General features: G+C 38.4%; 14 protein-coding genes and 1 pseudogene across 25 annotated transcripts; 9 read left to right on the forward strand and 6 right to left on the reverse strand.

Moving 5' to 3' along the window:
- Positions 1–2,298: 2,298 nt before the first annotated feature.
- mmp17b (matrix metallopeptidase 17b) lies at positions 2,299–14,493 on the forward strand. Its single transcript, XM_052089256.1, has 12 exons — positions 2,299–2,387; positions 3,987–4,320; positions 5,246–5,378; positions 7,495–7,648; positions 7,862–7,970; positions 8,541–8,718; positions 9,111–9,287; positions 9,537–9,663; positions 9,957–10,027; positions 10,942–11,091; positions 11,206–11,460; positions 13,116–14,493. Exons 2-12 carry the CDS (start codon positions 4,156–4,158, stop codon positions 13,454–13,456), a joined length of 1,860 nt encoding a protein of 619 aa, XP_051945216.1. The 5' UTR covers positions 2,299–2,387; positions 3,987–4,155; the 3' UTR covers positions 13,457–14,493.
- A 653-nt stretch (positions 14,494–15,146) lies between these two features.
- LOC127617315 (saxitoxin and tetrodotoxin-binding protein 2) lies at positions 15,147–17,014 on the forward strand. Its single transcript, XM_052089290.1, has 6 exons — positions 15,147–15,325; positions 15,480–15,622; positions 15,879–15,943; positions 16,030–16,140; positions 16,265–16,369; positions 16,778–17,014. The coding sequence occupies exons 1-6, from the start codon at positions 15,209–15,211 to the stop codon at positions 16,843–16,845; spliced, it is 609 nt and encodes a 202-aa protein (XP_051945250.1). The 5' UTR covers positions 15,147–15,208; the 3' UTR covers positions 16,846–17,014.
- Positions 17,015–18,559: 1,545 nt separating this feature from the next.
- Positions 18,560–44,326, forward strand: zgc:154054 (Alpha-1,3-mannosyl-glycoprotein 4-beta-N-acetylglucosaminyltransferase B-like). 3 transcript variants are annotated; one of them, XM_052089263.1, is made up of 15 exons: positions 18,560–18,858; positions 20,749–20,901; positions 22,984–23,115; positions 27,675–27,808; positions 33,396–33,442; positions 33,558–33,671; positions 33,846–33,921; positions 34,019–34,133; positions 36,361–36,491; positions 36,586–36,693; positions 36,935–37,128; positions 40,328–40,406; positions 41,525–41,600; positions 42,958–43,070; positions 43,682–44,326. In XM_052089263.1, exons 1-15 carry the CDS (start codon positions 18,771–18,773, stop codon positions 43,697–43,699), a joined length of 1,578 nt encoding a protein of 525 aa, XP_051945223.1. In that variant the 5' UTR covers positions 18,560–18,770; the 3' UTR covers positions 43,700–44,326. The 3 variants fall into 3 exon arrangements, 2 of the variants coding, with proteins under 2 accessions (XP_051945223.1, XP_051945225.1); XM_052089265.1 differs by lacking the exon at positions 20,749–20,901; XR_007967301.1 differs by lacking the exons at positions 40,328–40,406; positions 43,682–44,326 and having other exon boundaries at positions 42,958–42,992.
- Positions 44,327–46,103: 1,777 nt separating this feature from the next.
- LOC127617319 (short coiled-coil protein B-like) lies at positions 46,104–53,396 on the reverse strand. Of its 2 annotated transcripts, XM_052089295.1 has the most exons (4): positions 53,284–53,396; positions 52,812–52,903; positions 50,635–50,715; positions 46,104–46,901 (listed from the first exon to the last, which is right to left on the reverse strand). In XM_052089295.1, exons 2-4 carry the CDS (start codon positions 52,828–52,830, stop codon positions 46,759–46,761), a joined length of 243 nt encoding a protein of 80 aa, XP_051945255.1. In that variant the 5' UTR covers positions 52,831–52,903; positions 53,284–53,396; the 3' UTR covers positions 46,104–46,758. The 2 variants fall into 2 exon arrangements, with proteins under 2 accessions (XP_051945255.1, XP_051945256.1); XM_052089296.1 differs by lacking the exon at positions 53,284–53,396 and having other exon boundaries at positions 52,812–53,251.
- Positions 53,397–55,586: 2,190 nt separating this feature from the next.
- Positions 55,587–66,324, reverse strand: LOC127663472 (zinc finger protein 79-like). The gene is made up of 4 exons (XM_052155075.1): positions 65,559–66,324; positions 65,104–65,355; positions 63,220–63,363; positions 55,587–58,067 (listed from the first exon to the last, which is right to left on the reverse strand). Exons 1-4 carry the CDS (start codon positions 65,851–65,853, stop codon positions 57,205–57,207), a joined length of 1,554 nt encoding a protein of 517 aa, XP_052011035.1. The 5' UTR covers positions 65,854–66,324; the 3' UTR covers positions 55,587–57,204.
- Positions 66,325–67,712: 1,388 nt separating this feature from the next.
- On the forward strand, positions 67,713–70,680 carry mif (macrophage migration inhibitory factor). The gene is made up of 3 exons (XM_052089294.1): positions 67,713–67,960; positions 68,517–68,689; positions 70,440–70,680. Exons 1-3 carry the CDS (start codon positions 67,853–67,855, stop codon positions 70,504–70,506), a joined length of 348 nt encoding a protein of 115 aa, XP_051945254.1. The 5' UTR covers positions 67,713–67,852; the 3' UTR covers positions 70,507–70,680.
- Positions 70,681–72,598: 1,918 nt separating this feature from the next.
- Positions 72,599–86,061, forward strand: LOC127617305 (polyribonucleotide 5'-hydroxyl-kinase Clp1-like). Of its 2 annotated transcripts, XM_052089271.1 has the most exons (7): positions 72,599–72,847; positions 74,647–74,767; positions 76,160–76,434; positions 76,514–76,621; positions 76,829–76,948; positions 80,848–80,985; positions 83,590–86,061. In XM_052089271.1, exons 2-7 carry the CDS (start codon positions 74,731–74,733, stop codon positions 84,283–84,285), a joined length of 1,374 nt encoding a protein of 457 aa, XP_051945231.1. In that variant the 5' UTR covers positions 72,599–72,847; positions 74,647–74,730; the 3' UTR covers positions 84,286–86,061. The 2 variants fall into 2 exon arrangements, with proteins under 2 accessions (XP_051945231.1, XP_051945232.1); XM_052089272.1 differs by lacking the exons at positions 72,599–72,847; positions 74,647–74,767 and adding an exon at positions 75,826–76,030.
- A 119-nt stretch (positions 86,062–86,180) lies between these two features.
- Positions 86,181–101,525, forward strand: zdhhc5b (zinc finger DHHC-type palmitoyltransferase 5b). Of its 3 annotated transcripts, XM_052089251.1 has the most exons (13): positions 86,181–86,615; positions 87,739–89,022; positions 89,542–89,663; positions 90,877–91,034; positions 92,051–92,223; positions 92,332–92,434; positions 92,537–92,628; positions 92,746–92,860; positions 93,380–93,488; positions 96,805–96,911; positions 97,427–98,175; positions 98,478–98,500; positions 100,563–100,701. In XM_052089251.1, exons 2-12 carry the CDS (start codon positions 88,886–88,888, stop codon positions 98,497–98,499), a joined length of 1,887 nt encoding a protein of 628 aa, XP_051945211.1. In that variant the 5' UTR covers positions 86,181–86,615; positions 87,739–88,885; the 3' UTR covers position 98,500; positions 100,563–100,701. The 3 variants fall into 3 exon arrangements, with proteins under 3 accessions (XP_051945211.1, XP_051945208.1, XP_051945209.1); XM_052089248.1 differs by lacking the exon at positions 98,478–98,500 and having other exon boundaries at positions 100,563–101,525; XM_052089249.1 differs by lacking the exons at positions 86,181–86,615; positions 98,478–98,500 and adding an exon at positions 87,082–87,657 and having other exon boundaries at positions 100,563–101,525.
- Positions 101,526–103,171: 1,646 nt separating this feature from the next.
- On the reverse strand, positions 103,172–131,574 carry LOC127617311 (sideroflexin-1). 3 transcript variants are annotated; one of them, XR_007967303.1, is made up of 13 exons: positions 131,443–131,574; positions 127,018–127,187; positions 126,650–126,820; positions 126,407–126,505; positions 123,796–123,871; positions 123,534–123,619; positions 123,215–123,342; positions 122,942–122,991; positions 122,709–122,758; positions 122,550–122,597; positions 118,141–120,866; positions 109,720–109,915; positions 103,172–103,526 (listed from the first exon to the last, which is right to left on the reverse strand). XR_007967303.1 is itself a non-coding variant. In XM_052089282.1 (11 exons), the coding sequence occupies exons 2-11, from the start codon at positions 127,179–127,181 to the stop codon at positions 120,770–120,772; spliced, it is 969 nt and encodes a 322-aa protein (XP_051945242.1). In that variant the 5' UTR covers positions 127,182–127,187; positions 131,443–131,574; the 3' UTR covers positions 117,891–120,769. The 3 variants fall into 3 exon arrangements, 1 of the variants encoding a protein (XP_051945242.1); XR_007967302.1 differs by having other exon boundaries at positions 103,172–103,565; XM_052089282.1 differs by lacking the exons at positions 103,172–103,526; positions 109,720–109,915 and having other exon boundaries at positions 117,891–120,866.
- Positions 131,575–133,306: 1,732 nt separating this feature from the next.
- LOC127617312 (serine/threonine-protein phosphatase 2A catalytic subunit alpha isoform-like) lies at positions 133,307–141,921 on the reverse strand. The gene is made up of 7 exons (XM_052089283.1): positions 141,501–141,921; positions 139,504–139,713; positions 139,165–139,338; positions 135,040–135,129; positions 134,775–134,936; positions 134,326–134,444; positions 133,307–134,198 (listed from the first exon to the last, which is right to left on the reverse strand). Exons 1-7 carry the CDS (start codon positions 141,600–141,602, stop codon positions 134,126–134,128), a joined length of 930 nt encoding a protein of 309 aa, XP_051945243.1. The 5' UTR covers positions 141,603–141,921; the 3' UTR covers positions 133,307–134,125.
- A 3,583-nt stretch (positions 141,922–145,504) lies between these two features.
- Positions 145,505–147,653, forward strand: LOC127617314 (UPF0461 protein C5orf24 homolog). 3 transcript variants are annotated; one of them, XM_052089288.1, is made up of 3 exons: positions 145,505–145,728; positions 145,950–146,003; positions 146,233–147,653. In XM_052089288.1, the coding sequence occupies exons 2-3, from the start codon at positions 146,001–146,003 to the stop codon at positions 146,836–146,838; spliced, it is 609 nt and encodes a 202-aa protein (XP_051945248.1). In that variant the 5' UTR covers positions 145,505–145,728; positions 145,950–146,000; the 3' UTR covers positions 146,839–147,653. The 3 variants fall into 3 exon arrangements, with proteins under 3 accessions (XP_051945248.1, XP_051945247.1, XP_051945249.1); XM_052089287.1 differs by lacking the exon at positions 145,950–146,003; XM_052089289.1 differs by lacking the exon at positions 145,950–146,003 and having other exon boundaries at positions 145,513–145,618.
- Positions 147,654–149,032: 1,379 nt separating this feature from the next.
- LOC127617287 (histone-lysine N-methyltransferase NSD2-like) lies at positions 149,033–175,373 on the forward strand. The gene is made up of 24 exons (XM_052089239.1): positions 149,033–149,340; positions 149,837–150,702; positions 151,548–151,689; positions 152,398–152,570; positions 152,699–154,553; positions 154,646–154,758; positions 156,408–156,621; positions 156,712–156,803; positions 157,266–157,319; positions 157,443–157,491; positions 158,933–159,090; positions 159,555–159,665; positions 161,135–161,258; positions 164,219–164,419; positions 164,760–164,939; positions 165,062–165,218; positions 165,679–165,884; positions 166,559–166,671; positions 166,845–167,114; positions 167,793–167,909; positions 168,002–168,143; positions 168,223–168,329; positions 170,949–171,150; positions 171,500–175,373. The coding sequence occupies exons 2-24, from the start codon at positions 149,854–149,856 to the stop codon at positions 172,222–172,224; spliced, it is 6,354 nt and encodes a 2,117-aa protein (XP_051945199.1). The 5' UTR covers positions 149,033–149,340; positions 149,837–149,853; the 3' UTR covers positions 172,225–175,373.
- Positions 175,374–176,836: 1,463 nt separating this feature from the next.
- LOC127617308 (E3 ubiquitin-protein transferase RMND5B-like) lies at positions 176,837–191,124 on the forward strand. The gene is made up of 10 exons (XM_052089280.1): positions 176,837–176,898; positions 179,577–179,750; positions 180,066–180,208; positions 180,411–180,548; positions 180,690–180,790; positions 182,877–183,043; positions 183,927–184,092; positions 184,329–184,431; positions 187,102–187,256; positions 188,766–191,124. Exons 2-10 carry the CDS (start codon positions 179,612–179,614, stop codon positions 188,827–188,829), a joined length of 1,176 nt encoding a protein of 391 aa, XP_051945240.1. The 5' UTR covers positions 176,837–176,898; positions 179,577–179,611; the 3' UTR covers positions 188,830–191,124.
- A 3,862-nt stretch (positions 191,125–194,986) lies between these two features.
- Positions 194,987–227,258, reverse strand: LOC127617296 (NEDD4-binding protein 3-A-like). Of its 2 annotated transcripts, none has more exons than XM_052089258.1 (5): positions 227,098–227,258; positions 202,228–202,671; positions 199,139–199,741; positions 198,747–199,010; positions 194,987–197,570 (listed from the first exon to the last, which is right to left on the reverse strand). In XM_052089258.1, the coding sequence occupies exons 2-5, from the start codon at positions 202,636–202,638 to the stop codon at positions 196,998–197,000; spliced, it is 1,851 nt and encodes a 616-aa protein (XP_051945218.1). In that variant the 5' UTR covers positions 202,639–202,671; positions 227,098–227,258; the 3' UTR covers positions 194,987–196,997. The 2 variants fall into 2 exon arrangements, with proteins under 2 accessions (XP_051945218.1, XP_051945217.1); XM_052089257.1 differs by lacking the exon at positions 227,098–227,258 and adding an exon at positions 216,896–217,179.
- Positions 227,259–229,975: 2,717 nt separating this feature from the next.
- On the reverse strand, positions 229,976–237,093 carry LOC127617309 (platelet-derived growth factor receptor-like protein; annotated as a pseudogene).
- Between the last annotated feature and the right edge of the window lie 9,954 nt (positions 237,094–247,047).

Raw genomic sequence — 247,047 nt, forward strand, 5'->3', positions numbered from 1 at the left:
GAGTATGAGAGGTTGCTGAGTATTTGGAATGAATTTGTTTGGAATATGAATGATGACTATTATATATGTATTTTTTCGAGAACATATGCAGTCCTATTTCTTCTTTAATTTATTTTGGTATAACATGTTTTATACTCTGTCACATATATCACAGAGGGACAGAGAAATATAGCCTTCATTTTATTCATACATTAATGATAATTACACGCCGATGACTGCTTCTACACATCTATGAAACAATGTCTCTATAAAACAAGAGAATAATTATACAGGCACAGATAAATATTTTCAGTCGCTAAACTTTACTTTTTGGATAGAAAAATATTATGGACAAATAAAATGTGTAGGCAAGTAGACATTTATTTCCAAAACAAAGTTTTATGGATTATGGACAACACATATATTGTTCTAAACTATGACTTACTTAAGATGACAAGAATAAAGGAAGAAAACATTTAACTTTATGTATTCTGCAATGTCCGATTAAACGATACATTTCATGGAGATAAAATACAAAACAATGCATATATCCAGCATTACAAATAAACTCCAAACTTTGAAGCTGCCAGAGAGAAAATAACATTTGTTTTATGGATGAATTAAAACACTGAAGCTTATACAGACACAGATGTCTACCGGCAGTAGATAAACTACTAACATTTAGTAGCCACTAGGCTAATATAACCTGTCAAACAAATTGTGTATAGGCTATATGCCGTACTGACAACACTAAATAATATAATATTGTAAATAGAATCTAATAATATGTCACTGTGCACATGCACATTAAAAACACACTGTATGAAAACAGTGCTCACACTTGCCCATACACCCAACAGCACTTATCACTTTGGCCTCTGGAGGCAGTGTGTCGAATTTCAGTAAGATCAGACAGATTTCAGCTAGAGAAAAGTCAGCTGTTTCCGATTACACTGTTAGTCTGGTTTTTAGTCAAAGGTGGCCATAGCGCCCGTCCCCAGTGTGAGCAATGCTAAGGCATGTCCTGTGTATACAATGAATGTCTTTATTGCTGAGGTCCTCAAAGGCGATCTCAGTTGTGTTGTAGTCAAGGAAGTTCACTTGGACTTTTGTGGCTTTTGACCACTCTCTGCCTAACACACACATCCATTCACACTTAAACTTCCTGCCATGTGCATCATTCTAAAAATACAGTGAACACCCAGCTGCCCTGCTAGCCCGCACACTTTGACCTATCCTATACATGCGGGTCAAAATCATCACCAGGACAACAACACAACAATGCACCCCTTAACTTAGGCTGTCCTCTGGATAGTGGGGTGTATTAGCTGAGAAATCACTTGCAAAATGCATTTTAAAGTTATTGGAGTGTAATATCTGAGTAAGATCAAGCACCCAGGTGATAACAATTTCTGTTCCTTTGGGGTTCCCTTGGACAGGTTCTACTATGAGAAGTTTAACAGATTAGGGTTGGTCAAGTTACACTAAACATTCAGCACACTCCTCATCTGCCCTTGTGAGTATGCTTTTCTAATCCAACAATTCCCCTGGGACTCACTCAGAATTATCCAGCGAAAAAGACAGATAGCCCATCTGGAAATGTGCTTTCTCTATCTTGCTCTCTGTCACTTAGCTTATGGTAGTAAGAGCCCTTGCACAAATATCCTTACAAATATTCAAGTATCTTTATCACTAGAAAAAATACATGTTTTATGTGATAACTCAATGTTGAATATTTTAAATGAGGAGGTTAATAGGGTAGAATGCATTTCAAAGTGATATGGCATAAGAACTCAAACAGCAACAATGCATTTAGCTAGATCTTTTCAGATCTTCTGAAATTTTTTTTTGTTTTAATTTTTTTAATCCCTTCGTTAAGAGGATTTAATCCAAATGTATCCATCCGTTGCAACCACACACAAGCCCACGAAAGATATAAAGTGAAGCACTAATCCGGTGGGTAGATTTAGGTTTCACATTAAAAGATATGCAAACATTGTGTGTTTAGAATCACTTTAATGTTTTATCCATTATGTGTTAAAGTCTTTGACATGTTTTGAAATGTTTGAATGTGTAGTATGGTAAATTTTACATGTACAAGTTAACATGGTCACTAAATCTGCACACAGGATATAAAGAGGCTTTTTCACACTGGCATCTTCCAAACACATAGAGTGAGTGTGATACACATAGCAGGGGCGGGTGGGTATGTTACTGAGGGGGGTATTAGGAGCCCATTGTGCAAGCGCAGAAGCAGAATGAGAGGGAGGGAGGGAGTGAGGGTGAGGGGTTGAAGAGATGAGAGGAACACATCTGTTCAGGGACAGAAAAGGAGGGCAAGCAGCACGACAGAGCGAGCAAAGAGTGCAAAAGAGGAAAGAGAAAGAAGTTGCTTGAATGCGAAGAAGGTAAACAAGTCTTGTTATCACTGTTTTGAATCTGATCAATCCTTTATTTTAAAATACTCCTGCTTGTAAAATTATTTGAACTTTTATTGGTGTTTTTGAAAGTGAGACTAGAAGTTAAATGATGTATGATTTGATCTATTTTTAAGAAAAATATGACAGGTTGATTAAATAAAAATGACTTAAAGAAAACATTTTTACCCAAAGAAATGTCCTGGTTAAGCTTAATAGACAGCAATTGTGGCATAATGTTGATTACAATAGAAAATTATTTCGACCCGTCCCTCAGATGTTTAAAAATGAGCACAAGTCACGGTTATAGTAAGGCATTTACAATGGAAGTGAATGGGGCCAGTGCATAAACATTAAAATACACACTGTTTCAAAAGTATAGCCGCAAGGCATAAACATTACATGTGATAACGTGATTTTAGTGTTATAAAAATCTTTTCTACACTATTTTAGTGTGATAAAATGGCTTAGGTTACTACGTTTAGCAGCGTTGCATCATAATATTATATAATATACATAATATAGTTGTAATATTGCATATAACTTTACACAGATATTGTTAATTATAGATTTTATTACACCACAATCGTGTTAACATGTAAAATGTTTACATGTAGTGGCTACACTTTTGATACATTCTGGCCCGTATTCACTTCCATTGTAAAGTAAGTGTCTTACTGTATCTGCAGTTTTGACTTTTTTTTTTTTAAAGAAATGAGGGACGATTCATAATATTTATTCCAGTATTCAACATTATGCCACACATGCAGTTGCTTGAATTAAAGTTGTATTGAACATGGAACATTCCTTTAAATTATTTTTTTTATGTTTGTCGATTGTTACTAAAACTGTCCCATTATTTTGGGAGGAGATTAAATTGCACATGTACAGATCTAAAATGGCAACACTGTGTCCATTGTGTCCATTATTACCAACATTTATTGAGCATTGCATTTATGCAGTATATTTATACAGTATATTTATGCAGTATGCACTATAACTATAACTTGGTCAAGGTCTGATTTCTATGACACTTGCATACTTTCAAGCCTATTCACATGCGTATGTCTATTCCCATTTTTCCCATTCATTCTCATCACACCCCCTCCTTTCTTACACTGTCCTCTGTCCTTGTCCCTTGAGATTAGTTGCATTTTACTTTAATTCCATTATTCCATAACTCTTTCCTTGCCCCCCGCCCCCACATTAATTTAATTAAAGCCTCACATTCTACATGGATGCCCTGTTCTCATCCTCTGTCCCATTCAACCCTCACAATGACAACACATAAAACCGCGGCAGCCTTTTCATCCTTCTCTCTTTGACACAAGCCATCTGCACTTCAATCATGCATCTTCACAACCACACCAATCATCAATTCAATAAATATAGTTAGCAAGAAACTGGTCTGAAAGTACTTAAATTTATGCTCAAAACATCACTTGTGTGGTGAGAATAAATTCTAGCAAATATGGTGACCAGCAGTGTTTTTGCAAACAAATATAGGGATGAACTTGCATATCTACAATATATCTACTATACAACACAATCTTGTGTGGATGATGTATGCTCTAAATTGTGAATTTACAGTGCTGGTATGAACCCTCCAATTCCTCAACATTCAAGGAATGCCACTATCTCAGATTCAGCAAAGATGACGTCATTATAATCACTTCTGGAATGAGGGGGATTGGCATTTATTAATCTCTATAAAGAGATATAGTTTAAGTAAGCAGATGATCCATGCACTGTCCATAAGATGGCGATTTTTTGGACAGTAGTTGTCTTCTACATATGTGGACATACAGTGGAAGTTTATGGAACAGCTGGTAAAGATGCGCTGCCAGTCAGTTTGGCCAGTACAGTGATGTCTACTGCCTTACCCACTGTGACTCCTACAGAAGATGAGAGCATTAAACTGGTGGTGAGAATATATGTTTCAGTGTGAAGTTTGACTATTCAACATGAATTTTGAGTTGGAAAAGGATTTCAGTGTTGCAAGATTCCATTTAAAGTCAACATGAAATCGAAATGGACCCTTTTTACTTTTGTAATTGTAATTAATATTGTAATACATGTTCCTGGTCTTATTGTGCATGGTTCATCTGTGCATGTTCTCCTAAATAAAACAAATGCTTGTCATTGCAAACTTTTATCAAAATCTGAAACCATTTTTCTTTTTAGCTGACTTAAAGAACTTACTTTATTATTCCCTTTCCTTTCCCTCCACCCCCCTAGCTCCATTCTGGTTTGTAACGGCAGAGACTGTATAGACTGAGACAGGATAGAGACGTCGCATGTCATTTTTTATCAAGAACGCATGCGCATAGGCTGAAATTGTATTTTCTTAGCGCAATCTAAGCTAAAGAATTTGTTAAAAGATTTGTCCGATTTTATTGCTGATTTGAAATATGTTATGTTCACAATCTTGACGAACCATTTAGGAGATTTTGGTTTTTCCCCGTTCAAGTTCATAGAATCCATCTTTGCTTGTATTCATAGAAAAAAGCTTCCCGCAGGCTGCCCGGAGGTGTTACAAATCTGTAGTTGAATATGCTGTTACAGAATTAAACTGGGTTGCGAATGATGTTTCATGTTGACTTATATACTGTAAATAGAAAAATAAATAGAATATTTTTTAAAAGAAAACTGTTTACAAGTTGTATTTGTCTTGGCCTTTGATGTATTTAAAGATAAATGAATATTCATGCTGGAATAATGTCCCACTGCTTTCATTTTATATTCGTTTATGTATATTTTTCATATATTTTACAATGAATAATTCCAAAATTATATAGAGTATATAAAGGCTTTAATTTCTTCTTAAAGGTTTCATGTTATTCCTGCAGGACTGGCTCACAAAGTATGGATACCTCCCACCCCCAGATCCCTCTACAGGTCAGTTACAGGCCTGGACAGCTGTCACTCAAGCAGTTAAGAAAATGCAGATGTTTGCTGGCTTGGACGACACTGGAGTCTTAAGTATGTTTCACTCTTTTTTCCTTCTCACTATAAATCTTAGTTTATAACCTATGGCACGTGTGCTAGCATTGGTACACTGAGGGGTAATCACTGGCACGCCAACAATGGCGAGAGAGAAATAGACTATTTTATTTATATAAATTCAGCACCTGCATTCCAATCTACTTTTTGATGTAATCCCTCCTCATGATCACGCAGTGTGTTTTCATGAGCTGAATGGGAGGCTAAACATAATGTTAAAATGTGAGGAGACTGCAGTATACCCAACAGATTCGTGCAGCGCGTTCAAGCCATTCCAGCATCATGAGCCAGCAGCGCTTCACTTTCTGTTAATTGCTTCAGTCAGGCAGCGTGGATGACAGCCTACATTCCGTGTTTCACTTGTTTCTAATTGCTTTCAGAACAACACATAATGCAATAAGAAAAACACCACTATTAATCCTTGAGGTTTCCAACCCAGCATACATGTACACCCTCCTTAAACCATAGTCACACTTAAAATTACATTAAGCGATTGAAGAAGAAAAAACTTAAACCCACATGGAGTCTATTCAAAATATAAATTAAACCTGGAAATAAAGTTTTAGTCTCATCACACTTTAATTCTATTTAGCCTCCCTTTCAGCTCATTAAGGAGGCTAAACAGATCATGAGGAAGGATTACATCAAGATGTAGATTGGAATGCAGGTGAGAAAAACATAATATAGATAAAATAGCCTGCTCCTCTCTCGCTGTTGCTTCTGTGCTAGTGATTAAATGATTACAGTGACATAATATTTAAGATTCCACACAAATTTGTGAAATTAACTTTGTTAACTCATAACACAAAAGGACAGGTTTTCTTTCTTTAAAGCACTTTAGATGCTCTGTGAAAATTCACATGCAGGATCATGCTTATATCATAATCATCAGGTTTTGCACAAAATTTTCACTCAAACTGTTTAATATAATTTGTAATGAAAAATAAGCGTTAAATTCGAAAAATGCTACATAGAAACATTTTCACAAGGGGAAATGTCAGCACAGCCATTGACCAGGAAAATAAAAAATGTGCACTCCATGTCAAAAATGTTGCCGACCCCTGTTCTACCCTTTAGCCTACTCATGGGGCTCATGGGAGTCGGGGCCCAGCAATAACATTTTAGTCCTTGGCCTGTGAATTGAAGTGATTCAGTCTAATTTCCAGAAGGTGAAGAGTGCAATTTCTTCAGCATTAAAATACTTCCTCATACCCTGCTTAATATGCTGAGACAACTCTAAGTAAGCCATTAATAGGTTGATTTCCACAAAAAGTTCAAACAATGTGTCTCTCTTACGCTAATAAAATATTGCTCTATTTGTTTGAGCATTCCGACTAACACAACACACCAATGTATCAACCAATGGCATGAGTTTGGAGCAGGACTTTTTGTCCAAGCAGAGGCAGGTGGGGGGAGTGTTCAGGAAACCTGTTTGAAAACATTCAAATAATTGTAAAACAGCATTCAAATCATGCCATCCCAGATATCTTTCTTTCTTTTGCAGAACAAACATTTTTAGAAAAATATTTCAGCTCTGTAGGTCCTTACAATGCAAGTGAATGGTGTCCAAAATGTTCAAGTTCCAAAAAGCACATACAGGCAGCATAAAAGAAATCAATTTGACTCCAGTGGTTTAAGCCATGTCTTCTGAAGCGATCCAATCGGTTTTGTGTGAGAACAGTTCAAAATATAAGTGTAATCGAACTTGAAATCATGAACGTACCTAGAGAATGCAGTGGCAATATTTATAGTGAAAAAGGAGTTATATTTTGGTCTGGTCTCACCCAAAACTAACTGGATCACTTCAGTAAACGTGGATTAAACCACTGGAGTCATATAGATTACTTTTATACTGCCTTTATGTGCTTTTGGGGGCTTTAAAGTTTCGGTCACCATTCACTTGCATTGTATGGACCTACAGAGCTGAAGCATTCTTCTAAAAATCTTTGTTTGTGTTCTGCAGAAGAAAGAAAGTAATTTACATCTGGAATGACATGAGAGTGAGTAAATGATGAGAGAATTTTCATTTTTAGGTGAACTATTCTATAAACTATTTTCCTGTCCCATACTCTTTCCCCTCCTTTTCCTCTCATAGATGAAGAGACTCTCCAACTGATGCAGACACCCCGCTGTTCACTACCAGATGACGAAGACCAAACCATTCAGTCATCAGTGCTACACAGTGAAATGCAAAGTCAGAGGACGAAAAGGGCAGTGTCTACCTGGGCAAGGCGAAATATCAGCTGGAGGTCAGACTGATATTATAAGCCCTCCACCACCACTATGTGGGAAACCTGAATGGAATAGGTCATATTTAGAGATCAGAAGCATTTGAGGCACATACAGTATAAGAAGGCATATTACTATGTTAATTATTAGGAATTAAAACTTGTGATCATTAAACACATCATTCCAGTTCATCATTCCTTAGTCTTAACTGTGTTATTCTTTGTTTTCTTTAGGCTGCGCTCTTACCCAGCATCCTCTAAACTATCCCGTGAAACGATTCGCTCCCTTGTGTACTATGCACTAAGAGTGTGGGCCGATCCAACATTGCTTGAGTTCCATGAGGTTGTTGCTCTTCTTTTTTTTAATATATATTTGTATGTTACTACCCTGCAACTGTTACCTTAAGGAGCTATTTAAACCTGATCAAATTAGTTTTGTTGTTGTAACATAATGTAGTTAAATACTATTTTGACTTGAATCAAACCGATTAATTTAGATGTTACCACACAAAGCACATTTTTAGGTTAACACATTTTTTCAGTGAATAAAAATGTTGCCATCACCTTACTTTAAGGTTATACTGTTCAATAAGTAATTATCATTAATAATCATCTTAGTTCATTTTGCATGAAGAAACATTAAAGTGTACAACTTTTAAAGTTAAAATGTGTTTTTAATATTATATGTTGAAATTATCATTAACCAAGATTAATAAATGTTGTAAAAGTGTTGTTAATTGTGAATGATAACTATTGTATTAACAATTGTTCCCATACTGAATAAAACCTTATTGTAAGGTGTTACCAAATTATGATGCTATAGTCAGTAAATCTCTGCAAATGTGTCTATTCAATGTCTGACTACACTATCAAAGCTTTAGTAAGGTGTCAAATGATGCTGGATCCCCAATAGGTGAGAGGACCAGAGGGGGCGGATCTCCAAATAGATTTCTTGCATGGGTCCCATGGAGATGGATATCCCTTTGATGGGGCAGGTGGATCTGTTGGCCATGCCTTCTTTCCATCAGATCCAGACAGGGCAGGTGGAGTGCACCTGGATGCAGAGGAGGAATGGGCCTTCAGGCAACCAGGTAATTCTTCAAATTACTCATATGTAGGTATAGGGAAAATATACAGTCAGACTTGGCAGGTCATTTTCACATAATAATCCAAGCTCAATCAGGTCTTGTTTATTTTTATTTAATTACGGGCTGACTTTACATTATCCCACTTATGACATGGCTATTACCAAATAGATGAATAAATGTATTGAATTGCATTGAATTAATTAGATTATTATGAGAGACATGAATCTATACTGCAATGTACGAAATCAATTTTAAGTTTAGCAGCCATTGTAAAAAAATATTTGACAGCAGAATACTGCGACTGAAAAATCAGAGTCAAGTATGACAGTGAGCCCTGCTGTAGATTGTCAAGTCAAGTCATTTGGTTAATTCAACATGTGTACATTTGCACACAGCAACAGAGGGTACAGATCTGTTTACGGTTCTAGTACATGAGCTAGGCCATGCCCTCGGATTGACCCATTCTTCAGTGCGCCAATCTGTAATGCGGCCATACTACCAGGGGCCCCTGGGAGACCCACTACACTTCAGCCTAGGCCATCAAGACCTTCAGCACATCACAGCCCTTTACGGTAACTGTCATTACTTATCTTCATTAGAATCTCTGATTGTCAATTCATGGTAAACATAACTCAAGGTGTTCATGCTGATTACATTTCAGCAGAAATGCAACAGGCGTAATCATTAATCTGTTTTAACATGTTCACAAACATTTCAAACAGTCTGATATTTTGTAAAGTTCATTCTCAGCATTACTCATTTAAATAAATCAGACTCAAAGAATCTATTCTGTGTGTGTATATGTCTGTTTATGAATTTAGGTAAGAGGGGTAACCATATTCCAACTGACAGACCTCTTCTTGTAACGTATCCTGAACTCCGACAACGACATGGAGGCATACACAGACTCACACACATGTACAGACACTCACACAGCCATTTGGACAGGTAGGGGGACTATCATGAAATAAAAGTTAAATCAAATTGACCCTTATTTGCTTACTTAATACACACTCCTGGTGTTATTGTGCATGATTCAACAGTGCATGTTACTCCAAAAATATTAATATCAAAGAGTAATAACTTGATTGTGCATATCTGAATATCTTGGATAATTTTGTTTGTTACTTTTTTCTTTTGAATGTTTGTGTTAAAACTATTTAAAGTCAGTTCAAAATAATTTTATTGAAGAGAAAACATTTTGAACTGTCTCTCTCTCTTTCGTCTTTGTCTCAATCAAGTTCTGTAGATCGTTGTAACACCAGTTTTGATGCAGTTGCCAAGATTCGAGGAGAGATCTTCTTCTTCAAAGGTAGATATTTGAAGTATTCAAATATTTAGGTGAATTAATTCAACACTACATTCTTGTTCCGCAAGTAAAAATCCCATACATTTGGGAATTGATTATTATTGATAAATTATATACCTTTACAGACAGACCTACTGTGAGCTTCGAGGTTTTTAACGATGATAGATGCTTTTGCTTAAGCCATCAGTTTGCATCATTTCAACTTCTTTTTAAACAATTCCTGGCGAAGAACTATAGTACCCGTGAATCAGGGCTATTTCTAGCTATAAGCGGTATAAGCAGCTGCTCCTCTGAGCCATCAGGGGTTCCTGCAAAGAAAATATATATATATATATATATATATATATATATATATATATATATATATATATATATATATATATATATATATGTATACTAAAAGCTGTGAGTAAGACTCATCCAGCTGTTATGACTGAACAGTTATTGTTGTAGTATAGTGTAGTATAGTATAGTGGGCCCCCTTGTGGCCGGAGAGGGAAGGGAGAATGTAACTTCAAGGAGAGAGTTGTAGCTAGATGTGACAGGCACATCTACAGAGTTGTAGTTTTCTCCATTAAAAACGTTAGAAGTACAGTCTTTTTTTTCCACCTTTCAAATATGTTTTGGTTTAAATCAAACTTTGTAATATTGTGATTCAAGTCAGACCTGGGCTGCGTTTCCCGAAAGCATCATAAGCCTAAATAGATTATAAAAAACTATTGGCACCAATGGTCTCTACGATCAATTTAAGCTTATGATGTTTTTGTGTAACGCAGCCCTGGTTGGTTTGGTTCATGGCTTGGAACACATTTATAAAGTACACTTCTAGCCAAGGATTTCCATCTTCCAGTGTTCACCAATACCATCAGTAGTATAATTTCATCATAATTTTTCCCTATCTCTCACTCCTTTTGCAGGGCAGTATATGTGGCGAGTGAGCAGAGGTGGTCTCGTTTCAGTCAGGGCTGTTAGTGTGCAGAGACTTTGGTCTGCTCTTCCCTCTTCCCTGCCTCCACTACGAGCTGTTCTGGAGAGACACTCAGATCATGCCATCATCTTTATCAGTGGTCAGTCTCAAAGCATCACAAACCCTTTCAACATCCATTTTTACTCTGCTTTTATGCATGTTATGTGTTGATCAGTTCCACCCTTGACTTTCTTTGCATTGTACATGTGTGGAGGTTCCCAGGTTTGGCTGTTCAAGGATCTGTCGCTTCAGGAGGGCTTCCCTCAGCCTCTGTCAGCTCTAGCTCCAGAGGACTCAGAAGACTGTTGGCAAGGACTGCACTGGGACCTGACACAGGGTGTGGTGTGGGGGTCTCTGAGGGAGGACAGAGAGAGAGGAGAAATCCCAGAGGAAAGTGAGGTCTGGAGAGAGCTCATTGAAGGAGGAGTGAATGGAATCATCATAGAGAATGACGATGGAGATTTTAAGGGTGGGCTTTTCATTCTGCATTTAACTCTGGGTTAACGTCTTTTAAACCCCAGGATAGCTCTACTTTTAAAGGGTTTCAGGTATATGTAAGTTGTGTTCATTTGTTGTTTTGGTTTTGAAATTTTAAAACAAAACCTAAATGATGCGTTCAATTTTGGTTTTTCATTTCAAACTAAATAAGAAAATCGTTTTTTTTTGTATCTAAAAAAATTGCTGTGCCAAAGGTATCTAGTGTGAATCCGAGAATGTTACAATGAGTTCAAGTCAAGTCAAGTCAAGTGTTTTTTTATTGTCGTTTCAACCATATACAGTTAGTACAGTACACAGCGAAACGAGACAACGTTCCTCCAGGACCATGGTGCTACATAAAAACAACATAGGACAAACACAGAACCACATGAGACTACACAACTAAATAAAATACCTATATAAAATACCTAGATATACCTATATAAAGTGCACGTGCAAACATGTGCAAAATGTATGGGACAGTACAAGAAATTTCTAACAATTAACAGGACAATAGGCACAGTGAGAGACAGTGCAGTGCTGATAATAATTATTGTTCTGCTGAAGAAAGAAAGTTATACACATCTGGGATGGCTTGAGGGTAAGTTAATGAAGGATTTATATTTTTGGGTGAGCTATCCCTTTAAATCAAAAAGTTATATATTGCATTACATAACTACTGGGAGGGCAGCTGCCCTAGGGCCCGGATGAGATGGGGCCCACGATGGCAAACCAAAAGGGAAAGAAAAAAACACAGCGGGCCCGATAGGTGATAAAAAACTCCAAGGGGGAATCCTCAGCAACACCCCCTCCTGCCGGCAGGAGAATATGGCTGAGAAGGATCCCCACCCTGAAGGCAAAAAGGAGCCCGACAGGGGCTTTGCACTGGGGCCCATATGATCAACGTTATGCCACTGATGCATTACATTTTAAATTCTTGTAATTCTTGTGACTTTCGATTAAGTACTTTACTTGGGTTACACATTTTCCTAAATATTATTATACTACTAATATTATTTACGTGGTATACATATCTGTTGCGTCCCCCAACAGGCCATTGTAAGTGAGATGTTGCATGCAACAATGAAAAGGAGGAAGTATAGACGTTATTTTTGAGTTTATTAAGTGGAAAGATTTAAAAAAAAAGGATATGGGTATTGATGCTGCACTACCACCCCTGGAGTCACGAGTTTGAATCCAGGGTGTGCTGAGTGACTCCAGCCAGGTCTCCTAAGCAAACAAATTGGCCGGGTTGATAGGGAGGATAAAGTTACATGGGGTAACGTCCTCGTGGTCACGATTAGTGGTTCTCACTCTCAATGGGGCGTGATAAGATGTGCAGATTGACCGACATAGAAGTAAATAATTAGTAATTAGATTGCTTTTCAGATAAATAACAGTAATCAGTAAAGTAGCCTAATTATAATTCTAGAAAAATAATTAGTAATTTGTAGTGGATTACCTTTAATTTATCCAACCCTGCAAACATACAGTGAGAAATCTTTAGAGTGGGTAAAATTTAACAAGATTGCCCAAGATTACATTAACCCCATTTGAGAATTTAAGCTTGAATATATACAGTGCATATGGATGTATTGGGACAGCGTTTCAGAACAGCTGACTTTTGTTATCCTTTGTATCATTCAGGTTACACCTTCGTTTTCAAAGGCAATTCCTATTGGAAATTTAATTACCCAGGCTCTGCCCCTGAAGAAGGATACCCCCGACCTCTGGCCACTGATTGGCTGGACTGCCCACAGCCTTCCTCATACAGTCCTGGCGACATCTCTTTGATCTCTGACTTTGGTCGACAGGAGCTTCGTGAGCAGACAGGGCAAAGAACAGTCGACCAGATTAGACACAAAGACAAAATCTCAGAAAGAGACAAACCCCACCACTTGGACTGTCCATGCCAAAACAGGGCAGTGGCTCATAATGGACCTAATTTACTACTGCTTGTTTTATTTCTCATGACTATGACTTATTAACTTTTAGCCTACTTTAATTTTCACTGCTTTTAAGTTCATGCTTTCACTCACAAACACAACTATGAGCTATGTTCGGAATGGAATGCTTTCTTACAATTGATTACTGTGCAGTATAAGCTGATTAATGAATGCTATTTTTAAATGGTATATTTAACAGACAGCATCATGCTAAAACTTTCAAACAGTAATATCCCATATGTCACATTACCTCCTTACATTTGTCACATGACTTCATTTAGCATGTTTAATTCAGCAAGTGGCATCCAGTTACAATCTTTGAAAAAGAAAACTGTTATTTTTCCATTTTTATACAATATTGTGTATTTATGTCTTCATTCATCATTCTGGAAATGGAGGGTCAAGTCAAGAGCTTTGCATTGTGGGATACAGTGTTGTGTGCTATGTGCTCTGTTGTAAAATGCATATTTTGGCAAATATAGTTGGTCATTTGGGTACAGGTATTCCATAAACAGTATTCAAACACTGTAGAAATAGGAGTTCTATCTGCCAAGGTATTCCAAACATCGGCATGTTTCCTTGACTTTTAATCTCTAACCAAAGTCATAGGTAACAAAATATGTTAGTATTAGAAGAATTAATTGGCAATATGATTTCTAACAACCACCATACTTTTTTTTAGTACATGAAATAACATTATTACTTCAAACAACAAATCTCGTTTCTTATTTCTCTGCCCCACCACATTAAATATAAGCCTATTTTTATTAAATCATTTCTAAAGAATAAACTAATTAACTTCTGACCACTAAGACTGCATGGTAAGGACTTTGTGAAATTGTGATAAACGTGGATAATGTAACAGCAATATGTGAAGCGATAAACCAAAGATTAAAGGGTCAAAATTAAATCTCTTTCAAGAAGATTTACCTTGAGAAAATGATACTCAAGACACACGAAGGGCCATTCTGTGAAATGTATTATCCAGCATTAAACAAATGTAAATCTATACAAAGGATAAATGAACAATTTAAATGTGCAAAATGACATCACAAGATTATGGGGATTACATAGACAAATTATGGGGAGAATGGAACATTGACACCCCCCCTACTTAGGCCTCCTGAACAGGGGTGTTTCTAGAGACTCTGGGGGCCCCAGGCAGAAGGGACCTAGCGTTTCAAAGAATAATAAGACATCCATGTTTAGGAAGATAAGAAGATCATGTGTTATATAATTTTTTTCTATAATGAATCGAAATAATCCATTGGGTTCTTGGAGGAAAAGCGATTTATTCATAAAAAATGTGTGTGTGTGTGTGTGTGTGTGTGTGTGTGTGTGTGTGTGTGTGTGTGTGTGTGTGTTTAGATGTTGTACAACTGTGGGAAGTATAGTGTCAACTTCAGCCAAATGAAAAGTAAACTGTAATTTATTGCACATTTGCAAACAGTGGAAATGTCCAAACTCTTATTAATAAATACATAATAAACGCTATGTAAATGTAATTATGTTTTAAGGATATTAGCCCTCATTTTGAGCTGATATACAGTAACTTTAACTTTGTTGGGTTTTTAAAGAATAGTAAGACCATTTAATTGCATGCATTTGTTGTATTTACCTCAGGAATTTCCAGCTCCCCAAAGTCCACAGATTTCCTCACTCTTGTTTACTGGCACTGGCCTTGCAGAATCTGTTGCATCACTTCAGAAAAACCAAACATGCACATACAGTATATAAGGTACTTGTGCTGCAAAAATAGTGCAGCATTATCAAAAATCTTTCTTAGGTTCTACAATGTTCAATTTGGTGCTCTTGACTGCAGTTCTCTGCCTGTTTAGTTTGAGTCAGGCCACTCTGCCGGACTGCATGGGGATCACAACACCACTAATGCTGGAAGAGAACAACAAAAGTGTAAGTGTGGATTTGCAGCAAATGCTGTACTCCTTTGTGGTAAAAGAAGATCTGGCAAGTTAAGGAGAATACTCCAAGTTTAGTCTATTTCTCCTTTTATATCTGAATAATTGTCAAAGAGTTTTATTGCATTGACGTATTTTGTTAAAAACAGATCATGGGTAAATGGATCTTCCTTGAAGGCATAGCAGATCACCACTTGTTCACATATATCTTGAAGACGTTGAACAGCTCGTGGATAACGTTTGGCCCCAGATCTCTTGCCAACTCTGTTACCCTCAGTCAAGGAAACATGCTGTAAGATTCTTGAACATTATGATTGATATTTTTTGCATGTTTTGCTCAATTTAATCAGCTTCCTCTTTATGACCAGCATTGCAAATCATATTTTTAATATCCGATCTCCCATCCTCAGAGAAAAAGGTTATTGCTCAGACTTAATAGAGTTCTCAGTTTTGTTTTTATATTAATAAAGTTGTAATGTATAGTAAAGCACAGATAAGATATTAAAGAGATCTCATTTGTGATTTTTCATGCCTATGAACCTCCTCAGACGTGGAAAGTGTGAGTTCAGAGCTACAGAGGTAACTGTACAAGATAGCACTATTCATATCAGTGGTAAGTTAACAAAAAGCTCATTTATTTAAACAAAGACTCATGAGTTCTAATCACTAATTCATGCCATTTTATTATTTGGACTATAGAAAATGACACAATTACAGAGGGCAAGTTCCTGCCATCCTGTTTGGACTGTCTCACCATGAGCTTCATCAGCCAAATACAAAATGTCACCATAAAATCACTCTACTTCTTCAGTAAGTTACACAGCCCAAAGACACACACATTGACAGTATTCTCATCGATGAAGTTTTCCAAAATGCTAAAATAAAGAGATGTTTGGGTGTGATGTTAAACTATATTTCTCCCTTGATCCTACAGAGCGGGAAAGCAACAGAACTGAGTCTAATATGGACATGTACTGGAAGCAAGCTGAGTGTCTTGGATTTAAAAGAGATGCCCAGTACTCCTATGATGGTGTAACAGGTTAGTGTGCATGGGTTTCTGTGTAAGACTTTCCAGCACCTGCTGTTTTATCATACTGCTCAGTTTTTAAGAAGAGTAAAGATCCCTAGGCCAAATCATTACATAAGGATGTGTCTGTAAGTTAAATACAAGCCAATAAAATTGTTTAACTCCACTTGGTTGCTCAAGTCAGCCTGGAAGACTAAGTGGACAAATGGGTAATACTGTAAAAGAGTCATGGGAAATATTCACCCAAATTGGATCAGATCACTACTGTGCCAATGATTTACTACTGACCTTGCTATAAAGATCAATTTGTCAAGATAATCAATTTTATTGTACAGTTGTTGTGCTAACCCACTGGCAATCATTTTGCAGATAGCTGGCACACCTATTCAGTAAAACACATTTTTCACATTCTCATTGCAGAACTCTGTCATGAGGCCAAGGACAACTCATCTAACCAGAGGTCCAATTTGGACAAGTCCGATCAATAAATAATGAACATATAATAATTTGTATTAATGGAATAAGACAAACACTGTGCAAGCATTAAAGTATATACATTCACAGATGTTAATTCTAAGAGACTCTAACAAAACATACTGTATGTTTATTTGATATATGTATGTCATAATGGCCATTAAAGTATACATAATGACGTAAGTATACATTGTGGTTTATTTATTTTCAAACACCTTTGACCTCCAAATGGTTATGTTTATTTCTATATGAGCACTGCTCTTTCATCAACCCCTTAGTTTTTTAAATAAAATCAATAAATCGCTAAAAATAAATCACATAAAAAAAATCTAAATCAACAAAACCAGAAAATACCTGATTGCACCAATGACCAATTATTATGGCCTCATTATGCACACTGTAATCACTCAAATAAAGTTGTCCAAAATAAATATTTCTTGAAATGTCAAATTTTGGGCTCATAACTTGCATATTTAAGTTAAGTTCATTGGAATTATTTATCTTAAAAATCTAGAGCCATAAGATTTTTTGTGTTAATAACTCAGAAGTCTGAGTGCAAAACTGAGGCTATGGGAATACTTATAATCCCTTGCACTTTAATTATTTAATTATGTTTCTAAAGGGAACTTATGGGGGCTAAAATTCATAGAGGTTTTATCTCTTTTGTTGTATTTATGTTGTTTTGTTGCAAATAGTTGTTTCGTGTGATGTCACCATTAGGGTGATCTGTCCCTTTTGTTCAAGTTAGTTCACATTGTGCATGTGCAGCTAGAGTACAGGTAGTATATGTATTTCAGTGGAGAATTAAGTTTATTTAGTGATTGATGTAGAATTGGTTATAATCTTCATTATTCAAGCTGTGTTATTGTATGATCTAAATTTGAGTCCATTAAACTAAAATGATTAAGTAGAAAACAATATTCATCCAGCAAATCTGAGTTAAGTATACTTACATCTAGTTACCTGAACTTATAGTTAAGTTCATTCTGTATGAACACCAAGTTAAGCAAACTTAATTATAGAAGTTACAGGGACACCAGTACTCAGTTAAATTGAGTTAACCAGTTTACTTGATCAATTGAGTACAGTCAACTTATTAAGGTTTTTAATGCATGCAATAATTAGCTCCATCTGTATCTCAGCACATAAGCATTAGAAGTGGAGGAAGACGAGGACGTCGATGAGAAACAGGTATATATATATAAATGCAAAACATGTCCAAAATCACAAAGCCAAGGGGAAGAATTTTGCATGTTTCACATGTGTTTGGTCTGTTACTCAATGTCATTAAATAGTCTGTTCAACTCCAATCACATAAACGCAAGTGAATCAAAGAAACCAGAACTACAGTAAAGATATGAAGAAGTTTTACAGTACATGTAAATGTTAATGAATGCACCACAAGGAGTCACTCTTTCCACACATAATCATTGATTTAGTTTACAGGGAATATCTAAATAACCTGACACAATAGTCATAATGGAAATTAATAGTAATTAATTATTACAGTACACTACGATAGATGGATGGAAGGATGGATGGATGGATCTACTCTTCTTGTGCAAGGTATAATATAGCCTACACTGTAGTAATAAAGGCAATATGTTGTCTATTCTCGCGGATTTTACTGACAGGTGATGGACAGTAGGACCTCATGAATATGCATTAGCTGAACAGGTGAAGGGTGGAGCTGTGTAAGTTCCTCATGTTGTCTGAAAGCATCAACTGACTACCTGTTTCGATACGTAAATGAGAGTGAATGCTGCCGGCCTTTTTTGGAGAAATGAGTTGGACGACTTTTTAAAATTAATCTTGTCAAAAGTCTTTGATTGCGAGCAGACGTCACGGAAAAGTAACAGCCACCCTCTTTCTACTATTTTGAGGAGTTTAGCCTCCCCAGGGGAATACGTGTTCTTGTATTCCAGTGGAACGAGATGAGATGAGGGTCTGGCATGGCAAACTTGTACTCGTCTTGGGGTTTTTTGGTTGCACGTTGATGTTAACATCGTGGCGCGTGCCACCACCAGGTGAGTTAGAGGTCAGTATATCATGTGTGGTAGAGTGTAAATGTTGTAAGATGTTTTTGCCAATCTGTCATGTTTTATCTTGAAGAAGCTGTAAATCAGTGACTGGGTTCTCTGAGAAATATAAAATAGTCTCGGTTTCACGTCATGAGGCTGTAAGCTTATAGTAAGAACTGTCACGAGCACTAATTCATCACTCTCTGTTAAACACCAGTGGTAGAACTTGACAGTTCTCTATTGCCAGTCTCTAGTTTAGACAGATAGCTTAAAGCCCCTTTAGTAGAATTGTATGTTTCCTAAACACCAGGAAATTGTCGGAATTTTTGCCTCGTGTCTGAGTTGTGCGCAGTTCATGATTTAATTAAAAGAGTTCCTTGTAGATTCCATTTCAGTTCCTGAATTCGAATGTATTAAAGCGGAATTAAAATGGAATGGAATTCTAATAACTGCGAGTGTGGCCCATTCAATTTAAATTCCATTTGAAAGGGAGTCAGAATTTACCTTAACCATTCACTTTAGACTCACCTTACAAAGTCAGTAGATCGGCCCTTATAAATAAATTAAGTAAATTGTCGATGTTAAACATCTCTATGTGCCGGATACCCATACAGAAACGTGATACATTTTTAAACACATTTGTAATATGTGTTTTTGTATGGTTTTCACTTATATAAAAAGTGTCACATAGGCTACTTGTACATATATGAAAGATACATTTCAAAATACCGATATGGTCAATTTGATATATGTATGAACATGTAACATTTCCCTAAATAATAGTGGAATTTGAATATGTACATTGTAAATATATTGATGAACTATAATTTACAGTAGGCTTATGTCTTATTATGGCCATATACAGTATTTCTGTATGGGTACACAATGAGTTTTTGTATGTATTTTTTATTATTATTTACTTAAAATGTTTTCTGGGAACAAAACTACACTTATATGCATAGGATTATTGTACAATATAATATAATGCCACATGAAACACAATTTTGAAGTTTAGGCAGTTAAAAAATACAACCACTGCCACACACGTGGTTGAAATCATTTTTAAGACTAAAAGTGCTAACCTTTTTATTGTGGGTAGGAGATCACTGTGGAGAATTATGGCAATATGCCAAACAACATCAAAGTACAACAAACCAAAGAGGAACGTTTGCTGCTCATTAACAGATACAGATGAAATTTATGAAAGTAGCTTACCTAATAAATATCCAACCTTAAAAAATATTAATGAAAACTACAGTAATATGGCTGTCACGATTCCCCGTTGTCTGCTCAGTGTTTCACTTGTCAACTGTCTTAAAACTACAATTCCCATGATTCCCAGCCCTCATCACTCTGTCATTGTTCTCACCTGATTGTTGTTTTGTTATCATCATGTCTGTGTATTTAAACCCTGTTTGTTCCCCAGTCATTGTCGATCGTTGAATGTTATGGTGTATTTGACTGTGTTCCTGCTGTGCCCGTTTCTAGTGTTTAAATTTTTGTTATCCCCTTGTGGATGTTTTGTTTGCTCATGTTGAGAAGTAGATGTCGTGCCTGTCTTGCCGTGTTCATCCTGTTCGTGTACCCCTGATGTTTTGATTTCAGTTTTCCCATCGTGGTTGTTTCCTTTGTTCCTGTTTGTCTTGTTTTCACTTTTGATTAATAAACCGGCATGTAGATCTTCACTCCTCGTCTGCCTCCTCCTGCCAAACGTTACAACGGCACAAAAACATTATAAAGCTCAAAGCTATTCCATCAAACTTTCCCTATCGTTATGTCTTGTGGTTGTCCTTTAGGGTTAAAAAATATATATTTTTTGTTGCTCTATTTACTTCCATTCTAAGTGTCTTACTGTAACCATGATTGTTGCTTTTTGGGGGGGGTCCTATGTTCCAGATAACTCGCCGTTGCAGCTCAATTTAGTCTATAGCAGGTTAATGCAAGCAGAGCAACGAGGGGAGGCCTTATCACACGAACTACTTAAAGTGCTAAATCAACTTCAAAACCGCAACAAAGCTTTATTTAATCTCACATCCAGCAACTCCTCAGGTGAGTCCACACACGTATGAAACACATCCTGTAATAGTGCGCAATTAGTGCCCGCCTACTTATTCAGCCGTCTAGGTTCCCAAGTGTTTTCCCCATTCATTTCCTTCATATACTTTATTTTAAATCCTTCTTAAAAGAAATGTATGCCATGAAGCCAGCTCCGAAAACAAACTTTGTTGACCATTGTTGGCTGAAATAACAACTAAAAATAATTAATTATATCAGTGTAACTAGCCTCTGACCATCACTTCATGACATCTACACACTCAGCTGAGGCACTGTCGGTAAAAAAGCTGTCATCTCGACTCTGTGAAGTATCTGCATGTTTTTTGACAATATTTACTAATGTAATTCCTTAAACATGACATTACCCGCTAAATGAACTGCACATATTAGCGCCTTATTAACCTTAGCGGTATTCAAAGCGCTTTACGCTGCGTCTCATTCACCCATTCACACACACACACACACACACACACACACACACACACACACACACACACACACACACACACACACACACACACACACACCAATGACGACAGAGCTGCCATGCTATGTTAGCGCCATTGCTCCCAATGGCGCTAACCTGCCATTGGGAGCAACTTGGGGTTCAGTGATGTGGAGTCATGTGAGTTAGGAATCGAACCACCGACCTTGCGATTAGTGGCCAACCACTACCACCTGAGCCACAGCCGCCTGCTAAGAATATACGCTGATGCGAGTGAAAACAATTGTGACCGGAAACTGAAAGCAGGAACACTTCGACGTGGATACCATGGTCTGTTCTAATACTTGATTCTGATTGGCTGGAATCATGCAGTTCAAACCGTTGAAGGCACAGGTAGTTCCGGTCAGTTTCAATCACCGTTCGATAGTAATGTGCTGTTTGTAACCATAGCAACATAACATTACAGAGTACTATAATGGAATTCAGCTTGTTTTGCACGGAAAGTGAGAGATTGAAATCAGGACCTAATAAATGCTCTTTTGCTCTCCAGCAAGGCGATTTAACTGTAATGTGTTGTTTAATGTTATGTTGCTGCACTGAAGTGCGCCTATAGCCACTAACGGCCCCACTCATGCTCACACATCTCTGACACAAACGCTGAAGGAGAAGCGCTGTTTGTTTGTAGCTACCATGCAGGTACAAATTGTGATGTAATTAATTCAGTCAATAATGCTGCCTTGATTGATAGTATAGGCCTACCAATGTCTCAGATGTCTAAATCTACAGGTTTTGAATGATTTTGAATGGTTTTTGCCTTATTATATAGTGCTACTTTTACTGTCACTGCGACGTTTGTAACGCCAGTTTTTCCACATTAATGTGAAAATGACAATGAATAAAAATTAAATAATGCCTTTTGTGTCTGATTTTGAACAGGCGGAGCTGCAGAGCTAACGGCCCTTAGATAAAATGTACCTTTATTTTTTTTATTCTTCCAGTCAAAATTTGCACTACAAACAAATGTTACAGCTGTAAATAATCAATTCTGTCAAGTGGCCATGGTATAAGCGGAATAATCCACAACTAGGTGTGATTTAAATTATTTTAAATGCACAACGTGGATGCGAAGAACCACCCGGCACAAAACCATGGATTATCCCTTACATAAACAATATATTTTATCATATCTTAAAATACTCAGATATGTACAAATATATTTAGTAATTTAAGTTAGTTTAATAGCTTAAGTGTGAATAAACACAGTGTGTTATGAGAGTGGGCGCTCACTCTGAGGCACGTTTCATGGACTTCGTTGGCTGTGGTTCTCTGATTGGTGAAGCTTTCTCTTCTGTGCCATGAGTAAAGTTGTTTGCCATGAATTCCACTTAAAATCCGATTTTTAAACAATGAAGTTCAAATAACGCAGACAAATGGATTCATCGGAAGCATACACCATCGAGGAACAACCTTGGAGCTCGCGGTAGGTCTGAATCAGAAGGTTTATAAGTTATAGTTGAAAATCAATTAGTCGATGATATAAATGAATGGGATTTTTACTTCCGGAACCAGACTGTTGCACTCTATAGAAGTGTCCATTTCATTATTCAGAACTTTGATTTTCTGCCTTTCAGCTCTATGGCAAGAGAGAACACTCTGGCGCTTTTTGTTCACACAGCCAAATGCCCTCCTCTATTTGCCCCACCTGAAAGAGCACAAGGACAGTCTGAATCCCATCATTCACCTGGGACAGGGACGCACTGGAGGTTATCTTTTCTCCCTCATATCACTCATTCTTTTATTCTCCAGACAGAAGTTTGCTGCATATCTCATTCTAGCACCATTTAGGCTACAGACATGTATGATACCTAAAAATAAATTTTTATTGAGTAGAGGTGTGTTATAAAAAGTGGAGCACTAAACAGTTGGACTTACAATGTTTGCCTGGTGGACAAAACAATGGCTGGAAAGTACTCAGGCCAGTAAGCAACAATTTAGTAATGAACTAGCACACTAGTATCCGATTAGTGACATACCTAGCCATGCCCTAATAACCACAAACACCCCACTAACCACCGAGAAACAACCCAAAACATCCTTGCAACCGCCTACCAATGCCCTTGTAACAACACAGAACATCCAGGTAACCATATACCAATGCCTTGTAATAACAAAGAACACCATATATATTACCTAGCAATGCCCTAATAACCACTAACGCCCTAGCAAACACCCAGCAACCATTTAGAACATATTAGCAACCGCCTACCAACACCCTTGTGACCACACAGAATACACTAGCAATTTGCTAGCAATGCCTTAATAACCACTAACACCCTAGCAACCACCTAGAACACGCAAGCAACTGCCTAACATCTCTCTTGTAACCACACAGAACATCTTAGCAATGCTCTAATAACAATTAATGCTCTAGCAACCACCTAGAACACCCTAGCAACCACCTATCAATACCCTTGTAACCACACAGAACACCCTAGCTATCGCCTAGCAATGCCCTGATAACATCAACACCTTAGCAAAAACATAGAACATGCTAACAACTGCCTACCAACTCTCTTGTAGCCATGCAAACACCCTAGCAATGCCATAATAACCACCAACACCTTAGCAACAACCCAGAACATGCTAACAACTGCCTACCAACTCCCTTGTAACCATACAAACATCCTAGCAACCACCAACTACCAACTCCCCTGTAACCACACAGAACACCCTAGCAATTCACTAATAACCACTAACACCCTAGCAACCACCCAGAACATGATAGCAACTGCTTAACAACTTCCTTGTAACCACACAGAACACCCTAGAAAAAGCCTAGCAATGCCCTAATATCCACCAGCATCCTAGCAACCACCCAGGATACCCTAGTAAGCACCTACCAATGCCCTTGAAACAACACAGAACACCCTGGCAATGCTCTAATAATAACCAACTCTCTAGCAACCACCCAGAACACTCTATCAATCATCTAGCAATGCCCTAATAACCACCAACACCTAGCAACCACCCAGAACACCCTAGCAACCACCTACCAATCCCCTTGTAAATACACAGTGTGCCCTTACAATGCTCTAATAACAACCAATGCCCTATCAACTAGGGCTGAACAATTTGGACAAAAAATCTAATTGAGATTATTTTGAAAAAAAATGTGATTGCGATTTGAGCTGCGATATGATAAAGATAAAACAAAAAAACGTGTGGTTCCTTTTAACCAAAATTAAACCATGTTTTGCCCATGCATTACTGCAAACCAGAAATACTGTTCTAGAAAGGGTGTTCACATTTGTGTCCTCTAAAATGGTTTATGTTGTTTGAAGTTCAGTTGACAACAGCCTTTTAATGCAGTGAAATGCTCTCAATTAAAACCCGCTCTCATGGGGTTATTTTAAATGTATATAGTAAATTGTAGCGGCCAAATATAGAGGTATGGGAAATTATCCAAATGGGCAATTAAAGTAAATCTGGGGCTGATCTCAGAGCACATCTGTCACCCAGGGCAACAGATAGATAGAGTTCCTATCTGTTACTCACTCAACGTTGTGTCACTCTTGGGAGCCAGAGACACCTCTTATCTTTGATAAAAGACCAATATTTAGTGGTATTTGCATGTCACTCCCCCAAACATATGGGTATAAAGGAGCTGGCGTGCAAACCGTTAATTCAGATTTTCTCTTCAGAGCTGAGCAGTCGCTATTCATTGAGCTGAATTCCCACAGCTTTCCATTCACCTCTGCTGGATTCTGATGGCGCATTACAGCAGCTTCTCCCCCCTCTGCACTGGTGTACTGCAGAGATCGCCCCTGGGCGCTTCGGCAAAACAAACTAAAAGAGTATATTCTAAACGAGTATAAATCCTAAAATAATATATTCTAAAAGAGCGGCACACACGGAAATGTCTTTTTAAAGACACGTCTTTTTAAAGATGCCGTCTGTGTGTTATTCCTGGTTGCAGTCGTTATCTAGTAAATTGTTTAACCAAAAGTTTCTTGTTCCCTGGGTCACATATCCAGTGTGCGTGGCCGGTTTGGTACGCCCAGACCGAGGCAACCCTCGGTATATACGCGGCACACAGCTGGCCCCTTGCATTATGCAATTATGCGTTTTCCCCAGTGATCCTACTTGCACAAACCCTGTGCAAGGTCAGGGAGGATGAGGAGCAGGCCGTCCTAGCAGCACCCTACTGGCCCACCCAGACTTGGTTCTCGGACCTCACGCTCCTCGTGTCAGCCGTGACGTTGCTGTGTCCGGTGCACGCTTTACGCATCTATTTGGACCACATGCAGAGCTTCAGAGTCTCTGAGCAGCTCTTTGTCTGCTTTGGTGGACAGCAGAAAGGAAGCATTATCTCCAAGCAGAGGATCACCCACTTAGTGACGCCATAGCTATGGTATTTCACGTTCAGCACGTGCCGTCTCCCACAGGGCTAGAAGCCCATTCTACCAGGAGTGTGGCGGCCTCCTGGGAGAAACTCTCTGCTGGCTCAGTACACGCGCTAACTAAGCCCTGTACTGGGGTAGGTGCTCCGCACGTGCTGGTTCCCCGTAGGTAACTCCTTGTGATGTATATCTTCCGCAAAACTTTTCCCTGTTGGTAAACTGCGTCTCCCTTGGGCAGAGGCCCCTCTGTCCCAGTCACCATGTTTGTAGAAAATCCTCCCCCGTTGGGTAGGACCTACCATGGGACTTCTCCACATGACATACTTAAGACAAAAAAAAAAGAGTCATCAAGACCATGTGATGTATTTCCACTCGAAATGCCACATTTCTGCCACAACGCTTGACTACCCGCTGAAATGGCCGGGACCTTCTCTCTCGGCTCCTCAGCACAAAACCTGAATGAGCGGTTTGCACACCAGCTCCTTTATACCCGTATGTTCTGGGGAGTGGCATGCAAATACCACTCGCCAATTCCCGTTGGCCTTTTATGAAAGATCAGAGGTGTCTCAGGCTCCCAAGAGTGACCCCTAGTGTCTCTTCATTGACACAACGTCTCGTTCCCTTCATCAGGGAAGTAATTACGGAAGTAACCAGGACGTTTGTGTGTATGGAGCACAGAACCACTCTAAAACCACATGTATAATGCAATGATCCTGTTTACATGTATTTTAGAACGTACTACACACTACAAACTAAACAGCCATTGAGACATTTTTTTCGTTAATCAAATCGCAGCCCTCACGGTTTCGCACTGGGTCTTATTGAGATTTAATTTTGGTTAATCATTCAGCCTTACTAGCAACCATCCAGAACACCCTAGCAACCACCTACCAGTGCCCTTGTAACCACACAGAACACCCTATCAATCGTCTAGCAATGCCCTAATATCCACTAACACCCTAGCGGCCACCCAGAACCCGCAAAAAAACAACTCACATAGAACACCCTTGCAATTATCTAATTACAACCAACGCCCTAACAACCATCCAGAATACCCTAGCAAAAGCCTAGCAATGCCCTAATAACCACCAACACCCCAACAACTACCTAGCAACTACCAAGAACACCCTTGAAACCGCATAACAAAGTACCCCAGGTAAATCAGGGTACCAGAACATCATACCAACAAGGGGTGGGGCTCTTCTGACTTGGGGAAGTGTATAGAGGCAAACTCCAGAATCGGCAGCAAGTTTTGCATTGGCAAATACCACTCACTTTTTCTACAAAAAATTACTTTAGAAATCTAGTTTTAATTGTGTGCTTTTACCTTGTCATTACACTGCCTGACCAAAATAAAGAAAAGTTTGTTAGACTGCCTTTAGCTTTGATTATGGCATGCATTCGTTGTGGCATTGTTTCGACAGCCTTATGCAGTGTCACAACATTTATTTCTGTCCAGAGTTGCAATAATTTTTGTCCGATATTGTCGACAGAAGAGTCGAACCACTCCGTAAAGTCTTCTCCAGCACATCCCAAAGACTTTGAATGGTGTTAAGGTCAGGACTCTGTGGTGGCCAATTCATGTGTGAAAATAATTCCTCATGAACACTGAACCACTCTTTCACAATTTGAGCCTGATGAATCTAGGCATTGTCATCTTGGAATATGCTCATGCCATCAGGGAAGAAAAAATCCATTGATGGGATAACCTGGTCTTTCAGTACATTCAGGTACTCAGTTGACTTCATTTTACTGCTGCATAATGTTTCTGAGCCTACACCTGACCAATTGAAACAACACCAGATCATGACATTGCCTTAAATCCAAACAGCAACTTTTTTTTTTTTTTGCCAGGCAGTGTATATAGGTCCTTATTGTTTTACACTGACACAAAAGGTATTTTATTTTGCTTGTTTACACAGTGTCCCTGGTGTTAGGAGTTCCCACTGTACAGCGGCAGAAACAGAGTTATCTTGTGAACACACTCCAATCTCTACTGTATGACCTTTCAACTGCAGAAAGGAAGGACATTGTCATTATAGTCTTTGTTGCCGAGGTAACTCTGCTCTTGTGTTCTTTGGACTCTTATAACGCTCCCTGCTTTAACTGTTTTATTGCACTAGTAAGGAGGATACATTCAGAAGTATGGTATAATAAACTATGTCTATATTTTATAATATAATGAGGTTTCCATTTGAACTCTTTTTGTATTTTGTGTTCCTCATTTTTATTTGTTGTTTAAATAATTTAAAAGCTTTCTTAATTCTTAAAGGGGTCATGACATGAGGAATAATATTTTCCTTGATATTTTGACATATAAGGTCATTGTACTATACAAAATACCTTCATATGCCTATTTGGATTTAGAAGAATTAAAGAAAGAATGAAAGAATTAAAAGCGTTGATAGTATGTGTTTTTGGCTCATATCAGCGTGGATTGTTTGTGAACCAGTCACAATATGATTCAAGCTTTGCAAATAACTTTTATGAAAGATGCGATAGTTAAACACTACTGGACCTGTGAGTACACAGTTTAATTCACAAATGTTTCAAATGTCATGACTGTTTGATTGTTGCTGTGCTTTAGGGAAAATTGTAATATATTCAGATGAAATGTGTTGGGTGTCCTGAAATGTAATTTTATAAATTATAATGTAAATGTTTGTTCATTTTCTTTCGATTTTAGATATAGTGCTAGTTACGTACTGTAGGTAACTGTGGTTCTGTGAATTCCGGATGACCAGCAGAGGCAGTGTTTAAGCACTAGTGGATTATCGCTGCACCAGCTAGATAGGTTGAGAGAATACCAACAAAGTCACAAAGTGACATAGACTGAGCCTCAAGAATATTAGCCACATTAGCTCAGCATTCAGCCTCAGGACATATTTTTCGCCCATTCTGAGTGACAAATAACTCTGCCGGTCATTCGGAATTTACAGAACCACAGTTACCTACGTAAATAGCATTCTGTTTCATTCCTCCTGACCAACAGAGGCAGTGCTTAAGCACTAGTGGATGACTACTACTAACATAGTCATGAGGAATGCCACTCACCTGAAAAACATTCAAGGCTGTCCCTGAAGAACCGCTGAACTCACTGCATGAGGGTAGCAATATTGACCTTGTAGAAGCGAGCAAAGGTACATGGAGCAGCCCAGGTAGCAGCTGCACAGATATCCGCCATGGAGACTCTAAAGGCAGCCCAAGAAGTAGACACAGCTTTAGTAGAATGACAAGAGATACCTCTTGTCATGGGCTTTTGGGCTTTCTTGTATGTCAGAGTGATCACCTCCACAATCCAAAGTGACAATCTCTGTTTAGATACAACGACACCTTTCTGGACACCACCAAATAGCACACAAATAGCTTATCTGTTTGTCTAAGATGAACGGTAGCATCCATGTAACACCTCAAGGCTCGCACAGGACACAAGAGGTGATCCCTCGACTCATCTGATTGGGACAAACACTAAGCAGCTAGATAAATGGACTGATTTATGAACTGAGGAAACAGAACTTTAGGAAGAAATTAGGGATTTGGCAAGGCATAACGCAACTCACTAACAGGCAGTGTATGTAACTCATTGCTTAGTGGAAGCAATGGCCAACAGAAAGGCAGTTTTCAAAGATACCCACTTAAGGTCAGCCGTCTTCAAAGGATTGAACAGTGGCAAACAGAGAAAGTCAAGCACAAGTGATAAATCCCACACAGGAAAATGGAGGTTGTGGGCTGGCCTTAAACGTCTCGCAAACTTTGAAAAACTACAAACAAGATTATTGGAACCAAGAGTAGAACCATTATCTGGTACATGATACACAGAAATTGCTGAAATGTATACCTTTAATGTGGAAGCTGCCTTGCCTGCATCTAAGAGATGTTGCAAAAAAAATCTAAACTCTTGGAACCTCACAGTGTGTATGATCCATCCCAAGATCCCTGCACCATGAAGAGAAAAAATCCAGTGTGCAGCGTATAGCTAACATGTGGATGCAGCCCTAGCACTAACAATAGTATGAACAACAGCAGGTTCACAACAGTTAGAAGAGGGTTGGACCCAGAGGCCAAACCCAAAGCTGCAGACGGGCTAAATCCGGGTGCCAAACACCGGCGTCCATCTGCCCTGACTGGCTGGATGTCTCTGTCCTCGCAAACCTCAAACGACAATGGGTGTCGCCTCTGATGTGAAAAGATCCACTTCTGTTTCACCAAACTGATGCCATATACTCTGCACCACACCTGGGTGAAGCCTCCATTCTCCTGGATGCAGAAGATCCCTTGAGAGAGCATCTGCTACCTGATGTGAACCACCCTCAGTCATGCTAGTCGAGGAAAAGCCCAGGTGACAATCTTGTGAATGAGCTGCAAGGACTTCAATGACTTCGTACCACCCTGATGGTTCAGGTGGAACAACGTTGAGGTGTTGTCAGACCATAAATATTGCAGGGCTAGGAAAACCGCACATAACTCCAGGAGGTTGATATGGTCCGTGGACTGATCTAGAGTCCAACAGCCACAAATATCCCTGCAATTCCATGTTGCACCCCACCCCCAGAGGGAAACATCTGTCGTGATCACTTCCCAACAAGAAGGAACGACCCCTAGGGGTACACCTGTCATTTAAATCTCTCAGCGAATCCCTTGTGTCAAGTCAAAACATAAACACAATGGTGGGAAACAACAATCAACTTATGATGATGTCTGGTGGGTTCAACCGCAAACTGTTGTTACACCACTGGAGAGGAATGAGGTGGAGCAAGCCCAGTGGAATCACAGAAGTGGCAGCAGTCAACATCCTCATAAGCTGTAGTAACACTCTGTATGGCAACTTTGTTCCCAGCCAGAAACGAGCAAAGAGCTACAGAATATTGCCTGCCAGAGCATGTGTCAGAGTGGCAAAGTTGCACGAGTGTCCAGAGTCATTCCAGTGAAAGTAAACGATTCCGCCGGAATCAGAGAACTCTGTCTCATTTACAGCGACACCCAGTTTCTGCACATGCTCTAAAAGCAGTGTGGTGTTGCGGACAGCTTGATGCCTTGAGGGAGCACAAAGCAGCCAGTCGTCCAAATAAGTGCTGCCATGGTTCCCCTGGTAACTTCCGATGAGGAGGCCGAAAACATCGAGCATCATCAGCAGCAAGGGGCCTCTGATGCAGTGGTATAGGATGCTGGTGGAAGCGATGTCAAGCTTGAGCTGTCATCACCTTAAAGGCAGGATTGCGCCACACCTGTGTCAGCTGACGAGAGTCCTCAGACAATTTCACCCTCTTTTCTAGCAGTTCTGGAACTTTAGACCCAAAGAGGTGCCCAGGAACGATTGGGAGGTCCCGCAGAGTCTGCTTACAATAATCAGGCAGTTTTGCCTGAGCAAGCCACACTCGACGGCGGGCTGCCAGATGTGTGGCAGTAAGAGTACTTAGTTCACGGGTCACATGGCCCATAGTCAGAAGAGCCATCTGCAGGAACTTTTGCATACTCTAATGTACTGGTTGTAGCAAGGAGTAATTGACAGATCGTATTCTCAGCACGGGTTATATAGGCAGCAGATTTGTATGATTTTTCAGGAGCAAGATTGTGCGACCACATAAGACACTGGTGCATCGCACATTGTCCCATATGGCCTCGTCAGGTGACACCACCAGGGCTGCGACAGGCTGCTCTATTTCTGGAGCGTGGCCCTCCCCGATGGAATCTGCTTCAGCCATAGGACTAGTGTATGAACGCTCTTTGATCTGTGCTTAGGTGCACTAGAGCCTGTGAGGTCATTAGAAAGTTCTGACACAAAATCTTTGCTTGGTAGCATTACAAAGGAAGTCACAGCTGGGAACTGTCTAAAAAAGATATTGGACTGGGCTGGTTGGGCAGGTGACTTGTCCAGCCATAGAGGAGCAACCGCCATCCGAAGCACATTCAAAGTGTCATCCGAAGAGGACGGAGCCTGTCTTGATGACTGAACTGATTTCCCACTAGAACCCCTCACAGCTAAAAGACCAGAACGAACATCCTGTTGGGAAGGTTGAATAGTAACATCCACAGCATCCATCTGATCATGAAAAAGAGTCATAATCACTAGTAGAGAGTACTTCAAAGTCAGAATGATTTGAAAGAAAAAGGGGAGTCAAGAGGCTCTTCCCCAATTATTTTACTTGAACTATCCTCATCCTCCTGTGTTATAGTTACAGGACAGCAACTGTCTTAGAAAATGAATTCTCCTCGATACGATCGCTCCATGAATTTGCCTTTTTCTTAGATGGGGTGCACCGGCTGCCACAGATGCACAATGTTTCCGAATCTGTGTGGTGGGGGGTAACTCTGACTCCCCAAGTTTCACTTCGAATTAGGGTCTAACCCAGCTAGACAGAACCAGACAGAGCCTCTCTGACAAAGGCAAAAGACTACAGTGCAAGCACTGGTCCGTGATAGCCTCTCTCAAATGCTAAATTCCCAAACAAGGTGGACAGACATCGTGGTCGTCGTCAGGGAGAAGAGTATTGGGATACAGATTACATGTCAGTTGGAGGCTAGTGGTAATAGAACTGTGAGCAATGACCACTTCGTTAACAAAACCACCCCCGGATAGAACCAAAAGGCTAAGGTGAGCAGAGCGGTAAATAGCCTGGGGAGATACCGTGATGAGGAACAAAAAAGTAATTCCTCTTGATAGAACCGAAAGGCAGTTCAGCAAGGAACGCTCATGGAAAAACGTAAAAGAGAATATATCCACACTCTGATGACTGGCTGCCGGATTGCACAGAGGAGCACAGCGCATCACAAAAATCCAAACAGAGATTAATATAATTAAGTTAGCAGGGGACCGCCAACTTTTCAGCATGATTTGCTCAAAGGCTTATGAGCGCACTGTCACAGCTTCAGAGGACGATACTTCACTACTCTAGTAAACCTCAGTTGACAGCATAGAATCACACAAAGAATAACGACCTATCTCTATCAGGCGAGAAAGCGAAAGAGGCTGACGCTGAGCTTATGTGGCTATTATCCTCGAGGCTCAGCCTACGTCACTACGTGACTTTGTTGGTATATTCTCTCGACCTATCTTGATGCTGATGCGGTAATCCACTAGTGTTTAATCATCGCCTCTGGCAGTAAGGAGGAATGAAACAGAACTACATTTGAGGAACGGCACCAAGTTAACCAATATGAGCATCATTGTTTTGACATCAACGTGACAAGGAAAATGATAACACAGAGTCAAGACATAACAGTAATGAATTTAAACACAAAACAAACTTTTGCAAAATTACATAATCCCTCTTTTTAATCTATTTTTTTATTTATTTTTTGCTGCATTGTGACAGAAATCATGAATTAGGGCATACATTTTTTTATTATTAATGGAAATATGAATAAGTGTATGAATTAGACATTTCTAACATGTAAGTGAAATGCTTACTATTTGGCAGTAAAAGTTCAAATATTTTGATTGATGTTATATCTGCATACAAATTAATATTTAGTCATTTATGATCACCTTTATAAACCCTTAACAAAGGGAACATTAATGTAAAGTGTTACCTTTTTATTTGTATTTCATCAACTGCTCTTTTTGAGAAACCAAAATAAGCTACATTCATTCTTTCTCTGTTATTTTCATGCACTTACTCCATGTATTTTTGTTCTTCTCTTAGACAAATGCAACATTTGTGAATGCTGTTGTGCAGAGTTTATGGGACAAGTGAGTGATGCCCATTTACTCATCTATTTTATTAGAGATGCTTCTATTGTTCAAATCTCAGTATCACTGTGCAGTTAATTGTTCAATAAGTCCTTGTGTATTTCTTTCTCTGTAGTCTCCCAGATGCTGTGAGTTCTGGATTGATAGAGGTGATCTCCCCTTCACCTTACTTCTACCCAGACTTCAGTGCCCTGAGGGAAACCTTTGGAGACTCCAAAGAGCGAGTCAGGTTAGAGATTTCATCTATCCTACCCTGTTTACACTTGGCATTAACATCCGTCTCAAATGCAAATTCTTTGATTGAATTTCAAGGGAAGAGTCGCTGATTTTGTGACAACCTAATTCACTAAGTCAGTGGTTCAGTATTGGAAATAATGTGAAACGTGAATTATTTTGGTTTTAGATGGAGGACCAAGCAGAACCTGGACTATAGTTTCCTCATGCTGTATGCCCAGAATAAGGGAACATACTATGTTCAGGTGAGGGCCCAAACACTATCATGTAAAGGTACCAACTAGTTTACATTACTTTTCCTTTATCATTACTTGTTTGGGTTTTTTTTCAAATGTATTTCAGCTTGAGGATGATATTATCGCTAAGCAAGGATATTCTCAGTCCATTAAAAAATATACCGGAAATGTGGTTGCCGAGGAGTGGCTTTACCTGGAGTTCTCCCAGCTGGGATTCATTGGTCAGTGTGCTGTCTCTTTCTGTTCAGCATTTCTAAACTCTCTTTTGTTTGTTTAGTAGTTTCACTTGTGCAGATGTTGTACACATGGACCTATGACTCATTGTAAAACTATGGATATTGTGCAGTGTGATTGTTACTTTATGAATTTAGCATTTACAATAGTGATAAGATCCATTTTATTAGTCAATGTCAAGAGGGTTGAAAATGGAAAATAATGGGGCCTAGTATTGACGCTGACTACCACCCCTGGAGTCACGTGTTCGAATCCAGGGCATGCTGAGTGACTCAAGCCAGGTCTCCTAAGTAACCAAATTGGCCCAGTTGCTAGGAAGGATAGAGTCACATGGGGTGACCTCCTCGTGGTCGTGATTAGTGGTTCTAGCTCTCAATGGGGTGCATGGTAAGTTGTGTGTAGATTGCGGAGGGTACACAATGAGCTACGTGATTAGATGCGAGGATTGACTGCCTCAGAACTGGAGGCAACTGAGTCTTGTCCTCCGCCACCCGGATTGAGGTGCGTAACAGCGCTACCACGAGGACCTACTAAGTAGTGGGAATTGGGCATTCCAAATTGGGAGAAAAGAGGATAAAAATGTAATAATAATAATAAAAAAAAAAGATAATGGAATTTAATGAAATAAGAACTATCTTGTTAAGAAAACCAAAAAAAAACCTTGTTCTTCTTGAAAAATTCTTAATATAGAATAGATAGTTCAGGTCATGTAATCTGATTGGACACATTTTTTCTTTTCAGGGATTTCTGATATTTATGATAATAGCACTGAGACACTTCACTGTTTGTATTACTCCTCTTGTATGTGTTTACAGTGACACATCACACACAATGCTTGATCCTACTTAGACTTTGTTTGGAATGGTTGTTGTTAAAATAGACAAAATAGCTGGCTAAAACGTGTTACTTGATATTATTACACAGACCTGTGTAATAATATACATTTTTACACAGACCTATTCTTATTGGTCAGTGGCACCAACTTGCGGTCTGAGATTTCTCAGTAACAACCGCACATCCACGTTTCAGACCGCTCATTCGGATATTGCGAGCCGTATTTACTGGTTCTTGGATCACTTTGCTTTCACAGAAAGTAAGCAAATAAAATAATTTCAACTCAAAATAAGTTTCATGTCAATTTATTTAATTATTTGGCAAGTATTCTTGTAATAGGCTGAATAATGATGAGTCAGACAGTCATTTTTACAAAGTAAACAACAGGACTCTGACCCAAACCGGATGTTGATTACAGCTGTTCAGCAATTTCTTTCTTTAATAAATACATAATTTCAATGCAAATCAATATTTATGCCCATTTACTTATTTATCTGGTTAGTAGCCACTTCGCATCTGTGTCCTGATCATTCTTTATTTTGCGAAAACAACTGGCTGACTAGATTTCCCTTGCTTAACTTTGTTTATAAAATAAAATCGCACTTGCATTCAAACTGTTGTACTAAATATCAGCAAGGCTGTAACCTGTGCCCTTGTGCAGATGGCCCAGTCACAGCCATGACATCCATCAGTATAACAGCACAATTATGCTGTAAAAAAGAAATTTGTTACATTTATGGCAAAATACTGGCAGCTGTGGTTTATAGAAATTTACCCTAAAAATACAGTGACCATGTTTCAGGCTTTACTGGATGTAATGTTTAGTCTTTATATTTTAAGTTTCACCGTTTATATTATTAAATAATAAAAACTTGATATACTAACTTTTATTGTATGTTAAGACAACTACACATTAAAATATTATAATGTTTTTACTGTAGCATTTTTTTATTCTTTTTCCGTTAATATTACAGAAATGTATTACTGAATTTTCACTTAAAGGCACACTCTTCAAAGTGTTTTGTTTTATTTGCTATATTTGAATTTATCTGGAATTGAAAAAGAGAAACTAGAATTCTAACTTGTGTGGTCCATTGTAATTAAAGTAATCTGTTCTCTATTTCATTTCCTCTTTGAACATTTTAGTTGAATTCATGTGACAACATTGTATTTGAGATTTGGACACACTCTCATGTAGTTTAAATATGTTGATGTAGCATCCCTAGTATATAATTCACCATAAAAGTACTGCGATACCAGCAATGAGATAAAAATATTTTTGCAAAAATGTAGGTATAGAAATTTTATTAGACCAGGTTGCAGAAATTGAGTCTATTGCTCATGTGCTTATATTTTATATTGATATATTTTATACTTCAGGCAAGCTTTTCCGGACATCGGATCTGCCAATGATTTTGGAGTTCATTCTGATGTTCCACAAAGACAAACCTATTGATTGGCTGCTTGATCACATCCTGTGGGTGAAAGTTTGTAACCCAGAGAAAGATTTAGTAAGTCTGGATGATAATGTTTTTTTCCCTCCCATTTTTAATCTCAGCTCATTTGGTGTTGGGCATTTCACAGTTTCTTTCTTTTTACGCTTAGAAACACTGCAATAATGAGAAGGCCAGACTGAAGAGAACTTACAAACCCTCCCTGTTTCAGCACGTCGGTTTGCATTCATCTCTACCTGGAAAAATTCAAAAACTTAAAGTAAGTAAAACTTATTTTTCCAGTCAGGCTTAAGGCGCTTATGGCACCTTATTTTGAGTTATTTTACAAGGGTAGCTATACACATTTGGCCAGAAAAGCTGGGTCAAGCTAGTACAAAGCTGTAAGTGTTGCAATGTAAAAGTAAACAGTGGAAAAAATAACATTTTTGGTAGGAGGTTGTGTTAAAGTCTCCTGCCCCCAGTCTGTAAACTTAAGTTTTGTGTTTATATGTGATGTGCAGGATAAAGACTTTGGGAAACAGGTGCTGTTCAAAGGCCACACTAACCCGTCCGCAACACTCAGCAGCAATCTGAAACACTATCAGGTTTACACTTTGGAGAGTGCTTATAGTGGGAAGAACTTCTTCTGGGGCCTCACACCCAAAAAAGGAGACTACATCCTCATCACCTTTACCAAACCTGAAGCTGTCAAAGGGTGAGACAATAGAAATGGACATATGTTTGCTGAGTATACAAGCAAAAAAACAAAACAATAGAGTGCAACAGTGACCAAACTCTTTTTTTTTAGTTGCTTTGGTTTCCGGAAAAATTTTCCCCTTCAAACATTCCTCATTAAAGTGTTTTATGACATGAACGAAACTGACCAGCTCATAGATAAATCACAACATTACAAACATTGATTTGAAGCTGTATGTGTACAGTAATTTCGTACAGTAATGTGTACGAAAATCAGAAAACAAGACAAAGTATCAAGACTGTGTACTTAAATAATTTTATGAAGTTGAATTGGAACATTCATCCCATGGAGCATTGCGAAAGACTTAATCAAATCTGAAATGGTACAATGGAAAACCTTTGACATATAGTCAATGATTTTAAGCATAAAAACAACTAGACCTTTGATGCTGGTGTGGAGGAGGGTTTCTGAGAGAAAACTCTTGTAACGCGCTGTAGTGCAGCCAGCTTATCTGCAGACAATGGAGGCAATTTAAATGTAAGACAAAGAGAGAGTACGCAAGTTGGCTAACAGATTACATGTCAGAGACCATTCGAGCTTGACCCATTGATTATGCAAACCAAACTCCAGATATATACAAATTTATGTTTTTTGAGAATGTGAACTCGATTCAAAATTGTTCCCGGGAGGGAGCGGATGCTCTGTTGCTGTCTTGTCAGTTCGATGGTAACATTGACTTCTCTGGTTGGTGGATTTCTCTTCAGGATTATGGGTAATGAAGTTCTTTACTTGAAAATTGGCTATTTAATAAAAAATGAAAAAAATTAAGTTGAAATCACACTGATTGTGGCTTCTACAGAAGCGTATATGTTTGTTTAACAATCTCCGAACTGATAGTAGGTCTTTTTTTAAGTTTATATGTTTTCATTGAATATAAATGGTATTTTAACTTCCGGACGCCAACAGTTGTGCTCTGTGGTTGAAAAATAAGGTTTGTGAGCTAACCACTGTCGTATGTCATACATAGTCTCAATCTGAGGCCATATCTCATATATGTCATATCTCAACATGTCCCTTTAGCAGTGTATATGTACCCAACTGTCATCTTGAGTCCTCTAATTTTAGACAGTTTGCCTGCTGGAAGAATGTGAAGTGAATGTGAACCCAGTGGGTTCTGTTTAATTTCTTCAGAACAGGATATTCCATAGTGGCCACGTTAATTTATGAACTGAATGCACAGTGACAGCTCTATTTTCCATATGCCCCTAATCAAAAATACAGTTACATTTGTGCTATTTTAGAACTTCCCAAAACTTAATTATAACTTAGTTGGGGTTAGCTGTTGTAGGCATTGTGGTTTTGAAAGAAACCTGAACATTCTCAATACCAGCTTTATTAAAACTATAGGTAATCTGTCACTTGAAAAAGAGTGATATCTTGGATTCTGTGCTATATGTGAAATGCAGCAGACCATAACGATATCTCCACAGCAGTCCCAGAGACATGTTAAACAAATATAGCTTGCTACTTTTACTCATTGTTTAACATAATTGCACAGTTTTTAATACATAGTTTGAATTGCATATTTAACTTTTTACCTATTCATTTAGTACTGTTTGTAAGCTCCAAAACAGCACCAAAAGTCTCTTTCTTTGAAAGTGGCTTAGGGTCACCACTGAATTTTAAAGGAATGTTCTGGGAATACAAGTTATAAAACAGTTCTGATAGATCCTACTATAGATTTTGACTGGAAGGAGGTGTGTTCAAAGCTGTTGTAAAATGCTGATAAGTGTACACGTTCTGTACACATGTTGTTACAATGCTTGGCAACTGTGAACAGCCAACAGTTAAGGCTAATTCATTATATTACTTGGTGTAAGAATTATTTTATTGTCTTTTATTATATTGTAGTTAAAACATAGACAAAAGTTGACAAAAATTGACTTAAATTGGAAAGCTTTGGGCAAATCGTTGTACGTGCATTACCATTGCCTTTTTGAATAAAAAAAAAGAATTACAATTTAAAATGTAATAAAAATGTTTTATTGTTTTTCAAAATATGATTTTTTTTATATATATATATATATATATACACACACACACACACACACACACTGGCAGCCAAATGTTTGGAATAATGTACAGATTTAGCTCTTTTGGAAAACAATTGGTACTTTTATTCAGTAAAAAAAAAAACTTCTTATACTACTTCAAAGAGTTCTCATAAACAAATCCTCCATGTGCAGCAATTACAGCTTTGCAGATCCTTGTTATTCTAGCTGTCAGTTTGTCTAGATTCCTGTAGCACTTGCCATAGATGTGACTGTCTTGTTGGGCACTTCTCACGCACCTTACAGTCTAGCTGATCCCACAAAAGCTCAATGGGGTTAAGATACACAACACTCTTTTCCAATTATCTGTTGTCCAATGTCTGTGTTTCTCTGCCCACTGTAAACTTTTCTTCTTCTGTTTCAAAAGTGGCTTTTTCTTTGCAATTCTTCCCATGAGGCCTGCACCCCTGAGTCTTCTCTTTACTGTTGTACATGAAACTGATGTTGAGCGGGTAGAATTCAATGAAGCTGTCAGCTGAAGACATGTGAGGTGTCTATTTCTCAAACTAGAGACTCTGATGTACTTATCCTCTTGTTTATTTGTACATCTGGCCCTTTCACATCGCTTTCTGTTCTTGTTAGAGCCAGTTGTCCTTTGTCTTTGAAGACTGTAGTGTACACCTTTGTATGAAATCTTCAGTTTTTTGGCAATTTCAAGCATTTTATAGCCTTCATTCATCAAAACAATGATTGACTGAGTTTCTAGAGAAATCTGTTTCTTTTTTGCCGTTTTTGACCTAATATTGACCTTAAGATATGCCAGTCTATTGCATACTGTGGCAACTCAAAAACAAACACAAAGACAATGTTAAGCTTCATTTAACAAACCAAATAGCTTTCAGCAGTGTTTGATATAATGGCAAGTGATTTTCTAGTACAAAATATGCAATTTATCATGATTACTTAAGGATAAGGTGTTGGAGTGATGGCTGCTGGAAATGGGGCCTGTCTAGATTTGATCAAAAATGACTTTTTTCAAATAGTGATGGTGCTGTTTTTTACGTCAGTAATGTCCTGACTATACATTATCTGTACATTATTCCAAACTTTTGGCCGCCAGTGTATATATTATTTTTTTTATTTTTTTTTTATCCACTCACTTCTAGGTACCTTTTTCGAAGTGGTAATATTGAAACAAATGGTGACAAGTTTTACAGCACAACAGTGGAGGGGCTTCCTTCTGATGTAAGTGTCATTCCATGGGAATATTTTCATAGATTTCCAAGATATATTACAAAGCATGCACTCCCAATCCCTGTGTGTCTTTGTACATTTGTGTCTGCATCTGATATGTGTGTGTGTGTGCGTGTTATGTAAGATACATCGGGGCATGATGACACACTTTATGGGGTAAGTTGTCACAGTGGAACCTGCCATTAAAGAACCTAATAAATTAGCATAAATTGAAATGCGTGATAAATTGCCCCAACCATACATCTATGAAAAAATACTCATGTCCCGAGAACACAGTTTAACTTTTAAATAAAAATCTAATATTATTATATATTTAACCCTTGTCTTAATGTATTCCTTGTGGTTGTATTATATTCACTTGTTTACCCACAACTACAGAAAATAAATATTGGAATTTTAGTTTTGTTGGATTAAATGTAACTCTTTAAGTACAGATAGGCCTGCGAGAAAAAACAAAAATGATCAAAATATTAATAACCACAGTCTTGACCAGCACAAAATAGGTATAATTTTAATGTAAAAAGCTCTACTTTACAATGCATGTAGGCATTATGGCCAAAACTGAACAAGTTCTTTGGAATTTGCTGACAAATCAGAAGTGTTCCATTTTATCATTTATGTTATTGCAATGGGTAAAACATCAAAATCATCAAATAGCCATGTCATATGTTGTTGGAAAGTTCTCAAATATTAGAATACAACAAAATCTAACATTATTATAAGAACTTACAAGTATTTTAAACTAGGTGTTTGAAACCAACATAGTAACCCTTTGCTAGAGAAAACACACATTTGTTTAACTGAACTTTTGACTCAAAACATAGTTACTGAGATATCGCCCTGGTAGCCTCTGAATAATTTGTACTGCATTATATCAAAAGGTGCTTTGTTTGATGTCATATTTTCAGACTTTGCATTGTATGTTGGATGTATGTGACCTCACCCTTTCTTTCCTTCCTTTAATTTCATGTTCCTTGACAGACCAAGCACCTGTCTAATTAAACAGAAAGCCAACCTCCAAATCTAAAACTATTTCTTTAACTTCTTTCAGATCTTGTTTAAGCTAAATCCACCTTCAGACCTGCTAAGGATTTGTTATGTTTTTACAGAGCTCTGTGATAGAGAGGGTAAAGAGAGGAGAATTGCCCTGCTGTAAACCCTCAACCGACGGCTTTGTCGTGATAGGTACGCAACCAACATTTGTTTATTTTTTGTTTTTCTTTCCTATATTACTGATTTGTAAAATTTTGCATAACTACAAGCATCTGAATGGCACCCATTCCTTTGATAATGAACTTGGTTTATTGATTTGTGGTAAACGTCAGATTGAATTTAATGACACACCAGCTTCTTGTCTAGTTTTATGACTATTAATGACCAAACAGGGCTCTCACTGATTAAAAAACATGTGTGTGTTCATGGCCATTATCTAAGAACAGGATATGTGTGTGAAAACCAGTGTTTTCCAAGGAAAGTGAATAAGCAACATGGCTGTAGAAAATGGTCATGCAATATACAATAATGTTTGCTTTGGAAGAAATTACATAACATGTTAAAGCTTTGTTTTTGTTTAGACATCAGGAGGTTTCAGTGTGATTTATGATAAGAAAATGTAATTACATGATATGCATATTTATATAGCATAGCATATATCAATATTTGCTGAAAAAGCCTGAGAAGTCAGTTTTTGTTGTTTATTTTCGTATAATTAAACATAAGAAATCCATTTTGAAATCAAGTTGTCAATCTATCTGAGACAGACTAAAGCCGGCACCACACTAGCCGATTTTCCTGTGATTTTCAGGTTGACGCTTCATTAACATAATCGCCAGGAAGGCAGAGGGAGACAATGTTTGCATTAGGGTCTACCAGTGAGAGATTGTTAATCACTTGACTGGCAGTGCTCCCTGCTGAATTAATGGCTTCAGAAACTGAAAAAAAAACAAATCCAACTCTGTCACCAAGGCGGGGTCTTCTGTTCTCGTCAAGTGACCAATGAGCTTCTTTTACTGAAGAACTGACAAGATGTCAATCTGATCTGAACATTTTCATTGCTCTCAGCTGCATCATCACATACTGATTGTAATCTAAAGTGATTCTGTCACCAAGCGTTTTTCCTGCACTAACATGTCATCAGAAAACAGAGCCACAACAGTCTGTTTTTATTCAACGTTATTTCTTCATTTAATGAAAGCTACATATGGACATACGTCGTTCGTCGGCAAGCCTTGAGGTGATAAATGCACAGTCACAAACTTTCACAAGGTCAAGTCACTCCATGAATCACTTCCTAAGGGCATTTTCACACCTGGCTTGTTTGGAGCATTTGTTTCAGAACCTGGTCTGTTTTCTCAGATAGTTCGGTTCAGATAGTTCGGTCCATATAGTTCGGTTTAGGCATTTATGAACATAGCAATTGCACTCAAATCCACAAAGAAACAATCAGTCCGAGATGACCTGGATAGAGAAGAAATCTGTAGGTCAGCTCATCACTGTAATTCATCATCAAAATGTCAATGTGTGTGTGTGTGTGTGTGTGTAGGTTCTTTCAATAATGGAATAGCTGAAGGAGATGTGGATGGGGCACTGCAAAACTTATCGGCCATACGACTAATGGTTTATTCCGATTCTGAAGTCTGGGTTCTTCTTAGTGAGGTGAGCTGTTCATAACAGATAGCCACACTTATATCATCTACAGTATATCATCTACAGTGTATCCCATAACAAGTGCTTGGTTAGCACAAACAAAGGAGGTGGTCATCAGTCATCTGTGTGACAAACATAACCAGTGTTGCACCTGTAGGGCTTGTTTGGACTAGGAATTTGTTCCTCCAAACATGAAAATTACTCATTTATTTATAGTGCAATACAATTTACAAAAAAATTCAGTTGCGGTTCATGTTAAGTTCTATTTACTTAGAAACCTGACCATACATTTTTTTTTGTTCATACAACTGTTCTGAGTTTGAAGCTGTCCACTTTCTTTAGTCAAGAACCCAACAAGACTCAACAAATGAAAGGAGCAATTGTCTTTGTTTGTGAATGCATTATCTAATTTGCATTTGTTTCCTATGCAAAATTCTTGGAAATTATTTCCATTCATTGATTCAACAAGTTGTTCAATAAATTCAATGGTATTTTTAACAGTCTTTGCAACCTGTAACCCGCTGACAGCCAGGTCAACTGTCAGTTTCATTTAAGTCTTGTTTGCAGCTGTGAAACAGTATCTAAGGTTTGCTTAAAAGTCACATCTCTCTCATTGACAGATCTTTATTAAAGTTTGATGAGCAGAGTGGAGACATTTGAGCAGCAGTGTGACAGGGACATTCAATACCTTGTGATGGACAGCAGCACACCCTGTTGTTCTGGACAGGAATCTCATTTCTGTGTGCCATTCATCTTGCTACGTGAATACATGAGTGGTGGTGGTGTATTGGGCTAAAGCACATAACTGGTAATCAGAAGGTCACTGGTTTGATCCCCACAGCCTCCACCACTGTGTCCTTGAGCAAGGCACTTTACTCCAGATTGCTCCGGGGGGGACTGTGCCTTTAATAAGTGCACTGTAAGTCGCTTTGGATAAAAGCATCTGACAAATGCATAAATGTAAATGTGAATAATACTGAATAACATGATCTCTTTCATAGAACTGGGTGGAAAAAGTGTTAACATTGTAATTTTATTAATGTGGTCCATTAGGAGTCTTTGATTTTCTGTTTATTCATATTGTTTTCTAAATATTTTTTGTGAACAACAGTAAAATGCCCAGAGGGACCATGCACAAAAGAGACTGTGTTGATATGGTATTGAACAGAATATTTGACTGAAATTTACACCAATTTACATTTACATTTTAAACCAATGTCTCAGCACAGGTAATTCCAAATAAATGGCAAAAACATCTACTGTTTACAAACCAAACTTGTCATGGTATCATTGTGTGTGCTTTCTTGTTGATTTAATTCATTTGTTTCATTATATATAATATATATATATGATTATGGGTGGCATATTAAGGGAGGCTTTTAGGGCAATGCTGTGGGGCTTTTAGTCTGATGGTGGGAATGCAGATCTATTTCGATCTTGCTGCTCGAGAGTCTGAGACTATTGGCCCAGGCTGACTAGTTGATAGCCCCAGTTACACTGGCCCGTTAGTGGAAAAGCGGCAATTGATTAAACCGGTGGAGCTGTATGGATTACTTTTAAGCTGAATATATTTGATATTTGGACCTTCCGAATTCTGGCCACTATTTACTTGCATTGTGTGGACCTACAGAGCTCAGATACTCTTCTAAAAATCTTTGTTTTTGTTCAGCAGAAGAAAGTCATAAACATCTGGGATAAGTAAGTAAATGATGAGAGAATTTTCATTTTGGGGTGAATTAAACCTTTAAAGGGGTCATGACATGAGGAATCAAATTTGCTCGATCTTTTGCCACATAAGACATTGTACTATCAAAAGTAACTTTTCAGTTTCAGAACTTAAAACTTCCTCTTACTGCCAAAACGACTTATTCTCTACTTCCCCCACATTGTGATGTCACACTGTGGAAGACATTTGCATCTGATCGCCTCCACAAAAACACATCAACGCCTACTTTATCTTATTACTTCCGTAGACCCGCCCATTAGAGGTGAGCAGTGAGATGACATCAAGAGAGCACGTCGGTCAAGAGCAGAGATCATAACAGTGGCTGTTTACTGTCAAGTCTTAAAGAAGCAGCACAAAAACTGAGCGTTTCTGATAGAGAGTAATATATAACTGTTTTTGTGCAAAAAAAAACCCACTTTAATACTATAAGTGACCCTCAAGGAATACAATGAAATAATAATAAAAATGCATGTTATGACCTATTTAACTGTAGTAATATAATCATGAACTGCATAGAGCCAGAAGATGCAAATGTATTGACCTAAGATAGGGTGAAAAGGAAAATTTTAAAAATGCATTAACAACAGCAGGAGTGTCATTTAACCAGGCTGACTCATGAACACTGGGCCAAACATTGCATTAGTTGTAGTCAATTCACAAAGTGACAAAGAAAATTTGTGCCAAAGTGTCACCAAAGAGTTTGAATGGACATATAGCCTTTGCCATTGTCAACAAAAGACATTGTTACATTTTATTATTTGTATTTAGCATTAATTCATAATTTTCTTTAGCATTGTTTTAACCAGCTGAGAACCACTGATCTATGCCTATAGCAAAAACACTTACAAAACATTAAATCTACATCACAATTGCCTGGCAGAGCATATACTCAGGCTGATCAATTCCAATCATTCATTTTTATTTTATGGCATGGGTGTGAATTTTAAGATGGGCTTGCCGCAGGTAATTGCTTCAGGAATTTTACTTCATATTCATTGCACATTTAAAAACTAGCCTGTCTCATTTGTCCTTCCACACACATTTGGCAACCCTGTGAAAGAGAGAGAGACAGACATTCAGATGCTTTTTCAAGATTAAAAACAATGATGGAGGAGAGGAAGGCACGTGGATCAATGCTACTCTATGGGTGTCAGTTCCTCACTCCTCTGATCAAAGCAGATGGGTGATATTTTTCACCAAACTCTGGTAGACCTTCAGACCCTGAGTCCCAGATGAAGTGAGGGGACTGAATGAAGAACTAATGCACAAGGTTCTAAAGAACCTAAACAGAAGGACTCACTCACACCACAGCAATTCATATTTCTTTATTAAAAATGGGCATTTCCAATGCCACACAATGGTAATATTCTACACGTACAAACGACAATTCTAGTTCATGATTTACAATATTCAAGGGCACAGGCATAATGCATGTCAGAAAACTTCCTTCTGTTGATAGCACCAAGAAAAGGGTCTAATAGATTGCATTCCCTCATCAGAATGATTTTCTACCAACTTGAGCACAATCTGTGCTGATACAGACAAACAAACAGCTCAGCAGGAGACAGCAACTGTCATGGCATCACAGCTGCTCTACAAAGCCACAATACATAAGAAATGAAATGTTAAAAATATGTTTTAATTGAAATCTTAAATTATGAACTTATTAAAAATATGTCATACCCTTCTGAACATTAAAATAAAAAAACTAAAATAAGTAAACAACATTCCTATAAAGTCGTAAGCATGATCTCTATGCATCCTCTTAAGTTTTAATATGTTGATCGCAGAAGATCACATTTAAATAAACACAAATACTGATAATAAAAACTAATGTAAGCATTTAGCATTTTAGTGGCACAGGGATCAAATTAATCCCAGTGGAAACTTGAACTTGGCTGATATGGCAAGGGTTTGACTGCGTGGGTTTGTGGGTCTACACAAGGGGGTATGGGACAGAGGGATGCTCTCTTACTTCCGTTTGCTCTTGGATTCAGTGGTCTGAAAGACACTAGACGCTGACATGAGGTTCTCAATATACTGCCCAAGAACCTGATTCTCTGATTTTAACTTTAGATTTTCTTCTTTTACTGCATCCACTCGAGCTGAAAGGTCTACAGAGAAAAAGACAGCAAACTTAATATATAATTTGCATTGCAATGTTGTAATGTGATTTCAAATGATTAGTGGACACATACTCTCAAAGTCACATGGTAGATCAAACTCCTACAAAGAGTTGAGCAATGACTAAAATTTGGAATGTAAAGTGGCCCCACGAAGTATTTAAAATGTCTTAATGTCATTGCATTAGATATCAAACCAAGTGGCTTCTGCAAAGCCCTATTTTAAGAGCACTAAAGGCTAAGCGCAGCACTATGTGTAAAGTCACACATGCAAAGTCAGTGGGCACTGCCATTAAGATTTCGTGCAAGTACGTGCTAAGTCTAGGTGCAAGTGGGTTTGATGAAATTGTGCATGCAAAGCACTAATGGGCTGGGTCAAGTGTAATTTAATTCGGAGGTACTTCTTTGGATATTGCACTGTCTACGTGCTATTATGTAGTCCATTCCCTGTCAAGCACCAGCGATATGAACACAGCACATTTATAAGAAGTTGGTATTGTAAAATTGACTATATGCAGAATAGATATAAGGAATTTTGTGTTCTTTTGTGCATTAACCAGGTCCTTGTTGAATATCTGGCACATTGTTATTGACGCACTCCTTTTATATGGATGGAAAATAGTTTTTTGTCTGAACTTGAATGTAGGCTCCTTTACATTATAGAGAATGTAAGCATTAATCTTATTGATCTATGGACACATACTTCATGGCTAGAGTTAACAGTGATTGTATCAGACTTCCGGGTTAGGCTGTGGATCAATAAATCTTTTTGCACTTCACTTCTAACCATCGATTTTTCTTTAAAAATCAAGTTAATTTATTGAAACACGAAAAACAAACCAAAAACAATCAAAAATTTGACCCTCTCCAACTTCTTCCACCGGTCTGTTTTGCAGTGACTTAAAAATCACTCCACGACAACAGTTGGAAAAATACCAATACAAATTAGATCACAAATACAATTGTTAAAAATTAACAATAATAAAAATCATTGAAAAATAAACCATGACCTTTAGTAAGTTTAATACAAATATCATACATTTTGTTTCATAAAATGGCAACAACTGCGATTGTCTGGGACATTATTTGATGTTACCTTATATTTTCAGAGATTGGACATGAACTTTATTACCACCTGCTGGTGCAATCTCCAAACTGCAAATGAAGGAACAGAGTTTAAACTGTGCTGAAAACAGATCTGCTTTTGAAATATCTTATAGAAACGACCCACTGTATTTCTCAGAGAAATAGCAAATTCCACTTTGTGCATTAACAAACAATACACCCACAGTTTGCGTGCATACACCCACAGAAAACGCAAATACTGCCATCCATGCCCACTTGCGCTGGCACGATAAATGTCCTTAATTAGCACTCTTACAAAAATTAGACAAGGTGCAGCACACCTAGTGTGGTCATGAAAATGGAGCCCCTGATGTCTAATAGACTGTGGCTCTTTTTGTGCATTTACATAGAAAGGCAACTGAAGCTTTTAAGCTTTAAAAATGATTCAAAAGAACCATAAAAGTGGTCCATCTGACTACATTCCAAGTCTTCTGAAGCTATACGGCAGCTACTGTAATTGCATGAAAAAGAACGACCAGCACTTGGCTGGCCAAACATCCCATTTTTCCCAGGACAGTCCCGTACTTATGCACTTTTTCTAGTGTCCCAACTTATTCTGAAAAAATCATGTTTGTCAGTATTTCCCCTCTCCTAAAATGTCTCAAAATGTGGCTTTCTCAGTCACGTGAGTATTCTAATCAAAGGTAGCCAAGGATATGACTTGAAAAACCAATCAAATCACACCATGTTATTTGAAGTACATGATTGGATTAAACTATCCAATCACAATCTCTTATCAATTGACATCTAGTTAGTGAACTGATTGAAGAGTCAGTTTTAAAGAGCACACAAATGAAATTGCAGCTGGAAAAATGTCAAGAAAGCATGCGTGTACATGTAACGAGGACCTTCAAAAAAGTTCACATTTCTAAAAAAGGAGTCACAGACAGAGTCTAGTACAGTGCGGTGTGAGATTTGTGGAGCTTGCTTTTCCATCACCCATGGAGGCCGCACTGACATCATGCAGCATGTTCATACAAAAAAGCATGTGGATGCTGCTAAAAGTGTGCCACACCAAGTGTTAGCGATTTTTTTTTATGAAGTCTGACAAGGTGCATGCAAGTGAAGGACTTTTTGCATGTTGTGCATGGCCATAGTAACTGGTTGGCTGACTGCACTGCGAAACTGATGAAAAATTCAAAATTTTCTTCTGCCCACACCAAATCTGAAGCTATCATATGTTGGGTGACCAGATTGCTGCTTGTGGAATACAGGACAGCCCCCTCCCAACAAAAATGAAATTGACGTATCTTACCTAGGAGCAGATCAATGCAAAGTAGAGGGTGCAGCTGCATCTGTAACTGTTGTTAACTTGCACTTTTCACTGGCAGCAATTTTCTTTGTGCGCTTGTCTTTCAAGAGTTTATCGTAAAAATGCAGATCAGTCCAAAATTCAGAGGTACAAAAAGCATTACCTTCATGACTGTTACAGTGAGTCGAGATTTATCCGGTGTCCATGCTGCATTCATTAATGAGAAAACATGCTCCATAGATGCAGATGTCCCAGGCAGCCATAAAACAAACTCCACAACCTCGGATAAGACTCCGAAGTTGATGATCTTGCTCTCCAGCTCACGAAAAACATCTGTCCATCTCTTAGACATGGCCGTCTTGTTCACGTTCCACTCAGTGATGCGACGAGTGACAATGTTTTTCACGTAAGCACACTCATCAAAGAGCATGGTTTCATCAGTCAAACTGAGAGTTTGGATTCTGGAGTAGAAGTGTTCAAGGCTGCTCTGAAAGTCTTTCAACTCTGCGAAGTCTCCAAGTAGGGCCCACTCAAATTTTTTGTGTTTTCCAATGAGCGGCTCCAACCTGGTAACCCACCGATGCTGAATGAAAATGTATCACTGTACAAAATAAATCATCTGCTCGCATGTCACCAGCTTTAACCACAGCATCCAACTGCTTTTTAATATCAGAGGGTATGAATGATTTCTCCAGCCTGGCCTGCCAGTCTTTTCTCAGGTCATGAATGTGCAAAGCCACTTCTGTGGCTGATATGTGGTCTTGCTCTACTATATCAGTGCATGGTTAAAAGTGGCTGTTTGCTTGAGTGCGAAGCCAATCCAAAGTTTAGTGCAAAGGTCGCTGAAAACTTCTCTTAGAAACTTTGGGCATTTTTCTTGAGAAAGAAAGTATGCACGCAGACAATTGAAAATGTGTAGTATTTTTTCAAGAGCTGGACCAAGAGAGTGTTGCCATGCTGCAGTGATTTCTGATAGCCCAGCTTTTCGTCTGACTTAATTTTGGAATGGACTGCTCTGCAGTTTACGATAAACTCTTGAAAGACAAGCACACACTGAGAACAATTGCTGCCAGTGAAGTACAAGGTGACAACAGTTACAAAAATGTTCAGCATTTTTTATATTCCTTTAAACATGTGCATGTTTCCACTAAGTTTGACAACCAGAAAATGTTTAAATGCTTTTTGTCTGTTGTTTTATTAAGTAAAACCAACTTTTTTGTGACATGATTTACTTTGTTTAAAATAAATGCCACTTGGTTTGATATCTTATTATTGATTGCAATCCATACATCTTTAAGTGTAACTTAATACTTGTGGCCAATAGATGTTTGAAATCTGTTTAATTACCCTCAAGAGTATTCTGCAGCTCAAGGACTTGGTTAATAAGTCTGGTCTTCTCCTCTAATTCTACTTGATTTTCCATGTCACCTGGAAGACAAGAATTAAACATGTGACAATTGACTGTTGGTTCAGATACTCTAAAGCAGGGGTTTTCCAGAGGGCCGCAATGGGATGACAGAGGGTCCGCAGAAACTGTGACAAAATTAAAAGGTTTTACAAAATGCATAATAATATATATATATATATATATATATATATATATATACACACACACACACACACACACTGGTGGCCAAAAGTTTAGTATAATAATGTACAGATTTTGCTGTTTCGGAAGGAAATTGGTACTTTAATTCACCAAAGTGGCATTCAACTGATCATAAAGTATAGTCAGGACATTACGGATGTAAAAAACAGCACCATCAAGGCCCCATTTCCAGCAGCCATCACTCCAACACCTTATCCTTGAGAAAATCACTTTATATCAAGCTATTTGGTTTGTTAAATGAAGCTTAACATTGGCATGGTCAATATTAGGTCAAAAATGGCAAAAAAGAAACAGATTTCTCTAGAAACTCATCAGTCAATCATTGTTTTGAGGAATGAAGGCTATACAATACTTGAAATTGACAAAAATCTTCAAAGACAAAGGACGACTGACTCTAACAAGGACAGAAAGAGATGTGGAAGTACAGATGTACAACTAAACAAGAGGATAAGTACATCAGAGTCTCTAGTTTGAGAAATAGGCGCCTCACTGACAGCTTCATTGAATTCTACCCGCTCAACACCAGTTTCATGTACAACAGTAAAGAGAAGACTCCGGGGTGCAGGCCTTATGGGAAGAATTGCAAAGAAAAAGCCACTTTTGAAACAGAAATCAAAGAGAAAAGTTTACAGTGGGCAAAGAAACACGGACATTGGACAACAGATAATTGGAAAAGAGTGTTATGGATCTTGACCTGATTGAGATTTTGTGGGATCAGCTAAACTGTAAGGTACAATACTGGTCAAAAGTTTAGGGTCACTTACTCATTCTTTATTATTATTATTATTAATCACATTTTAGAATAATAGTAAAGTCATCAAAACTATGGAAGAACCTAAATGGAACTATTGGACTTGTGTTGCCAAAAGAAAAATCCAAAATAAATCAAAACTGTGTTATATTTTAGCATCTTCAAAGTAGTCACCCTTTAACTAGAATTTACAGACATGAACTCTTGATATTTTCTCAACCGACTTCTTGAGGAATCACCCTGGGATGTTTTTTAAACAGTACTGAAGGAGTTCCCATCAATACTGGGCTCTTATTATCTGCTTTTCTTTATTATTCGGTCCAAGTCATCCATTTCAAACCTTTTATTATTATAAAATTTAGTTTTATAATGACATATATACATATGGTGGCACAATTATAATTTTGTCTACAAAACTAATTTCATATATTTAAGCATACGCCTTCAGATCAAAATGTTTCAAGATCATGAGAAACATTTCAGTCAAGTGACCCCAAACTTTTGAACGGCAGTGTATGTGAGAAGTGAAGACAGTCACATCTATGGCAAGTGCTACAGGAAGCGTGGGGTGAAATGTCATCTGAGTATCTGAACCAATAGGCAGCTAGGATGCCAAGGATCTGCAAATCTGAAATTGCTGCATGTGGAGGATTTTTTGATGAGAAATCTTTGAAGTAGTTTAAGAAATCATTTTTCTCGAATTTGTTCATGTTATTAATGTCCTGACTATATATTGTGATCAGTTGAATGCCACTTAATGCCACACAATTTCCTTACATAAGAGCAAAATCTGTTCATTATTCCAAACTTTTGGCAGCCAGTGTGTGTGTGTGTGTATATATATATACTCACTCACTCTCCTCTCACTCTCTCTCTCTCTCTCTCTCTCTCTCTCTCTCTCTCTCTCACACACACACGTTAGCCTCAGTACAATAAAAAAAAAATAAAATAAAAAAAAAGCTAATTATTTCATTTTAGAAACCATATTGTCTTAATATCACTATTTTCCCCAGAGAGTATAAATGGGTGAACATAATATATATACAAATGTATACTGTAGCTGCATTTATAGTTTAGGAAGGGAAACATTATATTTGGTAAGGCATAGACGGATGCACGTCCCGTTTGAGAATTCTTCAACACTACCTCCACCCAGTGTCTTACCATCCATGTCGGAATTCATGGTGAAAGCCTCGTGTTCTTGTTTGAAATGCAGGGCTGACTCGAGTGGACACACCTCAGGAGGAGTACAAAGCCTGGTCGAAATTATAAAACATCACATTCGGAGATCATCGCAATCAGACATTATTTCGCATTTCTATGTGCTACATATCTGACTAAATGACTCAAATGCATTGTTTGTGTATTTGGACTGTTTAAGTTAAATATTTTGTGGATGACCTGAGGCAAAGTGCTCAGATGAAGCGTCAAATAATAATATTCTGTCTGTGAATGAGCTTCTAGCGAGTTTATCTGTCGTTAGCTGACACACAGCTGATTATGTAAACTAACTATACACCGCCCATAACGGTCCCATCTAATGCACAACTCACGACCATCATTTATAAGTTTACTTATATAAATCTACAGGAAAAAATAAAATATATGTCCTAAACTATGAAATTGAAAATTATACCGGCGAAGAGATGTTAGTGCGGTGTCTTCTGCAGTTTGACGTCATGGATTATAAATTAAACCAAAGTCTTTATAGCAAGTCAGTCCACTCGGCGGCCATTTTTGGAACGCTCTCGGGCAGATATTTTTCTATGCAAACATGCCAGTGCAGCTACTATCTACTTTAATGAGGAAAGACCGAGGTCATCAAAACGTTTGGACAAGGTTACGATCAAAGAACATATTTAAAATCAGCAGTCAAATCTGAATTCACTAGCGTCATTAATTGTGCTTCCTTTGTTTGCACATATTACATGGCTTGTATCGCTCTGAGCCATATAGAGATGACTCTGGTATCGCTAATGCGCGTGCTCGAGTTGATTGGCAGGCGATGTCTATATCTAAAAGGTGATTGGGTCTTTTACCTGTAAGGCGGGACTTCCTTTAGTCATCCTTTGACACTTGGCTGCAGTTTTACGTTCTAATTTTGCCAATTAATTTTAATTGAAATGCCCCGTCTCTGCAAAATGGTCTCAGATTTAACCCATTACACGCCATTACGAATTAACTGAGAAACAGTGGTCAGAACTGAAATCTCTGTTAGATTTCTACGTTATTGACATTTCTCCAGTTCTGCTTGAAAAATATATATATATATATATATATATATATATATATTAAATAATTTTCTAGTTCATTTATTTTTAGAGCTTTATATAGTATAGGCTATAGTAATAATACTAGACATTGGAATATGAAAGTTGGTCAAAATGTATTTACATCCTTCTTTTTTATCTTTTTTTTAACAAGAGAGGTAATATAATTATAGAGTAGCAGTATTTATTATTTTACTTTAACTGTTGAATAGACTATTCTATTACAAAAAATAGAATTATAGAGTATCAGTAGTTATTTACTTGACTCTATTGAATAGACTATTCTATCTACAGAAATAGAATTATAGAGTATCATTATTTATTTATTTTACTCTTACCTATTGAATACTCTATTCTGTCTTCAGAAATAGAATTATAGAGTATCATTATTTATTTATTTTACTCGTAACTATTGAATACTCTATTCTGTCTTCAGAAATAGAATTATAGAGTATCATTATTTATTTATTTTACTCTTAACTATTGAATACTCTATTCTGTCTTCAGAAATAGAATTATAGAGTATCATTATTTATTTATTTTACTCTTAACTATTGAATACTCTATTCTGTCTTCAGAAATAGAATTATAGAGAATCATTATTTATTTATTTTACTCTTAACTATTGAATACTCTATTCTGTCTTCAGAAATAGAATTATAGAATATCAGTAGTTATTTATTTTACTCTATTGAATAGACTATTCTATCTACAGAAATAGAATTATAGAGTATCATTATTTATTTATTTTACTCTTAACTATTGAATACTCTATTCTGTCTTCAGAAATAGAATTATAGAATATCAGTAGTTATTTATTTTACTCTATTGAATAGACTATTCTATCTACAGAAATAGAATTATAGAGTATCATTATTTATTTATTTTACTCTTAACTATTGAATACTCTATTCTGTCTTCAGAAATAGAATTATAGATCGTATCATTATTTATTTATTTTACTCTTAACTATTGAATACTCTATTCTGTCTTCAGAAATAGAATTATAGAGAATCATTATTTATTTATTTTACTCTTAACTATTGAATACTCTATTCTGTCTTCAGAAATAGAATTATAGAGAATCATTATTTATTTATTTTACTCTTAACTATTGAATACTCTATTCTGTCTTCAGAAATAGAATTATAGATCGTATCATTATTTATTTATTTTACTCTTAACTATTGAATACTCTATTCTGTCTTCAGAAATAGAATTATAGAGTATCATTATTTATTTATTTTACTCTTAACTATTGAATACTCTATTCTGTCTTCAGAAATAGAATTATAGATCGTATCATTATTTATTTATTTTACTCTTAACTATTGAATACTCTATTCTGTCTTCAGAAATAGAATTATAGAGTATCATTATTTATTTATTTTACTCTTACCTATTGAATACTCTATTCTGTCTTCAGAAATAGAATTATAGAGTATCATTATTTATTTATTTTACTCTTACCTATTGAATACTCTATTCTGTCTTCAGAAATAGAATTATAGAGTATCATTATTTATTTATTTATTTTACTCTTAACTATTGAATACTCTATTCTGTCTACAGAAATAGAATTATAGAGTAGCAGTATTTATTTATTTTACTGGTGTCAAAACAAGGTACATTTGAGAGGGATTTATTCACATTTAACAAATTGTTCCATCAGGGAAGAAACTGGTAAAGCAACTAGACTATAACATGGAAAAATGCTAATTTTAATGGGAAGACCTAAAAACAATACAATCACAATATTTAACTTGTTTTGAGTGAAGATTAGTAGAAAAACATGTGGGATCTTTAAGATTTATATTTACTGTTAGACTGTGTGCATAAAATGTCATAGACTGTTCGCTATTAAAAAGGAAATGAGCATCTATAAATGCCTTTTCACAAAAAAGTTATAGGTAGACTGATATATAAAACAAAAATAAAGTTATTTGCATTTACACATTCTTGAGTTGTAACAGGCTTGTTACATTGCGCAATAAATAACATAAGTGAAAATTGTGCATAATGGATAAATAGTTTATAAAAAATGAATAATAATACTACAATAATACTACTTAAGTAGTTCTGGCACTGCTATGAAATATCATTGTCATTGCATTGGATTAAGTGTGCTTTGCTTTAAAGATGAAGGATTTGTGTTCAGTTTTACGTCGTTGTTGTTGTCGTCGTTATTGATATCTGTAACAAGTCATATTTGGGGTTGGTAAAGGTGGTGGAAGGCATGTGATCAGATGCTTACCAATTATGTGAGTCCTGTGTGTTAAGAAAAATATTATTCTAACAGGATTATGAAAAATTTCTTATGTCTGACTAGTTAAGGGAATAGTTTCCCCGAAAATTAAAATTATAAATTTTTATTACAATTTAAAGTATTAAAACTACTTACCCTCATATATTTTCAAACCTGTATGTTGGTAGTTTTTCCATGGAACAATTTAATTTAATTCTAGTAGAAATGTTTATTTAATTTTTTATGATGCTCTTTCACATAACATTAATATAAGCACCAGAAAATACGACTCTTGCATTATATTCCAAGTGTTCTGGAGCCGTATGATTGCTTTATGTGTGAAACAGACTGGAATTTTTGTTATTTTCGGCCAAAAAAACATTTTAACTGTAGCCGAAACTCTAAAATCTAATTTGCGTTCACGTTCAATTTAGTAATATACTGTAGGTTATACTTTACAGTTTGTTAACATAACTTAACAATGTAAGTTAACATGAACCCACAATGAACAATCGTATTTTTATTAACTAACATGTAAAAAATATATTTTTCATTATTTGTTCATGACACCTAATGCTAACTTAGAATTAACTAATGTTAACGAATGGAACCTTATTGTAAAGTGCTACCAAAATAAATATATTTTATAGTGTTGCACTAGGTTTGACGTCAAACGCCATTGATACTCGCACACATCTTATAATAATTTAATATCAGCCTGTTTTTCATACAAAGATATCGTATGACTTCAGAAGACTTTCAATATAGTCTAGAAAAAGTCTATTCTTTTATGCACGTTTATGTTGTTTCCTTCTTGGACCTTAACCGTTTTCGTCACTATGAATTGTTGCTGTATGGAAAATAATTTAGTGAATATTTTTGTGTTCCACTGGGGGGAAAAAAACAGAACGGTTTGGAACGACGTGAAGGTGCGTAAATAATGATTTTTGTGTGAACTATTCCTTTCAGGTCTAGTTTTATCTAAGAGCAGGATTTAAAGGAGCATCACATTATTGGATGAGCACCTGTACACTGATTAACATTAAGTAAGGTAAGGACATTGATGCTGCTTGAACTGCTCAGTATCACTGAATGTCTGGTTGCACTGAGAGCATTGCTGGGAGTTCCGCTCAGTTTTTTCTCCAATATGGATCTGCTGGTGCCGTTTCAGGTATTCCACTCGACTGAATCTTTTCCCACACTCCCCGCACTCATATGGCCTTTCACCTGTGTGGATGCGCTGGTGCCTCTCCAAGTTTCCAAGACGACTAAAGCTGCGGCCACACTGCGGGCACCTGTGGGGGCGCTCGCCAGTGTGAACCAAATGATGGCGCTCCAGGGACCGCGAATGTGTGAATCGCTTGCCACAGAGTTCGCAGCGGTGCGACTGCTCTCCTATCTGCACACATTCATGGCTCTTCAGGCTCCATGCATGGCTGAACGCTCTCTCACATGTAGAGCACTGAAAGGGCCGCTCCTCAGACACAGTGCAAGAGTGAGCCACCAGGTCAGAGGCGGAATTGAAGCCACTGCCACAGCGTGGGCAGAAATGCAGGATGTCGCAACCCTTTCCTCCTGACTCTTCCTCCTCTTCCTTGTTTGTAGGGGCTGATGGGATTTGTAGTTCAGTAGGGTCGGCTCTATGTAATGATGATGACACATCCTGCTGAGAGCTGCAAAGGCCGTCTAGTCCAATGAAAGCCACACCTGCGGTTCCACACCCCTCATTAGAGCGGCTACCCAGATGTGTCTCCGTCTCCTCCCACTCACGCTCTGACTTGAGGGCAGTCTCAAGTCCACTGAGCTCATCTCCACTGGCCATTGGTTCCTCTAGCGTGGGTGGCTGCTCCTCCCACACTTCAGCAGCAGCTGATTCAGGACCAGTAGAGGCAGTGCACATTTCTCCTGAAGATATGTACAGACATATATACTAATCCTTTACACAAAAATAGTTCATCCATAATGAAAATTCTGTAATTATTTTCTCACTCTCATGTTGTTTCAAACCAGTATGCCTTTATTTTTTTCTTGGAACATAAAAAAGATACATTTTTAAGAATGTACACACTCCTCTTTACCACACATCGAGAGTTTTTAAAGACAACACGCTGTTAATCTCCAAACAGGACAAAAAAACTTTATAAAAGTATGGACTATTATAAAGTAGTCCACAAGACTAGTGTGCCATCTTCCAAGTCCTCTGAAGTCATAAGATAGCTTTGTGTGAGGTACAGACATCAATTACAACTGTTATTCACAGATAATCTTTCTCCTTTTCTTAGGGCTGCAAAATATGGAAGAAAAATATGATGCACAATGTGATTAGGGTAAGAAATTAACATAGGCTCCTGGTGAAAATGCCAACGAAAGTGAAAAAATGCCCCTGAAATTAAGGTTGGCCATTCTAAACAAAGCATATATTTGTAATATCTGATACACAGTATTTCTTAATATTGTATTCTAGGCCTAGATATACATTTTATGGCATAAAACATCTCCAGTTACACAGTAACCACGGTTCCCTGAGATGAAGGGAACGAGACATTGCCGTAAGCACTATGGGGGAAGTCCTTCTAGACGACCTTGTTGAAACCCTTATTCAATCACACTAATCTTCTGATTGGCAATGGTGTCTGAACCCTGCCCCTCTAGGTGTGCAGTTGGCCTATATAAGCGGGCACTCAGTCACCATTTCTTCAGAATTTTCTGACTGAGGGACAAGAGAGAGTCTCTCATATTATGAAACTCTGAAGTAGTAGTGAGGCAAGCTTTGGCAATGTCTTGTTCCCATCATCTCAGGGAACCGAGGTTACATGTGTAACCAGAGATGTTCCCTATTGATTCATTTCACTCGACATTGCCTTAAGTACTATGGGGAATGGTATCCCATCTCGCTGCGCTATGTGACATTACACTCCCAGAGTTATAACACTAAATAGAGATATTCATAAGGAGTCACAGGTTTATAAACCATATTAAAGTGTATATGAATAATCTCACATGGTGGATGCCAGATGGAAACTAATGTAGTCTGGGATTTATATGAACCACATAGATATACACAGTATGGATAATTAACCATCTCACAACAAGGTTGGGAAAGTAGGTTTTATTTTTTTAAGGGAGTGCTTATGACTTTAAAAGAAGCAGTTCAACAGCATATAATTAGGTGGCTGTGTTGATTATAGTCTGCAGCCCACCCGTAATAAGGGCTTGGGCTTTGCCACTTGAAATTAAGAAGTGCTCTATACAGAGAGGACTTGTGAAGAGATGGATGCCACGTCCAGGTTAAAAAACCTTGCAAACGTGTCTTTTGAGGACCATCCTGCTGCCAAACATATGTCCTGTAAGGACACACCATTTGTCCACGCCCATGAAGAGGCCATGCGCTTCGACACCAATAGGGCAATGCACTCCCTGTGATTCGTAAGCGAGGGTGATCGCATCAACGATCCAGCAAGAGAGCCTTTGTTTTGAGATGGATATTTCTTTCATGCATCCTCCATAATAATAAAAGAGCTGAATCGACAGTCTAAACTTACTAAACATATGTCTTCTGTCTTCTACTTCTACATTCAACTAATGCCTTCACCGGGCATAACATATGCATAGATTGCTCTTCATCTGAATTAAATGGTGGGGGAAAGAAGGCTTGTAAACGAACCACCTTAGCCCAGAAGGGCATTGATAAAATCTTAGGCATGTAGTCTTTTCTAGGTTTAATGGTGGCTTTTGACAGATCTGGACCAAACTCCAGTCAAGAGCTGTCAGTCAAAAGCGCCTGTATATCACACACCTGTTTAAATGAGGCCAAAGCCAATAGGAGTGCTGTCTTTAAGGAAAGCACCCGCAGCTCAACAGATTCCAGTGATTCAAACAGGGAGTTTGTGAGTGACTTCAGCACCAGATTCATGTCCCAAGTCAGCCCAAGTCGGTACAAGTCTAGTATTTCTTTCATCTCCGGAAACCAGGACTGACTGGGCCATTTTGGCTCAATTAACAGAACTGTTTCCATGTCTTCTCAGACAGGAAGCACACCGGGGGAAATCCATATTTGCGTTTCGCCAGCCATTTGTGAGCCAGCGCATCCATGCCCAGCAGGGCTTGGGATATGGAGTACCAGAGGGGATGTGAATGTGTCGATTTCTGCTTCCTTATCATTTCCCAACATTTCCCAAATCCTTATCACTGTTTGAGGATGAAGTTTCCATTCCCCTGGTATTAATTGTGGTGATCGGAGTCCGCCCTGCCGATTTATGTACACCACTACGTTTGTGTTGTCTGAACAAATCAGAGCGTGGTGATTCGCAATGCCGGAATGAAAAGCTCTCAAGACAGCCAGTACTTCTATGCAGTTGATGTGCCACACACGTTTCACACCTGTCCAGGTGCCGAAAGTCGGCCGTCCATCGCACACTGCACCCCAACCTGTGTTGAATGCATCTGTGGTCACCAATTAACTTCTGAAATTTTGACCCAGCATAACACTCTGTTGGTAGAAGACCGCCGCTGTCTACGGTGCTAGAGCAGCCAGACAACAGCGAGTCACCATGATGCGCATGCGCCCGAGGGTCTAGGCGTGATGTGGAACATGCCATTTTAGCCAGTACTTGAGAGGTCTCGTGTATAACAGACCTAACACTATGACTGCAGATGCTGCCACCATAAAACCCAGCATTCTCTGAAATGACATCATTGGCAATGTTTTCCCCTGTTTGAACCAAGACAGACACTGAAGAATGGTCTCTATGTGCTCATTAGTGAAGTGCGTGCACATGCTCACAGAATCGAGACGAACCCCTAAATGAGATTTGCTGGTTAGGGAAAAGTGTGCTTTTCGCCCAGTTGTCATTCAGACACAGATTTTTCAGATGGCCAAGTAGCAAGTCTATGTTTTTGTTCAAAAGTGCCTCTGATTGGGCTAATAATAGCCAATCAGGACATAACACAGAAGAGGCAGGTGGGAGGGCATGAGAGGCTCGATCTCTCCTTAAAACAAGGTCGATCCTAGAGTGCAGTGTCCGGAGATTGATGCCCTCGCAGTGAGGGAGGTCTGTCTCCCTGAGAGCTGCTTGTGCATGGGCACGGCCCAGACAGGGAACACGACTCTCGTGCTCATAAGACGGCGAGATGTATTGTTCGCATAGGAAACACGCAAAGCGTCTCTTTAGTTAATATTGTATATATACAGTGGATATAAAAAGTCTACACACCCCTGTTAAAATGCAAGGTTAAAAGAATGAGACAAAGATAAATCATGTCAGAACTTTTTCCACTTTTAATGTTACCTATAATGTGAACAATTCAATTGAAAAACAAACTGAAATCTGAAAAAAAATTTAAATTAAAAACCTTACAATAACCTGGTTGTATAAGTGTGCACACCCTCTTATATCTGGGGATGTGACTGTGTTCAGAATGAACAACTCATGTTAAATAGAAGTCATTACACACCTGCCATCATTTAAAGTGACTCTGATCACAAATAAACTTCAGCTGTTTTAGTAGGATTTTCCTGACATTTTCTTAGTTGCATCTCAGAGCAAAAGCCATGGTCCGCAGAGAGCTTCCAAAGCATCAGAGGGATCTCATTGTTGAAAGATATCAGTCAGGAGAAGGATACAAAAGAATTTCCAAAGCATTAGATGGAACCCATGGAACACAGTGAAGACAGTCATCATCAAGTGGAGAAAATATGGCACAACAGAGACATTACCAAGAACTGGATGTCCCTCCAAAATTGATGAAAAGACGAGAAGAAAACTGGTCAGGGAGGCTTCCAAGAGGCCTACAGCAACATTAAAGGAACTGCAGGAATTTCTGGCAAGTACTGGCTGTGTGCTACATGTGACAACATTCTCCCGTATTCTTCATATGAATGGGCTATGGGGTAGGGTGGCAAGACGGAAACCTTTTCTTACAAAGAAAAACATCCAAGCCCGGCTGAAGTTTGCAAAAACAAACATCAAGTCTCCCAAAAGCACGTGGGAAAATGTGTTATGGTCTGATGAATCCAAGGTTGAACTTTTGGCCATAATTCCAAAAGGTATGTTTGGCGCAAAAACAACACTGCACATCACCCAAAGAACACCATACCCACAGTGAAGCATGGTGGTGGCAGCATCATGCTTTGGGGCTGTTTTTCTTCAGCTGGAACCGGGCCTTAGTCAGGGTGGAGGGAATTATGAACAGTTCCAAATACCAGGCAATTTTGGCACAAGACTGGGTATAATATATATGGTTTTAGCATTAGCTACATATCCACAAATGTTGATGCGTCTCCATCATTTGAGTCAGAAGCAGTTTTTGGAGAAACACGATTTTAGTCTCAGTTTAAAAAAAGAAGTCAATTTTATCACATAATTCAAACAATAAATATTGTTTAGATGCTCTAAAATGGAGCGGGCACAATGCTCTCTCTCTCTCTCCGTTCTCTGACTAGCACAGAAGAAACATGAAAGGACATCTGAGGATAGGTTGAAAGATACAGTACAACTTACTGAAATGTGACTTCTCTCATGTAATCGCCCAATCTATTAATGTTAAAATGACATGAAGAAAAATAAAATTAATATCTCGCTTTTCCCTTTTTGCTTGAGCCCCGGAGTTCACTCACGGGATCGTTGGCTATTCTCACTTCACGCACACACACCTGCATCACCATAATTACATTACGGCAAGCCCTTCATTATCGCGATATGTACATTTGCAATATTTCGATAAATATGCGTGCCCCTACCTCTGTTGCAGCTCTCAAATGTCGTAATTATTTAACCATGTCATATGGACTACTTTCATTGTGTTTTGTTGCTCTTTATAGAACTTGACAGCCCATGATCACAATAAACAGTTACTGCATGGGAACGAGGAGTACATTCTGTAAAAATATGTGTAAATTCTTCAAAATATCTTCAGTTGTGTTCCATGTAAAAACAACAAAAACAGCATATGGGTTTAAAACAACATGAGAGCATTTTTGGCAAACTATTCATTTACCAACACAACTCATAAAACAAATGTATTCTAGTTGTCCCAAACAAACTATTGTAGTGCTTACCACAGGAAGGGCTGGTTTCACTTTGGTCCATCTGTAGGGCCTCTTGCAAAAGCCTCAATGAGTCTAGTCTGTAGCTTCCCACCTTAAAAGAGCAAAAACATTGGGAGATGATTCCCACACCTTTTGACCAATGAATTTTCAGGACTTTTCAAGTCATTCATGATTATTGGATGAGGCTTTTGATTATTGGATGAAGATTGCATTAAAAAAAAATCACAATGAAATATATTAGAGCTGCAATATAACTACAAATATCTATTCCAAGTCTTTTCGATGACCTTTTAAATGTATTAATTTCCTTGACTTATCCAGTCTGTCACCCTGGTGCAGTTTTTGTGATTGAAAATATCTATCAAAAATGTATTTTAAAGGAATGTTTCAGCTTCAATTCAAGTTAAGCTCAATTAACTTATTTCAACTCGTCCCTCATTTATAAAAAAAAAATAAAAAAAATAGAAATAGAAAAATTTTGGATTGTAGCAAGGCATTTACAATGGAAGTGAATGGGGCCAATCCGTAGATGTTAAAATTAGGGCTGGGAAATTTAATTTCTGCATTAGTTTCTGCAATTAATATTTTTTGTTTAAAGCATAAAAAAAAAAAAATTGTGCAATTATTGCAGCATCAATTGTTTTGTTTTTTTGTTTTTACTTCCTGAAACTTCATGTGATAGGAGAAAGGTGTCCCAAGTTGTTCCTGGCAGGCTACTCAGCCTTTCTGGCTCCGATTAGGGTGGGGCAGCCAGAGAAAATAATAGTTTTGATATTTGAAACTTCAGCAGTCAATATGTTTAATATCTGTATGTATAGTGTCTAATAATTAATTGGCAATGTACACTAATCTAATAAAGATTGATGTGAATTGAATCTGCCCATTTTAGCCTATTATTATTAGCCAGTGGAAAATGGCAGAGGATTTTGCCCAAATTGTAATTACAACACGTCCACTGATTCTATGGCATTTATACATATACTTGTATCGAAGATTAATATTTTAACTATTTTTGCAGACAAAGTATAAAGTAAATGTATTTATGTTTATTTTTAGATGTTTGTTGTAATGTATCATGTACCATAATTTAATCGAGGTTAATCAAAGAAAACTGTGCAATAAATTAGTTGTTGTTGTTTTTTTTAATAATGGATTCAAAGCCCTTATATACAATATATACACTGCCTGGTCAAAAAAGAGTCACATACTCTAATATTTAATTGGACCAACTTTAGCTTTCATTATGCCACGCATTCGTTGTGGCATTGTTTAGACAACCTTATGCAACATCACAACATTTATTTCCATCCAGAGTAGCATACATTTTTGGCTGAGATCTTGTATTGATTACAGGAGAGTCAAACCACTCCGTAAGTCTTCTCTAGCACATTCCAAAGACTTTGAATGGGGTTAAGGTCATGACTCTGTGGTGGCCAATTCATATGCCAAAATGACTCCTCATGCTCACTGAACTACGCTTTCACAATTTGAGCGTGATGAATCTAGGCATTTTCATCCTGGAATATGCCCATGCCATCAGGGAAAAAAAATCCATTGTTGGGATAACCTGCTCATTCAGTACATTCAGATAGTCATCTGATTTTTCTGATAATTTTACTGCCGCATAATGTTGCTGAGCCAAGACCTGACCAATTGATGCAACCCTCATGACACTGCCTTTTTTTCAAACAGCAGCTTTATTTTTTTTTGGCCAGGCAGTGTATAAATGAGGGATGAGTCAAAATAATGTTTGTGATAACCAACATTATTCTAAAAAAAAAAAATGCAGTCGATTGAGCTTAACTTGTATTGAACCCGGAACATTCCATTAAGGTCCAAGGGGCCTCTCCTGCTCATCTTCAAGCTGATGTCCTTCCTCCCTCCGTTCTGTACCACTCTGCATCCCCACTCTCTCTTTCCGTCCCTGCAGCTGCTTCCTCACATCTGAATGGCAGCTCACCTCCTCTTTAATACTTGCTGCCTCCTTCCTCACCCCAGAGACGTGTCTCCTGTCTTCCTCCTCCCCTCCACCTCCTCCTCCTCCAGTTGGCAAATGTGCTCGGAACACGTCCCTCCTCTCATCCCTTGCTCTTCCAGTCCCCTCCTCCCACGCATCAGCACTCCACTCCTTCCCCTGCTTGCCTCCTGCGAGAGAGAAAGACGGGAGGGGGAAGAGAGGAGAACAGGAGGGGGAGGGAGGAATGAAAAAGAGGAGAGGAAGGAGAGAGAAACCTGAGAAGTGAGGAGCAGGTCGCCATTATGGTTCCCACTCCATTTTGACTGTGGAACGACCATGCACGACAGAAAACAACACTATCTAATGAGAGTGAACTGCCCAGTGCGCTTACTTTGGAGATCCACTTTGCGCGTTTTGCGCCCGGCGTCGTCAGTGCCAAGCAGAGCAGCGGCGCGCCGACCGGCCGCCCAGCCCATGCCATATTTGCGTTCATTCCTCAGTTTATTCTCAGTCAGCCTCAATCTCAATTTCAGAGCTTCGTTCTCTTTTCTGTTCAGTGAAATTTCCACCAGGTAGTCGTTCACCGTGTCCTGAAAGAGTTTGGTGATCTCACACACTGATGCGCGAACCAAACTATCCATGACAGCGGTCAGGTGCGCTTGAAAGGTCTTCACCGATTCAGACATGGTTTAATAAGTGTTCAGTTAAACATGCACAGTGCAAATTATATCACAATAAGTTTGGTTTTGTTTTTTTCATCAAAATTATTTGGGGGAAAAAAATCACATTAGTAAAATAAATCCCTATAATGACATATTCCAGTTAAACGTCATGTTTTACCATAGTTTCTGCACACATGAAGCCGTATTTACATGTGCACTTGTTCAATTGATTAAAAAAATGAAACTGTTCCAGATTTATGGCAACGGTTGTCACCCGAAGTAGCCCAACTTTGCGCACAGCCAATGGATCAAACCCACTGCCAATGGATCTTTCCCAATCTACCTTCTCGAAGCTTGCAACCCAAAATAACAAACCACGACGAGATCGACGAGATGGTCCTAGGTTAAAATAGATCCGTGGTCATGCCTGAAGAGTCTTAGCGCGTTTTCATCAGCAGAAATGTCACAGTGTCGCGAGCAGCTCTCTCAACTCAAGTGCTTTTCGCTTACTGGTGTGTACGATTCGCAAACGAACGCGTCTTTTGAACCAAACCTTTTAAGGACTCGATCGAACCGATTCGCAAAGTTTTGGTAGATCACCCGATTGTTGAGATGACTTTGCTTAGGAGTAAAACTGTGAGATGGGAACAGTATTGTTAACAAAATGGGAATAATAAATATTAATGTTATTAAAGGCATGCCTAAAATCCAAGTTCAATACAGTAAAGTTCAATCGACAGCATGTATGGCATGATGCTGATTACCACAAAAATTCCTTTCTTAACAAAAATAAAATAAATCTGCAATACAGTGGCACTTTAAATGGACGTGAATGGGGCCAATCCGTAAATGTATATATTATATAATATTGCTTTTTCAAAACTATAGCCAGAAGTCGTAAACAATATGTGCGTTAACCACTGATCTATATATATCTAAACGGTGTTATAGCCATCCATCCATCCATCCATCCATCCATCCATCGTCAACCGCTTATCCTGTGTACAGGGTCGCGGGGGGTGTTATAGCATAACACCGTTTTAAGGGGTCAACGGTGTTATGCTGTAATGGCAAAACTTTACACAGAAAAGTTAATAATGCTATAGGCTGTATATATCAGTGGTGTTAACATGTTTTAAGCATTATTAACTTTTCTGTGTAAAGTTTTGCCATTACAGCATAACACCGTTGACCCCTTAAAACGACCATACAAATGACCATTTAAACATATTAAACATATAGCTCAATTACTACTCATTTAACAGAAGAATAACTGAAAGTGCTTTTATAAATTAAGCTTTACATTTCTGCCTTTAAACCCTCCAAAAATGTAACCCATTTTCACTGTAAGAGCCTTGCTGTAATCATTACTCATCAAATGCTGCCGATTGAGCTTAACTAGTATTTAAGCAAAATATTGGAACGATAATACCGTGACAAACAACATTTTTACTATAAAATGAAACGTAAAATGCCGCGCGGGACCGTCTACGAACACCTTTCAGAGATGACATGGATGTGAATCGTTTTTGAATCTGTTTCATGAAACGAACTGTCCGAACAAACCGATTCACTAAAACAAATCGGACTTCTCTGTTCTACAATATTATTTCCGGATGTCTCGCTCTGCGTGTGCGGGAGGCTACCGTAATCACCCAAATCAATACGTCCATGTGGTCATTTGAAATCGGATAATATTTTAATCAGGTTTTTACTTTACTGTTGCTCGTTTAAAAGTGAACAATCCCACTTATCTAGAAATATATATGTTCATATTGTGTAGTTGAAGGTTTTACAGAAATATGTGGCTTTTAGTTGCACCGACAAATCACCATTTGAGTCAAACGAGCCGTGTTTACGCAGGTTTACGGTAGATTAGAAAAAGTACTGGCACGGCGGTCATTTCCCTTCTTCTACCCCGTGCTGCTTAGGCTCACATCTGTACACATTCCCGAAGGTGGCTGACCCTTCCAGTACTTCTTATTGCACTTTTTTGTTGTACGTTTTGTCTCTCGTTGCAGTTATGCCGATGTTCGTGGTGAACACAAATGTCGCAAAGGACGCTGTTCCTGCAGAGCTGCTGTCGGAGGCCACGCATGAGCTCGCCAAAGCGATGAGCAAACCCTCGCAGGTGAGCAATTGTAACGTCTTATAAAAGTGGTATCATTTCTAGATTAGTTTGCATAATGTAGGTTGGATTTGAATGTTAGTTGTTCATCCAGCCCAGCACGCCCACCATAAAGTTGATCTCTTCCTTCTATGGTCAGTCACGTTTACAACCGCGGTAAAGAGTTTGCGGTTTGATTTGATTGACTATAAACCCGCTATGCGGAAGAATAACATGCAACATTATTTACTTGTCTACGACAGCACATAGCGGTTTTATAGCCAATCAAATTCTGAATTTCAAACCCCAAACTATCTTTACCGCGGTGACGTTACAGGGTACAAATAGTATCTGACACTATTTGCACTGGGGTGTAAATAGCATATCCCATTATTTGCACCATCTACCTTAAAATAAACAATTTCTACTGCCAAGTCACGTTTTATTCTTTACTACCCACTTTAAACGTAATTCTGCCTGTATATAATATGTGTATCCAGCCAACATATGTATCATTATTTGCAACGATGGAAGCATAATGGTGCAACCCTTCCTGTCTTTCTCTCCGTGCTTGTGTCAGTACATAGCCGTGCAAATTGTCCCAGATCAGATGATGATGTTCGGTGGCAAAGGAGACCCGTGCGCGCTCTGCTCTCTCACCAGTATTGGAAAGATCGGGGGTGCACAAAATAAGAAATACTCCAAACTTCTCATGGACCTGCTCAACAAACACCTTGGCATATCACCTGACAGGTATGAAGACATATTGCAGCTACAACACAATACATACACATCTGGTTACTGGCAAATACCAAGGCACCTAAGAATGCACTAAGACAAAAAGCTCCTTACAGCTGCACATACAATTGAGGCCTCAAAATAAATTAATTCGAATCCATTATGTTACTGCATACAAATAGACGAGTCCCTAAATGTTTTTTAATTATATATAAATTAAAGGGATAGTTCACCCAAAAAATAAAAGTCTCTCATAATTTACCCTCATGCCATGCCAAATGTGTATGACTTTCTTCTGCTGAGCACAGAGATTTTTAGATGAATATTTCAGTTCTATAGGGCTATATATATATATATATATATATATATATATATATATATATATATATATATATATATATATACACACACTCACCTAAAGGATTATTAGGAACACCATACTAATACTGTGTTTGACCCCCTTTCGCCTTCAGAACTGCCTTAATTCTACGTGGCATTGATTCAACAAGGTGCTGAAAGCATTCTTTAGAAATGTTGGCCCATATTGATAGGATAGCATCTTGCAGTTGATGGAGATTTGTGGGATGCACATCCAGGGCACGAAGCTCCCGTTCCACCACATCCCAAAGATGCTCTATTGGGTTGAGATCTGGTGACTGTGGGGGCCATTTTAGTACAGTGAACTCATTGTCATGTTCAAGAAACCAATTTGAAATGATTCGAGCTTTGTGACATGGTGCATTATCCTGCTGGAAGTAGCCATCAGAGGATGGGTACATGGTGGCCATAAAGGGATGGACATGGTCAGAAACAATGCTCAGGTAGGCCGTGGCATTTAAACGATGCCCAATTGGCACTAAGGGGCCTAAAGTGTGCCAAGAAAACATCCCCACACCATTACACCACCACCACCAGCCTGCACAGTGGTAACAAGGCATGATGGGTCCATGTTCTCATTCTGTTTACGCCAAATTCTGACTCTACCATCTGAATGTCTCAACAGAAATCGAGACTCATCAGACCAGGCAACATTTTTCCAGTCTTCAACTGTCCAACTTTGGTGAGCTCTTGCAAATTGTAGCCTCTTTTTCCTATTTGTAGTGGAGATGAGTGGTACCCGGTGGGGTCTCCTGCTGTTGTAGCCCATCCGCCTCAAGGTTGTGCGTGTTGTGGCTTCACAAATGCTTTGCTGCATACCTCGGTTGTAACGAGTGGTTATTTCAGGCAAAGTTGCTCTTCTATCAGCTTGAATCAGTCGGCCCATTCTCCTCTGACCTCTAGCATCAACAAGGCTTTTTCGCCCACAGGACTGCCGCATAATGGATGTTTTTCCCTTTTCACACCATTCTTTGTAAACCCTAGAAATGGTTGTGCATGAAAATCCCAGTAACTGAGCAGATTGTGAAATACTCAGACCGGCCCATCTGGCACCAACAACCATGCCACGCTCAAAATTGCTTAAATCACCTTTCTTTCCCATTCTGACATTCAGTTTGGAGTTCAGGAGAATGTCTTGACCAGGACCACACCCCTAAATGCATTGAAGCAACTGCCATGTGATTGGTTGATTAGATAATTGCATTAATGAGAAATTGAACAGGTGTTCCTAATAATCCTTTAGGTGAGTGTGTGTATATATATATATATATATATATATATATATATATATATATATAATTACTGTAGGAGTTGTTTTGGTGAACATTGCAAATGCCATAATGATTTGTTGGTTTGGTATCCTTCTTACATAGTTTTTTTTTTTCAGGATCTATATAAACTTCATTGATATGGATGCGGCTAATGTGGCCTGGAACAGCACCACATTTGGATAAAGAAAGTCAGATTTATGGCCTATTATAAGGCTGTGGTTTCCATCTCATCACTGCTCACAAACAGAAGAGCAGTTAGGAGTGTAATATTACTAGTTGATCGAGTATTAACACAGCACTTACTGCTTACAGCATGTACCAACTTGCTATGACTATAAAAAATTATTTGAACTGTAATGATTTAGTTGTTTTTATTTAGGGCTCTTTAAAAGTACAAAACATTGCATCCCTCCCATGCCATCCTGTGCTCTGTACCCGTGGTCAAATTGTGATGCTGATAAAGGGGTTATGTGTTATGATGCACATGTGTTCGTTTGGAAATATTATGATCTACCAATCATGACACCAGCCTAAATATAATGATATCTAAATATTTGATTCTGAGAGCATCTAGAATTAAAGATATCTATCCAAAAAAAAAGTATGGTCCATTAAGTATTATAATATAGCTCACAAAACAGTCCCCGAAAAGTAACTTTGGAAAAGAGATTGGCCTTGTAACATATTAATCATTAATACTAAAAATGTAGTCTCATCATGAGTGAGTTCACAGCATTTTCCCAAGCCACGCCCCCACAGATTAATTTAAATAAAATAAAAAAAATACAATGACAAATTTGACTGATTTAAAGTATTTGCTAATGAACCCTCTCTATTGCAAGAGCACAATCTAGACTGTTGCTTTATATAGCTTTGATTTCACAAATAGCTTTAGACCTTTTACTGGAAACTGGCACAGTGAGGAAACGCATGCTCCGAAAGATTACATAAGGAAACAGAGTATATGAGTAGTTTCTGATACACAAAGGGTCCGAGGACACTAGATTTTAGGTTAAAATCTATATATTTTGTAAAAGAGAAAGTGAATGTTTTTTTTTTTTTTTTTACTATTTTTAAATAAATTTTTGCGTGCACTACTTTATTTTAAGGTAGATGGTGCAAATAATGGGATATTCTATTTACACCCCTGTGCAAATAGTGTCAGATACTATTTGTACCCATTTTTAAATACTAACATTCAGTATATGGGCATCACTGCAGTGTGTTTATTTAGAGTCCCACAGACACACTACATTAACCCCAACCTTACCTTATAAAAAAATAGCCTTGGTTTTACTGCAGTTACCAGTTTCACCGTGGTATATTTTTTTACATTTACATTAACCACAAAATTTTACCATGGTGTCTATATCAGCACCATATTACTGTACTAACAACACCTTGGGCAATTGAATTAAAAGTATGGTTTCTGCCAAAAACATGGTTACTACAATATTAGTAATACAGTGATTCTGAGCCGCTGGAATGAGTGTGATCGACACAACTAGCACAAGTGACTGACAATACATTTGGAAACAAGACCTTACCATTGCAAGGTGTACATGGTGACAAAACATTTATTGGGAAATCTGTCCTGAAGACAAAACAGCTGATTCGCATCAGGAACAGTATAATATATATATATATATATGTATATCCTTTTGAGAAACAGTTCAATATTTAAGTCCTTTTTACAACCAATCTCCACCTTTGACCAACCCCAACCAGTAGGTGGGTGGCTGAATGTGAAAGTCACTTCTAGACCAGAATGTTAAAGTGAACATGTAAAAAGAGGGATTAAATATTGACCCATACCTGTCATATCACTTCTGAAGACATGTATATATATATCCACTGGAGTTGTATGAATTACTTTTATGCTGCATTTATGTGCTTTTGGAGCTTCAAGGTTTTGTTCACCCTTCACTTGCATTGTATGGACCTACAGAGCCGAAATATACTTCTAAAATCTTAATTTGTGTTCTGCAGAAGAAAGAATGTCATTCACATCTGGGATGGCATGAGGGTTCGTAAATGATGAGAGAATGTTCATTTTTGGGTGAATTATATCTTTAAAACTTGGTCAAAGGCAATTATGATTGGCACACATCCATAATTTACTCCAAAGCAAATTGCATTCATTTACTCTTGGAGTGCTGGACATTTATGTATAACATCCAATCCAGAACAACAGAGCTGATCATGAGTAAACAGAAAGGAAGGTATTCCCATTAGTCCATTTACATCATTATCCATGCATCCAATGTCCAGGAAGATGATTGACTAAATGGAGAAAATTAGGTACAGAGAAAGATGTTTAGAGAGCAATGTTAATAGGGATCATAGGGATAACAAGTTAACAGCCACAGATGCATCTCTCACCTGTCTCATCTTAACCTCTACTTGCTCTCCAGAGCTTCCTCCAGGGCTGTCACCACCTCAGCTGGATCAGGAAAATTCAGTTTGCGAGGAGGACCCTTCTTAATGCCAGACCACAAATCAACCTCAACTCAGGAGAGAGCAGGTTAGACAGAGATGCAAACAAAGATGGAAGAAGAAATAGCACATGTAAGAAGCAGACTGAGGAAACAAATCCTTAGAAAAATGTGTGTTCCTTGGTAGAGAGAGATATTTGACCAAACAATGCATGATATATATATATATATATATATATATATATATATACAGGTCCTTCTCAAAAAATTAGCATATTGTGATAAAGGTCATTATTTTCCATAATGTAATGATAAAAATTTAACTTTCATATATTTTAGATTCATTGCACACCAACTGAAATATTTCAGGTCATTTATTGTTTTAATACTGATGGTTTTGGCATACAGCTCATGAAAACCCAAAATTCCTATCTCAAAAAATTAGCATATCATGAAAAGGGTCTTTAAACAAGCTATTAACCTAATCATCTGAATCAACTAATTAACTCTAAACACCTGCAAAAGATTCCTGAGGCTTTTAAAAACTCCCAGTCTGTTTCATTACTCAAAACCGCAATCATGGGTAAGACTGCCGACCTGACTGCTGTCCAGAAGGCCATCATTGACACCCTCAAGCAAGAGGGTAAGACACAGAAAGAAATTTCTGAATAAATAGGCTGTTCCCAGAGTGCTGTATCAAGGCACCTCAGTGGGAAGTCTGTGGGAAGGAAAAAGTGTGGCAAAAAACGCTGCACAACGAGAAGAGGTGACCGGACCCTGAGGAAGATTGTGGAGAAGGACCGATTCCAGACCTTGGGGGACCTCGCGGAAGCAGTGGACTGAGTCTGGAGTAGAAACATCCCCGCATTCCCCAGGTCAAGCCACTTTTGAACCAGAAACAGCGGCAGAAGCGCCTGACCTGGGCTACAGAGAAGCAGCACTGGACTGTTGCTCAGTGGTCCAAAGTACTTTTTTCGGATGAAAGCAAATTTTGCATGTCATTCGAAATCAAGGTGCCAGAGTCTGGAGGAAGACTGGGGAGAAGGAAATGCCAAAATGCCTGAAGTCCAGTGTCAAGTACCCACAGTCAGTGATGGTCTGGGGTGCCATGTCAGCTGCTGGTGTTGGTCCATTGTGTTTTATCAAGGGCAGGGTCAATGCAGCTAGCTATCAGGAGATTTTGGAGCACTTCATGCTTCCATCTGCTGAAAAGCTTTATGGAGATGAAGATTTCTTTTTCAGCACGACCTGGCACCTGCTCACAGTGCCAAAACCACTGGTAAATGGTTTACTGACCATGGTATTACTGTGCTCAATTGGCCTGCCAACTCTCCTGACCTGAACCCCATAGAGAATCTGTGGGATATTGTGAAAAGAAAGTTGAGAGAAGCAAGACCCAACACTCTGGATGAGCTTAAGGCCGCTATCGAAGCATCCTGGGCCTCCATAACACCTCAGCAGTGCCACAGGCTGATTGCCTCCATGCCACGCCGCATTGAAGCAGTCATTTCTGCAAAAGGATTCCCGACCAAGTATTGAGTGTATAACTGAACATAATTATTTGAAGGTTGACTTTTTTTTAATATTAAAAACACTTCTTTTATTGGTCGGATGAAATATGCTAATTTTTTGAGATAGGAATTTTGGGTTTTCATGAGCTGTATGCCAAAATCATCAGTATTAAAACAATAAAAGACCTGAAATATTTCTGTTGGTGTGCAATGAATCTAAAATATATGAAAGTTTAATTTTTATCATTACATTATGGAAAATAATGACCTTTATCACAATATGCTAATTTTTTTAGAAGGACCTGTATGTATATATATATATATATGTATAAGTAAGACTCTCTTTCTAACCATGCAATAAATGACTTTCCTCCCAGGGTTTCAAGCAGTTGGCCATTGTAGAGTTCACTTAGAGAAACCTTGAGTTTTAAGATGTGGTTTTCCAGAAAAGTCTTCAAGAGATGCTGGTTCATAGACATTACCTCATCTGCAGGACAAGTGAGTAGATGTCATTTGAAATTATTTCATTATAAAACAGATATTACATGAGTAAGCAGATTAATTTCAACCATAATTAACAATATGTTATTGGGTCCTGGGTTGCTCAGTGAGTAAAGACTCTGACTACCACTCCTGGAGTCGCGAGTTCAAATCGTGACTCCCACCTAAGCAACAAAATTGGCCTGGTTGCTAGGGAGGGAGTCACATGGAGCATGTGGTTGCTATAATGTGGTCTCGCTCTCAGTGGGTGCCGCGGAGAATAGCGTGAAGCATCCATGTGTGCTCCACTATCAGAAAGAGTGGGATAGTGGAACTAAAGGTTGACACTTGCATCACATTCAAGAACATTTACATTTATGCATTTGGCAGACGCTTTTATCCAAAGCGACTTACAGTGCACTTATTACAGGGACAATCCCCCCGGAGCAACCTGGAGTTAAGTGCCTTGCTCAAGGGCCCAACAGTGGCATCTTGGTGGTGCTGGGGCTTGAACCCCCGACCTTCTGGTCAGTAACCCTGAGCCTCAACCACTGAGCCACCACTGCCCCCATACATGTTGATCTAGAAAGAATAACATTTGGACACAGGGAAGAGGATGTTTTAATTTCTAAAATGTGTATTGGACATTGTACATTAAGTTTGTACAGAATAGGCAAACATGAGAATGGTAAATGTGACAAATGTGGTCAAGAAGAATCAGTAGAACATGTAATTTTAACATGTTGTGAGAGATCAAGATTTCATCTAACTCATGCTTTAAGATCTCTGGGAGTAAATAATGTGTCACTTCAGGTTTTGTTGGGAAATTTCCCCAATCAATCAATAATTTATCAATAATTATTTAATTACTTAAAAGATACATGACTGATCAATAGAAAATGAGATACGTTTGTTTTCCCGACTTCCCAACAATTTAGCGCTCCACACTCCAATCCAATAGGTGGCGGGAATTTCAATTCTAATACCAACTGCCTTAAAACACCAGAAGAAGAAGAAACCATTAACGTGATGTCATCTACACGCGACACGTAAACATCACTGAGGTTTGAAAAGACACCACGATACTTTGATAAAAGGAAAGTTTTTTTTTTTTTTTTTAAATAAGTCACATCGCAAACTGTGGATGTTTGATTGCTCAGTATATGTTATGATAAACTTAAAAACGTAATTTACAAAAGCCAGACCGCCATCTATTTAATTATATAACACGCTAACAGTGTACCTCATCTGTGTAAATTCTTATTAAACGAGTTTCAACAGGTATATCACACTCATTAGATACACATTAACTAATTGCCCGTCTTTAATAATGTAAGCTTATCTAGTTTTCTAAAAAGTGGTACGCGAACGAACAAACTCTCTAAACATTCAGTTATTTCTCTATCACAGTCATGACTGCAGAAGCCCCAGAGAAGTCAGCCGAGGACGGCTTAAGCTCGTCGGGCAGTGCTGGAACAGGGACACGTTTCGATCTGGAGAAAGAGACTGAACTGCGCTTCGAAGTCGAAGCAGGAGAACGAGTGCAGCTCGAGCTTCTGTCCGGTATGGCAGAGGTGTTCGGGTCCGAACTCAACAAGAACAAGAAGTACACCTTTGCGGCAGGCTCTAAGGTCGCTGTGTTCACTTGGCATGGCTGCAGTGTGTCACTCTCAGGCAAGACAGAGGTGAGACATTTCATAGCACTGCTCATGATGGCAGGGGGATGGATAATTAATTTAAACATGTCTTTCCCCATGAATATAGGTGGCTTATGTCTCCAAAGATACGCCTATGCTACTGTATCTGAACACTCATGCAGCTCTAGAGCAGATGAGACGGCAAGCAGAGAAAGAGAACGAGAGAGGTCCTCGGGTATGTTTTCCAGACATGTATCTCAAACAATTAATGTATAGATTTAAAGCCCTCACCTTGTTCCAAACAAGTATGACTTTAGTGGGGCACAGGAGGAGATGTTTGGGACTGACAGCCTTGGTCATCATTCACTTTCATGATCATTCATGATGTCAGAATTGTAATTTATGTGTGAAATATCCCTTTAAATGTCATGTGTGTTTACAGGTAATGGTTGTTGGACCAACTGATGTGGGAAAGTCAACAGTGTGTCGACTGTTACTGAACTATGCTGTGCGGCTGGGACGAAGGCCTACACTGGTAGAACTGGATGTTGGCCAAAGCAGTGTAAGTAAACGATGCCTGAAATACAGAACAATGCAGAATCTTCTAAACATTACACTCTTGCAACAAATTATGTGCTGTCTGTATATGTAAAGGACAGTTTCAGGTTTTAGACCTCAATCGACAGCGTTTGTGGCCAAATTGTCACCACAAAAATGATTTTCGACTTGTTCCTCCTTTTCCTAACACTAAATTGATAATTTTCTAGTCCAAGTTTCACATCCTTCGATTACACAGTATGTCCACACTTTGCTCTGCCATTATTGTAAAGCCCCGTTGACGACCTGCATAGCCTGCTCTAAATTTTGGAATCTGGTAAAATGTTGCATGTGCTGTGTGTGCAAATTTTACATCGTATTTTCTGTTTATTGTCTCAAAAATATATACATTTTAAAATAAAATATGAATTATTGTGTGTGTGTATGTGTATATACCATATCTCACAAAAGTGAGTACACCCCTCAGATTTTTGTAAATATTTGATTATATTTTTTCATGTGACACACCTAAAGAAATAACACTTTGCTACAATGAAAAGTAGTGAGTGTACAGCTTGTATAACAGTGTCAATTTCAAAATAACTCAACACACAGCCATTAATGTCTAAACCGCTGGCAACAAAAGTGAGTACACCCCTAAGTGAAAATGTTCAAATTGGGCCCAAAGTGTCAATATTTTGTGTGGCCACCATTATTTTCCAGCACCTCTTTTGTGTGGCCACCTCCAGCTTTAACCCTCTTGGGCATGGAGTTTACCAGAGCTTCACAGGTTGCCACTGGAGTCCTCTTCCACTCCTCCATGACGACATCACAGAGCTGGTGGATGTTAGAGACCTTGTGGTCCTCCACCTTCCGTTTGAGGATGCCCCACAGATGCTCAATAGGGTTTAGGTCTGGAGACATGCTTGGCCAGTCCATCACCTTCACCCTCAGCTTCTTTAGCAAGGCAGTGGTCATCTTGGAGGTGTGTTTGGGGTCGTTATCATGCTGGAATACTGTCCTGCGGCCCAGTCTCCGAAGGGAGGGGATCATGCTCAGCTTCAGTATGTCACAGTGCATGTTGGCATTCATGGTTCCCTCAATGAAATGTAGCTCCCCAGTGCTGGCAGCACTCATGCAGCCCCAGACCATGACACTCCCACCACCATGCTTCACTGTAGGCAAGACACTTGTCTTTGTACTCCTTACCTGGTTTCCGCCACACACGCTTGACACCATCTGAACCAAATAAGTTTATCTTGGTCTCATCAGACCACCATGGTTCCAGTAATCCATGTCCTTAATCTCCTTGTCTTCAGCAAACTGTTTGCAGGCTTTCTTGTGCATCATCTTTAGAAGAGGCTTCCTTCTGGGACGACAGCCATGTAGACCAATTTGATGCAGTGTGCGGCATATGGTCTGAGCACTGACAGGCTGACCCCTTCAACCTCTGCAGCAATGCTGGCAGCACTCATACGTCTATTTCCCAAAGACAGCCTCTGGATATGAAGCTGAGCACGTCCACTCAACTTCTTTGGTCGACCATGGTGAGGCCTGTTCTGAGTGGAACCTGCCCTGTTTAACCGCTGTACGGTCTTGGTCACCTTGCTGCAGCTCAGTGTCAGGGTCTTGGCAATCTTCTTCTAGCCTACGCCATCTTTATGTAGAGCAACAATTCTTTTTTTCAGATCCTCAGAGAGTTCTTTGCCATGAGGTGCCACGTTGAACTTCCAGTGACCAGTATGAGGGAGTGTGAGAGCAATGACACCAAATTTAACACACCTGCTCCCAATTCACACCCGAGACTTTGTAACCCTAACGAGTCACATTACACCAGGTTGCGAAAATGGCTAATTGGGCCCAATTTGGACATTTTCACTTAGGGGTGTACTCACTTTTGTTGCCAGCGGTTTAGATATTAATGGCTGTGTGTGGAGTTATTTTGAGGGGACAGCAAATTTACACTGTTATACAAGCTGTACACTCACTATTTTAATTGTAGCAAAGTGTCATTTCTTCAGTGTTGTCACATGAAAAGATATAATCAAATATTTACAAAAATGTGAGGGGTGTACTCACTTTTGTGAGATACTGTGTATACAGGTCCTTCTCAAAAAATTAGCATATTGTGATAAAGGTCATTATTTTCCATAATGTAATGATAAAAATTAAACTTTCATATATTTTAGATTCATTGCACACCAACTGAAATATTTCAGGTCTTTTATTGTTTTAATACTGATGATTTTGGCATACAGCTCATGAAAACCCAAAATTCCTATCTCAAAAAATTAGCATATTTCATCCGACCAATAAAAGAAGTGTTTTTAATACCAAAAAAAAGTCAACCTTCAAATAATTATGTTCAGTTATGCACTCAATACTTGATCGGGAATCCTTTTGCAGAAATGACTGCTTCAATGCGGCGTGGCATGGAGGCAATCAGCCTCTGGCACTGCTGAGGTGTTATGGAGGCCTAGGATGCTTCGATAGCGGCCTTAAGCTCATCCAGAGTGTTGGGTCTTACGTCTCTCAACTTTCTCTTCACAATATCCCACAGATTCTCTATGGGGTTCAGGTCAGGAGAGTTGGCAGGCCAATTGAGCACAGTAATACCATGGTCAGTAAACCATTTACCAGTGGTTTTGGCACTGTGAGCAGGTGCCAGGTCGTGCTGAAAAATGAAATCTTCATGTCCATAAAGCTTTTCAGCAGATGGAAGCATGAAGTGCTCCAAAATCTCCTGATAGCTAGCTGCATTGACCCTGCCCTTGATAAAACACAGTGGACCAACACCAGCAACTGACATGGCACCCCAGACCATCACTGACTGTGGGTACTTGACACTGGACTTCAGGCATTTTGGCATTTCCTTCTCCCCAGTCTTCCTCCAGACTCTGGCACCTTGATTTCGAATGACATGCAAAATTTGCTTTCATCCGAAAAAGTACTTTGGACCACTGAGCTACAGTCCAGTGCTGCTTCTCTGTAGCCCAGGTCAGGCGCTTCTGCCGCTGTTTCTGGTTCAAAAGTGGCTTGACCTGGGGAATGCGGGATGTTTCTACTCCAGACTCAGTCCACTGCTTCCGCAGGTCCCCCAAGGTCTGGAATCGGTCCTTCTCCACAATCTTCCTCAGGGTCCGGTCACCTCTTCTCGTTGTGCAGCGTTTTTGCCACACTTTTGCCTTCCCACAGACTTCCCACTGAGGTGCCTTGATACAGCACTCTGGGAACAGCCTATTTATTCAGAAATTTCTTTCTGTGTCTTACCCTCTTGCTTGAGGGTGTCAATGATGGCCTTCTGGACAGCAGTCAGGTCGGCAGTCTTACCCATGATTGCGGTTTTGAGTAATGAAACAGGCTGGGAGTTTTTAAAAGCCTCAGGAATCTTTTGCAGGTGTTTAGAGTTAATTAGTTGATTCAGATGATTAGGTTAATAGCTTGTTTAGAGACCCTTTTCATGATATGCTAATTTTTTGAGATAGGAATTTTGGGTTTTCATGAGCTGTATGCCAAAACCATCAGTATTAAAACAATAAAAGACCTGAAATATTTCAGTTGGTGTGCAATGAATCTAAAATATATGAAAGTTAAATTTTTATCATTACATTATGGAAAATAATGACCTTTATCACAATATGCTAATTTTTTGAGAAGGACCTGTATATAAATAATACCCACTTTTTAACAGAAGTGTATAAGTGCTTTTATAATATATTAAGATTAATATTTCTGCCTTTAAACCCTCCCCATTTACTTCCATTGTATGTGTCTCACTATAACCTCTATTTTTGCTTTTTTTTTTTTTTTAAAGAACAGAGTCATTAAATAATTTGTGGTTATCAACATTATGCCACAAATACTGTCAATATAGCTTAACTTGTATTGAACCTGGAATATTCCTTTAATTGTTCTTGTCTGTAGGTGTCTGTGCCTGGCACCATGTCAGCTCTGTGCATTGAGCGTCCTGCTGATGTAGAAGAAGGCTTCTCTGTGCAGGCTCCACTTGTCTTTCACTTTGGCTCCACGACACCAGGAACCAACATCAAACTTTACAACAAGGTACTGACAAATTTGCACTTAATAGAGTGGGCTCCTTAAAAGATTTAAAACAACAAGGACTGCTGGTAGACTGAGCTTTAGCTCAGAAATTTAGGAGTGGTGGTGGTGTAGTGGTCTAAGCACCATAACTAGTAATCTGGTAATCAGAAGGATGCTGGTTCGAGCCCCACAGCACCACAGCCACCACCATTGTGTCCTTGAGCAAGGTACTTAACTCCAGGTTGCTCCAGGGGGATTGTCCCTGTAATAATGGCTCTGTAAGTCGCTTTGGATAAAAGCATCTGCCAAATGCATAAATGTAAATTAGAAACACAAAAGGGAGCACCCCTATATAGAGTAGTGGGTGATCGATATATCACACAAGCCGATAAATTGGGCGATATTCTGAATTTTTCATTATCTGCATCAGCTCATTTTCCCGTTTGGCTGTTTTGTTTTTAAGGGTGCAGAAACGCAATTGTGTTACTACAATAATAGACCAGTTTGCAACACAGTCTCCTTTAATGGTTCACATATCAGAGCCATGGCAGATGCGTTTGAGCTCAACATTAACAAAGGCAAATATCAATAAAACTTCTATCATATACATCTGTAAATATGAGAATATCACGTTTAAACATACGTACTTCACTATAATATCTTCCTCCTGAACTGTAGCTTGTGTTCTGTCAGCCTGGATCAAAACTCAGTTTTCTGAGTTTCATGACAGTCAGTCCATAACAATCCAAGCAGGCGATCCGGGACGTGTAAACTGTCAGGAGATTGCTGCTTGCTGGATCCACACAAGCATGTGAGAACAACTTAAAATTAAAAGTGCTTTACGTGCCATTCGTGGTTTCTTGACTTCTGTGTGCACTGTTATTATTTCCTTCTTTTGTTTTATATATATTTATATATATATATATATATATATATATATATATATAAAAATTATGTGCTGAATGACTAAAATTGGATGCCTAAACCGAATCAGAAGAAACTTATCTACCCAATCTAAAATATAATCATATTTTTTAAAGATTCTTTTTACAAAGTTCAAGTTTTGTGTGAAATTGAGGAAATATAGTGCTAAATAAGAGTTTATTCATTTTTAGCTATGTCATGTATTTATTAACTATATTCAATTGTGTGTGATATCTGCATTATATCGGCCTATCGACTACCCTGCCAGTGCTGGTCCTATCCTATGGAGCATACTGGGGCCCCCGTCAGTATGCTCCACTTATAAAGATTTTGACAATGTGTGTGGGCCCCCTGGCGGATCGGGGGCCCTAAGCAACTTGCCTGTAGGGAGGAGCGGCACTGCGCTATGCTCTCTGGATATCGGCATCGGCCATTAAAAAAACATATTGTCCAACCACTTATAGAGAGCAGCAAACAATTCAGGTACAATCAATAATGACAATGAGAAGATATCTGTGCATCAATATATAAAGCTAGAATAAATTACAATTTAAGCATTACTAAATATTTGAGCATTGCACCGTTAAACTTGTGAATCAAACCCTACGTGTCAATTAAATATTTACAGAAGCCTCTGTCCAGCCGTAACGTTTGGAATAAAAATGCAAACTGATTAAATTACATCATTGAGCTTATGTTTGGCATGGTAAACCCTTCAGACATATATTTACATTTATGAGAAAAAGCATTATGTAAAAATAACGCTTTAAAGCTTCTTACAGGCTCTTCAATATGAAACTAATCTAAACGTTTAACTTTCCGGTGTCTGTTGCCCGCTGTCACTGGCATGCAAAGTTTCAACACATACAAATTATGTGGGAGACTATTATAATTAAGTCAATTCTTCCAGTCTGTTATCTTAGTATTTAGTTATTGCACCCTTTTTTTTTGTTTTCCTCCCCTTTTCTCCTCAATTTAGAATTCCCAATTCCCAATATGCTCCTCGTGGTGGCATAGTGAATCTGGTTCACATCCGGGTGGCGGAGGAGAAATCTCAGTTGCCTCCGCATCTGAGACCATCAATCCGCACTTCTTATCACGTGGCTTGTTGAGCACGTTACTGTGGCGACATAGCGTGTGTGGAGGCCCACGCTATTCTATCTTATTTTTTAACATATTTACATACAGTATTTTACATATGAGTCAGTATGTTTGTCATCCCTCCTCCATTCTTAATCAACACTTATGTCAAACCTTTGAATTTAAGTGGTGCTGTTAAAGTTAACATGTAATCCAAACCTATTTATTTTCTTAATGCACATTCCTCAGAGCGGTGACCTTGTGGTCATCGCAAGTGCTCTGACATATTGAGCTATGTGCTCTTGGGAGTCCAAGGTTCGAGTTCAGCCCATGTCATGCCATTCACCTCTCACTTGCTGCACCTTTTGAAATGACTTTCCTTTTTGGTTTATGTCATGAATCCCTCTTACATGTTCAACCCCTCTGCTCCAATCACATGGCTCCATTTAATCAAATTCTGATTTATAAATTCAAGTTTTGACCTGCATTTTTTTGTTTCACTCAGATAAACATTAGTGAATGACATTTCACGTTGACTTCCTATTGTAGTATGCTTCACCAGACACTTTAATAGAATGTATAATAATGCATTTCCCTTTCTTTCTCTTTGTGGGTATGTAGCTTACTTCATGCCTCGCAGAAGTGTTTTCTCAACGCTGTGAGGTGAACCGTAAAGCTAGTGTTGGCGGCTGTATTATCAACAGCTGCGGCTGGGTCAAAGGTTCAGGTTACCAGGCTCTGGTCAACTGTGCTTCAGCCTTCGAGGTGGATGTTGTTCTAGTCCTGGACCAGGAGCGCCTCTACAATGAGCTGAAACGTGACCTGCCACACTTTGTTCGCGTAATCCTTTTGCCAAAGTCTGGTGGTGTGGTGGAGCGCTCCAAGGACTGCCGGCGAGACACACGGGACGAAAAGATCAGAGAATACTTCTATGGCTTTCGTGGAACCTCTTTTTACCCTCACGCCTACGATGTACGCTTTTCAGATGTGCGCATATACAAGATCGGAGCACCCTCAATCCCAGACTCTTGCCTGCCGTTGGGCATGTCCCAGGACGACACCCAACTGAAACTTGTCCCGGTCAGCCCAGGGCGGGATTTGACCCATCATGTGCTGAGCGTGAGTTCTGTGGAGGATGAGGGAGAGTCAGATGCTGGTCAGAGCAGAGGAATTTTGGAGAGTCCTGTCTGCGGCTTCATAGTCGTGACCGCAGTGGACACGCAAGCTCAGGTGATGACTGTACTCTCACCAGCGCCCAGACCACTGCCACGGCACACTCTGCTCATCATGGACATTCGTTTCATTGACCTTAAGTAGATGGCTTGCAATGGAATGGGGATTAAGGGACTGTACATGGCAAGCCAAATTTACTTTTAAAAACATGCAGGATATGAATTATAGATATCAAGTATTACATTTTCAATAGTTAAGATGCTAATTCTTAATTTTATGAATGTAATTACTACTAGTGAAAGTGCAAATTTTTTTTAAATCAGTTATTACATTTGCACTAGTAAAAATGTAAATTCTTAATAAAAAAAACGATGTCATAGCTCTCAGAAATACACCTACTTGATATCAAAAATTGAATTTCAACTACCAAGTGTTTTTTTTATGTATTTTTTTTTTATCTATAATTGCATTTTCACTAGTAGAATTTCACAGTGATCTGTCATTCACTCATATTTGAAATGCAATTACAGATATCTAGAGTTAATTTTGTACTTGTTGGAAGTAGTTCTTACTAGTAAAAATGAACATTTATGATATCATTAATTACATTGTTACTAATACAAAATATCTTTTCCTTGTGTAAAAAAAAATATTACAAATAGTGACTTTTTTTTTTATCTCTGTAAATGTTTTTCAACATGTTAGGTTTTGGTTATTCAGATATCTAGAAATGTATTTTATATATCAATACGTTTGATTGTAATTAAAAGTAAATGCCTTTTTACTAAGTACAATCACAGATATCAGAAATTAGCATTGGCACTAGTGAAAACCATTTTACTGATATTAAAGATTAGCTTGTTTAATAGTTGCAATTCAGTTGGTGATATCAGTTATGGACATTTGCACTAGTAACAATGTTATTATTGATATCAAAAAGTATAATTTTGCTAGTAAGTAGTTTATTGCTGATATATGAAATTGTGATTTCAACTTGTCAGAAATACATTTTAGAGATCCCTAATTGTGTTTTGTATAGGAGTGGATGACAGATCATTGTGAAATTCCACAAGTGAAAATGTAGTTACAGATATCAAGAATTGCTGTTTTAATTCATTTAGATTTTTGATATCAGGAATGTTTATTTCTGTCAGGAAGACTCGCAGACTTGAGTAACGTTTAAGATTACATTTATTTGATGAATATGAAACATGAATGTAATGTCTTTCTTTGGCGACTGCACCATCTGGCGGTCCGAAGAAGTTGTGCTCTGGACTGTCAGATCCTGCCAGAGAAAAGAGGCTGTGACGAGAAGACTAGCACTCACCTGGTGGCAGTGGGGTGGTGGAGGTTGCGTGTTGGCACATTAAAACGTCAATGTGATATATTGTAAGCAGACTTATAAAGTGATGGCTGATGCACGATTGCTAGGAGCTACCTAACTAATGCTGTGATTATGTACAAGTGAGCTATGACGACATTTCTTACATTAAGAATTCACGAAGTTCAAATGTAATCACTGATATCAAAAATGTGCACTTTCACTTCTAGTAATTCCATTTCTGATATCAAGAATTAGCCTATTAACTAGTGAAAATGGAATCATTTATATATCAACAATGTATGTCCTGTAGGTGATTAAAATGTCATAAACCATAAGTAAAAGTGATAGTAATAAAACAGGGACATTATTTGAAAGACACGTTTGTCTTAACAGGTCTCGGAGATCTCTACTGAAATCAGAATTTGTAAAACCATATCTCTAAAGTTCTTCAACTGTATTTTAAGATATATTTAGTTTTCAAAGGGCTCATTTTAACCATTTTCTACATTTGTGAAAGCTGTTGTGTTTTTAATATATATTATATATAATCAGTTGCATTTTCATCTGTCCTTCTGAACAAACAATAAAACCAACCAAACCCAGTTTGACTACATATAATTCTGCATGCCATATTGGATCACTTAAATTATATTGCATCTTTTGTGCAAGTTAATTGAGCTATTGCTATATTGACATCTCACACTGCTGGTATGTTGTGCATAAAACTCTACTGGATGTCCCATGCCGGTGTCCTTAAATGATGCAAGGGCCGAAGATGATTATGCCTTGTTAGGAGGAATTATTTTTGGCTCAGTCCCGGGCGTAGACCGATCAAAAACCGTTTCCCAGTCCGTAGAGAGAGATTGAGATTAGAGAGGATAGACAGAGCTGAAGCTCTTCTCCCATCAGATAATAATACTACTGCTGCTGCCGCCTTCTCGGGCCGGGGTGGAAATAGAAACCGAGACTTCAAATCACAGGATGTGTGAATAAACCAGCCAACAGCGGGGACCTCCGGAGCAGAGCAAGTATATGTTAGCGGATGCTGTTCATAAAGTGTCGGTTACTGCTTTGATTGTATTTCAAGCCGGGCTGTCAACTTGTTTCGTTTCGCTCGGACACCGAGTTTGAGCTGCATCAGGCCGCGGAGGTACGAACTCGAGGCTCAGGCTTCACTTTGCACTCATTTTTCTAAGCGCCTAACAATTGAAAGGTGAAGTTAAATGTATTTTTAGTTTTCAAACGACCTTTTAACTGTGCAGAGTAGTACTTTGGTGGACGGTATCATAAACTGAGGCGGTAAGCTAACCAAAGAGGGACAATTTGATATATATATATATATACACACACACACACACAGTTTTAGACATCTTGCCTAATATTATTTGCAATTTTATATAATTTATGTCAGTACTTAATTAACTAATCTTAGTGTGTGTTTTTGCTATAATCTGTGGCTGTGTGTCAAAACCTAGTGAGCTGCCTACCTAGGCAGCATTATAGGCGCGTTCTGCTCGTTAGGAATGCACCTGTATGATGTCTTACAATGCTGACTATCTAGTGAATTTGACATCATGCAATTAAAAGTTGCCCATGCTTAAAAACCTAAGTGTTCAGTGGCTTTTTCCATTGAGATCCAATACGATATCTTTTACAAGGCTTTTGTTGAAATGACTATCGACGTGGTCTGTGGGTCAGTGACAATATAACAACACATTTTCCAGTTCATTATTGATTATGAGTGTTGGTCGTCATATAAGGTGATGTTCAGATATCATCATTCATCTATATAAGTGTGCAGTTGAATCACTCATTAGGATGTACTGTGAATGAAACCGTGTTGGACAGCAGGAGACCCAGGAAGAAAAGAAGATTATGTCTTGTGTAATGAGGCTTGTGTACCAGTGACTCGAGGTCAGTGGTTTTGGTCAGTGTTACAGCAAACACAGGTCAGTAGGGGGATGGGTTTTAGAAATTGTATACAGAAAAGAATACAAGAGAGCTTACTGTACTTAAGGTCACACCCTTTCCTTTTGAGTTAGATGTTGTGACATAGGGCAGCAAGAGAATGATCAGGTTTCAACACGAAGTGTACACAGAAGTAGTTTTCGCAATACAATTGCATTTTCACACATGATGGTATGTGTTATTTTGTGCATGTGATCAAGCTGCTTGTACAGGACATGGAACAGGTACCTTCAAGAATGGTAGGTGCAGACATGTGGTCAGATCACGTCAGTTCATATCTCATGTGTGTGTTTATCTCCTTCTAGATACCGATCAGGCCTGCTAATAGGAATCAAAAACGAGGAAGGCAGCTTTTAAGAAGAACACACACTCATCAGTTTCATCCATGTGCCTTGGAGGAAGAGGAAGGGCTGCTTGGGACACTAAGTAGGGTTAAAGTGGTTTTGGACGCTGATGTGTCACCAAGACTTGGAGTTTTCGGCCCTAGACATGGATAGATCATGTGCATTTACAATGGTGGATGCACACTCAGGTGCAGGCGCAAAATTTTTGCGTACATAAACCTCTGAAAACTGTTACATTACCATATGGATATCCAAACCTACAATATTCAAGTGATTGTGACCTGGGAAACCCATATTTTCTCCTCTTTTATTTTTTTTTCGTGTCCAGTTGAAGTTTCCTTCATTACCAAAGTCTGAGCATAGATCACCTTGGGCTGGAGAATGAGCTCTCATTCAGGCCAAGAGACATCAAGAGCTGTGTTTGTTTTTATTTTGTATTTCTAGTTGCTGTCTTTTTTTAAACGGATTGTTCCAAGGGGAATCTCGACTCCTATTTTCTTTTTATTTTCTTTGATTTTTGATTCATACTTGTCTCATATTTCTGTTATCTTTTATTTTTAGTAGTCTGACGTCATGCTCACATGCACTCATCTGCTGCGATGCTTTGCTTTGAGAGATATGAAATCAGTCTATGTGCGAATGCCTGAACTCAAACTGCTGCTTCCCTTGAGCTCTTATTTGTGTAACATTGGGCTTATCAGAGATTTGCACTAAAAGAGCTTTGCTGTCACTAGAGTTTCTTTATATCAACCAAATTTTGTTGCATTCAAGCCATATGAACTTATTTTTTATGAAACTAGAGCTAGTTTTATATTACAGTGCAGTCATAGTATCACATATTACGTATATATAAATGTAATCTATTTTTATGTGTTGGCACAGACATCTGTGGAGAAGCACGTGCACTATTTTAGGGTCACGTTTTATTTAGAAAAGGAATGCACCTTGGTTTGTAAGAACATAATCCTCTGTATACACTTTTTTTTTTTTTTTTTGTTCGTTTGTTTTTTGCAACACCTGCTCCACAGAAGTTAGTGTTACCATGGCTACATGCGGTTCTCACTCTCTGACCGCTCCTCCCTTCCCTCTGTTTTTGTGACGCCTCCAAATGCCTGTGGGTCTCAGTGTGGGCGGGGCTCTCGGAGACCCCTCCCCATCCCTGCCGTTCCGCCCCAGTCGCTATGTGCCTGTATCGGCAGCAACAGCCTTCCTTGTTGGGGCCACAACTCTGTTTCTCTGTTTCACGTAAGCAGAGATTCATACATTCCTTCATACACAAAAAAAAAAAAAAAAGACCTATTGGCTCACAAGCATAATGTATAAAAATAAATAGCTTCTACTCAGAAATGAACATATAACACCTTTAGCTTTACTTAATATTCATTAATGTGTAGTGTGTACAACACAAAATAATTTTAAGGTTATTCTCTCACCATTTACTCGAAAATGCACATAAAGGCAGCATAACATTTATCCATAAGACTCCAGTGGTTTAATTCATATCTTTAGAAGTGATATAATAGGTGTGGGTGAGAAAAATATCAAAATTTAAGTCATTTTTTACTGTTAATCTACACTTTCACAGAATGTGGAAGTGACGTTCACATTCAGCCACCTACTGGTTGGGGTTGGTCACAGGTGGAGATTTATAGTAAAAAAGGAGTTAAATATTGATCTGTTCAAAAAAATAGTTTTATTCAGTGTGCAAAACTCTTTGAATTAATGAGTGTTAAATAAAATGTAATGAGAGCCATCTCTTTGCAGGTGTCCTTGGCTATCAGAGCGTTTCTCCTCTTCCATTCCACTCTATAATGCTGTTGTCTTCCTCTTTACATTGGCCAATTTCTATATGGCCACATTCATGGACCCAGGCATCTTTCCCAGAGGTATGCATTTAAGTTTATATGTATTTAATGTGAGTAAACTGTCTTTAAATGTTACATGAGGTGTGCGACGGCGTTAAAGCAGTGGTTTCCAGTCTGGGTAATATGCTTTGAGGCAGTCAAAGATCCATAAAATGTGTTCCACTAAACATAAAACCAGTAGGACAGCATGTCAGCTTCCTTGTCTATTTCAATCTGATATAAGCAAAATCTTAATTAAAACATAAAAAGTGTCCCACTGTCCCAAGACATTGACATCCTGGCAACTGTAGCAAAACATTAAATGTTGCTCTACCAATCAGAGTCCTAAATGGCGCTCAACCAACAGTTTGCACAACCGGGTGAGGATGAAGCGCACAAAACATATTCTGCTTCTAACTGAGGTGCGCTTACGGTCGCGTGGTCAAGTGTTTCTTGAATCTTAAAAATTCATTACATTTCTGCAAAATCGTAACTACGCACTGCAAGATTGCATATTTAAGATGCATATTTTGTTGACATTTCATGCTTTTTAATGAGACCGTAAAGCTGCTGCAGGGCTGTGAATGGGGGTGGACGGTATACTAGTAGAAATCAGTCAACAGGTAGAAGTTTCATTTCCAGATTACCTTTATATTATTTTATCTGCCACTATACTTTTGTGTTATTTTAGCATTTTTCACAGTCTTAGATGAGAGTGCTCTACATATACATAAAGTGTGTGTGTGTGTGTGTGTGTGTGTGTGTGTGTGTGTGTGTGTGTGTGTGTGTGTGTGTGTGTGTGTGTGTGTGTGTGTGTGTGTGTGTGTGTGTGTGTGTGTGTGTGTGCGCGCGCAAACATTATATATATTAATAAGTATTTAATGTGTATTTGGGGGGGTGGGGCATAAACTTTCCATGTCATTCCAAACCTGTGTGACTTTTCTTCTTCTGTGAAACACAAAATGAAAAGTTTGTCTTAAAGTTGACACTGCTCTTCTCCATACAATAAAAGCACACAGTGACAATGGACAGTCCAGTTCTAAAAATGGCACACAAAATAAGTCCATAATTGATGTATATGCAACATATTTCTATAGACCTAGACATGAATGAGATTTGAGAAGACATACAGGTTTGAAACGACATGAGGGTGGATAAAAGATAGAATTATTATTTTAATGTCTGCATGAACTTACCATTTGATGAGGTGTACTGAAATTGATGGCATGTTGGTGTGCATGTGTGTGTTCTGCAGCTGAGGAGGACGAGGATAAAGAGGATGATTTCCGGGCTCCGCTTTATAAGACGGTGGAAGTGCGGAGCATTCAGGTGCGGATGAAGTGGTGTTCCACGTGTCGCTTTTACAGACCACCTCGCTGCTCACACTGCTCTGTGTGTGACAACTGTGTGGAGGTACACACTGGATTTTCACACTGAATAAAGACTTCAGTGTCTCGTCTTCAGTCTTGACCAGGCCAACACAGAATCTGTGTGCGCAGAAAGCTTGTTTATTCTATTGTACATTCTATTTCAAAATAATTTGGCTAATTGTATTGTCTTAATTTGATATCAATAAGACTGTAGTACTCTCAGCTCAGTTTGACACATTTTACTATGTTTAAATCTATTCCATAGAATTTTGAAATGTATAGAATTTCCCAAAAGCATTAGTGCAGAAAATGTGAAAAATGTCCATTGAGTTCTGCTTATGTCCCAAAAGAAATTGTCAGAAAAAGTTAAAAAAATCCACAGAATTATGCACTTTTCTCTGCAAAATTTAGCTCAGAATCTTTTTTTAGAAATGGGAAATTCCATAGTTCCCCCCTCCCAAAATGTGTTCAGAAAATGATAAAAAATCCACTGAATTCCACAGATTTCACCTAAAAATGAGAGGAAAAAAAAAATAAAATAAATAAAAGTCAGCAAATTTCTAATGATTTTCCCCCAAAATCGGCACAGAAAATGTTAAATATTCTGCACATTTCTCCCCACATTTAGCACAGAAAAAAAAGCAGAATTCCACAGATTTCCTTTCAAAATTTGCACAGAAAATGAGAAAAAAGTCTGTAGAATTCTGCACATTTCCCCAAAAAAATTAGTACAGAAAATGTGCAAAAACAGTCTGCAGAATTCCTTACATTTCCCCCCAAAATAAGGGCAGAAAATGTGAAACGAGTCCACTGAATTCCACAGATTTCCCCCCAAAATTAGCACTGGAAATTAGAAAAAAAAGTCCACTGATTAGGTCTTGCCTGGTCTTGATTTAATTTTTTTTTATGTTCTCATATTTTTATTGTCCATTCACACGTGTGTGTGTGTGTGTGTGTGTGTGTGTGTGTGTGTGTGTGTGTGTGTGTGTGTGTGTGTGTGTGTGTGTGTGTGTGTGTGTGTGTGTGTGTGTGTGTGTGTGTGCGCGCGCGCGCATCTAGGAGTTTGACCATCACTGCCCATGGGTAAACAACTGCATTGGGAGGCGGAACTATCGTCATTTCTTTCTGTTCCTGCTCTCTCTCACTATTCATATAATGAATGTGTTTGGCTTCAGTCTGCTCTATATCCTCCATCACACGAAGCAATTGGACCAAGTCAACTCTGGAGTCACGTATCCTTTGTAACACACTTGCGTATAAATATGCTTGTTTCTTTCACATACACAAATACACATTGCCCAGTTCAACAACATACAGCACATCCTTAACACTCCACTCAGTATGGCAGTGATGTGTGTATCTGGTTTGTTTTTCGTCCCGGTTGCGGGACTCACTGGGTTTCACATTGTTCTTGTAGCCAGAGGGAGAACCACCAATGAACAGGTCTGTGGGTGTGTCCTGTGTCCACACTGTATGTTGTTGGTCAAATAGATTGCTGTTTTTGTGTTTTAATTCCGGAGTCATGTTCTCAAATTTCACTCTTAGGTGACTGGGAAGTTCAGAGGCGGCGTTAACCCTTTCACGCACGGATGTTTGAAAAACATTGCACATGTGCTTTGTAGTTCACAGGCTCCAAGGTTCACAAGTTTTTTTTTCTGTCAAATAATTCACTGACATTGTGATGACCCCTGATTATGTGTTGTGTGATCTCTTTTTATGGACTTGTAATTGTTTATCTGTCTTTTTGTGCAAAGGTATCTCGGTCGGTTGCGAAAGCCTCATTCTGTCCAGGTCCAGCCGCCGTTTCTGCGTGCACCACTATCTGAAGCCCAGCTAGCAGCTAAAGTCCTGGATAATGGAATCCAGCAGGTACAAACACATTGCCACACAGTTTCATTGTGATCATATTAATGGTTGGTTATTTTTAGAAACAAGAGCTCAATTTGGGTAAAGTTTAGCACCTTGTAGGGTGTTTTGGAGGGCAATGTGTTTCACTGTGACACCACATTTTTATTTTTGACTCAATCTCAAGGTTTGAGGGGATTGTTTTAAGTGGTGTAGCCAAGTGGTTAATGGTCTGGGGTGGTAAATGAAATGTTGCAGGTTCAAAGCCCACAAGGGGTAAATCTGTGAACCAATGAGCCCTTGCACAAGGCACGTAACCTCTTGGGTGACAGTCCCTGCAATAAGTGTGCTAAAAGTCGCTTTGGATAAAGGCATCATTTAAATAACTAGTCTCTATATTATATAAAAAGTAGGTTCAATTAAATCCCTTTAGTTGATTAGGCTATTTTGCTTATATATATATATATATATAATATATATATATATAATATAGATATGATAGATGTGTGTGTGTGTGTGTGTGTGTGTGTGTGTGTACCTCAGTCTAAAAGTAGTCTGGAGATAATGGAGAGCCAGTCCACCGATGCTGATCCCCCTCCACCACCTAAACCAGAGCACAGATACCCAGGGCTGCCTCACACGCAAAATGAAGGTTAGTGTACAGACATAAATGCATCACACACTTCCGTCAAATTATAGTGCACTTGCAGTGTGCCTGCAAAGCTTAGTTGCTTGTACATGGTGTCCACTGGTTGTCTAATTATTCCTTACGCAATTAGTCAGAATTTAGGCCCGTATTCACAAATATTTTTATTGTACCACAAGGAGTTCTCCAAAAAGTTTCTAACTAAGAGTTTTTTCTTAAAAGCTATTCACAAGTTTTACTTGAAATCTTAATGTAAGAGTAAGGCGGAGTTGACCTCATTGCTATGGATGATTCCAAATTTTATTAGCATGCTCTTTTAAATCTCCCAAAGTGATTGGTAGACAGGGAAGTGCAATTTAGCCACCAAAATCTTCACAGACAGATACACAGGAATATTTACAGTATAACAAATATGATAGATGGATGGATGGATGGATGGATAGATAGATTGATTTATTTATATTTCAGTTGTTGAACAATTTTTCATCCTGTGTTGGTGCAAAGAAACAAGCATGCATCCCATCTATCAACTACACCAGTTTGCCCGCGATGGCCATCAATGTTGCCCCGCCACCATTAAGCTGACAACGCTTGCCTTTTTACAATGAGAGCCTACAGGAGTAATGTGTTTTGAGTAGTTTTAAGCAGGATCAAAATGATCCAAAAAATTAAAAACTTTGTTGCAGGGTCACTTTTAATAGTAACACGAGGTACCTAGAGAGGATACATGCAGTGTTTTTTCCTTCTTTTCTATATAAATGTTGAGAAGATCATGCTATGGATTAAAGTTTGTCATTCCTCATTCCCAAATGAGCATAGATAACATCAGCAAGGACACCTACATTTACTCCAAGGTAAAATAAAGCTAACAATCAAACATTCATTCATTTACGTATTGATTCTGGTCTTAGTACAGGTGATAGTCAATAAAGTTCACCGCATCAAAATGAGTGTGTTATAAGACGTTTTAAGCAGTTCTTTTCACTTGCACTAATGTTATGAGGTTTGTAATCACTGTCAAGTGACTCTTTTCTCTTTATTTTACTGTGATGATCGTTTGCCTCAGTTCTGATTAACAGTCTGTACAGTTTTCAATCAAATTACTGTGTAATTTAACAATTTATTTTACAAAAACTTCAGATAAATGTTTTACAATGTCACTCTTCATTCCAGCCTACGTAATAATATTTTCTATTCCATTCATGAGAATATTTCGCCAAATACCACGCCATTCACAGCATTCTCCCAATCATTCCAATGAGGAGTTCTGCAGAGCTTGTCAGAGTATGCAACGGTAGCCGGGGGGGGGGGGCATATCGAATGGTCTGTTGATCCACGCTTGACAGTTGAATTTTTTCCTGAGGCCAGTTTCAACCCATTTACACTCTGGTAGATGGGAGAGGTAACTGCATCACCTTTTTATATTTTTTTCCCAATTTGGAATACCTAATGTGCTCTAAGTCCTCGTGGTGACATAGTGACTCACCTCAATCTGTTGTCTCTACGTCTGAGACCGGCAATCCGCGCATTTTATCATGAGGTTACTCTATGGGACTCTACCCTCCATAGCAACCGGGCCAATTTGGTTGCTAAGGAGACCTGGCTGGAGTCTCTCATCAAGCCCTGGATTTGACCTCACGACTCCAGGGGTGGTATTCAGTGTCTTTACTCGCTGAGCTACCCAGGCCCCGGTAACTGCATCTCTAACTAACTTGGCAATAATGAAAACATCTTCGCAACTCAGATGATACATTTTTAAAGTCAATATTATAATGTTTGTAATGTTATATTATTAAAATCATAGACTCAAGTGTGATTCAGATGTTACCTATTTAAAAGAATTATGTCATAATTATATTCTAAAACATTGTTTTTAATGTGGATTGATGATACTAGGCATGCTTCAGATCATTTGTGAGACTCTTTTGGATGAGAGGTTCTCAGGGTGACTTCTAAGCTGCCGTGGATTTAGGAGCTACTTTAAGCATTAAAATACTTCATGAAGTACTCTTATGCCTCTTACACACAACACGACTTTCTAAGATGTCAGATTGGGGTACATTCATATTAGTCTAGTCATGGAAGTCGTAGAGTTTTCAAATTAAACGTGGAATCGGCGACAGGGGTGAACAAATTACAAAATATTTAACTATTGGCGAATCCCCTTCAACTCTGCCTGGACTTCAAATTATGTTTCACAACAGAGTACATGCAAAAAGTGATTCAAGATATGAAAACAAATGCATGATCATATGTTATGCATTTCAGAATATGATGTGTGTTTTTAATCATATATTTTATTGGTTACAATATGAAAAATTACCTCCTACTGAAAAATCTACGTATTTGCTTACCTGACTGTCCAAGAGAATTGTCAATTACTCTCCAAATCTTCTCTTTCTCCACCCGGTTGTGGAACAGTTCAGAGGAAAAGGCAAATCGGCACTGGCGATCCTGCCAATTTTGCTCCATTTCTTCGGTACAATGAGACTTTCTTGATACCGCAGCTATGCTAGTCCATGTTCTGTTGCATGTACATCAGGACTCCACCCACTGAAACTTCCTGTGCCCCGTTTCTTGCTCTCTCATTGGCTGTTGGTCAACACTGCAGTTGTATTCAGTCAAAACACATTTCACATTGCATGATTTGGAATCGCAGACAGGTCCAGATATTTAACATGCTAGATATATCATTGATTTCGGCGACACGTCTGTGCTTCTCTCAGATCTCGTCTTTGATAATTAATATATTGCGTTCGCCGCTCATGGGAGCGAGCTCTGATTTGCCTATGATTTCGGGCTTTTGTCGGTGATCTCCACAAAGCTGATAGCGAGTGAATATGTGGCCTAAAATCGTGTAGTGTAAACTCTGCATTAGAGGAAAATTTGAAGAGTACTAAAATTAGGAATGTCACACCCCTAACTTTTAAGAGTTGCTCCGCGTTAGGAGCTACTTTTAGACTGCGATTCTTTTGTGAATACGGGCCCTGAAGACCAGTGCTATTCATTAACGGCGCATTATTGTAGTGTATAGCCTTCGGCGTGGTTTTTAAAAACTAAGGATATCCCAATACTGTTGGTCCTATACCGCACTCATGTACTTGTACTCATGCTCCTAAAAATGCTCCGATACCATTCCTACAATTGTACTTTTCCAATGTACTGCACACCCACATGAGCCATGTGACATAAAGCAGTTTCTTTGTTACATTTTCTAGTATAATGTTCTAGAAAGAAAAAACTGCCTGTTTATTATTTTTATATAACAATTCACTTTAATTCAGGATTTAGTAGTTTCAACATGCTCATATCTTTCAATCAGAGTGCAGCTTGCTGACTGAGGCTCAGCCCACCCCTTCATTATATAAATACAGGCCGGCTTACAGCAGCCCAGGAAAAAAACCCACAGCCTCAACACATTCCAGCAAGGTAAGTCAACATGCCGTACATGTAAATACTCACAATCCCATATGGCGAAACTGTAACACACAATGGAATTTGCAATCTGATTTACGATCAGATTTTTTTTGTTCAATCCAACTTTTCTTTGCATAATATTTTTTTGTTTTTGTTAATGCATTGATTCCTTTCTTTTGTTATTGTGCTTGAATAACACAAATCAATGGCAGTCAGTCAGCGAGTAAGTTTTAGATGTAAGCTATTCGTTGTTATGGTGTGTTTTGCACCGTGCTCTTGTGTTTTGTCATCTCGATTCTCCAATTGTTGCATTCAATTCAAACCGTTCTGTATAGATTCAATGAATCTAGTGTCAAATCCTCCTTGATGTTTGCAACATAATACTTGTGCTTTCATACATCTTCAGTCACTTTATACGGTGTGGTTTGCTCAAACTTTCAGTTTTGTGTCATCATTCATCTCTTTGGTAATGCTTCAGCTGTCGGGAATGTTTGGTGTACTCTTTCTATCTTTCTTTTTCCTCTCAGATGAGCCGAGGGAACAGTATGACCGAGTCTCCCTCAGGTCCAATCACCACCGGCCAGCCCAGCTGCCGCTCAGACCCCAGTTTGTCAAGCCAGGGGGGTGCAGGGTGCCGGAGGGGAGGGGAGGGGGCTAGAGTAGGCTCAGGGGGGCTGGGTGGGGCCTCTGCGTTTGGTGGGCGTTCTTATCCTTCTTTTACTGATACCCTCCTCCAATCAGCAGCAGCCTCTTGCTCCTCCAGCCTTCGCTCTGCCCACATGGCTCACAACGCCCTTGGGCCACTTATTTCTGAGGGCACGACCACCACTAGTTATAAGAGTTTAGCTAATCAGACGCGCAATGGCAGCCTGTCTTACGAAAGTCTGCCAACGCCCTCCGAAAGCCCAGAGTTTGAGTCTGCTGCTCATGAGCTGTCCCCACCCAGACCACAACCTCCGAACTCTCTAAGCACAGCACCAGGGGCCCCACCTATTTTGGGGTACACTTCCCCTTTCCTGTCTGCTCAGCAGAGGGAGGGCTCTCTCCAGGCCTGCCCTGCCTCCTTAAGACCCTCCCCTAACAGAGCTTTCCTGCGCCCAACAAGCTCACCCCCTTCTCGGGCTCCACCCCTTTCTCCTCGTGCTCGCTCATTGGGCTCCCCTCCTCCTGGTCCCGCCCCTGGCCATACACCTCTGGGCAAATCAATGTCCTACACGGGTGGTGCTGAAGTACAACACCGCCCATCTAGCTCAGGGGGCGGGACTCCAATGCCGAAGTGAGTAATCCCTGTGGATTTTAGTCGTCTCTCTTAACCCCCCCAAAAAACTTGCACGCCTGTGTCATGGTCATGTAGAAGTTTGAATTAATTTGGTTTGCTCTCTTTTCCTCTGTTTGTTCAGTAACACTGTCTCTTTCTCTCTGTAACCCATGGCTACTCTACTTTCCAGTAAATTTCTATATGCACCCTCCATTTTTCTCTGCCCTTCTGTCATTTTTTTCTTCTCTGTCCTTCTCTCTCTTTTTTACATTTATTTGCTCTCTTTTGACCTCCCGCCTCTCCTGCCTTGTGGCCATAAGGATGACTCTGTCTCTGTGCTAAGGTTTGGCTCTTTTTGCTTCTGCAATTTTTATGTCTTAAAAGTCAACATGAAATCATATTTCATCTGTGCACATTATTACAAAGAAAAAAGTTTATTTATTTGCCCCACCTCTGAAATTAATTTCCTTTTTGGATGATGTCACCAAGGCAGTGCAGGAATTGGTTACATGCACACATCAGCTAATTAAAAAGCAAGAAATCTGCATTTACATGGTATTTGAAATAATCGTGCTATTATCCGCTTTTGACGTCAAACCGTGAAGAGGCATGTGCGCAACATGTGTGCACATTGGATGAGCCGGTAAGAACGCTGGTTAAGGTGTATTAACATAAAATGCAAAATCGGCATAATTGCCAAAAATCCACCCATTTCGATGGGTTTATTCTTACACCGTTTATGACCTTACACCAATAAAGGAAATTTTACAAATAAAGCAATGTAAAGGCACGGTCACATTAACTTTTGAACAATGGAATTCCACAGGCAAAGAGGGTGTTGGTAGATGTTGAAAAAATAGCTGCCAAGTAGCCTCTTTTTAATGCTGCGCTTTATACTCTGTGAGAGAGAAGTTAAAAAGAAACTCACCGCTCAAATTATATTACTGTCCAATGTCAATATACAGTTTAGATGTGAACGAAGCAACTGCCAAACCACTATAGATGGTCAACTGCCAAACCACTATAGATGCAACTTCCTATTGGTCAAAGCTGCAAATTTACATGTAAAAATTCATCAAACGTTGATAAGTAAATTATTTGCCACTGGAAATCCATCGCACGAAATTCACGATGGGAAATTCCCAATGAGATGGCTTTATTTCGCCCGTGGAATTTCGACATGTGAAGGTAAATGTTACCGCGCCTTAAGAACATGTATGTAAACGCACTCAATGTTAACCAGTAGCCAAATAGCATTTAATTTTTTTAGGCTGCTGTTGTAGGTAATGCAGCCTTTTTAAAATCAGTAGAAAATAATTTAATGCTGGTTAATGGTAATGTAATAAAGGTCACCGCAATACTATCAAATAACGATAGATTCAGATGGATAAAGTCCAGATTTGCTCATCTGATATATGTGGGCAACTGCACTTTCGGGTTCTTCAGAGCAGCTGCTTGTAATTGTGGATATGAGCAGTGCTGCCATTTGAATATTTTTAATTCTAAACCTTCGCTGCCAGTCAGCAGCATGACACATTCGCGAGAGCGTTCAGTTCACATGGTCTCTCGCGTTGGCATTTTACGGACGTAATCTCACGTTCACCTCTAGGTTGAGTCATCCAGGATAAGCACACAAATGCACCATTGTGAGTAAAGAAAAATATAAATACAGATCTAAACCAAACCCAACGAAGCTTCTGTACAGTGATCCTCCTTCTCAATTGTAAACAACTCTGCTCTTCCGGTGTGTTGCATGTGCGTCAGTTCTCGTATGAACACGCCAGCATGATTGTCACACGCACATACCGCTGCTGACTGGAAGTGATGGTTTTTAGTTATAAAGTACTTTTTAGCTTTTTCCCAAGTGGCCAATCATAATTCTTTTGAGGAAAGTTCAAATTTACCAACAGCGGCTGTGGGGCAAAGGCGATAACAGTGGATGGTAATATACCATAATTTATGTCAAATCCTGAAATATAAAGAAACCCAAATCTCAAATGTTCTTAAACAATCGGTTAGGGTTAAAAACAATGAGCCCTTTTTTCGCCATTTCCAGCTTAAATTGAAGTTTTGAATAAAGCGCCCTTTTAAAACTTAACTTTTCTAGGGTGCCAAAAGAACCCAGAGGTGCAGACATCAATCATTTTTTGTAAACAGCAACTAAAATATGTCATATTGTGGATGTAGTATGGGTTGTCATGTGAATGCCGTTTCATGATGACTTTATAACTAATGTGTGAGAATATGTCTGTTGCTTGCGTTGTCTGTCACATTTAAAACACACATCCCTACCACATTTTCAATGCATCCCATGAAACCGTGTGCTTGGTCGTATTATTATTTTTGTGCTCCATGTACGCAAGTTTACTTACATTTTTCTCTTTCCCCCCACTCCAACCAATCAGCTCGACTCTTAGACAAAACATGGCCAATCATAACGCCCACTCACACAAACCTGCTGGAGGGGTGAAACCTGCTGGAGAGGTGAAGAAAGTGACTGGTGTTGGAGGAACAACCTATGGGATTTCAGTATGAATGACTCACCTAAGAATGAGGATTCACACAGCAGTTTTACACTTTTGAGCATGAATCAGATGGATGTAGAGCTGCTCAACCACTCATGCAAAACAATCGTACAAGACGTAAAGAACTGTTTCCAAGTCAAACTTCATCAGTCACTGTGGAGGACATAATTGGTGAAAATGGACCAGTGAAGATGAATCTTACAGCATTTTGTTTTATGAATGTCAATATGGTAAACAAATCACAACTTTTTTTAGTTATTTAAAGAATCATTTGGTACCTTAATGTATTACCAATTTGTACACAGGACTGTCAATGATCTCTGAATATTCAGCCTTAATAGGCGAGACCATGTGAGACACACAGTCATGGTGTGTAATTATAATGTCTAATGTATCTTTGACTTCAACAGAAACCACAGGCCTCACAACAGTCAGCCAATAAGCATTTGTAATATTTACTACATTAATCATTTTCAGTCTTCATATTCCACAGCCTCTACGTTATGCAGAATGTTTACATTGTTTACATTTCCATACAAAGTGAATGGGGATGGATTCTGTCAATACCCAAAAATGACCTAAAAGCACCTTGTGTGCAGTATTCCAAGTCTTCTGAAGCATTGCCACAACTTGTTAGAGGAACAGAACGCAATGTACTGTAGGTTGACTGAAAATTGTCCCCTCCACCCCAGCTCTCATTCAAATCTCATTTGCACTTTCACATTCAAAACTGTAACATCACGTTTGGTCGTGACACTGAAGAACCAATACCATTCGGTATCACTGATGTCAAACCTGGGCTGGCATAACACATATTCAAGAATAAATGTACATGAAATGACAGAGTTTTCATTTTTAGGTGAAATAACCTCTCTTATCTTTTTTCTTTTCTCCATAATTTTATCAGAATATAATTTTATACAGGTACAGATGTATTATTATAAGTATTAAGTTTGATAAAGAACATAGTAAAAATAAGATGCAGGCAGAAGATGTATGATTGTTATTTTACTTGATATGGTGTTTGTCTGATTTAAATGGCTGCATCAGCCGAATGGATTTTATTCAGCCAAAGAGATGATCCTGGTCATGGACCCTGTTTCACAGATAGCACACTTGGTAGACGTTACTAGAGCACAATGTTTAATGGAAAGTTATTCTGTTATCTTAAATACCGAAGATATCATATGCAAAATGTAACTTTTAAGCATTGTCCTGTCCAGTCCAGAGCCATACTCTCTAGATACACTGTTAACCAATCATAAGAGAGTTTATTTATTCAGATGAGGCCAGTCCTTTGGATCCTTGCGAGTACATGCTGGTTGTGCATGTAGATTGTGACTATGTTTTAAAAGCCTAAATTTATTCTTCGTCTATGTAGTTGTTTTTTTACTGGACATTAGTTGAAATAAACAAGAGTACAGTGAAGCAGAATTCCAGTCTTTATCTCCTCCTAGAGATAATGTATAAGGTTGATTGTTTTCGTGTGATTGAATGATTGAGAGTGAAGTTGTGTGTTAATTTACCTGACTGCTGTACAAGAGCACATTCCATCTATAGTTTTGGTTCAGCAAACAGGTCGCCCATGTATGTTTCACATGTTTTGTCTGGCTTTTGAGGTCTAAGAACCAGTGACTGCTGAGATATAAACAGCTAATGAGAATGTTTTTTAATCTTTTGACATTTCCACCATGGCCTTATGATGTCTTTTTAACTGTAATCAAGGGTTTGAGAATGGTCAGTCTGCGTATTGGCTGTAAGAGGTGTTGATTAGAGGAGTTTGTTGAGATTTAGGGGAAGAATGCAGACTCTTTTAACTCTTCTGTATTGCCACTGATTCTGAGTCACACAAACAACACATTTTCAGCAGAATAATAAATAATACAAGTTTGAACACAAGGTGAGTTTCCTCATTTCAAACCATGAAAGTGAACAAATGCATTTATGTTCTTGGCAGCATCCTAAGCTTAAACATTACTTAAAACATAGTTATTGCTGAACAAACCTGTACATAATGTTTATAGGTTAATTATTCTGAATTGTTTCCGGCCTACCTGAAGGACATCACCGGACCCTTTCTAGATCCCCTTTAAAAAATTATTCTTTCTTGCGGAACACAAATGAAGATTTTTAGAATATTTTGTTTTAAGTTAGTGTACTTGTGTCAGTGCTTGTGATGAAATATAATGATAATTAAAGAGAAGTTTTGATGAGGTTGAAAGCTTTTGTAAATATACATCAGTTGCAAAACTGTGCCCCCTTTTAAGGTTCATTACAAAAACAATATACTAAAAACAGTGAACTTTTAGCACATTTATAGTTTTAAATATTCTAGACCATAAACAAACCAAATCAAATCCACAAAAACATATAATCTCTGGCTCTTGCAGAGAGGGGAATAATAAAATAAAGCAAATAGTAAGGACAATAATCAAAACACTTTGTATATTTTTCAGTTTAAAATAATATACAATCACATTTTTATACCATTGGTAAGCCAAAAGAAAAATTGTTACAGTTGCATTATCCTGTGTAGTATAAAATAATTAATCTTGTACTTTACAAACTAGATGAACTGTTTAGAGGAAAATATATTCAAGTCTAAAAATCTAAATGTTATAACAATCCAGTTCCCATAGTCAAGTTATTTCTATCAGGAAGACCTGCAGACTTGAGTGAAGTTTAAGATGACATTTATTTGATGATATAAAACAGAAAAGTAATGTCTCTCTTTGGCGGAGACCCCGTCTGGCGGTCCAAGGAAGTTGTACTCGGAACCGTCATATCCAGCGGAGACAGAAAGCAGGGGCGAGGAGTCTACCCCCATGCAGAATGGGACTCAACCTGTGGTGGTGGGGTGGTGGAGGTTGCCGTGTTAGCACACTGAAACAGTAATGTGATATTGTGAGGAGATTTATAAAGCAATAGCTTACATGTGATTGGCTGGGAATTACCCAGCTAATACCATACCAACTTTATTTGTTAAGCACTTTACAACAACCAAAGTTGACCAAAGTGCTGTACAGAAAAATATACATAGACATATGTACAATTAATAAGCATACAATAAAAACATTCAAAGTAACAAACACAATCAAGTAAATAAAATCGACATCTTACTAGGTGTCAAAAGCCATAGAGAAAAGATGGGTTTTAAGAAGGGTTTTAAAAACAGATAAAGAGGCCTGCTTAACATGCAAAGGCAGATCATTCCAAAGTCTAGGTGCAGACACAGCAAAGGCACGGTCCCCTCTGAGCTTACGCTTAGATTTAGGCACAGTCAGGAGCAGCTGATCATCTGACCTGAGAGCGCGGACGGGTTTATAAGAGTGTAGAAGCTCAGAGAGGTATGGCGGGGCAAGACCATTTAATGATTTAAAAGCAAATAACAAAATTTTGAAATGGATCCTAAATTGAATAGGCAGCCAATGTAATGAAGCTAAAATAGGGGAAATGTGCTCATGTTTACGTGTGCCTGTTAAAAGACGTGCTGCTGCATTTTGTATCACCTGGAGACGGGTGATGGAGGACCCACTAACCCCCACATATAGCGAATTACAATAGTCCAGCCGTGTAGTTACAAAGGCGTGGATTGCAGTTTCAAACTGTTGTCTTGACAGAATTGGCTTTATTTTGGCCAGCTGCCTCAAATGAAAGAAGCTTGATTTGACAACAGCTTTGATTTGACTGTCAAATTTAAGCTCAGGGTCCACTTTAACTCCAAGGTTTGTAATGCTAGGTTTAATATAGGGTGCCAATGAGCCCAGATCTACAGGCGGGGTCCCAGTGGTGCCTCCAAAAACCATCACTTCTGTTTTTTTATCATTAAAATTTAAAAAGTTCAGAGCCATCCAGGCCTTTATGTCGTCGAGACAATTGAGTAGTTGTCCAACAGAGTTATCATTTTTCTTTTTAAGAGGTACATAAATCTGACTGTCATCTGCATAACAGTGGAATGAAATGCCGTACTTTCTAAAGTATGGAACCAAGTGGAAGCAAATACAAAGAGAAAAGTAGAGGGCCGAGGACTGAGCCCTGTGGGACCCCACACAAGAGAGGAGCAGAGGAGGATACAGATTCACCTATGCTGACACAAAAAGTTTGATCCGCTAAATATGACCTAAACCACTCCAGTGCCATGCCACTGATGCCCACCCACTGCCTTATAAGTGAAATCAATATCTCGTGATCCACTGTGTCAAATGCAGCAGTTAGATCCAAAAGCACAAGGATAGCACAGTCGCCAGAGTCAGTCGCTAAAAAGATATCATTAAAAACTTTTAAAAGAGCGGTTTCTGTGCTGTGCAAGGTTTTAAAGCCGGACTGGAAAACCTCTAGTATATTATGTTCTTCCAAAAAGACCAATAATTGACTGTGCACAATCTTCTCCAGGATTTTTGAAAGGAAGGGCAATTTGGAAATAGGCCTGAAATTAGCAAGAACTGACGGATCCAGAGCAGGTTTTTAATCAGAGGTTGAACCACTGCATGTTTCAAAATTTCAGGGACCACACCCGAGGTCAGACTACTGTTTATAACTGCAACAACAGATGGTCCTACAGTGGGGAAAACCTCCTTAAATAGTCGAGGGGGAACAGCATCATTTGGAGAACCCGAGGGCTTCAAGTGACCAACTACCTCCTCTAAAAAGAAAAAGTCACCGGCTCAAAATGATCAAAAACAACCGAGCAAGGGACAGAGATTGAAGGGTCTGAAGCTGAAGGCGCAATTTGAGACCTAACAGAAGTGACCTTATCAATAAAAAAGCAAAGGAAATTTTCACACATAGCAGGGGATGCCTCCATACAAGCATTCTGTGGTGCATTTAAAAGTGAGTCAATGGTGTTAAACAAAACACGAGGCTTGCGACTATTTGCCAGAATAATATCTGAGAAATGTTTTCTTTTGGCATCTTTCACAGTTTCCTGGAAATGACGCCAGCAATCCCTTAACATTTGAAGAGACACCTGCAGTTTGTCCTTCTTCCACTTGCGCTCAGCTCTACGGCACTCACGTCTGGCAGCATGAGTCATGTCATTTAACCAGGGCTCAGATTTAGTTTTAGGCTGCCTGGATTTTAATGGAGCCACAGTGTCTAAAACAGTTTGGCAGGTGGAGTGAAACCATGAGCTAAGCTCGTCTGTGTGCAATACAGACTCAGGGGTGATGGTGTTCTGACTGAAAGCAGCCGAGAACTGAGCAGCAGTGGAAGGGTTAATCATGTGACAGCGCCTTGCAGCAGCGCAAGGTTTAAATGTATGACAGGCAAGAGCAGTCTCAAATAATACAGGCATATGGTCAGAAAACACTGCGTCACATATCTCTAGATTAAAGGGTAACTAAACCCCTGCTCAGAGTCTGACTCCACCCACTAGCAATATTTGAAAAATGCTGGAAATGTGGGCAGACCCCAGCGGGGATAGAGGGGACGAAACGAGGGCGGGGCTGAGCGGGGGGGGGCGTGCACCTGAGACCCGTAGTGACGGATTATTTGACAGCTGCTGTCAGACTTTTTTTTTTTTTTTTTTATTGAACAAATATAACCGCACATAAATAGTAAGCAAAAAATATAGTAAAATCAAGTAAAATAAACAGACAAAACTTTAAAACAAAATAAATAAGTAAATAATACATTTAAAAAAAAAAAACAAAAAAAAAAAAAATATTTGAGCCAGAGGTAACATATAATTTAAAATAAATTCAAGAGAGTGAGAAACGCCTTGAGTCCCTTTTTGTTTTCATTAGAAAAAAGCATAAATATTATTTTTTGTGCAGAATGAAACAGACTTTAAAGCTTTGGCATTGTTAGAAGAAGAGATAGTACCCAAATAACATTTCAGATCTTTGCAAAAAATAATAAAAAGAGGTTTGACAGACAAAAATTTACACTTGTGTACAAAGCTGCTGTCAGACTCTAAAATGGAGAGTGACTGGAGTGACGCAAGTAGCTTTGCCACGGAGCGGTCTTTTGAAGTCGAGGACTTTTCTCCCCCACCTTCACCTGAAGTGGAGGAGGGTGAATTGTATTACTATTATGTTATAATTATTCCTCACACGGTCGCAAGACGACATGTACATGAATCTGATGAGTTTTATCGAGTTGATGTCAATAGCGCGCGCTCTGTAGGCATATTCATATTTTGCCGCTATGTGAAAAAATCCAGCAAAATGCGTTTGTCGACCCCAGAGGATTAACTTTAGCCTAACCATAAATTGTGATTCAAATATATATGATCACTCACCTCAAGACGCCGCTGCGGTGGTAGAGTCCATGCAGGAGGAGCAGCGTTTAGCGCTGCGTCGAGCTTTCAGCCGAGCTGTTTGGAGAAGCCCATTTCCACCTCCATTGCGTTGGAGAAGCAATCCCGCGTAAAATGCAGTTTGCACACTCCTCCAGCTATAGGCGGGAACTCGCGGTCTTCCAGCCCAAGGACATGCAACCACTGGCACCTAATTTCCAAGTCTATATGGAAAGCTATACAGTCCAGCAGTGCTGTTGCAACCAGAAACATTACACCAACGTACCATCCTGACCACTGTACTAAATACAGATAATCTACGCTAACTTGAAGATATCCTAACTGACGCAATACTATGCTACTAACTAACTATGCTTCTAACAATACTACACTAACAAATATGCTAATTACTACCTAGGCTACACAAAATAATCTAAATAACTATATAAATGCTATGCTAAATAGATGCTAAAATACTCTATCCTGATCGTTTTCAATACTCGCAACTCCAACTCCTGACTCGCTACAATGGTTTTGACGAAACAAGATGGTTTTTATACTGCCATGGGCGTGGTAGCTCGTACCAAGGGCATGGTGAGCTGGAACCTGCTTACGTCAGCTCTCACCGCTTACGTCACGAACTACCGCAAACAGCCAATAGGAAAATTCAACTGCAGTAGCCACCGTTCAACCTGAAGAGGGCAGCACTCAGACGTTTTTACACCATATATTGTAGAATTAAAACACTTTATACACAAATGTCAAAAAAATTACTTGAATCAATGACCAGTACTAATAAAGCCCCATTCTTACAGATCATTAACTAAAAAAAGTTGGTTTAGGGTTTAGTTACCCTTTAAGAACAGGCAAACCATATGATAAAACAAGATCAAGTGTGTGTCCATGTTCTTGTGTGGGTCCAGACACAGATTGCACAAGATTAAAAGAATCAATGAGGTTTAGAAAACCCTTTGTCATTGGCTTATCAGGACAACACACATGAACATTAAAATCCCCAACAATAAGAACACGATCATATTTAGGCATGATTTCAGCCAGAAAATCAGAAAAATCATTTAAAAAGTCCTTATTGTACTTGGGGGGCCGATAGACCACAACACACAACACTGTGTGAGAGCGACCAATCTGAAATAAACTCAGCTCAAAGCTGCTGAAAGCGGATGACAGCAATATCTGCTTACATTTATATTGACTCTTATACAGTCGCTATTCCTCCTCCTCAGCCAGATTTTAGCGGGGAGTTAAGGTAGCAGCAATCATGGTGTAAAAATTCTGTGAAAGCGCTGGACTCACCATCACTCAGCCATGTCTCAGTTACACAGAGGAAATCCATTCCTCGGGACGTGAAAAAATCCTTTAAGACAAAAGTCTTATTTGCTAGAGATCTAGCATTTACCAGCCCAAACCTAGCAGTTACCGGCGGATCCGCAGTGCTGGATGTTCGTGAAACCCGACACAGAGACCGCAAGTTGCTGTGATTGACTCGCGCCAGCGGGGACGAGGAGAGCAGGTGCCGCGGGGCTGGAACACCTCTTCCGGGCCGACGACAGGTATCAGCCAGGCGCCGACAGGGTCCAGCGAGCGTCGAGGAATAACGAGGCTAGTCACGACTCCAAACTCAGTCCAAAAAGGCGTAGAACACCATGCAAGAAGGGCCTTCAACCTCACCAGCCGGCCACCACGACTTCCCCGCCGAGAAGGTGAAGCCGGGGCGTGCCAAAGGTGAGCCGGGAGCCTCGCCAGGAGCGGGGGCAAGGTTTCACGTCCACCATCATCCAATTTTACTAAATTTTCAACAGAAAATCGCAGATCCAGCAGTGTTTGGCGATCATACACCAGCAGAGAATCGACAACCCGAGCAAAAAGCAAGACAAACAGCAAAAACACACACAGCAATGACAGCGACAGACGGCAAGCCACACACAATGGCGCCATCTTTCCAACATGAATGCACTTTGCTACATAGTGCAATGATGTACAGCTGCTAGTCTTCCCGCTAGAACTACGCTGCACTTACATTTATTAATATAACACAATGACAAGATTCCGGTGATCAAGTAAAAACAATTAAAAAAATCTGAAATCTCTGTTAATATAATGCCTTACATAAATTATTATTTTCTTTCTTTGACTCAGCCCCATGAAAATGGTTAAATGGAGAGATTCATGTTTATGGAAGAAAAATGTTGATCCAGAACAACCAGATACGTTATTCATCATTGGACCTTCACATAGTCCCAAACTAAATCACAACTGACATGTAATGTATTACAGACTGAACTGTGTGCAAGATAGAACCATTATCAGCTCCCACAAAAAAGCACGGAAAGCTGGTACAACTGGTCAAATAAACAGCAGATACGGATTTTCCTTGGATGGCCAGTCAACAGAAAGAAAAAAAAGGAAATGTTTAAAATAAATACATGAATTAAGTAATCAAGAATTAAAAAACCAAGTCATTTACTAAGATCGGATTTACCAGGAAGACTTAATATTTAATAATCAACTTACATTTATGCATTTGGCAGACGCTTTTATCCAAAGCGACTTACAGTGCAATTATTACAGGGACAATCCCCGCAGAGCAACCTGGAGTTAAGTGCCTTGCTCAAGGAAACAATGGTGGTGGCTGTGGGGATCGAACCTGTGACCTTCTGATTACCCGTTTACCAGTTATGTGGTTTAGACCACATTTGCACTTATAAACACATTTCACTGTATCAATATGTGAAAGTCTCAAGCCAATTTCCCAAACATGGAATGTGAGCTTTACATTACCTTTCTTCTTTATTGGCCTGGTCCCCAAATCCCACAGTATCTACAATGGTCAGCTGCAAATCCACATTGCTTTCCTGTAGGTTGTAAGTTCTTGGATGTAGATGCTACCTCTTCTGGAAGTGGCTGGCGTCTTCATTCTCAAATGTCGTGTTAAAACGTGTGTTCATCAGAGTTGATTTGCCAATCCCAGTTTCACCTGTAAGAACCAAGCAAAATCATCCAATATACAATTTAAAAGATGACTGTACAATATTTTAGCATCAATTTTGACCTTTTATATGCCAGCCTTACAGGATCTCAAAGCATTTCCTGCTCACCTACACAGAGAATGTTGAAAATTATATTTTAATGTAAGGGTGACTGATGAACCAGCAGCCAGTCCTCTGCAAGTCAAAACATGTAGAAACTGTTTTTATGGATACAAACAGGCCAACGGTGTCTATGATTACTTATGATTATTGTATGATTGCATTTACAGTTCAAATAGTATAGCTATAGTAAGGTAACTGCAGGTAATAGTCCTACATATGAAAACTGTCCTGCCTAAGTTGAAATCTATTGCATTTTGTATTTTTGTAAATAATGCAATTTATTTGCTATGTTTGATGTTGCTTCAATTGAAAGCAAATGTGAAAATGTATAATAGGGACTCTATTTTAGGGTTTTTAAAGGAATGTTCCAGTTTCAATACAAGTTAAGCTCAATCGACAGCATTGGTTGCATAGTGTTGATTGCCACAAAAATAAATCTTAAAAAAAAAGAAGCAAAAACCTGGGTTCGAGGTACTTTCAAAGGAAGCGAATGGGGCCAGTCTATAAACGTTAAACTACTCACTGTTTTAAAAGTATAGCTACAAGACGTAAACAATATGCATGTTAAAATGATTTTAGTTTGATAAAATAGCTTCCCAGCCTTTTCCGAGTAAAGTTATATCCAATTTTACAACTTAGTTGCCATGACGACGAAATGCTGTAAACCCTAAAACATCCGTTCAAATTACACTTTACACAACTTCACAGCTTAAATAATACACAATTTTAAACCATAGAATTAATGTAAGTGCTTTTATAAAATTAGTAACTTAACATTTCTACATTTAAACCATCCAAAAATTGACCCCATTCACTTCTATTGTAAGTGCCTCACTGTTACCTCGATTTTTGCTTTTCTTAAAGAAAAGCAGGGATGAGTTGTAGTAATTATTTTGGTAATCCACATTATTTGGTAAGCCACAAATTGAGCTTGACTTGTAATGAGCCTGGAATATTCCTTTAAGGTTTTGGGCTGGTTTTTATTGTTTATAAGGCTGGTTTGGGCCAGTTTGGGTTATGTGTACTGCATTTGTTGTTTTTTAAGATCTTAATTTCTATAAATGAGCCACATCTTAAACTATAACTAAGCAATAACTCAGCTATTTCTAATGTTGTAATAATATGTTAATTAGGTTTATGGACAAAACCTGGTCTAAACCACCTGATCAAAGTGGAGAAGCAGACCCATGTTAGTCTGTAACTTAGCATATTGGTATCATGGATTCTCGATCACAGACAAAAGCAGCATGCTGAGTTATTCATAACTCCTCACACTGTACAAACATAAGGAAGTGTTTCACACAGCCTTCATCTGTTCACACTGGGGCACAAAGACCTCTTTATTGAGCATGTATTTCTCAGAAACAGAAGTTCCCCTTCTGTCGCTCTCTCCACGTTGTGTCAGAGAAGCGACACTAGGGGTCTCTCTTGAGCGCCGATATTCACCTCTGGACTATGAAAAAAGGCCAATGAGAGTTGGCAACCAGTATTTGCATGTCCCGCCCCCGGACATACGGGTATTTAAGCGGCGCAAATATGGGAGTTCATTCAGAAAATTTCTTCGGAGCCGATGGTCGTGCATGCAGTTACACACCAAGTTCCTGTTTAATCCTCTGACGCTCTGCATGCTGTTGGATCTAACGGCGCACAACAGCGGCTTTCTCATTCGTGCACGGCTGTGCATTCTTGCCCCTGGGCGCTTCGACAGCGCAGACAACTCGAAAAAGTTATTCTAAAAGAGTGAATTTCGCTCTAATAGAGCAAAACACAGCGGCGTTGAACGTCCTTCTCAGGACGCGTCTTTTTAAAGATGATTTTCCGCCTCTGTGTAGTTTCTGGATGCGTTGATTCTCCCCACCTCTGACGGCCATAAAAACTGCCTTGCATTCCTGGGTTGCGATCACACGCAGGCAGCGTTTTTATGAATGGTCTATGTTTTCAGTACGAGAACATAGCCATGACAGCATTGCGGTCGTAGTCTTTTTCTTGTAGTGAGAAAAAGCCGCTTCAGCCGCCCCCGCGCCTCGCCTCCTTCCTACGGGATTGAGGCAGGCGCCGTGGGCGATGAAAACGATCTGGGGACAGTGACGGGCTCCGTTTCGCCGGGTGAACCCCCTCGAAACCCCCAGCCTCCCCGGCATGCTTGCTTGTTTCCGTCCGAGCTCAGGATGAGCATGCTCTCCAATGGGATATGTTTTCGGAGTGAGAACATAACCGCGGCAGCGTTGCGATCTCTGCTTTCTCTTGTAGTGAGAGAGAGCCATTTCAGCCGCCCCCCCGCGCCTCGCCTCCTTCCTACGGGAGAACGATCTGGGGAGAATAACGGGACGCTTTCGCCGGGTAAATCCCCTCGAAAACCTCCCGCCTCCCCGGCACACTTGCCTGCTTCCCCCGAGCTCGGGATTAGTGCAGTCAGCTTAACAGCCTACCGCCGGTCCCTCGAGCTCCCCGGCATTGGATGATGACATCACCGCTGCATCGGAGAGCGTAACAGCGGCGCCGTATGCGGATAACGCGCCTGGGCCGCCACCTTCGGGGTCTCCGCCCAGTCTGAGCCTGACGTAAGAAGGTCCGCTATGCTTCCCCGGGCTTAATTGGTTCCGCGGGCATGTGCGCCGCTCACAGCCGCGCCCCCCCGCGGATTCCTTCCTGGATGTGCATGACGAGCTGAACAAGCCCAGCTTCCTCGCTCCTCCGATCTCGCTACCCTCGGTGGTAGAACGGTCCCAGACCGCTCCCCCCTGCACGCCATGGCCCCCTCCTGCAAGTCCACCGGGCCAGGGCACTTCAAATCTGCACTTGGGTAGTCCTGTTCTTGACGTGCTGCAGGAACTGCACTCAAACAGGCGATGGCCACTCCGTGGTCCAGAAACGCAACGATGGACAGGCAGTACGGGAGGCACACAAAGCACGCTTTCTCAAATGCCCCGTCTCCCAGCTCCGTCCATTCGGCGACACCACTTGACGACTTCACCCAGCAGTCCTCAGTGGTGAAGAAACAGACCAAGGCTATTTTCAAGCAAAAAAGCATCCTGCCCTGCCGTAAACCTGCCGCCAGGGGCCATGCCCTGTCTGCTGCGCCGAGGCGTCCTCCTGCGGCTTTCAAGAAAGAAAGAAAGTGGTGCTCCGCCTCAACTAACAAGTGAGTGGGCCCAGCTCTCAGCCCCAGCGTTGAGCTCCCCGCAGAAGTTGGGCGCCCATCGTCTCACGGACCCCCTTGAGGACCCAGAAGGCTCCCAGGCGCTCCTGAGATGACAGACCCAGAGACCGAGGCGTTAGCTCCGGAGCTGGTAAGACCACTCCGTTCCCGGTGGAGGGCCGGAAGGAGAATTTTTGTTAAATTCTTTACACTCTATAGAGCTATTTCCTTGTTGTCTCTGGGGTCACCTGGCCCGCAAATGCCATTCTCACGGCACTCTGCTTTCAGGCCTCAACAGTCCCGGCTCCATGGGCGCGGTGTCCTCGCCTCCAGCCCCACGACTGATCCCGGCCGGCCGGTTCAGGCGAGTCCAGAGGATGCCAACATCAGACCTCCTCCTCAGTCACGAACCGCCCCGCCCGGGTGCGCGGAGCAAGGTAAGTGCTTTGAGTTTATTCTCAGCACCAGAGTCTCGGGACGCCACGTTGCCTCCCGACGCCGCGTTACCTGTTCCGCACCGCTGCGAAGCCCCGCCGGGTACGTCCAAAAAACCCGTCCCCTTGGTGCCCCTAGCACGGAGTTTAGAGGCGTGGCTTTCACTGCCCAACCCGTCACGCTGGCTGCACCGGACCATTCAACTCGGTTCCGCAATTCAGTTTGCCAGGTCTCCGCCCCCTTCGTGGGCGTACATTTATCCGCAGTACACGGCCAACATGCCCACTCCCTGCGCGAAGAAATCGCCTCCCTTCTATTAAAGGACGCGATAGAGCCTGTCCCTCCAACTGAAACGAAGAAGGGTTTCTACAGCCCTTACTTCGTTGTACCCAAGAAAGGCGGCGGCTTACGACCGATCTTGGACCTGCGAGTTTTCAATCGGTCCTTGTCCAAACTCCCGAGGTACTTTCGCATACTCAATTACCTCGACGACTGGCTCATACTGGCCCACTCCCGAGAGTTACTATGCGCACACAGAGACCAGGTGCTCAGCCACCTCAGCCGTTTGGGGTTTCAGGTCAACTGGGAAAAGAGCAAGCTCTCCCCGGTCCAGAGCATCTCTTTTCTCAGTCTGGAGTTAGACTCAGTCCCAATGACAGCACGTCTCTCCAACGAGCGTGCTCAGTCAGTGCTGAAATGCCTCGCTTCCTTCAAGCCAGGTGCCATGGTCCCGCTAAAATGTTTCCAACAGCTCCTGGGCATATGGCATCCTCCGCGGCGGCCGCGCCGCTGGGGTTGATGCATATGAGACCACTTCAGCACTGGCTCCGTACTCGAGTCCCGAGATGAGCATGGCGCCGCGGCACGCACAACATAAAAGTTACCTCTGCCTGCCGCCAAACCTTCAAACCCTGGACAGACCTCTGCTTCCTAAGGGCAGGAGTACCCTTGCAGCAGTGTCCCGACGCATTCTGGTCACTGCGCTGGCACATCAACTGCCTAGAGCTGCTGGCTGTTTTTCTGGCCCTGCAGATGTTTCTCCTGTTAATTCGGAACAAACACGTCCTAGTCAGGACAGACAGCACCACGGTCATAGCCTACATAAACCGCCAAGGCGGAGTACGCTCCCTCCACATGTCACAGCTCACCCGTCGTCTCCTCCTTTGGAGTCAGAAGTGACTGGAGTCACTGCGCGCCACTCACATCCCCGGCAACCTCAATGTGATAGCGGACGCGCTGTCAAGACAAAGCTTGCCTGGCGGAGAGTGGAGGCTCCACCCCCAGTCAGTCCAGCTGATTTGGGACCGGTTCGGCAAGGCTCAGGTAGACCTGTTTGCCTCCCAAGAAACCTCCCACTGCCCGCTCTGGTATGCCCGGACAGAGGCTCCCCTCGGGGCAGATGCGTTGGCACACAGCTGGCCTGCGTGGCTGCACAAGTACGCATTCCCCCCAGTGAGCCTTCTTGCACAGGTGCTATGCAAGGTCAGGGAGGACGAGCAGCAAGTCATTCTGGTAGCCCCTTACTGGCCTACCCGGACTTGGTTTTCGGACCTCACGCTCCTCACGACAGCCCCTCCCTGGCGAATTCCCCTGAGGAAGGACCTTCTTTCTCAGGGACGGGGCACGCTCTGGCACCCGCACCCAGACCTCTGGAACCTCCACGTCTGGCCCTTGGACAGGATGCGGAAGATCTAGCCGGCCTACCACCGATCGTCATAGATACAATCAATCAAGCCAGAGCCCCCTCTTCCAGGCATCTCTAGGCTCTACAGTGGCGTCTGTTCGCGGACTGGTGTTCTTCCCAAGCCGAAGACCCGCAGAAGTGTGCAGTTAGGTCAGTGCTCGTGTTTCTTCAGGAGAGGCTGGAGAGGAGGCTGTCCCCCTCCACCCTCAAGGTGTATGTCGCCGCTATCACGGCCCACCACGACACGATAGACGGCAAGTCTCTTGGTAAGCACGACTTAATCGTCAGGTTCCTAAAAGGTGCCCGGAGGATAACTCCCTCCCGGCCTAACCTGTTCCCCTCCTGGGATCTCTCGGTCGTCCTTACGGGACTCCAGAGACCCCCCTTCGAGCCACTTGACTCAGCTGGACTCAGGGCCCTCTCTCTCAAGACTGCCCTGCTGATCGCGCTCACTTCCATCAAGAGGGTCTGGGACCTGCATGCGTTCTCTGTTAGCGACGCTTGCCTGGAGTTCGGTCCGGCAGATACTCTCGTGATCCTAAGACCGCGACTGGGCTATGTGCCCAAGGTTCCTACCACCCCCTTCAGGGATCAGGTGGTGAACCTGCAAGCGCTGCCCCGGGAGGAGGCAGACCCAGCCCTTTCACTGCTGTGTCCAGTACGTGCTTTACGTATTTATCTGGACCGCACACAGAGCACCAGATGCTCTGAGCAGCTCTTCGTCTGCTTTGGGGGACAGCATAAAGGGAAAGCTGTCTCCAAGCAGAGACTCGCCCACTGGGTTGTCGACACCATTTCCCTGGCTTATCACACCCAGGCCGTGCCCCCCCCCTTGCGGGTCCGAGCTCACTCCACCAGGAGTGTTGCGTCCTCATGGGCACTGGCTAGGGGCACTGCCCTAGCAGACATTTGTAGAGCAGCGGGCTGGGCAACACCTAACACTTTTGCGAGATTCTACAATCTCCGAGTTGAGTCAGTATCGTCCCGTGTTTTCTCAGGTACCGAGCCCGTAGAACTCGGTGGCACGCCCACGATCTGACCGGGTAAATCGCTTGCACCTAGCGCCCTTCCCCCTAACCAGGGGAAACAGTGCACCTTCATTCCCAGGAGATCTCAGGTTTGGGACACTGGTCGATTCCTCCCTAGCCCTCGTGGGTCACAGTTCAGCGGAGGAACTCGCTGACCCAAACCACTGCGGGTACCGCAAGCTACCCTGTACTGGTATAGGTGCTCCACAGGTAAGGCCTCCTTCGGAATCCCCCTGTGTGTAACACCACGTTCTGTCCCCTCTGGCGAGCTGACTCCCGTGTTTCCCTTAGGCAGTCATGGCTGCCTTGGCTGCCGTGCTGTATGTTCCCCCCTCTATGAGGCTGGATCCACCACCGCACCGACTTTTCCACATAGGCCCTAAGCAGGCCTCTGATGGTTTTGCCACTTAAACTTGCCTCCCCTCTCGGGTAGGCGTGGCCTCCGCAGGGTCTTCTCCGCCCTGAATAAGGGCTAAGACCCCCTTCCCTCAATGCGTGTAAGGGCCCCGGCCTTAGTTGCTCTATGCGAGAAACATAGAGACAAAAGAGGCCCGGCCAGGCTTGGCCCGTTCCCAGGTTGGCGGCCAGCACCTTGTTCCCCTCCAGGGTAACGATAAGGAATCCTGATGGCTTAAATGGGGCATTGGGGAAGGGTACGTGCAGCCTGATACAGTTGGTCGTCCTGCACGTAAGAATACCTGCTCGCTCCTGTATCAGCAGTTCACGTACACGGCTCAGCGCATGGCACTTTTATAAGTGGAACCCTAGTGTCGCTTCTCTGACACAACGTGGAGAGAGCGACAGAAGGGGAATGTCTAGGTTACATATGTAACCTCTGTTCCCTGATGGAGGGAACGAGACGTTGTGTCTCCCCTGCCACGTCGCTGAGCCGAGCCACTGTTGTGGCCGGACCATTTCCGGCTCCTCCCGTATGAACTCCCGTATTTGCGCCGCTTAAATACCCGTATGTCCGGGGGCGGGACATGCAAATACTGGTTGCCAACTCTCATTGGCCTTTTTTCATAGTCCAGAGGTGAATATCGGCGCTCAAGAGAGACCCCTAGTGTCGCTTCTCTGACACAACGTCTCGTTCCCTCCATCAGGGAACGGAGGTTACATACGTAACCTAGACGATTTCTACTACCCTTGCCCTCAGAAACATCCTTCAAGTGCTGCATTCACAAATGCAACCAGTTTAGCAGGCATGGTAACATTAATAAAAGTAGAATTAACCTCATTACAATCAATGCACAAATTAAGTTTCATATAACTATACTTTTTCAGAGGACAATAAACAGCAGAGGGGAAAAGGGGAGAAGTATATTGGGTTTCATGTTGAAGTAACAACTAGAGCAGGCAACTGCTGATCTGCTTATTAGAGCTAATCAGCTTGCAATGAGTTTGACAGGAATTAGCCATGCACAGAAAGTCCCCAGTGTTAAACCTTAAATTCAAAATATGATGTGTAAATAGCAAACACATGTATAGTGCCTACAAAATGACCTGCACTTTAAAACATCACAAACAATATTATTTTGGACCAAAGTTATAGCTTTAATTTCAACTCACTCCTGTGACAGAATCAAGCTCACTGAATCCAACATTCCTGTATTGGCTACAACCAACAATGTAACGCACACACCAATCCAGGCAAATAAATATGCAATAATATCCATGGAAAATTAGGAACAATTAAAGAATATTAAAATGTAAAGCATCTTTGACAAACTAATGTAATCTTCATCCTCATGTTGCATGCTCTGAAACTGTAAAATGAAAGAATAATGCACAGTGAATCAGTAAACATAGAGGCTGATAACTTACAGAACATATGTTTACATCCGTGGTAGCCATGCAGACACTTGCGATAGTACTGACAGTGAATACTATGCTGTCATTTATTGCTCACGCGCTCTCTCTCTCTCTCTCTCTCTCTCTCTCTCTCTTTCTCCAATATGGCTACTTTATAGGAACACCCCCAAGGCTGAATTGAAATGCTGCCCATGTTGCCCAAATGCCACTGTGTGACTCAGTGGCATATTCTCTCAGAGCAACACTTATAAACACAAAATATTTTTTTTTCTTCATTTGAGTGTCTCTCTCTCAAGCAATGGTATAGCCAGAAAATAACTTTTTGGTGGGTCACATAGCAAATGACTTAATTCACATTAAAGGACTGTTTTTGGTTCAATTCACGTTGAGCTCAATCAACAGCATTTGTGTCATAAAATTGATTACCACCAAAAATTGATTTCTCTCAATTTAGAGAGGGTCACACCCATTACTTAGTAGGTCCTTGTGGTTCCACATATGTCCACTAGACTCCGCCCTTTACACCACCAGCTGAAGGTAAAGTTCATTGACATTTTTTAAATCTCATATTGTTAAATCTCTGCGGTCAAAATGCAAAGGAAAAAAAATAAATCACAGTCCAAAAAATCAACTGTAATATTGTGGTTAACATGTCTCATTTAACAAGGATAGGCCCTTGTTGTTGGCCATGGAGCAGCTGACCGCATAACCTGTACAGTAGTAATAAAAAGCTTTGTAATACTCTTTTTTTATTTGGGTAATTTACACAGTACTGTAAAATAAAAATATACACTTTAAATTATTGATCTTGAAATCCTTATACCCATCTCATTCATTGTGAGAGTGGACCAGTAAATCACTCCTGCCATCTCAAGAGTATTCTCATTTTTTCCGTGTTCCAAGCATACATATGCCTTTATGCATAATTTATTCCATATAATGTGATTAGGGAATAAAACAGTGTTATGCTGTGTTCAGTACACAAGGGAATGTATTCTAGTATTTTATTTGATATCTAATTTAACATTTTAAGTAAACTACCTCCTAAATATGTTTAATAAAAGAGATCTGCTGTATTCTTGTCTAAAGAAGGTCTCATGGTCCCAGTGCTGTTGTGATGCCTTGAGCAATTAAGTCAGTTATTTCATTGATTTAAGATCTACAAGTATAACAGATTCAAAAGACTGATCAAAGATCTGAGCACTATGTGCCCTGAGATGCCTCTGTTATAACATACTCATTGGATTTAGGGGAGAAGGGGTCCATAAAAATTGTCTCAAAAATAATTTTCAATACATTAGAAATGACAAAAGATGTTCCCTATTCATCATCTTCCACAGAGATGTGTGACATATAAACTATGGAATTGAAAGATCATTGGAAAACCTTCAGAGGCTCTTCACAACAACGAAGGTCTATCTGGTTGACGTACAGCAAATGGGAGGTTTCTAGGTTTCACATTAACACATTAAAAACATACATAAACACCAACACATAGATACTTTGTCCATCAAACATAAATAAAAAAAAATGAATAAAAAGAATTTGATTCTCTAAACATTTAATTGGAAAACTAGCAGGACTGGATTTATAAGGAAAGGCTCAGACAGTGAAACCAACTATCAGTTCCATTAGATATTATATTGTTTGATTGTTCTAGTTCATTTCAAGTAGACTTGCGTGTGAATACCTTAAAAAAGATAGTAACATAAAACACTGAAGATGAAAATATGGTACATGAAAAGAAGGTTTTGAGGCTAAAATAAAATGGTCTTGGAGGATAACAGCTACTGTTCAAGTATCGCTCTAATGAGTTCAGACTGGAAATAAAACTAGGTGTTTCCATCACTTGAACTGTTAGAGGAGTGGACATTGGAACATTCAATGCCAACACTTTGAATTTTAACCTCATACTATTGTCACTTACAAAAGTTTGTTCATGCATGGTCAGCAGGCAGAAGAATTTATATGAAAATACACACTACTCAGCATACCTCATATAACATTCTAAGGGATTGAACTTGAAATACTGAGCATAGTAAAATAGATAAAACTCGTCTTTAAATCCATGCTATAGTGTCTGTTTATTAAACCTGTATCTAAGGAAATGTGCAGCAGAGGTCTATATTTGGCAATGTCTGAAACCTATTGCACTATTGTCATAATGAGGTCCCATGACTTTTCTTAAAACTGAATTTGAAATTTGGCAGTTCTGTATAAACAGCAACACTCATGTAAAGATAATACATAAAAGACTGATTACAACAATGCAATACATACTATCAGAAAGTACATAATCTGCCATCTTTGATCCTTACCGAAAATGACATTGAATGTCACATGGAATAATATGGCAGCACGTACGATTACAATTGCAAATTTCAAAACAATCTACTCGTATGTAAATTAATAAGCACCGTCATACACATGTCTGACAAAAGACTGGCACAGATCAGCAATGACGAAAATGCATTTAGTTTAAAAACAATTAAAACAGTCAAAAATGTCAAAACACCTTCCAAAATGATTGTGCTGGGATGTCCTGGAGAGGAATGGGTGAATTTTGGCACACAGAAGAGATGTTTTGGATTTATGGTGAGTGAAACAGTTCCAGTAAAGTGGGGATTCACTGACATTTGTCTCACAGTCCTTTGTTGAAATAGACCCTCTCTACTCCAGGATGACTGGCTCGAATCTTTTCCTGCAACTCTGGTTCCAAGCGACTCAACGCCATTGAGCTGAATGCATTAAATCAGAACAAAATGCAACTTAAGGGCTGCAGAATTTCACACACACACAAAAATTTTACAAAAATTGACAGAGGCCCTGATTTACTAAACGTTTGTGTGTATAAAAAGGGGATAAATATGGTAATTTAATAGCAACGTGAGGAAAATAGCATCAAAAGACTCAAAAAGCACGTCTTTCTCTAATTGAATCTGCAGAAATGTAACTGCGTGTGCAGGTATTAAGGATCGAGCATTAATCTGATTTGCATGGTACACCATGAACAAACAGAGTCTGGATGTACTCAATGATGCTGTATTTCTAATGTGCATTAATGTAATTAAATATTATTTTGGTGAGCAACTCTTGAATTCAAAATTATCTTTAGAGCACAAAAATACAGCTGAATATATTGATGTCATAATCCAACTTAAAATACATAACACACTATAACTCTAAGAAACACAATTTCTGTCCTATTTTAATTCCTAATTTCAATCAATTCGCTTTTTAACTTGTCTTTCTTTTTCTCGATACTCTACTTTTTTCTCCCCAATTTGGAATTCCCAATGTACTCTACGTCCTCGTGGTGGCGTAGTGACTCAAATCTAAGCTGCCCCCGTGCCTGAGAACGTCAATCTGCACATTTTATCATGTGACTTGTTGAGCGCGTTACCGCGGAGACATAGCACGCGTGGAGGCTTTACGCTATTTTCCACGCACAACTCATCACGCGCCCCACCGAGAACGAGAACCACATTATAGCGACCACAAGAAGGTTACCCCATGTGACTCTACCCTCCCTAGCAACCGGGCCAATTTGGTTGCTTAGGAGAGCTGGCTGAAGTCACTCAGCACGCCCTGGATTCAAACTTGCGACTCCAAGTCAGTGTCTTTACTCGCTGAGCCAGGCCCCTAACTTGTCTTTCTTTACAATAACTGTAATGATATCAATGACCATACTTAAAATCATTGCTATTAAGAGAAGCCACAAGTGAGCTGCAATTTCAACAGCTGGTATTCAAAAATGCAAAGTGCAAAAGCGTGGGTGGGTTTGACCAAGAGGTACTCCGATATATCGGTTTTACCGATTAATCCGTAGTGATAGTTGCTTTTTGGAACTATCGATTATTGGCAAAAATCTATGCTGATAGTTTCTGCCATAAATTAAATGTTGTACTATTATTCCTCTGTGAGTCTCTGTGGCCAGCACTGAAAGATACTACAGTTAGAACAGCTTGATTCTGCAGTATAACAGCGGCCGCTGGAGGTGAAATAAAAAATTTGATTTTGGTTAAATAATAAACTACAGCTAGGATTTTATTCAATTGGACGCTTGTAGATTCTGTGTCAGTGCTAAGGAAATACTAAGGAAAGACCAAGAACATTATTAACATCTAGAAATCGATTTTAAAAACTATAGACCAAATAATCGGTTATCTGCCTTTTATCGGGTTTTATCATCTTAGTTATCGGTATCGAGATAATCCAGTATCAGTCGACCTCTACTCTGACCTATGGTATTTTCCGACTGTGATATTTGCACAATTATTTTTAATAAATCACCTGTAATACTTCCATGAAGGAAACACACGCAATTTGTTAAATTGCTCAAGCAAATTTCATTATTTTGTAAATCAGGGCCTATGCATAAGATGTGTAATGTCGACAAAACATTTTGAGAATATTCTCACCTCTTTTGTGGGAATAATGCACAGCACAGAGGAGTTGCAAATACAAGGCTAAAAGGAAGAAAGAATGTACAAAAGAATGGGGTCATGAAAACACGAATGCCTCAGTACTTTCAGAAAATAACTGTTTATTAGACCATCAATCTATCTTTGGCAACTCACCAAAATCCAACCAAGCCAACTTGAATGGGTGCACTCATCCATGGAAACCTCTGAAAAGATGCAACAAAGCCGATGACTCTATAAGGTCATTTTAAAGTCTAATGCATTCAAGCAGAGTGGACACTGTAGTCGGCTGTGTGCATGATCTGCTTGCAACCAACAGTTCAAAACACTTTTTTTTCTTAAACTTTCAGATACTGTAAGTGAACAAAAAAACACATTATTAAGAATACCTTGAGGAAGGCCTTCTTTTCCAAGGAGTTCATTAAAAATGGAGGGATGGCTACAAGGGAAAGAAAAAAACAGGTAAATTAAGCTCTTTTGTGATGATAAATGTTTTTAATGTAGAGCATAGTTCATTGCATGCATTTAATGCAAAGTCTTTGAATCTTCAGTGTCATGCTTTGCTAAATCAACATTAAAGTGCATGGGATATACAGGTATGTGCATTATTTGTTTTCATTTGACTGTAATCAGTTTCATTTGATTTGTAATCACAATCATACCCATTCCCGGAGAGGCCATGAGGATTCTGGACACTACCACTTGTTGGATGGCCTGTTGAGCTGCCTTTGAAGATTCTCCTAATCGATTGTCATTCTCATCTGTTACTGGAATGCCGTGTTTGAGTTCCCTGTTTCATAAAAAAGGAACGACAAACTCAGTAACTCACGTCTTTCTAAAGAACACTAATGCACACTTACGACATACATTCAGCATCAGAAGTTTTTGTAAATGTGTCAGTAAGCAACGCTGAGCAATTTAGTAAAATGAGGTCAAACGTCTTGATGTACAGTAAGCATTATGAGGTGGACAATTATTTACCTTTGTCTCATCAGCGGAATATTGATACAGTTTGCAGCGGCTACAGCAGCGAATGGCACAAAGCGGCCTATGAGTGGAGAAATATGCTGAAAAACAGACAACCAAATCATTACGTCTTTGTTAAATGACTAAACATGAATGTTGATAGGATTACATGATGTACATATAGAGACACCACTGTGTGATAAACATTGTAACATGTGCTACCTAGTTGTGAAAACTTTTAGGGTGAACTTACTGATCAGTAACAACCAACTATTACCTTTGCTAATGCGTTTAGTCCTAAAGCTGTCGCCACTGCCCCAGTGGTGGCTGATACATATGCTGTGCCAAGTTGGCTGCAAGGATATAATACAGAATTCATGAATAATGCAACACATGTTTTACGGTTAAACACTCACTTAAAGGAATAGTTCACCCAAAAATGAAAATTCTGTCATTAACCATTACCAAGATGGAGTTGATATGATTCTGACTTTACTTTGAATGTATTAGATAATAGATTTAAGATATAGGCTGCTAAGGGATTCTCTGCTTACTCCACAATTGTGAGTAATGATGAGCTGCAAGATTTTCAAACTCTCCAAATTAGTTTAGCATTGGAACAGGGGGATTTCTACAGATATTTACAATTGAGATATTACTTTAATCAAAATATCAAAGTCAGCTTTATTGATCAAATAGATAAGAATACAGCAATGAATGTGTTTTTATGTCATATACTGTACATCATGTCCTGTAATTACAATTATTTCCATGATATATAATAGTTTTAGACATCACAATCAAGATTCAACAAAATATATAAAAGAATGATGAGAGTCGGAAGGATATTTTGTATTGTCAGGTGAAGAGTGACAATACATGTGTATGATTCCATGGCAGACAACTTCTTGTGCTGGAGGGAATTCTGTTGGAAAAATACTCATTTTTATTACACCAGCCCAGAATTTTTTTATGTGTTGGAGACAATGTGGGTATATAAATGCTAATTACCATAATATTTTCTGGAGTTTTATAGAAATTGAATCTTTTGGTGGAATCTTCATAAAGTTATAGAAAGAGTATTAAATCTTACAAATCATTTTGAAGTACTTTATCTGGGTTTAAAACCCACAAATATTTTGTCAGAGGGCCAACAATATTTAATAATTTTTATAATGTTAATAATGTTAGCAGCATCTACAAAAACAGCTACAAAGAAACAGCTACATCCTAAGACTCCAACTATCCAAGACTTTGTTCAAGTTATGAATGTTTTATTCTGTAGCAGAAAAAAATATTTTTCTTCTTTAAAATCACAGTTAGCAAAATGTAAAAAATATTGGTCAAGATGGACTGAATGTATTACTGAGTTACATTTTCTCTGTAAATCTCCCTATATATCTCCATATATATATATATAGATGTGTATGTGTATGTATATTGTACATGGATATGTATGTATATACAGCATGTGTGTATGTATATGAGTATGCGTATGTATGTGGTATGTATGTGTGTATATGTTTATGTACTGTATATGCATATGTATGTGTGTTTATAAATATATATATATATATACAATTTTTATTTACTTTTTATATGCTTCTATATACATTTCTTTTTTCTTCTTCTTTTTCTTTTCTTTTTGTATTCTTGTGGTTTGTTTGAAAGAAGGAATTGAAAAGCTATGATGAAATAGTTATGTTATATCTGTTATTTACAGTATTTATATTAATTAACTGGCTTTTCTGAATAATACAAAAAAAGAAAGAAAATAAATGCTGTCATTATTTACCCACTCAAATAAGCTGGACATCAATAACATCAAACCTCATTGGTTCTTGGATATCTTGTGACCAAATGTCATGGCCTGCACCATAGTTGCCTTATTTGATTTGGGATATTTGATTGTTGCCTTTGGGAATTGATTAATGATTTGATATAACAACTTACATTTCGGTCTGTTGTGTGATTGTATGGCTTCAGAAGACTTGGAATATAGAGTATGAGTCATATTGATTACTTTTTACTGTGTTTTTTTGTGTTCTTTTTGGAGATTGACAGCCCAGAGGCAATATTCACTTGCATTACATGGCAAAAAGCTGTGAAAATGCTTCAGTTTTCCCCCCTCAAAAGCCATACGGGTTTAGAGCGACATTAGTGTGCAGAAACATAATGACAGATTTTTCATGTTTGGGTGAACTATTCCTTTAACAAAAACAAATAATAAGCAGACGGACTGATTCTATGAAGTACAACAGTTTAAGTCTATTCACACCAAGACTTATCATAAGACTTGTGTGAATGTTCATTCCGGACAAGCTTTTTGTTTTGACTAGGAACAATGAATTCCAATGATGCTATTCACACCAGTTTTGAAAAATAGTCTTCGAACATCTGAAAGGGTTTTTTTTTACTGAGAGAAGTCCTATTTTTCCCCTGTTTTCGTTTTCCATTCTCCAATGTTCTCACGCGCATCAGCATTTGATCTTAGTGGATAATGTGACGTTTAGCATGTATAATTTAAGAAAACCGTCAAAAAACCATGTGAATCCATAGAGTTGAGCTGATATTTCTTGACATATCCTCACCTGTCAAAGTTAAAGTAGTGGGTGGCTGATGAGAAGCTTTGAACCAAGTTTACTTAGTTTGATATCATTAACTACTTTTAGTTGTTATAGCGGAACACAGCAGCACAGGTTGAGCCTGGACTCATTTTTTTCTCCAAACTAACAATTAAAAGGGTTGTTGTTCTCCATCTGGAATGCTTGTATATGTAGATTTGACATTGCTTCTAATGGAGAACGGAGTCAGAAAACAGTCCAGCGGCAATTTGAATCATCATGGCACCCAGTGATTGGTCAGGAAAACTGTGGATATCCTCTTACTTTACTGTGATGGGGGCATCTCCACTCCTGTTGGTGTAGTTGACTATTGCATTAAAAGACTGATTGATCCACTGCCAAAACAGAACAGCTGGAGTCGTCCTAAAAGCAAAAAGTAGCATTAATATCAACTATTATTAATTTCCAAATTTCTTAAAATTAAATTAGAACACAATAATAATCTGAAAAGTGTATTTCTCTAGAGTTATAATACCAATAACTCCACGTGTTCCAGTTTTAGACTACCTGTAGAACGTCATCATGCATCCAGTGATGGTCATGTTCATGGGGACCTGAGCAGACATGCGACCAATCAGGAGCATTTTCTCACCCGTGTCCGGATGGAATGCAGAGTCAAAAACATACTTTGCACGCCAAAGATCATCTTCTGTGAGACCTGGCGTTACCACCCCTTTTCTTCAAAGCGTAAGAAAAAAAATGTTTTATTGTATGTTGGTGTCTAGCAAACCCAGCCCATGTTACAATAAACAAAATATACAAAAACACATAAATAAATGTCAGATAAATATCTTACTGGAAGTTACACCAGTAAATCTGAAAATTTCAATTGACTTTCAGTTTGAAATAGAGCATGAGGGTCCTATTTCAGTTACCTGTAATCCTGAATAATCTGACGTGATTTTTCTAGTTGTTCATTAGAAAGGAGGATATTTCTGGGGTCAGTGACAGTGAAGAAATGCTTTGCTCGACCCACAAATGTTTCTTGATCCCATCGAGGTTCTTTAATGTTAATGGAGGAGGAGAGCTCAGCTGCCATGGTACACTGTGAAAAAATTCAACAGTTCAAATTTAGAGACCCTTCACCTTATCTGAACAGAACAAATAAATCTGGCTATGCATACAGTACATTACCTTTAAGACTGACCATTCCATTACTCAATAGTGTGAATGCTATAGACAACAAGGCATTTTGTAAAACTGAAAACAATTTAAGATACCGTGACTTAAAAGAACAAATACCCCAAAAGTGACCTGTATGTCCCTCACACCTCGTATGATTTCAATGGCTTCAAACCACTCCTTTTCACATGTCTCTTAACCAATCGTGATGCACCACATGTGAATATGTGGAATCTTGAATGAGATTTGAGGACACGTTCAGAGAATAAATTTAATGAACATTTCAGGTTCAATACAAGTTCAGCTCAATTGACAGCATTTGTGGCATAATGTTGATTTCCACAAAAATTTATATTGAATCGTCCCTCCTTTTCTTTAAAAAAAGCAAAAATTTAGGCTACAGTGAGGCTCTTACAATGGAAGTGAATGGGGCTAATCTGTAAACGTTAAAATACTGTTTAAAACGTATGGCAAAAAGATGTAAACAATGTGTGTGTAAATAATTTTTGTGTGATAAAATTGCTTAATAAACTTTTCTGTGTAAAGTTTTATACAATTTTACATCTAAAGTAATACACAAGTTTTAACAGAAGAATGTAAGTGCTTTTATAAAATTATTAACTTCACATTTCTGCCTTTAAACCCTCAAAAAATTGGCCCCATTCACTTCCATTGTAAGTGCTTCAAAGAAAAGAAAAGGAGGTAGGGGTCTAAATGATTTCTTGTGGTAAGCAACCACAAATGCTGTCAATTAGGGATGTGCAAAACTACAAATTTTCATAATCGACTAGTTGGTCGGTTGTTTGAAAAACTAGTCGACTAGTCAGTGTTAAAGGGATAGTTTAGCCAAAAAATTAAAATTATCTCATCATCATTTACTCACCCTTATGCCATCCCAAATGTTTATGAGACCCATACCTATCATATCACTTCTGTAGATATGGATAAAACACTGGAGTGGAATGCATTACTTTTATGGTGCCTTTGTGTGCTTTTCTGAGCTTTTTGGTCACCATTCACTTGCATTGTATGGACCTACAGAGCTGAAATATTCTACTGTGACAGGACAGAGGGCGGGGCCGGGTCGTGATGCTACACACCCAGCCCCTAATCAGGCTAATCAAGCCTCAGAGAGGGAGAAAGGCCGACTGGAGACTGCAGTGGGACACAGAGAGAGATTTAAGGGCAGCTGTCCGACACCTTTGTGTGTTTGTCTTTATGTTTAGTTTTTCATTAAACTATTATTTATATCGTCAAGCCGGTTCTCGCCTCCTCCTTTCCATTAATCCCATCATGTGTGATTGGAACACATGCAAATGTGCATTTTTTTTATCATAAATTCAATGTATATTCTAGTGTTGTCAAAAGTACCGACTTCGGTACCAAGTCGGTACTGAAATTTTAAAAATGTGACGCTTTGAGCGCTGTTGAGCGGAATCGTAAACACCTCTGATTGGCCATTGTGTTCTCGCGCTCATCGGATATGTCTGTGATTGGCTACAATGATCAGCGCTTCAAAACATGTTGTAAATATACATCAATGGCGCTCTTCACACAGTGCTTGCACAGATACACACGGGAGCGTTTGAAAGCAGGACCGGTCCGCTGATAGACTGCTGCTTGTGCTTTCAAAAGCTCCCACTCCCGTTTTTTAAAAAAAACTTTCAAACACTTCCGTGTACTCTCAAACGCTCCCGTGTGTTGATCATTGTAGCCAATCACAGACATATCCGATGAGCGTGAGAACACAATGGCCAATCAGAGGTGTTTACGATTCCGCTCAACAGCGCTCAAAGCGTCACATTTTAAAAATTTCAGTACCGACTTGGTACCGAATCGGTACTTTTGACAACACTAGTATATTCAAAATTCAACCATCATGGCACATCCAAACTGTCGATTTAGCTTAACTTGAATATTCCTTTCAGTCTGTTCTTCATATAAAGTTATCGTATGGCTTCAGAAGACTTAGAATATACAGTATATATGTTGTATGGACTGCTTTTGTAATTGTGAGTTTTTGTCCTTTATCAATATTGACAGCCACTTGTCACTGTTTCATTATATGGAAAAGAGCAAAAAGATTTATCTTTTTGTGTTTCTCTTAAAAAAGAAAATCATACAGGTTTGGAACGACATGAGGGTGAGTAAATAATGACAGAACGTTCCCTTCCCTTATGTTTTTACTTTACTATCCTGAAAATTTTTTTATCTGGTCCATCAAAAAAACATATTTTTTTCCCCTCGAAAATTCAACAATGCTTGCACACAAAATTCCTCTCTGAATTAAGCCATGGCTGAATCAGCATGTTGTTGACCAGTCAACCAGAGAAAGGCTTGAAAATCAGGTGCTGCTGAGTCTCCAAAATAAAGAGTGCACGGAGACCTGCTCGAACACACACCGATCAGCCACAACATTAAAACCACCTGCCTAATATTGTGTAGGTCCCACTCGTGCCACCAAATCAGCGCCAACCAGCATCTCAGAAAAGCTTTCTGAGATTATATTCTTCTCACCACTTATTCTACAGAGTGGTTATCAGAGTTACTGTAGACTTTGTCAGTTCAAACCAGTCTGGCCATTCTCTGTTGACCTCTCTCATCAACAAGACATTTCCATCCACAGAACTGACCCTCACTGGATGCTTTTTGTTTTTGACACCATTCTGAATAAATTCTAGAGACTGTTTTGTGTGAAAATCCCAGGAGATCAACAGTTACAGAAATACTCAAACCAGCACATCTGGCACCATCAATCATTCATGCAATAATCTATTCAGCCAATTGTGTTGCAGCAGTGCAGTGCATAAAATCATGCAGATACGGGTCAGGCGCTTCAGTTAATGTTCACATCAACCATCAGAATGAGGAAAAATGTGCTCTCAGTTATTTGGACCGTGGCATGATTGTTGGTTCCACATGGGCTGGTTTGAGTATTTATTTTATTTTATTGACTACTTCTGTTTATTACTATACATAATTGTTGTATTTATGCAACAGGCAACCAAGAGTAAGAAGAAACCGATTGTAAAGTTTTCTGAATGGACAGTTATAATGTAATTTACGAGCAGGCGGTTAACATTGGGCGACTTCGTTTCCTTTTAAAGCACCAATAGATAAAGCACCCTGTCAGATAAATGTCCCAGACGAAACAGGGATTAACCATTTATTTGCATTCAAAGTTTATTCCGAAAGACAGAATCAAAGCAATGAAATAAATCACGCGCATTAAATGTGCTGCTTGGTGACATTATTTTCGTCTTGACAATGCACCAAAGATGGCTGATGGGAGGACAATAAATCAAGCGTTTCACTTGACCGTGCCGACTGCGATGAAAGCGGGTCAGTGTCTCTTTAAATCAAATTAAGGTTCATGTGTTTCACAAACGATCACTTCGATCGGCGCGCGATGATGCTTTGGCTCGCGCTGCATCGTGTTGTTCAGCAATGTGCATTGAAATCACGATTACATGTCATGCTTTCCAAACAAGCAAAGATAAAACACTCGCGATCGTGATAAGATACTGACTGATCCGCGAACTGAACTTTGAGCAGAGGCGCCGTGTTTATGACACTCTTCCCCCAAACGGCATATGTATTGCCCAATCGCGTGCTTTAAAGACTATATGAAACTCCTGATATTTCAAAAGTAATGGATTGAATGCAACTTATAATTATTTTTTTTTTTTTGTATATCCTTGGCATGCGTTGCCATATTTATACACAATTAAATAAGTAGTGTAAAAATTGAAATTAACTGTGATTGGCATGTTTTCGTTTGCATGCCCATTTGCAAGAATACCATCAGTGTAACCGTCTGCCAAAGAATGCTTCAAGACCAGTCAGTACCGGTTAGGTGGCTTCCATTCGTATTTCTTTTCAATTTGTCATAAACCCCAATATGAATTTGATTATATTTAATTCTCGTGTTTAAGAACATTCGACGGATGCTCCGGCTGACAAACACTTTAAGCAATGTTATAGTCATTTGATTAAAATCATCAGAATATCTCCAGCTGTGCACCTCTGTTGCAACCGCTGGATGCCACATCACAAATCCACTTACTGACAGCACAGGGGTTGCCATCCATTTATTCTTACGCTGCCAATACAAAAAAGAAGGAACATATACGTATTGACAATGGCATCAGACAATATATAAGGGTGCTGTTACTTACAGTGCAACAGTGCGCCGTCAGACACAATCACAGCACTCCACAGCAGATATCTGTCTGAAGCCGAATGAATGTGAAGCACGCTGCAGTGTAGCCTACGATCACTGCCTCACACAACAACCAGAAACAGCTTGTGTGCGATTTCAAATGAAAAGTTCCGAATAGCTTTGGACACATTGGTAACAACGGAAAAATGGATTTATGCGAGACTGTATTTATTATAATGCGTCATATGTGTGTGTGTGTGTGTGTGTGTGTGTGTGTGTGTGTATGTATGTATGTGTATGTATATATATATATATATATATATATATATATATATATATATATATATATATATATATATATATATATATATATATATATAATAATTATCACATTAATTATAATTACATTCAAGTTGGTCAACGAAATTACTTTGAAATAAAAAGAATGCAATTATTGATACAGTAATATAATGCGCTTAAAAGATGTTAAACCAGCTTGAAGGCTCGTGGCAAACAAGCCTAAAGCATAAACCTTTTATAAACCTGTGTAGCCTGTGTATGTTAATATATAAGATATACAGTATACTAAGTGGGCACCCCACAGAAAAAACGTATTAAAAAAAAAGTGGAATTATTAAAAAAATAATAAATACTTTATGAAATAAATTATCATTTTCTTTTCTTTAAATGTTTTTCTTTTTATGCACACACACACTAAAGTGGAAATATTTGTATAAATATTAGCATTAAATATATACCTTGTAGTGTTATGATCTTGAGCAAATATCTAGTTATGGATGAACTGTAAAAATTACGATTTTTAGAAGAATTTCTCAGCTCTTTTGGTCCACACAATGCAAGTGAATGGATGCCAAAATTTTGACACACCAAAAAGCACATAAAGGCAACACAAAAGTAATCCATATGACTCCAGTGGTTAAATCCATGATTTCAGAAGTGATATTATAGGTGTGGGTGAAAAACAGATCAATATTTAAGTGAATTTTTGCTAGAAATTCTTCACTCTGCCCAGTGGGTGGCGATATGTATGAAGAACGTGAATCACCAATAACAAAAGAAGAAGAAAGTGAACGTTAAAGTGTAGATTGACTGAGCAGGGAAGATAATTTATAGTAAAAAATTGACTTAAATATTGATCTGTTTCTCACCCAACCTATCATATCTCTTCTGGAGACATGGATTTAACTACTGGAGTCACATGGATTAGGCTACTTTTATGCTGACTTATGTGGTTTTTGGAGCATCAATATTTTGGCACCCATTCACTTGCATTGTATGGACCAAAAGAGCTGAGAAATTCTTCTAAAAATCGTAAATTGGGTTCTACTGAAGAAAGTCATACACATCAGGTATGGCATAAGAGTGACTAAATAATGAGAGAATTTAAATTTTTGAGTGAATTATTCCTTTGAAGCCCGATAACAAACCCCAATAAAATACCTATATTTTTTATTCCTTCTGGCAAACAGCCATAAAAGGGATTGTAAAATATGGTATGTGTGTTTCATTTTAAATTGCAGCATCAAGGTTTTTATTATAATGGGGCATAGCTTTCGCAACTCAGTACTCAATACTCACTACTCATGAGTACTTTTAAATGATCTACTCTATTACTCTTACTTAAGTAGTTTTTAGGACAGGTAATTTTACTCTACTGAAACATTTTCTTTTAAGAAGTAACAGTACTTGAGTATTATCTTTCAGTACTCTTTCCACCACTGCCGATTTCACTGAATGGCCCAGCGAAAAAACTAATTGTTTTACTTGTTTTTTTATAAAAAATTTTATAGTGATTGTTCCAATGAATCTTGAAGAACCATTTTTAAAGATTGTGAATATTATGAATATTAAATAAAAGTACAAAGAACAAGAGTTCAGGATATCAAGGTCAACAAAAATAGCTCCATCTTGATGATGTTAAAAAACAATTAAAATCCATCAACCACATGACATTTACAGTTGGGTCTTAACAAACACCCTTTCATTTCATATAAACTTTAGTTTTTATTTAATTTTAAAAGAAATTATTGCTTTTCCAATCTGTCCTTAATTGTGCTCTGACAGGAAATAGTGCAGTTACATACAAAAGCAAAACCAAACATAAACACTGATGATTTTCTGAAGACTAAGTCCAATAACAAATACTGCATTGAAAAAGTGCTTAAGGTACATTGAAAAGGAGTAAAATTAAGTGTCTCATACCCACCTGTAACAAACACTGCAGAGGGCAATCATTTAAACAGCAGTCGGAAAATTGCTAGATGAGAGCTCACTGTAAAACCGCGGCCATGCAGCATGAAAATGCAGCTATAAAACACAGCGCTATTTTACGCTCACCAAAAATTGTACAGTCATAAGCATTTAAAGTGTATATGCAAATAATGTGATTCCAAAATACACGGCTCTTTAGAAGAATGCACATAAACCGACTAGTTTGTGTCCTGATCAAAAACATAACCACTTACTTGTTACAGCAGAGAAAAAACACAAGATGCAAATGGGAGTGTAATATTACATTTGTGTTTTGGTTGAGATTGCAGTACAGATATGGCACATGTTTTGGTCCAAGGACAGGACTAAGTGAAGATTTGAACAGATGAGCATGTCTTCTATGAATGAATATTTTCCACTAGTTAGAAAGTGCTGTAATACAGTTATCTTTAAAAAGCCTTCCCATCTTACAGGAAATAGTCTGGAGTGCGACGAGTGACGTGTGGCTCTCCTCTACGTGGAGCAGGGTCAAACTGTAAACTAAAAGAAATCATCCTGGTTAGACCAAATATTTATAATTAAAATTTTATAGAACTATAACACATCAAGATGTGAACATAGGGAAATTATACATACATACAAATATATATATATACATATTACGTACAAGGAATACTTGAGTGTGTCATCAAGTTCCATAATTGCAGCCTGGTTACCACACCGGTAGCAATAATTTGGCGCACTGAAGATCGTCACAACATTACGTTCATGACACCAGTTATAGCCCTGTAAAATGATTTTTAAAAAGGAGATCATGTCGTTGTATTAACTCAGTAGGTAATCAATGTTTTTTTTGTTTTGTTTTTGCATTATTACCTGTGTAATTATTTTAAATTTGAGAACAAAAATTATTTTTAAAGTTATATTAATATTTTTCTGACATTAATATACTTCTGACAGATTTTCATATACGTTTAATATAATTTCATGTAACATTTTAATTTATAGATGGAACAAACCAAATTTAAAATCCCCCACAAAGATTACGAATGATCATATAAAATATGTTGTGATTGTATCCTCTCTTTCAGCTATGGAAATCATATTTTCTTTTACCTCCATCACTAACTGGTGAGCTCGTGAAACCAGAGTCAAGCAGTTGGCATGATTAAAAGTTTCTGAGATGTCCTGGCCAAATGTGTACCCTGCCCCTCTTGGGGAAATTCCCCAACCTCCACGGTCATCTGGATCAGACCACAGCAAATCACACATGGGACCCTGCCAATGAGATTTCGTAAGGCTTTGTATGTAGTATTCCTAATGAGTGAAATATTACAGTAACACTAGACATCTGTCTGATATTAATAAGTGGAATATGTACCTCATGGGGAACTTCTTGGATACGGTCCAATGCGCGAATGTGATCCAGCGTATCAATTGACGGTGACAGTCCTCCATGGAGACAGAATATCTGTGCAGACAGAGGAAATCTTTAAGCTTTAAACTGAGTTAAAATGGTTTCCCTTTTGTTATTGTTAAGTTACTTCCCATGTCTTTCCTTAACAATACTTTGTTCAATCACTTTTATTTGTACAGTAAAAAAAATCACCAATATCTTGTTCTAATTAGAGGTCGACCGACAATGGATTTTGCTGATACCGATAATAACTAAGGTGGTGGAAAAGTCTGATAACCAATTAGACTGCCAAGTTTTTAAATCGATTTATAGAATGCTAAAAAAACATCTGTGGGCAGTGACCCCTCAGCCAGACCACTGTGCCTCCTCTGTCAAAATGTTGTACTTGAACCAATTTTGATAATTTAGTTATTATCTTTTAAATTACTTAACTTTTTTGAAAGCCTGAATATTCAACTCAATTGTAAAATAAATTAAATAAAGCAAATTAATTCTTAAAACTATTTGTGGTGAGTATTATTTGGGGTGACTTTCAATTGACTGCTCTCTTTTTAATTAGAAAAATGTTGTCTGCCATATAATTCAGTCAGAGATCAGAAGCTCAAAGGCTAAAAGAAGGAAATTGATTTAAGAAAAGGAATTTAACTAGGATAAGGATTTAACTAAATGAAAGTGCAAGCATGGAGAGACATGCGGTCCTCAAGACAAGTTTTAACACCAGCGGTTTACTATACCTACTGTTGTGTTTTGCTTATGGTTTTGTTTTGAATGTCCCGGGCCAGCTTGGTGGTAACTCACAATGTGCACTGCAATCACGCTGAAAGTGGTTCTCAACCGCCATGCCAACTTAGGTCCTTACAACATGGCCACATACTCACATTTTTAGACAGACAATAGAACGTCAGCACAGCAGAAGACCAAATGGATGCAGAGCAGATGAGATACATTGTCATCTGGGGCAACATATCTTTCCACCAATCTGCTCTTGTCCAAAACCGGTTTCATCAGCATCCAATACCTCCAACCATATTCTCCCTTCCTTACTGTAACCCCATGGAGGAGTTTTATTTCGCATGGCAGTGGAAGGTTTACAATCTCCAGCCTAATGTCATGCTACCCCTCATCATAATTGATGCAGGGTCTGTGCAAGGATGGATTCATTCAAGAAGATTCTTCCCTCACTGTCTTGTGAGAGAGGACATAGCCTGTGATGTGGACAAAGTGCTTAGGCCAGATCCAGCTAGGTGAAGAGATGAGGTTTAGGGTTTTTTTATTCATGCCTCCCTAGCAACTGGGCCAATTTGTTTGCTTAGGAGACAGGGCTGGAGTTACTCAGCACACCCTGGATTTGAACTAGCGACTTCAGGGGTGGTGGTCAGTGTCAATACTCGCTGAGATTCCCAAGCCCCAATGCATGGACTGATTTTACAATGTGGAGATAAATAAATATTTTCATCAGAGTGCAGTACTGGTCTTATATGTTGTAATATATATATACTGGTCAATATATTCATGTACTTTCCTCTAACAATATCTCTGAACAAATCAAACCCAGACTATATCATTAGAAAAGTAGAAATGTTAAAAGTGTTTTAGATTGAGCACAGCAGTGTGGTTCAAACAGAATCAGATCGTATGAGTCATGTGTGTGCCAATATGGTGTCAAAATTGGGTTTTTATAAATTATTGTATAGTTCTGAATGAAGTGTTTAATTTAGCAAAAGATCTGAGGTGTTCTGCTACTTGTGTGTGTGGTTGTGTGAATTGTGTGTAGTGTTTTGTCAAAATGAGCCCTGTTTTAAAAATCATGTTTAAGCAATCGTAAAATTTAACATTTGCGTCGTGCTTATTGTTAAATAATTAATTATTAGGAAAGTGAGAAAATGAGCATACAAAATGTAACTGTCAATGCTTTTTCATTTTAACAGATTTTATTTATTTTGAATATTTGAAGATGTTTCAGTTAAGCTTATGCATATATATCAAAGCCATGACTCGCGACAACGAGGGAAAATTTCAGCAATGTTGCATCTTAGGGTAAAGAGACAAATCTGTCCCCTCTTCTAAATTTCAAATGCCCCCTCGGGTAAATTATCCTGGCTCTGACTCAGATAACTACAACACAGTTGTCATCCTTTACACGTGACCCAAAATTGTTCAAACTTGTTTCTAATGATGTGAAACCATGATGCTGTGGCAGAATGAATCTCTCATTGACTTTGATTTTGCAGTTGCACAACATTCTTGTGTTTACTGTAATTCGTTTTTTAGAGGGTTATTTGTTCTTTGGGGTTTTGCAGTTGGCCTACTCTATTTTTACAGTATACAAGTGCTGACTATACAGACATTCAATACTGTATTATTTGCAGTACTTACAGCAGGGGTGCACACACTTTTTTGCATGATGATCTACTTTTAAATGACCAACTCAATAAGATCTACCAACTAAAAAAATTCATTTTCAGTTTCATTTAAAAAATTAAAAAATGCTTGTTGGGACTACTGCATGTATCCCCTACATCGAACTCATCTTCAAATTAATAAAAAAAATAATAATAAAGTTCAATGTTGATATCATCCAGTTTTAACACTAAACCCAAAACACCTGCAGCACAATAGATTACAATAGACAGGTAATTTAACTTATTCTGATGACTTGCACTGAATGGAATCAGACAGTTTTGTATAATCAGGGCAGTAGCTGCTGGTAGCTAGTCTCAAACACTGCTAGCTTTGCAATTTCGCGCTCTGTTCTCAGAAGCCCTAGGACGGCGTGAACCTAGTTGTCATGGCAACTGAATAATCAAAAATCTTGCCTGGTCAAAATTTACTTGTCAAGTTCAAGTCAGACAGAAACTAACTTGGAAAGACATTATATTTATTTTTATTAAAATTTAACGAAAGCACATTTAAATTTTGTGCGATCTACCAGCATTGCCTTTGCGATCGACTGGTATCGCGATCGACGTATTGGGCACCCCTGACTTACAGTCTACAATATATTCACTGTACTACTGTAAGTTTTGATTAATATACTTTTTTTTACAGTAATTGCAAAATGCGCTAACTATATACAATAAATATTTTTTTTCTGTAACTACATGTCCTGGATGCTGTGTTCTACATTTTTTTATGTAGTGTCTGATAAATGTTCTGTAGTGTTTATATATTGACTTGCTCTGTGTATGATCTGAAAGCTTTGCTTGGTTTTGAGCAGAGATTAAATGGTTTTGAGGCGATTGTCTGATTAAGCCAGAAGAGTCAGCAGGGGTTTTGTGAATGTAGTTCGAAGATTTGGTTTTGTGTTTAAAGTTGTGAGAAAATGTGTGAAGGTTTCAAGAAATGTGTTTTAGCGATTCAAAAAAAATGTATTAACCAGAAAAAAGTGACTATTTGGTGCATAACATGGGACTTTTATCTATAAACAATCTGAAACACATTGGAGACTCTTATTTTAAAATGATGGAGACTTGGCTCCATTACAATGCTCTATGTTTAGTATTAACCAAATTAAGCATTTTATAGCCTTTGTATTCACCAGATAATGGTTTTTGTGTGTGTGTATGTATATATATATATATAGATTTCACTAGATGAGGTTAAATGAGGAATAAGGTTAATTATTATTCAAAAGATATGAAGCTGGACACACAATGTATGTGCTGAAGGGACTCATTTCCATTTAAGAGCATTTTTCTTTGCATGCCCTCGCTTCAACTTAAAACACTTGATTATCTAGTCAAAATAACAAGATATGCATTGAAGTGAGGATGAAAATATGAATAAATGTAGTCAAGGATGAAAGATTTAGATACAGCGGATCCCCATGGGCAGTCAGTGATTGTTTCATTTCACCTCTAGAGTAAAACCAAGCCATTTAACTAGAATCCTTCAGCACCGGCGACAGAGAAACTTGAAGGAATAAAAAGAACTGTTGGCAACTCTTGGCCTTGATTTTGCCGATAACATTAGTTCCAAAAAACAACAATCAGCACATATTAATCAGTAAAACTGATATATTGGTCTACCTCTAGTTTTGATCAATATTTGCCAAAAACAAAGCAACAATGCATGCAAAAAACTATTTACCTGTGTGTCTACAAGGGCTGTAAGAGGAAGGTAGTCAAAGAGGTCTGTGAAATATTTCCAAACATTTGCATTTCCGTATTTCCTCAGGCACTCGTCATAGAAGCCATAGACCTGTGTGATTTGTCTACTTTCATGATTTCCTCGAAGGATGGTGATTCTCTCTCTATATCGAACCTGGATGATTTAATTGTTATGTTAGTCAAAAGAACTGCCTTATTTATACTTAATAACAAATGCATAACAGAATATTAGCTCCCGGAATTCACATTTTCTTATTATTAATGAAGAAATCAACGTTAAAGCTTTATCTATTCATTCTGATTGGCAGATGACACTTACCTTTAAAGACACTAGAAGTGAAACTGTCTCAACTGAATAGTAACCTCTATCCACATAATCTCCCATGAAGAGGTAATTTGTGTCTGGCGATTTACCCCCAATCTTAAACAGTTCCATGAGATCGTGGAATTGGCCGTGTACATCTCCACATACTGTGACAGGACAACGCACTTCCTGGACATTTGACTCCTTGGATAAAATTTCTTTAGTCTGAGATTGAAAAGCAAATGGGTTAGAAGACAGAATCACTCGAGCAATTGTCTCAACCATTAACCTACATTGCATTTTAAAGTCTAACAAGCTGTGGAAGGCAATGTTGACATGGACCAGTGAAGAATAAATATTAACATCTGGTTAATATGTCTAATGTGCCTAGTTTGTTCCTGCAAGTGGAGTATAAGAGACCAAATGCTCTGTATAGTAATAATAATAATAATAATAATAATAATAATAATGAGATGGTGATATCTGAATCAGCTGGTTTTATTCAAGTCAAGAATCATTATTTAATATGACTGAGTCAACCTGACTACATTTGGTTACACCAACAGAAGTAATAGGTTCACATCTGGTAGAACTTTATAATAAGAATACATTTGCTAACATTAGTTAATGCATTAGGTATCATGAACAAACAATTAACAATATAAAGCATTTATTAATCTTTGTTAATGTTATTTAATACAAATGCAATTTTTTTAGTTCATATTGCATTAACTAATGTTAACAAATACAACTTTTGATTTTAAAAATGCTAGTATATGTTTAAATCAACATTAACCAACATTAATAAATGCTGTAAAAGTATTGTTCATTATTAATTCATGTTAACTAATGTTCTTATATAATGTTAACAAATTATTGTATTGTTGCCGAAATAGCAACTGGATGTTACAGTGTGAGAAACAAACGTTGAACACATTAAAATGTTGATATAAAAATACAACAACAAATGTATTAATGGAGATATGATCCTTGAATTAAACTGCACAATTATAATATTATTATGCAATGTAAACCCAATGGGGTTCATTTTTACCACATCAAAATAATATTTCGGTTTCAATATGAGTTAAGGTCAATCGACATAATTTGTGGCATAATGTTGATTACCAGAAAAAAATATTTGGACTCTTCCCTACTTTTCTTCGGGGTTACAGTGAGGCTTTTACAATGGAAGTGAATGGGCCAATTTGAGAGTTTTTTAAAGGGAGAAATGTGAAGATTATAATTTAAAAAAATCACTTGCATTAATTAGTCTGTCAATGCTCATGTATTATTTGAGCTGTAAAGTTGTTTATATTGTCGTAGTTTTTCCCTGGTCGTTTAAGGATTTACGGTGTTACATCGTCAAGGCAACGGAGATGTAAAATTGGCTTTATCTTTACACAGAAAAGTGATTTTATCACACTGAAATCATGTTAACACACATCTTGTTTACATTTTGTGTCTATTACTTTGAAACAGTGTCTATTTTGACGTTTACTGATTGGCCCCCATTCACTTCCATTGCAACTGTCTCACTGTAACCCAGATTTCTTGCTTTTATGAAGAAAAAAAGGGATGAGTTGCAAGTATTTTTTCTTTGGCAATCAATATTATGCCACAAATGCTGTCGATTGAGCTCATCTTGTATTGAACAGGGAATTTTCATTTAATTGTAGGCTACTATAGTTATATTCAGTCCATTATCTCTTTATCAATCAAAATCTCTTCCTGACAACGAATAACACTAAAGTGTGCTCAACTGCGCTAAACAGCCAACAGCCAATAGTCACATTCACGGCGCACAGACGGCCAGTAATAGAATAATTTGGCACCGTCATCTTCGGGTAAGCGGCCGGAGGGATGGGCGAACTGCAACTGTATCTGAGCTGGTAACAAATTTAGACAGTCTGCCCTGCTGCGCCCACGGGACGCCTGTCAGAACACGTGTTTTAACATTCAATGCAATAATGTCACAGCTGATGGTGATGATGTTTTCACATGTAACTCACCTTCTCGCATAAGATTTTCACTTGGTTTTCCGACAGTTGCTTGCACTCGTTCAACTGCTCGATCCATTGGTCTAATTCTTTCGTAAATACCTTCTCGTCCATGTTTGCAAGTTGTGAAACCTTAAAGCATTCAAGTAATGAAAAAATAAATAATGTAAAATTACTCCGATGCTTTATTTAGGTTTGGCGTCATGCGTCAAAGTTAAAAGGCTGTTGACTAATGCGTAAATGTAACACTTTACGGCCGCAAAAAGGACTAAAACGTTGCTAGGCTACTTCCTCAAAAAAACATACGATATGTTCCTGTCCACTGTAAGCCGAAAACTGTTAAAATTACAGCTTGGAAGCTTAGTTTGCGCATTTACGTCGGTCAGAGTCTGGTTTTAATGCGCAGCAGCGACGAAGAATCCGCTCATGAAGGTTGACGTCACCTAATCTGCATTCAAATGTTCGAATCTTACTACTGCGAAGGCTGTCATCTTCATATTCAGGAGACAAGACTTCACCATTGGTAGGTTATTAAGGAATGCAGCAAGGTCAAGAAGACCTAATGAATATTAATAAGACAGGCTGCCAATCAACGTCAGCAAATACTTATTATTGATGAGCGAAGCCTTCGCCATAATAGGATTCGTTCCTCATTATCTCATGGACGTTTGGAGCCACCAACTGATACAAGGGGATCAACATTCAGTTATGCTTTTTATAAAAGCTTTTGAGAACTACTACAATGTTGGATTAACTTGAATAGTATGTAGCTGTGATTGCGAGATAATTTTGATTAAAAAAAAATATTAGGCCTACTTTGTAATAAACAGTGTATCATTTTTCTACACAATATTAAAGTTACCCTCAAGCCATCCTAGATGTGCGACTTTCTTTCTTCTGCTAACACAAATGAAGATTTTTAGAAGAATATGTCAGCTCTGTATGCCCATACAATGCAAGTGAATGGTGACCAGAACTTTGTAGCTCCAAAAATCACATAAAGGAAAAACAGAATATGCAGTAATCTATACGACTCCAGTGGTTAAATCCATGTGTTCAGAAGTGATTTGATAGGTGTGGGTGAGAAACAGATTAATTAAGATCATTTTACTCTAAATTTCCACATGAACTTTTACTTTCAGATATAAAAGTGAAAGTAGAGATTTAGAGTAAAAAAAAAGACTTCATCTGTTTCTCACCCACACCTATTATATCGCTTCTGAAGACATGGATTTAACCACTGGAGTCTTATGGATTACTTCTATTTTTCCTTTATGTGATTTTTGGAGCTACAAAGTACAAATACATTTAAACTCAGTATTTCACAATTCTTTACATTTAATCGAAAACATTTCCTGTCTTAGGTCAGTTAGGATCACTACTTTATTTTAAGGATGTGAAATGTCAGAATAGTAGTAGAGAATGATTTAATGATTAATGCGTTCCCAGTGGGTCAGAAGTTTACATACACTTTGGTAGCATTGCCTTTCAATTGTTTAACTTTGGTCAAACGTTTTGGGTATCCTTTCACAAGCTTCTCAAAATATGTTGCTGGAATTTTGACCCATTCCCCCAGACAGAACTGGTGTAACAGAGTCAGGTTTGTAGGCCTCCTTGCTCGCACACACTTTTTCAGTTCTGCCCACAAATGTACTATCGGATTGAGGTCAGGGCTTTGTGATGGCCACTCCATTACCTTGACCACAAATTTGGAGGCATGCTTGAGGTCATTGTCCATTTGGAAGACCCATTTGCGACTGAGCTTTAACTTCCTGGCTGATGTTTTGAGATGTTGCTTCAATATATACACATAATTTTCCTTCCTCATGATGCCACTAACTTAAAATAATCCATTAAGCAAAATTTAGTGCACTAAAATTAATTATTCATTAAATGTTTTAAGATTTACATGATAAATAAAAAACATTGGAATGCTGAATGATCAAACCTCTAAAAAGTGAAGTGCACAGTCCCTCCTGCAGCAAAACACCTCCACAACGTGATGCTTACACCCCCATGCTTCACAGTTGGGATGGTGTTCTTCGGCTTGCAAGCCTCACCCTTTATCCTCCATAACGATGGTCATTATGGCCAAAATTTTCAAATTTTGTTTCAACAAACCAGAGGAAATTCCAAAAAAATTCCTTACTTTTTTGAAAATCAAACTAGTTAGATCTTTGTTCCCATATAAATTTGCAAACTGTAGTCTGTTTTTTTTTTTTTTAGATTGTTTTGGAGAAGTGCTTTCTTCCTTGCTGAGCAGCCTTCTGGTTATGTTGATATAGGACTCGTTTTACTGTGGATATAGATAGTTGTCTATTTGTTTCCTCCAGTATCTTCACAAGGACCTTTGCTGTTGTTCTGGGATTGATTTTAACTTTTGCACAGAATGCGTCTCCTTCCTGAGCGGTATGATGGATGCGTGGTTCCATGGTGTTTATTCTTGTATTGTTGTTTGTACAAATGAACATGGTACCTTCAGGATTTTGGAAATTGTTCCCAAGGATGAACCAAAATTGTGGAGGTCCACAATTTTTTTTCTGAGGTCTTGGCTGATTTCTTTTGATTTTCCCATGATGTCAAGCAAAGAGGCACTGAGTTTGAAGGTAGGCCTTAAAATACATCCACAGGTACACCTCCAATTCAGTACACCTATCAGAAGCTAATTTTCTAAATGCTTGACATAATTTTCTGGAATTTTCCAAGCTGCTTAAAGACACAGTTAACTCAGTGTATGTAAACTTCTGACCCACTGGAATTGTAATATAGTCAATTAAAATTGAAACAATCTATCTGTAAACTATTGTTGGAAAAATTACTTGTGCCATGCACAAAGTATGTCCTAAACAACTTTCCAAAACTATAGTTTGCTAATTTGAAATCTGCGAATTGCTTAAAAAATTTATTTTAATGACTTCAACCTAAGTGTATGCAGGGTTGGGGAGTAACGGAATACATGTAATGGGATTACGTTTTTAAAATACAAAATATAAGTAACTGTATTCCACTACAGTTACAATGTAATTAATTGGTAATTAGAATAGAGTTACATTCAAAAAGTATTTTGATTACCGACAAGATTACTTTGCATTTTATTGTCATTTGTTCCATTTCATATTTAGTCCTTTCAGATGGAAACATAAATGATGCGATCCAAAATGCATTTGAACAGCAGTGAAACACTTTCTTATGCTGTGTTACATTCATACGAGCAGACAGAGAAGTACGTTTGAAATAAGTTTGGAAATAAACCTTGTGTAAATAGTCAGCTTTATGCTAAGCTAAAATGCTATTTCTAGCCATTTTACATGCACATGTTACCAGACACAATCATATTTTTTTTATCAAGAAAATCACGTTGGATCATAATTTCTTTTTTTCTAGTAAACCCTTTTGATATTAGGGCAAAAATCATATTCTTTATAATAATTTTTGTATTGTTTTCCTATAAAATTATCATAAAATCCTTAAAACAAGATCAATTAGATTGATCTTGATTTAGAAACAACACTGCATGTTCAGATAATGTATTTTTCAAATGTGTATTTTGTCTTACTGTACTGGCAGAGACTTTATAATCTAAACAAGTGAAAAATATACCAGTGCTGAAGAAGTAATCTGAAGTATTTAGAAAACGTTACTGACCTTGAGCAATTTAATACATTACAATTTACATTTTAAAGCATATATTCTGTAATATGTACAGAAGTAACAAAAGTAACTCTCCCAACTCTGAATGTATGTAAACTTCTGACTTCAGCTGTAGATTCATGAAACCCACTGTAAGCATGTGCCATTGTGCCTGTATACAGTATACATAGGCTTCACAGTTACAGCCATGCAATATGGAAACAGTAAAATTCTGTCATTTTCAAATGTCAGCAACAAATATGAATGCCTAAATACTCCCAACAACAATAAAATTGTCTTGTGGGCCGACACCAAAGGCAGTATAAATTCCCACCACCAGCAGCTGGCGCATGCGTATTAGCTATTCTTACTATTTTATTATTTTTTCTAGTGAAAATGGCTGCCTTTCAGCTTTAAACATCAGCGGCTCAGGGAAAAATATTCATTCCACAAACAGGAATTATCACGATCCTTAAGGAAGCAAATCTCGTGCGGCTTAAGTATGGCCATATTCCTGTGTAAATAACATTATGCTTTTGGTTTCAAGGATGGAAGAAATATCTGTTTCATATTTAACCCTTTACATTCCATGATCCGCGTTCCAGATGAGGTACAGTACTTTCTGTATCCTTTCTAATATGGAGATTAATTCCAATATTTATCGCATATTTGTATCGATTTTATATTTACTTGAGTTGTACTTACAGTAATAGAAAAAATCGAATATGTAAACCAGATATACTAAACCTGAATTGAATGACAGAACAACGATTGATAAGCTTTAGCGATATTACTCATTTCATAGAGACGTTGTTTTTATTCATCTATCAGTAGAGTGATGCGACCAACTTCAAGTGTGATTCTTTCCAGTTTGTAACAATCATGGTGCGTTACTCCTCCCTCTGCATTAACTTACACTAGTTATTTGTGCTGGCCTGTACTTGCTCTCAATCAATCAGTCTCTTGTGATCGACAGTAGATGCGAGATGTTTAGACAAACATATAATGAAATGCGTTATATGCTTTTGCACAATGAAACGATTTATTTACATTCTATTTCCATTAATATGCATAATATTGCAGTTACTTTTTTTTATGTATTTTATTTTAACAGAAAATGATGCACCAAGTAGCCAGCAACAGCAATGACTATGGTCTGGGTAGCATTGGGGATGATGGGCAACACACGGCCAGTCACTTTGAGTTGTGCAGCTCCCAATCCAACAAATTTTACCCCCCTGCCCCACCTCCCTCTCTACAACTGCCACTCCCAAACTTGCCCCCCTTGCCACAGGGCCTGATTAAGCCCATGTCTTGCCAGATGCAAGACTCCCAAAATGAGTTTCACTCCCAAGCCGTTCGAATGAGGGGTGCCGAGGCACCAGAGGGCTCCAAGAAAAAGAAGGGTCTTGGAAAGTCCGGACGTCGAGGCAGGCCTTCGGGTACCACTAAGTCCGCAGGCTACAGGACAAGTACTGGACGACCGCCCGGGACCACCAGAGCAGCGGGTTTTAAGACCAGCCCTGGAAGGCCACTGGGCACCACCAAAGCTGCAGGCTACAAGGTAAGCCCAGGTAGGCCCCCAGGCAGCATCAAGACTCTGACAAGGCTTAACAAACTGGACTATAGCGCATGCAATGGTGCACCGTTCCCTTACACCATGATGCAGAAGAGGGTCTTGTGTGAAGCCACTGTAAAGGAGAAAGACAATAATGAGTGAAGACAGGCTTTTGTATTTATTGCAAGGGATGGGTGTGCATGTCCAAAGTCACAGTGAATTGTATTTGCACAGCCAAACTCTTGCAAGGAAAAAAAGAAGATGGATTTTGATAATTAAAATCACGTATATGTGCCAGTGTTATTCAGACGATCCTTTTGTCTATTCTTTTTCAAAGATCATTAGCATCACCTTTCTCGCTTTGACGTATGTTATCCTATTGTACAGATGTGCATGACTGTAGTATTGTGAAATAAAGTTACAGTATTGAAACAGAAATTAATATTTTTTGGTGCTTAGAATTTGCTCATGTGACATGTAGAAAGAACTGCATTTGTGTTGTTTAACATTGAACTTATTCTTTTACTTAATGCTTTTGATATAAAGTTACTGCTTGTTACACATGGTCTGTATTTACTCCAGATTTTAGGACTTTTGATTTTACATAAGAATTACCCTGTTCACCTGATGTGTGTAAAAGTGCTATGTTTGTAATGTCTTATTTTTTTTTTTTTTTTGGTATTGTTGCTGTATTTATGCATTGTCTGGTGCCCTTTTGAGGATAATGTGGTTTTTTGATTAAAAAAAAGGTCAAGTCTCATGTTTCAGTGACAGCATAACAATGCCCTTCAATGGAGCTCTTGTAAACATAACTGTATGTTTATATCAGCTAATGTGTTCACTTCCACTCTAATTAGTCATGCTGATCAGTGATCATACCTAAAATATATGTTGCTATACTTTTTTATGTTAACCACTAAACTAGAACAAGTCACAGTTTTGTGTAATTAAATACACCTGATCTGCTAAAAATAAAGTATCACTTGTATAAAAAATATAGATTGTGTTGGAAAACTGCTAAAATATATTTCCTAACAAAAACTGATTATTTGTATAAAAGATCCAGTGAAAAAAATAATCTTTTGAGTTAAATATTAATACAGATTAAGATTTACACATTTAAATTTCATAACAAAATTCCATCAAATTGAATTGTGTATTTCCCCCCACATAATTAAATTAATAAAAGTTACACAATGCAATTTGATTAAATTTTGTTAGGAAATGTAAATGTGTAAATCTTTTGAGTGTATATGACTGTAACTGTTATATATACGTAAGTCACGTGCCAATTTATAGCATATTAGCCCGTATGAAATGTGTGTGAATATTTGATCAATTATTTTATTTGCATTGACCAGAAGGAAAACTGATTATAAGGTACTTAAACGGAGTGCCAGGCCCAATCTAGTGTTTTGCTGCCGACTCACCTACAGAGGGACTGACCAACTCATTACATTAAAAATCTTGTCTTTGAAGCCAATGAGTTACACTGAGATACAAAGAGGGGCCCGTATTAACGACTGGCTTTCAGTTTGAGTCTACATGCACGGCCCGACTCCAGAAACAACAGGCAATGCATGGATCCTCTCCTACTGTCTTTGTTTTGATTTCAACTCAAGTTTCCATACAAACACTGAACGTGGATCCATAACAGACGACTCTGTTCTCAAAGAGTGAAAGTGGACTGATTATAATACGTCGTTATAACATATGCATCGTCTGTAAGGGAAATCGCAAGGTAGGCCAATAACCGAGTTGCCTTTTATCTCGTGCCACAATGGAGGTTGACGCATCTCTGACATGTTAAAGCGTGGCCTTATTTCCTACCACCCGCGAAATGCGCCAAAACACAGAAAAGGAAGCATGTCAGAGCATGTGCCTTTTCATCAACACACTATTTTCCCCTCTTGTGTGACTTCATGGCTTGGTCGGCTACCTAGCGCGAGCCGTCTCTCTAAAATGGAGGAAGTTGCGCCTTTGTTAGGACAAGGAAACAAATGGCGTGAGGGTTAAAAGCAAACTCTCACTCTCGTGTCGTTTAATGCACGCAACAACACACCACGCGCCCACTGTTACTGTATGCACGATGCATTTGGGACAAACCTGCGCGTGCGTTTGCATACACTTCGCTCACATACATATAGCGCGCGAGATCTACCTGGGAAGTAGTGAGTCGGGTTAAGTGGATGTGAATCTAGACAGACTGGGGGTTGGGTGTGCTGTGCCGATTGGTCGCTCTCACCAGCACCGAGGCACACGCACACAGGCAGGCAGTCAGATCAGGGCTTGTTTTAACACACACACACATACACACAAGCAAGGGCACTCAGCAAGCGGGGCAAACAATCATGTATTTCTATTGAAATCGAGGCCGCTGAGAAACGTGCTTTCGATGCATTGACGGGGGCACGAGGTAGATGCTACGGTGGAGAGTGACAGCCGTCCCGTTTCATTTTCGTTCATGTAGTAGTCTCTGTTTTCTTATGTTGGCGAGTGGAGAGGGAGGGAGAGAGAGAGAGAGATGTGTGCCGAGGCCGGGCCTACTGGTGCAAATGCTGCTGGGATTGTGCAGATCCACTTTCACAAATTGACCAAAAGTAAAGCTACATGCTCGAACTTGACGGGCTTTCCGGTGGTTTTGTCGTGACCGAGACTTAAATGGTAAGAAACCGGCGATATGTCTCCTGTACCTTTTGTATTTGCTGCGTTATTCGGTCATTATCGTCGTGGGGTTTTTAATGGGTGACTTTACTGTATGGGAACTGTTGATGATGGAACATGATGATAATGCAACCAACCTACTTTGCCAGCGTTTTCACACCAGATTCGCAACAGATGTCCTCTTGAAACATTCCATGGGGGATATCGAAAGTGATTTATGTTGAGTTTTAGAGCTCACTATCTTTGTCTCGAGGGATTCTTGACAAGACGGCCTACCGGGTAGCCAAATAGCACGCGCATGCCGGTGATTCACTGTTAGTGTTTTAGCAATTACAACGTGGGACCATCATATAACGACTGTTTCTGTTGCCTAATTAAAAAATTTCATTTATTGCAATGGTTGGTTTTGCGTTTAATCACCAATGTCCTGCTTCCATGCCATAGACATGTCACTTATAAGAGCATTTGTAATTTTTTTTGTGTGTTTTTCTCTCAGGATGGAGCCATGACAGCATGAATCAGTCATACAAAGTGGCTGCTGGCAGGGATGGCTCAGAGTGTCGTGGCCACCCACAGGAGTCCAAGGCAATTGATAGCCGCATCAGCTCCTGTGGACACCAGAGCACGAAGAGACAGGGGGACCAGGGGTCTGGCATGCATTTCAAGCTCTCTGCATCCTCATTTTCATATGATCAGAGAGAATCCACCTCCACCTACAGCCCGCTGAGAAAACTTCAGGATCTGACCAGCATGGTTAATCGTGCAGATGTGAGTTTGAAGGATAAGGACTTCCATGGGCGTAATAAATTGCTAATGCACAATCCCATTGGCGGAAGTGAGTTTGGAATAGGCCTGTACCGCACACCCAATTCCCAAGGAAACACTGACAAAAATGCTATTCACGATCTGGACAAAAATGGTTTCTCACCTGTGAGCTCAGACAGCTTGGAACACTTTCCATCCATCCCAAATGGATTTTTGCATTTCGAATCAACGCTGTTTGACAGCGGGGACAGCAAGGATGATGATGATAGGGGTGATGGAGTTGCACCATTTAAAGATTCGTCAAAGCAATGCCAGAAACGAGATCTGGCAAATACAAAGGTCCTGAGCAGCCCCAGGCTGGACCTAAGTGCAAACAAACGTGGAAGTTGTAATCTTGTTGCTAAAAATATGGTGAAGTCTGACCCTCCTGCTAGTCCCTCACATTTGCCTGTTGAAGTCATGATGGAGGATTTTGATAGTATGGATGATTATTCAGACAGTGACTGCGATCTGCCCAGCACTGGGAATTATGCTTCAATATTTATCTCTGGACTCTCTAAAAAAACAAGTTCACCCAGTGACTCCCATTCAAATACTGTAAGATCTTTATATTTTCACCAGATTTATTATTTTGTTGTTTTTGAAGGGGAGGGGTGCTGTACCTGCATAGGGATCCATTAAATGTAAATTTATTATAAAATAATTTAACAATAATAATAATAGCAAATAAGATGCATATTAAATTGCTGAATTTAGCAAATGTTGCTTAACTATTGGCATATAGAAATGTATATAGATTTTGGAACTGACATTAGGCAGAATGACCACTTTTGTCAGTCGGACAATCGGGAACAGTTATTCAGTTGATGCTGATAATCTCCAACTTTGTTTGAGGTCAAAATTTGACCATATTTTACGTATGTGCTAGAAATATAATAACAACATAGTAATGACATGGTGATTTTAATAATATACTTGCTACATTGAGGTTCAGATGTTTATTTAAAGTAGGTATTGCCCAATTGTTTTTAACTTTGAGGTCACGGAAGTAGGTCAGTTGTATGATGTTCCTTCAAGCTAAAATCCTCTTTAACCACAATTTTGCATTAATCTTTGACTATGATGAGCTCACCTTTTTCCAAAGACACCATGAATAGAGGTGAACGCCAAGTGCTTTTTGCTTCATATGTGTGAAACTTATCTGACTGTGAGCTTTATCATGTAAAAAAAGAGCATGTGCTAGGCCTATATTTCATTCACATGTGAGGGCTGTAGGTGGGCTACCACCCCAAACAGCTCTTTGCCATGGTAAGAGTGTCTGAAATGTTAAAAATGGTAGGCTAAACAAACAACCAAGCTTCTGGTGAAAGCATTTTACTGATATAAATAACGTTTAATGAATGTTTAAATTAAATTACAACTTTTTGTTATTTTAACCCAAGTCCAACAGCCCAAAGAAGAAGCAGCTCCCTGGTATAAAATACTCTGTTGGAGATGTTGTATGGGCCAAATTCAACCGTAGACCCTGGTGGCCCTGTCAAGTAACCACTGATCCACAGATTGAAGTCCACACCAAAATGAAAGGTGATTGCTCTTGTTATGATATTGATCAGAGGTTGACTGATAAGGGTTTTTCAATGGCCGATGTCGATACGATATCTAGTGAGCAGGATGGCTGATTGCCGATATAAATATAGATATGCATAATACAATTAAACAACAGGGAATCAGAAGTACAGAAAATTCCTAAAGTAAATCATAACCCTATTTTTTACAATATATACTTCAATTTGCTTAAACTTGAAAAAAAAAATGTTTAAAACAGAAAGTGTTTGCTATTTATTGTGAAGTCTATTGGTAGATTTTAGAACTGACACAAGTGAAAATGTCTTTTTGTTAATCGACCATGCAAATATGGTTTTCGGCCAATGCTGATAACTGCAAAATGGCCAAAAATTGGCTGATTAATTGGCCTGGCCGATATATCGGTCTGTCATTAATATTGATAATGCTTGTAAGACTGTTTATAATGAATTTCTAATTTAAGAAACATAATTAGGTTAATTAATTCAGGGACTTGTTTATAGTACTGTCACTTAGAATTTGAACCTTTTACAATAATCATAATAACAATTATTTGTATTTATATAGTTCCTTTCAAGACAGCACGGTCGCTTTACAAAGGAAAAAGAAACACAGATGAATAGAATAAAAGCCATCGTTGTCATGATGTCACAAAATGATTCTGGGAGGTCAGGTTCTTAGATAATGTCATATGACCTTTTCTTGCAGATCCCAGTCGTCGGCCATGCCGCCTTTATTATGTCAGGATGTTTGGGGAGATCATAGACCAAGCTTGGGTCCCGGCAAAAGCCACTTTTCCTTTTGTAGGTGGTCATGAATTTGACAAACTCCCTGTACTGAGACGGAGAGGAAGACAAAAGGATAAAGATTACAAATACACGGTAAAGCTAAAACTTGTTTGTTGTGAATTTGGTTGCAATCATAGATTGAACAATAAATTGTTCTCTTCAAATCACAAACATGTTTTCTTTGGTAGATTGGTTGGTAAAGTCCCTTTGTTGGTCTACAGGTTCCTAAACGTCTAATGCCATCATGGAAAGCTAGTGTCTCGGAGGCAGAAGCAGCATTGTCCAAATGGTTAAATAATGACCCTCCATTGACTTTCATTCGGGATGTACACACACCTATTTCAGAAGACAAGGTACCTAAAAGTCCCTCTTGCTCAAGGTCTATTACACTATCCACATCATCAAGCTCACTTTTGTCCAATGGACTGGATCCATCCATCAAGAGCATGAACAAACCCAGCACTAGAAGCAAAAAGAAGCCTACTACTCGGAAGAATAGCTTAAGTGTAAAAACTCCTGTGAAAACGAACAACAGCTCTTTCTCAAAATTATTGTCGAACCCTTTATCAGACAGTTACAAACCTTCGAAAGTGGTTGAAAAGCACAAACTCGACCCCGTAGATAGTCCGTATTCAGATATTGACTCTGTACCAAGGATTCTGTGTCCCAAACGTTCAGAGGAATCACCGCAAAAAGAGGTGGTGAAAGAATCAAGCACTAAACCCAAGAAAGAACTGCCAAGTAAAAAGACAAAAAAAGCCAGCTCGAACAAGACACTGATAAGGGCATGGTCTGGTTCAAAATGCACAACAAACAGTAAGCTAAAGAAGTCAACGGCAAAAGACAAAATTCTGAGGGCTACAAACTCTAGACAGAAGGGTAGCAGATCCCCAGAGTCGTCCGATGGGTCTTTTGCCATGCACTCGTTCTATCTGCCTGCCAGCAGTGGCTTAATGTCTAGAGCACTTGCTGCCAACGAAGAAACTGAAGAGAAAGCCATTGAACACTCAGGTCAGGAGCCAAAGTCTCCATCAACATGTGCTGGGGATTTTCACAAGTGTACATCCCCAAATGACCATCCTGAGTTCTCAAATCAGCATTGGCAGGTCAAAACGGACACCACAGATGATTCCACAGATACATCAACCCCGAACACACCACCAAACCCTACTCTTCTTAAATTCACGAGAATCCGAACTAAGAAAAATGGCATTCAGAATGGACCTCGAATTAAAGGCAGATTTAGAGGTCCCAAGTCACAGGTAACTGAACCCCCAATCAATTCTGTTAAAATCAAAAACGAGAATGTATTCTCGGATGTATCATCTTTGTCCACCCCATCACCCGCGACCTCTCCCATGGATGCGTTCCAAGATATGAAGGAGCTTTCTTTCAGGTCTCTTGTCAAAGAGGAATGCAACTCAGGAGAGCCTTCCCTTTGTACAGATGCGAATTACAAATTCAGCACTTTCCTAATGCTCCTCAAGGACATTCATGACAGCCGAGAGAAGGATGGGAAACCTTTAACCCTCCCTCCTGCCTCTCCATCATCTCTCATCAGGGAAGAACCTTCTCTCATTCCCTCTGGAGAGGACACATCTACTGATGTGCTTTGTGAAAAGGAATGGACGACAGTTGTGCATCAGAATAGACGGCAGGGAAAGACGTCAACACCCAACAGCTCTAAACAGAGTAAGGCTAAGCCAAAATTGGCAGTGAAAAAGGAGACACAAAAACATGAGGGAGGGAATAATTTACACTCTCCACTGAAAAAGGAGAACTCATCAGGAGGTTTTGATGCACTTGAAAAGGGGGTGCCCCTATTAGGGGAACTCTCTAACTCTTGCCTTGATGCTGTTCCTGATGTCTGTGGCAAGGGCACCATCTCCAAGGTTGCTCCTAAAAAGCGGTGGCAAACATTTGAGTCTGGCATAGTGAAAAGCACCAAGCAGAAGAACGATCTGCTTGGTCTCAATCAGGATGTAGTTAACGTGTCCACTGAGGTAAATGGAATCTTCAAAGATAGTGTTCAAGAAACTCCACATTCCGACATCCCAGATAAAAAAGATGGTTCAGGTAAATCTTCTGAAATATTAGGTGAAGCCTTTAAAGTTCAAAATTGGATAAGTGTTTTATGCTGAACTCTTTAATGTTTCCAAAATTCTCAGAAAACAAAAGACTTCGAAAACCAAGTAAGAGACTGATTGAATGCAGTGAAGAATATGAACAGATAATTACATTGAAGAAGAAAACAAAGAAAACCCCAGAGGCCTCAAAAACGGTAAGCTAATAGACCCTTTTCACTTTTCTGAATTCAACTATAGCAGGGTAAACTTCTATAGGGTGAAGGGGAGACCACAGTTAATATTTTTACATAAAGAAAAAGCAAAAACAAAAAACATCCCTGCTGGTTTAGCGCCCAATTCACTAAATTTCTTACACTACATGCTACGGCCATAAAATCTGTGCTGAACGCAATTTGCACAGCGCAGTTATGTTGGTTGGTTTTGTAGGCTGTGTAGCAGAGAATGTTGCGGACCACCAGGATCTGGCACATTCTGCCAGGAATGTATAGCATCACTGCAATCGTGTGATCCAGACAACCGAATCATCTCTTTAAAATTGTGCTTCTGGATATATGCCAGGTTTAAATGCTCCTCTCTATGGTTTGATCATTATTTGATGAATTACCAATAGCAGATCTGCTCAAACATTTATTTAAAATACATTTTAGTACAGATAGACTATAATCGTTTGACCGATATTTTTAACAAAAATGTACACTTTTCTACTAAATCGGTTATTGGTTCATTAATACTGGGTTTTTCAATAAAGTTGGACACAAAAGAATATACATTTTAAATATTCATTAAGTGATGGGCTTTGAACTAGTGCATATTGCATGTAAAAGTAGTAAAATTAATTCTTTGGAGATTGTATGCTATATTAGTTTTGTAAAGCAGTTCTCCAGAGGTCAGTGAGAAATGATTAAGTTAATAATGTGCCTAAAAGCAGAAATAAAACAAGAATTAAAAATCGGTTATGCAGATTGGTTTATGTACACTTAAACACACACACACACACACATACAAAAAAAAATCAGTATCGTAACACTCATTATAAAACAATATCGTGGATCTCCAAGTTTCAGTTCACCACTTGCTTTCCTCGGCTGGTAATATTATTTGTGCCAAGTAAATAGCATGGAGTTTTGTGAATGAAGCACATCTGTAATGATACTAATTTACATAAAAAAGGAGCAGTGTTTGCACAGAAACGGATGACTGATTTTAATTACTCAAGGCACTGTGATTTTTCAGAGCTGATTGAGGGTGGTTACTAAATAAGATGCAGGAATTGCCCCATGTAAAAGTGAATTCTCTCCACAGATATTAAATAGGGATGCACCGATACCACTTTTTTGGAAAACGAGTACGAGTACTTGCATTTCAGTACTCGCCGATACTGAGTACTTAATAAAAAAAAACATGATTTAAATTTCCAGGTAACAGCTTTAGTCATATAATTTAACAAAAAAACAAGGGACTAGTTTGGAATTAAGAACATTTATTTAAAATGAAAAGCATGTTGTATGCAACATATTACAGAATAAATAATTATAAAAAAAAAATTTAAACAGTGACAGTGCAACTCAAGTATTTTTTTCAGTTTGTTGTAAACTCTGCCGCTTTGGACAACACCGTGGTATCGGTCCTCGGTATCGGGGGACTTTTAACGAGTACGAGTACTTTAGAAAATGTGGTATCGAGGCCGATACCAGATACCGGTATCGGTATCGGTGCATCCCTAATATTAACTATTAAGATGAGTAAATGGTGAGAGAATGTTCAGTTTTGGGTGAATTGTAAGAGTGCAAACAGTATTGCTCAAGAATTGAGTTTGAATAATTTATTTTTCATGCTTCTCCAGAAGGAATCTTGGATCGCTAACACTAACTCTGCACAGACACCATCAGAACAGATTGCACCTGATGCTTTAAGTTTACCACCTGAAAAACCGTCTGAGCAGTGCACACCAGAAGAGCAGAAACAACCACCAGATGGTTTCGTCCCACCTTCAACACTATTACCAGCATCCTGCGAAGGGTTCTCGCTGAACACAGAGTTGTGTGAAAAGAAACCTGGTAAGAATGTGTAGTTTAAGACTCCTCACTGAAGTTGTAACTGTCAGCTCCCTGTGTAAAAATTTTATATTACTTTTGCTGCATCCTCAGAGAGAAGAAGGCCACATAAGACTGCACAAAAAGTTCTAGACTGCTCTTTTGAGGAGGAGTCCCAGATCTCGGTAAAGATCCCAAAGAAAAGGGTGAGAGTTCTATTAGTGGTTTCAGTATGAGTTTGGAAAAGAATGCAGGGTTCTCACGATCATGGAAAACCTGGAAATATTAAGGAATTTTTTAATTGTGCAAATTAACAAATAAAATATCATGATACATTTTTCTAGTTATGCTCTTTTCAATTCTAGGCTAGATATGGCGTTTGTGTAGTGTAAAACCACTGGAGATGTCCGATTTGTGAGCAAATTGTTCTTTTAAATCTGTACTTTTCAAAGAATTGGTTAAAACGGTTTGTCATTTTGGTCAAGTGGTTTGGTTTGATTTGGTATTACTCTTAAAAATCCTTATCCAGTAGTTACAAATTACTGGTTAGGTCATGGAAAAGTCATGGACATTCATTGGTCAAAAAGTGTGGGAAACTTGATAATTAAATGTTTTGGCTCCTTCTACATTTCTATTTGTATTTTTACATTTCTCACTTGTTAAATCAGGAGAGTAACCCACAAGGTAGCAGCCCAGAGGAATCCTGTATCAAAGATTTACAGGTACTGTTTTGAGATGTACTTTAAATGCAATATTTGTTTTATAGCAACTTTAAAAAGTAATATTAACAGGCCTAGTTTTGTCCAACCTGTTGAGCAACACTACTGTCTGTAATGTTTTTACAGAATCAGGAAGTGCCTGAACCTACTCCATCAACTCCATTTGCTGTATCAGGTTAGCAAGTTTTTTTTCATGATGTTTTATAGAATAGGGCTGTCGATCGATAAATTTTTTAAATCAAATGAATTACATGTATGTTGATTCATTGATTGAATTAATCACATATATGTAAATATTTTCTGAGAAAGGCCTTCAAACAACAATAATTCAAGATATAATGATTCTATTCTGCATCGACATTAATCCGGATACATTTGAAAACGGCATTTTTGTTTTTACATGTTTTCCAAAAGTTACTCGTTCACACTGAAACGCATGAAAACAATTAAATCCCCTTACTGCGCATGTGGAAAAATTGCCGTCGCATGTGCGGTCTGAAATGCAATTTCCTTGAGTTCCGTCGCCAACACCAATTCCGAATAAATGTTCCATCCCTTTAAAGGAATTCAATGTGAATGTTGTACATTGTAACATTTATCTTTAACAACACTATCAAAGTGAATATCAGGCACAACAGCGCCTCTGAGGTTCGCTATGGGCCGCTATAGAATGGATCACACGACTGTGTCACATGACAACAAATATGTCATAGTTTTCAGAAGTATCAGTTTGTATTTCCATAATGATAAGGCGCAGTTACATTTAGCACATTGAAATTATGTGGGTGAAATAGTCATCTAGAAAAATTTTGAATTTCAGAACTTCTGGTGGTGAATTTCCCCTCGAGGATTTTAAAGTGTTTACCAAAAGGAAATGGTTTGGTTTGGCAATGGAAATGTTCTGGACACAGCTACACTGAATATTCACAATGGACAAGAAAATCAGTTTAGCAGCAAGTTTCTTTTTAGCTTTACTCTCAGAGTATATAAAGTCCACTGTAAAAAAAGCTGCTTCACAATTTTTGCTGTTTTTTTGCCTTCTTCATCTGCAGAGTTCCCCCATGCAATTGCCTACAGTCCACAGCAATCCATTTTGTAATTAAATTTGTCAAATTACCATAGATAGATTTGTTATAATAAGGGCATTTCTAAGAACGTGTCAATGTACACACGATCCAGATGGACTCGCTTTGGTTGCATCGCGTCATGAACACAGCATTTTTAAATCGCTGTGTCAAGTTAAACGTAGTCTGAAATGTAGAAAAACAGATTTGTGATCCATCCAGCTGTGTTTGAACAAAAGAGCATGTTCAATTCTTTTGTTGTCGCTAGTGTCAAGCAAGCCTGAGTGTGGATTGTTCTGTGTATAGCTGTGCGTGGACTATTCAGCTGGAGTTTGCTTACTGCCCCCTGCTGAAAACAAGTGGTACTTCAAGCTTAAGTTGCTCTAGTGGCAGTCCGGGGACATGATTGCGTAAATTTTTAATGCGTGATTTTGTAATATAATTAATCGCACTGAATTAATGCTGAAAATGTACAGCTATAATTTAGAATATTTTGAATGGTCTGCTGCTATAGGTTCAATATGGTTTTAATAAACAAACTTTCCCCTTCAGTGGAAGTCCAAAGTGAAGGTGAAACAAGAACATCAACCCCAATCCAAAATGACACACCCACTGTCTGTGAGACGCAGCTGGAAGTAGAACATTGCAGCCCGTCAAAACCCCTAGCAAAGGAGCCAGTCACCAACGGCGAGGAGTCTCTAAATTCTGAGGTCATTATTCACCCTTTTTTTATCAGTATATGACCAATATGTCCAAGTATGTAAAGTATAATACATAATGCAAATTTAAAAAGGCCTATTCCTGCAGACATGCGTAAGTGATTGAAAGGGTTTGGCCAACACAGATTTATTATAGTAGTATGATGAGTTCAAGTTAATGGCTTCACTCAAACATTTGAATTCTTTCATCGTTTGATCAACTTCCATGTAATACAAAAGATGTTTGTCAGGATGTTAGGGCTTGACAGCTTTAACCACCATTTACTATTATTGTATGTAAAAAAAGATGCTATGAAAGCAAATGGCTTTAAGAAAAAAGCAAAAACAAAAAGAGTGTAAATTATTTTACATGGTAATAGTACAGATGCTGTCGATAGAGCTTGGATTGTATTTAACTGACTGTCAGTCACTGTAGTATAGACATTGCTCATCTCCGTATTCAATTTTATTTTCAGGTTTTTGGTGCAGGATTCAATGACTCCTTATCAAGTGACTCGGGACTGTCGACCAATAGAAAATCAGGGGAGAGGGGCGGAGGTGCATCTTTGAAGGAGAATGTCTGCCAGGTAAATAGAATGTAGACCATACATGGGTTCAGTGTTTTCCCTTTACGTATTTTGCAGCGGCTCTGCGCCACTGCTGAATTATAAGTGCCACTGTTGGGATTTCACATGTTTAAGTTAATATTCTTGATGCAACATAACATAATTTCTGAAACGTAGGATGACAGGGGATTGCAACGTTTCCTGAACAATCAGTTAACGCTTTCCTTGTGAATATAAATGAGCCTTCCCCTGTCATCTATATGCTTTGGAGTGCATTTTGCTCACTTCAAAAGCAGAATTAAACAACGCTACACGGGCCAATTTTCAACACCGCTTAATCATAGCAGCACGAGGGCAGAGCAGGTGCGGTAATCGCTGACCAGTCTCAACCGACTATTTTAAATGTGCTTGTAAACCAGTGAGATGCGTGGCGGGGATTGTTAAACCCGTTTGAATGTGGTACAGAATTGTCTGTTGCAAAACTCTTATATCTCGGTGATAAAACTAGTTTAAAACAAACAGCCCCCACATTCTAATTGGCACTGACAAAGAAAACATAAATTAGGAGGCTTTTTAATAGTCAGATCACAACGCTTACAAAACTTTACCATGAATTTACTGCAGTAACCCTAACAGTACTGTATTACCTATACAAAAAGTTATGGAAAACTTTCCAAAGGTATTTTCATTACAAAAATGTCATAGTTCTTTATATAGAAACCATTGTTACTAAAAATGGTAGTGAGGAGCCATGCATGGTTTTACATGGTTACTATGAACTACAAATATCACTGTTGAGACTATGGATCCTATGGAAGAACTATGGTGCATTTTCATAATTATGGACCAAGCTATCAGTTTTTCATCTGTGTGAAATCTGTACTCTTGTAATGATCTCTGATTGCAGGAAAATGTACGTTGTTTTGTTTGCCTTCAGAAATTCCAAGACATGACTAGTTTAATTAGTAGGAGCTTGATGAAAGGAATCTGTATAGAAGACCCAACCTATTCACACTGTCAGAATATTTCAATTTAGCCATATAAAAATTATTTCCACTGATATTACTGTTGTTAATATGATCATTTTCATCTGCATCCCTACTTCAAAATAAATGCTGTACTGTCAAATGTGCATTTCAATGCACATAACTTGTAATATTATTTGCATGAGTGCTAATAAAGCAGGTGCTGGTGCCACATTTTCAAAGTGCCCTTTGAGGGCACAAATAAACCTGATGTGGCCCAGGCTGAATTTTGAGTTTAATCTATTCTTTGACCAACACGCCTTAATATGGGTCCGGCATTGCGTGCTTGTGGACGCGCGCACATCGGGAAAGAAATTCTTGGGGAAACACTGAGGTTTATATTCGATTTAGACAATATGACTTCACCTTTAATCCTTTTGCATTCTGAGCCCAGTCATGTGTTGGTATATGTGTTGAAGTGTCTCAGCTTTCAGTTTAAAACAGTTGTGGCATGGTGTGCTGTAGGTATGCGAGAAGACAGGTGAGCTGCTCCTTTGTGAGGGGCAGTGCTGTGGTGCCTTCCATCTGCAGTGTATCGGCCTCACTGAGACACCTAAAGGCCGCTTTATCTGCCAAGAGTGTAAGACAGGTGAGTCACCAGTTTCCACTGCAAACATGCATGGCAATATGCTCATTTGAAAGGAGTAGTTCACTAAAAAATTATAATTCTGTCATTCCAAGCCAGTATGCTTTTCTTTCTTCTTTTGAGCACAAAAGGATTTATTCTGCAGAATGTCCCTGGTGCTCTATTCCAAACTGAGATGTGACAGGGACAGGGGCTGTTAAACTAAAAAAAAAACACCTTAAAAGTAAGACAGTGAATCGATTAAATTTTTTTAATTAATTGCACACTTTTCTGTGATTAATCACAATTAAATTATGGTACATGATATATTACAACAAACATTAAAATGTCTGCATTAATGTATTTACTTTATACTTTGTCTCAAAGAACTTGCAAGAAATTAGTCGTTAATTTGAATAATTTAAATATGTACATGTTAAAATGTTCCTGTTTTTTTGTTTTTTAGACACATTTTACAGGTATTAATCTTTGATACAAGAATATGTATACATGGCAAAAACTCTGGGCAAAATCTGGCATTTTCCAGTGGACTTTTTTATATAATAGGATCAAATGGGCAGATTTTTAATTCATATCAAACTTTATTGGCAAGAGAAACTTAAGCATACACTCCCAATGCATTATTAGACACTATAAATACAATATGTATAGTAAAACATATTGAATTTACTGAAGTTTAAAATCTCAATACTTTTATTTTCTCTGGCTGCCATTCAGTCTCTACAAGTATACCAGTCTGTAGCTTGCTGAACACACACTGTGTCTGACTTGCGTGGTTTCACTTTTGACAGTGATTCAGATGAAAGTGAGTGAGTGCTCTCAGGCGTTGCGAAGAGATACGGTGCCTGGTTCACAGCTTGCTGGTGAAGTCTCCATTCTCTGTACAGTAAATCCGCTTCCATGTTTATTATACCCGGGACAATAAGTGTGCACTGTTTTATTTCTGTGTTAGGAGGTGCAGTAGAGTTGAGTGTGTACCTCCCTGAAAATGTGTGTATACAAATTGTAGCCGCAGAAAGTGGGGAAAAACATTTGTGAACATTTTGCCCATTGTACAATGGTGCCTGGGTTTGTTCCAGGCAGGCAGCAGATGCTCTAACCCCACCCTAATCATAACCATACAGAGCTATTATGGTTGAGTACCAGGATCAACTTGAGACACCTTACCATATTTAGCAGAGTTACCTGGCTGTGTTGCTGGTCTGATAAAACAATTGTAAATAATGAAGAATACAGCAACTAGCGAAAATACAAGTGAAGACAGCGCCTGATAAATGTTATTACAATCACACCACGCTGTGTTAATATGTATGTTGTTTGAGATATAAGTATTGAACTGACATTGGCTAATGTGCTAAAGCTAGCTGCAGCACATATCATTTGTTTGAAATGTCACTTCCGTCAGCTGTTAAACAGAGAATGCTTCCCTCTAGTAAAAATATGCTTGTTTTTCATTTGGGACGATTACACTTTGAAAATGTATACACTACACGGCTGAGTGCAAAATGTATAATAAAAGTGCATAGTGTAGAGTACGTCATATGGAACACAGCTAAATTCTTCTGAAACCATATTATTGCTTTGTGTGAGAAACAGACCGACATATAAATTATTAATTTCACCTTTATTATGTTCATAACATTGTTATAACATTCATATATTGGTACCAGTGATGGGCATTAGCTTTGTTATCAATAGCAAGGCTATTAGCTTAAAGGAATGTTCCAGGTTCAGGATAGCTCAGTTGGCATAATGTTGTTTACCACAAATAATAATTTAGGATCGTCCCTCCTTTTCTCTCTCTCAAAAAAAAGCATAAATCGAGTTTACGGTGTGTCACTTACTATGGAAGTGAATGGGGCGAATTTGTAGAGGGATTAAACACATAATGTGTATTATTTGAGCTGTAAAATTGTCATTAAGTTTCAAGATTTTAGGGTTTGTTGACATTACTTCATCATGGTAACAAAGGTAATATTGGCTATAACTTTACACAGAAAAGGTTTGTGTGATTTTATCACACTAAAATCATGTTTACACACATATACTTTGTCTTGTGGCTAAACTTTTTAAACGGTGATTATTTGAATGTTCAAAAATTGGCACCCATTCACTTCCACTATAAATGCCTCACTGTAACCTTGATCTTTATCCTTGAGGTATGAGTTTAAATACATTTTTGTGGTAATCAACATTATGCCACAAATGCTGTTGATTGAGCTTAACTTGTATTGAACCCGGAATATTCCTTTAAATAAATTTCTAATTAGCGAGGTGTTAGCTTCGCTAGTTTGTAAATCAAGAAGCTTTTCTGTAGCAAAGCAAATTTTTTTTTATTAGGTAGCGGCATAGCGTTGACAAGCTACAACTTGATGTAAAACTTGCATTTTACATCAAGTTGTGTATCCAGTGTTTATTGTCAGAACTAAAATTGTCTGATTCACAAAGATGTCCGATTGGTCACACGTGATAGTGAAATGTGTAACAGGGCTACTTTCTTTAAAGTGTAACTTTCAAAAAAAAAAATCTGTGGAATAGTTGCTAGCTTAGCTAGTTAAAAAAAGTTTTGAATAGCTCGCCTAGCATTGAATGGTAATGTGAAGTCTTTATTTCAACTTTGTTATTCACTGAAATTTTCCCTTTCGCCGTAGCTCTTAAAAATAGTGCACTTGTTTACATTAAAAGATGGTCTACCAGATGCATTGTCTCTTAACCTTTGATGTCAAACTTTGCACGTTTTACTCACCCCCATGTTTTTAGGTAAGTATACGATGACAGAATTGTCTTTTTTGGGTGAAATGTTCTTTAAAGTGGGTGTTTTTCCTCATGCTACTGTTTTATCTTGACCTTTAGGATTCCAGTTCTACAAAGAAGTTCACTTCAACAGTGATAGAACAGTGGAAACATCGGCACTTAAAAAGTCTGATTTGTCTTTCTATATTTCCTGTCCTACCATCTTGTAGGTGTGCACACATGCTTTGTGTGTAACAAGCCTGATAAGGAGGTCAGGAGGTGTATGATTCCTGTATGTGGGAAGTTTTATCACATGGAGTGCATTATGAAACATTCCCCCACAGTTGCTCAGAACCGTGGCTTTCGCTGCTCCCTGCACGTCTGTCTGGCCTGCTACATCACCAACCCCACCAACCCGAGCATCTCCAAAGGTGACCATAATTCACATTTCAAACATGCATATCAATCATTTGTAAAACCATTCTTAATTGTAACATGAAAATTGTGGTAAAATTCAACACAACAGTTTATGTACGATTGACAAATTAATTCTGTTGATGTTTCATAAATGAGGGCCATTGATTGTATGTAGCATACTAATTAATATTTGTAAAAATATCTAGTAATTTCTTTTGAAAATGTAGTCAAATGTATCCCTTCAACTTTCAACAAAAGAACAGAGGTTGAGGTTAGCTATTGGTTGCTATGCCACTGGTAAAGCCTTTTGAGCTTTTCATCTGATTAAGTGATCATAACTTACATTTTACTCAGGCCGTCTGACTCGCTGTGTGCGTTGTCCTGTGGCCTACCACACCAATGACTACTGTATGGCTGCTGGCAGCATCCCTTTGGCTAATAACAGCTTTGTGTGCCCTAACCATTTCGCTCCACGCAAAGGATGTAAAAACCACGAGCACATTAACGTCAGCTGGTGTTTTGTGTGTTCTGAAGGTGTGTACTCCAGTTCTCACTCTTCTTCTTTTTTTATATTTTTGGGTGAACTACTGTATCTCTTTAAGACAGGGCTTAGCAAAGAGTCAATGCCACATGTTTTTTTCTCTCTTTCCCTCTAGGAGGAAGTCTTCTCTGCTGTGAATCCTGTCCTGCTGCCTTTCACCGCGAGTGTCTGAACATCGACATGCCCCAGGGCAGCTGGTTCTGTAATGACTGTCGAGCTGGAAAGAAACCTCACTACAAGGACATTCTTTGGGTGAAAGTGGGCCGCTACAGGTGTGTGTGTGTTTGTAATAGGTTCAAGGAATGAGGAAGCGGGAGACAGCGATTCCAAACTCAGAATTGTCTTTTTATTAACAAAAACACATTCGTTTAGCAGCGCAACGATACAGCTTTCTTTAAACTTAAAACTCAGGGTTTTCTTTTCAAAACTCCATAAAGGCAGCGGCCAACACACACACAGCTTGTCAGCGCAGCTCCCTCTCTCTCTCTCTCTCTCTCTCGCCTGCTGCTGTTTCTTTTCCTTAAAAGCCTCTGTCACTCCTCCCTAAAACACAAGACAGGTGTTAAGCACAGGTGGAAATCATTCACACCCCCGCTTCACTCTCCATAGCACGGCGCTCTGCCACACACCCGCCTCCTTTTGTGTTGCTTCAACAAAACCAACTGCCCAAAATAAAGTGCCTTTAACTATTCAGATGATGTGTGTTGACCCGTTTCTGAATTGTTGTTCCAGGTGGTGGCCCGCTGAAGTGACTCAACCAAAGAACGTTCCTGAGAAAATCTTCCGCTTGAAGCATGAGGTGGGGGAGTTCCCTGTGCACTTCTTTGGCTCTAAAGACTACGTGTGGACGTACCAGGCCCGCTGTTTCCCATATATGGAGGGGGACGCCAACAATAAGGAAAAAATGGGAAAGGGTGCAGATGCCATCTACAAGAAAGGTACGTTTCATTTCAAGGTTTTTAGAAATGCAAACTTCGGTTTCGTAACTTTTTCAAATCTTTTCTACAAAATTTTAAAATGTTATGTTGTGTTATCAAGTAAAAAGAAAAAATAAATTGAATACATGCGAGTGCAACTTAATCATTCATGTTAGTCATTAGTTTTCAAACACATTTTTCAAGGTAATAAAAGGTTCTGAAGGGTTCTGAATTCTGTTTTATGGTTTTTGTCAACATAAACAACAAAATGGCTACCTACATATTGGTTACACCACATGAATTTGATTTGGTGGACGTGTTTTTTTTTATAATATTTTAAAACGGTTGTTTCACTGCTTAATTTAAGATATAATAACAAAAGATTATTCTGCACAACTTATGCCAACATACAAGGGGGACCTACACAGATTTAACATTCATGCATTTCAATTTCATTTTGGAATAAAAATAATTTAGTAATTTTCAACTAAATTAAATTAATGAAACTTGTGTAGTTTTTTATTTTGTTAAAGATTACTCTATTCAATTTGATGACATTTTTTAATGAAATTGACAAATTGAAATTGATAAATGGCGTAATTATAGTTGTCTCTACATATTAAGCTCTGATAGAAGAAACTGTTCTAACATCGAGCAAATTGGTCTAAAGAACAGTTTGTTTCCTTTTATCTCAGCTTTAAATGAAGCAGCCGACAGGTTCAGGGAACTGCAGGCTGAGAAGGAGATGAGACAACTACAAGAGGACAGAAAGAATGACAAGAAACCTCCTCCATACAAACACATCAAGGTATGAGCTTATGTTGACACAGACTTGCCTTGTTTTTGGTCTTTATTGATTGATTATTGATTCATATCTATACTGTTGACATCTCTTTCTTAAAACTGGCTTTATATTGAGCTCTCTGTTGGTCAGACTGTTATAACATGCTGTTAACTTTCATCTGATCGATTTCCACTCAGGTGAACCGTCCTATAGGGAAAGTGCAAATCATCACAGCAGATCTGTCTGAGATACCGCGCTGTAACTGTAAAGCAACAGATGAGAACCCGTGCGGCATTGACTCGGAGTGCATCAATCGCATGCTGATGTACGAGTGCCACACTCAAGTGTGTCCAGCCGGGGAGCGCTGTCAGAACCAGTGCTTCACCAAGCGCGAGTACACAGAGGTGGAGATCTTCAGGACACTGTCACGAGGGTGGGGCTTACGCAGTGTGTCGGACATCAAGAAGGTGGGGGGACACACTACTCTGCACTATTTTTAATTATTACACATGTTTTCCAGGGTAGTTAATCACATTTTGCTATGCAAGTAGGCTTGAAATTTTAATTTTGAAGAGGTTTTAGAGGTAGACCGATATATTGTTTTTACCAATTAATCAGTGCAGATAGTTGCTTTGCTTGAAGTATCGGTTCTTTGACTCTGGAGGATTCTACATTTCGAACAGCTTGCTTCTACAGTATAACAGCGGCCTCTAGAAGTGCAATAAAAACAATCACTGACACCTCATGGGGATTTGTTGTATCTAAATCTTGCATCATTGACAAGATTCATCCTTATTTTTATTTTCACTTCAATACACAATTTGTATTTTGATCACCTCATTGTATGTCATCAATAAAGTCCACACAGATTTTTTTGTCTGTGTGTGTCATCTGTGCATGTGCCAAAAACGACTTCTCTAAAACTACCTAACACTATTCCTTTGCTGCTTTGCAAGCACTGGTGTCCTTAAGAAAATGCAAATTTAGTTATCATCCTGATATTCCAGGTAAATACATTCTGCAACATGTCCCTAAAAGCATCCTTTCATTACCAGGCATAATGCCTCTTTCCGTGTTTAATTCTGATATTTATTGGTGCATTGGCAATTATGTGTCTTCATTACATTCATTATAATTCACCATAGGGAGCGTTTGTGAATGAATACGTGGGAGAGGTCATTGACGAAGAAGAGTGTCGTGCCAGAATCAAACACGCACAGGAAAACGACATCTGTAACTTCTACATGCTCACACTCGATAAGGTCAGTATCACCTGGGTCAGTCCTCGACCCAAAGCTTGAGAAGCTGTTCTTCACTTACTTGACACTGGGTGTTGTTCTCTGTGTGCGTGCAGGATCGCATCATTGATGCCGGGCCCAAGGGAAACCAAGCACGTTTTATGAACCACTGCTGCCAGCCCAACTGCGAGACACAGAAGTGGACGGTGAACGGAGACACTAGAGTCGGGCTGTTTGCATTAGAGGACATCCCTACAGGTGGGCTTTAACCACGATCTGTTAATATAATACTAGAAATGGGAGAATGATTTTGAATATTACTGTTCATTGTTTTCAGGAGGGGAACTCACTTTTAATTATAACTTGGAGTGTCTGGGTAATGGAAAGACGGTGTGTAAATGTGGGGCATCTAACTGCAGTGGATTCCTTGGTGTCAGACCAAAGGTATGAAGTTTTATTATTAAATAAATATTTTGGGTACAATAGAAGGTGGTCAGCAGAAAATCTAAATTTACCCTATTTACTTTGCACATTATTCATCAGGAATGATTAATCAGTGCACGTTATTCTAAGGGTGTGTTCACACTTGTAGTTTGGTCCTCTTGGTCCGGACCAAAAATGATACATTTAGTCCTGGTTCGTTTAGCATTCACACTGGCATTTTTTAACACCGAACCTAACGATACAAAACCAAAGGCATCAGGGAAAAGTCACGACCTGATTGGACAGATTTTATGATGCTTATTTTTTGATGGAACTTACCGAACATCCAAAATAATGCTGGCGAAATGCGCTCATTGGATGTATATATGTATATATGGTGGTATTTTTACCAGCTGCGAACAAACGAAGAGTTAATAAAATGTGTAAAGGAGTCAAAGCAATGCTAGGAATTCCTCCGTTGTACACACAAACAAAGATATGCTGCAAGGACAGCTGACGGGTGGTTCCGACACCAGTACCGAACTGTAAAGGGCAACATAGCTCCTATGATGAGAAGAACCAGGTATGCTTGAGGTCAGAATTAGGCAAATGACTTCCTGTTTTTGGTCCATGCTGTGTTCATATATCAATCAAACCGTACCGAGACCCACTTTTCAGGCGTTCTCGGTTCGCTTGTTTAGTGCGCATCAAGGTTCAAATGAACCTTGTTCAAATGAACTGCACTAACCAGAGTTAGTTTTAATCAAACCAAACCTGCCAAGTGTGAACACACCCTAAAAAAGAATAAGGAAAAAAGGTTCTCTTCATAATTTTTTTATCCAAATGTAATAACCTGCTCCACCTCGGAAACAACTTTCCTTTTTGGCTGATGGATAATTCGTAGCTCAATGTGGCTGATACCGATAATTTATAATAAAATAAAATATTTAAGTAAAAAATGCAATCTTTTAACCTGGAACTGCTAGCTAATTCATTAAAAGCTACTTATTTGAAAAATAGGTGTCATTTAAAAGCTTGGAATTTGGACTTGGCAGTCTGGCCAACTCTTAACTGCTGCTATTTAAGGTTCGACGGATGTAACATGAACCAGAAATGTGCCTACATTACAGATGTATGATGATTTAAATGAGAAATAAAAGACAATACGCTTGCATAAATAAATATGCTGCCCATTTAAATGAGTACTTATGGGAATCTTTGTATGTGCCCATTTGTATGAGTATTTATTGGCCTGGTTATTGGCCAATAATATATTGGCCACCGATATATCATGCGTCACGAATCCCTCTTACTTATTCAGTTACTCCCCTCCAACCACCTGGCTCTATTCTAGAATGTAATTGTGGCAGCGGGGGCGTGGTCAAGCGCCCGTCCGGGTCTTGGCGCAGCTCAATCAGGGATTGTTGGTGCTTCTGATGTAAGCTGGCAAGGGACTGGAGGATGTCGGCCATCTGGGAGGGCTCCATGGGCCGTACTTCAAGCTGGTTCAAACCCGGGTTTCTGCACCAGTGTAACGACGTAAGACAAGCAAGGAGGGAACGAAGACGTAGAGCTCTGCCTCAATCAGGGTTTTTAATGGCCACAGCAAAGCTTACAACTTAAATATTCTCGGCAAACAAACAGACTTCACAATTATACATAAGGGTTTCTTCAATTATACATAAGGGTTTCTTTGCACGCCACTCTCTCTCTCGTCTGGAGGTTCTGTGGCCGTTTTATGCCGCTCTCCCCATGCTCACTGAAATTAGAGACAGGTGTTAGACATAATTTGGCTCAGGTGCAAGTGCCCTTACCGCTTTCTCCCCCGGACGGGCGCTTGACCACGCCCCCGCTGCCACAGTAATGCCCACTTTTTACAATCCAGTTCATTTCTGATGGATAAAATGTTCTTGTTGAATAGCCTGTTTCACCTTGAAATGCATCAGATTTTGGAACGAAAATGGGGGAACGGCATTTCACATTGACTTTAAATGTGCACTCAGTAATATCTTTGCTTATTAAAGAAGTTTTGCTCATTTTAATGGTATAATGGAAATTGTTTTTGAAAAATATATAGAAAATGATGTACACTCACATAGGAGTCATATCAGTCATCTTGAAAAATATGTTCTGTTCTACATGGAGCTGAGTGCACGCTCATGGGCTCTGCCATGTTGAGATCACATGACCAGCTAAAAAATACTACTGCATTATCTCGGGAATACCGCTGTTTGCCTGCAAATAAGATATTTCTACAATGGCATCAGTAATCAAAACGTTGCATTTGCGTGATGCAGCATCCACACCAATAGGTGTCAGTATCAAGTGTCAGTATCAGCAAAACATGAAAAAAAAAATGACTAGGTGCACCTGTAATTTACAAAATCTGCGGTTTGTTTTGTATTACCACAGAAAACACAAAAACGATTCACCCATAGACTTGCAGTTTAACTGCACAAGTCCTGTCAATGCGTCTTTTTGTTTGTTTTCACAATTAATTTTCTGCGGTTATAGAACTTAACTTTTATCTAACCCGAAATGTTCTTTTAAACCAAAGTTACATTCGTATGAAAGAATGTGAGCTTTATTCTGTGACCTCCTTTAAGTTTCCTGTGACAAGTGACAAAACTTTCATTTCAGAATCAGCCCTCATCTGACGATAAGTCACGAAAGCTGAAGAAGAAGGTTGCAGTGAAGCGCAAGAGTCAGTTGGTGGTCACCAAGGAGAGAGAGGATGAATGTTTCTACTGTGGAGATGGAGGTCAGATCGTGTCTTGTAAGAAGCCCGGCTGCCCTAAAGTCTACCATGCCGACTGTTTGAATCTGTCCAAGAGACCTGCAGGTGAATGTGTTTTCCTCATTGTGATGGGGAACCTGACATAAAAAATGGAGAGTCTGTCTCTTAGAAATCTCTATAAAATGACCTGTAAAAGTTCACTGAAAACTGAAAGCTCATGAAAATGCATTGGTCAAAATGTGTGGGAACCGTGTTTAAAGAGCACTCTTTTTTTTTTTTTTTTTTATGATGCTAAATAATGGAAAACTCTGCTTTTGTGACTTGTACCTTGTGTATACAAACTGATAAATCAGTTAGAGATGTTTACTATTTGATAATGTTTGCTTGCTGAATCATCTATTCAGGTTTTTTCATGCTGAATCAAGACTGAATCTGCCTCTTGTGCATTTTCCAGGCCGTTGGGAGTGTCCGTGGCATCAATGTAATGAATGCGGAAGGGAGGCTGCGTCCTACTGCGAGATGTGTCCGAACTCTTACTGTAAACAGCACCGCGAGGGCATGCTCTTTATCTCCAAACTGGACGGCAAGCTCTCCTGCAGCGAGCACGACCCCTGTGGCCCCGATCCTCTGGAACCAGGTGAGATTCGCGAGTACATGCCCAGTACGCCCATTTTAAACCCGCCGGCCAATATGGCAGGCCTGTCCACAGTCAGGATACCCCAACCAGCCCTGTCACCTGCTGCTCCGCTCTTCATCCCTGCCCCTAACAGACCCACCTACACAGTCCAAACAGAACCGTATGCAGATGAGGTACTGGACAACCTGCTCTTGCCATCCTCCTCCTCTTGTGAAAACATAAAAGAGGAGGATATGAGCGATGAAGGGGAGGTGGTGGAAGGGTTGATAGGAGATGAAGGAGAAGACGAAGGGTTGGAGGTGGTTGATGATGATGATGATGGTGATGATGATGATGATGATGATGATGATGATGAAGAAATGGACTGGAATGGAGGACAGGGCTTTGAGGATGAGGAGGAAGAGGAGGTGGACAGGGGGGGTTGTGAGGAAGACTGGGCAGATGAATGTGTGGATGAGGACTTTGATGACACTGAGGACTTGGAGGAAGTGGAAGAGGAAGACCAGGAATCATGGGACGAAGTCATTGAAGGAGAAAAGTGACATTTTGCATCTCCATCTTGAACACAAAATTTCTCTTTACAGGGAGAATATACTGGTGCTCATCCAGTAGGTGCCCTTGCTGAATGCAAAGCAACTTTTGACAGCGATGAACATGTGCGATATTCTTAAGTTGATACTGGAATCAGCTTGTCTTCTCAACCCAAGTCCTCTTTGAAAAGTGCATAAATGGGGTTAGACCTGGTGCTGTGGGACTGTGACCACTCAGTCCTTTCGTTGGTATATAGTGTCTGGTGCTCTTTTGTGCTTTTATTTGTTTTCCTCCAACTGTTTACATTCTCTAATCCAAACAGAATGGATGACCTTAAGTAAGGCAAAAATGTGGCGGAATCATGCCACCAACAACACTGCACTGTCTTAAAGATATAGTTCACCCAAAAATGAAAATTCTCTCATCATTTACTCACCCTCATTCCATCCCAGATATGTATGACTTTCTTTCTTTTGCTGAACACAAATGAAGAAAATGTTAGAAAATGTAATATCTGTAGGTCCATACAGTGCAAGTGAATGGTGACTAGAACTTTGAAGCACATAAAAAGCACATTAAGGCAGCGTAAAAGTAACCCATACGACTCCAGTGTTTAAATCCATGACTTATGATAGGTGTGGGTGAAAACAGATCAATATTTAAGTCTTTTTTTAACAATAAATCTGCACTTTCACTTTCTTCTTTTGTTTTTGATCGTTTGCTTTCTTTGTGCATACCACCACCTATTGGGCAGGGAGGAGAATCTGTAGTAAAAAGGATTTAGATATTGATCTGTTTCTCACCCACACCTATCATATTGCTTCTGAAGACATGGATTTAACCACTGGAGTTGTATGGATTACTTTTGTGCTGCCTTAATGTACTTTTAGGAGCTTTAGAGATTTGGACCCTGTTGATTTGCATTGTGTGGACCTACAGAGCTGAAATATTCTCCTAAAAATCTTTGTTTTGTGGACAGAACGTCATTTACATCTGGGATAGCATGAGGGTGATTAAATAATGAGAGAAATTTCATTTTTGTGTGAGCTATTTCTTTAAGAAGCGAAAAAATGCACAGATATCGATCATGCTTTTGTTTTACCCAGCAATTTATTTAAAAGTATGTCCAATAATGTCTTGTAAAAAGAGAAAGGAACAAAGCAAAGCAGTTGAAAACGAATCTGGTCTTCTCCCTTTACAGGGTCTAAAGCTCATGATTAAAGGAATAGTTCACCTTCATGTTTGCTGTTTTTTGCATCGTGGAGCATAAAACGAGAAATTATAAAGATTGTACACATTCCTTTTTTTCCATACAGTGACTCATGCGCTACATTTCAAGTCTTCTGAAGTTATACGGTAGCTTTGTGCAAGACAGTTGACTTACAGCACATAAATTGTGTGGACTACTTTATGGTGTTTTTAACCTTTTTCTTGCTTGACAGTCGTGGTCACTATGAACTGTTGTATGGACAAGATGAGTGTGTACATTCTTCAAAATTTATTTTATGCACCACAGAAAAAAAGCAACAGCAGATGAGTTTAGAACACCATGAGGGTGGTGTAAATAATGACAACATTTTCTATTTTGGGTTAACTGTTCCTTTCAAGTGACACAGTAGCCACAAAAAATATGGCTTTAAATTCTTCAAGGGTACCTCGTCCCATTACTTGAAATGATTATTCTCTGTGCTCTTCAGATCAGTACTCATGAGAGATGGCTGATGGAGATCATGTAGAATATCCGGACAGGTTTTTGTGGACATCTTCAGAGTGCACTTTTGTGAGAAAAAAAAAGACTGCTAGTGTCAAAAAACAATAGAAAATGAAAAGAAAATACAGCATTCCAAGCAGCATTGTGCACATTGTTACATTTGTTTTTATGAAACCTGTCGTTTGACTTTACAGCAACTTCTGTTATTGTGAGTGGAGGAATAGTCAAGACTAAAGAAAGTTTTGGGTTTTTGTCAATTCTAGAGGAGTGATTGTAACACCTGGGTGTCCTTTCATTCTCTGTGTGGACTTTTTGGCTTTTAGGAAATAAGAGTTTGTCCTTTTTAGATGTTACATGAGGTTATGCTTTCCTTTTGTTACTGAATATTGCCCACTATCTTGAAATATTGATCAAAAGTCTCCATTGATTGGTTAAATTGAGGTAACCAGTCAGAATGTTAAAGAAACTATTAATGGGTTATAGATCTTTGGGTTCTGTGAGCTGGTGAACTTTAAAAGGTGCCTCTGAATATTTTGCACTGTTAAAGTAGTTTCAGAGCATAACGCACACTTGTACCTTTCAGATTGTTGTACAGTCCCCGTTTGAATTACAGTGCATTATGGGTGTTGTAGTTTGACAGCCATACATTAATGTAACACTTTTTAGATCCCCATTTTATGGCTTTTGTCCGGTCGAGTAATCCTCCTTTGAGACTCAAGTAAATGGTCATATTACACATGCACAAATATTTAAGCAGTGCGGATGACCTTTAGGTGACTGCATATTTTGCATTAATGCAGTCTCCTTCTAAATTACATTTTTTTACAGCTTTGCTCTTTTTCCAATAATGCACAGCAGCCCATCTTTGTTTCCATCAGGCTAAATCTTCAACGATCTTGTCAAAGGATTTTCAAATACCATTTTTTGCAATGTAATTTTGCACCAGGTACTAATCCCTGATAGAAGGCTGCCTCATATAATGAAGTATTGTACTTATTCACACTAGAGAGGAAATGAAACTCTTTGGAAGTGGAGATGATGATGTTCATCACTGTTATTGGACAATATGTTTGTCTTTTTTGGCCTTACACTCAAAATATGTTTCTGTAGCAATATTTTTTTGCACCCTTATTTTTTTCTTTATATCAACCACCTTTGACTCTTTTCTTAGCTCATACGTCAATCTTTTGTTTTGTCTCTTTGTATTTATGGACCTTGTATAATCAGTTTTCACTCTTGTTTTTGTGCTCCTTGTCTTCCTTGTTTCTTGCGCTTGCTGAGACTGCTGCTGTGCTTCGGCGCACTTTGGCTCCTTGACACCTTGAAGAGAATGAAATGCAGATGACGGTTTCCTGAGGACATTTGGGCAAAATGTTTGTTGCCATGTTAGGGACTCATGATTTTGTACTGTACTTTGTGCATATTAAATAATGTAAGTAAAATTTTTCAACAGACACGACGTCCTCTTCAAATTTTTTTTACTGTTTGTCCTCATAAACAGGCCCAGATAGAATCTATCAGATAAAGGTTTTTTTTGGGCGAAATCTGTGGAATAGATGGTAATATCCACTTCATATTGGTAACACTTATAAGGTGGATGTGGATCAGCCCTAATATTCATTCATAAACATGGTACAGTTTAAATTATATCAAATTAATGTTTATTTATAAAATAGATAATACAGCATGCAGCAATAATTCCTGGCAATAAATGTTTGACAATGACAGAAAAATATACAAACATGTATTAATATAATATCTAAACATGTTTATTATATAAATCGAAGTCTACAAACATAAAAAAGTATACATTGTGCAGACACTGAGTGAATTCAGGTTAAATATATATTTTTTTATATTTTTTGACATTAAGATGATTGTCAAAAAATGGCCCAATTTACCTGAATTCCCCCTATTTAGACATACGTTTAAATTTTGACATCAGCCGTCTCCTTGGTGGTCATGATTTCAAGCTTGATTACACTTCATATAGTGCCATCTAGCACTCTGCATATGCGTCAAGATTGAAATCTAGTTTCAAATCACGATCGTACCTAGAGACTGCAATGGCAAGATTACAGTGAAAAGTACATTGTTTTTTTTCTGTTTTCACACCCAAACATTTTTTATCTCTTCTGAAGATGTGGATTTTACAGCTGGAGTCATATGGATTACTTTTATGCTGCCTTTATGTGCTTTTTGAGCTTCAAAGTTCTGGTCACCATTCACTTGCATTGTATGGACCTACAGAGTTGAAATATTCTTCTACAAAACGTAATTTGATTTCAGTAGATGAAAGAAAGTCATACACATCTGAATGGCGTGAGGGTGAGTAAATGATTAGAAAATTGTAATTTTTCAGTGAACCTTTCATAAATTGATTGGAGCATTATTAAAGACCAGCATACATCTACTATATGCTACTGAAGTTGTACAGTCATCTTAGATTATGCACTGATTCTGTTAATTTAACAGGCTGCTTCATCCTCACTGCTTGCAGTTGTGAAGCGCATTTGGAATGCCACAACTGAATCAAGCCCTGGTTGGACCGATTTACTAAATTGTTCATGGGATTATTTTTCTCTTAGAGAGAACTTACTCCTAGTTCCTGCAAAAACAGTTGATTGAATACTGAGAACTGAATACTACTCGCTAAATCTCAGTAACCACCCAGTTATTCGACAACTTTACTCATGGCTGTCTGTCAAATAGTGAATTTCTAAAATGGTTCGGTAACTTAAAAACTATTGAGGTTGCAACCATGCCCCCAGGTGTCGATGTAAGTTCAAGACGACATGCATACAACATGACTGAGCGCTCCTTTCATTCACGCAATGTCGACCGAACTCTACGAGTAATAGTGTGTACACCTCCAGGCCGCAGGTGGCAGTAGAACACTAAACACTTCGTCGCTCCAATAGAACCGAGACTGTATCGCTTCAGGAACGTCTGCTGGAAACTGCTGTCAAAACAGGCAAGAACGTCATGTATTATTTCATTTTCGCTTTTGACTTAACTGATTTGAGCGCAGTCCTACACTGGCACGCCAATATTGTCATCGTGAGTGTCAACACAGGTTTAAATAAGGAGTTTTAGAGGCGTACAGCTCTATAAATATTGTCCCGGTAATGCTAACAGGCTAACTGATTGTTTTGATTATTTGACTTCTCGATGTCAGTGATTTTTACATATTTATTTTACATAAACACTAAATGTAATTTCATTGGCTCACTCAAACAGTTGAAGTAAACACAGAATGATGTGAGTTGGTTAGTTTAGCTCATAATCTTACATGTTTGCTCTGTTTAGCCAGCAGTCACTGACCCTGTCAGATGCATTGCATGGATTTGTATTAAACTGAGACATTGATACTATTGTATTCGTGCTACGTTTCATTTAGAGGTTTTTATGATTGAAAGTATGTATTCTTTTCATATTTGTTTGTTTTTAAAGTAGGTAGTTGGGTACTGAATATTTCAGTGTTAGTACACTATTTACTATAACGAAAACAGGCATGTCACCATAAACTCTTAGTAGGACGCTTTGGATAGCACTTGTAACTGATTTCTTGATTTGAAAAATTAAATAAATTATCGATCTTCCATGTCTAAAATCTAGAAATATTAAGAATGCATGTAAACATGTACAATCTGGGAAGGCTTGATTTAATTAGTACTCACTCATGCGAACATTTTGTCAGTGGTCAATTAAGAACATACAAATGTGAAGAGGCACAGGAGACTGACAAATGACTTATCTGAATGGCATGATGTAACACTAGCCACTTATTTGAATACGTCTAGGCAGCGTTTCAGTGATTAGTAGATTGCAATCTAATAACACAATTATACTAGTATTTGGCTGTAATTTGATTCATTTTGATCAGTGTCACGATAACCAAATATAGGTTACTTTAGCAAACACACTCTCCATAATATGTTAAACACCTTTGAAGGAACAGTTCAGCCAAAAATGAAAATTCTCTCATCATTTACTCACCCTCATGCCATCCCAGATGTGTATGTTTTTCTTTCTTCAGCAGAACACAAATGAAGATTTTTAGAAGAATATCTCAGCTCTGTAGGTGCAATGCAAGTGAGTGGTGGCCAGAGCTTTGAAGCTCCAAAAGCTTCAAAGGTTTAATCCATGTTTTATGGATTAAAGGTCACCTATGGAAGTGATATGATAGGTGTGGGTGAGAAGAAGATCAATATGTAAGTCCTTTTGTGGCTCAGGTGGTAGAGCGTGTTGTCCACTATTCGCAGGGTTGACCCTCGATTCCCGGCCCACACGACTCTACATGCCGAAGTGTCCTTGGGCAAGACACTGAACCCCAAGTTGCTCCCAATGGCAGGCTAACACCTTGCATGGCAGCTCTGCCATTATTGGTGTGTGAATGTGTGTAAATATGTAAAATCTAAAGCGCTTTGAATACCGCTAAGGTTAAAAAGGTGCTATTTAAGACCATTTACCATTTATAAATATCCACCTTTGACCAGCCACAACCAGTAGGTGGTGACATGCACGAAGAATGTGAATCACCAAAAAAACAAAAGAAGAATCTGGAAGTGAAAGTGGAGATTTAGAGTAAAAAATGGCTTAAATATTGATCTGTTTCTCACCCACAACTCTCACATATTCTGAAGATATGGATTTAAAAACTGGAGTTGTATGAATTACTTTTATGCTGTCTTTATAAGCTTTTGGAGCTTCAAGTTTCTAGTCACCATTCACTTTCATTGTATGGGCCTACAGAGGTGAAATATTCTTCTAAAAATCTTTATTTGTGTTCAGCAGAAGAAAGAAAGTCATGCACATCTGGGATGGCAAGGTGAGTAAATTATGAGAGAATTGAAATTTTTTGGTGAATTTACCTATATTTTTAACACATCCCTTCTGGTGCCAGAAAATACATGAACATCTTTGTGTGCCAATTTTTACAGTAGAAGCATTAAATTACTGGTTTTTTTTTATTTTTTTTTAAAAATATTTTACTAACCTAAAACCTACTAAAGAAAGGTTTTAATTGATTATGTAATTCTGTCTTTGGTTTTATGTTTATAATTTTGATTTTTAATAGTAATGACAACGAGGCTGTGAGGGATAGACTTACCATCTCTTCAGTATAAAGCTCCTAAATCATATCTGATTTTCCACAACTCATGATGTGTGGAGATCTTTGTACTGTATACTGAACGTTTTGTCCGCGGAACAACCCAAAAACACTTTAAACTGCAGTACACCCCATTGAAGAGACTGTAAGTGTATCCTTCACAACCTTGTTGTCATTCCCATTAAAAATCAAAGATGGCACTAGCATGAATAAGGTCAAGATAGTTAAGGACCCACCCAATTTATTTGCCAACCCAGGGAGCCCCTAATATAAATATGCTAGAGTTAAAAAAAAAAAAAATGATTATCTAAGAACCAATTATCCGCAATCGGAAATACATGTTTAAAAATATAGAACAATTACATTTTTTTTAAATTACAATTTCTATTTTATAAATTAGTCTATGGACTCCCTACAGCAGCATCTGGGACCCCAGGTTGATAATCCTACACACAGAATAATAACTGGTATCCTTGGTGTAATCTATATATAACCCTTTAGAAATCAGATGCTGAGGTGTGTTTTCTGTTGTGTTGCAGAACATTGTGTGTAAGAAGCAGTAGCAGCTGTGCTGATGGAGCAGTGTGCGTGTGTTGAGCGTGAGCTGGAGAAGGTGCTGCACAGGTTTGTCACATATGGACACCAGTCAGAGGAACGGCTGGACGAACTCCTCAGGAATGTCTGTGAACTGCGGAGCCGATTGGTCGCCTATGGTGAGCTCAGAAACCAGCCAGTTATCAATTCTTGATAGTGTAATTCAGATGTGAACAATTGTATGAAACAAAGCTTGGGTGCAAAATAATGACAGGTTTGAAAAAAGCCTATTCTAAAGCCTATACTTAAGCCTTCAGTCCAAGCAAACCTGCATATAGGTTAAGAGCCTTGTTTATCTGCATAACCTCTAGCCCACACATCAAGTTTGTAGATGGTTACATAAGCCTCACTGAGATAAGTCACAGTAGCATATGCCTATTTAAATCATAGGTCATGGATTTGATACATTTTATCGTACCCTGTTTCTCCTCTAGGTGTGCAAGATGCAGATTTGTCAGTGCTCCATCAAACAATGGCCCAGTGCTGTAAGGAAATTAAAGAGACAGTGCAGATGCTCGCCTCCAGGCATAAGGATATCCACGGCAGTGTGTCGAAAGTGGGAAAAGCTATCGACCGAGTAAGCTTTTGAGATCTTGAAAGTTAGCATTAAATACATCTCAAGAAAGTATTTGCCACATGCTCTTAAAATGGTGTGGTGGTGCTCAATGCGGGTGGCTAATGTTGGGAATCGCAAACAGTTTCTTATTCTGAATCATTTGGCAACATTTGTTTGTTTGTGGTTAAATATGTTTTTTTAAATGCTGCGTTCTTTTGTGCAGAACTTTGATGCGGAGGTGAGTGCAGTTGTTGCTGATAATGTCTGGGAGTCTGCAGAGAGGCAGAAATACCTCAGTGAAACCATCGTAGAACACCTGTACAGACAAGGCATGCTGAGTGTTGCGGAAGACCTCTGTCAGGTAGAGCTTTGGGATGATACTGTAAAAAAATATGTATGATATGATCGATCTCTTAGATTTTTAACCCGAAGCATGTATATTTCTTGACAGTGTTGAACACAGCACTAACATCGATGTGTTGTTTTTAATCTGACTTCGCAGGAATCTGGTGTAGTTATTGACATGAGCATGAAACAGCCATTTCTGGAGCTCAATCGTATTTTAGAGGCTTTAAGAACACAAGATCTCAGACCAGCACTAGAGTAAGCTTTTCTCCCCTTTACACTTATATTTTTTCTTCTGTCCCATTTATAAATGGTTCTGATGATGCTAGTCGATACTGGAATTATTGTCTGTTTATATTTTTCCACATTAAACTGTTTTTACACATTTACATTTGGCTTTATATTTTTACAGAGGCTGTGTCTTATTAATGTTACACATTTTAAATATAATTAATAATAAAATGATTATGTTAAAAAGAGGATATTTGGAGCAGATACAAAGTTTAATTTCACCTGAGGCTGCGTGTGATTTCCCTCTCTCAATGCGCAGGAAAATGTCCTCTCGCTAGACAAGAAATTTCAGCAAAGTAGCTGTGAAATCACTTCGGTGGTGGTGCGGAAAGTGGATTTTTTAAACTTTGACTTGAAAGTCGCTATGGATGTTTTCATATTAGAGTCTTCTTTTAATCTGTGTGTGCTTTTAAGTTATTTTTTCCCGCTGAGCAGACTATCTTTTATTCTGTGTGTATGTCATGTTTAGAAAACTTTAGGTTTTTTGTTGGCTACAACACATGCCTATTTTTATCTGTCCTATAGCTATTTTTTATTTTGTTAACATTCTTTACCAAACAGTTGTCATATTAGATCAATGTCTAATGCACGACTGCACGTTGTGAAATACATGGAACTTTTCAGCAACTTTTTTCCTCTCTCTCGTAGATTTTAAAAAACAAATGATATATATATATATTTATACAGTACTGTGCAAAAGTCTTAAGATGTTTCTCAAAAGCATTTGTTTTAAGATTTATATCTTATATCATATTTATTTATATCTTAAGTTTAGTTTGCCAATTGGAAATATAAATGTTAGACATTACTTTTACAAATAGAAAAGATTAGAATAGAAGTATAGGGAGCCCTGAAACAGATGTCATGGCCCCAACAAAATCACCTCACTGAACATCGAGCCCGTCTGAGATTACATAAAGAGACAGACGCAATTGAGACAGTCTAAATAAATAAAAGAACTGTGGTGAATTCTCCATGAAACTTTGAACATCCTATCTGCCAACAACCAAGAAAAACTGTGTCCAGGTGTAAGTTGGAGAATTGGTGCTGTTTTGAAGGCAACGGTGGTCACACCAAATATTGATTTAGCTTGTTTACTGGACTTTGTATGATGTTACTAGATAAATGAAAACTATATATATAGCATTATTTTTGAAGATATCCTCAATATGCAACATTTTTCACAAGTGGCTAAAACTTTCTTAGGCACATAAGATGTTTCACAAAAGTGTTATTTATTTATTTTTAATTGTTCCTCTTATGCCGGTGCTGGAGGATTCCACAGTTACAAGGATTGGTCCTACAGAATATAAGCAACCTCTAGAGGTGAAATGAAAACAATTACTGACACCTTTTGGGGAGTTTCTGTATCTAAATCTTTCATTATTGACTATATTCATCCATACTTTTATCCTCACTTCAATGCATGTTTTATTTTGATATTCAAATGTTTCAAATTGTAGGAAAGGGCATGGAAAGAAAAATAGGGCCATCCCCGTCAGCAAATAAATATGTTTTGAATCATAATGCACCTTATTCCTCATTAAACCACATCTGGTGAAATACATATTTGTGCAAAACAAGTAATTTGGTGAATATATTGCTATAAAAAAAGCTTAATTTGGTAAATACTTAAAAATAGAGCATTGTAATGGAGCCAAGTCTCCATTTCAAAGTAAGGGTCTCATTGTGTTTTGGGCTTGTTTATATTTAAAAGTCCCATCTTATTCACCAAATTATTTTTTTCCTTTTTATTTATTTTGGACTCTTGTTGCCTCTGTGCCATCATAGAAAGGAAAGACCAACTTTGTATAAACTATCAGCCGGTTAATCGGTTATCAGTATTTTCCACAAAGCTTAGTTATTGTTATCAGCAAAATCGGTCAACCTGTAGTATTTACGGAATATTTTTCCTGTCTGAGTAGTTTAATTACCCTGGATTATTTGAGCACACCATCAATGAGTTGGATATGGTATGACTTATAATTTGTGTTTTGTTGTAAGTTTAAGATCAGTAGATTGAATCATTTGTTTTGTTTGATTGTTGTGGTAGGTGGGCGGTGACAAACCGTCAGCGGCTCCTGGATCTGAACAGCACCCTAGAGTTTAAGCTGCACAGACTTTATTTCATCAGCCTGCTCAACGGGGGCATCGGCAAACAGCAGGAAGCTTTACAGTATGCACGGCATTTCCAGCCGTTTGCCTCACAGCACCAGAGAGGTGAGAACGAACAGACAAATGGCTGTCAACATACTCATGATCATGTAAATGGCCTCTTGAATAGGGTTAGCAATCAAGAACTGTTTCTTATCAAGAAAAACTAATTATGGAACCAACTGATTTCCAGGGCGTTTGGTTCTGTTGGTGCTTGAATGGTATTTTCCCAATTAATCAGACAGAACACCATACTATAATATTGACAAAGCTTCCTGAATGGCTGAATCTACAGAGATATTTAAGTTCACAGTCTGAATTCAATGTTATTAGTGGGACAAAAATTAATACAAAGACAATACATATAAAACACATTTCTATTGTGCTCCCTGAGCAATGAGGACCAGTGTAATCTTATTTGCAAGCAAATGACTCTGATAAGTCGTTCTTTTCAATGATTTGTTCAAAATCACTCACAGATTGGTCTAAAATTGCTCTCACTGAATCGGTCAGAGTGGGATTAATAAATAGTACTTAAAAAAATTTAAAAAATGAAACCAAAAAATAATGTTGTGTTTGTTTAGCATTTGTTGTTTATAATATATAAAGTACAAACAAAAGAGAGTGTATGATACAATATAGTTAGGATTATTTATTGGTGCTGCTTAAAACATTTACTAAAAGAACCTTTAATGTAATCGCTACGTAACCAGAATCATTAAGTAGTATTGTTAAATTCCTTGAAATTCCCGTTCCTACTCTTGAACCACAGGAAGGCTTTGTTTTTGTAAGTGTATGGGTGGAACCACCATTGTTAGCTTTGTTGTTAAATGCTGTTTGTTGCTGTGCTAACAACAAAATCCTGCCAATTAAAGCAATTATGTTGTTTGTTTTACAGCTCTAGATGGATTGATACCTGTATTAATTTACTTACATTTGTGTTGTCTAGATATTCAGATCTTAATGGGTAGTTTGGTGTACCTTCGTCACGGGATCGAGAACTCACCATACCGCAGTCTGTTGGAGACGGATCAGTGGGCAGAGATCTGTAACATCTTTACACGGGATGCTTGCGCACTTCTTGGACTCTCTGTTGAATCCCCACTCAGTGTCAGGTCAGAAATTGTATTGATGTCAGACAAAATATTTTCATTCCGATTTTATAGAGCACAGAATTTTACAGAATGAGTCTCATGATTGCATGTTTGCCCCAAAGTCAAAAGGAAAAAATTATAAATAATTAAGACTGTTTTAAGACCATAATTTTTTTGACACTTATTTGATGTTTTTTGGAAACATGAACATAATTTTTTTTAATTTCAATTATTTATTTATTTTTATTCTAAATCAGTTTTGCATCCGGCTGTATGGCGCTGCCTGTGCTTATGAACATCAAACAGGTTATTGAACAGAGACAGTGCAGTGGAGTCTGGACACATAAGGATGAACTGCCAGTAAGTGCCTCTGTCTCTCAACAGCTCTCTCTCTCTCTCTCTCTCTCTCTCTCTCTCTCTCTCTCTCTCTCTCTCTCTCTCTCTCTCTCTTTTTATCCGTCTAACCCTTTTCATGATCTTGGTCCACCTCTCTCCTCTTTCATTCAACTGTTTTGTCTTGTATGTGCCATTCCCTTTAAAGGGATAGTTCACCCAAAAAAGAAAATTCTCTCATCAATTGCTTACCCTCATGCCATCCCAGATGTGTATGTCTTTCTTTCTGCAGAACACAAATGAAGATTTAGAAGAATATTTCAGCTCTGTAGGTCCATACAATACAATGCAAGTGAATGGTGACCAGAACTTTGAAGCAAAAACATAAAGGCAGCATAAATGTAATGCATATGATTCCAGTGGTTTAATCCATATGTTTAAAAGTGATATGATAGGTGTGGGTGAAAAACAGATCAACATTTAAGTTATGATTTACTATAAATCTCCACCTTTCATTTTAACATTCTTCCTTTGTTTTTGGCGAGATGCATATCGCCACCTATTGGGAAGGGAGGAGTATTTATAGTAAAAAAGGACAAAAACAAATGAAAAAATATTGATCTGTTTCTCATCCATTCCTAGATATAGAAGATATGGATTAAACCACTGGAGTTGGATTACTTTTTTACTGCCTTTTATGTGCTTTTTTTAGCTTCAAAGTTCTGGTCACCACTCACTTGCATTTTATGGACCTACAGAGTTAAAAATATCCTTCCAAAAATCTTCATTTGTGTTCTGCAGAAGAAATAAAGTCATACACATCTGGGATTGCATGAGGGTGAGTAAATTATGACATTTTGTTTTTGGGTGAACTATCCGTTTAAGACTTCATGCGATTTTTAGGCATTATGGACACTTAAACCAGGGTTCGTACAAGGTGCTTGAAGTACTTGAATTTGTCTTTTTCAAATTTAAGTCCTGGAAAACCTTTTGAAAATATCAATTTTTCCAAGAGGTGCTTAAAAGTTCTTGAATTATAGAAAATCTTAAAATATGTTGCTTTAATCATTTAGTGAATGAAATGTATTTAATTATTTTTGGCAAAACACCACGACAGACCACTAGACCCTATATATATTATAGATACTGCTGTGGTGGATTTAACAAGTATGAATCCTTGCAACTATGAGTTTTAATTACAATTTACTCTCCAGAGTGAAAAGATTAAATGAGATGTAAAACGTTTTGAATGATTTGAATGCAGATCAATGGAGGATTCAGTTTTGTGAGCCATGTAGCGCCCCCTGCTGTAAAGAAAGATTTATGTCTCACAAAATCGGTTATTTCTGACAACATTTTGGTCAATATCAAAATATGTTGACAAAGTCATGAAAATGCTTTCAAATAGTGAAAAAAATGTAACCTTTTTTTTTTTTTTACAAATAAATTTATATCTTAACCTTTAATGATATGAAATGGCTCAACTTTTTCTAAAAAAAACTTTTTAGAAAATATATTTGAAATTGAAAAATCCTTGTCCCCTTCATGATCTGGTACAACACTTCTATGACATTTAAAGTTATTTGTGTATTTATTTTTTATTCATTTATAATAAAGCATTAGTGCAAGGCTGAACAAGTGTGCAAAAAAGCAAACAAAATTATTAATAATAATTTAAAGAGTGTTTGATTTCATGGCATTGATATCACCAATGTTAAAACAATAATAATTATAAAAAATTATACAAAAAGATGTGGGAAATAATTAAGGTCAAAGTTCAGAGGCTGCTTAAATATGCATATAGAGATTTTCCCAGCATGTTCCAAAGTTATTAATTCACATTTTAACTAATATTTTCACACAAAAATATTTGGTATCGTACCCCATTTAACCCTCAGTTTGGTGTTGTAATCCATTTAACCCTTGTTAGTTTTAACTTAGTATTAACTTACTTCATTCGTGAAACAAAATTAAATAATAAAAGAAAGAACAACAGTCGTCCTTTATGAATAAAATTTATGTCAACATGTTACAAAATATTTTCCCTCAGCGTTTATAGGCAAAATGTCAGAACATTTCAATATTTTGTAAGTTGGAAATTAAACGTTTTTTGAGAATGACCCATTTGCAATTTCAGTCAGTTCCTCACATCTGTTGTACCAACATGAAACACAGCACATGAGTCATTTGGACTACTGTTTACAGACCCAGTTATTCCCTTTTGTTGGAAAGCAAAGTGCGTTTTAAGGGAGCACTCTACAACTGCACATCAATTTCATCATGAATGAATTGAACTACTAAAACAAAAATTGTTACTGTGAGAGAATGTAGTTAAAGATGCTCATTGTTGTACTTGTAATAAGTGGTGTTTTATAAAAATAAATTCACATTGATTAACAATAATAATTTGTTTTAATGACATCTTGAACTTAGTACTTGTAAACAAATAAAAATGTGCTTGAATAGTCCTTGAATGTAACTTTGAAGCATCTGTACGAACCCTGTTAAACTGTATTGTTCCCCTCGTGTTTTAGATTTTAAAGATCCTTTACAAAGTCATTAACAAAGATGCAGTCTTATGATGACAGTTCATTTCTGTTTTTTAATAGTAATATAGTCATTTCAAAGAGATTAAATTTGACCCATGCTCTGTGTGTGTGTGTGTGTGTGTGTGTGTGTGTGTGTGTGTGTGTTTAGATTGAAATCGACCTGGGGAAGAAGTGCTGGTATCACTCGGTGTTTGCCTGCCCTATCCTGAGGCAGCAGACGTCCGAGAGTAATCCACCCATGAAGCTCATCTGTGGGCATGTCATATCCAGAGACGCGCTTAACAAACTCACCAATGCTGGAAAGTAAGACTTAATGATTCTCTTAAAAATCAATGAAGTCAGTAATAAATTACATATATCAGATTGTGATTATCTGTTAATAAAATATGAATGAGTTAAAAATCTTTATTCCAAAAGAAGGTTTCAAGAAATATTTAGGGGCCAACACAAGCTCTATCGAAAGAATCTATAGCATGCTATCAGTTACCATAGGAAATAATTTCAACATATTGAAAAGCCTAAATTGTAATACACATAAAATGGAAGACTATGAGGCAGAACATTTCACTGGAGAAAACCTTAAAGGAATATTTCCGGGTTCAATACAAGTTCAGCTCAATCGACAGCATTTGTTGCATAATGTTGATTAACACAAAATTAATTACAAATCATCTTGTTTTCTTTAAAAAAAAAAAAAAAGCAAAAATCAAGATTACTGGGAGGCTCATACAATGGAAATGAATTAGGGCTGCAACTAACATTTATTTTTATAATCGGCTAATCGAACGATTATTAGAACGATTATTCGGGCAATTTTTGCACTGATTATCATTAGCTCTTAACCGATTATTCTGCTTGTGCCCTGATTTAAAAGGTTGAATTAAACATGCTTACTAACAATAAGAGGACAAAATCATATTTTAAAAATACCTCTAAATGACATTCACTGAATTAAAGGGACAAAATACTTTTATTTAGATTTTTGTTTAATTTTTTTCTTGTTTTCCACTTAAAATGGTCTACAAATCCTTAAAACAAGATACATTTACTTGAGAAGCAACACATAAGATATTTAAACTTCCTTTAAGAGAATATATCTTAAATACACAGTAAGTGAATTTTGATGTGTATTTTTTCACCTGTTTATACTTCTGCCAGTGCAGTAAAGATAGACTTATATTCAAGATATTTGCTCTAAAAGCAAGTCTAAATATCTTTATGTTGCTTCTCAGGTAAATGTATCTTGTTTTAAGGATGTTTTGATATTTTAAAATATTTAAATATTAAAATTAATTAAATATTATATTCAAAATTCTCCAGTAAAAGTTTTTTCTTCTGCAGTATAGCTGCTAAAGTAAATATACATAAGGAGTTTTAGATATTTATATTGGAAAACAAACCAAAAAATATATAATTTTGCATTGTTTAATGGGCTAAGACTACACCCTCTCATCGTTTTGTTCACTTGATTTCGATCCATCTTTAACTTTCAAAAAACAAACTCTTTCTTCTTAATAGAGCTGCGTATCGGCAATTGTCTTCACCATAAGAATTCATGTAAGTGCTTAAAAGCTTCACATTTCTGTCTTTAAACCCTCCAAACATTGGCCCCATTCACTTCCATTGTAAGTGCCTCACCTTAACATTGATTTTTGAAGAACAGGCGGGACAAGTTGAAATTAATTAATCAACATTATGCCACAAATGCTGTCGGTTGAGCTTAACTTATGTTACACCTGGAATATTCCTTCAAATAAGTTTTTGTTTAACATTACTGCTCCTTAATATAAATGTCCTAAAATTTCTTCTCAGGCTTAAATGTCCTTACTGCCCAATGGAGCAGAATCCTTCAGATGCCAAACAGATCTTCTTCTGATGTTGTTTTCGGGGCATATCTGAATGAAGTGTTGAAGGCCCCTTGGAGCCGCAGATAACATGATCCTCATTTATAGGCATGATGGGCCTTCTGTGGCGGCTTCCCCCCTGCACAGACCACCTCCCTCTCCAAAGCTTTTAGTTTACAGGGGCCGGTGGTCACGGCTACATAGTAAGTGTACCTACCGAGGAAAGATCTGGTCGGATCGTTCATTTGTTAACACAGCCTAGTATACACAGGCTTTTATGAGTATGTACTGTATGTGTGTGCGCATTTTGCTCCGCTCCATTTATTTTAATTGCAGATTATTTTTAAGTTTCCAAGGCATAACGCCTCTCCTTTGTTTCTTTGTGACTTTTTATTAAGCGAATGGGCGTAATGCCTCCGTGTGGGTGACTTCTTGCCAGAATATTGCCACCGTTTCTTCTTACAAGATACCATATAAATAAACAACTGGGGACTTTTTGCACGTGTACATGATAGAAATGGCTTTTCAGTATGTACATAACAATGACAGAATAAAGATGAGGATTGGTGGAGGGGTTGTTGTTAAAGACTGGTGCCTGTTTTCAACAGGATGTTGATTGTAACCGAATGACGTCTCTCTCTCTCTTGCCAATGTAATAAAGGCTGTTATTGGACTTGATTAGTGCATCAGTGTGAATATTCATTGGAGATCTAAAGATATTGTTGTGTGCAGATCGTGGTCTCGTTCCTTGCTTCAGTCTAACGTCAAAAGTAACCTCTATGCTGTGTGTCTTGCTATGTGGATTTAAAATCTAATGAATATACTGCAGTGATTTTGTGATGGTACAGTATACTTTTCCATTAGAACTGCATATGTTGTAATGTATTTAAACACACATGCACACACAAACTACTGTTTTAACACGGATTTGACTCTCAGCGGCGCCTCACTCGGCTTAGATCAACAAAATGGGGGCTTGATTACTCCTTAATTAAGGAAACACATCCTCTGAAGACAGTGGGGCTACACAGGCTCAGGATACACACGAAATACTCCCTGGCTTCAACACAATGCTAGTTGTTCTGCTTTAGGAATCAAAATCTGGAAATGTGCATGCTGAAGCGGAATGTGTGCTTTAAAATCGCCACCTCCCAGAAGCTCCTCTGACAGATGTAATCCTAACTGAAGACCCAGAGGCCTATTAGAAGAGAAGAGAAAACCTTACCTTTGCTCTTTGACATTCTCTGAGGATGAGAATGTACTGGCAAACCTAGTGGAATATATTGTGGAATATAAAGTTGTTGTTTTTTTTTTTTCTGATGAAGGTAAAGGCAGACCTCTTAGATCTCTTGTTTGAGGTCTTCAAGAGGTGCTGCAGGTTGTAAAATTGTGTGTTGGAGTACTTAAAGGGATAGTTCACCACAAAATGTAAATTCTCTCAAGATTTACTCACCCTCATGCCATCCCAGGTGTGTATGACTTTCTTTCTTCTGCAGAACACAAATGAAGATTTTTAGAAGAATATCTCAGGTCTGTTCGTCCATACAATGCAAGTGAATGGTAATCAGACATTTGAAGCTTCACAAAAGCACATAAAGGCAGCACATAATCAATCCGTAAGACTCCAGTGGTTACATCCATGTCTTCTGAAGTGATATGATAGGAGTGGATGAGAAACTTATCAATATTTAAGTCAATTTTCAATATAAATACTCCTCCCTGCCCAGTAGGAAAAGTAAAAGTGGAGATTGATATTAAAAATTGACTTAAATATTGATATGTCTCCCACACCTATCATATCACTTCAGAAGATATGGATTTTACCACTGGAGTTTTATAGATTAATTGTATTCTGCATTTATGTGCTTTTTGGAGCCTCAAAGTTTTGGTCACCATTCAAATGCATTGTATGGACCAACAGAGATGAAATATTCTTCTAAAAATCTTTGTGTTCAGCAGAAGATAGAAAGTCACACATCTGGGATGGCATGAAGGTGAATAAATGTAAATAATGAGAGAATTTACATTTTTGCATGGATTATTTCTTTAATGTTTGGCCGCTGACTTGTAATAAACTTTGTATTTTAGTTTTTTCTTTAGACAATCATTTATTACCTCCCTAAAATTTGTGAGCTCGAAGCAATTCTCGAAGTTACAGAAAGTGCTTCTTTTTTGTTGTTAGTGGCATTCAGTGATTGGATAATGACTCTGCTTTCCGATTTACAACTGCAAGGCAACTACTGTAAATATTTATCTTCTGACAGTACAGTATGTTTATTATACTTGCATCTAAATAATAAAAAGATTTATACTCGACTTTTCTTTCTTTTTAAGAAGTGCATTTATTTAAAAATACATTTTTAAGGTGTCATTGCCTTAAACATTAAAATGTCTATTTAAACTGCATATAAAACCTGTGAAAACAGATTTACATGAGCTGTTGACCCATTACCCCCACAAGAGGGAACCTCAGTTCAGTAAGAAATCTGGAAGGGCATCACACCAAACTGTCATTGTGGCTAGAAGTATGTCGGCAAGGGCAGACTGGGATTAAAAAGTGACCTTGGTCAGTTGTCTGGTTATCACCTAAACATTACCAAAACACAAGTCCTGACCATTAACTACTCCCCCAGTAAATCCATACGACACAATTATAAACTTAAATGGGATGCTAAAAAGATAAAATATCTAGGTGTGTTTATTTCTGAAGATCTAGACGATTTGTTCAGTTTGAATTTTGAGAAAGTTACTGACTCAATACAAAAAGACATGAAGCGCTGGGCAATGCTGATACTAGACTTCAATGCTAGATTGGAAATGGTGAAAATGAATTTGCTTCCCAGATTTTTGTATCTTTTCATGTCATTGCATATCAGGTTTGCTGACTCACACTTTAACGCTTGGGACCGGTTAATATCACAATTTATTTGGTCTGGGGCTAGAAAAAGGATACAATTTAGGACACTTCAGATTGATAAAGATCATGGCGGTTTAGCCCTTCCAAATCTGAAGGAATACTACAACGCATCTCAAATGAGATATATGGTCCACTGGTGTTCCCCAGAAACTGAGGCTCGATGGAGACTGATTGAACTAACCCAGGAACAGCGCCAACCTCAAACCCGTCTAGGAGGTAAAGTTATCACAAACAAAGATGGGAATCGTCTAGTTGAAGATACGCTATTAGTTTGGAAGGAGGTTGTAAAAAAGTACAAATTGGCTAACGATATTAAACTTTTGATCTGGCCCTCCTGCAACCCGAGCTCTTGACTAGGTGAAATAGACTCTTCATTTTTGAGTTGGAAAGATCAAGGCCTCGTGGCCCTGTGTCAGTTTGTAGACGGCAACACCTTTAAGACATTCGAACAACTCGAGACAATACAAACTAGAGAACAGAGATCTATTCAGATATTTTCAAGTGAGACATTTCTATAACAGTGAAATAAGAAAAGGTATCTCTCCTGAAGGCAATGACATTGTTAAAGTTTTTATCAATGCTTATAAGCTCCTACCAAGTAAAACTGTCTCTAAATTGTATAAAGCACTGCAGAAACAAAATGGAAATAAAACCTTGTATATTAAGTCAAAGTGGGAAAAGGAGCTGTGTATGGAAGTGTCAGAGGGTGATTGGCTTTCGATGTGTGTGACACAACAGACGTCTACTAGCTCTAAAAGATGGAGGGAATTTGGGTGGAAGAGTCTGGTCAGATTCTTCATTACACCTCATATTACTAGTAATCAAAGGGGTGAACAACAGCAATGCTGGTGACAGTGTGGACATCAGAATGCCAATCATTCTCATATATTTTGGACGTGCTCAAAGTTAGAACACTTCTGGGACAGTATCTTTTTAATTACTGGGAGGATAATGGGCTATGACATCCCTAAAGACCCTAAGTTTTTCTTGTTAGGTCTACTACCTGGTGAGGTGGTCCAAAAAGACGACACCTATCTTTTTAAATTTCTAATGATTGCATGTAAAAAGGCTATCACTCGGTCTTGGCTAAAGATTGACCCACCTCGGACTGAACAATGGAAAGCAATAGTGGAGGAGATGACATACCTTTTACGTATCAAAGGACACATACATAATAAGCGCTGGAGAAAATGGTTTGCATATAAAGAAGCGGAACAATTTTAATACTTTATTTTGTTATTATATAATATATAGTGCCCCTTGTTCTTTGTCTTTGTATGTTGTGTTGTAATAAGAAAATGCCAAATAAAGAGTATGAAAAAAAAAAAGTGACCTTGGACTTTCTGGCCCAGAGCGGCACCAAACCCGGCCCGCAACACACCACACCATAAAACACCGGCTCATTGATTAGATTTTCCGTCTCAATTTAACATTTCTGTGTTGAAAAATAAATAAATAAAAACAAATTCTGTTGACTGCTGGTCATGACAACGGGCCATAACTTTAAAACATATAAAACAACTGTAAATGTGATGAGGGGATTTTTTGGAGAAAACACTAAAATAAGAACTTTAAAGATCAGACAAATAACTTGTCTGAAAACTTTTTTTCCCTACATACAGATGTTAGGTTAAAATGTATATGAAAGTACAAGGGAAAGTGTGTATTTTAATGCAGTGATTCTTCAAAGTTTTTAAAGATCTTAATCAACATTCAGCTTTATTCTAGAAGTGCAAATAAACCTTTGTTTTTGTTAATATGAGATTGTGGAAACAACAAATATAATAATATTAATAATACATTATATATGTATATATCGCTATACAAGATCTTAAAATAGAAAGTGTCACACAGCAGGACACTGATGACAATGCTTAAACAGAACTGTGTAAATGTTTATTAAAAAACTATTAAAACAAAGTTGGACAGAATATGTACATATATAAATATTTGTAAAACAAAATAAACATACCTCTTAAAGATATTTAGCTGATTATTTGCTAATATTTTCACTCTGTGTGAGTTGTTGCATCTTTATATCTACAGTGTTTTAATTAGTTAGAATTAAGAATGAATTAGTTTAATTCTTGAGAAAAAGCCCAATGCTTTGACAAGTGCTGTTTCTGCTTTCATTTAAACAAAGTAAGCCTCAAATTGCCACAAAATAATATTTTTCATGACTTATTTTCTGCATTTTTATCAGGCGTGAGCATTATTCAGCAAGTCGCACTGCAGCTCCCACTAATGCTTTATGCTATTAATAAATTATGCAAATGAATATGTACCGCTCATAGTTTTACTGTTTGCAGATTTTATGTATACTGCTGTTATTGTATATGTTGTAATTTTCAGTTATTTGTCATTTTGTGATAATTCAGAGCTCATCTTATACTTAATATGTTGTCTTTGGTTGTCACCATTATTGTAATTTGTATGTCAAATAATGAGATCCACACTAGGTTCATTACTATTGTGTTTATATGGAAATGTACTACTATATAAAAATAATTTCAAGATAAAAGTAATAAAATAAATTCTAATAAAAATCATTGTTTTAAACTTTCAAAGTTTTTTTTTTAAAATATAAAGTATCAATATATATCAATTTCTTTCAACAATGTCATGAAATGTGTCAATAATAAATCAATGAATAAATTATGAAATGTGTCTACACACAATAGATGTGTCAATAAATATATGAATCAATCAAAGTTCTATGAAAATTTGTTTTATGTTTTTTGACACATTGACAGTGTTGCATGATTTATTTTCTGTATATTTTAGCTTTAGCTTTTAATGACATCTTAAAATACTTTTTAATTTTTTTTTAGAAATTCATACCTAGGCACTTTGCTTCTACAAATATATGTAGATTAACTTACATTTGTCTTACATTTGTCTATATATATATATATATATATATATATATATATATATATAACAATTTCTATTAAAACTTTTAAAGTGGCATTTAAAGCAATAAAGACTGGGCAATCTTTCAAAAGTCTTGGAAATGGTGAGAACAATATTAAGCAAAGCTGTTGATTTTTCTTCCCATTAAGGATCCCAATCTAAACCTGACAAACACCTCCTCATGTGCAGTTACAGACATGTTCTTATATTAGGCCATTGAGCGTGTCAGTGGTAACACCTGTTTCTTGTGCTAACTGAGGCCCTCCTATGTTCCCACTTTAAGTGAGATGACCTCTGAACCTGCATTCTCATAAAGTGATAAATAAAGCATGACTGCATAGATACTGATCTCTATAGGATCCGTTTTTTAATTCAGAAAACAAGTGCCACCTTTTCTGTCAATAAATAATAAAGGAACAGAAAACATCGTTCATTCAGCGGATCAGTTATCTGAAAGAAGTTTTTCAAAAAAGTCGATGGCCATGTTAATTTTCTTAAAGTACCAGAGAACTTTGTGAAAGCCGTTTTCTTTTCTTAAAGGACCAATTTAAGTCTCTATACAGAGACAGAATAGACTCCTTATTGTCCTCATGACAATGGCCCATTCTGATCCATCAAGCACAAAATTCCTCTCAATAGATCCGGATCTGATGTGCAGGTGTGCCGGGGCTCTGTGAAGTTACATTCTTCCCCTGAGGCATTAACTTATAATAGGCATCAGTTATAGGAGTCCAGCCCAATGAAAACTTTATCAAGGTTATAAATAAGGTTAGACTTTTATCAAGGGTAATTAAGAATAAAATATAGAGTAATAATTAATGGAAGACATGTTTTTAACTTTTATTTTACACTAACTGGAATACAGTTTTTATTATTTCAGAGCAAAGGAAAATCTTCAGTCAATTTAAAGTAAAATGCCAAGGTTTATGTGACACTGAGGTAAAGAACACCAGACCTGTATAGTACAAATCTAATTAATACATGAAATAAAAGATTAAATGAAGTAGTTTTTAATGTTACAGTAGTTTGCTAGGTGAAGATATAATAACCTGGGACCTTATTATCAACAACATCCAAGTCTATTCAATTGTCCTGCACTCCAAAAAAAATAATACGTTTTCACTCTAGTCAGTTTTACTCAATCCTGCCATGTCCATACTACAAAAAAAAATAAATCATGTAACCAAGGGAACTTAATTTAAATGAGTTTATTCAACTTAAAAAAAGTGTCTTGTGAGCTTTACTTAGTCCATGTGCGTTGGGACAACATGGATATTTTTTGTTTGGCTAACTGAAACTGGGCAGAGGATTTCTAGTTCCAAGCATGCATTGCATGGGACTTTACAGGGAGAGTAAATGTTAAAAGTGTTATGTTATGTGTCTGTGCAAGACTAATATAAAGACGGAGACCTTCATGTAGAGTGGAGCTTGAGCAATTGCTGTGCTAACCAGGAGAGTGAACAAGTTGCACTCAGTAGTGCTTCTCACTATGTAATTAGCATGCTAACATTTACTGTCACTAGCTAGCATATCACTTCATTTGAGTTATTTTGACATATTAAATTATGTTGGGTTTACTTGATTCAGTTATGTTCCCTCTACTTGATTTCAGTCGAAATTACATGGAAAATTGTCATTTGATTTCAACCTAAATACTTCAAGTAGAGGGAACCTAACTGAATTTAAGAAAACTCATTTCAAACATGTGGAACCACTGTCCATGATTGAGTCCAGTTCAGCTAAAGAGTTATTTTTTTGTTGAGTTTGTACACACATTTGCATAAAAACTCCTGAATTGTCATTATACATTCATGCATTTATGGAAATTTAAGGTCAAAAGTGCAGAAAAGGCCCACCAGATCACATCAATACACAGAGTAGCTTGAAATGCTTTATAAGGGATGTCTTTTTTATGCAAAAGACAAAAAAAGCAGCAACTCTTTAAGTTGCATGCCTTTAAAGTGCAACATGCTTTGTAGGGAATGCACAAGAACACATTGTCTCCATATACTTCAGATTTCAGTCTTTGAAGAGCGGCAGCATGATGCTTTAAGTTGTGATTTATCATAAACTGCCCTCTTCATATGAAACGGGTGTAATATTGTGGAAAAATAGTGTTAGAACATTCCAATCAAGCTGATAATTTAATTTGCAAAAAAAAAAGAAAGAAAAAAGCTGTTCCCAAAATCCTTTTCAATACTTCACAAAACATCCCATAATGTTCATTTTGCACCTCTATTATGCTTTTGGTTCATGTGTGTATGCAGTTTATACAGTAGTTTCATTATTCGTCTTAAAAGTTAAACTCAGATTAGGAGCCAGAGGTTCTGACATCAGCCTAATCTGAGAAGCCAAACAACACTCACTAAATCAGATTTCAGAGGACTCAATCCTCTCTATCCAGGGCAGACCAGTGGGCGGTTTCTCTTCTTGATATGCTCCGCTCGCATCCCCGCCCCCTACTCCCTCCCCTTCCACTCTAGCCTTGTCCCCTCTCAGCATTGCCAGCTCTCTTTCCAAGGCCTCGCTCTTGTGGTACATCTCGAGGTAGCTGGCCTGCAGCTCCTTCTGGTACTGTATCACCTTCTCCTTTTCGTTCTGCCACGTGCTCCTCTCAGCCTCGAAGGCCGAAGCCTGCGCCTCGTTCTGCCGCCTCTCCAGCAGCAATTCAGCTCTGAGACGCTCCTCTGTGGCACTGGCTCCTCCGGTGTCTCCCGAGTCCAATCGAGCATCCTCAGAAGCAGGCAAGGGGCATTTCTGCCGGGCACCCTGTAGGGCCATCTTCAGCATGTCCATCTGACTGTCTTTGGCCCGGATCTGATTGCGCGCCTCGTGCAGCTGTGTCTTTAAGAAGAAGATTTCGCTCAGCTTCTGGGTGACCTCTGCCTGAGAGTCCCGCAACTGTTGCTTCAGTAAAGAAATCTCTCCTGACTTCTGACAGACCTATACAAGGTTAAAAATCATTCCTGTTTTAATACACAAAAGTCAAAATATGGTTTGAACATATTGATCATAACAAGACTGTCAAGGATGATTTCAGTAGTGCAAACGTTTAAACCCTGTAAGTTTCTAACAAGTTTCTGTACTGGCAAAATAAAAAGTTGGACATTTTTCATTGGTCACGCCCCACAGGATGTTGAACTGGAATTTAAAATAAATTGATATAAATTTGGTGAATTGCATTTGAAAGATATTTAATACAGTCACACAAACGTTGTGCAACAAAACATTAATAATAATTCATTTGAACTTGTTATTCCCTGATATATAGAATATTTTTCCTCACCTAAACTAAAAGCACCACAAAATATTCACCACATTGTCTTTTTAGATAACTACTGTATATAAACATCAATATTGACATCAAATGTTGGGGAAAATTACAACATTCTTGTAAATTAAGTGTTTTTTTTTATGTACATGGTCCATAAAATCAAAGTTTATTTGTTAAATATAATATGGAATAAATAAAATTGTATACAAAATTCTAGATGGCATTTCAACCACTTATTAAAATAAAAAGTTAATTTATTAAAGATAATTTGAAATATCTAAAAATTAAACCAAATATTATATAGATGGCATTTCAACCACATATTAAAATAATAATATTTTTTTTTAAATATGATTGTTAATTTATTAAATATAATATTAAATATATAATTTGTGATTTTTTTTTATAGATGGCATTTCAACCATTAAATAAAACAAAAGTTAATTCATTAAATATAATATGAAATACATACAAATTAAATACAAAATGATATAGATGACATTTCAACCAATGATTATTAATATCATCAAATGTTCCTGGAAATACTCCATATGCTCAGTGTAATGACAGCATCATGTTTTGTGTAATTCATACCAAAACATGAGGAGTATTATTGAAACTACACTCATTATTCAAATTCTATTTAAAATGACAATTCCGCATCCTGTTTTCTACCTCGATTCGAATTCAGGGATTTATAATGCATTCGCAATTCAATTCTGAATGCTAAACATGATGCATCCCCATATGTATCTCCAAACTTAAAACTACTTGATAAAAGTATCTCCTCTAAAAGTCTCTCAAGCCCCAAAGCCCTGATCACACATCTCTGACTTCATACATACCTCCCATTGAGTCTCCTCCAGCTGGGGATTATTGTTCTGGCTGTGTGTCATTGGGTCTTGACTCTTTAGGGTCTGACATTCGAGCCGAACAGCATCCAGCTCCTCCTGCAGCCGGTAACGTTCCTGCTGTGCCTTATAGATCTGCAGCTGCAGGTTTCGCTGTGAACGCTGGGACTGCTGCGATACCTGATGCAGTTTGGCAATGTACAGGTGCTTCAACTCTGTCACTTCCTTCTCCCAGAGACGCTGCTTCCCTTCAAATACCTGTAACATGACATACATTAAAAAAGTTAAAACTACATATTTCACTTTTGGACATTTGATACAAATCGGGGAGTTTAGTAGTAGTTTTCTGGTCTGTTGTAGATATATGTACTTTTAGAGATGCTGACCTGTGCAATGGCGTCTTCGCTCTCATCCAGGTTCCTTCTCATCTGCCTCAGCTCGTACTCCTTCTCCTGCAGATGCTCCTCCAGGTCCCTCACCACGTCCTCCAGCGAGTGCGACAGCTCGTAGGGGGGTGGGGCCTCGCTGCCATAGCACTGCAGGCGGTTCAACGTAGCCATGCTCTGGCAGGACACGTCCGTGATGGTGGATGCGGCACCTTTGGAGCCCAGTGAGGTCCGATCCAGGGTGCCAATGTGGTTGATGTGACCCATAGAGGCACTGATTTGCCCCAAGTGAGGGCGGAACGGCGGCCGATAGGGCGGCAGGCTGTTCATGGAGTTGTGCCCTGAGTCCGATGTGTTCTCTTCTTCTTGGCTGAGTCCCCGGGCTGCTGGTAGCATGCCTTTGCTGGCACTCGTGCCAGGTCGTGACGGGGAAGAGGAAGTAGAAGAGGTGGACAGTGATTTGGGTGCTGCTTTGGCGTATGATGGATGCATGCCGTTGGTTAAGCCGCACTCGAGGTCCTCCGACTTGGATGGGTAGAGGTTCTGCATGGAACTGAAGTTTTTTGGAGTGACCGGTTTAAAGGCAGAAGGCCTGAAACGTGGCTGTGAAGAAACACGGATAAGTCAGTTACAGTTTTAAGCTACACTTAAATATATAGTTCACCCAAAAATGAATATACTGCCATCATTTACCGGTACTCTGAAAGAGAAAAAAACTAAAAGGATCCTATGAAAGGATCATAAAAGTAGTTTATAGGACATTACAACATTGTATTAGTTTTCTAAAGCCTATTATAGCTTTGTGTGAGAAACATAGCTATAGTTAAGCCATTATTCACTGATAATCTTCAACTTAGTGTCCTTAGGGTTAGTGTCCAGAATTAAAAAAAATATGCATCATGTTTGGTCACCACACATAACAACCAATGGTGTTCAATAATGTATTATATGGCTGCAGAAGACTTGAAATATACAGTTTTGTGTCCTTTTTAAAGCTAGACACATGTGGTCATTATGAACTGACTAATTTTGGAACATATGGAACGACAAGTAAATAATGACAGAATGTTTAGTTTAGGGTGAACTGTTTCTTTAAATGGTAATTTAATGTAGACCACTTTTACATCCATATTTCTTCTGTCCTGCAGAAATGTCTGCTCAATAACGTCACCCGAGGGAGACCGTATTTGATTACAGAGATAAATTTAGCCAGCAGAGGCTAGTCAGTTAGTCTACAAGCTGCTGGTGTGAACAGTTTATTTGATTTATCTCTGTTTGTGAGTGGGGGGAGTGGTACACCTATCAATAAATTGAACTTACCTTGGATAAAACATTGCCTTTATTGAGCCAGACTGGAAACATTGTCACGATTTCTGCATTCGTTTGCAGGCTTTGAAATGGAACCCATTAATCTTATTTTCATTCAGTCATTTTAACACATGCTCTTTCAGAGATTTGTTGAATGCTTACTGAAAGCAAGTGTTCATGAGTCAAAAAAATACCCAAAACATTTGATATAGCAACTCAACCATTTCAGCAACTACTGAATAATTTGTACTATTTCCACCATTTTTTTTTTCACTTACTAATGCTTTGTTCATGTCATTTTGGAATTATCGTAATTACAAGATGACTCTGAGCTCTTCATGTCTTCAGCCTAAGAAATTATTGGTTTCTAGGGCAATGCTTTTAATGACCTAATGGATCCGTTTCTGGCTTTGTTGTATGGCAATATATTCACCTCCATATGCGCTTGCAAAATATTGAAGGTGAAGTATGTCATTTTTGGCACCACTAGCGTCACAAAAACAGTTGGAAAAAATAATAACTGTTTTCAAAAATGTTTCCCTGAACACTACCATTTCGCAATTGGTCAGACAAACAGATAGTCCTGCCCCAAACTCACGACTTTGTTTGAGTCAATTTTGTTGTATTAGGCTGGTCAGGATGCTAAAACAAACAGAGAAATGTTTTGAAAGTGTCACAGAGCCACAGTAGCTCCATCTACATTTTTTCATGCAAATGTTGGTAGGCTATATCACATAAAAACATTATGGATGAAAACTGGCATGGAAAAATGTATACGCTCGCTTGAGGTGGATATATCTTTTATTCAGTAAGAAGACATGCGCATAAAATATGATGGAAACATATTTACTGAATACATTTCAATAGAATTTATATAGGAATACAGATGTGCAAAATAAAATGTCATGCGACTTTGCCTCTACAACTTCCATTTTGTGGCAATTGCTTCTGAACGCAGATTTATTCACAAATAGTTTGTCCGATATTCAGATTTTTCACTTAAATGAATCCATAACTTGGATGAAAACATCCCTGATCGCACACGTACATCTCCCAGACGTCTATTTGATGTGTGTGTTTACATCTGGGAGACATATTTTTAGCTTGTTTGCTCAACTGCAACATCTATATGCAATACATTTCCACTCGTATGTCAAAAAGACGTTTAGCAAATGTCTTTGAGAAGTTTATAATTCTGCATGTTTATGATGTTTAGCAGATATTAATACCAGATAGAACAAATACATCTCCGAAATGTCTGTTTAAGAATGCTTTATCTGGAAATCATCACAATCTAATTAACATCTGCTAAACATCTTAAAAAGATAAACATCAGATTTACAAACATTCTAAATCATAAACATCTCAAAGACATCTGCTAAATGTCTAACTGACATCCGATAGAAAATGTCTTACAGACGTATTGCAGATGAGCAAACAATGTAAAAATACATCTCCTAGATGTAAACACACACATCAAACAGACGTCAGGGTTTTAGAATGCGATGCTTTCCAGATGAAATGCTCTTAAACAGACATTTCTGACATGTAAATGTGCTATATGTGGGGTGACTAGATTTGACATAGTAGGACAATGAGTGGAGGTTTCCACGAAACTACCTTTAAGTGTTGAAGCCAATGCCTATTTGGTTGTTTTTAGACAACCTCACAATGGTCAAGTGCGAAAAGTCTGAGCTTTTATGACATTCAGATTTTAGAAAAACTGTTACAGTAATCCTGACATGACATGAATGCAGCATTACTTGTAGAACATTATATACCTTGTCAAACTTTCCACCTATGGGAAGTGAGTTCTTTCCCAAATCAACCTCCTTTCCATCCCTGTGGTAGACCTTATTGTAGAAATCCTCCTCCTCTCTCCTGTGCTCTCTCTTGATGGAGGACGTCCCAGAGATGATGTGCTTGCTGCTTTTCGCTTCCTTCTTGGTTATGTTCAGGTAGTTAAGCAGCTCTCTCTGGTTGAAACCCTTCTTGAGCAGGCCGTGGTTCTGGTGTCCTGGTACCTGTGGAACGGCTCTATTGCTCTTGGTAAGCGACACGTCTGGCTTCTCAATAAGGCTGCCTACACTTCCCATGATGAAGCGGCCGGATGCCAAAGCGGATGTGGTGTCTGCTGCACCAATGCTTTTGTTGAGGTCTTGGGGCAAGGACAGGGTCTGGACTGTTGCCATTGGTTACAGGATGAAATAGCTCCACTGGGATTTCTAAATTGGAAGAAGAGAATGGAAAAATTATTAAAAAGAAACACTTCAGCGGATCGGATATAAAACCTGAATCCTTTTTCTGCAGAATATCTTGTTGAGCACGTTACTGCAGAGACATAGCGTGTGTGGTGGCTTCACGCTATTCTCCGCAGCATCCACGCACAACTCACCGCGTGCCCAACAGCAAGAACCACATTATAGTGACCACGAGGAGGTTAACCCAATGTGACTCTACCCACCCTAGCAACCGGACCAATTTGGTTGCTTAGGAGACCTGGCTGGTAGTCAGTGTCTTTACTCGCTGAGCTACCCAGGTCCCCCATTTTTGCTGCCTTTCTAAACAAAGTCGCTGTCTCTCTCTCTCTAACTCTCTCTCTCTCTCAATCCATGCTCTCTTTCCAGAGCACCTCATTAAGGGCCTGTATTGATTTCACCTCAGCTACCTTCTCTTCCATTGCTATAAACATTAACTATTGGCCTGAAACAGTCGTAAAGATAAAATACGATGCACTCAAATGTGTTTGTCTGTGTATACACTATACTACAGGCACATTGGTTGAATATGTACTCCCCCACACTCTCAAATGCAAGTAGAACTCATTTCTGTAACTAAGAATTAATCGAACTCTATTGAAAAACTGCCAGTGACCTCTGAAAATGTCCTAAATAATAAAATGACCGCATCTGAACAACACTTAAGTCAGCCTAATTCTGACTCGCAGTAAGTTTGAGGCTGATATTGAGAAATGGATCTGTTCCGAGGCCTAAAATATTCCAATATGCCGGCATTCCGCCAGGCCACAGAGACTCAGCACCTCTGAGTCGAGTTCCTGAGAGCTGCCTTCTTGTCTAATGCATCTTCAGTTCTGGCATCTTACCCAATGAAACATTTACTGAATGTGAACTTCCCCCCAGTGAAGATCTGCTATTGCATTTTTACAAGTATAAAATCTCAAAACCCTACAGCAAAATATACTGATATGATAAAACAGAGATAAAGTTTTACAAGGTACCTCTGATAAATACATGGCAAATTGAATAGATGCTTCACTGTGAAGAAATAGTGAATATTTAAAGGGGTCATGTCATACAGTTTTTTGTGTTGCTACACAAACGTACAAGTTCAAGGTTGTTTGTTGCCAGATCCAGTAATGTATTTAAGAAATAGTTCACCCAAAAGAGAAAATTCTGTTATAATTTACTCACCCTCAGGACATTTGCAATAAACTCTAACGGCGAAATCATCAGGATTTGTATGACTTTTTCAAATTTGGTTAATTCGTATGATATCGTGCGACTGCACTCGTTTGAATTCTTACGACTTTCACTACAGCCAATGACTTCGCTGTACATCATTTCCATCTAATATGCCTCAATTACTTGCTTTTGTCACTCACAACAGCTTCCTATCATGTTTACACACTCTACTGGTTGGTTAAGTTTAGATGAGGGGTTTGGATAAGGGCGTAATATTAATAAGTATGTCCTTAATGCCTTGTGCACGGAACTCACACGTACTACCGCATTAGAAATCCTGGAATTTGCATGTGATGAATCCATGTGTACAACATCATGCAAGACGATACGAAATTACAAATTACAAACTTATAAATTATGTAGGAATTTTCATGAGATCGGGTGGGCAGTTGCCATACCCTAGCATGCAGACTAAACCGGGGAAATATACACCTCATTAAGATGCTCATTTAAGATAATTATTTATAGAACGGACATAAATCTGAGGGTCCGTCAATAACAGTGATTTATGGAGGTCATTGATGAGCTCTGTTTTCTTTGTAATGGGATCCCGTTTCAGGATTGTGGGTAGTGTATCGTTTTTACCAGTTTTTCTTTTTCATAGTCAGGCTGCATAAGTTGCTAACAACAGCTTTAAAAAGCATATTTTAATATCCTAAGGATTCACATGGTGCAAGGGTGTTTGTATTGGTTTTCTTATTGCTGTTATCTGTAAGTCTGTGCATCCTTAAAAGTGCGGTCATTGCTTTCTGCACATATGTTTTTTATTGATATATTTAATGTGCTTTTATGGTTTAATTAATCTGATAAGTTGGTATGGCCAGAGGAAAATAAGCCATACACTAGATTTTTGTGAAACACAGCCACTGCTCACTCTCATGTTGAAAACAACAAGAGATGTTGTAATGAATATCATGGTCGGTTTTTAGCACTAAACAATGCATGTTCTCGAGTGAACATGTGAGCTACTGCAAACAAGCTTTTCTCATTGCGCACATTTTTGGGAGAACTTTTGCTTAAAGGTTGTACTATACATAAGTGATCAGGGACCTTGTTAAAAATAAACCTTGGCCACTTATTTCCAATGTTGAGATACACCATAAAGACATGCAGAGCGGCAGGTGCTACACACAGAGGAAGAGCATAAGGTTAAACTATTCTGTGAATAGGTGGATTGTTGACATTCCAATGACTCCAATGTGGTCTTGTGTTAAAGCTGAAGAGTCTAAATTCTGCACCATAGTGCCACCAAATGGAGCTGCAAAAGTAAGAGTTGATTACAAACAGCCTGGTGAATACACCCCCATCTGCAGTTTATCCAACAAACAGATAATCCCTCCCTCAACTCACGCCATTATTTGAGTCACTGTTGTTGTGTTGGGGTTGGACAGGTCGCTCAAAACAAACAGGAATTTTGATGGCACCACAGAGACACAGTGTTTACAGTTTTCTAGAAACTTAACCAATGGATGGCTTACTTATTGTTGTCTGTATATTATGCAGGTATAGGAGACAGTATTTTATCACTGAAAAAGTTGCACACTTCAACTTTAATGTGTTCCTCTGTCTGACATCAGATATTTGCTTATGTATGGAATGAGATGTTTCAATAGATGTTATTTTTGTTCTGAAAAGTTACTATATGTTTTTATAGTGCATCACACTCTTTCTTTGCAAAAGATCAAGGCAAATTTGATCTCTTTAATGATATGACCCCTTTAAAAAGTTATAAATACACTCCTGCTGGGCAAGACATCCAGCAAGACAGCAGCCGAAGAAGAAGAAGAAGATTTATTAAAGCTTAAAGTTCCCTGAGGCATAATCGCAGTGCAATGGAGCAGCAGTAAAGTTTTAGTAATTCAAATGAAAAGCAGTAGCTTATTCCACTGATTTTCCAATTCAGAACCGCAACGCTAACAGTTTCTAGCACATCCCAGTTGTGAACAGCCTGGCCTACTGTCACCACATTCTGCCAACAAACAAACAAACACAGTAAAGCACAGCCTCCAATCAGGGCTCTCCGTTACAACAAAAAATAATCATTTACCAAAACCAGGTTTCAGATACTGGAGTGATTATGCAAATAGTTGGAGAGGAGGCAAAAAATGTGGCACTCGAGTTCGGGCTCTCACCCAGAGATCAAAAAGGCTGCTCATGATTTTATGCATGAGATGTGGCTGAGCTCTCCTTGGTTTTATACCATCACAGCTCTCAGCTAACTACCACACTGCTGCACATGATCTGCATCTGCGCAGGCGCTGTTATAAATATGCCATGACTTGGAGTGCCACTTAAGTTTATGATTGACAGGATGAACAGTGAAGTCTCTTAATGGGAGATGTCAGAGAAATAGGTGACTGCCCTGAATATGAACGCAACTGGGTGTGTCGCCGGAATATATGAACAGATGCTGAGCTATGCCTGATGATGTTGGTTCATTACGGGTTGATATATTGCGTGACTGTGATTTGTGTCATAACATGAATACATTTTGAGTCATATCCTCATATCCCTCTAGTGTAGGACTCAGGACTACATTTTGGCAAATATAGTTGGTAATACATGTGTACAGAAAATGTGCATACTGTGGACAGTATAAATACTATATACTGCAGAAATAATAAGAGTAGTACGGAAGTATGCTGTTCTAAATAGCCAAAGTGATGCTGACACACAGACGAACCAGAAAATGTATGATGTTTAACCAGCAAGACAAAATGTTTCAAAACATACTATACAATTCTACGTGGGAAACTTGCAGCTCACATGAATATAGCTGTGTAAGGAAGGTCTGTGGTCTGTTTCAAAAAGCCTAGAAGGTTTTTATGAAGGGAATTGGGAAGATGTGGGGGGAAGGGTTGGTAAGGGTTCAAAACCCTTTTAAAAGTGGCCACAAATCCTGAAGGACATGAAAAATGTTGCATCCAGTCTTTTTCCATAATTGCCTCAGACATTGAACAGCCAGAGTAGGTTGAGAGACCTGGCTTGATTTACAGCCTAGTCGGGCCCTTCAGAAGCAGTGGCCCTTACACACACACACACACACATTCCCTCTATGGAAGCGCTTTAATTACAAGCTTGTCTAACTTACAGCAGGAGGTCAGTTCATTTGTTTAAAGCTTCCCATTTCCTCATTCTGATGCTTCTGATTTTATGTAACAGATGTAACAGGTCACAAGCCCTCCATGAGTAGAGTTTTGGAGTTTTTTCTGGAAGGAGTCCTATTTACCTGAAATAGGGTGTTTGGGTAAAAAGTAACAGTACAGCCAAAGTTACTCATATCCAAGCTACTCATAAAATTCAATTAATTTAACTACAGTCAATCTACTCTTTAAAAAAGTTTACAAGCTGTTAAAGGAATAGTTCACCCTAAATGAAAATTAGCTGATAATTTACTCACTCTCAGGCCATCCAAGATGTACAAAGATGTATGAGTTTCTATCTTCACCAAAACAGAATTTAAGATTTTTACGATTTCATTTCAGGTCTCCTCCTTTAAACAATGCAAGTGAATGAACTCCATTTTTTGATGGTCCAAAATGCATATTTAGGGTGCATCAAAATAATCCACACGACTCCAATGCTAGAAATAGGAATAAATCTTTCAACTCCCATCATGACCATGTAAAGCTGTAAAAAAAAGTTAACTTTTGCATGATATGCACAAGGATACAAGAAAGGTAAATGTATGTTTACATTGAGTGAACTCCACCAACAGAAATTCATTTGGATCACATAACTAAAAGATTACCTGCCTAAAACAATAGACAATGAATTTAGACAATTTTACAGTGTAAATACCACACATTTCTATATGGAAGAAGTGCTTTAACAAAAATACAAGCTTCATATTTCTTTATTTAAATGCTTTGGAATGCCTTGCCCCATATACTTCCATTGTAAATGTATTGTAAGTGTATTGCTAGTTTTTGTTTGTCTTTACAAACTGAAGGAAATTATTTCCTGTGATGTATCAACACCAGGCCACAGATGCTGTCAATTGAGCTGAACTTGCATTAAACCCGGAACTTTCCATTAATGTAATATTTACTGTAATATCTTTACTTTTCACAACTCTTACAACAATGTAATTAAACCCCATATACAGTAAAACTTTATTTTATTTGCTGGGCCATATATTACCAATACAAAAGAATCCCATGTCCAAAAACATAATAAAACTTCAAAAGCCAAAGCATCAGACATTCACACAAGCAAAATAGTTCCTTTACATAAGCGCACACGTAAGGAGGATAAGAAGAACAAAAAAGAAAAAGAAATTCCAAACATACTCAAAATCAAGTTAAGACTTGAAGTCTCACTCAGAAGACAGTTCTCGTCTAGCTTGACATATCTCTGAAAATATCATGTTCACTTCCTCCTCTAATACTAAACATTCATACTGCCCTATTCCTGCTATGTTGCACATTTGTGATAGGAAAATAAGCAACAATTTCAGAGCACTGACATACTGACAATATTTGGAATAGCATATTACCGATAACTGATCACCAATCACCACTAGTCATTGCATAATGTGTTCACATACTTATAAAAAAACAGCAAAACATTGGCAGTATACAGTTTATACTGTGTAGTATGCAATAAGCTGTACACTAGAATTCCATTCTGAACACAACCACACCCATGATCAGTGTGTTAAAATTATAATCAAACTTAAAAACACAGCCACATTCACATGGCTGACAGCAGGATATGACACACCATTTCATTTGCTGTCACCAAAAAGCATAATAGAGGGTTATGTATTCACACAGTATGTGCTTTCTGATCAATTATCTCTGCAACTATGATGTAAGAATGTTGTGATTAGTATTGTTTTGCCAGAGACTATTAACAAAACAAGAAATGAACCCTTTTGCATTTCACACAAAAGAATGTCACGGAAACTGAAAAAGTTAAAGGTCATGTGTGTAATTATTTCGATGTTAATATACTTTCTTTCATCCCAGCTTATACTGAGACAGAGACCAGTTTGTAAGCCATCTGAAGTTGATTCCATCGATGCAAATGCTGTGGCTCTGTGGCGCTATCAATACATCGCTGTTTGTTTGAGAATCCCCACCACCCTATAGCAACATTGGCTCAATTATTTCTGTGTTGTGAAATTCTGTTTGCTCGATTAATTTAACACATGAGGAGTGTTTGGGAACACCTGTTTGAAGACAATCATTATGTTGGCTTGATGAAGACACAAAAAAAAAATATCTTTCATATTACTCAACAAATGCATGTAACCAAGTGAACTTAATTTACCTTTGTTGTTTCAATTAAAAAAGTTTCTTGTCAGCTTTACTGAATCCATTGGTGTTGGAACAACATGAATATTTTTGTGGCTTTAACTGAAACCACAGGGATTTCTAGGAGACAGCATGCTTTGTACGGAACTGGATGGAGGGAGTAAACATTGAAATTAAGTGTTTAATATCTGTTTTTGTACAAGATGAATAAATGGGGAGATTACGAGAAGAGGGTATATACAAATTTTTATATACCCTCTTCTCCCCAATTTGGAATGCCCAATTCCCACTACTTAGTAGGTCCTCGTGGTGGTGCGGTTACCGCATGACACCGCGGAGACTCACATCATGTGGAGGCTCATGCTACTCTCTGCAATCCACGCACAACTTACCACATGCCCCATTGAGAACAAGAACCACTAATTGCGACCATGAGGAGTTTTCCCCCATATTACTCTACCCTCCATAGCAACTGGGCCAATTTGATTGCTTAGGAGACCTGGCTGGGGTCACTCAGCACACCCTGGATTTGAACTCGTGACTCCAGGGGTGGTAATCAGCATCAATACTCGCTGAGATACCCAGGCCCCCTGAGACTACTTAGTATTTAATGTTAGAGATTTAGAGGAGCTTCTCTAATGCTGGAGTTTTGGGGTTTACCACTTGTGGCGGGTAAGCAAGAGACAGACACAATCGGTGTGGCGTTAAGCTTCGGTAAGGCAGTTATTGGATGTAAAATCGAAATGCATGCCCCAATTTCCCCAGAGTCCCATCTAACTCACGCAGGAGCATTCGAGGGAGCGGGTCCAGTACTCATCTAATTCAGGTGGTACCCTCCCCACTCAGCTCCTGGACCTGCGAAGGACACCAGTGTGTACACACAAGAGGATAGAAGCCAGCTTCACAAGGAGAGGTGCGCTCTATGTTTTTATGACAGCTATAGTTGCATCTCTCCTCTTTCCACTCCCGCTGTGAGCCTGGCTGAAGGACGGCCCTAAGAGGCGGGGAGACGGTGTCGAGAAGGAGGGACAGATCGTTCCGGCACAAACTGTAGTAAAAAGTGGAGTTTGAGTTTAGGTTTAGGAGGACAATTAGTGATTAATGCCTTTGCCATACATTTACCATGATCAAGCAAACTGTTGATAACCAATTATCTGAAAGAATAAATTGGAACTTGTGTAAATTGAGTAAGACAAACATATAATACAAAACACTAACAAATCCAAATGGTTTGCATTTAACCAGTTTCGTCCAATTTACTTAAATTTATTTTGTTCATACAATTGAACCATGGCTTATCAGAACTACTCAACCCTGCGTGGAATCACTTGACACTGCTTTTTTTTTTAAATGCTTGGCCAACAGTTTATTTTTTGAGTGCAACATACTGATTTTCCAAATCCGCTTTCATTATTCGTCAGTTTTGCACCAAACTACAGCGTCATTAAACTGCATATGACTTTCTGTGAAGTACAACATAAGTCAAATCATGGTGAATACATCCACTGAAAAGGCCCCACCTTAACAATAGCTCTGTTTATAGGCATTGCATCATGTTCAACAGAGGTCTTTTTCTGGTATAGAAGCACCATTCATTTTCACAGTGTCACACACACTGGAAACATTCTCTTCAGCATGTACAGGGCCATTTAGTCATTGGGGAAGCACCATAAACACTTGGCCTTCAGGGTTAGAGGTTGGGGGTAAAAGAGAGAGGGCAAAGAGCGAGTGAATGTCTAATCACAGATTCATGACCAGAAGGGACATGCAGAACACTGAAAGTCCACTCTCTTGATAACAATGGTGCTGTATTTAACGTGATATATTGTAAATCTAGTCACGACTGAAGGGTGTTGTTGGGCATGACATGAAGTGTGCTATTTGTTTCTGATGATTTAAAAAACTTAATTGCATGAAATTACTTTTGTAGACAAATATAAATTGTGCCACGTTTAATTTTCTTTAATAATTATTTTTTTTTTTAAATAGATGAGCTGGAACAGATGGTGAAGGAAAATCACCCAACAAGTGTTATATACGGAGGCTCCTTTAATGCTCTTTAAAAAGCATCCCAGGTGAATACCTCATGAAAGTGGTTGTGAGAATGCAGCGTTAGATGTTGTTTTATTCTACTTTATTTGAGAAGAATATAAAATATAAGATTTGTCAAATAATTTTAATATTTATAAGCAACTACATAATTCCCCTTTTAGTGGTTTCGATGAGATTACTAAATCTGAAAATATATGTGTCCAAACTTTTGACTGGTATTGTATATATCCCATTATATAAGCCACAACCCTCACTTCTATTTAGATATCAGCATCATCCATTGAAAAGCCCATATTGGTTTGGAGCAGATTATTAATTAACAACAGTTAAGAGCTTTCTTTAATAAACTTAAAAATGGTAAATGAATACACATAAGAAAATATTCTGTTAGCCAAGGGTGTAGATTTGGCTTGAAAACAGGGGTGGGGGGGGTGGTGTTTCCTCAAAGTTGACATGGTCTTTCCGCATACCATGAAAAGGAATTAATTTTACCACACAAAAAGCAACATCAACCTAGTCTGATCTAACAAATTACAGCAGCTACCATCTGATTCATTCATCCAAATAATATCAAACACCCCACATGTGCTCATGTATGGGCAAGAAAATTGGGTAATGTGGCCTGGAGTGCAAGCAAATGTGTGTGGAGGTGTGCCGGTTACCACACGTGAACTAATGTAGCGAAGACAGGCTGAATAGCTTGCGAGGAGGATTTGAAGAGGTCACTGTGAGAGTGCTAAATCGTATTATCTCTAAAGCTGTGTAGTGCCCTAAACCTGAGCCGTTCATGTTTGTTTTAACACACCAAATCCTTGTTTGTCACCACACCCCACCCCCTCACCTGCTAAGTGCTGTAAATACTGACCACCAACTTCCCCAATCATTATCATAGAGTGTAACCACACTTTTTCAAACAACTAGCTGAGACATTTGTGCAACAGTAGATTTGGATGTTCCATAACTCAGCTGTAATGTGAAACTTTGAGAGCACTTGTCTGTTTTATGGATGCATTTTAAACAGTAACTATGGCAACTGAATGGAAACTTCACACCTACCTTTTGAAACTTTCAGGAAATATAGCTGGGATGTTCTTTGCTTGTTAACCCGTACAAAGCATTTTATGCATGGTGCATTGCTATATTGTGCTGCCAGTTTGATAACCTTTCAAAGTGCTGAGGAAAAATATATTTACAAAGATATTACAGTGATGGCAAATGGTCTGCACTTATATAGCGCTTTTTTAAGCATAGCGGTTTTCAAAGCGTTTTACTGTACATTGTGACTCATTCAACCATTCACACACACACACACACACACACACACACACACACACACACACACACACACACACACACACACACACACACACACTCACACTCACACTCACACACCAATGATGGCAGAGCTGCCATGCAAGGTGCTAGCCTGCCATTGGGAGCAACTTGGGGTTCAGTGTTTTGCCCAATGACACTTGGCATATGGAGTCACGTGGGCCAGGAATCGAACCGCCAATTCTGCGATTAGTGGCCAACCCGCTGCGCTCTACCACCTGAGCGACAGCCGCAGTGATCTGGCTCGTGTAGTTTAGTTGTTAATTTGAAGTGCAAATGTCCCTGTTTATAATCAAAAGTGATCAAATTTGACCTACCATTCTCCAATACCAATCATTATGTCATAAGCGTAACAACAACTCCCATTACAGATCTCTGTGTCATCACCAATAATCATGTGATTTTGCTGGTAGTGATTTAAAAAGCAATTATCAAGACAGCAATCAAACATTCAGGTTAGGATTTGTTTGAATCCCCTAACACTAAGTACTAAACTTCTTAACATACAGATTTCTTTCAAACCTTGTTTTTAAGTGCTAGCTATTTCTGGTTTCTCACTTGCTGCATCCAAATATCTATACTTCCCTTCTATATGCCAAAAACAGTATAACAATGGAGTAGTATGTCAGAATCCTCAGTATTCATGAAGTAGTAAGTGAGAAATACCTGGATGACCAACTATTTCCAATGAGATTCGGAAGTGCGGATTGACTGGACATTTTAAGATCCCACAATCTCTCAGGAGCTAAAGCGACATCACATTTAAAATGCTGGATTTAAAAGAACGGTGGTGGACTGTGAGTCGGATGGCTCTTTTTAACTGTAAGTTATATATGCAGTATACCAAGAAAGTTGTTCATTTCCATGGGTAAATACCCACTTTCTTTGATTAAGTATGTCTGGAATGTATTCATACCACTCGCATGCATACCTAAAAGAACATTGTCTTTTACCGGCACAGAAATGCGTCCTAACAAATGCACTACACACTGTGACAGTATGTGATTTTGGATGCAGGGACTGTGAATTTGTGTACAGTAAAGTAAAATCATCATTGCTCGTGTGGTCGCATCATGTGAGAGGAATTACTAGAAGAGCCAAGTGGCTTACGAGCACCTCACAACCTCCCAATCATTTTTAAAACAGTCTAAAAAATGTGGCCGCTGTCAGCTTAAATTTGTGAGGTTTGTGTGGTGGAACAAGCTGATTTGGCGATCTACCTGAAGTTTACCAATCAGCAGAAGGTGTTCATGAAGCTTTGGTCATGTTTAAACTGTGTTTTTCCCATATTATCCACAACCACATCACTAGAAAGTATTCTGAAGAGAGGCCATGCTGTTCTCTGCTCTTCAACAAATCATTTGCCATACGGGTTGCGCTAGAAAACAATCTTTATCACTCTGACGGACAAGTTTTAAAATTTCCATCATGGTCTATTTTTATTCATCAAACTTGCATTCATTTCAGTTCTAGGGCTTCATTTAGGGGGGTACAGCATCTGTTTTAATTGCATATGCATGATAGTGGATATTTTCAACTCCCCAAATGCGAGTCTGGTGAAACCAAGGACTTCTAGGTTGAAAGTTCTACCTGTCAATCAACTGCTGTGCTAAAATAATATTTTTTAACTTTGCTTCGTGTGGCTTTAAAGCGTGTTCACGTGGACCTAATGAATCTTCTTCAGTATGTCTGCTATCAGGCATGCACTGACACAGATGAGAAGGATGTAGCCTACATCTAAAGCTGAATAATACAGGTAGCCTACTCCACTAAAATTAAAGGTAATGTTTGCACCTAGATTAAATTAAAGTGACCAGCAGAAACGGTGTGCAAATTTTCTGCAGTTTCTTTTTAATCTTGTACATTTTGTGTGCTTTATTATCATGCAGTAAATGTAAGTGCAGCGTAGTTCTAGCAGGAAGACTAGCAGCTGTACATCATCGTACCATTAGCTAGGTAACTCCTAGCCAATCACATGTAAGCCATTGCTTTATAAGTCTGCTCACAATATCACATTACTGTTTCAGTGTACTAACACGGCAACCTCCACCACCCCACCACCACAGGTTGAGTCCCATTCTGCATGGGGGTAGGCTCCTCGCCCCTGCCTCCTATCTCTGGCAGGATATGAGTGGTGGTGGTTTGGTGGTCTAAAGCACACAACTGGTAATCAGAAGATCGCTGGTTCGATCCCCACAGCCACCACCATTGTGTCCTTGAGCAAGGCACTTAACTCCAGGTTGCTCTGCGGGGATTCTCAACGATTAGTAGTTAAATTGTCTCGTAACGTGTGCAGGGGCTCATGATCTCCCGAGTGTCAGAACTCGCACCATGAACGCCCGAATTAAGTTGGAAGTTCAGCAGCTGAAATCACCTTGTGCTTACTGAAATACAAACCACTGCCCCCAGTGGCCGAAGCTGGAAGTGTTGCTGAACTTATGGGGATGTGTGAGATCCAGTTATTGGGTGAAAAGCGAGTTGTAGAGCAAGTTATTTTTTTTTTGTAAATTATGCAATAAAGTCAACAGGAATGCATATTTTATTAACATACACCTGAACCCAAACCCCATCTCTAAACCTAACCATCAGTGGAGTAAAAATAAAATTTTAAAGGGCAAATGAAACCTGAGAATCAAGCTCATCATTGATTCTGTGAACATAATTACGTCCTTGTTTACATGGGATCAGAACACGCTTCTCTGAGGCTGCTCACTCAACACGCTACCATTGGCGTGACAGGAAGGTAAACACATTTTAATTAATGCAAACACGTCTAATGGGAAATGCCGCTTGTCAGTAACTCGGCAGAGTGGGGTATGGAAAGCACTGAAAAAGTAACCAATAGCAAAGGCGTCATCATAATATTAACATGCAGAATTGCCATTGGTCTTCAATTTATTCAACCATATTGTATAGTATATTACCATTGTCCTCTCTCTCGCTTTCCATTTCTCTATATTTATTTGGGTAAATAACTGCTAACTATCATGAATAATTAAATTCATGATTAAATTATGATCATGATAATAATATATTATTAATACAGTATATATCCTGCAAACAGTGTTTGGCTTGTTTTCTCATGATGTAATGCTCCTGAAATCAGCCAACACTGGTATTTTCTGTATTACTCACATCTAGTCAACAGGTGCTCTCCCATATTTAATCATTTACAACTTCATCTTTACAAGTACCAACCAACATATCAATACAAACAACACACTGCAGGCAAAGTAAATTGAGCAAGAGGTCAGTAGTGACGAGGAGCATCCGCTTCTATTGTTTAACCAGCTCCTTTTCTATTTACTTTTCTCATTGAGTTAATGTCAGCCAGTCCCTCTCTCTCTGACCTGTTTCACTGGGATGCATGTTCCCTAAGCCGAGTGGTACATTTTGTACGAGAAGTAAGTTAGATAAGTGAGTAAAAAAATGAGCATTCCACACATTTCTGTAGAGGTAATAATTAATTTGAGCTTAATGGCTGACCTTACTAGGATGATGAGATAAGACCACAAGAAAGATATGTTGAAGAGAAGAAACCAGCCACATCTACACAAGACATGGCAGCTGCTATACACAGTTTTTTGGAATAAACAGGAATTGATGAATTCCGAGACCTCAGTCTGTTTTACAAACATTACATTACATTGGATTTCTTAGAAATAGGCACTTTCTGTCAGAGTTTCACTGCACAAACAGTTCATGTATGCTTACAAGGTATATGTCCTTAAAGGAATGTACTATACAAGTTAAGTATAAATACAAGTTAAGCTCTACTGAATGCATGTATATATATTATAATACATTAATAATAATATAATCATATTCATTATACTATTATTACAGTTTAAGGTTTTCAGAGTTAAACCTTGTCAGTAGTCTCCGAACACAAAGCATTGATTTGAACAATGCCACCCTTGCGCAATCGTAGTAGAATTACAACATTGTCCCTGTAGGGAATGAATGATGTTGCAAATCCTGGTTTTCATTGGACGTCTGTAATAAATATTTAAGTTGGTGCAATGCATTTCATTTGCACATAAGCTTCCCAAAGGCTACAAAGAGTCTAACTTCACAACTTTCTTGACAGTAAGCAGAATGGAAGTTAATCAGCAAGACCATAATAGGTTTGTATGCTGAGAGGATCTTTTATGATGCAGAGAGAGATACAGCCTTCTGTGAGGCAGAGAGAGTTTAATGTCACACTGAGAAAGTATTTTAGAAAAAACACCCCATCCTTCTTATTTAATGGTACAAAAACTAGAGAGAATTAAGCTTTTTTTACACAATGAAATGTAACCACATAAAATAAAGGTGTTCACCTGAGTAAAACTTGCTGCCGATGCTCTTTGGTTTTTGTTCCGGTCAAAGAATGTCACTGAGAAAAGAGTTGATCCAAATGACCCATCGACAGTTCAAGCATCTCGTCTCTCACTCCCACAGACCTGCTGTCAGACTACAGCCAGGAAAACCTGGGGAATGTCTCTGGTTACTCTCTCCTGCCACCTTTGCACCGATCTCCCCTTTCTGCCTTTTGTAAATAAAGCGCGATATTCTATGGGGCCAGTGTGGAAGAACCTGTTCTCCTTGTTTTGTGACAATCATGAAGGACATCACGTTTGACATGGACAGCGATTTTGAATGCCGCTAAAGCTGAGCAGACTAGCTGTTTGAATGAGGAAATGACTTTTGCCTAAAGCCACTGAATTAAATGCTGTGTATTGATGGAGATGTTCAGAGGCTCACCGCAGGACCATTGTCCAGGGGGAAACAGGTTGTGCTGTCATCTTGCAATGTATCTAAACAATATAGGCATAGTCTTGCATGCCACAGCAGGCAGTCTTGCCGAGCTCTTGGCGGAATCAAATTACATCATGCTGGTGGGAGACACTTGAATAAAATAGGGGGCTTGTTCTTCATGAACATTTTGAACAGCAAACCTCTTTTGCCAAACATGTGACTACATATATATATATATATATATATATATATATATATATATATATATATTATCAGATATTTTATATCAGTTATCAATTCTTTAATACTGGGTCTACCAATAAATGATACCAACTGGTGGTCTCTAAAGAATGGCCCCCAACAATGTTTGTATTTGTTTAATGTATTGTTTGCATGCATTACTCAAATTTTACATAACCTACATTCATTCTAAACAAAGAAACATGTAGCATTTTAAGCTTAACAGGTAGACATAGCCCAAAATATAGATTTGCATCCATTTAAAACAAGTTCTCAAATATATAATGGCACAGACACACAAACCATAATTATAATACCAACAACTACAACAAAACACAATAATAATTATTATTGTTGTAGTTGTATTGTTACTGTTATTAATAATATTATGTGTTAGTACATAATTGCATAATAATATTATTCAATATATTAGTAATGCATATAAGGTTTAATCATAACAAAAATAATAAATACTACTACATAAATAATTATATTATTGAATATATTTATAATGTATTTTATAATAGCAATACAGGTGTAGTTTAATGAATATTTAGTTATTACAAGCCGTATTAAATCTACACTTAAAATTAAATAAATAAAATAATGGGTATCATTTGTTAAAACATAAAAAAAAAAAAAAAAAAGATCTCTGTTGCAGGTGCCAGGAAGGGCCTTTCACACCTCTGAAATGAAATGAAGCTGATTTTGTGATACACTTTAAACAAAGTACAATACGTCACTCTTGGCCAGAGATCAACCAGACAAACACATTCTTTCAGGGAGGGAGATTTTTGCAAGGCTGTATTAACATTGTTATTTCACAGCTAATCAGGCAGTGAGATCAAACAGAAAACAAAAAGCTACTCAAGGAAGAAGAAGACTTTACAATGAGTGAACGATACGTTGCCCCAGTGCTGTTTCTGAAAGACTGTGTTGCATATTCTCTCTTCTCTAGACAAGTAAGTCTAGAAGCTTCTATAAATTCAACCATGGCTTGGGCTGGCAGGGGAAATCATCCCCCAGATAACAAAGGAGCTGAGAAGGAGTTACAGAACAGAGCAGGGGAGGAGATAAGGTATTAGTTAGGGTAGACGAGTTTAAGCCTGCTCTCAGTTATCTATTAGACTTTTGATGAAAGACAGCTAACTGAGGCATACCTGTTTCATCAACCTGAGTCCACCTTGAAACAGGGGAAAATTCTCAAGAGTTCCCTGAGAAGAAACTAACTCTTGGAAAATGATGGGGGAAAAAAAGACTGAAACAACGAAGCACATGAGTACATGTAAATAAAATGATAGGTGAAGTGAGTGTTTTAAGAAATATATGAAAACTATATGAAATAATTTATAGAATATATAATTGAATATAATTTTAAATATAATTTAAAAAACATAAAATAATGACACCTACAGTAAATAATATAAACCCCTTAAGGATGATACAAAACCACTCCGCTTCACATTGGGGTCCTGATCACCCTGTCTGGAATTTTTGTACAATAACAATCGACTGACTGTATGTTAGCACAACATATATATTGTATACTGTATATATATATATATATATATATATATATATGCATATACTGTACATACTGTATATGACTTAATTTATCATATGCCTTAAGCACACACAGTGGTGTGTTATGCACTGGTTTACAGTATTAATTAGGTTTATGAGTTTGTTCACATAGGGGTAAGGTGGTTGCATTACAAACAACTCTAATAATTAAAACCAATTATAACATTTGGTTGATGAAAACTGTTTGCAAATTTGGTTGATGAAATTGGTTGTCTTAAGTTGATTTGCAAATTATAGCTGAAAATCATTGGAGGGCCGTCAGTCTAGGACTTCAGCGTGATTCATGCCATTAAGAAAACACAGTTTCATAATGAAGAAGACACCTTATGCCTTTGGGCATCATACATTATGTCGCAGCTTACTAGTAATAACGATTGACATTTAAAAATCACGCCCACGCACGAAAGCCAGAACTTGAAACGACACTTAATGCTCAACAAGCCCAATTTTAACTTCAGCATGACTGTTTTGTGAAATGAACATCTCCCGAACAGACATTCAAAAATCATACTTTTTCACATGAATCTACCAAGGAGGTCTATAATACCTGGAAAAAAATCTATCTAATAATATTTGCAATTAAAATGTTACTTGCAATACATTTTGTTTCAGCAGGGTACATGGTTATGCTGCGTTCCATTTACATTTATGCATTTGGCAGATGCTTTTATCCAAAGCGACTTACAGTGCACTTACTACAGGGACAATCCCCCCGGAGCAATCTGGAGATAGGTGCCTTGCTCAAGGACACAATGGTGGTGACTGTGGGGATCGAACCAGCGACCCTCTGATAAACAGTTATGTGCTTTAGCCCACTACGCCACCACCACTCCTCAGGTGGATGATTATCAAAAGAGAATATAATGTTTTATACACTTGTTTCAGCAAGTGTTTGTTGAACAAGCTTTAATATAATGTAATGTGAAAACAAACTCATTTATCGATATTATTAATAAAGTGAATAATTATCACTTAATAATCTCCCTGAGTGTCGACATGTTTGTGTGACATCATGCACCTGCATCTCAGCGAAATTGGAGTTGATAATTTCTGCTCGAGCCTACAAGTTGTAATTCTGACTTCAAGATGCATTCCATTGCAGTTTTCCTAGTAGGAAGTTGTAAATCCAAATTTCGAGAATTCTCCACTGCTGAAAATATACATCCATAAATAAAATGTCCAATTTAGTTTATACCTACAAACTAAATTGAAAAGAATAGAAAACTAACCCAAACATGCTCTGCTTGCTCTAAACTAGCAGCATCAATGCTGTGTCCAGAAAACAAGACATCTAAAAATCTCAAACTACAGAACAACCTTGTACAATTCTGGAGAGCAGCCATTAGCCAGATATAAAAAGAAACAATAAGTACAGGAGTTTGACTCCTACCCTCATGTAATGCAGCACAACAGCGAAGAGCTGAAGAACTGCAAACTGAGCACATTGTAACGAACCCCGCTCCTTCGGTTCGCCCCGCTCCCTCGAGCTCACACGCTCGTTCTGCTCCCTCGAGCTCACACGCTCGTTCTGCTGCCTCGAGCTCACACGCTCGTTCTGCTCCCTCGAGCTCACACGCGCGTTCTGCTCCCTCGAGCTCACACGCTCGTTCCCAATCTCCCCCCTCGGGCTCAGAGTATTGAATACACCTGCACTCGTCTCAATCACCCCTTCATTGTATACACCTGCACTCGTCCCATCACCTAGTTATTCGTTTCACCTGCACTGCTCGTTTGTTCCCCTATATTTATCACGACCCCTTCGTCTCACTCGTGTTGGTTATTGTTTAGTTACCCCTTCACTTTGCCAGCTCTAGTGTTTCCCTAGCTCCCCTGTTTATTCTACCTGTTAGTATTACTCGCTATTCTGATTCTGATTACCCGGCTTCGACCTTACGCTTTCCTCGACCACTCTATTTGTAGATTTGCCCCTTTGCCTTATCCTGATTCCCCGGCTTCGACCTTACGCTCCCCTTGACTACTCTTCTTCTGGATTTTCCCTATTGTACTTTTGCCTGCTCTTAATAAAAGCAGTTTTCATCTACATTGTGACTGTCTCTTCTTGTGCGGGTTACACACATATATTATACTCACTTCAGGGCAGATTTGATTACAACCTGTTTAATGCTATGAGAGCATGTGACCGATACAAATAAAGCACTGGAATTGATATCACCTTTGTTTCTGTTGCTTAAGATTTGTTGGTATCTTGACAAGGAAGTAATTCATCTACAGGTCACACACTCCTTAAATAGAACTAATTATTACTTACTCATTAGTAGACAAATTTGATCCAAAGTAATTTGCAGTACAATAACTGCAGGGAAAATCACAGTGGAGCAACCTGGGGTTAAAATGGTAACGGAGCAAAATCTTGACCAATAACTCTCTGGATCCTAGGATTACAACCCGACAACCTTTGCATAAGCAGTCCAAATGAATAACCAATAGACTGCCACTATCCCAAACTAGCTCATCATAGTAAGAAAACAGTTTCAGGGTCAAGCACTGTGAAGATACCTGAGGCAACATTTAGGATTCTTCACACCAGCAGAACCCTCCGGAGATCCTCCAGACACCATTTAAAGGTGTTTTAAATATATTTATGTATTCAAGGAACTTCAAAATATATTTCAAGTGCCTCTAAGCCTTTCTCTTAGGATGGGGTTACTGAAGGTACCATTGACAGTCCAGTACTTTAGAGTCCTTGCAGAAACTAAAAGTAAGTTTAGAGAACTGAAATGGTGTCTAGAGGATCTCCAGAGGGTTCTGCTGGTGTGGCAGCTGAGGATCCCCAAATGGTGAATTGAGTATCTTTTTTGAAACCACATCCTTTGTGTATGCAACTTAGTGTAAGATTACTTGTATTGTCAGCCCAACAGCTACAAATGCAAAACCACTTCATTCACATTCTATCCAACATACAATGGATCCACATCCAAATATTCAGTAATGTAACCTGATACAAACAATGGCTGTCAAGAAAATTTTACAGGGTTTTCACCATCAAACTCCAACAAAATCTATATTCTCTAAATTAAAAGAAAGTTAATGGTCACCACCAAGGTATTGAAGAAAAGTAAAATTTTATTACCAGCATAAACCAGTTTGGAATTAATGTAGGTCTTATCTGGTCTTTTGAGCAGGGATCACACTGTTTAAACTATCAGCTAAACCAAAAGAGAGTGGCTGGACCAATGTGCAAGAGCACAGTCTTTACTTGGCTTGTTAAGTTTTGATATCAAAGAATCACATGAATGAGTAGAAAGCAATGTGCCTAAAGGCAAACACAGTTCAGACTTATTTCTGGTCAAGAAAGATACATTATTGCTATAGAGCACATTCAGTTAGTGCAGATATTTCAAAGGGGTTCAATACAAGTTAAGCTCAATTGACAGCATTTGTGGCATAATGTTGATAACCACAAAAATGTATTTAGCCTCATCCCTCATTTTCTTTAAAAAAGGCAGAAATCTAGGTTACAGTGTGGCTCTTACAGTGGACGTTAATGGGGCCAATCTGCAAATGTTAAAATACTCACTTTTTCCAAAAGTATAGCCACAACATGTTACCAATATGCATATAACCATAGCATGATTTTAGTGTGATAAAATCACTTAGTAACCTTTTCAGTGTAAAATGATATCCAATTTTACAACTTGGTTGCAATGTCGATGTAACACTGTAAAAAAAACTATAAAACAACCCAAAAAATGAGGCCTTAAACAATTTTACAGCTCAAAAAATGCACAGGCTTTAACAGAAGAATTAATGTAGGTGGTTTTATTAAATTATAATCTTCACATTTCTGCTCTTAAACACTCCAAAAATTGGCCCCATTCACTTCCATTGTAAGTGCCTCTCTGTAATTTCTATTTTTTCTTTTTTTAAAGGAAAGGAGGGACAATCAACATTATTTCACAAATGTCATTGACTGAATTTAACTTTTCTTAAATCTGGAATATTCCTTTAATCATATTCTTTTCAACAGATCTGAAAATGATCAAAATATCGCCTAATGTTGCACGATAGGTAAAGACTTTCTATTTACATTATTCTCCAACATCCCAAATTATTAATTACAATGACAGACACAACTCTCAATGATGAAAGGATTTTTGGTGAGTGTGTGTTTGTGATGTTGTCCTGAGAAAGAAAGCTGACTAATCCTAATCTGGCACGAGACATTCTCCTCAGTGTCAGATGTGTCACTGAGGTTCATGGGACAGCGAGACAGCCCTCAGAGGCCAAGAGGAGAGATAACCCGGCGGGATTATTGCAGCCCTGATTAACTCATCTTCCCTGCGCATTTAAATAACAGTCTGTTTAATGCTTTCAGAATATGTGACTGTTTAAATATGCCAGACTCCATAGTGGTATTTACACTTGGTCACTTCATGTGTTTTTCCTGATTGGATTGCTATCCGATTGAATAAGCACATTCAATTTACACTTGGCCACATAAACGCATCTCTGGCAAACGGATATAGAACTGATTTTTAATTCCCCCACTATACAGGTATGCAAAAACAGAGTTCACTTCCGTGATTATGCTAATGCCAGGCAGCAAATTTAAAAGATGTGATTTATTTTTTGAAGTGATTTTGCCCCATGTGGGTCTCTGTGTGTGCACAATGTGTATTTTTCCCCTCAGGGTTTGTTGTAGATGATGCATAATGCACATCAGCGTTTTTGTTTTTAGTTTCTATAGCGATTTGTATCAATTAAATGAAGAAAAAAGTTCTAGAGGCAAAAATGTAAATTCTCTCATCATTTACTCACCATAATGTCATTCAAGATGTATATGATTTCTTTCTTTTTTCATTTGTAGCTCCAAAAATCATATAAAGGAAACATAAAAGTAATCCATATGACTCCAGTGTTTAAATCCATATCTTAAGAAGCGATGTGATAGGTGTGGGTGAGAAACAGATATAACTGTAAGTCTTTTATTTATACTGTAAATATCCACTTTTACTTTCACTTTCACATCAGAAAGGCACATGTGGTGTTTAGTTTCACTTCACATCTGAAAATGAAAGTGGAGATTAAGAGTAAAAAAGGTCACATCTGGGATGGCATGAGGGTGAGTACATGAGATTTTAAATTTTTGGGTGAACTATCCCCTTAAAGTTTACATTTGTGGTTTGAACAGTCAGATGCATGTACACTTGACAGAGTTTCCTGTGGAATGCGTCTGAAACCACCACCGGAGGTGGTTTGAGTGATCGGATTTAAATCCGTCTTGAATTGTTCTTGGAGGGCATTTACACTTGTTCCTTTCATGATCGGATTGCAGTCAGATCAGCAAAAATGCATGAAGTGACTAAGGGTAAAAATAAAACCTATATCACCTTGAAGTGATTTCTGCTTAAGATTTGTGGGAAACTTGACAAGGAAAAAATGTGCATGTCAATTAAAGGTCAACTAATCTATTCAAGAAGCCCACTGTCCCCACTGAAGTTATGTGGCTGGAGATATGAGCCACCAAACAAAAATAAGAGGACCGTTCAGTGATTTGAAGTGTTCATGTCATGTGTTGAGTGGCCAAAAAATGGCTATAGGATAGAAGTATAAATTGTTGAAGAGATTGCATGCTAATGGATGGTTTAGATGCCAGATCAAAGCCCTGCAAGGACCAGCTTTAAAGGTATAGCTTCTGAACACGCTGAAGGATAGCTTTTTTTCTGCACATCTGCTTTCCTGACTCTTAGGACAAGTTATTGCTGCTCACAGTTGGTTTGTGTTTCTCCCATAGGTCTTTTCCTAACTTACAGAGAGTTAAATTAAATGTCCTTACTTAAGGTGCACTTAAGTCATTTTACTCTTTTAAAAATGCTTTAACCCATAAAAATATGAATAGCATGTTTGAAAAATATAATACAAATTCTGTACACTCACAAGACTCTAAAATAAAATCACATGGTTCATTACACATTACAGCAGTTCAGTGGTGAAATGTCCACTAGGTGGTGCCAAAAGCGAGTTATATTTTCTAAACAGATGAGGTTTTCAAGGTTAAAGGGATAGTTCACCCAAAACTCTCTCTCATTCTCTCATCATTTACTCACCCTCATGACATCCCAGATGTGTGACTTTCTTTCTTTAGCAGAACACAAACAACAATTTCTAAAAAAATATCTGTCGGTCCATACAATGCAAGTGAATGGTGAGCAGACATTTGTAGCACCAAAAGTCACATAAAGGAAACATAAAAGTAATCCATAAGACTCCAGTGTTTAAATCCATACCTTCAGAAGTGATATAATAGGTGTGGGTGAGAAACAGATCAATATTTAATCCTTTATTATTCTAAATCTTCACTTTCACTTTTAGATAAAATAATATAAGCAATAAAAGTCCTTGTTGTTTTAGCACCTCTAGAGTTCATTTCACCAGGAAACTGAAGCGATACGTACAATGAGGCACGTAAAACTTATAAAGCAAAATGAAGGTATATTAACATGATTCTGTGACACCAGGCTGGCATTTCTACAACGGCATCTGCAAGTGAAAATTTGGTGTGATGCTGCATCAACGCCAGGTGTCAGTATGAGTTCATAACGACTGCTATATCGGCCAGCATGATATAACATAAAAATGACTGAGTGCAGCTGTTGTGAAATCCACAATGCACAGAATGTTCAGTGAGGAAAGCAGCTCAAGTGATAACAGATGAGAATCCTCCCCCGCTGTAATAATAACAGGGCCGTTCCTTTCCAACAAGTGTTTTTAGCTGCTCAGGTCAAGTATGGTATGATAGTTTGTGCTAGAATGATTCACTGAACATCAACCTCTACAATCTCAACTGGCAATGTTGACAACTCACCTGTGACAACCTATCAGTTCAAAACCCTAAAAATAAAGACAACTTCCTAAAGGCTTCTTAGGTTTAGTCTTTATGCATGTGCACTAAAAGATTTCATTGTGTTGATTTCACAATAAACAGTCCAGTCCATTGTCAGATCTCCCACCACCTTGTCTAAAAGCCACACTCTAAGTGCAGTTTAATGTTGTCAGACATTCCACTTGATCATTTGAAAGAGATGTGAGACCCATGGAGGAGCTTCAAGGCCCTCTGACCAGCTCCACTTGAGAGCGAGCCACTCCCACAATGGGCCATGACTCCATAGGTCAGGGGTCCTGTTGTGGCCCCTGGTTTCCAAGGTTACTGCCAGGCGGAGAAGAACGCTGTCTCAGTTCCCTTTTGTCCCTAAATTCAGGGCATCGAAAGGAGAGCAGAGCTGGAGTCTAGATCAAGGACTCCCAACCAAACATTTCTGTACAGTCACCCGAAAATACATATACACACCGTAGCGTGACGTGAGCTGGGGTCTGAGCACGCTGCGACCACCAAGGCAGATGACAGGTATGGGCAGGCAGCACTCCAAGTATGCATATTGCCTTTTTATGGGTTGTGGCAACCTACTAAGTGCTGAGAAAACTTCTTAGTGACCTTCATTAAATTGAACTGACCTGCTAAAAATGCATTGCAATTGTTTTTCAAACAAGAACCAAGCAATCTTTAAAGTATGGTTTTCATTCAGTGTGTACAATCACTGACTGTCACCATGACCACTAACAAGAACAAAACGAGAGAAAGAAAATAATGATAATAGAAAATATGTTTATAACAAGAATGTCAATTATATTAAGCAGGTGTACAAAATGAGATGTTTACCAACATAATGCATTGCCTTTTGTCAAATATACGTTTATGCATAACATTACAGAGAAAAACTTCTTTAACGTTTTCTGTTTCCCTGTCACATGAGATTTGTTTACAGATGCACAATAATTTAAGAAACTATTTCAGAGAACAGGCACAATTAAAATACATTACAATTCAACAAAGTCTCTTTGTTGAACTGTAATGTAAAATATGTATAATAAAATAATTGAGGAAGCTTTTATAAAGACACTGCAGCAAGTGCAATCACACTCAAAGTCGCATCAGACTCACCATTATTGCTCGCGCTCAATCACAAGACAACTGCGACTGACGTCTGGATTGCAAGATCAATTTGAGATGGTTTAAGGAGAAAGAAGTGCGATATTCCTCAGCGCCGATGGCGAATGGTGAAGACACTCAGAGATGATATGCTTTCGGAGCTCCTGCACAACAGCGTCATGTACTGTTGCGCTCTTAGGTTTCCCTCTCTGAGATTTGAACTAGTGGCGCGCTGGAGCGATTCAGTGGATTTAATAGAGCGACAGCGGGAGACTCAACAGCGACACCTTGCGATTTCATCGAGTATCTGCGGTCACTTTCTCCTTGAACAGTCAGTAGTACAACGAAGCACATTTTCAAAGATGTCTTTCTTTCTTTCTTTCTTTCATCAATTATATGAAGTTTCTTTGTTTTTTGACTGGATCTATTAAGTTTTTCAAGCTCAGTTCAGGTAATTTTCATATAATAATTATAAAAAAAGTGATTTTCCCATCCAGACAGTGTAAAAATAAAACAATAGACTCACTGAGCACTTTATTAGGAACGCTAAAGTGGTTTTCTGCTGTTGTAGCCCATCTGCCTCAAGATTCGATGTGTTGTGCATTCTGAGATGCTATTTGTCTAATTACAATTGTACAGAGAGGTTATCTGAGTTACTGTAGCCTTTCTGTCTGCTCGAATTAGTCCAGCCATTCTCCGTCAACCTCTCTCATCGACAACACGTTTCTGTATGCAGAACTGCCCCTCACTGGATTTTGTTGTTGTTGTTGTTTTTGGCACCATTCTGAGTAAACACTAGAGACTGTTGTGTGTGAAAATCCCAGGAGATCAGCAGTTACAGAAATACTCAAACCAGCCCATCTGGCACCAACAATCATGCCACGGTCAAAATCGCTGAGATACATTTTTTTCCCCATTCTGATGGTTGATGTGACCATTAACTGAAGCTCCTGACCCGTATCTGCATGATTTGATGCACTGCACTGCTGCAACACGATTGAATAGATTATTGCATGAATAAATAGGTGTACAGGTGTTCCTAATAATGTGCTCAGTGAGTGTAAATAAAAGTTTCATTAAAAGCTTGAAATTCTTGAAAATAGTGTAGGAATAGTAGGAATAACCTTTTATTATCCATTACTCAAATAATTTTCAGTGAAGCAACTTTTCTTGTTATTGATAACATTACACTCTCAAACACTCACATACACTTTTACGTTTACACATACAAGGGTATATATATATATATATTAGTCATAAGAGATAGGATATTGGATAAATAGAAATAGACTGCACATTATTTATTGCTCAGAGGGGCAGTTTTGACTGTTCATGAGATGGATGACCTGAGGGAAAAAACTGTTCTTGTGCCTGATGGTTCAGTGCTCTGTAGCGCCGGGCTGAAGGCAACAGTTCAAAAAGGTAGTGGGCTGGGTGAGTGGGGTCCAGAGTGAACCAACCCTTTTCAACAACCTCCAGGTTGTTTTTGACTCCACCAGACAGCCAGCTGTTCAACCCTCCTTCTATATACAGACACATCATCATCCTGGATGAGGCCGATGACAGTAGTGTCATTTGCAAACTTCAGGAGCTTGACAGAGGGGTCCTTGGTGGTGCAGTCATTGGTGTAGAGGGAGAAGAGTAGTGGGTAGAGCACTCATCCCTGGGGGGCACCAGTGCTGATTGTACAGACTTGGAAGTGAATTTCCCCTGTGCTCTAACTGCTGCCTGTCTGTCAGAAAGCTGGTGATCCACTGACAGATAGAGGTGGGAACAGAGAGTTGGTGTAATTTAGAGAATAGCTGGGATGAGAGTCTTGAAAGCCAAAAGACAGTCCACAAAAAGGATCCTTGCATATGTATCTGGTCTGTCAGGATATGATGCAATCCCATGTTGACTGCATCCTCCAAAGACCTGTTTGCTCGATAAGCAATTTGAAGGGGATCTAGAAAGGGTCCAGTGATGTCCTTCAGGTGGGCCAACACCAGTCTCTCAAATGACTTCATGACCACAGAAGATTATCTTTATGTATAATCATATACTGTATGCACTTATATGAACAGTATATGTACCATTTCTGTATTTATACAAGACTATATCTATAGTTCTATATTTAATTTAATAATGTGTTACTGTATTATAAACAAGAGCGTATTTTCTATGCAGTCTCCTAAGTTTTGGATTTGGCTGAATATGTAAAACTAATAAGACCTGAGGCTGTACTGTGTAAAGAGTTGCATCAGCTTCATAAAAATGTTAGATAGAAAATGCACTTCCAATGGGAATGAACAGAATACACATGATCAAAGATGTGTATCCTATGCTCTGACACATCCGGTGGTTATAATTACTCACATAACTCACAAAATCAGATGCATCTAGACACAGACTCCTATCTGCCCCCAGACACCATTACAGTGAGTAAGACTGACGGCACCCTGTCATTATCGTTCCTTTACCCTAAGAAATGCTGATGACGTTGGCCTCTGGGCACACACCTGAGTGCACACTGCATACTTCCTGCTATCTGAGGATGGAGGAGACACCCTGAGTGGGTTAATTTCAGGTCATGATAAAGGTAAATGAATGAAAAGCTGATTGCATTTACTCTCAAGGGAAAAGAGTTGGGGTTGGGTCACACATGACACCTGTGGAATCTGGAGTGTTTTGCAACTGTTTAAGACACTCATCAAAGGTTCAATGGGCTGCTTGTTCTTGGTAATGGTCAGTGGTTGGTGTGATAAGCACAAAATGCTTGTTCAACAGAACAAATGTTATGCCCTCTGCTGGTAATGTTCAAGCTGTTTTATGGACAATTTAGTGGTAAATTTTCAGCATTGATAAAGTAATCTGGCAAACTATGGAAGAATAATAAGATATTTATTATAATTTTATTGGAGAAATAAAATCAGTTTACATATACTGTAGCAGCTGGTAAACTGTGCAATTTATAGTGCAATTATCACAGGAGTTTTAATAGCTATAGAGAACATAAAACAAGAAGAATAAATATCCTGTGTTTCACTTGCATAGTCTGAAAATATAATATAGGTACAGGATTCATCAGTATTAAAATGTGTTAAATATAATTACATGCAGACTGTTTTGTTTTCTGAAGGTAGAATAAGTACAGACAACCCTCTTTCCAACATAATATATAATTAAAAAAAGTTGTTATATCTAATATCTCCAGTTTTGCATTATTCATGAATTTTGCTCAAAGGTTATACCATGTTTACATTCTAACATATGTTCTACCATCTTCATTAAGGTTATGTCAGTGGTACACAGCTCAAGAAGTAAAAATCAAGTCAAACAATAAAGTCACTCTGTTCAGGTCTGTATCACAACACTATGTTAAGAGTAACTTAGATTATCTGATTGGCTTGTTCCAGGGTTCAACAAAATAGTTGTGAAGACTGGGACTTCTCTGATGGACACCTCTTATCATTTTTTAAGCTTGTTGGTGGGGCGTGCTGACTGCACTTTGACTGAGATAGATGCAGATCTTGAACCCACAAGGTTCTGGGCTGTACAGGTGTATGTTCCTTGGTCGACCTCTCTGATCTCGTCCACCAGCAGCACTGTCTGAGAGCGCTGTCGGTTCTGCCTGTCCACCTGCACTGTTTGCACACTGTCTTGGGTGTACAGTGGGCGGCCAATCTGGTATTAAGAAAATATTACTCAAAAATGGGAATTTAGTACTCTTATGATGACCAAACTGCTATAGAAAATAATGTATTGCTTAATAAAGTACCTATCACTTACTATAGAATAATTAATACTACAAAGTTAGTATAGCTAAAATGCAACCAATTTGGAATAAGACCATTTCTTAATCATGAACTTTGCAGTTTAATGAAATTAAATGTTAAATGGACCCTTTTAAGTGCTAACTTAGATTCATATTCACAATTGAGTCTTTGCACTAAAAGCTATTTATGATCTAAACCAGGTGACTCCAGTGGTCAGTGGCAGTACTGCAGGGAGTATGTGAATTTGTGTTTGATTTCTTTATGATAAAAGGAACAATTTCTTAAAATGCAGTGTTTAATATCTCAAGGCTAATGTCAAGAAGTGTGCTACATTTTTCATTGTCTCTCCAACATTACATTAAAGTAACTGTAATGTAATGTAGAAGTATAGGTATTTGACACTTTACATTAAAATTATAATTTCAATGGCTTTACATTGTAATGTAATTACCTTAATATAATGTAATACATTAAAATGGTACCATGTACACATGCTATTATAGGCTAAGCTTAAAATGTAACTCTCTTGGCCTGAAAAAGTTTGAAGACCCCTAATCTAAACTATTAGGGGATCAAAAGCCAGAGTATTATTTAATATGTTCATTACCAATTATATGATCAGCATAACAATTTGAAAAGTTAAATGAAAAAATAACATGAATTTCAAAATGTGTGCATAACCTGATGATGCATGCTATCTCAGCATAATTTGAAAATGTTCCAAAGAGCATCTTTTGTGCTTCAATGGATGCAAGGAATTTGACATTTCACAAATTTGCCTTGAGTCTTTAATATTTCATAATTGTTTCTCACCCCTACCTCAAGATGTTGAATCCCAGATTTTAAAAGTGGACTTCTGAATTGTGAGGTTGTGTGTAGTCACTCTGTTCTAACCTTCTGTCCAGGGTATTCCCAGGTAAAATCCACCAACACATCCTGTTCTCCCACCACAGTGCATGTCACCTGGAGATTTTGTCCCATTGCCACAGTGTTAGAAAGCCTGGATTGCAGGTGATGGAGGGGCGGCTGGATCTGGCAGGACAAATATAGAAATTTCTGCAGTCAAACATACAGTATATGGTTTCATTAGTATTTCCTTAAAATACATATACAGTATATATTAATATGTATTTGTGTAGATACAAACATACATACATCTAATATATATATACATACATTAGATATACAGTCTACATTACAAAGCAAACTGAATTATTAACTAAATAATTTTTTGTGGTAATCAACATTATGCCAGCTTAACTTGTATTGAACCCGGAATATTCCTTTAACTGTGTTGGGTACAGGGACGGACTGACAATCTGTGCGTTCGGGAAAAGTCCAGAACGGCCGTCCAACCGAGGGCCGTCCGTCGGCACAAAAAAAAAGTATAATAAAGCAATATGAACAGCCAACAGTAGGGACACTAATACGATCACTTATATGCAACGTGTAAAAAAAAAAAACTGAGGAACAAGAGTCGGCCTACTAGCCAGTTTGTGATTCGTCCCCGGCCGCAGTCAGATTTGTAATGGAAGCAGGTCAGTTTAGAAAAATGTACAGTTTTGTACATGAGCTGCAGCCAGGACGAAATTAACCCTTTCGCACGTACGATCACACACACACACACACACACACACACACACACACACACACACACACACACACACACACACACACACACACACACACACACACACCAGTGTGATTAGAACGGTCAGTGCACCGTGATTAGCTGCTAATATTAAATGTGCTTTCGCGCGTTGGCTGGCGCTGAGCCAGAGACGGACGCGCTCAGCGCTGTCATATCACAACTTAGTTTTCAGTGTTTTCAACCACATAATGTTTCTTTTAGGTTTTAGGTTTCAGACATATAATTTCATTTCCAATACGTAGGTACTAAACAAACAATACAATACATTTAGAGAGACACAGAGTTTGTAAAATACACACTGATGTCTATGGAAACGGCAATAATATTCCTTTCCATAATAATTAGACACGTTTTATTCATATCAATCAGATACACATTGTGAAAGTAACTTTAAAGTTTACTCTATTCTTCTCCCAGTTCACCGGTCACTTACTTTCATGTATTTTGGGAGAAGTGGATGAATTAACGTGTTGTAGCCTAAATCCAACAGATCCGATTCTCTGAACTGTGGCACTATGACGGCGCCCATCGCTCACAGCTCAACTAACGCGATCGTTATAAAGGTGTTTAGACAACAAAACTCACCCACTTGCATTTATTTGACAATCTGAATATCAGATATTTCATGCTAACATGCTAACAAATGTGTGAATATTTTTAATAAAAAGGAAAAACGGCATAAAGCATATCATCATTCATTCAGTGCTGTTGTGGCTGCGGTGTGTCACGTGACAAGCAATGACGCGTCACCATGGAAACCATAAAGTAAATAACGGTCTAAATAACAGTCAGCCAGAATATTTTACATTTATGTGAAAGGGTTAAATCGCCGGCAGAATGGCTAGCAGAAAACGTAAGGAGAAAGGTGGATGGGAAAAAGTAAAAGAAAAGAGGGCCAAGTTTCTCGAGACTGATGCAGCAAAATGTAAAAAGCTCACAGAGCTTTTGGTTGCTGTGCAACTGCCAGCAGCACTGCATTGCTTAGCCAGAGTGTAACATTAGAGGACCAGCAAGTGGAAGCTGAGCCTGAGCATCCACAGCCTGGTCATGATGAGGGACAGACAGCAGAGTTAACTTCACATCAGCAAGAGGTCCTGGTAAGTGCCAGTAGCAGGACACATTAAAATAGCTTGTCTTTATCCCTATCTTAGCTGAATCAGTAGGGGTTCAATCTTCAGCTGGCTAATAAGCTATCTTTAAATTCATTTGTTTATTCAGGTTGAAGATAGTTGCAGTACAAAAGATGACAGGGAGAGTGCAGGGAAGTGCCAGAATGTCCCAGGATGCTCTACAGCACAACATTTCAAACGGCCCAAGTCAGATAGTCACAGCCTGGAACAATTTTTTGCTAACCACCCTCAGCAAAAGCCTAAAAACCTAGTGGCGAATGGCCGGATGATGGGCCTATTTGGGAGAAAGTCCAGGGCTGTTTTTTAGCCCCAGTCCGTCCCTGGGTATGACTGAAAGTAATGGTAAATTAAAGGGTTACATACTTATGCACTGCATTCAATTTCAGTTGGTGCACTTGTGAATACTCACAGTTAACATAGATCAGCATGTACTTGGTTGAGCTCTGGCGAAGGTTCCCTAGGCTGGCCAAACAGTAGAGAGAGCCAGCATGATACTGCTTTGGCCTGTGGATGGTGAAGCCTTTTTTGTTGTCAAAGGAGATCTCTGTACCATCCACCTTCACCTCCATTGGAGGAAACTCTTGGTGCAGGGTCACCTTCGCCAACGGAGAGGTCACCTGACATGGCAGGACAGTTGGCCAGTTAGTACGAAGCTGAATGACCTCATAATAGTCAGAGGAAGGTACAAACAACTCCTGGGGATCTAGGAGAGAAAAAAAGAAAAAGCCACAGACATTTATATTTTTGCATTTCTGTGTTTTGGATTGGACACAAAACAAGTTTAGATATTTAATGAATTAACGTTTCATGACTATGGTACGTATAGTTCCCTCCAGTTAACAGACACGGACACAAGGCGTTCTTGTTTACGGGCATTTATTAGTCAAATGATGTCGTCCTCGATGCCATCAAACATGCCCGTAAACAAGAACGCCTTGTGTCCGTGTCTGTTAACTGGAGGGAACTATAGCGAGAACTCATTGGCCGCGTTAACTCCAGGGGAGTGAAACAAACAGGTAACAAAAGGCAACTTCTATTCCGTGTGTCTCTCGGTGAACTTACAAAATTGATATTACCAAAAACTTAACGAGCCGCAGTTAGCTCGTACGCGCTATGACATTCTCCGATGCTACGATGCTGATGTAACATCAATAAACGTCTGAACCAACCGAACCTCAGAACAATAGTTCCGTTATATATAGCCTACATAAACAAATCCGCTTGTACATATATTTGAAAGTAAAAGAAGTGCCGATAAATATAAATATATATATATATATATATATATATATATATATATATATATATATATATATATATATATATATATATATATATATATATATATATATATATGATATATTTAAACGTGGTTACTTATTAAATTAAAACTATTATTTTATGGAACTTAAATTATGCAACTGTCTCTGCTGGCAGCTACAGTACGAATTACAGCAGGGGATTGTTCGCATAACATGTCGGACAGATGGTCTCTTCCTGTCTACGTGGGCGGTTCTTGGACAGAATAAACACCAATAATGACCAGACCTTTAGGCGTTGATTGATGCTCTACGAAACATAGTAAGCTCAGCTATACACTTGTATTTTTACAGTACATATTAAATAAAGAAAAAACTTGCATTAAGCACAAAAGAGTTGAAGACTGATTTTGTTTGAGGAGGTAAATTCGCAATTCGCACTTTCCTCAATTTAATTACAATACATTACTCATATTACCAGAGAAAAAGATGAAGACTTTGACGCCTTTGTCATATTCTTTTCTGCAGTCTTTGTCCTCACAGTACAAGGGATAGCAGGTGTACTCCCCTGTATCTGCCGCTGTTGCATTTGCCAAAATCAGTGTGCCATAACGTTCATGTTGAATCATCCTAGAAATACAGACAAAAAACAGCAATCCATACAAAAGCGATGTAATAATCGAATTGCACTAAATAATCGTACACTGGAAATGGCCACTTGTCCACAATATTATAGTTGGTGCTCAAGTCAAGATCTTTATTGTCATTTTACAGACAAGTTGTCTAATTATCTCATCTAATACATAGCTAGAGTTTGTGACAAACTGTTTAATGACTCATAAAGACTGGGGCGAAACTGAACTAAACTGATGCAACCTAATGCAATGTAATGACAGATTAATTGTCACTATTAGCTCATACCTGAGTCGTCCTTCATCATCCTCTTGTAGATATGCAGGAACAGTCCACTGCACAGGATTTCCTTTACACCTCATCTCTAGCGTATCACCTGCTTGAATAGTCAGCGTGTCCCCAACTTTCTGGAACTTTCCCTTGTCCACCACCTGGGTGAGGTATGTCTGAGCAGCTTTAGGAGTCTGAGGGGTGCTTTTCACTCTCGGTTTGGAAGCAAGAGCCTTTCCTGTCCCTTTTCCAACCTTGGCCTTGCCATTTGGTCTCTTGTCAGCTTTTGCCTTTGTGTTGGGTTCAGCCTCTTGGCACATGCCTGTTTTCAGTGTGATAAATAGTTCTGAAACATCATCAAATTGTAAGTCTGTTCATATTTATTATACTCCTGGAGATGAAGCAAACATATGGACTTATTGGTCTTTAAAGTCAACATGAAAACAAAACCAATCCTTTTTAATGCATATTCATGGGCTTATTGTGCATGATTTATCAGTACACATTATTCAAAAGAAAATGTTACTGCAGAAATAGTAAAAGTAATATGGTAGTATGCAAATATTGCTAACCACTCCCCTCCAACCACCTGGCTGTATGCTGGTACGTAACATCCACTTTTCTAGATCAAATACATTTCTGATGGATCAAGTCCCACTATATATTTTGATACTCATTAAATTCTCAGATATTCTTGGTGAATAACCTGTTCTGGGGCATAGATTCCAGGGGGAATGGTACTTATACCATGATCAATGGAAACATGGGTGAATGCTTCACGCTTCAACCCCCCAAATGTTCAAGCCAAATCTATGCCCTTGATCCTGTTTCACTTGAAAATACTGTAGGTAAGATTAGGGAAGTAAAATTGGTTATGAATGCTGTTCCACAGTGACTATAAAGACATAATGGGAATGCACATGGAGACAAAACACCCAAAGTTTCCACTTTATGTAGATGCACATTCTGTAAATATTTACCTGCATACATTTGATTTTACAGTTCTAGTTATAATACTTTTCTCTGTCTTCTGTATATTACTAAAAATTAAATACTTTCGAAAAAGTAATGGACGACGTGACCTCTTGAGAGATAGAATACTCACCAAACTGAACAATCAAAATTGAAACAAGCGGAGCAACTACCAGCACCCTCCACTTCATGGCAGAGAATCCTCACAGTGACCACAGAATACTTTTAGTTCACTCTGTTAAAGGTTCCCAGATCTTCAGGAAACATGCAGTGGATGAAAAGACAGAAAGAGAGTGGGAGAGGAGGAATAGAGTGTGCAGAGAGAGGGGTCAGTTATTTACCCGAGTGGCATGAACACCCTAAATTCCTCTGGTTACACTCAATGGATCCTTTCTGTGTTCAGTCTGCCAATCAGGGGCTGTGGAGAGCTGGTCATCCAACTGAAAAAAACACTCAATGTTTATTTAGCTGTAAAAACAAGCTGCAGAGCATAAGCATCAGTCGGGAAAACAGTCTGCTAGCTGTTCATCAAAAAGCAAAATTGCCCCATCAAAAGACTACTCTGGAAATTGCTGATGACTACGTGGTAAACATCAAAATGATCTGCAAAAGTATTCATGACTATGAATATCTATACAGTATAAATATTATATATCTATATTATATATCTTGTCAAGCAATATCTAGTCAAGCCAATACAGCTTACGTTATTATTTTTATACATATATAGTATAAAAAAATATATTTCACCACAACCATAATGAAAGCTCTGTTTAAAACAAGAAAGAAAGAAAGCTGCAGAAATGGCAGCAAATTATTTTTGTAGGTTTAAGGGTTTTGTTAGGTTTGGTTTCAAGGGCTTCAATGTTGACCTGACTTCTGAGTAACCTTTGCCTCTGGACTCTGTTTCTCACTCCAAATCCAAAAGAGGTAATGAATCCTGAGCAGATAAAAAGACACACATTTTCACAAAGTTTCCCCTCAAGATATACGTTTGACTTTACATTTGGTAACATTTCAGATTATGGCTCCTCCCAGCTGAAACATCAGGTAAATGTTGATGACCACACTCCAGGGGCGGAGCCAGGAGTTTGTGGCCAGGCAGGTGAAAGCGATCCGTCTGTGGTGGCACAGAAATGTTCGGGCAGCATTTTTATATCGTCGGACAGTGGGGGGTTTTTAGTGGATTCAATGACACCCCGGACAGAGAGGTTTGGCGACCTTGGTGTACGCACATGTTAAATTTGTACAGAGATGATTTCACCTCTATAGAACTAAATTCTGCCAAAAAATGACCAAAAACAAAATGACTAAAACAGCAATTGCGAGTTGGGTGGCCAATGAGGTGGCCAGGCTTTGGTCCACTGCCACCTCTGGCTACCACCTAGCTGACTGACACACTGACAACAGGAAGTAATGGAAAGAATGGTACCTATGGTCACTGAGAAATTGACCATTTGTATCTCTTAAAGTTCAGGTGTCACACCCCCAATATCAGATGTTTCAAATAAAAATTATAATCTCATACACTCTCATGCAATATTTACTAGATTCTCCCTATTACACTAAAAAAGTGTCATTTGCTAGATAAAAGGAGACTGATCTCACACAAAATTGGCGAAAAAAGGGTACAATTTTTTGGTCTGCTAAAATTGGTCTCTGTTTTATGAATTTACAAAACACCCACAATCAGGGCTGGACTGGGAAGAGAAATCGTCCCTGGATTTTACATAGAAACAGGCCCAAAAATGTATGAGGTGTTGAGGCCAAGGTTGATGAGCGGGGAGGGGAGGGGGGTGCTCGGTCCTTTTCTGCTTATCGCGGCACCATTTTTGTGGTCCGTTAGCTTATCGGGCCAAGTAGGACTACGCTTAGGACCCCAATATGCTCAGAAACGGCCCTGCTGATTGGTCCTTTGACATGTAATTGGTTTTCGTACTCTCTTGTTGTCTAACATTTAAATTTCCTCATTCTTTGCAGGTAAGCTGGTTTCACTGCAGTGCAAGTTTTCTCTCTGAAACCCTCCTCCTCCACATCACCACCTGTGTAGATCTGTTTCAAAGGGATTGTATTTATGTCTTATTAGTTGACAGTAGCATGTCTTTCTAAACCAACCCCAGTGGTTTAATCCATGTTTTCTGAAGCAATCCAATCGGTTTTAGGTTAGAACAGAACAAAATACTATAAAAATTGACATCAGCAGTCTTCTTGTCAATCATGATCACAAGCTTGATTACATTTCCTAGCGCTCTGCACATTAGCATTTGTGTGAGTAAAAGATGAGAGACTTAGTTTTTGTGTTTAATTATGTAATTGTGTGTTTTTTTTATTTTGCCACAACTTAATATCATATTTGTGTTTACTCAATTCAGTTATGTTCCCACAACACAAATTATTTCAGATGAGTTCACATGGCAATTTTATGTTAAGAAAACACATTTAAGTTGTGTAAAAACTTTCTATATTTGAATTAAGTTCATGTGTAAATTTCTGTGAGTTTACACACTGTAATGATTGTTAAATTGTTCATGTTTTGTATTGTTGCTGTGTAGATTTTTGTATAGCTGATCAAGGTTCTTCTACTCACCAAGAAAAACTGTGCAGGTTGTGACGGTGTTTGAAGTTTCATTAGTAGGAAGGGGGTTTCTAAGAACCAAACATGGATGTTGTGGGGGTGCGCAAATCATTTTCATCTAAAGATGTCTATTGATACCTAGAGAGAAACCACTTTTAGCTTCAAATATTTGCATCATGATGCATGCAGAAGACAAATGTGGAGCTGGGAATACAAACCGAAGAATAAGAATACAAATTGCCACAAGTGTGTAGGAGAGCATTGTTGCTATCGACATCATATCAACCAATGCCTTCAGGTCAAAGAAAAGAGCCGTTATTGCTGAAAATAAAGCAGAGCACATAATTTCCAGTACCTTTGTATTTTGGACAAAATCTGCAGACTATTTTCTGTTCATCTGAAAGGGAGGAAATGGCCCCGTTCTTATGATTTGGCTTAGTCTGTCATATGTGAGAGATTAAAAAATGTCTAAATTAATTGATCGGATTAAGCATATTTATATATATTAAAGTCTTTGTTCTTTCCTCTTACCCGCCACAGTGCCATATATAGTGGCCACCACTGGACTCTGCCGTAAACTGAATTTATACACCCATTTGAACATGAGAACATCTCTGGCCATGGCAAACAGGACACGGGGCATTTGAAACATGGACCCCAAGAGACTGCGAATCAAGTTAATTTTTAAATCTTCAATCTAATACATACTTCACAGGGCTCAACTATTTGGATGGACCATTGGCCAGGGACCAGGTTTGGGACAGTTAACAGAACTGTCACTTGCCCTACTAGGCCATTGCTGCACTGTGATTGTATCTTATATTCCTTGGTAATATGTGTTGTTATGTTTGCCGTGCAAACTTGATCTTTTGGATTTGTGTGACATATTGATTTTGTCATATTGAATATGTACAGCTAACGTGTAAAAGTAATAGTAGGTTGGCATTTTAAATTCAGTTAATTTACATAAAATGGAGTAGATTAAATCAACAAGTAAATATTATGATGGCTATTTTAATTAATTAATTAATTAATTAATTAAATACTTTTTTAGACATAAAAATGCTCTGTCTATATTAATAACTTGGTATACTTTGGATAATAAATTGTCACAAAATGTGTCTTGGACAAATGAAATAGTGTAGTGTGACTGTGTTGAAATTATTTTTTTGGGAAATTGCAATTCAGTTAAATTCACTTGCTATCTTTAAAATACCAATTCAACTTCCATTGGGGCATGGCCAATTCAATTCAAAATTCAAACTCATGAATTGAAAGGGAGTTAATTCTGAAATTCTGAATTTTGCATAACCCTGACTGCACTCCCAACTCCGCCTTCTTGTTTCCCCTTACCACACCTCCTTGTCTAGTGCTCATTTAGACAGTTGTCACCTGTTCCTCATGTGTTTCCCTCAGTATATACACTCACCTAAAGGATTATTAGGAACACCATACTAATACTGTGTTTGACCCCCTTTCGCCTTCAGAACTGCCTTAATTCTACGTGGCATTGATTCAACAAGGTGCTGAAAGCATTCTTTAGAAATGTTGGCCCATATTGATAGGATAGCATCTTGCAGTTGATGGAGATTTGTGGGATGCACATCCAGGGCACGAAGCTCCCGTTCCACCACATCCCAAAGATGCTCTATTGGGTTGAGATCTGGTGACTGTGGGGGCCATTTTAGTACAGTGAACTCATTGTCATGTTCAAGAAACCAATTTGAAATGATTCAAGCTTTGTGACATGGTGCATTATCCTGCTGGAAGTAGCATCAGAGGATGGGTACATGGTGGCCATAAAGGGATGGACATGGTCAGAAACAATGCTCAGGTAGGCCGTGGCATTTGAACGATGCCCAATTGGCACTAAGGGGCCTAAAGTGTGCCAAGAAAACATCCCCCACACCATTACACCACCACCACCAGCCTGCACAGTGGTAACAAGGCATGATGGATCCATGTTCTCATTCTGTGTACGCCAAATTCTGACTCTACCATCTGAATGTCTCAACAGAAATTGAGACTCATCAGACCAGGCAACATTTTTCCAGTCTTCAACTGTCCAATTTTGGTGAGCTCTTGCAAATTGTAGCCTCTTTTTCCCATTTGTAGTGGAGATGAGTGGTACCCGGTGGGGTCTTCTGCTGTTGTAGCCCATCCGCCTCAAGGTTGTGCGTGTTGTGGCTTCACAAATGCTTTGCTGCATACCTCGGTTGTAACGAGTGGTTATTTCAGGCAAAGTTGCTCTTCTATCAGCTTGTATCAGTCGGCCCATTCTCCTCTGACCTCTAGCATCAACAAGGCATTTTCGCCCACAGGACTGCCACATACTGGATGTTTTTCCCTTTTCACACCATTCTTTGTAATCCCTAGAAATGGTTGTGCGTGAAAATCCCAGTAACTGAGCAGATTGTGAAATACTCAGACCGACCCGTCTGGCACCAACAACCATGTCATGCTCAAAATTGCTTAAATCACCTTTCTTTCCCATTCTGTAATTCAGTTTGGAGTTCAGGAGATTGTCTTGACCAGGACCACACCCCTAAATGCATTGAAGCAACTGCCATGTGATTGGTTGATTAGATAATTGCATTAATGAGAAATTGAACAGGTGTTCCTAATAATCCTTTAGGCGAGTGTATTGTGCCTTCTTCCCTCATGTCTTTGCCAGTTCATTCTGTGTGTTCATGTCTCCAGTTGGTTTGTGATTCTCTTGGTTGGTCTGGTTTATATTTAAGATTTATTTTGATTGTTCTTGTTACAGTTGCATTTTTCCCTCCCTTTTTTGTTCGTATTTTGATTAATTTTGTAATGATGCCCATTTGATTTGGCTTCTGTGCTAAGGGCCTTGCTTTCCTCAGTTTGTCGTGACAATTGTACAAATCATTCTTTGCCATTTATTAAATGACGTTTTCATGATATTGTGCAATTTCACAACTAATCTGGATTGTGCACAATCAGCCTAGAAAATAAGCATTGTTTTAATCATCCGTGTGCTGGAAATTCATTTGTAAAAATTTTTTTTCTTTTATTGTTTCACTCACCTTGTCAGAAAGTCTTAATTTTTTCAGATGTGCATAGACTTTATTCTTCAGTTCTTGGATTCCTGAGTGTGAATCTTTTGTGAATGAACACAAGAACATCAAACAACCTCAGGTGAAAACACCTTTGAGAATGAGAAACCTCTGGCCTGGGTAGCTCAGCGAGTATTGACTCTGAGTTCGAATCCAGGGTGTGCAGAGTGACTCCATCCACTCTGTGGTGTCATGCACAATGAGCCACGTGATAAGATGCGCGGCAGGGCTGGACTGGGAAGAGAAATCACCCCAGGATTTTACATGGCAACTGGTCCAACTACTGAGCGTTTTGTGGTCTGTTCTGCATTACGCGCCGGCTCATTTTTGCTTATCGCGGCACATTCGGCATGTTTCGCGGCCGACCCACCGGCCTGCTTGATTCTCCCGCTGGCCAGTCCACCCCTGATCGGCCCCAAAGTGCGTCGGCCCACCGGGAAAATGCCTGGAATGCCAGATTACCAGTCCAGCCCTGATGCGTGGATTGACGGTCTCAGAAGCGGAGGCAACTGAGACTTGTCCTACGCCACCCGGATTGAGGTGAGTACCTACTAAGTAGTGGGAATTGGGCATTCCAATTTTATATTTATATTTATGATATATATATATATATATATATATATATATATATATATATATATATATATATATATATATATATATATATATGTGTAGAGACAATAGTTGTAGCCATGTGGAACTTTGTTAAATCCAGTTCTTATCTATTACAGATAAAAAGATAAGATGAATGGAAAGGAACACAAGAGATATGTGCAATCAGTTCATGGGCCCGTGGATTTGTGTGGCCCAGATATCTGTGGATGCTCCTGTGGCCACCCTTTAATGTAAAAACTGGAATATGATATACTAAAATTTTTTCAGTGATGCTGGTGCTACAACCTAAACTAACGCCAAAAGGCTAAACACAAATTACTGCTACTATAAGTAATTCAACCTACAGTACAGAACTTTTAGGGTTAGGGTTAGGTTAAAATCCTAACCAAGGATGTCATACATACAGCTCATCTAATTTAAAATTTCAGTTGGCCAACATCTTCAACAAATGATAATACTGTACCACAAAGAGTCCTTCAAGTGAGCATCCCAAATGTCTTCCAGTAACACTCTTGTCAACACTAGCATAGTCCCACAATGCCAACAGAAATTGTACACTAAAAAGCTTGTGAAATTGGCCAGTACCCATCTGAATAGCTGGCCTCTATATGCAATTTCCAGAAGACGCAAAACGTTTATATCCATTTGTAATAACATTATTTTGCTTAATTACTGGCAGTGTTACAGTATATAAAAGTCTGGATAAAATACTGTTAAAGTGTGATATTGTGCAGCAAGACAGAACATAAGTGCAGGGGCGTGACCAGAATGGTGGCACAGGGTGGCAGCTGCCACCCTAAACATGAGCCTTGTCACCCCACTTGCCACCCCAACTCAGACCCTGCTCACATCCTGGAGATTGTTCACAATGGCTTAACCTGTCCATGTTGCGCATGGTCCATAACAACGTTCCGCCCGTGTCTGGAAGAACACAGCAATCCGCATCAGTAAACAAATCCCCCCCAACTCCGGTCAGAGTCAGACCTAATCTTTCGCAAGACAAAACTGCACAACTGTGACAAATGTGACATTGTGAAAACCCAGTTTATCTTTGTGAGCCTCAAGTTAAATACTGAAATGAAGTAATGCAAATATAATAATAAGAAGAAAAACTAAGCAGAGTGGATCCAATTGGAATAATTAAATAATTTCACAAGTTATTTCAGAGTATATTTGTCATTTTATAGGCAGCCTTATATGAACAAACATTATAATTATTATATCAAATATAATAAAGAAATAATTCAATATAATTTAAGTTAGAAGGTACTAGTGTAACAGTGGCTGGAGCTTCTCTATACTGTAGGCATTAGCAACAAAGTAGACTTTCTCTCTGTAGTTCTTGCCCCATAAAGTGCTCATATACAGTAGTTGGAGCAAAGGCACGGGATGAGAATGGAGGATAAAATTCCATGGTGAAAACCAAAGTGTTTTATCAAAGAATGAATAGGCCATTCAGTTTCTTACAAGCAACATCAATGGCTACCCAACATGTTAGTTTAAGAGCATTTTCAAACTGCACATTCTGTACACTAGATGACAGCATAGAACAATTTTGCTCTAACTTGCTTATGGACTGCTAAGAAGTCAGTCTAGCTATGTTCACAATGGAATGCTTACCTTCTTGCTACTAACTAAACACTGCCGAATATTATTTGAAATATGATGTGAAACATAAGCAGTATTCCACAATAAATATCTCTTACCGTAGTAAGAGTTGTTTGCAACATTGTTGTCACCTGTCCTCATCACTTACACTGAAAAAAATATGTTGGATTTACTTAAAAGCATTTTACGTATATATTTTTATCTGTATAAGTAAATTCAGGTTATAACTAGAAAACCTTTGTTAGATATATACAACTGCATCAGCATCAGTTCATTCAAATGTATTTACTTAAAAATGTATGTCTCATTAAAAATGTTCCTTAACAAATGAAAAGCTGCGCATACTTGAAGATGTGCGTTTCTTTCACACTTTCAGAAATAAGAATTTATGCATTTTTTAACTATTTAAAAAAAATTATATTTAAAGTGAAGTCAAGTGGTTTTTTTATTGTCGTTCAACCATATACAGTTAGTAAAGTACACAGTTAAATGAGACAACGTTCCTCTAGGACCATGGTGCTACATAAAACAACATAGGACATACACAGAACCATATGAGACTACACAGACTAAATAAGACCTACACATTCCTACATAAATTGCACACGCAAAAAGATGACACTTTCTAAAAATGCCAAATGTAAACATAACATACTACGAAATAGTGTTCTATGCACATAGCAGTTATTGAGGTAGCAGCCAGGTATAAAGTGACAATGAATAAAGTGCAACTCTGGACATTCTGTATATTGAAGTAAGCACTCACACATTTGGAAGTACTAAGTAACCAACTTAGCTTGTCTGTGAACAAATGTTGCTGTATTTACCCCAGACAACGTGTGCAACTTGTTGGATGTCCCGTTTTTTAATTTTGATTTATACTGTCCCCATTATTTGACCCATCCATCTAAAATATAGGCTAGTTATATCATGTACAAATATAACATGTCTAAATGTTTTGCTATTTGCAGTTGATTTTTGTATTTTGTTCTCTAGGTCTGGATGGGTAGAGAATTGGAGTATTCTTCAGTCATTTGGACATTTGGTGACTTAATATTGAAGTTTTTGAATGGACTTGTAAATGTGTGTAGTCATAATTTACCTTTATGAGTAATATTTATGTGATATTTGAGTTGTCACTGTGTAATAAATGTTCTCATTTGTTTCATTCTATTTTGAACTTGTAATAGATAGAAGTTAGTTACTCTGTAAGCTAAAACTGTGCTCACTGTGGATAGTTCTATGATATGGACACTACAATTTATTATGCAACATACAAACAATTACCATAATTAATTTGACTGTACAGCTAAAATACTGTATTTTAATATATGTCATACAAACAACTACTGTAATAAATTTTACAGAATGACTATATGTTTCAGCCCCTTTCTACTCTACTAAGCAGTTCTGATCTTGAATTCCTGACCCTCTTACTGGAATGGCTGGGACAGAAATAGCACTGTCAGAATCTAATGTCAAGGCAGACACAATCAGTCACTGGATACTGAGCGCATACGGGCAAGGACACACTTTTCTTGTGATTATTTCCCTAAGTTTAATTCATATGCTGTGTTTGACTTTATTAAACTTGGCTGCAGTTCAGACTGCACTTTAGTGCTTCAGAACCCTTTTCGTTTACAGTTAGAATAAACAGTTTCATTAGACTTCTTTGCCCTAATACGGCTTATGCTGCATATCCAGACTCGTGTTTGTTAAGTGTTATGTTCTGTTCCCAACAGTTCCCATGCAGCTTTGCACTGATGCATGAAGAATCAGCAGCAGATTAAAGAGTTTCATAAAATATAAATCATTGAATTTAACTTTCAAAACTATTTGAAATGATATTTGATGAACAAAATCAATAGATGAGAAATCTCATTAATGGCATATATATATATGTGTGTGTGTGTGTGTGTGTGTGTGTGTGTGTGTGTGTGTGTGTGTGTGTGTGTGTGTAAAGAGCAAAAAGCAACAGTAGCTTTTGTGTTTCTTATTTCTATTGTTTAAATTTAGCTGGAAAGCATACAATAGGCTATTTAATGGTCTATTGTGACAAACTTACACCATTGGGGCATGTTGTCACAAATCATCAAGGTGTGTTGAATGACCGATGTATGTATTTATTAACCATTTATCATCAATACATTTGTCTATTTGAAAACTATATAAACTAAATCAATCAGCTGAGATTTAGATTTAAAGCTGTTGAAATTCACCAGCTTCACCAAAGTAAGATCAATGTTGGGACTGACAGCAGTCACCATTTAATTTCATTGCATGAAAAAACAAACAACCATACAATGTCAATCCTAACATCTGCCTAACATTAGAGAAGGGATTTACCACTTATTTTCTTTTTGATCCAATATCAATACCAATATCGCTGATACTGTTTATCATTAACAACAATTACA

The sequence above is a fragment of the Xyrauchen texanus genome, chromosome 23 (genome assembly GCF_025860055.1).
Source record: "Xyrauchen texanus isolate HMW12.3.18 chromosome 23, RBS_HiC_50CHRs, whole genome shotgun sequence".
Classification (NCBI taxonomy): domain Eukaryota; kingdom Metazoa; phylum Chordata; class Actinopteri; order Cypriniformes; family Catostomidae; genus Xyrauchen; species Xyrauchen texanus.

Excerpts from the sequence above, each read along its gene's own strand:
- LOC127617305 (XM_052089271.1), top strand. The coding sequence starts at position 74,731 with ATGCTGGTTCATAGACATTACCTCATCTGCAGGACAA. Across the intron at positions 74,768-76,159 it reads TTACCTCATCTGCAGGACAA|TCATGACTGCAGAAGCCCCA; the intron begins GTGAGTAGATGT and ends TCTCTATCACAG. Across the intron at positions 76,622-76,828 it reads AGAACGAGAGAGGTCCTCGG|GTAATGGTTGTTGGACCAAC; the intron begins GTATGTTTTCCA and ends GTGTGTTTACAG.
- LOC127617315 (XM_052089290.1), top strand. The coding sequence starts at position 15,209 with ATGTTCAATTTGGTGCTCTTGACTGCAGTTCTCTGCCTGTTTAGTTTG. Across the intron at positions 15,326-15,479 it reads TGGAAGAGAACAACAAAAGT|ATCATGGGTAAATGGATCTT; the intron begins GTAAGTGTGGAT and ends TGTTAAAAACAG. Across the intron at positions 16,141-16,264 it reads AAAATCACTCTACTTCTTCA|AGCGGGAAAGCAACAGAACT; the intron begins GTAAGTTACACA and ends TTGATCCTACAG.
- LOC127617287 (XM_052089239.1), top strand. The coding sequence starts at position 149,854 with ATGAATCAGTCATACAAAGTGGCTGCTGGCAGGGATGGCTCAGAGTGT. Across the intron at positions 151,690-152,397 it reads AGTCCACACCAAAATGAAAG|ATCCCAGTCGTCGGCCATGC; the intron begins GTGATTGCTCTT and ends CTTTTCTTGCAG. Across the intron at positions 161,259-164,218 it reads CTGCCAAGAGTGTAAGACAG|GTGTGCACACATGCTTTGTG; the intron begins GTGAGTCACCAG and ends ACCATCTTGTAG.
- LOC127617308 (XM_052089280.1), top strand. The coding sequence starts at position 179,612 with ATGGAGCAGTGTGCGTGTGTTGAGCGTGAGCTGGAGAAGGTGCTGCAC. Across the intron at positions 180,209-180,410 it reads TGGGAAAAGCTATCGACCGA|AACTTTGATGCGGAGGTGAG; the intron begins GTAAGCTTTTGA and ends TCTTTTGTGCAG. Across the intron at positions 184,093-184,328 it reads GAATCCCCACTCAGTGTCAG|TTTTGCATCCGGCTGTATGG; the intron begins GTCAGAAATTGT and ends ATTCTAAATCAG.
- mif (XM_052089294.1), top strand. The coding sequence starts at position 67,853 with ATGCCGATGTTCGTGGTGAACACAAATGTCGCAAAGGACGCTGTTCCT. Across the intron at positions 67,961-68,516 it reads CGATGAGCAAACCCTCGCAG|TACATAGCCGTGCAAATTGT; the intron begins GTGAGCAATTGT and ends TGCTTGTGTCAG. Across the intron at positions 68,690-70,439 it reads CTTGGCATATCACCTGACAG|GATCTATATAAACTTCATTG; the intron begins GTATGAAGACAT and ends TTTTTTTTTCAG.
- LOC127617319 (XM_052089295.1), bottom strand. Across the intron at positions 46,902-50,634 it reads GCTGCAGAATACTCTTGAGG|ACCTTTCAGCTCGAGTGGAT; the intron begins GTAATTAAACAG and ends TTTTCTCTGTAG.
- LOC127663472 (XM_052155075.1), bottom strand. The coding sequence starts at position 65,853 with ATGTCTGAATCGGTGAAGACCTTTCAAGCGCACCTGACCGCTGTCATG. Across the intron at positions 65,356-65,558 it reads GCGCAAAGTGGATCTCCAAA|GAGGCAAGCAGGGGAAGGAG; the intron begins GTAAGCGCACTG and ends TCTCTCTCGCAG. Across the intron at positions 63,364-65,103 it reads GAGAGTGGGGATGCAGAGTG|TCCTGAAAATTCATTGGTCA; the intron begins GTACAGAACGGA and ends TGACTTGAAAAG.
- LOC127617311 (XM_052089282.1), bottom strand. The coding sequence starts at position 127,181 with ATGGCAGCTGAGCTCTCCTCCTCCATTAACATTAAAGAACCTCGATGG. Across the intron at positions 123,872-126,406 it reads GATGCCCCCATCACAGTAAA|CCAACTTGGCACAGCATATG; the intron begins GTAAGAGGATAT and ends ATATCCTTGCAG. Across the intron at positions 122,992-123,214 it reads CATGGCCTCTCCGGGAATGG|CCATCCCTCCATTTTTAATG; the intron begins GTATGATTGTGA and ends TTTCCCTTGTAG.
- zgc:154054 (XM_052089263.1), top strand. The coding sequence starts at position 18,771 with ATGAGGGTCTGGCATGGCAAACTTGTACTCGTCTTGGGGTTTTTTGGT. Across the intron at positions 33,922-34,018 it reads AGGGAACATACTATGTTCAG|CTTGAGGATGATATTATCGC; the intron begins GTGAGGGCCCAA and ends AATGTATTTCAG. Across the intron at positions 34,134-36,360 it reads CTCCCAGCTGGGATTCATTG|GCAAGCTTTTCCGGACATCG; the intron begins GTCAGTGTGCTG and ends TTTATACTTCAG.
- LOC127617296 (XM_052089258.1), bottom strand. The coding sequence starts at position 202,638 with ATGGCAACAGTCCAGACCCTGTCCTTGCCCCAAGACCTCAACAAAAGC. Across the intron at positions 199,011-199,138 it reads GCGAAGACGCCATTGCACAG|GTATTTGAAGGGAAGCAGCG; the intron begins GTCAGCATCTCT and ends GTCATGTTACAG. Across the intron at positions 197,571-198,746 it reads TGGAGGAGACTCAATGGGAG|GTCTGTCAGAAGTCAGGAGA; the intron begins GTATGTATGAAG and ends AACCTTGTATAG.
- LOC127617312 (XM_052089283.1), bottom strand. The coding sequence starts at position 141,602 with ATGGACGAGAAGGTATTTACGAAAGAATTAGACCAATGGATCGAGCAG. Across the intron at positions 135,130-139,164 it reads CAGCCCTTGTAGACACACAG|ATATTCTGTCTCCATGGAGG; the intron begins GTAAATAGTTTT and ends CTGTCTGCACAG. Across the intron at positions 134,445-134,774 it reads CTCACCAGTTAGTGATGGAG|GGCTATAACTGGTGTCATGA; the intron begins GTAAAAGAAAAT and ends ATCATTTTACAG.
- mmp17b (XM_052089256.1), top strand. The coding sequence starts at position 4,156 with ATGGCGATTTTTTGGACAGTAGTTGTCTTCTACATATGTGGACATACA. Across the intron at positions 7,971-8,540 it reads CATTGCTTGAGTTCCATGAG|GTGAGAGGACCAGAGGGGGC; the intron begins GTTGTTGCTCTT and ends GATCCCCAATAG. Across the intron at positions 9,664-9,956 it reads TCACACAGCCATTTGGACAG|TTCTGTAGATCGTTGTAACA; the intron begins GTAGGGGGACTA and ends GTCTCAATCAAG.
- LOC127617314 (XM_052089287.1), top strand. The coding sequence starts at position 145,708 with ATGATCCGCGTTCCAGATGAG. Across the intron at positions 145,729-146,232 it reads TGATCCGCGTTCCAGATGAG|AAAATGATGCACCAAGTAGC; the intron begins GTACAGTACTTT and ends TTATTTTAACAG.
- zdhhc5b (XM_052089248.1), top strand. The coding sequence starts at position 88,886 with ATGCCTGTGGGTCTCAGTGTGGGCGGGGCTCTCGGAGACCCCTCCCCA. Across the intron at positions 92,224-92,331 it reads CAAGTCAACTCTGGAGTCAC|TATGGCAGTGATGTGTGTAT; the intron begins GTATCCTTTGTA and ends CACTCCACTCAG. Across the intron at positions 92,861-93,379 it reads TGGATAATGGAATCCAGCAG|TCTAAAAGTAGTCTGGAGAT; the intron begins GTACAAACACAT and ends TGTGTACCTCAG.